This window comes from Paramisgurnus dabryanus, chromosome 4 (assembly GCF_030506205.2).
Source record: "Paramisgurnus dabryanus chromosome 4, PD_genome_1.1, whole genome shotgun sequence".
Classification (NCBI taxonomy): domain Eukaryota; kingdom Metazoa; phylum Chordata; class Actinopteri; order Cypriniformes; family Cobitidae; genus Paramisgurnus; species Paramisgurnus dabryanus.
This window is the reverse complement of record NC_133340.1, coordinates 21715254-21995941: the sequence shown is the minus strand read 5'-3', so window position 1 is coordinate 21995941 and position 280688 is coordinate 21715254. Positions and strand designations below refer to the sequence as shown.

At 37.5% G+C, this 280688-nt stretch overlaps 28 protein-coding genes across 51 annotated transcripts; 13 read left to right on the top strand and 15 right to left on the bottom strand.

Moving 5' to 3' along the window:
• Positions 1 to 10970: 10970 nt before the first annotated feature.
• Positions 10971 to 19329, top strand: zfyve27 (zinc finger, FYVE domain containing 27). 7 transcript variants are annotated; one of them, XM_065295086.2, is made up of 13 exons: positions 10973 to 11205; positions 11582 to 11818; positions 12013 to 12354; positions 12431 to 12526; positions 12700 to 12812; positions 12988 to 13109; positions 13917 to 13988; positions 14387 to 14407; positions 14612 to 14632; positions 16580 to 16718; positions 17090 to 17136; positions 17756 to 17837; positions 17919 to 19329. In XM_065295086.2, the coding sequence occupies exons 2-13, from the start codon at positions 11583 to 11585 to the stop codon at positions 17984 to 17986; spliced, it is 1359 nt and encodes a 452-aa protein (XP_065151158.2). In that variant the 5' UTR covers positions 10973 to 11205; position 11582; the 3' UTR covers positions 17987 to 19329. The 7 variants fall into 7 exon arrangements, with proteins under 7 accessions (XP_065151157.2, XP_065151158.2, XP_065151159.2 ...); XM_065295089.2 differs by lacking the exons at positions 14387 to 14407; positions 14612 to 14632 and adding an exon at positions 15469 to 15525 and having other exon boundaries at positions 11019 to 11205; positions 12013 to 12083; positions 12168 to 12354; XM_065295091.2 differs by lacking the exon at positions 14612 to 14632 and having other exon boundaries at positions 11019 to 11205; positions 12013 to 12083; positions 12168 to 12354.
• Positions 19330 to 19733: 404 nt separating this feature from the next.
• On the top strand, positions 19734 to 31328 carry golga7ba (golgin A7 family, member Ba). 2 transcript variants are annotated; one of them, XM_065295084.2, is made up of 5 exons: positions 19734 to 19854; positions 29307 to 29432; positions 29912 to 30064; positions 30217 to 30318; positions 30457 to 31328. In XM_065295084.2, exons 1-5 carry the CDS (start codon positions 19843 to 19845, stop codon positions 30535 to 30537), a joined length of 474 nt encoding a protein of 157 aa, XP_065151156.2. In that variant the 5' UTR covers positions 19734 to 19842; the 3' UTR covers positions 30538 to 31328. The 2 variants fall into 2 exon arrangements, with proteins under 2 accessions (XP_065151156.2, XP_065151155.2); XM_065295083.2 differs by lacking the exon at positions 19734 to 19854 and adding an exon at positions 20506 to 20703.
• Positions 31329 to 31423: 95 nt separating this feature from the next.
• Positions 31424 to 35921, bottom strand: crtac1a (cartilage acidic protein 1a). The gene is made up of 13 exons (XM_065274391.2): positions 35771 to 35921; positions 34967 to 35160; positions 34672 to 34868; positions 34452 to 34588; positions 34227 to 34383; positions 33966 to 34100; positions 33696 to 33832; positions 33479 to 33615; positions 33308 to 33390; positions 33061 to 33161; positions 32813 to 32981; positions 32553 to 32698; positions 31424 to 32411 (listed from the first exon to the last, which is right to left on the bottom strand). Exons 2-13 carry the CDS (start codon positions 35158 to 35160, stop codon positions 32331 to 32333), a joined length of 1674 nt encoding a protein of 557 aa, XP_065130463.1. The 5' UTR covers positions 35771 to 35921; the 3' UTR covers positions 31424 to 32330.
• Positions 35922 to 36446: 525 nt separating this feature from the next.
• Positions 36447 to 39895, top strand: r3hcc1l (R3H domain and coiled-coil containing 1-like). Of its 2 annotated transcripts, none has more exons than XM_065274579.1 (8): positions 36447 to 36552; positions 37214 to 37699; positions 37820 to 38007; positions 38085 to 38155; positions 38241 to 38336; positions 38418 to 38558; positions 38686 to 38749; positions 38844 to 39895. In XM_065274579.1, the coding sequence occupies exons 1-7, from the start codon at positions 36487 to 36489 to the stop codon at positions 38736 to 38738; spliced, it is 1101 nt and encodes a 366-aa protein (XP_065130651.1). In that variant the 5' UTR covers positions 36447 to 36486; the 3' UTR covers positions 38739 to 38749; positions 38844 to 39895. The 2 variants fall into 2 exon arrangements, with proteins under 2 accessions (XP_065130651.1, XP_065130653.1); XM_065274581.1 differs by having other exon boundaries at positions 36494 to 36552; positions 37211 to 37699.
• A 2596-nt stretch (positions 39896 to 42491) lies between these two features.
• Positions 42492 to 53290, bottom strand: khsrp (KH-type splicing regulatory protein). 2 transcript variants are annotated; one of them, XM_065295075.2, is made up of 18 exons: positions 53082 to 53290; positions 49369 to 49474; positions 49241 to 49294; positions 49124 to 49160; positions 48668 to 48726; positions 46049 to 46120; positions 45887 to 45944; positions 45623 to 45803; positions 45437 to 45535; positions 45087 to 45209; positions 44898 to 45000; positions 44697 to 44818; positions 44307 to 44597; positions 44117 to 44226; positions 43959 to 44032; positions 43639 to 43845; positions 43356 to 43534; positions 42492 to 43255 (listed from the first exon to the last, which is right to left on the bottom strand). In XM_065295075.2, exons 1-18 carry the CDS (start codon positions 53172 to 53174, stop codon positions 43247 to 43249), a joined length of 1977 nt encoding a protein of 658 aa, XP_065151147.2. In that variant the 5' UTR covers positions 53175 to 53290; the 3' UTR covers positions 42492 to 43246. The 2 variants fall into 2 exon arrangements, with proteins under 2 accessions (XP_065151147.2, XP_065151148.2); XM_065295076.2 differs by having other exon boundaries at positions 43645 to 43845.
• A 387-nt stretch (positions 53291 to 53677) lies between these two features.
• Positions 53678 to 64472, bottom strand: slc25a23a (solute carrier family 25 member 23a). 4 transcript variants are annotated; one of them, XM_073814307.1, is made up of 11 exons: positions 64293 to 64472; positions 60219 to 60345; positions 59345 to 59432; positions 59137 to 59248; positions 58892 to 59050; positions 57232 to 57384; positions 56925 to 57038; positions 56636 to 56803; positions 56411 to 56561; positions 55422 to 55576; positions 53678 to 55115 (listed from the first exon to the last, which is right to left on the bottom strand). In XM_073814307.1, the coding sequence occupies exons 1-11, from the start codon at positions 64470 to 64472 to the stop codon at positions 55062 to 55064; spliced, it is 1461 nt and encodes a 486-aa protein (XP_073670408.1). In that variant the 3' UTR covers positions 53678 to 55061. The 4 variants fall into 4 exon arrangements, with proteins under 4 accessions (XP_073670408.1, XP_073670409.1, XP_065130654.1 ...); XM_073814308.1 differs by having other exon boundaries at positions 60219 to 60342; XM_065274582.2 differs by having other exon boundaries at positions 53678 to 55576.
• Positions 64473 to 64667: 195 nt separating this feature from the next.
• Positions 64668 to 70032, top strand: LOC135785649 (regulator of G-protein signaling 5). Of its 2 annotated transcripts, none has more exons than XM_065295079.2 (6): positions 64668 to 64796; positions 68011 to 68074; positions 68187 to 68252; positions 68321 to 68370; positions 68457 to 68620; positions 69364 to 70032. In XM_065295079.2, exons 2-6 carry the CDS (start codon positions 68031 to 68033, stop codon positions 69511 to 69513), a joined length of 474 nt encoding a protein of 157 aa, XP_065151151.1. In that variant the 5' UTR covers positions 64668 to 64796; positions 68011 to 68030; the 3' UTR covers positions 69514 to 70032. The 2 variants fall into 2 exon arrangements, with proteins under 2 accessions (XP_065151151.1, XP_073670410.1); XM_073814309.1 differs by lacking the exon at positions 64668 to 64796 and adding an exon at positions 65735 to 65877.
• A 131-nt stretch (positions 70033 to 70163) lies between these two features.
• c4h19orf53 (chromosome 4 C19orf53 homolog) lies at positions 70164 to 71018 on the bottom strand. Its single transcript, XM_065274585.1, has 3 exons — positions 70886 to 71018; positions 70707 to 70762; positions 70164 to 70556 (listed from the first exon to the last, which is right to left on the bottom strand). Exons 1-3 carry the CDS (start codon positions 70971 to 70973, stop codon positions 70401 to 70403), a joined length of 300 nt encoding a protein of 99 aa, XP_065130657.1. The 5' UTR covers positions 70974 to 71018; the 3' UTR covers positions 70164 to 70400.
• Positions 71019 to 71244: 226 nt separating this feature from the next.
• vps54 (VPS54 subunit of GARP complex) lies at positions 71245 to 85365 on the bottom strand. 4 transcript variants are annotated; one of them, XM_065295071.2, is made up of 24 exons: positions 85247 to 85365; positions 83003 to 83188; positions 82594 to 82835; positions 82403 to 82484; positions 81726 to 81760; positions 80570 to 80701; positions 79989 to 80374; positions 79747 to 79873; positions 79369 to 79398; positions 78950 to 79057; positions 78721 to 78773; positions 78541 to 78637; positions 77829 to 78205; positions 76620 to 76746; positions 76238 to 76419; positions 76038 to 76150; positions 75856 to 75919; positions 75675 to 75780; positions 74517 to 74604; positions 74320 to 74441; positions 73797 to 73877; positions 73160 to 73267; positions 72989 to 73083; positions 71245 to 72868 (listed from the first exon to the last, which is right to left on the bottom strand). In XM_065295071.2, exons 2-24 carry the CDS (start codon positions 83157 to 83159, stop codon positions 72763 to 72765), a joined length of 3018 nt encoding a protein of 1005 aa, XP_065151143.2. In that variant the 5' UTR covers positions 83160 to 83188; positions 85247 to 85365; the 3' UTR covers positions 71245 to 72762. The 4 variants fall into 4 exon arrangements, with proteins under 4 accessions (XP_065151143.2, XP_065151144.2, XP_065151145.2 ...); XM_065295072.2 differs by having other exon boundaries at positions 76620 to 76743; XM_065295073.2 differs by lacking the exon at positions 79369 to 79398.
• A 605-nt stretch (positions 85366 to 85970) lies between these two features.
• On the bottom strand, positions 85971 to 99902 carry peli1a (pellino E3 ubiquitin protein ligase 1a). The gene is made up of 7 exons (XM_065295070.2): positions 99702 to 99902; positions 94480 to 94683; positions 94227 to 94356; positions 93373 to 93474; positions 93042 to 93239; positions 90863 to 91051; positions 85971 to 88052 (listed from the first exon to the last, which is right to left on the bottom strand). Exons 2-7 carry the CDS (start codon positions 94548 to 94550, stop codon positions 87408 to 87410), a joined length of 1335 nt encoding a protein of 444 aa, XP_065151142.1. The 5' UTR covers positions 94551 to 94683; positions 99702 to 99902; the 3' UTR covers positions 85971 to 87407.
• Positions 99903 to 103322: 3420 nt separating this feature from the next.
• Positions 103323 to 108109, top strand: lgalsla (lectin, galactoside-binding-like a). The gene is made up of 5 exons (XM_065274452.2): positions 103323 to 103505; positions 104410 to 104475; positions 104570 to 104658; positions 106828 to 106990; positions 107082 to 108109. The coding sequence occupies exons 1-5, from the start codon at positions 103473 to 103475 to the stop codon at positions 107223 to 107225; spliced, it is 495 nt and encodes a 164-aa protein (XP_065130524.1). The 5' UTR covers positions 103323 to 103472; the 3' UTR covers positions 107226 to 108109.
• A 2545-nt stretch (positions 108110 to 110654) lies between these two features.
• On the top strand, positions 110655 to 120448 carry aftpha (aftiphilin a). Of its 3 annotated transcripts, none has more exons than XM_065274323.1 (10): positions 110655 to 110830; positions 114769 to 116367; positions 116521 to 116681; positions 116987 to 117113; positions 117577 to 117633; positions 117772 to 117894; positions 118610 to 118670; positions 119065 to 119148; positions 119301 to 119424; positions 119941 to 120448. In XM_065274323.1, exons 2-10 carry the CDS (start codon positions 114805 to 114807, stop codon positions 120095 to 120097), a joined length of 2457 nt encoding a protein of 818 aa, XP_065130395.1. In that variant the 5' UTR covers positions 110655 to 110830; positions 114769 to 114804; the 3' UTR covers positions 120098 to 120448. The 3 variants fall into 3 exon arrangements, with proteins under 3 accessions (XP_065130395.1, XP_065130398.1, XP_065130397.1); XM_065274325.2 differs by lacking the exon at positions 110655 to 110830 and adding an exon at positions 110841 to 111325; XM_065274326.1 differs by lacking the exon at positions 119065 to 119148.
• A 1842-nt stretch (positions 120449 to 122290) lies between these two features.
• On the bottom strand, positions 122291 to 126960 carry sertad2a (SERTA domain containing 2a). Its single transcript, XM_065274327.2, has 2 exons — positions 126781 to 126960; positions 122291 to 124095 (listed from the first exon to the last, which is right to left on the bottom strand). Exon 2 carries the CDS (start codon positions 124082 to 124084, stop codon positions 123056 to 123058), a length of 1029 nt encoding a protein of 342 aa, XP_065130399.1. The 5' UTR covers positions 124085 to 124095; positions 126781 to 126960; the 3' UTR covers positions 122291 to 123055.
• Positions 126961 to 132560: 5600 nt separating this feature from the next.
• On the bottom strand, positions 132561 to 137584 carry rab1aa (RAB1A, member RAS oncogene family a). Its single transcript, XM_065295059.2, has 6 exons — positions 137371 to 137584; positions 136489 to 136561; positions 135827 to 135922; positions 135495 to 135590; positions 134903 to 135034; positions 132561 to 133913 (listed from the first exon to the last, which is right to left on the bottom strand). The coding sequence occupies exons 1-6, from the start codon at positions 137382 to 137384 to the stop codon at positions 133716 to 133718; spliced, it is 609 nt and encodes a 202-aa protein (XP_065151131.1). The 5' UTR covers positions 137385 to 137584; the 3' UTR covers positions 132561 to 133715.
• A 1542-nt stretch (positions 137585 to 139126) lies between these two features.
• On the top strand, positions 139127 to 140821 carry mb (myoglobin). 2 transcript variants are annotated; one of them, XM_065295060.2, is made up of 4 exons: positions 139127 to 139273; positions 139631 to 139716; positions 139795 to 140014; positions 140160 to 140821. In XM_065295060.2, the coding sequence occupies exons 2-4, from the start codon at positions 139634 to 139636 to the stop codon at positions 140298 to 140300; spliced, it is 444 nt and encodes a 147-aa protein (XP_065151132.1). In that variant the 5' UTR covers positions 139127 to 139273; positions 139631 to 139633; the 3' UTR covers positions 140301 to 140821. The 2 variants fall into 2 exon arrangements, with proteins under 2 accessions (XP_065151132.1, XP_065151133.1); XM_065295061.2 differs by having other exon boundaries at positions 139262 to 139286.
• A 5815-nt stretch (positions 140822 to 146636) lies between these two features.
• On the bottom strand, positions 146637 to 149721 carry pane1 (proliferation associated nuclear element). Its single transcript, XM_065274361.2, has 6 exons — positions 149390 to 149721; positions 149220 to 149299; positions 148031 to 148129; positions 147866 to 147945; positions 147530 to 147621; positions 146637 to 147198 (listed from the first exon to the last, which is right to left on the bottom strand). Exons 1-6 carry the CDS (start codon positions 149444 to 149446, stop codon positions 147055 to 147057), a joined length of 552 nt encoding a protein of 183 aa, XP_065130433.1. The 5' UTR covers positions 149447 to 149721; the 3' UTR covers positions 146637 to 147054.
• Positions 149722 to 150189: 468 nt separating this feature from the next.
• On the bottom strand, positions 150190 to 157615 carry LOC135785637 (putative RNA-binding protein Luc7-like 1). Its single transcript, XM_065295058.2, has 9 exons — positions 157036 to 157615; positions 156638 to 156732; positions 154736 to 154834; positions 154468 to 154578; positions 154248 to 154391; positions 153969 to 154145; positions 153708 to 153892; positions 151218 to 151361; positions 150190 to 151118 (listed from the first exon to the last, which is right to left on the bottom strand). The coding sequence occupies exons 1-9, from the start codon at positions 157094 to 157096 to the stop codon at positions 150899 to 150901; spliced, it is 1236 nt and encodes a 411-aa protein (XP_065151130.1). The 5' UTR covers positions 157097 to 157615; the 3' UTR covers positions 150190 to 150898.
• Positions 157616 to 159119: 1504 nt separating this feature from the next.
• Positions 159120 to 174781, bottom strand: mri1 (methylthioribose-1-phosphate isomerase 1). Its single transcript, XM_065295057.2, has 7 exons — positions 174485 to 174781; positions 170359 to 170582; positions 169124 to 169293; positions 168754 to 168930; positions 168453 to 168677; positions 163210 to 163339; positions 159120 to 161033 (listed from the first exon to the last, which is right to left on the bottom strand). Exons 1-7 carry the CDS (start codon positions 174614 to 174616, stop codon positions 161009 to 161011), a joined length of 1083 nt encoding a protein of 360 aa, XP_065151129.1. The 5' UTR covers positions 174617 to 174781; the 3' UTR covers positions 159120 to 161008.
• Positions 174782 to 177407: 2626 nt separating this feature from the next.
• On the bottom strand, positions 177408 to 187429 carry cc2d1a (coiled-coil and C2 domain containing 1A). The gene is made up of 29 exons (XM_065274388.1): positions 187261 to 187429; positions 186709 to 186787; positions 186451 to 186595; positions 185606 to 185712; positions 185257 to 185484; positions 184857 to 185169; positions 184656 to 184765; positions 184498 to 184570; positions 184300 to 184407; positions 183999 to 184126; positions 183841 to 183913; positions 183632 to 183759; positions 183436 to 183547; positions 183167 to 183339; positions 182920 to 183042; positions 182782 to 182840; positions 181986 to 182102; positions 181805 to 181878; positions 181663 to 181721; positions 181532 to 181583; positions 181281 to 181380; positions 180302 to 180392; positions 180045 to 180218; positions 179879 to 179934; positions 179726 to 179798; positions 179398 to 179518; positions 179036 to 179112; positions 178350 to 178397; positions 177408 to 178078 (listed from the first exon to the last, which is right to left on the bottom strand). Exons 2-29 carry the CDS (start codon positions 186763 to 186765, stop codon positions 178040 to 178042), a joined length of 3018 nt encoding a protein of 1005 aa, XP_065130460.1. The 5' UTR covers positions 186766 to 186787; positions 187261 to 187429; the 3' UTR covers positions 177408 to 178039.
• Positions 187430 to 191067: 3638 nt separating this feature from the next.
• nanos3 (nanos homolog 3) lies at positions 191068 to 192199 on the bottom strand. Its single transcript, XM_065274404.2, has one exon. It carries the CDS (start codon positions 192154 to 192156, stop codon positions 191662 to 191664), a length of 495 nt encoding a protein of 164 aa, XP_065130476.1. The 5' UTR covers positions 192157 to 192199; the 3' UTR covers positions 191068 to 191661.
• Positions 192200 to 193379: 1180 nt separating this feature from the next.
• On the bottom strand, positions 193380 to 198919 carry LOC135786125 (afadin- and alpha-actinin-binding protein B). 3 transcript variants are annotated; one of them, XM_073814551.1, is made up of 13 exons: positions 198847 to 198919; positions 198638 to 198716; positions 198446 to 198549; positions 197138 to 197206; positions 196913 to 197036; positions 195603 to 195681; positions 195254 to 195371; positions 194972 to 195128; positions 194693 to 194826; positions 194440 to 194601; positions 194236 to 194353; positions 193997 to 194147; positions 193380 to 193673 (listed from the first exon to the last, which is right to left on the bottom strand). In XM_073814551.1, the coding sequence occupies exons 2-13, from the start codon at positions 198696 to 198698 to the stop codon at positions 193583 to 193585; spliced, it is 1368 nt and encodes a 455-aa protein (XP_073670652.1). In that variant the 5' UTR covers positions 198699 to 198716; positions 198847 to 198919; the 3' UTR covers positions 193380 to 193582. The 3 variants fall into 3 exon arrangements, with proteins under 3 accessions (XP_073670652.1, XP_065151895.2, XP_073670651.1); XM_065295823.2 differs by having other exon boundaries at positions 193997 to 194150; positions 198847 to 198918; XM_073814550.1 differs by lacking the exon at positions 198847 to 198919 and having other exon boundaries at positions 193997 to 194150; positions 198638 to 198734.
• A 252-nt stretch (positions 198920 to 199171) lies between these two features.
• LOC135785634 (guanine nucleotide-binding protein G(I)/G(S)/G(O) subunit gamma-5) lies at positions 199172 to 201906 on the bottom strand. The gene is made up of 3 exons (XM_065295055.2): positions 201726 to 201906; positions 199910 to 200036; positions 199172 to 199828 (listed from the first exon to the last, which is right to left on the bottom strand). The coding sequence occupies exons 1-2, from the start codon at positions 201819 to 201821 to the stop codon at positions 199911 to 199913; spliced, it is 222 nt and encodes a 73-aa protein (XP_065151127.1). The 5' UTR covers positions 201822 to 201906; the 3' UTR covers positions 199172 to 199828; position 199910.
• An 18055-nt stretch (positions 201907 to 219961) lies between these two features.
• Positions 219962 to 224202, top strand: LOC135785633 (uncharacterized). Its single transcript, XM_065295054.2, has 8 exons — positions 219962 to 220210; positions 220496 to 220539; positions 222030 to 222365; positions 222463 to 222702; positions 222836 to 222926; positions 223187 to 223241; positions 223316 to 223387; positions 223483 to 224202. Exons 2-8 carry the CDS (start codon positions 220497 to 220499, stop codon positions 223510 to 223512), a joined length of 867 nt encoding a protein of 288 aa, XP_065151126.2. The 5' UTR covers positions 219962 to 220210; position 220496; the 3' UTR covers positions 223513 to 224202.
• A 1183-nt stretch (positions 224203 to 225385) lies between these two features.
• LOC135760418 (uncharacterized) lies at positions 225386 to 229402 on the top strand. Its single transcript, XM_065274401.2, has 8 exons — positions 225386 to 225817; positions 226099 to 226142; positions 226944 to 227279; positions 227368 to 227604; positions 227746 to 227857; positions 228644 to 228698; positions 228766 to 228837; positions 228924 to 229402. The coding sequence occupies exons 2-8, from the start codon at positions 226100 to 226102 to the stop codon at positions 228957 to 228959; spliced, it is 891 nt and encodes a 296-aa protein (XP_065130473.1). The 5' UTR covers positions 225386 to 225817; position 226099; the 3' UTR covers positions 228960 to 229402.
• Positions 229403 to 233927: 4525 nt separating this feature from the next.
• LOC135760415 (cell adhesion molecule CEACAM6-like) lies at positions 233928 to 240718 on the top strand. 2 transcript variants are annotated; one of them, XM_065274398.2, is made up of 10 exons: positions 233928 to 233985; positions 234492 to 234546; positions 234925 to 235272; positions 238099 to 238362; positions 238468 to 238734; positions 238830 to 238938; positions 239236 to 239262; positions 239720 to 239774; positions 239849 to 239920; positions 240016 to 240718. In XM_065274398.2, the coding sequence occupies exons 1-10, from the start codon at positions 233983 to 233985 to the stop codon at positions 240043 to 240045; spliced, it is 1230 nt and encodes a 409-aa protein (XP_065130470.1). In that variant the 5' UTR covers positions 233928 to 233982; the 3' UTR covers positions 240046 to 240718. The 2 variants fall into 2 exon arrangements, with proteins under 2 accessions (XP_065130470.1, XP_065130471.1); XM_065274399.2 differs by lacking the exon at positions 239236 to 239262.
• A 135-nt stretch (positions 240719 to 240853) lies between these two features.
• LOC135760417 (uncharacterized) lies at positions 240854 to 248239 on the top strand. The gene is made up of 8 exons (XM_065274400.2): positions 240854 to 241652; positions 241976 to 242019; positions 242753 to 243097; positions 243194 to 243445; positions 246377 to 246488; positions 246668 to 246722; positions 246797 to 246868; positions 246944 to 248239. Exons 2-8 carry the CDS (start codon positions 241977 to 241979, stop codon positions 246977 to 246979), a joined length of 915 nt encoding a protein of 304 aa, XP_065130472.1. The 5' UTR covers positions 240854 to 241652; position 241976; the 3' UTR covers positions 246980 to 248239.
• Positions 248240 to 252697: 4458 nt separating this feature from the next.
• On the top strand, positions 252698 to 262907 carry LOC135760424 (uncharacterized). 2 transcript variants are annotated; one of them, XM_065274409.2, is made up of 8 exons: positions 252698 to 252806; positions 258733 to 258776; positions 259600 to 259944; positions 260043 to 260291; positions 260481 to 260583; positions 260983 to 261025; positions 261212 to 261456; positions 261652 to 262907. In XM_065274409.2, exons 2-8 carry the CDS (start codon positions 258734 to 258736, stop codon positions 261710 to 261712), a joined length of 1089 nt encoding a protein of 362 aa, XP_065130481.1. In that variant the 5' UTR covers positions 252698 to 252806; position 258733; the 3' UTR covers positions 261713 to 262907. The 2 variants fall into 2 exon arrangements, with proteins under 2 accessions (XP_065130481.1, XP_065130480.1); XM_065274408.2 differs by having other exon boundaries at positions 260980 to 261025.
• A 3130-nt stretch (positions 262908 to 266037) lies between these two features.
• LOC135760433 (uncharacterized) lies at positions 266038 to 274570 on the top strand. Its single transcript, XM_065274416.2, has 9 exons — positions 266038 to 266131; positions 266682 to 266906; positions 267090 to 267163; positions 268469 to 268641; positions 268797 to 268840; positions 271716 to 272045; positions 272135 to 272383; positions 272577 to 272667; positions 274503 to 274570. Exons 5-9 carry the CDS (start codon positions 268798 to 268800, stop codon positions 274555 to 274557), a joined length of 768 nt encoding a protein of 255 aa, XP_065130488.1. The 5' UTR covers positions 266038 to 266131; positions 266682 to 266906; positions 267090 to 267163; positions 268469 to 268641; position 268797; the 3' UTR covers positions 274558 to 274570.
• Positions 274571 to 280688: the final 6118 nt, after the last annotated feature.

Genomic DNA, 280688 nt, shown 5'->3' with positions numbered 1-280688 from the left:
CTAAGAAGCTTGAAATGTCTTCGATTATAATGAACACCAAATGGACGCACGAAACGTTGCGGAAAACATTGCAATTTTAATGAGACCGAATGTTTTTTTTGTGACTAATGATAACTTAGTTGCTAATGTAAATCAAACTTGATATATGCTGCTAAATTTGCAGCTGCTAAATTAAAATAGACCAACTCACTTTTCTGGAGGTATACTGCCCCCGTCTGTTTGGAGTGTGGAGTATGAATTGATTTTTTTTGGGGCGGACATGTTAAATGGTCCCTTTAAAGTTACTAATGAAGAAAGAAAATAAATCGCTTAAATAATGTTAGACTCTGAAGTAAAAACCAAATGCCAAATAAATAAACATTTCATTCACTTTAGGTAAAAAGATCTTACCACAGTTAGGCGGCTATTCGTTTATTCGACAATAAAAAGTTTCTAACATCATATTATCCTCATATTCTCCTCAAATCGATCGGAAATCACTCATATATAAATTTTTTCTCACATATTTAAGTTACTTAAGAAAGAAAGAAAGAGAAAAAAGAAACGCTAATATAATGTATGTCTCTGAGGAAAGAAAACCGTTAACGACCGTTATTTTATAAATTATGCGAATTCGCGTACAAGAGAAAGCGGGTGCTCGTGAAGAGCGCGAGGTAAGCGCGTGCAGAGGAGCACGCGCATAACAGACGTGCTCACTTCAGAAATAATGGATTTAATATGCTTTTACTTAATTTCCTAAAAAAAAAAACATAACCAAAAAATAACCATAGAGAACGTTAGGTATAAGTTATTTTTAGGTTATTTTAAAAATAACCACCCAGCAACGTTATGGGAACGTTATTCTATGGTTCCCAAAAACTAACCAAAAAATAACGTTCTGTATAAGTTATTTTTAGGTTATTTTAAAAATAACCACCCGGCAACGTTATGGGAACGTTATTTTATGGTTCCCAAAAAATAACCAAAAAATAACGTTCTGTATAAGTTATTTTTAGGTTATTTTTAAAATAACCACCCTGCAACGTTATGGCAACGTTATTTTATGGTTCCAAAATAATAACCAAAAAATAACGTTCTGTTTAAGTTATTTTTAGGTTATTTTAAAAATAACCACCCTGCAACGTTATGGGAACGTTATTTTATGGTTCCCAAAAAATAACGTTCTGTATAAGTTATTTTTAGGTTATTTTAAAAATAACCACCCTGCAACGTTATGGGAACGTTATTTTATGGTACCAAAAAAATAACCAAAAAATAACATTCTGTGTAAGTTATTTTTAGGTTATTTAAAAATAACCACCCTGCAACGTTATGGGAACGTTATTTTATGGTTGCAAAAAATAAAACCTAAAAAGAACGTTCCCAGAACGTTATTATTTGGTTCCCAAAAAAATAACCAAAATATAACCAAAAACTAACGTTAGGGGAACGTTCTGTGTTTGCTGGGAAAAACACACAAATGTTTTCTGCGGCAGCAGGACCTTCAACTCGCGTCGCTGGTGATGATGATGGTGGCGGTGGTGGCACTGGCAGCACCAGCACGCAAAGTGTCAGTGAGGAGAGGGAGAGAGACGAGGGAGAAGTGAGTGTAGTTACTGCGGTAAGCAGAACTGCTTTCAAAACACAAGTTTAGATGGATACCTCTTGATAAAACTGAGTCAAAAACACAAAATATGGTAATAAAGCTGCAATTAAATAATTGCACTCTTTGCTCTGTGACTACGAGAGTGTATCTGATTCGTAGATTTTTCGTTGATTGTCTGTTTCAAAACGTATCATTTCTCTTCAAGCAAAATCAAACAATCCAGGATATCTGTTTACAGAAAAATATATGTTTATTGTATAACAACACACTTGACAAATAATGTTAAAAATCTCTATTACTGTAATCACACTAGTTTAGTTCAGTTAATGTATGAATACTTTCCTGTAAGTACTGGAAGTAATAATCAGTTTTTAATATTACTGTAAGCAGCACTTGTATTTTGTAAAAAGTCAGCAATTCAATGACAAATTTTGCCAATTGCATGAAGCTTGTTTTAGGATTCATAAGTGTGGATTATACAGTTTTATTGCATTAATAAATAACACGTTCTAGAAGTGTTTGTTGTGTCAACCCTCACTCTTTTCTACCTGCTATTAATGGGGTTTAGTGCTTTTATGGAATTGGAGATGCTATTGCTATACATATTTAAAGGCGTGCAAAGATGGGTGGTATTTGTAATTATACACTGCAAAAAAAGATTTTCAAGAAAAAAAATTCTTAGTATTTTTGTCTTGTTTTCAGTAAAAATATCTAAACATTCTTAAAATAAGATGTTTTTTCTTGATTAGCAAAATGACCCAAGAAAATAAGTCTAGTTTTTAGACCACAAATTTTAAATTTAAGTGATTTTGTGCATAAAACAAGCAAAAAAATAAATAAAAATCTGCCAATGGGGTAAGCAAATTTTTCTTGCATTTAGTGTTTAAGAAAAATGTTCAAGAAATTTTTGCTTACCCCATTGGCAGATTTTTTGGCTTGTTTTATGCACAAAATCACTTAAATTTGATATTTTTGGTCTAAAAACTTTGGTCTAAAAAATCATTTTTTGCAGTGTATGTAGTGTGGGCCAGTTTGGGCCAAAATGCCAGGGCCGAATTTTTGTCCCAGTCCAGCCCTGCTGTTCTTCATATCTTTTCAAACTATGTTTGACGAGTGTTGTTTTTTCAAATGCATGTTATAAACGACTCAAACTAACATAAGGACTTACTGGTGACGATAATGACGATAAGGACTTACTGATCAAAAGCCTTAGTACATGAAATAGCTGTAATAAGATCGGCTGTCCGATTCAGAAATGTGATCGGCCACGTATTATTAGTGGAGATCGGGACATCCCTAATTTAAATATTAAGTAGAATGTGGTCCCTTTCTGTCTAGCAATGTGTGTTTATATTAACTCATTCCTTGGCCAGCCTTTTTTAAGTTGCCTGCTAGCATTTTTTGTCATTTTCACAAAGGTTTCACAAATTGCCTTTCAGGCAAATCGTAATATCAGAGCTCCATTAATGATGGCTTTCCATAGTGGTTGTGCACGTGCTTAACTCAGAGTTAACCTACTCAGAGTCGATTGAATTAACTCAGATCAGCTGTTCTGTAAAAACTCAGAGTTTCCTATCTCAGAGTAAGTCAACTCAGAATTCAAGTTTTAACTCAGAGTAGGTTGAACCTCCTTATTGAAACGGGCCCCCGGGAAACACAGGAGTCAGGACAGATACGTGACAATTAAACAACAAAACTGATGTCACATTAGTGGAAATGCAAGGTAAAATTATGTTATTTTTCAAGAATCTTTATTCATTCCATATACGTTACCACTTTTTCCCACAGCTTTTGCATCAGCAATTGTTACCTTAGATTTTTCCTAGATTAACCTAGATTTTTAAAGACTTTTACTGAACTAATGTGATGTGTTGTGAATTGAGAGTGTCTGTTATTGTTCACTAGGTTGAGGTGTTGTGGTGTCACAGATGAAGGTTGTGCTGCTCTGGCTTCAGCTTTGAGATCAAACCCATCACACCTGAGAGATTTGGATTTGTCAAAAAATAAAATAAGAAATTTAGGAGTGAGACTGCTCTCTGATGGAATGGAGAATATAAAACTGAGGTGAGATAAGATCTGAATCTCTACCATAAAATGTAGATTTTTACACCTTCTTTTGTCTCAATCTCTCATGTCACTACAGGTTGAGTTATTGTGGTGTAACAGATGAAGGTTGTGCAGCTTTGGCTTCAGCTCTGAAATCAAACCCATCACTTCTGAGAGATCTGAATCTGTCTTATAATAATCTAAGAGATTCAGGAGTGAAGCTGCTCTCTGATGGACTGAAGAATCCAAACTGTAAACTGGAGAAACTTGTGTAAGATCATATCTTAGTGTCTTGCTTGAACAAAGCTTAAATGGTTTTTGAAAAGGGTTTTAGTGGTGCTGGTTCATTTCATTTCATTACATTTATTTTGTCTTTAGTGACTCTGCTGATATTAGGGACTTTAAGCAACAGCTGGGAATGGAACGGCTACGGGGACCGGAAGTATGCTGTCACACCGCCGTAGCCAAGAACGTAAAAATCACTAAGCAACCGTAAACAGGACAGCGCAACGCGGTATTAATTCATTTATTAAGAAACAAAAAATGTAATTTAAAAAAGCAAGAGAAGGGTTGGTTTTGTCATTAAATTACAATCTTTTGTCAGAAGATGAGTTTTTACTATTTTATGATGTAAATAAGTCTAAAAACCTAGATTTAAGAATACTTGAAAACATTGAATACTTCAAAATCTTTAAAATTAGCTTAAATTTAAAACATTTTAACAGATATTATATAAAAGACATGTGGTACAATCATAAACTGATGCAATTACAATGTCATATGTCATAAAACATAACATTTATTTACACAAACTCTCACGTTGTAGCGACTACGGCAAATCAGCTGTTCTCCCGTAGTAGACCGTTACAGTAGAACGTCGCAAAGTAGCAGTTAAATTCGCGCATGCGCAATACAACGCCAGAATGCCGTTGCCGTTCCACCAGAGGCTGTTGCTTAAAGTCCCTAATATTTAACAACACTGTTTAGATTAATTTTTGCATCTCGCTCTCAGTTTCTCCGTAATTATAAAATAATTAAAACCAGTGGATTAGTGATGCATGACTTGCTGTACTGATCTTTGTGAAGTGAGAGAGTTCAGTGTGTTTTTGTTCACTACAGGTTGTGGGATTGTGGTATCACAGATGAAGGTTGTGCAGCTTTGGCTTCAGCTCTGAGATCAAACCCATCACACATAAAAGAACTCGATCTTTCTGAGAATAATCTTGGAGATTCAGGAGTGAAGCTGCTTTCTGACGTACTAAAGAATACAAACTGCAAACTGCAGACACTTTGGTAAGAAGATTATACATTACCCAGATAGCATGCAAACCATTGAAAAAATGTTAAAAACAGTTGATTTGTCAATGTTAACTTCATTGAATCAATATCAGGTTTGCACCCTCCATTAATATTGAAAAAATATTGAGATTTCAACAAATCACCATTGTTGTGATCAGTGTTTGCTTTAGTTGGGTCCTTGACTCTTTTTATTCACTAAGTTAAATCTTTCTTTTCTTTTTTTAGTGTTTGTTTTTGTTTATGTAGATGTAACACATCTGCATTGGAAAAGAAAGATGTGTTTCAAAGTTAATTTGAACTTGAAACTGATTGCTTTTTGTGAAGAATTCAAGATTATATAAAATTAAGCTGCTTTATATGATTATGTTGATCCATTTTTGACATTTATACTTGTTTTGGTTTGTAAATACACTGTGACAAGACAAACAGAAAAATTGCTGACACATTCAGACATCATTACTCATCCTACAAATCTCGATAATGGTGACAATCATCAAACAAATTCATATAAAACAATCAACTGCAATGCATGCTGGGAGTTATAAATTAGTTTAGTACTTCGATGATACCCAGCATGCTTTGCAGCATGAAGCTTTCTTTTGTTGATCGTCACCATTGATGAGATTCATGGACCGATTCATGATATCAGAGATAGATTCAGTAGTTTAACTTTTTAAATGTGTTTTTGTAATCCTCAAAATAACAGACCTGACACAGTTTCCAACTAGTACTGTAAAATCATAAGATGTTTTTGAATAACTTTAACAGTATTTCATTAATATAATTTAGGTATATCTACAAGAATTAAACTACTTGATAACATAAAGATCTTTGTTAAAACACTGCTTCAGCAGCCAAAGAAAACGTACCATTAAAACACAAGAGTAAAGGGCCCAACTAAAGCAAACACTGATCACGATAATGGTGATTTGTTGAAATTTCAATATTTTTTCAATATTAATGGAGGGTGCAAACGTGATATTGATTCAATGGTATTAACATTGACAAATCAACGATTTTTAACATTGTTTCAATGGTTGCATGCTATCTGGGTTAGTCATACTTAAAATAAACATTTTAGTTATAGTAGAGATGACATCTGTTAGAATCTAAGCATTACTATCATAAGTAAAACCTGAATGTTAAATGAAATAAAAAATGTAACTCATAATAGTTTAATTGCTCTGAAAAAAGCAGCACTCTGCTGCAAAACTATTAGAAAAGCATCAAACACTGAATAACTTATCTATGAGGAGATAAATAACGATGGTAAGATGCAAGAGTGTGTACATTGTTGTGTAAATGTATTATTTCAGAATGTGTAGGTATATGTAAATATCTGTTATGTCACTGTTTAGATATATCATAAAATTGCATTTAATGCATTATAAAGATTTTTTTAATAAACTTTATAATTAAAATAACACAATTGAGAACACTGTGTGATTAACGTGATTAAAATATATGGAGAGTTTGGTTCCAAAACGCAATAAATCCATTTTGACAAATTTCGGTAAAAACGTGTTTTCTATACCAAGAAAGTGACAAGAGGAAAACCACTATTTTCTGTTACAAACTTTCACATAGAAACTTTAGGTTATAAAAACATAAAAAATTCAAATCCATAACTTGATTTTCAAAGATTTATTATAAAAACAAATGATTTTTTTCCACAAAATGCAATAAATCCATGACGTTTTTGTTTTTCAAAATTCAATAAATCTATTCAATCAATGTATAGATGTGCATTTATTTTTGCCATTTTATATTAATTTAGTTGAACAGTTGTACACCCTGATTAAAAAAATTAATCAAAACACTTACTTTGTCATATTAGGAACACTGTCATTGCTGCGCGGTTATACTAAACGCCATCGCTTAACATTTTTCACAGCGATCAGCTGTGATTCTCATTGACTTTGAGTAAAGTTATGGAAAGTTTTTCATAAGATCCCCTGGGGTCAATGTGTTAGCCAAGAGAAGCTAGATGCTGTCGGAAGAACAAGCGATCGTCTCCAGAGTGCCTCTCGCGTAAATTATTAGATGTTGATGGCTTACGTTTCTTTCCCTTCACAGAAAACCACAGGTTTATCAATGCTATTAAAGTATTATTTTGTTTTTGTTTGTTTGTTGATCACGAAGTACAAAGTAGATGAGGAAAACTAAGATTCCGTGTACTCAACGCGCCGCCATTGTTTGTTTACATTACGTGGAATGGTGCGCTGTAATTTGTGGAGTGGATTTATTGCATTCTGTAGAAAAGGGGGAGTGGTGTTTATTGCGTTTTGGGAAAAAAGAGAGAAAAGATGACAGAATAACAAGGCGGATATTGGATTTTGCGTAAAATTAAGAATGTACTTTTAAATACTGACCTGATATAATACTGATTTTGGCAGTAACTCAATTTTTTCAAAAATGGCATTTATTGCGTTTTGGAACCAAACTCTTCATATATAAATGTATTTAGGATTTGATGTTGTTGTCTGTCTTTGAATGTATAGTTTCTGCTGATCTTATGTGCGTGAAGTAAGAGACCTAAGAGTGTGTTTTTGTTTTCTACAGGTTGAGTTATTGTGGTGTCACAAATGAAGGTTGTACAGCTTTGGCTTTAGCTCTGAGATCAAACCCATCACATTTGAGAGTTCTGAATCTTTTTAAGAACAGACTTGGAGATTCAGGAAGGAAGATGCTGTCTGATTTAAAGGAGGACCCACATTATAAACTGGAGACACTGAGGTATAATTTTATATAAATGTTTGTCATATTGTCATTTGAAATTATATCTAAATTTACTAGATATTACAGTTTTTTTCGATTGCTAAACGACAGTGGGCACAACTGGAGTCACATGTGCAAAACTCTAACTACAGTCTGCACAGCAGCAGTTCATGTGGACCAAACTCTAGTTCGTTTTTCATTGGTTAAACACAGTTTTCAAAACTTTACACACTTATCCCATGACTTTAACCACAACCTGCACAACACTGTGGATTTACAGCACTTTGTTCAAATGCTAACACACTGCTGTCAAAACTGTGAACCACACATTCAAAACAGAATTGATTTCAGCCTTGTGCCTTTCAAACACTGCTGATTGCAATTTCATTTAAATATAAATTACAATTTCATTTATATATTTCATTTATATATAATATTACTTTTTATATAAATATGATAGGTAGAGCTTAGAAAGACTAATTTTGGAAATGGAACAAGGAAGACGGGTTCGTGGAGGGAGAAGGGTGGCAGGTAGTGGCCTGATGCTAGAGAGAGGCAGGATTAGCCCCTCAATTATTTGTTTGAATTACAGTATGTACTTTTAGTTTCTACCTTTTTTCCTCATTACTATAATTCCATAAATTACTACAGACTATTGAAGCAAATGGCTAATTTTCATTTACCTTAAAGAATTGTTCTGGTCTAAAAATTTCAATAATCATGTGATAAATCAATCAATAAATCAATCATTCTTTGAAGAAAATATTACTTTGTATGAAGTCACTGTATTTGTTCAAACTGTAAAGATAAAAAGTTAGTATTTTGTGTATTGGTGTTTGATGTTAGTGTTTTTCCTCTCATTGTGTTGTGAATGACAGTGTGTGTTATCTCAGTGAGGGTTGTGTTTAGTGTTTGGCTGCACTGAGCTGTTTTGAGTCATGTGTTAAGAGTTGTGCTCAAGTGACTTTTGGTATTGCAGGTTGTAGTTAGAGTTTTGCACATGTAGCTCCAGTTGTGCCCACTGACGTTTAGCAATCGAAAAAAACTGTAATGAAATGTAAATGTAATAGCAGATGACCCATATCACATCTGTGACTGTGATTTCTTTTAGTACTGGCTGGGATTATGGCTATGAAGATCTTTCTGTGATCAAATAGTGACTGTAGAGTGTAGACCCATCATTGAGACATCGAAGACAACATGATTACCAGAGATTCTTATTATAATATTCATTTTGTAAAAGATGTTCAGTCTACGTGTGTGTGTGTGTGTGTGTGTGTGTGTGTGTGTGTGTGTGTGTGTGTGTGTGTGTGTGTGTGTGTGTGTGTGTGTGTGTGTTTCCTGGTTTTATTTGTGAACCATTAGATGTTACATTAGATGAGAAAGTAATTTAACGAGTACCGGTCTAGAAATATCTTGGTTTCCTTTTAGAAGAAAGCTTGTCCTTCAAGCTACACATTGACTTTTTGACAAAAAAAAACTAAAGCTGGGATTTTATTATAGAAACAAAGGCTGTTTCTCTTTTAGTATGAGAAAAACACTCATACAAGCAACTTTTCTTTCAATGCTGGATTATGGGGATATTTTATATTTGCCTGCAAATCATTCTTCGTTGAAAATGCTGGATTCAATATATCATGCAGCATTAAGATTTGTAACTAATTCTAGTTTCCGTACTTATCATTGTAGTTTGTACAAGGATGTTAGATGGCTATCCTTGCAAAATCGCAGGCTGGAGCATTGGCATATTTTTCTCTTTAAGGCCATACTTCACAAACTGCCTACTTATTTATGTTCTCTTTTGACTCTTAAAGTAACTTCCAGAGAAGGTAATCTTCGGTCACATGGACAAATCATGTATGACGTTCCACAAACGAGAACTGTTTTTGGTGAAAGTGCTTTTAAATGTTTTTCCACCGTTATCTTGGTATAATTTGAAAAACCAAATAAAATTGGACTACTTACCAACAATGACACTGTTTAAAATTAGGATAAAGGACCTTCTGAGTACTAAATGCACATGTGCTGTTACTGACCGCTGTTGCTACTGTAATTTTGTTAAGGTGATGTCAAAATGTAAATAGCTTTTTCTTTTTTGGTGTTAATGTTGTTTGTGTTATTTTGTTTTCATTGAATATTTTAACTCTGGAACTATTATTCTGCTGTCTTGGCCAGGACTCCCTTTGAGAAAGAGATTTTGTATCCCAATGGGATTATTTTTCTGGTAAAATGAAGGTTAAAAAAATTATAAAAACAATGAAGATAAAATATCAGTAGTACTAGACTTGCCTTATCCACATTAACTCTCAGTTCTGCAGTGGGGATATTTTATTTTACCAGGAGATTGTGCATTTGTTATTTGTAACTGAAGGAAATGATCTAAACTGCTGTGAATACTGTGTGAATAGAGTCCGAAGAATCATAACAGCTTATCAAACATCATTTTGATAAGACCAGACATAAAGATTCCTGGAGATTTGAAAGAGTATGATGCGAAAAACACTGAATCTTATTAGGTGTAGCTTTTTATCTGGTATTCTTAATTTTTCTCTTTCACATTATTTTTTATATATGCATATCAATTTCTTCTGATGATTAATAAACATGAAAATTTTATGAGTTTGTAGACAAGCTTATTAAAGTTTTTTTTTTGTAAAAGAAATGAAGTGTTTATTTAAATAAAATATTATTTCCAACAATATTTTCAACAATTACTGGGTAGCGTTGTTGCACAAATTTGACGCTGTGAGAATGAAAGGGACATGTTTTAAATTGACCAAATTACATTTCTTGATGTATCTTTCGCGCGCTATGGCAGACAGTGTGGACAGATAATCTCGACATGTTTAATCTGAGTGATTTCTTAAGTTATTTACGCCTGCCGGCTGTGTACGAACGTTTCTTAGTTTATTCCGCTATTTTGTATGGAAGTCTGAGAAGTCTAGTTTGTTTTTCCCTAAAAGTGGGCGTGAACCTGTTCAGAAACATTCTATGACGCAACTTTTTCTTTTCTTTTTTTCTCTCTCCTTTTTGTTAATTTATTTATTTTATATAGGCTTGTTGATTGTAAAATAATTGTATACTTTTGTTTAATTGCATATTTCTCATTGTACTATTGTTGACTGCAAAAAAATTAAAAATAAAGATACGGGAAAAAAATATTGACGTGACAAGTATCTGCAACAGTATTTGGGCTTGTTGTGATATAATGAAATTATTTTAAATTATCCAACAGAACGTTAGAATAATATTACCCGCAGAACTGAAAGTATTACTTGAACTTTAAATGAAAATAATGAAGCTATTATTAGGGCACGAACATCAAATGTATCGATGTGATCGTCGCTCGTTTTCTGACTGTGATCGTGTCTCTCTCTCTTACATCCACTCATCAGCCTGTAAAGTGCGGAAGCAGCCATCGATATCACCGACGATCAGTTTAATTTAAATAACTTAAAGGTTTTTTTTCGTATGTTAACACATTTCTTCACGTTAAAAACTTACAGTTATGTAATGAACTTGTGAGGAAAGAAAACGCTGTGTTAAAAAATATAAAGGTGAGTTATAGTCTGTTGTGCTTGATGTCGTTTTCTGTTATTGTGTAAGTAATGGTAGTATGCATTGTGTTTATTTAATAACGTTCACGTTTTATTACTGTCATGATTAAGAAACGGTTATATTCTTGTCTTAAGAATTGACACTTAAAGTGTTTTTTAATCTTTGTCAGTTCTAGTAAATCTAGTAAAATGATCTGTGTATTTGCCAATGTTATGACACTTTTTAGATTCAAATTCAAATAGATTTATTGGCATTGTAAAATATGTCTTGCATCGCAAAAACTTAAAAAGATTAAATATACATGTTAACACACAAATGAAGATGTTAAAAAATTAAAAAGTATGTAAGATGTTATCATCATGTTTGTTGTCCCAGCATGCAAAGCGGCACCTCCTCTTCCTCTCCTCCTGAGACCCTACAGGCGGTTGGAGACCGAACCGAACTAACCCAGCTGACCACTAAAGATGCTTCATCTGGGGACAGCTCATCAGAGCTGGCCAGCCCCAAAGCATTGACCTTTGACCTGCTCAACATGGTGATCTCCTTCAAGCGGATGGCTATCTTCATGGAGCCCATCACTGACACGGTGGAGGTGCTGCGGTACCTGCTCGGGTGAGAAGTCACTTCCATATTTTGTGCAGGTTCCAGAATGTTCATTCAATCCCATCATGCATTTCTCCTTTCTATACTGTAGGTGACTGAATGCTTTTTTGTAACAACTAGATACTACATGCATTTCTGAATTATTCATGCTGATATATGTAGCCGATGTAAACAGCTGTCACCCTGTGAATGTGTGTTTTTAGATGGAGAATGCCCGTGTTCTCCATGTTTAGTTGCATCCTGCTCAACGTCCTTTTCTTGACTCTGAGTGAAGGTAAGACGGGCATAAATCTGACAAGTGCTTTGTCCAATCAGAATCAAGTATTCTCAAAAGAGGCTTCTTTCTGTACGCCCTCAGGGTTGTGGGTCTCTCTGCTCTTGTTGGGGATCTCAACTCCAGCTGTGTTGGGTTATATGGGCGACCGCTGTAAGGGCGTCACCAGTGAGATGGCTGTCCAGAGGAAGAAACACTATGCGGTCCAGCGCAGAGATCTTCAGACGGTGCACATGAGCAAACAAGAGGCCATGCAGGAGGTCAAGGGCATGTAGGTGTTCAGGACGGTCATGTTCGTAAAAGGGTTTAAATAGTTAGACTGAGCTAAAATTGTGTTTGTGTTACAGGCTAAAACGCATAGATGATCTCTTGACCCAGGCGTGTGTGTATGCAGAATCTGTGTATAAGGTTTTATATTGGGAGAGCCATGCAGTGTCTTCCATGTGAGTATTAAACCTCGCACACAAACGCCTCTCCTACCCACTTTATTTTATTCGCTGTTGGCTTTTGTGTAGTCTGCTGTAAAAACAAAAACTTATTGTATTCCCATTTGTACTAGCACAAATGATCATGTGATGAATAAAAGGTATTGTTTATGGTGTTTGGATATGTGCAGGTTTTACGGTTCTGTACTGGCTGTGGTGTGTGTACTGTACACGGCTCCTGCCGGTTTTAGTCTGTCTGTACTCAACAGCGCCCTCTTCTTTTGGAACAAAGACTTCTGCAGAGGTCAGTAACTTTAACTAAGTCTCATCCTGTGGGAAGTCCTTGGCCATAATAACCTATGGGCCTTAGGAAGTCTGGCTTAGCAAGACTCATTGCAAACAAATATTCATCTCTTGAGTTTGTGTACAAAATCAACCACGCATAGCACCTTTCTCACCTGATGTTTTTATTCCTGCAGTTCTTTTGGAGCTGAAGGAGTTTGTTCACCCGAGTCAGGTCCAGCTAGTGGAGGAAGCTGAACCATGCGAGTCTGATCAGGGACAACTGCAGGACCGCACACCCACCCCTACCAGTGTGGAGGTGAGAGATAATGACTGAGAGTTTATCTCACTGTGAGATTAAACATCTGAGAATTTCACTTAAACAAATATAAAATCTTGTGATGTCATAACAGCACATTTGTTGCCTTCTGTTCATGGTGCTCTGTTTATATCAGGGGTGCCCAAACTTTTTCCTACCAAGGGGCAAAAATCAAACCTGACTGAGGGCTGTGGGCCCGAAAGTAAATGTTGCTGTGATATATTAAAATTGTAATTTATAATTTTCTAATATTTAAAAAATAAATAAGATAACGTTATCCTGTTTATGCATAACTAATTAAAAAACATTTTTAAAGGTAACTTTTTTAAATTTCCTTTTGTCTGTGTGCCACTGCCTCGACCTCACCATTATTAGCCTATAGTACCCGAGTTCGTTGAGTTACATGACGCATGCTATACACCTTCAAGTATGCATGTACATTCAAAAAATATTCACTTTAATTCCTTGCATTTATTTCAATTTACATTTTTGTAATGTACAAATAAATGTTTAATTAGAAATATGAACATCTGCGTCAGTGACGTTTATCCTTTTTCCTTATCTCACGTGGCATGACAGGCCAAATTAAAGATCTTTGCGGACCAACTTTGGCCCACGTGCCCTAGTTTGGGCACCTCTGGTTTATATAGACATGGCGGTTAATTCAGCACCCATATTGTTATTATTACTGAGCATGTCTATTATACAGTAAATCAATGGTTTTTGGCACAATTAGCCTAAAAGTGATCTTTCAATATATCTATAATGTCTCTCCATGTACTCTATATGATTATATTTCCTATAAAGGATCTGTCGCCTGGCAACATTGAAGAGGCAGAGGAGGCGGAGCCTGATGACGAGTTTAAAGATGCAATAGAGGTCAGGAAAACCTCTCTCTTTCTCTGTATTTGTTCTTTCGAGGGCTGTCAAATGATTATTCGCGATTAATCACATACAAAATAAAAGTTTGTGTTTGCATAATATATGTGTTTATTTATTAATTATATGTAAATATACAAACATTCATGTGTATGTATAAGAAACATTAACCTGTGTGTGTGTGTTTATATATATATTTATATTTTATATATTTATGTAATATATAAATAAAACCTATTAAATATAGATATTACACACAGTACACACACATAAATTATGCAAACACACTTTAAATTTGTATGCGATTAATTGCGATTAATCGTTTGACAGCCTTAGTTTTTTCTCTTTGTATTTTTAATCTCACACGTTCTCCTATTTCTGCTATTGGCTTACTCAAGGAAACTCAGCTGGTGCTGCCGGTGAGTAGCTCCCTCTAGTGGAATGGAGACTTGTAGCGTTAACGTTAGACTGAGTGTACAGATAATGTATGTGTGTGTGTGCACGAGTGTAGATATTAATCTTTTACTAACTACCATTGGTCAGTAGTGGTTTTAGTTGGATGGAGAATTATATGGTGTGTACTTAAAAGTTTTTCACCTTTGACCTTTACTTTGCTTTCCAAGGAAACTCCTCTGGCTTTAGTGGTAAGTTATAGAGTTAACAGGAGCTGTTAGTATTTAAGTACATTTTCACAAACTCTGTACATGAGTGTAGAAACCACCTGCTCTCCAACATTTGTCTTTGTGTGTGTAAGTTTAGGGACACACCAAACCGACGCCAACAAAGTAGCATAGACTGTGAGGTTGGCTCAAGTGGCATTTATAGTCGGCTGTGCGTAGCCTGTTGTGAATCTCGCCAACAATTTAACAACGCGTCCGTTCTACGTGGAATGGAAGCGCTTTGATTCGTCCACTAGAATCTCTCTGTCTGAAAATAGCCATTTCTGCTTGCCATTTCTCTTATGCACTGGTTGGCTATGCCAAGCAGCCAATCAGAATTATCTGACTCCCACGAGCACCAACGCCGATTAAACGTGCTAAATTGGCCAAAGAAATAGTGACAATTACTTACTTTAACCAATGGTATGGTTAAAAAAACTGTTCAAAACCAGCCTGTCGGCTTGGTGTGTGTCTATCTTAGTGTGTGCATGTTTATATATGAATGTTACTGAACGCACGATTTTCAAGACGTGAAAATGATGTCATAAATATGTTTTGTCTGCCTGCGTGTAAATTTCACATAACCTGTTGAGAACATGACATGGTTGTATATCACCCCAAATTAAAACAAGATGTCGATGTCGATGTGCCAAACGAAGACGAGATTCCCATGTATCGTGTTTTTTTTTGTACCCATAATGTTGAGTCTGACCACAAGTAACCTCTGACCACACCCTCAGGTTTTTATTGTAATCCATCATGTGTTTTGATATGTGGGGCATGACTAAAACTGTCTGGCCCTTGTTTTGAATGTAATGTAGGTGGGGCCTGTAACCTATTTACTACCAAAGGTTCTTTGGAGGCGGAGAGTCCATAAGGTGCCAAAAAAACCATTGTCAATCATAATCTCCGGGTGTACTAAACACACCCTTCATACTTTCCTCATTTGGTGGTTTTTGTTAATAATGATGACACACAAATTGGTGACACTTCCTTCAGGTCAGGGTCGATTCTCACAATATTTCTTTTCGAAAGGTAATTTTAATCTCACTGTGAGAAGGCTTGGGTCTTACTTGAGATTTGGTGAAGAGATGGGCTGCATTTAACCCCATCTTGTCCATTTAAAGGGGATTGATTATTAATGAATAAAAATTCTGTCATCATTTACTCACCATCATGTCGTGTCAAACCTTTATGAGTTTTACTAAGCTAAGAAGATATTTTAGCCTTAAATTTGGTTTGTAATGACATTTGGGTAGATAAATGATGACACTGAGATTATTAGAATGCCTGAAAGACTTTAAAATAATGTTTTACATGTCATGTAAAATGAAATCAGCCTAACCTTCACTAGACCCTGTATTTAGAGGGCTTTTCAGTATTATTATAGTGTCGTGCTTGGCACAAAGAAATCTGAGAACTTTCACAGTTATCAAATGACCGCAGGAAATCATTAAAGCTCAGCAGCCCAACAACATGGGCTCAGATTTACTAAAGTCAGTCACATACATCCATACTCTATGCTGATGGAAACCTCAGGTTCTGATGACTTCAGTAAATCAGTCATTTAAACTCAAAGCCCTCTAGATACAGAGATAAAAACATTGACTAATGCAGAGAAATAACCTTCACACACCTTTAAATCTGACCTTCAACAGTATGCTGCTTTTGCATCTGTGTCACTAACAAATTTTGTGATTTCCAAGATTTCTAACACTGACTTTCTGGTTTGATTTCTAACAATTACGATAATTCAAGCCATATCCTGAAAAGTATTACATTGTGATAAAACCGAGGTGTGCAGGTTTTTTCATGTGCTGGTTTGTTGACTGATCTTTTGGAGCTCGTGGGTTTACCTCTATCATCACTGTCCTCTCTTCCTGTTAGTCTCACGATGAATCTGATATATTTCTGTGTGTTTATGTCTGATAGGATGATGATGACGTGTCTTCTGTCACTCCTGAGTTTGACACCGTATCTGACAACGGGTTGTTGAGTAGAAACGAGCCCATCCGAAGTAAAGTCTCCAAACTCACGGAGAAACTACGCAAGCGGGTTCCCTCTAACACCGGTCTCTTACACTTCTCTTTCTTTATTTACTTCTTTATAATTTTTGTATTTTTTTAACAGGGACCATGCATACCAAAAGTGTTATGCCAGAGTTAGCAATAAAGCTAGTTTGCATCTGCAGATGTTGTTACATAAATTTACAATACTTGAAGACACTATAATATACAAGAGAAAATGGGAAAAATATCAAAGAAATCACAATTTCATCCAATTTATTCACCATACCACATTATAAAATGTACCTCAATGATCAGATACTTGATTTTTATTTAGCCATGACTTAGTTGCTTTATACATAGTACATTTGAAAGTACGCATTATATACAAACATATCCCTCTGTTTATAACCATAATTCATTTATCTCTTCACAGGAAACTGTTTCCAGTGTAATTCAGCGTTTTCTGTTTTAAAGAAAAGGGTACAACCTCCAGTCCTTATTAAAGGGGTCATAGCATGAAAATCCATTTTTAAGGGCTATAATTGGGGTCCCAGTGCTTCTATCAACTTAAAAAATCTGAAATTAACCCAGTAACTTGGTTTTGGTAAACCATTCTCTGCAAGCATGTGAAAAAATTTGGTTGTGTGGATTTCACCTGTTTTGTGACGTAGGTCACGAGTTTTATTACAATAAAACCGCACCTTAATCTGCACTATCCAACCACGGCACTGCAATTTTTTCCGAGAGAAAGAGAGGAAAAATAATGATTTACAGCACTCTTCAGTTTCACCATTATGGTGATCAGTGTTTGCATTTTATCAGCTTTTTTGCATTTTAAAAGACACACCCAAAAACGGCACGTTTTTGCTGATACCTACAAAGTGTCAAATTTAACATGAAATAAAAAAATTCTGTGGGGTATTTTGAGCTAAAACTTCACACATGCGCACTGGGGATATCAAAGACTTATTTTACATCTTTGGAAAAAATCTCATAATATGACCCCTTTAAACATGATTTTCTATTTTAATCTTACCATTATGTTTTTTATTGTTATTTTAATGGATTTATTTAGTATAACATTGTTTCATTTTTGCAGAGGAGCTGCAGTAACTGTGGTGTCAGTTTCTGTGCTCGCTGTTGCTCTTACAAAGTGTTCAAGTCCAGTATGGGAGCCACAGGTAAGAACAACACCTGTATGTTCTGGAGCATATCCAACTTAAAACCTTGTTTAATGCACCTTTCTTTTTCTGCTTCTTCAGCTCCTGAGGCCCAAAGAGAGACTGTGTTTGTGTGTAATATGTGTAATATCTTCCTGAACACCAAGTAGGTCACCCCCATGCTCAAAGACCATTGCAAACCTGTGCAAGCCCCTCAACAGCATAAACTACAAGTGGGCTAGTTAGGGAATATTTGACATGGAGGACCAAAATCCTGCGTTTGATGCTGCCTCTGCTTTATCGTGTCGGCCCCAAAAAGTTGTGGACCCTAAATACAGTCCTTTACTTCTGGTTGATGACATTTCCATGGGCATGTCTAAAAGAGCTTTCCCAGGCAACGCCAACACCAAAACCCTTTTTTGGCCTCTTTATCGAGCATCCCTTTCTGAATTGCAGCCCTTTATAGGAGTTATATCAAGATTATTGTACTGGATACAAACTCCAATGTTGATTTCAGATTTGAGCATTATAAATGAATTCTATTTATTTATTAGTTTCGTTTAAAAGATTTTGAAATATGCTGCTCAAATGAGTTGATCGATTTTTCACCTTTCAACTAAACTAGTCACTTTTCTGTCTGCTTTGATTTCTGTCCCTTGATTGTTTAAAAGTTGATTGTATATTATTTCTATTATTTATATTATTATGTCTAAACAAACTTTTATGGGACTTCTTACAACCAGTTCTTAATTTTACACAAATCAAAATAATGTTATTGTATTATAAGTGATCTGTTGGTAAATGGGTATAGTATGAGATCACACTGTAAAACATTCTTGGCTGCCTTAAAATGTTTAGTTGAATCAACTCAGATTTACAAGTTATTTTAGCTTAATATTATTTATCTTGACTAGAGACGAGTTGTTAAAACTTATAAAATATATTCGAAAGAAGTCAACTTTATTTTATAAGTTATAGCAACTCATCTCTTATCAAGATAAATAATAGCAAGTTAAATGACTTGTAAATCTTGAGTTGATTCAACTGATTAAGGCAGAAAATAATTTTTTGCAGTGCATGATGACAAATAATCACAGTAAATCATCTAATCCGATATTGTATTGCATTATAAAATCCTGTCTTTGCTGATGTAACATTTCTTTTGGATAACTAGGCACATTGTTGTATTAACTGCTGCCGATACAATAACTTCATGTGTTAAATATATTGTGTTTATTTTTTTTCAACATGCTTTGAGGTTGTGAATGTGATTTGTCTTCTGTGTTATTTTATTTGTCGATCTGATTATTGTCTGTAAGCCGAAGCTAAATGTAAAATCAGTGTTTAAGCAGTAAAAGAGGAGTGTGTACAGTATATCACACACTTGTGCTATACTCTATTTATTTAAACACGTCAACTCAGTGTCAGATCTGTTGGATTTCATATAACAATCGTGCGCTGTGTTTCACTGGTCAAATCTATGCTGTTACAGTAATAAACTTTATTAAATATTCTTTTAAATGTGGACTTTCTTGAGGAATGGTGTATAAAATGTATGATGATAGAAAACTGTTCCATATAAATACCTAATTTGCAAAAAAGCAATGCTACATAAAACAATTTTTAGTCAAAGTCTGTAGATAATTTTATTTACTAGATATTTAGATATTTAAGGTTCTTTATGCAAACATACAGCTCGACAAACAGTTATTTTCAGTAGGCTACTTAATATTTTTGTTTATTGAACAGTGTTTTTTGTATAGTTCACGTGATTTAAGTATTTGCCACAATAATTGATAAAATCATACATAAGAACACATGTATATGGTAAAAATACTGTAACCACTTGTTACTTTAACAAACACTGAGATTCGCATCTTGACCTGTGCACACACTGCAGTCTGCTTACTCCTTCCAGCGCGTCATTATTTCCGGCTCCGCCCACCGCCCCGTTTATCTCCAGCGCAAACGATTATTCCCCTGAACGCTGAACCCGTTTCCAACACGGTGGCAGACGCATGGCAACATGGCCACGGAGGTGAGAGACAGGCCTTTATTTTGTCATTTTTCGATCAAACGTGTTCAAAATGATTCGGGTTTTTTGGGAGGAGATGTCCGAATCTGCGTCGGTCATTTCACTGAGGATTAAAATCTAAACTGGAGATCACGGGTCGGTACGTGACGTTACAGGCAGAAGTGAGGGATCTAGATTTACATTTATGCGTTTGAAAGATGCTTTAATCTAAAGCGACAAACAGTGCAATCATACGTATAAAATAAATAGGTGTTTGTGTTTCTTTGGGATTTGAACCCAGAAACTATGTGCCTAACCCAGTGAACGATAATGACATATACAAAATGGGCAGGGTAAAATGTGCAATATGCGATGATAGATAGATAGAGAGAGAGAGAGTTTTGGACACAGCTTATTTTACGTCCATTTTATAGGCTGTCTGGAAATAAATTATGTGTATATTTTAAACATAAATGAAAACTCAGGCGTTGTGTTGACAAACTTACTTTTTCCTTTTTTAAGCTGATTTACCATTTATTTGACAAACTCATACTGGCAGCAAAGTCACGTGAAGAATGAGAAGGGTCTCGTGCCATATTTAAATCAGCTTCCGTCGGCCAGTGGAAGTCTAGCGCGAGCCTGTGTGTGTGTGTGTTCGCGCGTGTGTGTGTGTGTGTGTGTCGTGACGCAGCCGCACGCGCAGCTGGACATCAGAGAGGATCAAAGCGTCTGTGCTTGTGTCCCGTTAAGCTCAGTGAACACACATACAGTATTTTTGTGTTTTTCCTCTTCTTTCGTTTCTGATCTGTGACCGGTGAAGGAATGATTTCAGCACCGCGGACAGCAACAAAACTCCCGTACTGCCACGAGTCTGTAAGAGATTGTTTAAATTTTCCTTTATTTAAAAATCCACTAAGTGGATACATATGAAGCGATACACGTAATGTCCTGTGGTTAAAACTTAAGTTATTTTGACGTTTATTTTACCAAACGTGCGTCCGCCGTCCCGGTGACTGAGTAACCTTGAACGCGCGCGTTGTTGCGTTCCGAGCCGAGATCTTTGTTTAATGTCAAGCGTGGTGAAAACAAACACGCTCATCCCGGTAACATCAATAATTGGTGTGTATAGTTTATACTCGGAGATTAGAGTGTGTTTTGATGATTTGGTATCAGTGTTCAAGGATATCGTCTCCTCGCGATCGATCCGTTGTGCTCGCGGGAATCTTTAGCAGTTACCGCGCGCGGTTTGCATGCATAATTAATGACGCGTTTAGTAACAACAGACCGCGTATAGACCCTTTTACAGTTGGTAAACATTGTGACGTATTTGTGTGGGCGGGGCTTAGCTGGAGGCAGAAAGAGCCGCAGAGGCTATGTTGACAAGCTTAAACGAGCATGTTTTAGGAGGGATTTATTAAACATGGATGCAGAATTAGTTTCGGATCTGTCCGAATATGTACAGTCACTGATTCTGCGGGACCGTGACAGGTATTTTTGTAAATTAACTCTTGCGATTTTAACCAGGTTTTAGATATTTCATAGACAACATATGAATTACTTTCAGGTGGATTTGGGTAATTTTGTCTAGGCTTACTGTCTTATGTAACTTATCACTGGGCTAACTATGATTAGCAATGTGGATTATTTTAAGAGACTATTCAAACGATGGCATACACATCTATCGCTGTATGTTTGTTTAACATTTAAGCTAAACAATAGCGCGGTTGGCGACTTTTCACCAATAAAACAGAAACTTGCTGATTTGTACTAGATAAAACCAACACAACAGTACATATGCATAGATTATTTTACCTGATATGAAGTGTGCACTGCAAACACGAGTATTATTTATGATCGTCTCCGTCTAGTCTGTGCGCCGTATTGCATTCAACCACAATTGTCTTCTTGATATCTGTGAAGAAATGTCTGCCGGGATCCGGTAAAACTTTATTTTTGAACCAAAAGTGCTGTTCCTTCTAATATGGCAGCCAAAAACACAACGAGATGACATTTTAAAGTCAAAAACTCAAACTTTTAGCGCGCCGGCTATGAGTTCCTACTTATTTTTTGCCTCCAGCTAGAGCGGTGACGTCACAGTGACGTGGGCTGTAAAAGGGTCTATAGTCGGGATTAGACACAAAGGCTCGGTTTACCCTTCCAAAAATACTTTAGTGATACCATGCTACAGCTATGATATCATATGATAACACTATGTCCCATGGTTTCCACGTAGTTTATCCATAGTCAAGATCTTTTCAAAGATTTAAAAACCTGCCTTTCCATTTTATTATAGTAGGCTATTTATGGTATTATAGTAACCATCGTTTAACTATGGAAGCCCATTTCCGCCACGTTTGGATAACATTTTTAGATTTTCTAAGTCATAATAATGACATAATAAGTCATTATTATGACTCAGTGTCTCGTAATAATTAGTAACTTTCTCATAATAATGACTTATAATAACGAGAACCTCATCTCAAAATAATGAGAAACTGTCAAAGTATTGACTTACTTTCTCATAATAATGAGAAAACCTATATTAAGTCATTATTTTGACTCATAATAATGAGAAACTCCTCAAAAAAGCTTACATCTGGCTATCAACAAGTGTTAAAAGGGTTTCAACAAGTTTTTCAGTTTGATGTTGTGCATTTGACACCAAATACATCTAAGCAGATTTGAGCTGTGTCAGCATTTTTGAGATCTGCAAGAGTTCCGTGCCAGAGATTGATCCAATACAGCACTCTCTCTCTCTCTCTCTCTCTCTCTCTCTCTCTTTCACGAGTGCATGCTGGGAGTGAGTGGAAGGAGCAGGTTGGCGTGAGCGAGGGCTCTGTCTGAGTGAGATTTTCTTTCTTCTTCTTACTTAACAATTATTTATTTATTTTTTCTTTAGTTATAGGTTGTAAGTTAGGTGAGGTAGTTATCACTGACTTCGGTCAGTGATCTAGGATAATGGATGCGAGAGATTTCTCGCAGTTGACACTCAGGCATGGATGCAAATGTATGCCTGATGCTGATGTGTCGGTAGAAGACTGTTTGATAGCCGTAAGTGCGGTGGTTGGGGGCAATAATATTCAGTCTGCCTCACGCATGAACAAGGCTATCGTTTTCTTTCTCAGTGAAAGTCTAATGGTAGATGAATTGATTGAAAGTGGATTAACTATCAAAGATTCCTTTGTGCCCGTTTTGCCATTGTCGAGCCCATCTAAAAAGGTTGTTTTCTCTAATGTACCTCCTTTTATCAAAAATGAAGCATTAGAACAATTACTCCAGAGGTATGGTAAAATAATAAGTCCCATAAAGATGATCCCGCTCGGTTGCAAAAACGCCGAAATAAAGCACGTAATGTCTTTTCGGCGACAAGCTTTTATGATCTTAAATAACCAAAGTGATCCTCTAAACCTGTCGGCGAAATTAAGTTTTGATGGAAAGGACTATACTATTTTTATTAGTTCTGAATCCATGAAATGTTTCGTGTGTGGTAGTTTTGGGCATGTAAGACAAACTTGTCCGAATCGGAACAAGCCGGCAGGTGCTGTTGCGGCTCCAGCTGCGGATGCAGAGAACAGCGGGAGGGCTTCAGGTGTGGATGTTGCTGCGGCCGCTGTGGAAGTACAACCCCAGCCGGCCGGAGCGATCTCTGTGCCGGATGAATCGCCCGAAGGGAGACCGGGGGTGGCTACCTCTAAAGTCGGCCCGGTGGAGCCTTCTGAAGAGGCGGCTGGCCCAAGTCACACGCCCGCTGTTCCGCAGGCAGAAACGGGGCTTATACAGGCGCGGTTGCCCCTTACGAAAATTAACCATGGTTTTACTACAGTTAAAACCAAAAAACCATGGTTACTGTAGTAAAACCATAGTAACTACAAAATAACCATGGTTTTGACAATCATGGTTTTCAAAAACCATAGTTAAACCATAGTTAGTGTAGTAAAACCATGGTTTTGCTGATAGTAATCAATACACCAAAAAACCATGGTTACTACACTTTTACCACAATATAACCATGGTTAATTTTCGTAAGGGGCAGGCTGTATCTAATGCTGATTCGATCTGTGTTGAAAATCAAATTCAAATGGACAAAACGGCTGCGGATGACCAGTTAAGCCAAAGCCAAGAATTTATTTCCTCACAAGAACTCACGGAATCTAAGTTACAGACGGAAGATTCTGATAAAGATTACGACGATATTGAAATGGGTGATTATGATGTGACTGATTCTGAGCCTGCCTCTGGTGGTAAGTCAAAACTTTATTCTGTCAAAGAAATTAATCATTTTTTGGACACCACAAAGGGACTCCGCAAACCGAAAATTGAAAATTATTTTCCTGATTTAAAACTGTTTGTGGTATCGGGTACAATGGCAATGAAAGGGGCGTCGTTCGATGAGCTCGACAAACCTAAACGGTATCGTCTGAAAAAGCTCCTTAGCAGTGTTAGAAGTGTTTTGAACACCCATGTTAAAAAGTAGATATGGATTTGTCTTTTTGGAGAGGTTTTTACAGCTTATATTTACTGAGTTTTCTTATTTTTACCTTTATGGCACCTTTGAGATTTAGTTCTTTAAACATTAATGGGTGTCGTAATGCTATTAAAAGGGCTAGTCTTTTTGACTATGTGACTTTAAAAGGTGAAAGTATAGTGTTTTTGCAAGAAACTCATACAGATGCTGATAATCAGGTACTGTGGTTAAGTGAATGGAAAGGACAAACTTTTTTAAGTCATGGCACCTCTCTGAGTGCAGGGGTCGCTATTCTGCTGGCACCTGAATTTAAAGAACAGCCTGTGAACATTATTGAATTAGTCCCAGGTAGAATGTTGAGAGTTGATGTGATAGTTCATGGATTAGATTTTTCTTTTTTTAACGTGTATGCTCCTAATATTGGGTCTGAGCGTGTTTCCTTCTTTGAAAAGCTTAAAACCGCTCTCAGTGATGTCTCTAGCAACAGGATTGTTGTTTTGGCTGGGGATTTTAATTGCACACTAAACCACACTCTGGATAGGAATCATATGGAACCACATAAACAGTCTGCTGATATGCTTAGGTCTTTGGTCACATATCATGACCTTGTAGATGTCTGGAGAGAATCTTTTCCACTGGCTAGACAATATACTTGGATGAAAGTGAATACTAATATGATATCTGGGGCTAGATTAGACAGAATTTACGTACAAAGATGCACAAGAGACAAATTTTATAACTGTTCTATTTTTCCTACTGGTCTATCTGATCACCATCTAGTATCTGTTGACGTTACCACTGCTGAAAACACTTACAAGCACACTTATTGGAAATTCAATAATCAGTTGCTTTTAGATCAAAACTTTGTTAACGCTTTCACTTATTTCTGGGAGATGTGGAGAGAGAGGAAAAAACAGTATAAGTCACTAAGTCAGTGGTGGGACATCGGTAAAGTCCACATTAAGGTGCTTTGCCAGAACTTCTCGGCTTACACTAGGAATACCCTGCATAAGGAGATGGCACAGCTAGAGCAAGAGATCCTACGCTTTAATACTGAAGGGGACAGTGCAGAGATCAATGAGACTCTGGAACGAAATAAATTTCTTTTGCGGAGCCTTCTGGAGGAACGAGCCCAGGAAGCTCTAATTCGTGCAAGATTTTTAACTGCCAACAACATGGACGCTCCTACATCCTTTTTCTTTAAACTAGAAAAAAAGACTGTGGACAAGAAAATTTTAAGCTGCCTAAAGCTCCCTGAGGGGGGGAAAACTACCGACAGTCAAAGAATACTTTCTCATGCACGATCTTTTTATGAGAATCTTTACACTGCTGATCCCTGTGAGGAGGAAATGGCTGATCTACTCCTCCAAGATCTACCTCAGCTCTTAGGAGGAGAAAAACTAAAGCTTGATAAACCACTGACTTTGGAAGAACTATCCTCAGCTGTCCAAGACTTGTCTCCTGGTAAAGCCCCAGGCTTGGATGGATTAAATGCAGAATTCTACAAACGATTCTGGTCAGTCATCGGAAATGATCTGCTTCTTGTTTTCAAGGAAAGTATAGAAAATGGCATCTTACCAGTGAGTCTAAGGAGGGCTGTGATCACTCTACTTCCTAAAAAGGGCGACCTAGAGGATATCAAATGCTGGCGTCCAGTTTCATTACTGGGTACAGACTACAAGATCTTCTCGAAGACTCTAACCAATCGGATTAAACTCTGCATATCATCTGTGATTCATGCGGACCAGTCATATTGCATTCCTGGCCGCACTATTTTTGATAATCTTTTCCTGATTCGAGACCTGATTTCTTATGCCAAAGTACACAATCTGGATATTGGCCTTGTTTCTCTAGACCAGGAGAAAGCCTTCGACCGGGTTGATCATGGTTTTCTCTTTAAATGCCTTGAGGCGTTTGGTTTTGGCACCCCTTTTATTACTTATGTTAAACTGCTGTACACAGATGTCTATAGCATGTTAAAAATTAATGGTTCTCTTACAAAGCCTTTTAAAGTGAACAGAGGTATAAGACAGGGGTGTGGTCTCTCAGGTATTTTATATGCAATTGCCATTGAACCTCTACTGGTAACATTAAGGAACAGGTTGGGTGGCTTAACAACAGTGTGTCCATTCAATGAAGAGCCAGTAACTGTTAGACTCACTGCCTATGCTGACGATGTTACCATCTTTATTAGGTCTCTTGAGGATGTTAGAGAACTAGAGAAATCCCTTGAGGTTTTTCAGAAAGCTTCCTCCTCCCGCATTAATTGGCAAAAGAGCGCTGCCTTTTTGCTAGGCGATTGGGTAGATGGAGGGCCTCCAGCACTTCCTCAAAACTGCTCATGGAGTTTGGAAGGCATTAAAATTTTAGGAGTTTTTCTTGGATCAGAACTGTATATGCAGAAAAACTGGGATGGTATCTATGATAAAGTGGTTGGACGTTTACACAAATGGGAGTGGATTCGCCCACAGTTGTCTTACAGAGGAAGGGTACTAGTGATTAACAATTTGGCAGCCTCAATGATGTGGCATAAGTTAAACGTGCTCAATCCACCTAAAGATCTGTTACAACGCTTACAAAAAGTATTTGTTAATTTCTTCTGGAATGGTTTTCATTGGACGCCCCCTGTAATTCTTTACCTGCCAGTAAATGAGGGAGGTCAAGGCCTGATTGATCTTGCAGCAAAAGTCGAAGCAATGAGGCTAAAAGCTGCGCAAAATCTACTCTACCCAGTAGAATTTAGACCTTGGGTGTCATTTGGCATGGCCCTCCTTAGATCTTTTGGTGGGTTTGGGTTGGACAAACATTTGTTTTTAATGTCTTATCATGGTAAGGTGTTTACATCTGATGTCAAATTTTATGCCTCTGTTCTAGACTCTTGGTCAGTTTTCAAACTGCACAGAAATGAAAACCACCACTATGGACTTAATGAACCTCTGTTCTTTAACCTTCTTTTAAGTGACTATACTTGTACATCTAACACTGTTGTCAACACCTTCATGGAAAAAGGGTTGTCCAAGGTGTCTGATCTGGTTAACCTTTCCTCCAAAACATGGAGGTCGGCAGAGACAATCTGTAGACAGACAGGCTTTAAATCTGCGAGGATGATAAAGCAGATAACTGATGAACTGAAAACAGCCCTTCCTGCCACTCTTCTCCTTTTTATTAACGGTGCACTGTCGGGAGCCCCTTTTAAATGCACCTTTCCTAAGCTAACTGTGTCCCCTAATGTTCCGTCGGGTGATGAAAGAGAGGGAAAACTGCTCACGTTTAAGCATTTACATGAAATTGATTTTCAAGAGGCCGGTAAAAAAGAACTTTATCAGACTTGTGTTAAGGTCAAGTATTTTAAGGGGATAATGGACAGAGACGATTCAAAATGGAGATCCTTTTTAATGATTCCAGCTGGTCTTTCTCCATCATGGAGGCTTTTTTACAAGGGTACCCTACCCAAGCGATCAGGAGACCTACAGTGGAGGGTATTGCATTGTATACTGCCCACCAATACCCATGTGTCTAAATTCAACATGAATGTTTTACCAAATTGCAGCTTCTGTTCGGCACCTGAAACTGTCTTTCATGCGTTTCTGAGTGCCCCAGATTGATTCCACTGTTTTCAGCGGTAGGAAAAATACTTAATGTTTTGGGGTTTGTCTTTGATATAAGTCTGTTTATTTTTGGCCCCAGATACTCAAGGGCGCTTAAACAGCAATGTACTTTAGCCAATTTCCTAACTGGACAAGCAAAGCTGGCCATTTGGAAATCTGGCAGACTAGCGGCTGAGGGGAATAATGTGAACCTTCTTGAGTTATTCACCGCATTGGTTGAATCCAGAGTAAAAGTAGAGCACAGGTTTTTTCCAACTGACTGATAACCTACTTGAATTTGAACTTAAATGGTGTATAAATGGGGCGTTATTGTCGCTTGCTGAAAATGGAGATATACTGTTTAATTGGTAATATTTGTTAGTCTTTGAAATTGCCTACACATTTTATATGTGTGTATATACGGAGATATGTATATGTGTGATTATGTATGGGTGGATGCATTATGAATCGAGTTTTATATGATGAGGTGATTGAGTGCAAGTAAATTATGTTCCTAACTTAACGATTTAATAAATTGTGTTAAAAGTCAAAAAGTCTCTCTCTCTCTTCTCTCTCTCTCTCTCTCTCTCTCTCTCATCTCTCTCTCTCTCTCTCTCTCTCTCTCTCTCTCTCTCTCTCTCTCTCTCTCTCTCTCTCTCTCTCTCTCTCTCTCTCTCTCTCTCTCTCTCTCTCTCTCTCTCTCTCTCTCTCTCTTCTCTCTCTCTCTCTCTCTCTCTCTCTCTCTCTCTCTCTCTCTCTCTCTCTCTCTCTCTCTCTCTCTCTCTCTCTCTCTCTCTCTCTGTGTTGTGTATTTTTTCTCGTCCTGATACTATATCAGACAAAATGAGCTCCAGCCTGCCCTGCTACTAAAACAGACTCACTTTTAAAATAAACAGGTTGTCAAGGTTGCTTGGATAATTTTATCTTGGCTTGCAATCTGAATAACCTTTATCTCACTTTAATGTAGATTCAAATTATTTTAAGTTTATTTCTATAGCACTTTTTACAATTTGCACTGTTACCAAAGCATCTTTGAGGCAAATGCAGGATAGTACAGACAGCAGAGACTAAGAAAACAGAAACTTATGAAATATAGGAAATTTATGTTATTATAGCAAAAAATAGATCACATATAAATAAATAAATAACATAAGATGCTGTCCTTAAAAGGTTATATTAAATGGAAAAAGGGCACAAGAAAGAATCTGATGATCAGGGACATCATGACAGTGTTATTTTCTAAGCAAATAATGATGATGTCACTGCATTACCCTATATGGCTTATGATGATGACATCACAACATTACTCTGCAGAAAGGATGTTGCATTGATTCAAACCAATTTGTGAATTTTTATTGAATATATAACAGTACAAGCCATTTTATTCTGATGTATTAAATTATCCTTCTGTTTCTTTGCTGTAGTTTCATAATCTCCAGGAGCTGAGACATAGTGCGTCTTTGGCCAACAAGGTCTTCATTCAGCGAGACTACACAGACGGCACCATCTGCAAGTTTCAGACCAAGTTTCCTTCAGAGTTAGACAGCAGGGTAAGTGTGTGCGTTGATATGCAGAATAGCAAAAGAAAGACGACAGCACAAAAACCAAGGGAGAGATAAACACAACAGGACTCTTGACTCAGATAAAAACCCTGCTCACACACTGCTGACCTCGCAAACTCCACACAACAGACACATAATGAGCTGCTAATAGAGATGTTTAAAGGTGTAAGATTATATTACTGAGAGCCAGTAAAGACTTGCTGAGTTAATATGAGGAAAACATTTAGTCCTTGGCACTGTATCCACTTACAAAAATTTAAGATTTGATATTTTTACGTTAGGAAATTTACAAAATATCTTTATGGAACATAATCTTAGCTTAATATCCTAATGATGTTTTGCATAAAAGTAAAATCAATTATTTTGACCCATGCAATGTATTTTTTGGCTATTGCTGCAAATATACCCATGTGACTTAAGTGGTCCTGGGTCACATATGAACCCTCTGCTGCACTTTGATTGGTCAGATTGAAAGGACACTGTTTGAGGACACAGTGAAGACGCTGAATAATTACTATGCAGAGGCGGAGAAGATCGGAGGACAGTCCTATCTCGAGGGCTGCCTCGCTTGCCTCACGGTTTACCTAATCTTCCTGTGCATCGAGACACAATATGAAAAGGTACGTGTGTTCAGGTTAGGAACGCCCACAATCTGTGTTCTGAATTAAACTGCGCTTTTTCCCCATACCTGTGTTTTATTGGGGTATAATTGTATTAAAATGCAAAGCAAATTGTTGTTGAGCTCATCTTGTGTTTATTTGTATGCGAGCAGGTGCTGAAGAAGATCTCACGGTATATTCAGGAGCAGAATGAGAAGATCTATGCTCCTCGAGGTTTACTCATCACCGACCCTATAGAAAGAGGCATGCGAGTCGTATCCTTACTGAAGCAAAATTAAGTGTGTGTGTGTGTGACATGATAACACCCAGTATAGGTATATAATCACTTTGTAGTGTTTGATGTATGTTAGTGATGCATGTTATGTTATTCCCTTAACCCGAGTGTGTTTTAGATTGAAATAAGTGTGTATGAGGATCGTGGATCGAGCGGTTCGAGCTCAGGCAGCAGCACAACTAGCAGCAGCGGACGATAATTTACACACAAATGAGCACTGTAATCCTCACCCTTCCTCATGTGTACTCGTGGCCCATGTCTGCCTTCATACTGATGCTCGTTGAAACATCAGCATCGCCAAACTGAAACTGCACTGAGACACGTCACATCAGCTGTATCCAACACATCATTACCTCAGACCTTCACTTCATCAGGACAGACGTTACCACGGTAACAGCATCTCCACGTGATCTTCCAGCACCTTCATACCTCAACAGTTGTTGCACACATCTAAGTCATACTGTAGCATTCTGGGTAAAGTTGACATTAACTTCCGCTCCCTGTGATATGCAACTTCAACCCTGCCGTGTGATGTAGCATGCAAGAGTCTTCCATTGTACTTTAATATTGTTTTTTTATTTTTGACCTTAAGTTTTTATGTATTTGGAGATGAGCATTACTATAATTTTTTGAAAAAAAAAACTATTTGTTAATTAAAGAAAGAACAAGATGAGTGTGGCCATGCCTACAGTAGATATTTTATAAAGGCTTCACACACTGCCATCTGATAACATTTGGGTTATGTATGACTTTACATCAGTTTTATATTGTGGTGTAGAAACCATTAGCTTTTTACTCATAACAATAGAGCGAAAAAGTGAACACTTCACTGCCAAGGCATTTACCTTCATTGTGAGCTTCCATTTTTATATTGAGAACATTTGGCCTTTATTTATGCAAAGAGAAGTTAACTCAAAATAATTATGAGTGCTTTTTCTGTCGCGTAGTAAAGTGAATAAATGAACAATGAATAAATAATTTAACTCAAAATTGAGAGTTTGTATTTCATTAAAAGTCACTGTAAAGTCATTTCAGAGAATTGTTTTTAAACATTATAAATGTCAGATCTGTATTGTTAAAACACATTACAAAGTCTGTGAACTATGTAGTACTAAATTGTGGAATTACATTGTTAAACAGTTTTTCCACATTTTTGTGTGCCTTCCACATTTGGGCGGGGCTAAAACGGTGGCTCGATGACGCACTGGAGCCACCGAGCATGGCCCCGCCCCTAACACAATCGCAAGCATCTGAAAGTTGAGGAATGACACCTTTTCGGTTCTGACTAGATAGGATACAGCTACGGCGTAAATCCTGTGAAATGTTGGGTTTAACCTAAACCCAACATTTCACAGGATTTAGGGTTAGCATTAGGATAAAAACAGCGCTTATCCGGCGACATGGCCGTAGCTGTATCCCTTTTAGCCACAACCCAGCATTTCTGCGAGTGGGTGTGGCTTCAGCGCAAAAAGCAGACACACCCCTTCGCATTTTGAAGCATAGAATCCTGCCTGTTTTTCAAAGATTTTAATAACTGGTATTATTTACTTGCCGTTTTTTTTAATCATTCAAAGTTGGCCTGGTGGTTAATAAATATTTTTTAAACAAATTTTTCTGTGTTGCGACAAACAGAAAAAAAAACTTTAATATATAAAACTAATAATATACAACTTTACACAGACTTTCCTCTGATATTTGGGAGTGTTTTTGCAGAGAGAAAGCGAAAAAAAAAATTGACAGCACAATTGAGTTGCCATTTCAACAAACCACCATCATGACGATCAGTGGTTGCATTTCATCAGCTCATTTGCATTTTAATATTTTACATCTTCAAAAAATCTCATAATATGTCCCCTTTAACTAATTTGCTACCAAATAATTTCAGTGTCATATCGCCAATATTTTCTAAACAAATTACTCTAGACATTCTTGTTATCTTACATTTTAAATACATATATGTCACACATTTATATTCATACACATGCCTGTATTTCACACAAAATAAGAAGAAGGTTGCGTGGAGAGCTTGTCAACACAACGGCCATTTGTGTCCACAGTAGATCCCGCTTCACACTGCAAAAATGTCACATTTTATTTAATTGAGAAATGTGTTCTGAACTTTAAAAAAAGCTTCAAATGATAAAAAATTACTCTTCATATCTATCTATTTAAGATGTGCATTGACACCTCCTCCTCATTTGCATACATCCATACCTGTTCATCAAGAGTGAGCGCTGACTCCTCCCCTTCTTGAGGGTATAAAATCTCAATGGCCGTGTTTATATCCGCAGACTTTAGTGGGCGAACCAACGAACGACCATCTGGCCAATAGACTTCAATGCTAGTTGCCTCATCACTTCCTAAAGGAAATCAGAACAGAATTTTGCTATTAAAAGCATTTATATATCTCAGCATTGAGACCACAAGCAGGTTGGAGCCAGGTTATCTGTCGGGCATATGTTAAGCATGTGTACCTAATCCGAAGTGAGCCACGGGCTCCATCTCGCACAGGTAACCTGACCCTCCATCAATAATGCGTGTATGTGTGCCGCTTTGTTTGGTGTACATCACCACCTTTGCTCCGCGGGCGTACGCCCCAAAACGTGTACGGGGCACCACACGCAGCCATTTGTTAGTAGAGCCCTGCAGAAAAGTCAAGATAGATGAAGAGCAGAAGACAATAAAAATAGTTTTTCCCAAAAGTGGGATATATTTAGGGTACCTGGTTGACTTTAAAAACAGAGATTGGCTGTGATGCGCTCTCACCATGAGCCACCAATAAATCCAACAGACCGTCGCCATCAAAGTCTGTTACTGTGGCACCTGTTACACCACACAAGACACATCAGTCAAATTTACAGTGATCTTATGTTTGTTATGTATTAACTTGAAATACAACACTTTCTATTCGATGCAGTGTTCTGATTGGCTGAGGAGAGGGTCATGTGCTATGCATCAGGTGGTCTCACCTGTGCCCCGCCCCTGAGGTTCAGACGCATCTCCCACATCCAGCTCTGTAATGTCAGGGTCAGAATCCTGCTTCCTCGACACCCTGAACAGACACAGCGACAAATTGCATGGCTTTAATCCAAAGGGACATAAAAATGAGAAAGTATTTACAAATTTTGTCCCGTTTGTACCTGAAGATTCTGTTGGGGGCGTGTCCTCTGTAAGCGATGTTATTGAAGAACACCTCAAGCTGCAGGTCATTGTCGAAATCGGCAGCGATAACGGTACGAACGGGGGAGGGAGAGGAGAAGGCCGGTGTGGCGATATTCTACAGGACACAATGGTTTAGCTGAAGAGCCCCCAAAAAGTAAAAGCCTGCATTATTTGAGGATCCTTCAGATCTCTCACCCTGAATTTCTGCTGGCTGTCCTGCAGGTAAAGGCGATGTGGACCGTTCCAGTTGCCATAAACAATGTCTGTTTTTCCATCGCCATTAAAGTCAGCCAGAGCCACACCTCTACCGTGCTGATATCTATCTTCAACTCCTGTTAACAATCAAACATAAGCATCTTGTATATGCGCTGACTCAAAAATAAGTGATGCATTGATGTTATAATAACAATTCCTTCATGTTGAGGTGTAAACGAACAAACAGATGTTTAAAAAATGGACGCTTACCTGCATCGGCAGCTACGTCTTTGAACGTTCCATCGCCGTTGTTGTGAAACAGGAAGTTTGGTCCATTTTCATTGTCGCAAAAAATGTCTGACTTTGTTTCGCTGAGGATTGGACCAACAGTTACACCACGCCCACCTGGAGGTGGATGAAGACCTCATGATATAAACCATGACAGCTAATACAATGCTAATTGCTAAAATCGGTTTTCAGAAAAAGTAAGGTAGGTATACACGTATATGACCTTTGTGACGTCTGTCTGACCTGTGTACTTGTTGACGTTGGCTTGTGGCGCAACATCAGAGAGTACAATGACGCCCTTTTCAACATGACTGGCGGCTTCATCCATTTCTATCAGTGCGTGTGGGCCGACGTTCCCACTGGCGTAGTTTGCTACGTAAATCGAGTAACGGCCTGTCCCCTAGATATAAAAAAACAGTTATGAAATGGAGTAATATATAATAGTTAATATATAATAAATAATCTAACCTTTCGGTCGATACAAGCAACAGAGCGTCCGGCCATGCGATTGGCTACGCCCCTGCGCACGTTAACATCATCACTGAGCAAATCCTCAAAGCGGCCATTACGGTATTTGAAGAGTTTGTCTGCGTACGTTGCCTGACCTTTAAAGAAATTTTTAAAAAATTTGTTAATGTTGAAGGATGTGAGGAGTGACGCAAAGAGTCTTCAAGTCATCACATGTCACCTGAGAATGCGTTGTTGGTGTTGAGAAAGTAGATCTCTTCTCTTCCGTCTCCATCTACATCACAGGCGGTCACTCCGATGGCGTTTCCCTGTGGGTCTCTCAGGCCGTAATAAGGAGAACTGGTATCGTCTATGGCAATGTTCACCAGTTTTTTCTGGGAACTGTCATACTTCAGAACCAAGTTTGGGCCATTATACCTGACAATTGCAATGCAGTTATTTTGTGTACACCTCAATCAAAACACATTTTCTTTTTCATTTACAACACTAATGTAAAGCCCTGCTGCAGTCTTTACCCGGCCACCACCACTTCCAGACTTCCGTCTCCATCCACATCTGTCACTGCCATCCCATAATTCCTCTGGGTGGGGTTGTGAAGAGCATGAGGAGGCAGAACTGTGTCAGTATTGACAGAGAACATGGGTTGAGCTCGGGTCTGACCAAACAGCCCTAAACAAAGAAGACACGCCCACCACATGCTCATCTCCATCTGTCAATCAAATACAGACATCAAAATGACCATAATGAGAGATAAAGAAAGCCTTTTAACCTTTAAAAACAAGAGTCAAGAGCCCTACTAAAGGAAACGCTGATCACCATAATGGTTGTTTTTGATAAAATTGTGGGTGCAAAAGTGACGTAGTACTGCTATCTGGGTTAAATATGAAAAGTGAGTAAAATTTACTTGAAATTCCAAAGTAAACTTTACCTAAGAATTTCTTATTAAAGTTTTAGCATTTACCATTTACATGACAGGTCAAATATACCAGCATTTTCACTTAACATTTCATATTGCCATTTATTAGTATTTATTAATTACTAATTTAATATAAATAATGCTTTTAAACTTTTAGGATTATTATGCATAAAACTTAAAAGAATAATTTGATGGCCGTACTTGCAGATTTTATGGTACGAATACAGATATTGCACGTGCATACAAAGGGAAAAGGATGCATCATAAAAGCAGAAATTTGTTGATTTGTTGTAAAGAAAAGACTTAAAATAGGATAGTCTGCATGGCTGAAATGCATTAATTTTACTTTTATTGCCTTTATAAAGAAATAACGATGTTCGTATGATTTAAATGGGCTACTTACGTGACCCCGTGTTTGAAGTACGACACTTCACCTGAGTACTTTGCAAACTGTGTGATTTCTGTTATATATCCTTCACCTTACACAACTTCAATGCTAATGCATTACACAAGAGCTTGTGTAAGCAACCGTCCAATCACATTTGAGAGATTTAAATGCGCTGGAGGTTTAACCAATAATCGACCTGCCAGAGAAAACGAGCGTAAATACGGATATGACCCGCCCATATGGATCTTGCCAAACAAACACAAATAAATAATTTTTTACTCATATAATAACTTCCAAGGCTTAGAATAATTTAGTAAATAAATCTGTATGTCTTTTTTAAAAAATTCTGTATTATTTTTTATTTATATAAGAAATGTTGTGATTGCGAATAAATATAACGTGTCAGTTGTTACATTTTATCCTAAATGATACGTGACTAAAACTGATAACGATGGTTGAAGTTAATAATCGTGTCACAATTTATGAATGATTTCAAATTATATCCCTTTGGAAAAAACCTCTGTAATATGTAATATTTTAAAAGTACTTTTTAAAGTAGTTTTTCCTCTCCTTTTAATATTTTTTCTCTACATGTGTGACTACTACATCTTGTTCATGTGGCATTTACCAAAATGTGATTTTTGTATTTAATGTCGTTATTAAATCAATAAAAAGTTTAATAATCGTGAAACCACATTTCCCACAAACCCCTGCCGGATAGTGACGCCAAGATGCTTCTGCGTCTCCAAACATCCGGTCATGATTTCAACGCATCGGCGAACAGGAAAACATTAAATGTAAGTCGAAATACACTGCGAACCTTTTCGTTTTAAATCCATTTCACATTGAATTTACCATGCAGTATGTTGTTTTCAACTGTGTTACGCGTTTATAATGCCTGGTGTTTATTTTAAGAGAATAAATAGTTATTTTTGAAGACAGGAGTCATGTTCGGTATTTGTGTTGCTCACTGTGAACGTTCATGTTGGATTCAACTCCTGATGAATCACGATCAGTTCTGATGATATCTCAAATAAAACTGCATTCGTGTTTACATTTATAAAAGACACAGAATAATCGGTAACGTTACATAAATATTTGTTAAATCATTAAATGATAGATTTATGAATTTGAATGTGTGCTGTGGATGTGTTTATATACTTACATTTCCAGTCTTCTTCATACTGGTTACTGTTTACAAAAATTAGTATAATTATCTTTTGAATTTAGTAGGCAAAACAGCCTACTACTCATATTATTTCTGAAGTATATTTTTTATGCATTGCTTATTATCCAGATTCACTCTGAAGTATTGTCTATTGTTCTTATGTTGTATACTGCGCACTTCATAGTCACCTATGGCGACTGTCATAGTCTGTTATTAGGGTAAATCTGCGTATCCTGCCTTTTCCCAACATAGCATTTTTTCTTACATACTGACACACTTCTCTAAAGCAGATCTCTATGGAGACCGATGAAGTAGCACAGCCTGAGGAGGCGTCCAAAACCACCGCCTCAACCCGAACTAAAAAGCCCACCATGAATCTCTACGTGCCCAAGAAACGCCAAACCGAGAAAGCAGACCCCCAGGAGAAACCTCACACGGCCGATGACAAAAAATCCCGACCCAGGCCCCGTTACACTGACAAAGCCCGCAAGAGCAAGAAAGACAAAGCTAAAGCTGGAGATAACCAGAACGGAGAGGTAAAACAGGTCAACGCAGGGACAAAAGAGGGGGATGAAGAGAATTCAAAAGAAAATAATGAGGGTCACACAGACATCCCATCAGAAACTGTGAATTCAAATATCAATGATGACCCCAAAACAGCAGATGATGAAGAGATACCCAAAGAAGAAGAAGATGAGGAGGAGGATACAGCAGACAACTGGGATTCAATGTTTAATGATGATGGTGACTGTCTCGAACCCAATTTACTAGAGGAGGTAAAGAGTACTAATAATAAGCCACGTTAAAGCCAATACATTGACCTATGTGCATGTTTGTATACTTTAAAAAGCATAATTTATTCCACCTCATCTGTATGATGTAATTTCTCTTCACAGATGTCCCTGACGGAGGGCCACCAGAAGAACTCCAAACAGGACCCCCGTTTCGATTACTATAACTGGTCACCTCAGGATGATGAAGAGGTGGAGCTTCGTGATGACGAGCTGTCACACATCCTAGAGATTTACGATTTTCCATCCGAGTTCAAGACGGAGGACTTAATCAGATCCTTCAGCTCTTTCCAGTCAGTGAATCATCTAAACTAATGTATATTTTTCACTAACTAGTATTGGTTTTAACTGTGTTTGTGTGTGTTTTCAGGCAGAAGGGGTTTGACATTAAATGGATTGATGATACACACGTTCTGGGTTTGTTCTCCAGTCCGATAGCAGGTTGGTGTGGATGTTGTGTGTGTTTTGTGATGCTCATAATGTCTCTATAGTTATTAATGCTCATTTATGGGGATTCTGTGTGTAGCTCGTGATGCTTTGAGGACGAAGAACCCCATGATGAAGATCAGGCCTCTTTCCAAATCATCAAATGCCACTAAAGCCAAAGCTCGCAGCTGCTCTGGTATGGCTCGTTTAATTTTTTGTTTTGTTTCTTTTTTACCAAACTTGAAATTTATATCTAATTTCATCATCTCTTCTGTAGATTATCTTCTCCCAGCTAAAGAGCGTCCTCAGACCAGTGCAGCTTTGGCTCGCCGGCTGGTGATCGGTGCATTGGGTGTGAAGAGCAACCAGACCAAAGAAGACCGAGAGGCTGAGAAGAAAAAACTACAACAAGCAAAAGGTGACAAATCAAACATTAATGTTATGTTTTTTTTCTGCTAAATAAAATAAGACTTGAGAGAAATATGAAAGATGCCGAAATAGTATAAGGTTACGGTTGATTCAGTGTCAATGTGTTTTCTCATCAGAGCAAAAGCGTTTGGCCGCTAAACAGCGTGAGGACGCATGGGAAGGCCAGTGAAGGCACTACAGGTGCGTGTTTATTTTGCCAACAACTCTTTATTTAGGTTGACGCATTTGAAGGTTCAGTTCAGGTCTGACGTCCTCTACTGTGTGTCTGTTGTAGATTCTGTGTTGAGGTCTGTAGGATTCAGACTCTTCCTGTACTGATGTCAGAAATGTCTCCTCCCTCAGCAGGAGCTGAGTGAATCAGGACTACTGCCAAACCCAACACAACAGACCGAACCAAAGCCAGAGGAAGGGGGGGTCATGAGACCGCCACACAGGCTCGAACAGGGAGATTTTGTAATTTACATTTTTTTTCTCAGTAAATGCTTGCGGTTAAAAATTAATTTTTAATGTTTTTTTTACATTACTGTTCATCATCGTCAAAGCTACCAGTCAGCTTGAACAGTAATCTTACACAGACCGCAGACGACTCCAGGCCAGATCTGCACCGGAACTGCTGACTTCGGCGTGGATCCGGCCCGGAGTCATCTGCTGTGTGGGTTGGTTTGTGATTTTTTTGGGATTTAACTCAATCTCATCTCTTAATAGCATGGGCATATTTCACCCTTATATTGTACACATCACATTTTTAGGACCCTAAAGTCACAATGTTCCGTAGGTGGAACATTGCTTTCTTTAACGGTAAACTTCATGACATACAAAAATTTTAAAACTAAAAGCTAAACATGTCACATATCTTTGAAAAGCTGAGATTCTTGTGAATCAAATGGTGTAAACCATTTTAAGATACAATCAACACAGCAGGAACAATTAATGTCCTTTTTAGGCACGTTTTTTTTTTAGCATTTTACAAGAATGCTCTAAGAGGTTTTGCATTGTGACGTTTTTGACATTTTACTAACTGTACTGCAAAGCAAAAAAAATGTAATTGCAAAACATTTATACATCATGGTAGTATTTATTGTATTGGTTTTCATTTACATTAATTTAGATTTTTTTAAATCTAAGAATCACTGTCCAGACTAATTACAAAAATACATTAACACAAATCTGGTGAGATGCATTTATTGCTAGTGTCACTATTACAAAGTTTTTAAATTTCCTAAAATGAGATCATATGATTTTGACTAAAATTTTGAACATTTTGTTTAATACCAGTTTACACTTGTGAACCAGCCTAGAATAAAGCTTTGTGTGATTTTCCCTCAATGGCTCAAGTTTGTAATGTTCATGTACCAGGTTGAACACAAACATCATGGTTTGACTTTGATCTAACACATTCATTTAGACACATTTCTCATGCACTGGATTGTCCAGCTGTGATCGAAATAATGTTCATTTGCAAATGTAAATTTTTTGCCATTTTATTCACAAATGTTTTATGCAGGTAGCGTTTGCCCATAGATCTGTTTACACAGATGAGAATGCAGAATGCAGTCTTTGCTTGTATTACTGGTGTTCAATGCGGTTCATGACAGATTAAAGGGGACATTTCATGAAAATCTGACTTTTCATGTTTAAAGGGGTCATATTATTAGATTTTTTTTAAGGTGTAAAATAAATCTTTGGTATCCCAAGAGTGCATAGGTGAAGTTTTAGCTCAAAATACCCCACAAATAATTTATTATAGCATGTTTAATTTGCCACTCTAAGCATAAGTGTGCCGTTTGTGGGTGTGTCCTTTAATATGCAAATGAGCAGATGAAGCGCAAACACTGATCACAATGATGGTGGTTTGTTGTAATTGAAACTCAATTGTGCTGTCAAGTATTTTTTTCTTTCTCTCTGCAATAAATGGCAGTGCTGTGGTTGGATAGTGCAGATAAAGGGGGCGGTATTATTGTAATTCGCCTTGCTACCTACCTCACAAAACAGACGAAATCTAAACGACCTAATTTTTCACATGCTTGCAGAAAATGGCTTACCCATACAGTGTTACTGGATTGAGATTTATCACATTTTCTATGTTGATAGAAGCACTGGGGACCCAATTATAGCACTAAAACATGGAAAAAGTCAGATTTTCACGCTATGACCCCTTTAAGTGCTACAATTGTGTCCCCAGTGCTTTTATCATCCTAGAAAATTTGAAAATTATCAACCAAATAACTTAGTTTTGGTAAAACATTAGGCTTGTTCGACTTCATGTTGCGCATGGATGACGTCAAAGTAACGCCAGAGCGATTTGTGAAATCATACGGAGGAGTTTTATTGTAAATCGCTCTCGCGGAACTTTAACGTCATCCGGCTGTCGGTTGTTGCGCCACCGCATGAAGTCGAACAAGCCTATTTTCTGCAAGCATGTGAAAAATAGGTCATTGAAATTTGGCTCCCCAGGGGCCTCATTTATAAAATGCTGCGTAAAAACCATCCTACATTTGATCTTACGATCATTTAACAAAAATGCGTACGTGTGATTCATAAACCGAACGTACGCGCAGAAAACGCGCGTACCTCTTTCAAATCCATAAATCGCAAATGAACTTGAACTTCTGCGCGCAGCCGACCAGTTTCAGATCTCCGCCTTTAAACGATGCGTAATTAATGTCAGACATATAAAAGAGTGCTTGTCAATGTTTAAACCCAATTTCAAACAGCAAGAATGGCTTATATTTCCAAAAACCTGCAGCAATCAGACAAGCAAAAGTGCGTACGTCTGCTCAGACCCTGACGTGGCGCGAAGCACTTTTCCACGTCAAAGACAGTTTTTATAAATATGGACTTTGCCATGGATTTTTGCCTACGCACACTTTACGATCAAATTTGTGCGTACGCACGCTTTATAAATGAGGCCCCTTGTGATGTCAGAAGAGGATAATACCGCCCCTTAATCTGCACTATCCAACCACGGCACTGCCATTTAGAGCAGAGAGCAGCTCATTTGCATTGAAAATAACACACCCAAAAATGTTATAATAAAACTCTGCATGTTGATTTTTAGCTAGAACTTCACTGATGCACTATGGGGACCTTAAAAAAAAGTCTTGTGAAATGTCCCCTTTAAATCAAACGTACTGAAGTCCGTGTAAAGTCGGATATTAAATGTGTTCTCAGTTGGTCACACCACAGAAAAATTGTTAGAAACCACCCAGACAAATTTAAATGATTAAACTCGCTCTCGATTTTCAGATACCACTACAACCTGAATAGATGCTAGTTTCGCGCCAGTGTGTCATTGAGTCACCGTTTTAACCACGCCCAAATTATGCTGAACACAGAAATATGGAAAAACTGTAAATTAAGTACAGTCTTTGTACATGTTTCAGCAATATATCTATAACATGTGTGTTTAGAAACAATTATTTAAAAAATACTTCAAAGGAAACACTTTAAAGTGTGTAATGATAAAAGGAACTCTCAACGTGCAAGGATTTTCTATGCAAGCCTGAAGTAACACGACTCAAGTTAATAAATTACCTTAAAATACACTTAGTAAATGTACTTTTTCATGCACTATTTTTTATTTAACAAAATTGTACTCAACTGTGCCACTATGATTTTTAGTCTATTGAACCAAATCTCTGTGTATTACTTGTATTTAGTTTACTTTTCAAGTGCATTGACATATTAAAGTAAAACTATACTTTTAATATAGTAGTGCACAACCTTTACACTTATTTAGCACAAAAGAGTACTTGTTGGTATTAAAGTATATTTTTAGTACATTCGGGTATATTTTTTATACAGGTCCATTTACACAAATGCGCCACTAAAAATGCAATCAATGCACAAGGATTTCCTATGCAATGTTAATATAAAGAGAAATTGAGAGAAAACGCTTTCAGACTGAACAGCAGCCGTGTGATCTGATGAGGATTCTGTAACGTTTTTATTTTGTAGTTTTTAAAAACAAGCAGTAAAAAAAAGCATACAATTTATATACTTTTATATAACATCATGACTTCCAAATGACGTGGGGGTGGAAACAAAAAGAAATCCTTGTTTTAATAGTGAGGCGAAACGGGCCAGTACCGAACACTCTTACATACACACACGGGAAAAGCACCAACATACACGCAAATGCATCCTCACACATCGAAGTGTCACTTGATAATCACAGAAAATCAAATAAAAAACCTCACTTAATGACTTAAAAAATAAACAACGGGAATGTTCGAGCGCAATCAAATATTTTTAAAACGAAAAAGGACTAAAAGCAAAAAACAGTTACTCGTCGAGTTATAAACAGTAGTTAGTTATAACACCTGAAGATTTCCTCGTATGGACCTTTTCTCTCAAAAACGAATCCTTAAAGAAACGCAAAACAGGAAGTGCACGCTCGTGTGAGGAAGTTAGCGACATTTCCTTGTGCCTCCCTGGCGATGAGTCACATTAACGTGAGGAAGAAGAGGGATGAAGCTGCTGAGGAGGGGGAAGGCAGAGTTTGATTCGAGTTCATCAGTGTTTGTACATCCGGCGGAAATAAAGTCACGCAACTTCCTGCTGGACACAGCAAGAACAAATAAACAACAGAAAGAAGAAATTTTGTCCTTTTCTCAGGAGAGCAAGATCATGGGGAGTGAGGCCAGGGTGGACGGATGTGATTTCAACAAGAGTCTTTTACTGAGCCTGAAAGAGAGAGTTATTAAAATGACTTCTTGCAGTTTCGTGTAAATTGTTCGATCAGTAAATACATTTGAGTCTGGTGATTGCATGAACATGTACATACCTGCTGGCCCTGCGGCGTCGCACCTGGCTGTCCGGGTGTCTGTCCCGTCTGTCCGTAATAAGCAGCCTGCTGTCTGTAATATTCGGCCCACGCGGCGCTATAATCCGTCTGTCCTGCTGCTGCGGCGCCAGCGGCTGGAGCGCCCCCTGCCTGCGGTGCTGCACCACCTCCTGCTTGAGCTGAAAGAGCAAAGTGCACATCAATATTCATAAGCAAACTTTCGCCATTATTTCAGCATCGTCATTGGAAAAATTGTTTGTAGTGTGGTTGTGCGCAAACATACTCTCACCCATCTTCTTGTAATACTCCTCCCAGGCCTTGGTGTAGTCAGGTTGAGCGGTCCCAGGCGCAGCTTGATTCTGGTCAGCAGTAGCTGGTGCAGCCGGCTGGGCCGCAGGCGCCTGGCCGGGCATAGCGCCTCCCGCAGGCTGCTGGTAGTACTGTGCGTAATAAGCCGCCCAGGCTGCGTTAGGATCGGTTGCTGCTTTACCTGAAAGAGAGAGACACACTTTTACATCGACTCGAGAATGAAAATATGGTGCTTTGGTGTCTGAATCACCCCAGCATTATAGTATAGTAGCACATAAATGCATAAAATCTTACTGGGATCATGTGGCTGCCACTGCTGGTATGTATTTCCCCATCCCTGAGGATACTGGCCACCAGGAGGACCACCGCTGGAGAAGGTAAATGCATACAATTAGAAACACTTTCATGAAGTTAATCTAGCATTAGTTAAAGAATTTTAATGCAGTACTAACTGTGGAGGTCCGCCAGGAGGTCCTGGCTGGTATGGATTTGGGTTGTAGGGTCCCATCGGTCCACCAGGACCTGGTCCACCTGGTCCAGGACCAAGAGGGCACAGGGGTCCCTAAGAAGAGAGCAAAAACGGTTTAAACAAATTCAAACGAGCTAAATAGGATAAAACATATATCTATACAGTTTTCATACCTCAATCTTGTCTTCAATGAGCTGCTTGGCATGATCGATCTGTTGAGGTGACCCCCTAATGGTAAACAGTTTGAAATTCGGGTCGCCGTTGGGCGGCGGTTGGCGCGAGATCTCTACGAACGCGCCCGTCTGCTGGTTGATGGCCTTAACGTTTTCCCCTCCTCGGCCAATCACGAGGCCACATTTGTGGGCGGGGATTGAAAACGTCATCTCACCACCAGGTGGGCCCCAGTTGCCTGGACCACGCCCTCTACCGCGTCCACCCGGGGGCATCCCAGCTCCAGGAGGACCCTAAAGATGAGCAAATAAACATGCATAATATTATTAAAAAAAAAATAGACTCAACTAGTACAGAAATCAAAGTAATATGCAGCTAAACGCCTCTCTTACCCCTCCTCCTTCCTCTCGTACTCTGATGCTCTGCAGAAGTTCGTTGATTATACTGGCGGCGTGCTCGCAGCGGTCAGGAGGACCCATAATAGTGGCGATCTTCTCTGGACCGGTACCATCATCTTCACAGAGACATTACTAAAGTTACCACCACAGTAAAACACATTCACCTTATACAAAGACTTCAAGAGCCAAACTAACCTGGTTTAAACTGTATCCTCACACCAGCATCGTTCTGAATCTTCTTTATCATCTCTCCGCTTCGGCCAATCACAACACCCACAGAGTGACGTGGAACAGGCACCTGTCCAATTAGATCGTGATGACAAGAGTCAGGGAACATATCTGCATTTGTGCAGCAAACGGCAGATTAATACATCACACACACACCTCGAGTCCTCCTCCTCCTCCTCCACCACCACCACCTCCTCCCATATGGGAACCATACTCGTTTCTTTCAAATCCAGGTTGATCCCGATCTCTCAAGATCTCCTCCACCATCTCACGAGCTTGCTAGAAAGAGAAAATCATGTGACCTTTGAGCATTAACAAACACAATTTTACACTTCCAGTTATGGGCAACAGGATGTGATGTCACACTTAAAGGCTTTAAACGTCTTTTACTAAGTCAGTTCACATACACATTTCATCAAAAGTGTTTTATATACAAATTTGCAAGTCAAAGTTTACCAAGCTTGGTAGCAGGACACATAAAAAAGCATGCGTGGAGGGAACCTGACCTGCACTTTGTAAGGATCACCTATGATGCGAAGCGGCTTGTCGATATTTGGCCCCTGAGAAGCATCTTGAATTAAAATCATCTTTACACCAGCTCGCTCCTAAAAAACAAAAACAAACCCATGACTTACTGAAGAAGAGACAACTTTTCTGAAATAAACAAAAAAAAAATTGTATATCCCAACTACCTGCAGTTGTTTGATGGTCTCTCCACCTTTACCAATGATGAGACCTGCTTTTCCAGCAGGAATGATCATTTCCTGCATGTGACCACCACCACCACCGCCGCCCCCATTGGACGACTCATGGAAGGAGGGAGGAGTGCCCCGTCCTCGAGACACAATATCATCCAACAGCATTTTGGCCCTCCTGCATTGACAGGTCAAAGGTCAAAACTCAGATTTGAATTAAATTCAAGTTGTTTCTTTAATGTGTGGTAAGAAGCAACGTACCCAATGGCATCAGGAGAACCGGTGAGAGAGACGCTCCTGTCTGGAAGACCACCACTGTCTGAAATACACAAAACCAGGATGTTACAAGATATCTAAACATGCAGCCCCTCAAGAAGAGACCCAAACCAAAGTGTCTGCGAATTAAGAAAAGGTCCAACTCACCTGGAGCGATCTGTACTTTACAGCCCGAGTCCTGCTGGATCTTATTGATCTGTTCTCCACCTCGACCAATAACTATAATCAGATACAGAATACACGTGAGACCCTGGACCACAAAACCTTAAGTCACATGGCTATATTTATAGCAATAGCCAACAATTAGTGCTGTGATGGATCGCAGTCGACCACTATGCTGAATAAGTTTGCACACACGGTGCACACACGGAGAGACAAGTTTCAAAAAACAAAATGATCTCCACAGTATTATTTTTCTAATAAAAACGTGTGTGTGCATATGTATTTTTTATCCAAAGCGACTAACAGTGCATCACAAGCTATGCATTTTTATCAGAACTTAAGTTCCCTGGATTCAAACCCATGACATTTTGCGCTGCAAACGCAATGCTCGACCACTGAGCTATACAGGAACATGTCTATGTTTATGTATAGTCAGCAACCAGTCCGTGCTTTTCTTAAAGAGACAGTAACATTAATGACAAAGACTTAAGTAGGTTAATTGAGATTAATCAAACAACCCAAGACAAATAGAAAATCACTTCTGTAGCTCTAAAAAAAATCATCATTATATTTATTTCATACAACAAAGAGAGCGTTATGATTCATTTGATTAGATTTCTGTACCTAATGCCAATTTTAGCCCTTACTTAATGTGCAACTTTGTTCTTTTTATAAGTGTTTGTAATTTCTTTGTTTTTATTTGATTATTTGCATCTTTTTTTGCTGATCCAATCCGTGCCTCAAAAACCATAATGTGATCCGTCCTGTACGTTTGTGATCCGTCACATCCCTACCAACAATAGACTGTATGATCGAAATTATCAATTTTTATGCAAAAAAAATCATTAGGATATTAAGTAAATGAAGAGTTTGGTTCCAAAACGCAATAAATGCCATTTTTGAAAAAATTGAGTTACTGCCAAAATCAGTATTATATCAGGTCAGTATTTAAAAGTAAATTCTTAATTTTACGCAAAATCCAATATCCGCTTTGTTATTCTGTCATCTTTTCTCTCTTTTTTCCCAAAACGCAATAAACACCACTCCCCCTTTTCTACAGAATGCAATAAATCCGCTCCACAAATTACAGCGCACCATTCCACGCAATGTAAACAAACAATGGTGGCGCGTTGAGTACACAGAGTCCTAGTTTTCCTCATCTACTTTGTACTTCGTGATCAAGAAACAAACAAAAACAAAATAATACTTTTAATAGCATTGATAAACCTGTGGTTTTCTGTGAAGGGAAAGAAACGTAAGCCATCAACATCTAATAATTTACGCGAGAGGCACTCGGGAGACGATCGCTTGTTCTCCCGACAGCATCTAGCTTCTCTCGTGCTAACACATTGACCCCAGGGGATCTTATGAAAAACGTTCCATAATTTTACTCAAAGTCAACGAGAATAACAGCTGATCGATGTGAAAAATGTTAAGCGATGGCGTTTAGTATAACCGCGCAGCAATGACAGTGTTCCTAATATGACAAAGTAAGTGTTTTGATTAATTTTTTTAATCAGGGTGTACAACTGTTTAACTAAATTAATATAAAATGGCAAAAATGAATGCACATCTATACATTGATTGAATAGATTTATAGAATTTTGAAAAAAAAACGTCATGGATTTATTGCATTTTGTGGAAAAAAATCATTCGTTTTTATAATAAATCTTTGAAAATCAAGTTATGGATTTGAATTTTTTATGTTTTTATAACCTAAAGTTTCTATGTGAAAGTTTGTAACAGAAAATAGTGGTTTTCCTCTTGTCACTTTCTTGGTATAGAAAACACGTTTTTACCGAAATTTGTCAAAATGGATTTATTGCGTTTTTGAACCAAACTCTTCAAATATTATATATTTGAACAACTTTTAAAAGGCAATTTTCTCAATTTACATTTTTGCACCCTCATATTCCAGATTTTAAAAGTTGTATCTCAGCCAAATATCGTCCCATCCTAACAAACCATACATAAATGGACAAAATTGACCCATACGACCGGATTTGTAGTCCAGAGTCACATATAAACATTCGTGAGGCTAAAGGTTAAGCAAAAGTTAAAATCATAGACAATAATGGCCCTATAGGAGATTTTGGCGTTATGATAACCTTAAGCAAAAATACCACGATTTTATGTTGTTGCGGTATTTCGGAACTAAAATGTGATTTTTAAATTTCTGCGTATACAAAAAAAAAAAAACATTTCAACTGGACACAATACATTTTATCTTTAAGCAACATACAGGCATGCCAGGTAAAAATAAAGATTTAAAACAAAAATTATAATGTATGTTATAATTTAAGATATTAAAATGTAAACATCTAATCAATTACATGACTTAATGATTTAATTTTTTAACCTTGACTCTTTAAAACTACGGTATACAGTGATACCGGCCCATGCCTAGCCATACATGGGCAGCCTTTACATTTACATTTAGAGGAAATGTTCATGAAAAAAAGCACAACACAAAAAAGACAGAAGATTCAAATCTAAAGGGTCTGACAAACATTTTAAGCCAAATTTAACTTCTTTAGGTGTAAAATATGACCAGGACACATTTCTGACTTATATAGCAGTGCATTATGGGCAGTATGGACTTACTGAGGCCAACCATTCCATCAGGTACTCTGTAATCTTCTGTCATGGTGGAAGGACGAACACTGAGGGAAAAACATCTGAATGTCAATAAACATACAAATTTGAAATTCATATACGCTATCTGGTTGCTACGTTGGTTTAAGCAGCCTTTAGCATGATAAGAACGATAATACTCCAAATACAGTTGGGATCCCACTTTCAATTCAAGTTAAAAGGATTTTTGCCTGCTTTATCATCCACTATATAAAAATCCCAAATCTGATCACTTTCCAAAAAGCAAAAGCACACCTCTGTTCGGCAAACAGCACGATCTGAGGATTGTTTAGATCCATGTCACAGACAAACCTCTGACCATGAACTACAGTAACGTAACGCTTGTCTTAAGCAAAACCCCAGGTATTTTCTTACGAGTCAGATTATTGGTAAGGCTTGTAAACACTTTGTAAACGACAGACTTACCTCTGCTGAGAAAGGGCAGCCAGCTGGGCTCCGATAGCTGTGAATGAGACGAGGATAAAATCATTGCTCTAAATATAAACACACATGCAAGTCACTGAAAGAAAGTATAACTCGTACACAAGGCCGCTGCGCTGTCTCTGTCAGATGCCATCTTTTTGCTCTCAGGTTGATCTGAAGATAAACACAACAACAATTCAGAACGAGCAAGAGAGAGAGAGATACACATACAGGATCTCGTGCTGTACCTCCGTCCTCCAGCGATCGTTTCTGTGCGTTGAAGGGATAATTCTCCGCTCCTCCGTTATTGCTCATTGGGGGACCGGTAACGTCACCGCCAATTTTCGCTGCAATCTATTAGAAGGAACAAAGATTGTGATTACTATGAGATTAAACATGAACACAGCAAGACATGAGAGTCATAAACAACACTGTACAAAACATTGTCTCAAAAAGTCAAGTTGACGGGAAGCGAGTTGGTCTTGAAGTTGTTCAGACTTTGTAGCACATAGGCCTGGGGCGGTAACCGGATTACCGCCATACCGCGGTCACGTGACCCATGCCGCGGGTCTAAGCTCCTCACCGTCATAACCGCAAAAAAAAAAATCTTGAAAGATTGGCCTGCACGTGGGGATGTTATACATGCAGCTTGTTAACAACCGCAACTTGATAACTGAACATTAACTGATATGATTTTAATATTAAATTGTCATTGAGTAGAAATACAGGTGACGTTGTCTGTCACTCGTTTCAAGTAATACAAACATTTTAACGTTATCTAATTTGAATGTGCAAACCGCCGCAACAGATCAACAACAGAATCAGGTTTCATACATTATCAAATTTTCACGCAACATAAAGAGCACGCGATCAGTCCGAGGATTAATATCCAAAGAGGTTAGATTTTAAAGAAGTAGGCTTTTGCGTCGTCTTTCTCTGTTTGTGGAAAAAGACAGATGTTTATGGTAAGGGTCGAGGACAGAAGCGGTCTGTCCGAGCACGCGAGACAGACGCGGAACTGCCCGTGCGCGTGCGAGACAGACGCGGACTGCCCGTGCTCGCGCGAGACAGACGCGGACTGCCCGTGCGCGCGCGAGACAGACGGACCGCGTCATCTTGCACACACACGCATCTCCGTGCAGCTTCCCAGCTATACACAAGCACGGACACATATGCAGTACAAGTGATTTCTCATACAAATGGTTATTTTACCAGACCGTCAGGGCAGCAATAATTTGCGTCATTTACAGGCCATTCATAAATGAAGGATAGAAAAGTGGCGAAATGTCTGTGCGTGTCCACACGTGCCTACAATGCGTTAACATTTTTTTAACTGATAATATTAATTGTTCAAGTTGTTTAATGTTAAAATTGAATAAATGTGGAAGGAATCAAGGAAATAATATTCACTTTACATGTTCCTTAAGTAATTTGCACGTGTTTTGTATTGAAGATAAATAAATCATGCATGTCATTTAACTCGTTGTCTTGCCAATAAACCGCAAAACCGCGGGAATTTGTTGATTACCGACCGCGGTAAAAAAAAATCCAAACCGGCCCAGCCCTAGTAGCACATTTTATAGGGATCATACTCACAAAATTACCACAAGGCTCCAGACTAACTTTTTTCACTAGGAGCACAGTGGCCCCCAACTGAAAATTTTAGGGGCGCAACTAGAAAATTTAGGGGCACACATCGTAAATCAACATGCTAACCAAATATTCACATTTCTACTAATTTTCACTCTATTACTAATAAATATTTTAATGATAGATGCAGAAAGTACAATGTGCTGTTTGAAATTAATTGTCACATCACAAATTTACAAACAAAAACAAATTTACTGGTCGCACATGTGTAGTCTGGAGCCCTGTACCAGCAAACTGATATTTTAACGTCAATATATTGACATGACCAAAACTATTTGTTGGTCATAACGTTACATTTTTGGGGAGCACAAATAGCAGTGGGCCATTTCTATGTCATTTAAGTTTTGATCTGTTATTTAGGTTGAGCACTTGCGGAAAGTTCTTTTGATATGGGCACGTTACTTCAAATTAAAATGCAGGGATGTGCAAAAACAATATTCACTATAGAAATTCTAATGGCACTTCTCCATTTTGTTCATTTTTAAAACATTTTCACACAGGACCGTAAATTTTCACTGTAAAGTTCTCAGATATTTCCAGGTTTTCCATTATTATATAGCCGGACAACCAAAAATACCTTTACTTTGACACTTTCCTCATGTTTAAGTTAGGGCTGGTTGATTATGGGCCAAATCATAATCATGATTATTTTGATATATATTATAATCACATTTATGCAAAAATTAATAATCGTGATTATTTTGATTAAAATCATAAATCATGATTATTTACCGCGATTACTCTGTGCATTTATGTACCTTTTTATGAATTAAGTGTTGCAATAGGCTACATGTGCGGTGCCTTCAAAGTGCCTTACAAACACATAGGTCCAGCAGCATGCAATTAATATTTTAAATGCAGAATTACGGTTTTAAATCAACTATCTTGTTTTTGAAATTGTCTGAATCAAAAGTTGAAATTGAAAAATCAAAAACGATTATATGTAATGTCTGTTTATGTATTTCTCAATACCACAGATTTTCGGTTACTACAAATACCGTCTGTGCATCAGATTGCGATGCAACATCAAAGCGGTGGTAGCAGCAAAGACAGACCCAAAAAAACGGCTAGCGGAAGCGGCTAGTGATTGTGTGTTGTTGCGAGAACTGACGAGACTTCATCTTTCCTCCCTGAAAATATAATTACCTGCATCATAGAAATGCTGGATTAAGATCGTTTTGAAGGGGGGGTTGAGATTGTGATCTTTTAACGATTAATTGTGCAGCAAAGTGTACATTGTGTATAGGTCTGTGACGGTATGGATTTTTTTCTTAAAGCCGCACAACATATATAAATGTGCGGTGATGACGATGATAAACTCAGCACCGTGGTAGGCATCTCATTACTGGGATGATGCGGTAATAGTCACAGCCCTAGTTTTCGATATAAAACTAAATGTTACTACATGATATCACTGCAGGTGTCCAACATCACTCTCATAACCATTGTTGATGGAAATTTCACAAAGTTGTATTCTTTAAAACAACTGTAGTCCCACGTAAACTGCATGGTATTTAAAAATGATCAACACTCGGTACTATGGTAAAGCACCATGTTATTACTACTTCATACAATTACTGTACAGTGAAAACACAATACTGAGTACTATTTACCCTACTAATGAGAAAAACAATAGTACTACAAATGCAATGTGTAGTATGAAATGAAACCATTGTTTACCTACAGTAACCAGATTTTAACTATGGTATTTGTAGTAAAACCTTGATAATAGAAATGCTAATCAATCCATAAAAACACCATGCATACAATACGTCTATTATAATAAAACCATGATTTATTTTCATACACACTGTAACAATCATACAAAACATGTTTGTCTATGTTAGTATGATGCATCCCCTATGAAAGTTAAATATGGTTTCATTGTTGTAAAACTAATGTAACGATGGCTTTTTTGGTGGATTGATTACTATTTGCATTTCCACAGTATTATTAAGAATAGTTATGGTTACTGTGGTGAGACGATGATTATATGCGGTAACTACGGTTATTGTAATAAACGCTTTGCTTGGGTTTGTAGCGGGTAAGCATCGTTGTACTCGTTAAAATACCCCAGAGTAGCGCGTGAATACCACGGTATGAGTGCGGTGCCTCGTGTCACATCTCACGCTATTGTTACACTTCTACGATAACTTCTGTGAATGTAAACCGTTTTAAATGTAAAAATACAACACATTTATGAGAGATTTTTAGTAATGCTATCAGATTACCGTCAGGCACGCCGGTTTATGCGCGCGGCCTTGCGGGACACGCGCTGCTGACCCACAAACAAGCACTGCGGATCACTCACCTGCCGGGCGCGCTGCACCGCGTCGGCGAATGCGTCTTTCTTCAGTCCACCGGCTCCTAGAGCGGCTCCGGGCGGCGCGCTGTACTCAGACATGCTGTCCGTGCAGAATCGTGAGGTGTGCGGGATGCGGCGGGTACTCTAGGCCGGGCGGAGGTGCGCAGACGCGGGAAGACGAGCGAGACAAACGCATGGGAGGGACAAAAGACCTGCGGGGGTCGAAGGACGTCTCCTATAGGCGTTCGTAATGAGAAGCCGTTGAAGTAACCAATCAGCGAGCAGGTGGGAAGGGACGATGCGTGGTCATTGGATGTGCGTTGGCCGGTTAGCCAATTATCAATAAAGTTTTTATGAAGGGATGGCCAAATCGACTCTCGCCGATGGAGAGCCAATAAAAGCGCGAAAGCTCATTAAATAGACCAATGGGGTACAAGGGGAACGCTGATTGACAATGATTGACGTGTGAATCAGCAAATAGGCAACGTGGGGTATTTTAACCTTGATTATAGTTGATTTTGCTGCCCTGTGCATTTCTTGCCATTTTTATGGGGTTGTGATACACAATTTGCGCACAAATGCATCATCAAACTACAGGAGAATAATTTTTCAGCCAACGTAGGCAAAATACAGTTTAATAATTTAATCTTACATACATTCTTTTGGCATGCATTCAATACAAGATTGTAGTTTGCAAGTACACTGACAGCAGAAATCATTTCAATACAGTTTTGTTTTTGTTTACATAAAACCATTCATGTCTGTATACAGAACCACCTGGGCGGGCCCAGATGTTTACTAACATTTCAACAATGTTGTGCAATTCTGCAGCATGAAATACAAGTTCATGAAAACAGAACAGAAATATGAATGACATCATCCTGCACTCGGGGGCATGTCAAATACTGTAGTATCACCTGAAACAACTCTAAAGTAAACTCAAGGCTTTTGAAAAATAAAAATAATAATTACATGTGCCATTCAACACTTTCTCTATCAATAGAAAAAACTCATCAAGAGATTTCATGGAAGTTAAATAATTCAGTTTTACCTGAAATGAACGACCTTATTGTAACGTATCAGATCTAAACAGTTTATCTGAACATTTTGTTGAGGTGATAAAGCTGACAGTACATTTTCCCATCTCCCAATTGCTCAAAATAGTCTTGAGGGAAACAGCTATGTAAAAACAACTTTAGGGCTGCGTCCCCATTTCAAACACTATAAAATTCTTTGCACTTAAAGTATGTACTTTGCTAGTGATGGGAAGTACATACTTTTAAGTATTTAAAGAGACAGTACACTATTATTAGGTCATACATTTTTATCTTAGTAACACAAACCCACTCATTGCTTCGTATGTCACTGTTAGTATCAAGTTAAATTCAAAATGTTTGTTTTCTCTCAACAAATTTCTTCACCTAAAAAAGTCCAGAGAGAACGCTTATAAACTCTTTCATAGTGCAAGTGATCGTGGGAAAAATATTATCCAAAAAGCATGCATGGATGCACACTTTAATAATACACATGCTCCTATCTGACATACTATTGCTATATGTATAAGACACAGACAGAAATAACTTCTGTATAAATTTGTGTAAACAAACAAATCAAAAAAGTGTTTTTGCAAATGATTTACATAAACAATTGTTCTTCTCATGCTTGGTTGATTTTATCTCACACTGACTAAAATATGCAAATTCATACATATCAGATTTACAATGTGGGCTTGTTTCATTGTGCTGATGGATTTGGAGGGTTATCGTCATATCATTAACTAGTATGGGGGGGGGGTATTGTTCAGGTTATTTAATGCACTCGATGGAAAGAGGCACTAGCACAGTCAGATCAAAGGGGTTGAAAACAAATATGTTTTTTGTCTATTCTCTAATATAAATGTTTAAAAAAAAAAAGATAATTGGTTTGTTCAGTAGTTTGTTAAACACACACAATACACATGCTCACACAATCTTCCACACACAATGCTTATTTTACCACATCCATGGATGTATACCCTGTATACCTGAATATCACGGCCCTGTTGACCAACAAAACAAACACAAAATAAAGAATGCATCATTCAGGAATGATTCAGATAAGCACCTGTCAGATTCAGCATATTTGGCTTTTAAATATAAAGCTCCGACATTTGGTTTCTAGTCCTCGAGCAGTAGATCCTCAGTAGATATCTCTCAGTAAAGTCAGTCCTCTGATTGGCTATGTCTCAGATTTAAATAAATGACCCCTACAATCCTTTCTTGTCCATCTTAATTCAGAATAAAATAGGTTTGGTGTTATTTTTTGTCTGTATACTCTCTCTCAGGTTCCAACTCCCAGTACTTTCCTCATGTGCTCGTAGACGACGTAGGAGATGCTGACTGCAGGTATGACTTTGAGAAAGTTTGGAGCGATGCCTCTGTAAAGTCCCACCACGCCCTCCTGAGCTATTATACTCCTGAACAGGGTCAACATGGACAACTGAGGTCCACCCTTCACCGACGCTGAGACAGAAAGAAAGGCAACGGTATTAAATAATACAACTCATACAGCAAAAATATATATAAAATATAATACATTTAATAATACATATTTTCAAATATAATTTTAAATATTTTTCAAAATAGACAAAAAATTATAAAAAATATATATTATGTTTTGCAAAAAATATTTTTCACCAATATATTTTTTGGCCATTTTTTGTTTATTTTGAAATAGAATTTAAAGCATTTATATTCATGTTGCATTAAAAGAAACAATTTACAAACATGGTTTACAAATATATACTTATAATTTTTATTTAAAATATATTAAAAAATATATTTTTTGCCATAAAGGATGTAAAATTAGAAATGTATGCCCCTGAAATATATTTTCAGATATATGTTAAGTTAAAAGTAAATTTATTTTCAAATTCAAAAATATATTTACTTTCTACAAAATGTATTTAGAATATATTTAAAACATATTTGTGGCCAATGTATTTTCTTGCCATAAGGGAAATTACATACAGGAAAAAAATTATTTAAAATAAATGCTGCAATATTCCATTAAAAATTAAGAATTGGGTTTTGATTTCATGGGGACTTTAACTAATTAAACAACCAGAATATGACATCATCCCTGAGGAAGTGACATCACTTCGCTGGATAATTTAAAAAAAAAAATTTGGCAAAAAAGTTATTTTATGTTTGGTGGTATTATTTTGTTTCTCAACATTATCACAAATTTATATGATACAACTACAACATCGAAAAATGGCTACTCATGTCTAAAATGAGTTTGTTTATAAAACCCAAGTATGACCAAAGCGTCTGGTTAGCATTAGAGATACTGACCCTGAGCCTGCATGCGTGTTCGGATGAGGGCGAGCGGATAGGACGCCAGCTGTCCGCAGGTACTTGAAACAGTTCCACAACCCACCAGCACCAGAACACCGGGGTCAGCTGACGTAGCCGTATGCCTCTGTAACCAGGCGTTCTTCAGTGTCTGAAAAAGGGAAATACAGCGTCAGTCTTTATGGAGGATTTAATCGATACGCATTCATAAAAACCCATACATACTTCGTAGACTGCGAGGTCTATACCCGCATAGGGGATGATGCCCAGGATGTTGGGCAGATAGCCTTTATAAAAGGCCCGAACACCCTCTTTCTGCAGAATCTGCTTTGCACAGTCCGCAACGCTTGAATATTGTCCTGTTTTACGCAAGGTGAGACGTGTTTTCAGCACCTAGAATACAGGAGATGGTAGGGAGAGAGAGAGATTATTACTTTATGAATGAAAGTCTGTGCTATGACACTGAGAAGTCAGCATACGAAAGGATCTAGTGAGTGTTTCTATGTGTATATACCTCCATAGGATATATTATAGTTTGAGCTGTGGCTCCAGCCAGTGATCCGGCGAGGAATCTCTCGTGAACCTTTAAAGTTCCTCCTTCTTTACTGCCTCGTATTAAACACTTAATCTACACACATACAGAGAGAAGTTTACTAAATCAGACTTTTAAATCAGGATCATTTTAACCCCCAGTGTTACAACAAACGACTCCGGGCCTCATCCGCACCATAGTCAGCAGTTCCGGTGCAGATACGGCCTGGAGTCGTCTGATGTCTGGGTTGTTATGGGAGATATGGGAGACAGAGAGAAAAAAGCTGTACCTGTTCATAAGCGAGAAATTTAATTGCTGTTTCCGGTGCGATTTTTAGCACATTAATGCCGTTTCCCCTCCACAGCGCTGTGAGACCTCCCTCCTTCACCATCGCTCGAAGACCACTCCATACATTCCCTTTATCAGAGGTCTGCCCATGCACCTGCACACCAAACACCACTTTAGTTTAGTATTTAATATCAAATTATTCAGATTGTATGTTGAAAAATCATCAGTATTATAATAAAATGACAACTCCATGACAGAACAGCTGTGTGTTTGCTTGCTGTGTCTTATTTGACCACCAGGGGTCAGTGTGCTATGAGAAATCCTCACCTGTAGGACAGTCACATCCTACATTTTTAGTAACACACAATCATATAAAATAAATAAATATAATTAATTTTGACACAATTCTCATGACAGCAACATACAGTCCAACAATCATCCAGACTGTCTATCTTGTACAATCTTGAGTAATGTAATTTCTTAGTAAATTCAGCCTTGTCAATGTTTGTAACAAAACAGATCTGGGGCACCATTGACTTCCATAGAATGATTATTGTTGTTGTTATTATTATTATTATTACAAATGAAGATATTTTGAAAAATGTTTGTAAACAAGCAGATCTGTGGCACTTCCATAATAAAACTACTTATGGAAGTCAATGGTGCCCCAGATCTTTTTGGTAACAAACATTTTTTAAAATATCCTTATTTGTGTTCAGCAGAACAAATAAATGTATACAGGCTTGCAAACACCTGAGGGCAAGTAAATGATGACACATTTTGGCTGAACTATCCCTGAGACCTCTGTGTAAGCAGCAATAATCCTAAACCAACAAAGATACTCTGAATGGGGACAATGCAACCCTCAATATGGGCGCTTTGGCGACTGAAGTCCCTTCTTTAAGTTAAAAGAACCAATCATCAATCGATAAAGACTAGTAGATAAGACTTTATTCTCGCATGGCTAAAATAACTGTCTGGACGAGTTGCAAACATGGCCAAATTAAATTAGATTTGATTTTCTAGCAACTTTTATTCTTTGTGTTTGATTCCATAGAGAAGAATTCATTCTTTACAACACAGACACATACTATTTTGCATTATGTTATATTTACGCATTTGCTGGGCCGGCAGCTTCTCAGACAGCAGACGATTCCAGTCCAGATCTGCACCGGATCCGCACCGGAGCTGCTGACTTTGGCACAGATCTGGCCCGGAGTCCTCTACTGTCTGGGATCCAAATCAACTTACAGTGCATTTAATCTATACATTTTCATCGATATGCATGCTCACTATCATCACTTAAGATCAGTGTGTTTTAAATAAACCCTGGGGAAAAATAAACTGGATATTCAAAAGCTTTTTGTAGCCAAAAAGGTTTGCACCTGTACAGAAATAAACCATCCCTGTGAAATACTCACTGGAGCTAAAAGTGTGAGAGTTCACACCAGACTGTGTGAACCTGCCTAATGAGAAACAACCAACGAAGCACCAGCGAAGCACCAGCGAAGCACGATCATGCCCCGGAAGTGAAAAAGCAAACGTGACAGGCCTCGGCAGGCACTGGCATGCCCGCTTGAAGCCCGGTAGTGCAAACACGGCTACTTACTGCTTGTACATGGCACACATAAAAAGCTGAACTCAGACCAGCACTGTCTCACCTGAAGAAAGACCTTAAGCCTGTCCAGAGGTGCTGTGCCCGTTCTGGAAACAGATCCCGCCACGGCTCCGGCCATCAGCTGCCTCCAAACAAACCCTGACTGTTTCTCCTTCTCAGTAAACTCATCTGGAACAGTTAAATGCTCTCCGATGTCCAACATCTACACAAAAAGACACAACTGCATTTAGATAAGGGCGTCATGATTCATTTGTAAACTTTAAATGGCGAGCATTTTTTGATTTGTACCACAGAGTGTTTCCAGTATTGTGCAATCTCCTCCATGTTGTGCAGAGGATTAAACAGAAAATGATCTCGCCACTCGGCCCAGTCGACAGTCATGGAGTGATCTTTGTCCATACTGTATGAACACAGCACACACACGCTCACTTGTATGATATAACGCAGCGACATAACATAAACACACAAAGACAAGGTAAAGCAATAACACACAAACCTTTGCAATATTTTTGCAGCCTGTTCCAATGTAATGTCTACTCCAAGATTATGTAAGGACTGCTGGATCTCCCCGACATCTATTTCACCTACGATTCACACAGATATACACAATGTGATATTGTACTTCTATATAGATTAGCATAATACTGAAACCAAATGCTACTATATAAGAATAAAATGAGAATTGTGGTGAATTAAAGGAATAGTTCACCCAAAAATTTAACTTCTGTCATCTTTTCCTCACCCTCAAGTTGTTACAAACCTGTAATGTCTTTGTTCTGCTGAACACAAAAGAAGATATTTTGAAAAACAGTTTGTAAGCAAACAGATCTGGGGCACCATTGACTTCCATAGTATAATTTTTTCCTTCTATGGAAGTCAATGGTGCCACAGATCTGTTTGGGTACAAACATTTTTCAAAATATCTTCATTTTTTACAAGTTTGTAACAACTTAAGGGTGAGTAAATGATGACCGAATATTCATTCTTGGCCAAACTATCACGTTAAAAACTAATACTTTGTTATTATTTACTCACCCTCACCTAATATATATTGTTTGAACCTCAATATCTTTCTTGTATTTCAAAACCCAAATGCATAAAATGTTGTTTTGGGATTACTGGTTACTATGGGAGTGGATGGTGACCGAGGTGGCCATTATCCACTCCTATAGTACCCAGAAAACCCAAAACACTTTTTGAAAAATCTGCATTTGGGTCCTGAAGAACAAAGACACTTTGAGAATCAAATAACAAAAAAGAGTAAATAATGACAAAGTTTTCCTTTTTGGGTAAACTATCCCTTTAAGGTCAACCATTGTGACTGTTAGTTATAAATGCAAACACTTCATGAGGTTTATAATATAACTAACCGTCATTGTTGCGGTCCAAACTACGAAACATAAGTTTGAGACGTTTCTCCTGCGAGCGCAGAAACTCGATGAACTCCTCAAAATCCAGCTGACCATCTTGATTAGTGTCTCCAGCTCGTACAACCTGCTGAATATACGGCATATAGAGGGAGGGAGAGAGAGAGATGGGAGAAATAGGGATGCCAGGAATCATTAGGAAAGGTAGGATGGAGGGAGGAAGGATGCAAATGAAGGAGAAAAGCACATTAAACCCATGCAAAGCCCACAGCCCATAAAATCAGCTGACAAAAACCAGACACCAAGACCTGAAACAGTCAAGTAGGTATGACCATATTTTAGAGGTGACTTTAAGGATTTTAATGTGTTTAACTCTTTCTCCGCCATTGATGAGTTGTCTCGTCAATTAAGAGAAAACGCATCCCTGCCCATGACAAGAATTTCCGGCTTTCTGCAATACTGCTATTATATTATCCATCAGGTGGCGCAACTTTTACAACCTGGAAGTAACGCCTCATGTGAAAAGTAAGAACTCTGTGTATGTTTGGAAGATCGCTCTGCATCTGATCTCTATCAAAAGTCCTTCACAAAAATTAGGGATGCACCAATACCAATTTTTTTGAATACGAGTACGAGTACTTGCATTTCAGTACTTGCCGATACCGATACTGAGTACTTAAAAAAAACATGATTTAAATTTACAGGTAACAGCTTTAGTCATATAATTTAACAAAAAAACCAAGGGACTAGTTTTCCAGTTTGTTGTAAACTCTGCCTCTTTGGACAACACAAGAGGCATTAACCCCTTACACGCCGCTCAAACATAGACATTTCTCAGACCGTGGTATCGATCCCCGGTATCGGGGGATCGAGGCCGATACCTGATACCAGTATCGGTGCATCCCTAACAAAAATGGAATTATCTCAGCTTTTTACTCAAAATTTTGTTTTTGAAGAAACCTACCCATATTTGAGAGGTGATAAAAAGAGAACTAATGAGATTAAACTTTTTTTTTGAAAGCAGAAGGTCTGTTTTTTCATTTGATATATATACTGTATGTTTATATACCGTATATAAAGAAGAACATTTTCTGGAAAGCATTAAACATTTGTCAAAATCATGAAAAATGCTGGCTGGTAACACTGGCGGGGAAAGAGTTAAAGGGATAGTTCACCCCAAAAATGAAAATTCTGTCATCATTTACTTACTCTCAAGTTATTACAAACCTGTATAAATGTATTTGTTTTGATGAACAAAAGGAAGATATTTAAAAAACAAAAAACATTTGTAACCAAACAGATCTGGGGCACCATTGACTTCCATGGGTTTCTGATTGGTTTGGTTACAAACATTCCTCAAAATATCTTCCTTCGTGTTCATCAGAATAAATAAATGTATACAGGTTTGTAACTACATGAGAGTGAGTAAATGAAGACAGAATTTTCATTTTTTGGTGAACTATCCCTTTAAGTACATGACACACACCTGACCTGACATTGGCGGCATTCACAACTCAGTGTACATTTATAGTGTAGTGTTTGTTTGCATACAACGTAAGGTAAAGGGGGCTCTAAAAAAGAGGAATTGTAACATCACCCAAAAGTAAAGTGGCTGTAATGTACTGTAATTTGAGTTTGTGAATGACATATCATGTCCAAATTTACCGGCCTTACACGAATGTCTCTGTCACCACGTTTTATTTTTTACAGGGTGGGGTCTCACGGCTCTTCAAAATGCCAGAAGCTCAATGGTGCATCGTGTCTGAACTTGTTTATCCTGAGCTTTAAGATAATGGAGGTTCTGTAGACTTCTGAGTTTGTGACATCTGCTAAATTTTACAATTTGGGGTTTTATAATACGGAAAAGTTTAATCCGTGTGTTTCGAGAGAAAGTTATGCAAGTTATTTGGTGTGTTTTGCCTTCACTGTGGGCAGACGTTCACAAACTACTCATGCATATCTTTGTGTGTGTGTGTGTGTGTGTGTGTGTGTGTGTGTGTGTGTGTGTGTGTGTGTGTGTGTGTGTGTGTGTGTGTGTGTGTGTGTGTGTGTGTGTGTGTGTGTGTGTGTGTGTGTGTGTGTGTGTTTGTGTCACATGGACTGACTCCAAGAAGCTGACCTTTTACTCACTCTGTAAACTCTCTGTGTGTGTGTTTGTGTGAAGGTTGTATGCTTTCTTCCCAATCTACAGTTGTCTACTCGTGCAAAAACATGCACACACATTCACATGCACGTGTTGCTCAATCAACAGATCAGTAAACACACAACAGTAAACACAAAAATGTACAAAAGACGCCATAGTAAAGCTGGGCTGATGTGGGTGGTTCATTGCTATGTGGTTGCTAATAATGGGTTACTGCATCCAAAATCGCATACTTTGTGTCCTTAATATTATTCAAAATAAGAATGTTAGTATGATCCAAATCGTAGTATGTTGAAATAAGTAATCTGAAAAGTATGCGAATGATCCACTATGTCCAGTGAAAGTTCGAAGTGCAGTTCTCTTAAAACAATTACTGATACATTCCACAGTTCATTGTGAGACAGGAATTTAATGACGCTACACTGTAATAATAAATCAAATAAGTGATGCTTGACTAAATTAATTTATTACATTATAGTAAACAATACATAACAAATAAATGAAGAAAAGCAAAATGCAAGTAATGTGCACTTACACTTAAAATGTACTAGTACTTGCATACTTTTTTGTTATGTACTAAAATGTATGTACTTTCCTTAACGAAAACAGTATATACTTTTAGCGCACAATATAGCTGCGGTCACACTAGACGTTAAGCACGCGAGTATTTGTCAGACGTTGCTGTGGGAAGTGGGCGGGAAGCAGCTCATCAATATGATCTTTGGCTTCGTCCATTTGTGCTTTAAGTCGAGAGAAAGGTCACACAGTGACATACCGGTTTTGTACTGTTCACAAAGCTCCATGAGATGTGAATTCGCAGGTCAGAGTTCACCATACTTGAACTTTGATACGGAGCGACCTGCGAAATATCTTCGCACGAGCTTGCATTTTCGGTCTGACGCATTCGCTTGCTTGTGTGAACGGGGCTTAAAAGTATGCAAATTGGGACACAATAAAATTCCTGAAATGTTTTCGGAGGAATTTGATGCCTAAGGTTTGTTCAAACCGCCAATGCTAACTATAAGTAAGTGTATAGAGTGGAGCAGGGATGACGTAGTTTTGTAGGCTAAATTAGTGGGACACTATTTCCCTTGCAAAAATCCCACAGACTTTTTTTACCATAGACTTTTGGATTTTCGTCAAAAATAAGCTCTATGTTTAACAACAGTTAATGACACTTACATGTTTTGTCAAACAAGTTAATCTTCACAAATAAACACAACATATTCTAAAATTCTAGTAAACGCATTTACACTTCAAAATTCATAAAATTTGTATTAATCAGTGAAGATTGCAGTGAACATGTAAATGTCTTTCTTTTTTGTTAAACACAAAGCTTATTTTTTGCAATAATCCAGAAGTCTATAGGAAAAATTAATGGCCTTTTTTGTGAAGGAACCAGTGCCCCGCTTTCAGGTTTGCATAAATATCTATAATATAATAGCAATGCTTATCTTAGCAAACTCCTCTAATTGGTTTGTATAAAGATTATATCACACTGGTAAAGTGGGTGAAGGCTTCTTAAATTCAGGAAATGATGTAGCCCGGCCCACAGTGAAATCTCATTGGTAGAAATCCTTTTCATAACTGTATAAAACCATAAAACAAGTTTGGATTGGATGTGATTTAGCATAGAATTACAACGAAATAATCGCGTCGCGCCGGTTGGGACCGACGGTGCAAGATCACGGTGATCATCCTGCGCTGCGCAGAGCAATCTTCGTACGATATCCAAGTATCGCGAGAGAGGTTCGAAAGCGCAACTCTCGCGATACATTTATGTCATGGTCTGCGCAGTACCGCATCAACTCGAACCCACTTTACATCTGCATCTGACAGCCAGGTCATGACGTTTTTTAAAAACACCTTGTTTACTCCCGGTCACAGCGCTATAAATACCCCTCCGTTATGAATATACGTTCTATGTTTCCTACCTCCTCCACCGAGCTCGACGACAGCCCCCGACCGGCAAATCCGATGCGCAGCTCGTTCACGTCGATCCGTCCGTCCTTGTTCAGGTCCAGCTGGTCGAAGAGATCGGCCCAGAGACGTTCGCGCTCGGGATCGACCCCGCTGTCTTGGCAGCGCGCCCGGATCCAGCCGCGTTGACCCATGATGTCCGTGCACCGCAGGCTCACGCACTGAGACGCATGCACCGTGAAGACCCCACGCACCGGGCTTTTCGCGCGAGTCTAAAAAAGGAGTGTTTGCCGAAATAACGCCCCTCGCGTCGTTCGCGTTTCCCAGATGGTTTAAAACAGCTGCGTATTCTGCAAGAACCAGGAAGCGCTTTGCAGATAATGCATGCGCTACTTTTTCTCGTCCGTCAGCAAAACGGCAGTTCAAATTTAGCTGAAACGCGTGTGATGTATGCGTCAAAACACGCGTGAACCGCGTTTTGGGATCTTCAGCTGCAGAGCCTACAACAGCGGCTTCAGGTTACACCAAACACTGCCTTCAGGACTCTGTATTGATCGCTTCCTTCTTCCTAAACTGCATGCATGTTATATACACTATGCTGGTTCCGTTAAGAATACCATTATATGAACCATCAGATTCTACCATTTAAACCATTACATGTTGTGTTTCGGATCTTATTCCAGTAGGATTTCATGGGGATCTACTGGGATAGATTACATCCTACAACATAACCCAACATATTATCAGTAGAGACCCAAACAAAGACCATTAGCTATAGTTCCCATTCATATGATGGTTTCTGCTGTATTTTCAGCATGCAGGGTGGAGACAAAATATGCTAAGCAGTTTCAGAGAAACACTGTTAAATGTGTGTGATCATGTCTAATGAACTTATCTGTTGAGCAGATGAACTTTAGTCTCTATTTGCTGTGCAAATAAATACATTACAAATGTACACAAATAAGACCACATTGCAAAAAAATACTTGTCTTGTTTTATGTATAAATATCTAATCATTCTTAAATCAAGATGCATTTTCTTGATATCATTTTCTTGACCTAAGAAAATAAGTGTAGTTTTAATATCAAATTCAAGTGAATAAAACAAGCCAAAAATCTGCCAATATGGCAAGCGTGTTTCTTGAACACTTAATTCAAGAAAAAATCACCTACTCCATTGGCAGATCCTTTGCTTGTTTTGAGCACACATTCACTTACATTTTATATTTTTTGTCTAAAAACTAGACTTATTTTGTAAGGTAATTTTGCTCATTAAGAAAATGCATCTTGATTTGTACCAACAAAAAATAAGTAAGAAAGTCATTTTTTGCAGTGCAGACCTCACAATTCAAGTCACTGTTGGTGTTTATAAAGTAATTTCCTGATAGTTCATAAAGAATTCAGTATGCCATCTGTTTTACTGAGGACTAGTATTTTTAGATAGCATTTTCAGTATTGAGTGAAACTGTATCTCAACTCTTATCTGAAGCACACAGAAAGATCAGAGTTCAGAAACAAGCAAAACTGATCAAGAATCAAATATCACATGAATGACCTCAGTAAAACAGTGTGGAGAGAGATAAAATACTGCAGAAATGAGGTAAATACAGAGGTTATAACTGGATTAACATGGTTTGTGGTCCAGCTTGATCTACAGTAGATAGGTCACCAGATGTCTGCTAATTGACCATCTTGGTAAAAAGCATAGACTGTAAAAAAAATGGGTTAAATGGTTTGTACAGGAAGACCAGCTAAAATGTGCTAAAGTAGCTCACATATTTACAATGTTATCATTATGTATTGTACTCATGTTTCCCAGATCACATTCAGGTTGAAGGGATAGTTCACCCAAAAATGAAAAATCTGTCATCATTTACTCACTCTCATGTTGTTACAAATCTGTATAAATTTGTATTGTTTTGATGAACACGAAGGAAGGTTTGTAATTAAGCAGGAAACAGAAGCACCATTGACTACCATTGTAAGAAAAACTCCTACTATGGAAGTCAGTGCTGCTCAAAAGCAAACAAACATGGTTACAAACATTGCTCAAAACATCTTTCTTTGTGTTCAGCAAAACAAAGAAAATGTAAGTGAATGTAAGAAGCAAAAAAATCTTGGAATAAGTTAACTTTTTTCTTAAACACTTAGTTCAAGAAAAATGCAATCTTTTTTACCCCATTGGCAGATTTTTTGCTTGTTTTAAGCATTAAATGTACTTTTTGTGTCTAAAACCTAAACTTATTTTCTTTATTTTGCTCATCAAGAAAATACATTTTGATTTAAAGGGGACATGTCATGAAAATCTAATTTTTCCATGTTTAAGTGCCATAATTGGGTCCCCAGTGCTTCTATCAACCTAGATCATGTGAAAAAGATAAAATATAACCACTATCCAACCACGGCACTGTCATTTAGTGAAGAGAGAGAGAGAGAGAGAGAGAGAGAGAGAGAGAGAGAGAGAGAGAGAAAATAATTGACAGCACAATTGAGATTAAATAAAAAAAACATCATTATGGTGATCAGTGTTTGCATTTCATCAGTTTATTTGCATTTTAAAGGACACACCCCTAAAACAGCAAATGTTTGCTAAAAATAACCCACAGATAATTTATAATCGCATGTTCAAATTAAAACTTAGGTGTGAGCAAAAATGTGCCGTTTTTGGGTGTGCTAATTTAAACACTGATCACCATAATGGTGATTTGTTGAAATGAAACTCAATTGTGAGGTCAATTTTTTTCTCTCTCTCTCTGCACTAAATGGCAGTGCAGTTGAAAAAGATCAACCCAGTAACTTTGTTTTGGTAAGCCATTCTCTGCAAGCATGTGAAAAATTAGATTGTTGAAATGTATCTCCCCTTCTGATGTCAGTTTATCTGCCCCTTAATCTGCACTATCCAACCACGGCACTGCCATTTAGTGCAGAGAGAAAGAGAAAACTGACAGCACAATTGAGGTTCAATAAAAAAAACATCATTATGGTGATCAGTGTTTGCATTTCATCAGCTCATTTGCATTTTAAAGGACTCCCCCCCAAAACAGCAAATTTTTGCTCACACCTACAAAGTGGCAATTTTAACATGCAGTTATAAATTATCTGTGGGGTATTTTGAGCTAAAGCTTCACACAATCACTCTGGGGATACCAAAGATTTACTTTACATCTTAAAAAAATCTTGTAAAATGTCTTCTTTAAGAATTTTAAGATATTTGTCCTGAAAACAAGACAGAAATACCAAGTAAGAAAGTTTTTTTTTGTGTGTGTGTTTTTTAACTGTAGGAATATAAGATGCCAAACATATGCAACATACTATTATTATCTGTATTCACACTCAACAAAAGGGTTTTGTGTGTAAGCGACTGGAAACAATGTATTCCATAAATAAATGAAAAGATCAGAACACAGGTTTAGATAAAGACACAGATAACCTGCTACACACCTGTTGCTTCAGTCATCATACCAGATGCAAACAGAGGTGACAGGCACATACAATAGATCTGCTGTCCACACTACCAGCACAGACGTCATTGACGGTAAACACTGTCCACAATCCCCACCAATAAAGTTTAATTTGGTGATATTGTTGAAGGGCACTTGAGTGTGTGACCTGTATGGTGTGCGTTGTGTGCCATGATGTCAGGATCAGATTAATTTCGGTATATAAGAACAAGACAGGTGAAGTAACACATACCGTACTGGACACATCTGGTGTTAAATTTTCTTTTCATTAGGGTCGATTTCACTGTATGTGATGTGTAAGGGCCTCTCCGCCATCCAGTCCTCATGCCTGGAAAAGTGTGTATAGGGATTTGCAGTGAGAAGGACTGTTGTTGAACTAACCATTGGATAACAATATTGTATTACTGTAAACTGTTTGGGGTGTAATTTAATTGATTTTGTATTACAGGGCAAAGGGTATGAAAGTTAAACTCACTCACCTGGCCGAAAAACAAGAGTGGGTTCATAAACACAGGTAAGAGAGTAATTCTTCTCTAATTTATTATATAAATCTGATATAAAAATTATCTTTATCCTTCACAGAACTGAAGAAAAGCCACCACATGACCTGGAGACTTTGCTTAACAGCAAAAGTAAGATGTCTTTGCTTATATATATATATATATTTAACATTCAACCCAGCATCATTTAAGGAACACATTTGTTGATTTTTTTTCAGTGGGCATTCAAGCTTTCCGATGGTTCCTGTGTTCGGAATTCAGTGAGGAGAACTTGGAGTTCTGGCTGGCATGTGAAGACTACAAGAACTCATCCGGGTCTAAACTGGCATCCAAAGCCCAGAACATCTACAACCGGTTCATCAACCCAGATGCTCCCCGTGAGGTGAGAGACAGCGTAGTGCATATTCATCTTATTCAACCCTTAAAGTATAAACTCTTTAACGTACATAAAGCCTTTTTTAAGATATTTATTTTACATTACTATTTACAACTAATAACATGTTATCCTAAATTCTTGGTTACTTTAAAAGAGTTTTCTTTAAAGACATTTTATGAGACTTGTAAAATAAGTCTTCAGTGTCCCCAGAGTGCATATGTGAAGTTTTAGCTCAAAATAGCCCACAAATAATTTATAATCGCATGTTAAAATTGCCGCTTTATTGGTTTGAGCAAAAATTTGCAGTTTTTGGGGAATGCCCCCTTAAATACAAATGAGCTAATGCAAACACGGATCACCATAATAGTAGTTTGTTGTAATAGAAACTCAATTGTGCTGTCAATTTTTTTTTCTCTTTCTCTCTGCACTAAATGGTAGTGCCGTGGTTGGATAGTGCAGATTAAGGGGTGATATTATCATAATAAGAGCCCCCTTCTATGTCACATAGGGAGCAAAATCTGAATGACCTAATTTTTCCACATGCTTGCAGAGAATGGTTTACCAAAACTGTTACTGAGTTTACATTTTCTAGGTTGATAGAAGCACTGGGGACCCAATTATAGCACTTAAACATTGAAACATTTCCATGACATGTCCCTCTTTAAAGATCAGCATACTTTAAAGCCCGTACACATAATGTATACATTTTTTGTTAAATAAAGTATGACAGTCATGTGGGTGTTATTCAGGTGAATCTGGACAGTGAGACCCGTGAGATGTTAACGGACCTGATGGAGACACCCACAGCCGAGACCTTTGATGAAGCTCAGCACCGGATCTTCACTCTGATGGCTAAAGATTCATTCCCGCGTTTTCTGCGGTCCACTTACACTCATTAGCCTCTCAAAGCCCTGTGAGACAGAACCTGTCACGAACCTTTCGGGTTATAGATGTGCTTCATTACTTGTATAAATTTGCATCATTACTTAGCCTTTTAACTGCAGCCAGGTAGGATGTAGTTTGGTTTATGTAAATGTTTGATGGATACTAATCATTGTCTTTGCCACATGAGCACTATTTTGTCAGTAGTCTCTCACGGGTCCTTTATATCTTTAAACCAGATGATTTAATAAAAGTATTCATTTAAAAATAGATGAATGTTGTGCAATAAAAACGAGATGTTGGTTATACAAAGAGCCATTCAGGTCTCACAATAAAATCAAGCCTAAACAAAGAAAAGTAAATAAAGTAGGAGGGGAGCCATGAGTTTCAGCTAATATATACAGCAAGCGCTGCATCCTTGACGATAATGGAAAGACCTTCATGGTATTTATGCAAAACCTTGAATCGTTAAAAAAAGTTTGCTCCTCATTACTCCCATGTTAGTACACTGTGGGCTCTTTAAGCCATTGCTGTGTTGATGTCAAGAGTGTCTATGATGTTTATATCCATTTCATTTGTTTACAAAAGTATTGACACACATGTGATTCAGGTCTGTACCACAAGAATGTGAACAACTTACATGCTGAAGTTTAAAAAGGGTGAAAACTTATATGATAAAAGATCATCAGTTGTGGTTTTATTCTATAAATATAAGATATAGAGTTTATGAGATCATGATGAATGTGTGAGTCTGCTATGACAGACTAAGCTATAAGGAATAAATCCATACAATATTTCTGTTGAATCAACAAAGTTGAACCCATCAGTCTTTATGTGATGCGGCCCCCTGGTGGCCATACAGTACATTACACACTGCGTTTAAGATGGTCAGTCTTGTATATGATCAGGTTTTGGAGGATCCCGAAGCAGATTTTGAAGGTCCGCCTGGTCCACCCTTTCCTCCTGGAGTTTTCAGAACACTCAGTTTCTTATGTAGAGATGTGCTGGCCCTCTGTGTGACTTCATGTTCAATCTTATTTCTAATGGCCACCTCCAAACCCTGCGGAGAAAATCAACACATACACCATTATTCTCAATATAATTAATGTAACATGCACACAGCATAAAACGTATAAAGTCTGGGAGGAAACTGTATTATTATATGTATATGTGTGTGTACCATGGTTAAATAACAGTGTGTGTATCTTACCTTCTTGAGCTTCTGTTGTTGGACCACCTGAGCTTTTTTGGGAGCGATTATCCTCCCTGAAATAACCAGAGTAAACGAATAGTGTTTAAAGCGGAAGTGTCGTGCACGTGCATGCCTGTGTCAATGTAGCTTTTTTAAATCTGATAATAATCGTGTACACGAAAACACAAACGTTTTACCTCCTTTCTTGGGTCCTTTCGGTTTGTTTTGTTGCTTTTTTGCTCCTCCGGGACGCTGCGCTTTAAATTTCTGTTTACCTTGAGCCATTTCTGCGATCTGATCGCGACCGGAAGTAAGAGAAGAAACAGAATAAAAGCCTTTACGATTCTCTAGTGCGAAATATAAAAAAAAAGTCCTTACATTGTACCGGAGAAAATGTAGAGGATAATCTTAATATCATATTTACAATATCTAATATTTAAAAGTACGGTAATATTTATAGACAGTATATTTTCAAAATAGTACATAAAAGAGCACACAGTCTGCAGTAATAAAATACAAATAGAAAGAAAGAAAATAGTAGAAAGTGATAAGAAATGAACTGAACAACTATTTATTTTTCCTGTGGCTTTATTAATATTAAAAAGTGCCACCGTTTAAAAGGGTCAAGCATGCCACAATATTTCCCATCAGTTTACTTCTTAATTTGTTCAGATGAGGGCTAACGAGAGCCCCCAAAATACGCACACACACACGGCATTCTAGCCATCAAATGTACCATTTAAATCAGAAGTAGTCTTTGATATCAAATAAAAGGTAGGCACTTTTCAACGGGACAGCACGAGTGTTTGACATACATGGATACAGAAATTCAAAGCTCACAGCAAAACAAAAAGGGGTTTGATACAGTACACCTACAGTCTCCTTTCACACCAATCACAAATCTTGATTTGTTAAAATAACCAACCTAGTAAATGGATCCCATTGTAGAAGAGACAGGGTTACGGTAATACTGTGGTTTGAGAAAGTCATCAGAAATGAGAACTCTAAAACTTGGCTACATCTTTGCATGTCTCAATAGATCTCTTACTCTAGAGTAAACAGGGTAACGTGTCCAAAAACGAATCGTAGAGCAGGTGTAGTGGTTATAAAGAATCATTCAGATTCGATTTACATTGACGATAAATTACTGTGTTTTAAACATAGCCAATAACTATTGAGACCTTTATCTTGAATTATATTTTTCCCTTACTTACCTAAAGCTTATGAAGGTTTAAACTGGGTTTGTTGGGAGAATCTTCACATTTACAGGTTTAGATGCCTTACAGAAGATCTTCATTTATGCAGTCCATATAGTTAAATATCCATATTCACTTAAAGACGAAAACCTTGGATTAGCATCCTTGACCTTTAACCCCCAGAGATTTTATACTTCATCAATTCAGCATTCGAGAACATGAAACAATGAACATGAATGCCAAAAGCAGGCAGTAAAATCATTATTACACTAGTGCAAAACAAAAAACATTTTAAAACCCACTTTTTGTACTAGAGTTGGCGCTGAACACCTGAAAGCTTTACCTGGAAAGAACCCAAATCAAATCAATCGACCAATTTAAATAAATAACAATTAAGTGTTTCATTTGACAGCGATTAAATAACAGACAGAATTGCACATGAATGGAAAGTTGCACTGTAGTGATGGTACTTAAAGAGGCACTGCGTACACATCTCCACTTTAAGATAAACAACAAACAGATTTTCCATAATTCCCAGCTGCGACGAGATTGGTCAACCCCACAAGCGTGTCCTGATTTGGTCTCCACAGTTAAAATTTTTGTACCTCCCGGACACGTCCTGTTAGGAGAAACAGAGGCATCTTGGTGACCCCCAGGTTCAGAAAAAGTGCTCGTTCTCACTGTGGAAAGAGGTGCGAGATGCCACTCCAGTGTCACGGAGGTATAAATCAACAAGACTTTGAGTCCTGAGTCCGACCACTTCCTCTTTCCTGTAACCCGCTGACCCCACTTCCTGCTCAAACACGAGGGCGGAGCAGGTCACTGTGATGGTGGACGTGGCAGAGAGGCCCGACTGGCCTAGGCAAAGCGCTCCATCATCACCTCTTCTGCTCCCAGATCTCAGGCATGTTTAAGTCCAGGTGTTCCAGGGAGCGCAAAGCTTGCACGTTCTCAGAGTAAAACGCCACGTCTACCATGACCAACCTGCAGAGAGCAAAGTGTTGTTAATGCATGAGAGAGACTTAAAGATTCCCAGAATCCATGGCATTTTACACAATATATGCATGTTTTGTGTTCAGTCTTAAAGAGAGACCAAAAACTTACCCGTATTGGGGTCCTCCGTCATTTATGACCCCCAAACGACCTAACTGTCTCTTCAGATGCAGCTTAAAGCTGGCGTTTATTCTGAGGAACAACATCTACACACACAAACAAAGCATGAGTTTGTAGTCTGTGATTCACTCAAAATGGGGATTCAGACATTCAGCATCTCACCTGTGACTGTTCCTCAGGTAAGAGCTCAAAAATGGCCTCGTGCATTTTTGCAATCTGTTTACACACATTACGCAAACACGTGGATGGCATCGGAGCCTTCACTTCATACTGCAGAGAAAAATGTTTGGTTATAAAACTCAAGAGAGTCATCAAGAGAGTCACAACATCAAGCGCACATCAAAACAAATACTAATGCTATACCTAAAAATACAACTAATTTTGTTACCATGTTAGTTGCAACAGTTTTTAAAGGGTCTTCTTCTGATCTGCAGTAACTTTATCCCTGTGTACAAGTCATTGATTGGTTTGGGTTACAAGTGTTTATCTGAAAGCCTGCATGTAATACTAAAGGTGTTCAGCAGGGTTCAGTTCTGGGCCCTTTCTTTTTTTTGTATAGAGGCATTTACATGTTGGACTTGCTTAAACGGTTGCTACAAAATTAGAAGCACACAATTCTCTAGAATATCATTATATGCTGTAGCATTTAAGATTTGCAATAGTCAAACCTGTTTGAAGGGGGCGTCCCAATACATTTGTCCATAAAGTGTATTTTAACTAGTAAACATGAAAGTTACTTTTTAGAGATTTGCGATTATTCATGACACTCGACTCACAAAGCGTAGACCTCCAAACTTACCTTAGAAAGAGCTTTTTCGAACATGCTCTCCATGATGGCTACAAGTTTAGCAGAGATCTCTGAGATGTGATCATTGTAGTCCTGCACAGAGTGGAAATCATGTGTTATTGTTCCTGTTTCAGTACAGTTATAATGGTGTGTGTATCCACCAGAGAAACTTTACATTTTATCTTTTTATTCCTATTATCTGTCAGTCTACAATAAAATTGTTTTATGAACAAATTTTTTGAATCTTCTGACCACTGCATCAAAGCTTATGGTGATCTGCGGACACCTAATTCAAAGTATTATGTTTATTTTTGTTTATGTAGAAATGCAGTCAGAGGTGTGGAGCAGTGGGTAACAATAGTCTGGGCTGTGTCCCAATTTATAACACTTTCTCCTTCAACATCCTGTCTCTCTCTCTCACCCTGTTATAATTACCAAATAAACTGGCACCAGTTTAATGTTTTGGTGTTTAAAGGCTATGTTAGTAGCACAGACATGTGGCATCAGTGTGTGGTATTAAAAAGGGTGCGGTTACCTTAGTGATGTGGTCAAAGTGACGTAGTATGCTGTACTGTTTGGGCTGCAGTCTGGTCTCAAAGTGTGCTCTGATCACAGGGATGTAGTAAACCACCAGCTGCAAACAGCGAGAGGCCAAAGCTGTGGAGATACAACACTGTCATAAATGTGTTCAGGAAGACTCACAACTCTCTTTGTGCATGTGTGGTTTCTTACCTAGGTTTCTGGTGGTGATGGTTTTTAGCCCCACAACCTGTAGAGCGCCCGCACCCAACACCAGCTGGCAGCTCCGAGAGTTGAAGTGCTGTGACCATGAAACAAACCACATGATGGCGTTCAAATGATGTCACAGTTTATTTGACCAATTATTTACAATTTAGGTTATTTAATTTTGCATACAAGTACACCAGGGCTATTCAAATCTTACCCTGGAGGGCCGAGCACTACAGAGTTTAGGTCCAACCAATCAAACTTAACCACCTGGGATTTTCTAGTGATCATGAAGACCTTGATTAGCTTTCTATGGTGTGTTTGATCAGGGTTAGAGCTAAACTCTGCAGTGCTCGGTCGGCCCTACAGGGTAAGATTTTAATAGCCCTGAGATACACCAAACAGTTAACAGTTTAATATAACCCAAAAACGAAGATGAACTAGTAGACAATATATTGGCGAGGGAATTTTTTTAAATTATCAGCATCAGTAGATTATTCTTCTTCATCAGCCGATAAATCATTTGGTTCCTTAAATTTGTTTTTCATAATGAAACGACTCTTAATGTAAAGTCAATGTCTGACTGGGAGTAAAATGAAGAATCACAATTCTTATGTTTTTCTTTGTGATGTTATGCTGTGAAAAGCTTCGTTTTTTTATTTGCACGCAAACAAAGGTGCACGGTCAAAGGCACAGCCTAGCAAAGCATAGTTTGACTCATTCGTGTACACAGACGTTTGGCACATGTGCATTGCGAGCCTCTCCTGGGCTATATATACTATTTTCTCTTGTACGCACATGCATTACAAAATCTGGCGATGAAAAGTTATTTCTGAATATCAGCCCTGCTGAAAAAACCAGCATCAAACCAGCATGGACCAGCATGGGAATTATGCTGGTCTATGCTGGTTTAGCTGGTGGTCACAGCTTACCAGCACCAAAACACAACATATGCTGGTATGACCAGCATGGTATGCTGGTGCTAATGCTGGTTTAGCTGGTGCTAATGCTGGTTTGTTGCTGGTTTAGCTGGTGCTAATGCTGGTGCTGGTTTGATGCTGGTTTAGCTGGTGTTCACTAGCAAACCAGCACCAAAACACAACATATGCTGGTATGCTGTTTTTTTCAGCAGGGAGTCACCTAACCCCCTAAACATACACACACCTTAAGCAGGTCAGCGAGTCGTGTTAAGATGTCAGTAGTGATGGAGGGAATGTCGTTTACACATTGACAGTATTCCAAAAACATCCGGATCAACAGCAGCACCGTCCTATCAAAGAGCAAAGGGAAACGGTCATACAGGAACAAGATTTGGTGGAAGGTGCTGGTGAAATGAAGTGCCTACCCGACCACAGCGTATTTCTGCCCATCAACACACAGAAACTCACTGGGTTTCCGGTCCTCAGAGCCTAAGAGAAACAGAAACACCTTCATTTAACAGCATGAACCTCAATAATTTATAGTAATAAGAGAATTTGATGTATTACAAATAAAACATCTTGTCACCGAGTTTTAGATTCACAATACCTGTGAGTTTGCGTTCAGGCAGACTGATGCGTCCATCGGCAATAGAGTCGACCAAATCCTGAAACTCAGCGGGAACATCCGCCTGTTTCCACCTCTCATTATCCAGCAGCAGACTAAACACACACACACACCAATGAGTCAGAATCGCTTTATATGTCAATAAATAACAACTGTATGTGTCATAGTGCATCAGCGTATACCTGAGTTTATTCTTGCGTTCCTCGTGAAAGCGCTGTACAAATTTGTGTGCCTGACTCTGCAGCGCCCCCCTCAGGCTGACACTGCGTCTACCGCACAGCTCCTCTGTGTCTTTGACGAACGACTCCACGGCCTGACTTAAACACACAAACTCAGAGGAACTCAAGCGCTCCAGAGAGCCATCCTGCAGAGGAAAGATTGATTGACATGCTGTATATTGTTGTTTTAATTCACTGTGAAAACATTGTATGTTCACAGCTTTGACTGCATTTGATAAACTGATGGAACTGGTTCCCCTTAACTGAGAAATGACAGGTGTGTCCAAAACTAAAGGTGTGTCTATAACTAAAGCACAAAAGTATGTACCAGTTTGTGTTTGTGTACCTTAGCTCGGGTCATGAGTACTTTGGCGCAGCGGTCATGACTGACGTCTGATGCCTTGTAAAGCAGCTCCTGGATGTTATTGGCCACTTGACCCAACTCAAGATCAGATGGCATAACGTCCTCGCTACTACCAGAAACAGATAAAGTGTTAATGTACTGCCGCTAAATGATATATGAAGGTATGTATTTATCAGCCTTAGCTAACAAAAATTTGTATATTTTACGAGTTGGCTAATTTGTACAAATTCATGCGAAGTAATTCATGCAAAAACGTACGACTCTCATAACAAAACCCAACCCCTAACCCCGCACCAAACCCCAACGCCACAGGGGTCAAGGCAAATTGTACAAAAACGTACGAATGTGGTCATATGAATTAGCTAACTCGTAAAAAATATGTACGAATTCTCGTAAGATAGCGTTGGTATTTATACTAAAGATGCACTGATATTAAATTTTTCTGGGCGACTGGCTATCGATTAATATGTTCCAGATCGATGCGATTCACAAGCTATCAAATCGATTCGATTTAGATTCTCGATTCCGATCTCGTTTGCGATTCTCAGGTCGGTTTTTATACTCGATTCAACTCAATGAATATAGAATATATAGAATATTATATTATAATATAGACTGAATGAATGAATGAATGAATGACAGGCTTGCCTCTCACTACTTGGTAACATCGCGCAAGGCAAAAAAGAGGGTGATATCTAGTGGAGAAGACTAGTAATTAGATTAACGTTAATCTTACGTTCAATGTTTGCGGAAATAATTATGGGGGAAAAAAATCGATTGGTGGCCTTTGAGAATCGATTTTGAATCGACCATGAAAACAAGAGATTTATCGAAAAATCCAATAGCCGATTTTTTCTACACTGCTATCTGCCCATACAGTTTGGTGGTTATATTAACTTGCATTAACTAAATTCTGAATGTTATTCATTCATATAATGACCAATAATAGTGAACATTAATCTAGTGAAGTTACATTTTCTATACAATTCATTGCATGTTCCTGTTTTCTTTTGATTGTCAGGATATATCGGCCACGAGTATCGGCGGTTTAAAACTGTCGACCAATAGCCAATAGTGCTTTTATCGTCTCATTCCAATTATTGGCCGATATATCTGTGCATCTCTAATTTATACACATACAGGATTGCGCAAAATCCATCAAGCGTCATTTTTATGTACTGTACAACTCACATTGCACTGGCGCCCCCTATGGGCAGGGAGGAGGTAGTGTTGGAGTTGTGTTCCCTGCTGGAGGAAGATTCGGTGGTTGCGGAGGCCGAGTCGCTCCCACAGGCCTCTAAGCGCACCTGTGCTCTGGACTGAGTTTGCGTGGATGCGCCGGCCCGTTGTTCAGCTTCATTTAGTGCATCGCTTATGAAAAGCCCCTCGTGGGTGAGATAGGCAAGCTCCGCCTCTCCTGAACGAACACTCCCTGCCTCCTCCTCTTCTTCCTCTTCATTGGCCCTGCTGTCAGAATGATTTATCGCCAGGGTAGCCTCAGCTAGTCGACTCCTCTGGCTGCTGTCGAGAACTTCCAACACGACATTTCGGATAACGCTGAGCGTGACCTATAACAAACACACAAGCTACTTTACTGTCTAAAGTCTGCATGGACAGCCACTGCAAAAGTTTAGCTAGTAACCTGATATGTGGAGTATCATTCAATAAAATTTTTACAGAATAAAATTTGCATACAATTGACCTCATTTGCATACATCAAGGCATGATGCTACTATAAAATTTGGCCAAATGAAATGCATTTTATCATTTGGAACGGCTTTCATATCATGTTGTCAAGTTAGTAAGCTCATTAGATTTTGGATCTATAAAAGCTATTGTCAACCACAACTATTACACAAGAAGAGGGAAGTTGAGTTGTGTGTATTTTTGTTGAGTTTGTTACCTTGATCCTTTTAAGAAACAAGACAAAATTTTCGAATATATCCAGCAGCAGATCAAACCATCGTTGGAACGTCATCAGACGCATCTGCTCATGCAACCTGACACAAACACACACATAGTCAGTTGTGATATCGTTGTGATACACAGTTCACTAACAAACTCAGAGTATTACTATACTCACTTGATTGTGTTTGCATCGGTCTCATTGATCTGGGACACAGACTTCAAAACACCCTGGCAACAGAGACAAAACAAAATCAAATCATAACACAACAACAAGAACTGAAAATATCTGTCTCGACTCAGTTCCTGTTCATGCATCTGTCTCCGGCTCATTTCCTGCCCCTCCATTTCACACCCCTGCTACTGTCCTGTGAGCTATTTCTTGCCCCTCCTTTCGTGTACTGTACCTGCCGTACAACATTCTTCGCTGCATGGTTCATCTCTTCACTGTAAATGTCCAGGAAATCCAGCTTCCTTTGTCTCAGCAACCCAAAGACGAGAGACTGTAGACGATCCTGTTACACACAAACACATCTTCGCTATAACCACTGACCCCCAACTGCAGAAACGACCCAATTGAGGGGTCACCATACATCAGCCAATCACAGCAGCAGAGACGACGGCACACAAATTATAAGTACAATCATCTGTTGATTCATGCTGAATACATTGATTCGTCCAATGATAGATTTAGCGGATGAGCTAATGTCATCATTTCTTGTTGAGGAAATATATTCTGCGGTTTGGAGCGGGTAAACATTTGGTTGATTCATCAGCGTGGGAATTAGGGCAATGAAAAAACGTCTCACTCTCGGGGTAAACCAACCTTTCCTGACGCTGCAGATGGCTTTGTGACCTACATGAGAAAATTTCACACTGTAAAACTCATTCTAGGTAAACGTGATCTGGTTTACTAGATTACAACCTGGAAACACCTGCTGTGGTTTGCTTGTGGTCCTGTATTGCTCAGTGATAGAGCATTGCATTAATGTTGCAAAAGGTCACAGGTTGCAACCCAGGAAATACACACATGGATAAAAAAAGGGGGAAATATTTGTAAACCACAGTAAAGCCTAATTCATAAATGTAAATGTACTACTGTATTACTTTAACTTGAATAAAAATGAAAAATCCACAGATGTCCAAGATATAACATTCCTGAACGATCATTTAAATATTTTAATTAAAAAGCAAACTGCCTGACCTTTTCCAGAACCTGAACGTCCTCTTCACAGGGTCGGTTGAGATCGCTTTGAGCATACGTGGAGAAATCAGCAACCATCATCTTATCGATCAACCGCTCCATCTCACAGAGCTGAGAACCCAAATGTCTGCAAAGAGACGAATAAGAGGAAATACATAGTAGTAAAGTCTATAAAAAAGTGAACTAAAAATCATGTCTTATTTATCTGTGTCCTGTCTGTGTTACATATGTGTCAGCGTCACCTGAAGCTGTGAATCCCCTGCAGTTCCTGCTGCAGTACTTCTTTGGTGGTGGCGATGAGCTCCAGCGCCCCCACAAACTCTGAGGTGGAGAGGAGTAACTGCACCGTGGGCTGCGTCTGGTGCACAGCGGCCATCAGCTTAAGTTTATTGTGTAGTTTTATACAGTTGTCACGAGTCAGGGTGTCCCGCAGGACGCGTAACGGGCCTCGACACATCACCCGGTCGATTGCGGTGGTGCGCGCCCGTAGCTTTGCGACCGCATTGGCCGTCTCTCTGAGGCGGTCCTGGAGCTCATGCTGAGACGACATGGCGTGAAAAAATGCTTCGGAGCGAAGAGAGATCTGTCGGGCGATGCTCACCTCCACCACGTCCAGGTAGTGACTCAACTATGAAGAGACAAATATAAAGAGCATATCAAGTATAGTTCATTTGTTTTTGTTAAGCAATGTGTACTTTGGGAAATACTCAATTTTTTATTTAACTTATAAATAAAGAAGTATATTCAATGGGATATTAGTTTCAAAATTGGTCTAGTAAAACTTTGATATAATAACCCCACACCAGATGACTACAAACAGCACCTTTTCCTGTAGTAACCGTGATGACGCAACATCTCGGTTGTTCTTGCTTCCGGCGATGCTGAAGTGAGACCACGGCAGCACGGCATTAAATGTGGCAGGATCATTCAGGACAAACTCAGGCCTCATAAATATCTGAGAAAAAGAGAGAGGTGTAAAATGAAGAGGTGGGATTGCCTCTCTTTATTCTTAAAACAAGCAAAATTATCTGCCAATGGGGTGAGAAAAAAATCTTGAAATAAGTTTTCTTTTTTCTTAAACTGCGTTCACACCAACAGCGGTAGAGGCGTCAAATACAAGTGATTTCAATGTTAAGTCAACATGAAGATGCATTGACACGCCTCTAGAGGTTGTGAATGAGGTGCTGTAGACATGATTCTGCCTCGTTCGCGCGAATGGCGCAAATTGAGGGTTGCCGCGGCAACCCCAGCAATTAGAAAAATTTTTACTTCGGTGGAAAAACGCATCTAGTGACGTGATTACAGGAAGCGAGCAGAGTCATAGAAGCCCCTCCCATGACGCAAATTTCCGCGTGAATGTTTCGATGACGCGAATTTCACACGCAAATGAAGCGAGTAAACTTAAATTGTTCAAGCGGCAAACTAGGCACGGTAGATTTTGACGCCTCAAACGCGGCTGATGTGAATCCACAATTAAACACTTCTTCACTTATTTTTTGTCTAAGAAATAGACTTATTTTCTTAGGTCATTTTGCTCATCAAGAAAATACATCTTGATATAAGAATTTTTTGATATTTCTACTTAAAACAAGACCAAAATACTAAGTAAGAAAGTCATTTATTGCAGTGTAGCGTGTACTATTCTTTTTTAAAGTTATATATTTTGCCCATTTTTGCTTTTATTTGACAGTGATTAAGGAGAGGACAGGAAAGTACAGGGAGGGGTATGGGATCGGCAAATGACCACGAGCCGGGAATCAAACTTGGGTCGCCGAAAGTGCGAATGCACCACATGTCGAAGCGGTGCCCACTACACCATCGGCTACGACTAGTGTGTACTATTAACACATGTAAACATGTACGTAAACCTTGCGTACACTTAAAAAGTGAAGTATACTCAAGCCTTGAGTAGTAAAATGATTTACATTAGTTTAATATTTGATCAAATAAAATATGTGTTCAGTAGCTTCAGTTCTCACCTTAGGCACCTGCTCAAGTTCAGCTCTGGCTTTATCTAGACAAATAAGCAACAAACACACATAAATATTATTTCATTTATGTCCAAGATGTTCAAGATGTTTTTAACTAAAATATTATCACATTAATTGCGATAAAATAATCACAAAACAGCATCTGTACTGGGTCCTCATTTATAAAGCGTGCATAAGCATAGATTTGATCGTAAAGTGTGCGTACACAAAAATCCACGGCAAATTTCATATTTATAAAAACTGTCTTTGACTTTGAAAAGTTCGTACTTTTGCTTGCCTGATTGCTTGTTTTTTTTAAATATAAGTCTTTTTTAACTCTTTAAACATTGACAGGCGTTCTTTTATATGTCAGTGACATTAATTAGGCTTCGTTTAAATGTGGAAATTTCACGTCTGAAAGTGAGGCGTACACGCATTTTCTATGCGTACATACCTTTTCTGAATCACACGTGCACGCTTTTGAGAAATGATCATAAGATCAAATTTTGGACATTTTCTATGCAACATTTTATAAATGAGGCCCCAGCACTGGTTATTAACCTCTCTGTTTGTGTCATCATCTTTATATATATATGTTTGTCAGCTGTTTCCTCTTTTCTGTTTTGTCATGAGTTATTTTTATACAATCTCTCATTACTTCTCATTGAACGTTCTGTAAACCATACCGTGATTGTTTGTGATGGTGGGCACCGACAGATCGTCTTTGTTCGGGCAAATATTCTTACAGCGCTCGTGAATCTTCTCCCTCTGAGACAAACACAAACAGTCACTGTGAGAGACGTGCGAGTTTCTGGCCTATGTAAAGAGTTCGCTCTCTTGTCTCTTTGTGTCTGAATAATTCAGATGGCAGTGTCACCTGAGCCGTCTCCTGAAGGTAGGAGCTGAAGTGTTCTCGGGTGATGTTGGGCAGGTAAAATGAAGGCATGACTTCAGTCTCTGCGAAGTCCAGGCCCCAGGTCTTAGTGAAGAAGTCCGACTCTCTCTTGGCCAGTCTGGGGTCGTTCAGGGCTGCAGGAAGGTTCACTTTAGAGTTATACACAGTCCAGCGATGCTGGTCGGCCACCACAGACGGGCCATCACAGAGGCCACGTCCGTCACCTGTATAGAGATAGCAGAATTTAAAAGTTTACATTTCGAGTCAAGAAACCTCGCTCACAGTCCACCAAGATGATTTAATAAAACTTGTATTCATGTTAGTGGCACATGAAGACATATGAAAAAAATAAAAAACTATTAGATATAAAAATTAATTTGTGAAATCCAACCAGTGGGCTCCTTAGGACAGACATCCGGAAGGGATCGTGGTGGTCGGTAGTGTCTGGAGGCCGTGGAGGGGTCCCTGGGTTTGCGGAAAAGCCCATCGCTTGTGCCTCTTCCTCCGCTGGACTTAGGCAGCGGAGATGAGCCCTGACTGGAGGACATCACTGCAGATTCCTCACATATGAGGCTGGCTGAGAGAAAAACCATGCATAAGAATACAAAATCCTGATATCACAGAAAGTAGCTGTCTTATATTAAGTTTACAAGACAATGTAGTTAACGACAAAAAATTTGCCTATAGACACCACTCTGTCAAAGGAATTTGCGTGTACATGCAATTTGCATGCAAGACCTACGCGTACCAAGTGATTATGATTTTGCCCATAATCAAGCAGCCCTAAATGTAGTATGTAGCTTAGGAGATGCATTGCATTTTGTCACAATGCGCATGCGCTGAACGTCTGTGTTCATGTATGGGGTATATAAACTATGCTTTGCAAGGCTGTGCATTTGACCGTGCACATTCGTTCGCGTACACGTAAAAAAGTTTTTACTCTGGGCTTAAATGAATTAACTAGGACTGTAACGATTAATCCTGCAAATGCGTGTTTTTTTCAATGAATGAATTTGAATGAATTAAGGAAAAATCCCGGCACATCCCAAAGCCAGGGGGTGCACTCGTGCAGAAACTTCCTTTGTGTCACAGAAGAAGTAGCATTACAAACGCTATTCCAGGAAATGTCTACAGATATATCTATATCGCTGTTCTTCAGATTGTTTCAGGTATTTTTATGATAATAAAGAATATTTTGAATGATTTTGTTTAACGAGTGTTGCTTTTTTAAATGCACGTTATAAACGACAATTTCAGACAGACATTTTTAATGGGAAACACAATTAATCATTACAACCCTAGAAATAAAACATACACATGATGTCACTGTTATCACAGATTTACTTTTATGTAGTTAATTTTCAAAACACTTTGAAACAAAAGTTTGCATTTTCAGGACCCCAAAATGCGCAACAACCAAACCGCATTAACTATTTTTTGGAAAAAGGTTGAAAACTTGGTGTGTAAACGGCTCCTTATTTGGTATGACAGAAAGCAAGACTAAAACTAAGAATTACGCCAATATGATATTAATATAATATGTAAGGCAGTGCAATAAATTTATAATCTTGCTGATGAAATAAAATCAATACACACTGAATATTGCAATGATTTTAATGTGCTTTTGGTCATTATGCTTCCTTTATTATTGATTAGTTTCACGTTAAAATGTTAAAATAACATCTCTGATTTATACCATGACAGCAAAACAATGAGAAAGATACGTTTCCGTGAATCACCCAGCGGAAATAACAAAAAATCCCCTTCATATCTGATCACTCCACACTATTGAAATCATTTGTGGTTATGCACTTGAAAAACAGGGGAACAAAACCTCATTAAGTCATAATAAAATCGAAAGAGGAACGCAGATAAAATACACGGTGTCCTGAATAAACCAGCAGCTGTGTGTGAACTGATCCAAATTATTTTACAGTCAACAGTCTGTCTGTTGCAGGTGTTTTGTCTGCGCAGAGCTGCACAACAGAAAATTGCAGTCGCATTTGCTCTGAGCTGTGTTTTCGGTTAAATGTCATTTAGATGTAACTCTAGATATCTGTGGCTGTGTTTATGAATGTCAAATGCTGACACAGGCTTTAAAAATGAGAAACGAAAGTGCAGAGGTTTCACCTCCACAAGCCTGTGGTTTGAAAATAACAGTCAGAGAAGAGACCTGTCAAACTCACAAACTATTAAGATTCAAGATCTTCATTGAAATCTGTACTTTGGTACAATGAATTCTTATGAATGAACAACTTGTTTGACAAATGCCTAAACCTGTATATTACTGAATATTAATGATTTACTGTAAAACGGTAAGAAAACAAATAAATGTTGATCTAAAGATGCTAGACATGCTGTATACGCATTTATAATTATTAGTTAAAATAAATATACAAATCAAAACAAACCAGCTTAGCGTTAATGTATCACCCCATCAGCTTTAACTAATACACCCACGTACAATAAGCACGTAGACTTGTGATTTACGGTGTTTTAATGGAGTTTGTTGAGTTTGTTATTGTGTTTACACGTAATGAGCGTTAGCATGTTAGCTAATGATATCAAACATAATCTGAACCGCGATTAAAACGCTCGTGAACGCCACAGGGTGTGTGTTTGAGATGTTTAGTACCTGTTATGTGAAATAAAGAGGCTCCTGGTGATCATAATCTCATCACGTCTCTCTCACATCTCGATAGCGCTCTGATACTCTGCGCTCCGCCGGCCAATCACCCACAATGCACCGCTCGCAACACACTTCCGGCTTACGCTGCACGCGCCACGTCAATCAACACTATTCTTTTTGTTTTTGTTGTTTATTATTTATTCATTAGTTTTTCTGTGTTTATTAAATGTCGTCATTCTGAATTATATTTTCATTCGTTTAAAAATTAATTAATTAATTCGTTTCTGTCTGTCTGTCAAATATTCTGTCAGATCTCTCTCTCTGTCTGTCTCGTATAGTTTTTTCTTTCAGTCTCACTCTTAATCTGTTGTTTATTATTTAAGTCATTAATATTTTCTTTATGTATTTAATAGTGTCATTCGGTATTTATTTATTTATTTTTATTCTTTTATAAATTAATTAATTCATTCGTGTTTGCTTTATGTTTTTTTCACTTACGTTAGTCTGTCAGATATTCTGTGTGATCTCTCTCCTCTTTCTGTTTTTATCTCTCTCTGTCTATCTCTCATATAATTCTCTCTCTCTCTCTCTCTCTCTCTCTCTCTCTCTCTCTCTCTCTCTCTCTCTCTCTCTCTCTCTCTCTCTCTCTCTCTCTCTCTCTCTCTCATGATGCAGTGTTCTGTTTGAATGACCACATTACATTATACAACAAAAAGTGGATGGGCACTCATTAAAATAAAAACTTTATTCTTTAAGAATGATACAAAAACATTTTTGAGAAAATGCAACAATACAATTTAACCCACATAATATTATAATATATATATAATAATAATATAACGTAACAATAATATAATATTTTGTAGAGTGAAAATCTCAAATTAAACTCAATAATGATAAACATGTTTGGTATTTTGAGATAATCTGTTGCAGTTTGAAATATCAAGCACAGAAAATAAGACCAAAACCATAAATCAGACAACAAGTGCATTAATGTAAGTGATAGACCGATATATTACAGTTGCCGATATTTTTTTATTCACGGCATTGGGGGTATATCATTCCACCAATCACTATTAACTTTTTTCCGTGATGTTACGTTGTGTTACACAGATCAACACAGTAATGTGATGTATCATTTGTCTTTTAAATATTTTTCAAGTATTGGGGAAGTTTAGACGGTTTCAGTGGCAACAACATAAACAAACGACTTTCGTGGCCCAAACTTAACTTCTGGTAGATTCCCGGAAATAATAACAACTTGAGTCCTTCTAGAGTGGATTATTTCTGATAATAAGCTAAATAAATAACAAGTAAATTACAAATCATTGCTAAAGAGTATCAGGTGCTAAGATGAGCTAACATTACTGTGTAAAATTGATGTACAGATCCTTAAATCTCCCGCCTGCCAAACCTCTCTTAACACAGCAGTGATTCATGCTCAATGTCTCCCCTCGTCTACAAAACAAAAACATTTTTATTTTTGACAACGTATTTGTTCCAGAGTTTAGTCGCTAGCCAGAACAATAAACAAACACAGACCAGAAGTTATATTCGAGCCAGGCGCGTAACTGTGACAATCCCAAACAGTAGACGACTCTATGTCGGATCCGCTCCAGATCTGTGCCGAAGTCAACAGCTCTGGTGCTGATCCGGTGCAAATCCGGTGCGGATCCGGCCCAGAGTTGTCTGCTGTCTGGGATGCGCGAAGTTCTGATAAAATATCATGCATATATTTTAACCAATTTTCTATTTGGATTTCATTTCTTGTGTTTACATTTGTGTTATATTGGCCACACTGCTTTCTAAATATCAGTATCGGCAAAATAATCCATATCGGTCGACCACTACTTGACGTGCATAAGCTCAAATTCCTGATCAAGTAAAGAAGTAAAAATGATTGTGTCATCTTGTAACCATGTATTTGTATTTATTTCAGCTCAACCTCAGACACATTTAACAGTAAACTACCAAAAGTACAGCGAACGTTTCGCGTCATCCAATCAGGCAGCACGAGGCAGTCGGCAGTGCAGAGAACATGCTTGTGGGAAAAACAGTGATGTGGGCTAAATATGTAACTTAGGCTGGTAGTTTTGCGCTTTTGAGGAGCAGCATGTAGAAGCACTGCTAGTCCAGTGAAGTCACTTACACACACACACACATACAGTTAATCTGTAAGTCCCTGAAATATAAGTCTGACGTACTTCCTGTCCCGAGCGAGGGGTTTCATACAAAACGGGCATGATGGGTAAAAACCTTGAGCTCCGTGCGGTATTGGCAGTTTACTCCAAAACGCTGCCGTTCGTTCTGAACACACGTGACCGCACGGATTAAAAGCGTGTGTTGGAGGAGCAGCGTCCAGGTAGAAGCCCGACTCGCGGCCTAACTTTAAGGGAACGTACAAACCCCGCGTACGGCACAGCGGACACTCTCTCTCCCCTTCCATCAATAGTTCTGTCTCCATCGCTTCTTTTGTCTCGGACTCATCCTCCTCCTCTTCGGTCGAGCCCACTTTCATGAACCGGTGGCGCCCTTTCCAGGCATGGTAACCGTGCACGTGTCCGCAATGAAGATATGCCCAGGGCTGGTCCTCGTGGGGTGAACCCCTGATGGAGCGATCTAAACTGGGGAAGGCCAGAGTGTGCAACCCTACAGGACATTGGGGTCGCGCAGCATTCAGTTCCCTACGAAGCGCTTCAAGGTGTTTGACGGTGGGTGTCCGAGAGAGGCCTTCTGCTGACCGCCACAAAAGAGTCGCACCACACAGATCGATTAAAGAGCCGTCGACCAGCTCCTGACATTCATTTTCAACCTATAGAGAAGGAGAGAAAGAATAAAGCTGTAATTTAATTATAATAGGCATGGTTGTTTTACCATGAATTATACTTAGTTGAGAACATCATCTGTGACCTCTTAGTTTTAACTTGGCAAAACATCTCATGACTCTAAACAGCCACTAGAGGGCTCTCTCTGATACACAAACATGATCACTCGCATCCCCAGCGATTCCACACAGAGTCACCATGGACTGAGTCCAAACCACATCCACTATTTAGAGAACAAAACATATCAACTAAACATTCCAGCATCACCTCAGGTCTGCATACAGACCGCTGTCTCAGCCAGACCTCACAAATCAAGACGACATCTCCGATTCTCAGCCAGATGAACACACACGAAACAAGCTGTCCTACCATTAAACCGTTTCCCAGCTGGAACTGCATCAATACTGCACTTTGACAAGTGCGAAACTATCTTTACTTAATGTGACATTTGCTTTCAAGGAGGAATCTGTCAAAAACATGTACAGGTTATATTTAACCCCTAAATAAAAAATAATAAGAAAACTAAGCATATCCTCTTCACATATGTGAACATCACATTTTTTTGTTGTTTGCACCATAATATTTAATTCTGTGAAACTTGAACCTGTTATACACAAACATGGACAATTACACTGCTTCATGTTCAAAGAAAAAACTTGGTTATTATATTTATTGGTTCTTCCTAAACCCAAAATAGCTGGAAGAAATCTGAAAAAAGACAAACCAAAGCTCGGGTCTTAGGAGGATATTTTGATTAAATGTGGGATTATTGATAACCTACTGTATTGTTAAAAAAAGCTTTTTTTTATGAAAAATTTTATTTAAAGGGGACATTTCACCAGACTTTTTAAAAATGTGAAATAAATCTTTGGTGTCCCTAGAATACGTATGTTAAGTTTTTTGCTCAAAATAGCATATAGATAATTTATTATAGTATGTAAAAATTGACACTTTGTAGAACTGAGCAAAATGTGCCGTTTTTGTGTCCTTTAAAATGCAAATGAGCTTATCTCTGCACTAAATGGCAGTGCCGTGGTTGGATAGTGCAGATAAAGGGGCGGTATTATCCCCTTCTGACATCACAAGGGGAGGCCAATTTCAATTAGGTAAATGCTTGCAGAGAATGGTTTACCAAAACTAATTACTTTTTCACATTTTCTAGGTTGATAGAAGCACTGGGGACAAAATTATAGCACTTAAACATGGATAAAGATTTTCATGATATGAAGAGTTCCATTGTATAACGATTTTCAGAAATCTCGTTTTTTGGTTGTGCATTCCAATTAATATCAATTCAACTGCAGTTGGTTTGTTTTGATTTAAACCTTCATAACTTAAAAATACAGCTAAGTAGCACCATAAAACAAAATAATAACATGATAACATAATAATAAACATGTTTTGACAAAAATGTTAAAAACTGAGTTTTACTGTAATTAGAAACAATGGAAAAAATGTCTACCCTCTAAATTTTTTTATTAAATTTAAACAGGAGATTAAAAAATCATTACAAACTTTTCTGCTGTCTACTGTCAGTGTAACAATTTGGTTATTTGAAACAATAAACAGATGATCATAATCAAACAATAATTTATTGTGAATGACTGTAATTTAACAAACAATGTATCGTTTAAATTATAAAAAGTAATTCATACTTTAGTGTGTGTGTTCGATGATTTTTACTTTAAAAAGCGTGTGCAGAAAGGATTATTTTCATTATAGTATTACAGTAATGAGAATCAGATGTTTTCCCATTACAGTCACGAGAAGTTGTGAGGAAAATGTGACTAATTGTAAAAAAATGACATTAACATTGTCCTAAAATAGAATTAATAGAGTATTGTTTGCATATTTATGTATTTGCGTAATGTATTTTTATTTAGTTAAATTTAGAAATAAGATTTACCCTAAAACATTACAATTTACATCTGAGCTTTAAACCTCAGTTATAAATATTGACAAATGTTTTCGCTGGTTTTCCAAGAGGAACTGGGGAGATTTTTCGAATTGCAGTTGTTTACCACCGACCGTCATTTCATAACGTCTCACACTGTTCATCCAGAAAAAAGCTGCATGGCGAGGTTACAGACCCGGACTTATGACTCCATGGAGACAAGATTTTAAAAACACAACAAACTTTGCAGTTGGGTGGAAGCCATATCACGCTCAACACCACACACACACAACCACACATATACACACGCAAACACACACGGGACACATGTTCTGTTTTTGATTTTGTCTCTGTTGGCGATCGCTGATTTACAACTTTGTCACAATGCAGAAGTAAAAGTGTTCCTTTCTTTTACAGGTGATAAGGAATTTTCGGAATTATCGCTGGAATGTTCTAGAACATAAATTGGCAGCAAATTCCCCTTCAGATGTCCTGGTGATGAGACTTCTCAAGTAACAAGTCTTGCTAATTATGTTTACCAAAACATCACACTGGTAACCTCTTGACCGTGTGAGGCGAGGACTTGATGACTCTTGGACCTTGTTTTGGAAATTTCTGCTAGACCTGGTTTATCATCAGATATCTTTGCTCACCGTGATTTTTCACGTGATATGGTTGTATTTTTAAAATGACAACATTTTTGCTGTTACGTTTGATAAATGACTTAATATATGGCTCTGTTTTCATGCATGTGCATCTGTTCCAGTGCTATGGTCGATAACTGATTCCTGCTCTGAAAAATGCACCACTACAGTAAGAACAATGGAGAATGCAGCCAAAAGGACACAGGCCAGTGTCTATGTGTAAGACAGACAGAATGACAGCTTTTGTGTTGGCACTCACCACTTGGCCTGGTTTCTGTGCAGACCGTGTCTCTCTGAGCGCGAAAACGTTTCCACAGACGGAGATCTCTCTCCAGCTGCCCGGTTTGGACTCGCAGGTGAAGCCGTGTTGTGGACGCATCACTAATACACCGTTTGTGGTCAGTCCGTCCATCTGGCTGTCTGCGCACCACCATTTCGCTGCTTTCTCCTGAAAAACACATGAAATTGAGCATAGTGTGTATACAGGGAATAGCTGGACTGAGACGGCCTGTGCTACCACACTGTATTCATTCATTGGCACACTCATTTATTCACCTGTTAATACATTCCCTCTCTTTTTATCCATTCACTCATTTACTTATTCAGCCATTTACTGATTCAATCATCAACCCTCATTTATTCACTCACTTTTATTCACTCACATTACTTCATTTACTCACTCACTCACTCACTCATTCACCCTTGCACTAAATTAATCATGAACTCTCACATATACACTCACATTCGCTCGCTCGCTCGCTCCGTTCAATCATTCAAAATCTCACTCACTGACTCATCCATTTATTCATGCACTTGATGACTCACTCATTTACTTATTCACAAATTCGATGATTAAATCATTCAAACTCTCACTCATTCATTCATTCATTCATTCATGCACTTGATGACTCACTCATTTACTTATTCACCCATTCGGCCAGTCAATCATTCAAACTCTCATTCAGTCACCTACTTAATTACTCACTCACCTCCGTCATCCCTCACTCACCCACTCCCTCCCTCAAATCACTTACTCACATCACTTTACCTCCCTCCCTCACCTCCCTCACTCATCTACTCTCCCACCCCCTTCCTCTCTACCTCCCTCACTAACCTCACTGACTCAATCATTCAACTCACCTTATTCACCTCACTTATTTACCTCCCTCACCCCCTCCCTCCCTCACCCACCCCTCTCCCTCACTTACTCAACACCTACCTCACTCACTCACTCACTCACTCACTCACTCACTCACTCACTCACCATACTCACTCACCCACTTACCTCACTGACTCACTCACTTACCTCATTCACTCACTCACTCACTTACTACACTCACTCATTCACTTGCTGACTCACTCACTAACCTCACTCACTCACCTCATTCACCCACTCACTTACCTCACTCACTCCCTCACTTACCTCACTCACTCACTTACCTTACTCACTCACTTACCTCACTCACTCACTCACTTACCTCACTCACTCACTCACTCAACCTCACTCACTCATTCACTTACCTCACTCACTCACTTACCTCATTTACTCACTTACCTCACTCACTCACTCACCACACTCACTCACTCACTCACTCATTCACTCCCTCACTCACTAACTCACTCACTCACTCACTCACTTAACTCATTCACTCACTCATTCACTTACCTCACTCACTTACCTCGTTCACTCACTCATTCACTTACCTCACTCACTCACTTACCATACTCACTCACTCACTTACCTCATTCACTCACTCACTCACTAACCTCACTCACTCACTCACTCACCACGTTCAGCCACTCACTTACCTCACTCACTCACTCACTCACTCACTCACTCACTTATCTCAATCACTTACTCACTCACTCATTCACTTACCTCACTCACTCATTTACCTCACTCACTCACTCACTCGCCACACACACTCACTCACTCACTCACTTACCTCACTCACTTACCTCCTTCACTCACTCATTCACTTACCTCACTCACTCATTCACTTACCTCACTTACTTAAATCACTCACTCACTTACTTAACTCACTCACTTACTTACCTCACTCATTCACTTACCTCACTCACTCACTTACTTACCTCACTCTCTCACTTACTTACCTCACTCTCTCACTTACTTACTTACTTACCTCACTCACTCACATAACTCACTCATTCACACACGCACACACACACACACACACACACACACACACACACACACACACACACACACACACACACACACACACACACACTCAGTCTAACTTTCAATCACTCTTCAATCACTCACTTGTTCATTTCAGCCTCTCCAGGAGCATTGATAGGAGACAGGTGAACACATGAATGGATCGTGGAGCAGATGGATGGATGAATATGAAAGACTGTTAGAGAGAAGAGAGTTTGTGTTGGAAGAGTGTGTCAAGACAGGCACTTTGACCCACCCCAAGAAAGATGCTTTTGGACGAGTCGAAGCCGGCGGCGTAGATGCGTGCTGCGTACGGCGGCGCTCTCTGACACACGATCCGACATGCGAACCGTGAAATCGTGCTCTGGGACGACAGCGTGTCGCTTTTACCGTGACAACCAGGTACCGTGTCTATCACCACAAAATCTATGGGGCTTTCAGTGGACCGACCAATCTGCAAATAAAAAGAAAGGGAAAGGAAAGTTTGAATGATATCAATGATCATGTGTGGGTGTTTATACAGAGAGATAATAAATCCTTCCTCTTAAACTCATCAGATATGAATAAGCGAGAACACGTAGCCGTACCTGAAACATGTCAGTAGTGTTGTCATGTGTGTACTCCACGACTACGGTCTGTGCCCTAGATAAGGTGTATGATACACTGTGCTGGTCTTTGTTACTGATGGCCTGCATATAAAACACCAAACGCTTGTCAAAAAAAATACATTTTACTTAGTGACATAAATCATATCAGGTTAAAACAGGTTTAAATAAACACCAGTACAACATGAACATTAATTCTCTACAGAACAGACTAAATGGCTTACATCTGTGTAAGGAGCTCTGGATAAAATCCCAAAGCATTTTGTTTTGGACTATCAAACATAAAAGATGACAACCCAAAGCTTTAAAAATGACATTAAAGAGACACGGGCCAATCATAAGCATTCTCACCCTGCCAATCATTGTTTGTGCTTGGGTTTGTTGACATTGAGTGTGCTGCCATATCTTTAAAAAGCAGGGTTTTGGCTCGATGGTATGTGACTGAAGTTAGCAAAAGAGCGGGAATTGCTAACGGAACTGTGTGTGTGCAAATCATGACATCTTGTATTGACGATAACTGTTGTGAGCGATAACATCAGAGAATATTTGTTTTGTGCAGATGTCCTTAAAGGGTCATATTATGATTTTGGGGTCCCCGGAGTACATATGTGACGTTTTAGCTCAAAATACCAAACCGATAATTGATTATAGCATGTTAAAATTAGCACTTTGCAGGTGCAAGCAAAAATTAGCAATTTCTGGATGTGTCCCCTTAAATACAAATGGGCTAATGCAAACACTGATCGCCATAATGGTGGTAATAATTGATGGTAACCAATAAAAGCTGTATAGATACAGATGATTAAATAGAAAATTGATTATTGAAAATGACATACCTTGGCAGTCTGCGGACTGCACCCGGTGTGAACGGTGCTGGGTTTGACTCCATTGGCTTTGGGTCTCTTAAATAGAGCAAACCGACTCCTCCTTCTGCCCCTATCTCCATTCAGTAGTGAGCCATTGTAACTGTGTGGCAAAGAAAGGTTTGTAAATCATGAATTAGAAAGCTTTACTTAGCTTGGCTGTGAGTTTTAGTCAATAATAAATATGATCTAAATTGATATATGTAAGGAATACGGATGCTCTTACCCAAGAATGATGAGCTCTCCGTATTTGGTGGGTTTAGAGGAGCTCAGGAGCTCCTCTTCCGGAGCCAACATTTGTTTGGCCTTCAGCAAGAGTTATCAGAGGCTTCCTATAAATATATTTTAAGCTTTTCCACCTTCTTCTTTATCTCTTGGTCTTGATCTCCTCACTGCTCCACCATCACCACCACGTCTAAACATAAGGCGTCTGCAAATGAGTAAAAGCACAAAAATGAACAGGTTACGTTCATCTGTGGCACTAAATCCGTTGCTTAGACACACTAAGATGACTCCGATAACATCTCTGACTGATTCACTGTTTTGTCTCTTCCCACGATACACGCCTCCAAATTAAAACGTTTAAGTGTTAATGATGCTATTCTCAGTGCCACAAAGAAGCAGTTTTAAGCAAAACAAAGTTTAGGAATAAATCCCAAAATAACAAATGATAATGTTACATGCGAATCCACCCATCCAATATCATTTAAATACGAAAAGTGGCAATGTTTCAGCAGATCTTCCAGAAATAAGTGGTGGCAGTGGCACTGTTTCACTTCCTCTCGATGTGAGCTGGCATCAGTTATGTTATGATTTGGCAGGGTCAAGTGGTCACGAAAGTCGGCCGACTTTGACACGCGATAAAACCACAAGCGTATAAATAGCAGGCAGTAGACGTCTCCAAAAACAAAAACACCATGATGTCAGTCAATAAAGTGCGTGTGCCAAATATATAGCAATGCAATAACACAAAAACACATGCAATAAATTTGCACTTTTGCAGGTCTATCTGAATAACAGTGAGAGAACAGTATAGATATAATCTTCATTTTAATCACTTAATCATAGAGATGACAGAGATATATCTCTTCTTTCCTGTGACACACTAAGCTCACAAAGGCAAATATGTTTCCTAAGAATGGAGACTGTCAGCCCTTGGGGCAGTATGTACTGTCTATGTGTGTGTGTGTGTGTCACACCCCAACCTCGTCCCTGTATCTATGCCAGACATTTGCTTGCGCTCCTGCCAGCCGGCTTAAACACAGCACAACGTTTCCTCAGCAACAGAGTATACACTGGATGATGTAGGGCACACACCTCTCTGAGTTTATACTCTTTGAAGTATGGAGGCCGGTGAGACGTTTGCAAATGATGAGCCGTGATTTATAAGAGAGGTTTCTGCGGTTCCAGTATATTAAAACCACACACACAAGCATGTGCATGTTTAACCTTTTGAGAAAGATCTGTGCTTGATTATAAATGAAAAAATATTGTTACAAACCTACAAGGTTTAATCCATGAACTACTACCATTGTGTTCTTACGACGAATTATGAACTTAAGTTACTGCAACTTCTATAATAAGAGCGAGTTGCTTTGGTTACAAGCACCTGTTAAATGACTATCCTGCACTCTCAGCAAAAAGATACAGAAGCGGTCACTGGGACAGTAGTACGGTACCCTTTAGGAACAGATATGTATGAATTTTTTGTGAAATGGTACCACCCCAGTGATAGCTTTAGTACCTGTTTTTCTGAGTCTATGCTCCAGTGATCATTAATCATAAATTGTGCAAAAACACAGTTTTCAAAAAGTCTCTGAAACAAAGGTTTGGATAATGGTTTCTAGGATGTTGTTATGCAGATATGATTTTTATCACATTTCTATCTGCTGTAGTGTTCCTGGTGGTTGCTAGGGTGTTGCTATCCTGATGTTAAGGTTTTTAAAGGGTCATAGCATGAAAACTAGAGTTTTCCATGTTCCCAGTGCTTCTATCAACCTAGAAAACGTGAAAAAGATCAACCCAGTTACTTTGTTTTGGTAAACCATTCTATGCAAGCATGTTTAAAAATAGGTCATTGAAATTTCGCCTGTGTTGTGACGTAGATACTGAGTCTTATTACAATAATACCAACCTTTAATCTGCACTATCCAACCACAGCACTGCCATTTAGTGCAGAGAGAAAGAGGGAGAAAAAAACTGACAGCACAAATTAGTTTTAATTTCAACAAGTCACCATCATGGTGATCAGTGTTTGCCTTTCATCCGGTCATTTGCATTTTAAAGGACACACCCAAACAGCAAATTTTTCTTCGCACCTACAAAGTGGCAATTTTAACAAGTTATAATGAATTATCTGCGGGCTAAAACTTCTCTCTTTATAGCCTAAAAAAGCTTTTGTGTAACAGAAAGGTTCTTCCTTTCTTCAAGAAGCAAAAATATGGTTCTTCTATGGCAATGCATAGTAACTTTATTTTTAAGAGTGCTGGCAATACACAGGCGTTGCTAATAACATCACCCAGAAAATGGATTAATATATTTTTTGGAATTTATTTGTAATTAAAAAAAATTAATTAATTAACCGAAAGTTGAATAAATAAGTTTTCCATTGATGTATGGTTTGTTAGGATATAGGACAATATTTGGCTGAGATACAACTCTTTGAAAATGCAGTACCTCGGCCAAAAATAACATTTTGAGTTTTGGGTCAGTGAAAAAATCTAAATATTGAGAAAATTACATTTCAAGTTGTCCAAATGAAGTCCTTAGCAACACATATTACTAATAATAAATACCTTTTTGATATGTTTATGGTAGGAAATTAACAAAATATCTTTATGGTACATAATCTGCACTTAATATCCAAATGATTTTTGGCTTTAAAAAAATGTGATAATTTCGACCCATACAATGTATTTTTGGCTATTGCTGCAAATATACACTGTAAAAAATACATAGCATTTTTGTCAAATCAACATATATTTTTATGTTACTTTAACTAAAATAATTAAGTTTCAACTTGATTTAATAAGTTATGTCAAAATTTCACAAGACAAATCTTAAAATAGTATGCTGAATTGACTTGCAAAACCAAGTTGTTTTAATTTATGCTGAATTTTTTAAACAGTGTACGCGTGCGACTTAGGACTGTTTTGTGATCCAGGGTCACATTTGTTGTGAGAAAGTTAAAAGACGCATTCACATTTACATTTGTCATGTACTTTACTCCTGTATACTGTGTGGAATTGGGTTAAAAAGCTTTCTCCACATCAACATCATTTTACAGAAGCCCAGCAGCCAATATTAAGTTCAGATTATGTTTCATGAAGATTTATTATACATTTTATTACCGTAAATATATAAAAAATGTATTCATTATTAGCAATTTGTGTTTCTAAGGAATTCATCTGGACAGCTTTAAGAGGATTTTTTTTTTGCAGCCTTAGATTCCAGATTTTCAAATAGTTGTATCTCGGCCAAATATTGACCTATCCTAACAAACCATACATCAACAGAAAGCTTATTTATTTATTCAGTCTCATTAACAAAATTACCCTTATGACTGGTTTTGTGGTCCAGTGTAACATGTACATGGTAATACTTATTTCTCATCATACTGGTCATACTAATAAACTATAACCACAGAGCTGTATTTCCAAACAGACACTTTGCGAATGTTCAATTTAACTATGGCTTTTAAAAACACTGAATGGCTGAAGTATGTTGAAAACAACGGAACTTGTATCCACAGTGATTTTGGGCAACACACTTATTCACTTTTAGTCCATGGGTTTTTTCAGTCACATTAGCTCCTCGATCACCTTTCTTTAATAACAAAACTAAAGCTCCAGTACGAGTGTGAGTCGTTTCCTCCAGAGAGAAGGTGGGTCAACATAGAGCTTCATTCACACAGTCTAAAAGCCCCTTGCTGGGTGCCGAGCTCAGGACAGACCCAAACCAACGGGACACGCAAGTGAAAGAGTGACTTCACTGTCAAACAACAAAGAATCTTTTCACACACAACCTCCTCGCTGATGCAGAGATGAAGTCCACGCTAAACACCGTTGGCCATAACTGCTCAATTACAAAGTCTGTATTCAATTGATCCACTGTATTTCTAGAGATCCTTACACATGTTTAAAAACTCTCAGGTTTAGGTGCTGCAAAACTAACATTCATTTAAAGGTTAGTGTTGTTTGTTAAGGCAAGTGTCACATTGCTAAACTAGTCTGTAAGATGTAAATGTGTCCAACCCACTTGCCAAAGCATTTCAGAACGCCTGTATTTTCACAGTCAGCCCCACACAAAGACCCCATGAGAGCCTTTGTCAGCTTTGTTGGATGTGGTGGATGAATGTCTGTCAGTTTAACGTAAAATCATCTGGAAGGGGTCTTCACCCCAAAATAGGGAATCATATCATATCTTCATATGTGATTGGTCTTTGGGTTTTCTTCATCAAACCAACTTATTCGCATAACAACCTTTCATTTCAAACAAAAAAGTATTTAAAAATTGTAAGACGGTGTGTACTTTGGAATATATTGTAATCAAATGAGCAACAGCCACATAAAACATGAATGCAATTATAGTCACTGCAAACTATTAAAATTTAAAAGCTTTTGTTGGAAATGTCATGCGCAATGTTTATATTATGATAGGCTACGTGCAGTTTGGGGCTATGAAAGGAGCATGGCTCCTGATATTTTAATTGTTGGTAAGAGTTGTAAAATGAAAGTTTGCAAACTTTTGTTATCTAAATACTTGTTTCAACCTCAGAAGTTAAACACACGCGCGCACGGTGTTCTTCTATGGCACGGTGGCACTGCCCCGCGCGCACACAATCCAGCCCTGCGCGCGTCTGTTAATGGGGCTTTGAGCATTTCACTGCGATGAAATAAACGCTGATCCGGAGCCTTTTCAGGCATGGAAACACGGACAGAGACCCATAGTAACATGATGCGCTTATTTATAAACTCCTGCAGCATTCAAACGGGCGGCAACCAAAACCCGAGAACAACCTGGGCGAACGTTGAAGGTGGCAGGCAGAGACAATTATGACAACTATGCAGACAGCTGTCAATCAATTAATGAATCAGTCAGGATGACTATAAAACCACTCACTACAATAACAACAACAACAAAATATGCAAATTATATTTTTAAGTTAATACGTTGAACAAAACATGAACCATATTCTGATTAAATTATATAACCTACGTTTTAAAAAAACGGATGTAAAGTGTAGCCATTTTCGCTAAACTAACAATTATAAACACTACTAATGACATTCAGTGTAGCCTATCAAGAATGTATAATAGCTATTCTCTAAACTTTGATAAGCTTTCTAAATTCTGCCTACTTTAATGCAACATATCTTTAACTGCAGAAAAACATACCAAGGCTGCATTATAATATACTTTGCATTCTTCACTCAAGGTAAAAGCTTACCTCTAATATAACTTTTAATCTTGCCTTCGCAGTTATGCGTCAATTTAAAACAAACTCCAGGTGGACTGACTCAAGACTTCTCGCAAATAAATGTTTACAGTTGCTCTATTTTTCCGATAAAATACAAAAAGCATGCCAGGAATGAAGCTGGATGCGCGGTTGTCGGGCTCGCCAGCGGTCTGTCTGCACTGACAGTTGCCCAGATAATCAGCAGCGCTCCCGTCTGCGAAACGTGAGAGCTGACGTCACTAATGAGTGCGCGGCGGATTGTGGGTAATGTAGTCCCAGGCGCTAATCCTTTGTCCTTAACCCTTTACTTTATTTACCTATGCCCCAATGACTCATGAACAACTTGTAATATGAGACACACCGAGGATCACCACAATTAACTCAACTACCTCTATAAAGATGCAGGCTATAGTAGTCTACTCTGTACTAAGTCTAAATTAATATCATTTTACTGAAGCAAACATCACATTTTATAATGTTATTCCCAAACAGAATACAGTAAAAATGGAACCTAATGGTGGGAATGAAATCACATAATTGTTTCTCAACAGCTCATAAAGCCTTTGAGTGCATGTTTGACTAATATAGTGTTTTACATGCATCGGCAGGGTGTCATTGTGGTGTGTTGAATTGACACACAGGTGTAGCCATGGGTGTAGTCCACACACACATAAACAGGTTTACTCACACCGCCTTACAACCTTTAGTCTCTCCTCAGTCATGCAATTACCGAATGAACTGAGTCAGATCACATGGCAACAGAAATCAAACACGTCTGTACACCGTATAGGCACAACTACACTACGAGCCTGTTTCATATCACTTTGTCTGTCTGTCTGTCTGTCTCTCACCCCTCCCTCCTCTCTCTGTCTCACTCTCTCAGAGCACACTACGCCCCCGGGACATTTTTTTCACCAGATGTTCTCTGAAGGAAGTACTTCAACATGGGTTTGTTGCCACAGTTGCAACTCAACACACAGCAACATAGCAACCGTTGACTGCTCTGAACTTCAATGGGTGCGCGCCGCCCCGCTGCCTCGGCCTTACATAATGAAAATGTTATGCTAACGCAAGGCAAATATTAAGTTACCCCAGCTGCCAAAGGCTTGTTGTCACGCCGTCATGGCGACAGTTGCCATGAGCACCAGAGTGTTTACAGTGTGTTTTAAATACCCTGAACTTGGACTTGGGAGGGAAACAAAAGGACTGGTTGGCCGGAGTCCTGATGTCTGCCTGTGTGTGTGTGATAGTTGGGCGTTGGAGATAGATAGAAAAGAGAGATATTGTCTTAGAGGTTTTTGTCTGTGGAACACAACTTGTTACCATGCAAGCACATTGAGTCCGGTCATGCATCGCATGCACAAAACAGTCAACCATGACACAGCAAAACAATTATGATTTATTAAAAGGCCCTGGATAAAGAATTGATCAAACAAAAAGCCGCCACGCTCATAATTTTGAATAAACCGATAGGTCGACAATGGGATGTTTAAAAATTTGTTTGTTTAGAAAATCTTTTTTGTTTCTAAATGTCAGATAAAGTTGTGTCAAAGCATATATTATTATTATTATTATATTATATATATATATACACTCACACTTCATTTGGCTTTTAGTTAGCTTTAGCAGGTGTAAACTAGCATGCACAAATAAATAAACTACACTTTGGGCTTTAGGAGAGAATATGGGTGTAATGAGACAAGCTTCTGCAGGCCATATGAAGACAGAAATCAGCAGGATTAAACTATAGTGAAACTACAGAATTGCTATATACTGCCACCTGCTGTATATACTATACAGCCACAACACAAAACAGACATCTGTGTTGCCTTTAAGATTAATGGTCAAATTGCAAAGTAGCCAATTTATGACGTTTACAGCACACTATGTGAAATCTTTGTGGGTTACGTGCAGTATGTTTTGTCCAAAGTCCTCCATCAGCACAACTTGGGCTACAGAACGAAATGTTTTTCAACTGGAGAGTGTAAATCTTAAAGGGTCCAATCACATCTTTCATTCCACTGCTTTGGGCCTTTTCCTCTTTTTGAAGATTTGTTTATAAATTCACTATTACGCAACTGTAGGAATGCTGGAATGACCAGTCTAAAAAAAAAAGGTTTTAATTCACATCACTTACTTCTCTACAGTTTCTTTTGGTGGATTGGATTTAAAATAATTATTACTTACATTTATGCATTTAACAGACACATATCCCAAGTGATTCATAGTGCATTTAAGCTATACATTCATAATCTGGGAATTAAGCATGTTTCCTTGGCGTTGACAGCCATGCTGTACTATTTGAGGTACAGGACAAGTTTGATTTCCTTTTCATAATTTTTTAATAAAAACATATTTTTTTTTAAATAATTTTATATTGTCTCCTCTTCAGTCATCAGTCAATTATCATGTTCTGTACAAAGCGTGCAATGAAAAATAATATATAATTACACTGTAAAAAAATGTTTTGTCAAATCAATATATATTTTTAAGAGCTGTCAAAAGATTAATCACGATTAATCACATACAAAAAAAATCTATTTCTATGCATTGTGTGTAAGTATTTTGTATATATAAATACACACACACATGAATATATGTATTTAAGAAACATTTACATGTATATAAATATTTATTTAAATTTTAATATATTTTATATTATATATAAATAAAAAAATACATACATACATTTTTTTTCTTAAATGTATACATGTATGTGTGTATATATAGATGATAATTACACACAATACACACACATAAGTATATTATGCGCAAACAAACCTTTGTATGTGATTAATTGCGATTAATCTTTTGACAGCTCTAATATATTTTCATGTTACTTTAACTTAACAAATAAAGTACTATATATTATAAATATAAAATCAGGGCTGTCAAAAGATTAATAGCGATTACCAAAATAATCGCATACAAAATAAAAGTTTGTTTTTGCATAATATGTGTGCACTGTGTGTAATTATTTTGTATATATAAATGAAAAATGTTATGTATGTATATATATATCGTTTTAATCTTTTGACAGCTATATAAAGTTAAAAAAACCATGGTTACTGTAGTAAAACCATAGTAACTACAAAATAACCATGGTTTTGACAATCATGGTTTTCAAAAACCATAGTTAAACCATAGTTAGTGTAGTAAAACCATGGTTTTGCTGATAGTAATCAATACACCAAACAACCATGGTTACTACACTTTTACCACAATAAAACCATGGTTAATTTTCGTAAGGGTAGATTTTTTCTTTTTTTACGTGTTATATTTTTTCCATGTTACAAGTCATGCGCTTCTGATTCTACTTACACCGTGACGTAAAAATAATTCCCAAAAAATTTCGCTGGGTCCAAACAGGATTAACAAAGAATAAAGTCATTAAGCTCATTAAAGTTTTAAACCATGACGGCGTGATCGACTTTACACAGCGTTGCGCAGACCGGACGCCATATGACATAAATACCGCGAGAGCTATTCGAACGCTGTGCTCTCGCGGTACTCTGATATCATACGCCGTTCGATCTGCGCAGCACCACGTAAAGGCGAACACGCCCAATCTGTGTGCGTCACAATCCAAACTTACACTTGGGCGCGTTCTGATTGGTCGCGTTTCACGTGTCATGTCATTCCTTCGCTGCTGCGCACCTTTCATCTTCTGACTGCTAAAAACACAGCCAACTCTATTCGAACCGAAGCCGAACCCCGTCCCAAACCCAGCGACTGGACATCAGATTGTGATTACTGTGTAAAATGGCGGAGTTAAGCGCAGTCCGACAAGAACTTGTGAGTATTTCCATAAAGAAGAGTGACGTGTGTGTTTTCAATGGTTGTAGTAGTTGTTCCTATTAGAAAATTTGCTGTCCTGATTCATTCGCACACGGAAATACCAGCAGTGTCATTGTACTAGGAAATAAAGCATTGCACGGACTGGAGATTTAAAGGACCAGTGGACCCCCCAAAAATACAATTCTGTCAGGATTTACTCACACTAATCCTAGTGTCTAATGAAGCCCATTGTCCCTTTCACCTAACTTAATAATTTAAACACGGGGGACTTTTTAAAGAGTCAACATACACAACAGAGGTGAATGGGGACTGGGATGTTGAGCTCCCACAAGGACAATAGAATGAAAGTAGTCCCATTCATCAGCAAAGGTCATGGGTTCAATCCCCAGGGTACTTGCATACTAATAAAATGCATAGCTTGTAATTCTCGGTTAGTTGCTTTGGATTAAAGTGTCTGCCAAGTGCAAAAATATAATGCGTTCCCAAAAGGGAAATCACTAGAATTCATGGGGCCAGGGCGAAATTATGAGGATACCCAATAGTGTCAAGAAAAATATGCTTTGAGGGCGGCACCCTTTGTTTACCAGTTGACCTTCAGTGATGGCCCTGATGTTTTTGATAGCATAGTGTGAGGAACAGATTAAATATATTTGCCATAATATGTCATTGTCATATGAATATGGAATAACGCAAGTGTGAGAAAATGTTAATTTTGGTTGAACTAACCTTTTAAATATTTTTATCATGTATATCATCCCAAAAAGCTTCATATAGTTTTAAACTTCCTTCACCACGGCACAGCACTCCTCTTCAACTTCTGTGTCTCCATACGATTTGCATGTTTTTTGCGTAAATGGCTGCTTTTTTACAGTATGTCCTGTTTATACTTTATCCTCCACAGAGAGACAGAAATCTGAGCAGTTCAGTTGAGTACATGTCCCACCAAAAAGATGAGCAACAAAAACTGGTAATGTCCCATTTACTCTTTATATTGTTTTGATTTAAATATATTTGAGTCTGTACACCATGTCGCAGTGGATACTCAATGTCCCGTGTGATAGGGTGTGCCGTTCTGTGGAGGCATACGGGGTGGACTGCGGTCTGGAAAGAAAATCACCATCATGGGCTCCGTGAACCCGGAACCGGACAGGTAGTTATTGTCAACGCACACACGCTTGTACGGGCTCGTACAGGTGCATGGACACGCCCTGAAAACACAACCCTCATTGTAAAAGCCTGATCATGTCCTGTAAATCTCTTTTCAAATCTGTAGCGTAAGTGATTGTGTAGTACGTTTAGCATGAGGTTAAACTGATGATCTGCTGATTAAATCGAAATCTGAGCGTTATGAGAGTGTTAGAGAAGATCATTTACATTTTAATTACACACAGAGCTCTTGTACGCAGTTGTTCTGAACATTTTGTTTAAATTAAAGGCACAATATGTAAGATTTTTGCATTAAAATATTCAAAAATGACTAGCTCACATTTCTATGTATGTAATCTCAAATGTTTTTAACAATGCATGAATCCAAAGAATTTTGCAGTTTTATAAAACATTCTAGGGCTGCACGATAAATTGCATGCAATATCATGCGCATCTCGTCAGTAATGCCGGGTCCTTGATTAGTATTAAATCGCCATCAGCTGCTTTCAAGTGGAGCAGCATTTACAGAGCCGTAGTTAACTGACAATCGGGGCAATTTTGCATTAATTATCGCGGACGTTTCGCCTGTGATATGTATGCGATATGGCCCAGCTTGCCAGGGAATTACGGCTCTGTGCAGTTAATGCCGCGCCATCTGAAAGCAGCTGTTGGCGGTTTTAATACTAATCAAGGAGCCGGCATTACTGACGAGATGCCTGTGATATTGCATGTGATTTATCGTGCAGCCCTAAAACATTCCACTTCTCTTCATAGGGTCACTTGTCAGTGCCGTCATGTCCGCGTTATACTCGGTTTCTGCTTTTGCTGAAATAGAAACCATAGATTTGTTTGAGTTCATGTGGCACTGCACAGATTAATCAGCGTATGGCATCAAACTATCGCAAGAGTATTGCTTTCGCAACGATCTCGCAATTGTTTGATATTATGGACCAATCGGTCTGCGCAGTAGTAGAAATTTGCATGCGGAAGTATACGGAAGTAGTAATGTCTAGCGCACTGTTGTTACATTATAGTTTAACAGTAATAAAACTTTTTCCAATTTGTGAGTCCTGTTGGATCGCTTCCTATTGATTGCGTTTAAATGCAAAGAATAACCCGATAACTATCAAAAATCTGCTTATTATAGAAACCTGTTTTCATGCAAATCAATAAACCGGCTATGCAGAAAACTGGTTTCTTGTAGGCAGTGACGCCACAAGCTGGGTCCCAATTTGAAGGCTGCGACCTTCAGAGGACGTATCTTACGACCGATTGCGACACAACTGTGCGAATTAAGGCTAGTAAGGTCGTCCCAGTTTGAAAGACGTCTAAAATAAAGCCTCAAAATGCGTCCTTATTTTTCTGCGCTGCTAAGGATAGAACGAATGAATCCTTTACAGCCGAGGCTATCTAGAGATTCATTGTGCGCCTGTAATGGCTAAATATAATGGCTGGATATTTTTTAAATAAACAATTAATACCTTTATTAAATAAAATTGTGTATTTAGCAGAAAAATAAATTGTGTCACTGTTTTAGTATTATAAGATATGTTTTGTATTAATATTATTCTGTGTATGTATATATTTAAGGTTGATTCATTTTATATACTGTTGGTTAGTTTAATCTACATCAAATAAAAAATTTAATTTGTCATATATTCTAAAGTAAAATTCATATTTTTCTGATTCTCCGCTGTGTCCTGCTAAAGATGTGCGCACATGAACAAAACTGCAAAAAAGTCGGTTAGGTGTTTACGTGCAACACAAAATTGGGTTATGAGCAAAAAACTACCTGTGCGGATTGTTATTTGCTTACGCTGTTTATTACCGTTTTCCCAAAAAGAATAAAATTTTTACATGACCACACACATTATGAGTTTATTACGAGCATAATCGGTGTTAAGTCATTGAAGGTAAATACATTTTTCATTTCCCATTGTTCCACGCTCTTAATTAACGTCATCAAATTGTGCCCGTTGTTTTTTTTAGTGACCTATAGCGGTGAAAATTACTTATTGTGCCTTTAACTATTTTAGTATTGCTATAAAATTGCTGTTTCTTATCAACAAATTTTGTTCTAAAGTTAACGATGGCGTACATGTGTGCTCATTACAAACATTTTGACATGACAAGCTGAAAACATGTTTGTAAATCTTCTCTCTGTCTCTGTCAGTTTTGACATCAGTCTGACCTGCGGTTGTGGGGACGTGGCTCTAGATATGTGCGTACGGTTTGACGAACGGGATATTTTGCGCAACGCCTGCGTTTCTGATGCCTGGGGCGATGAGGAGAGGTCGATACCGTATTTCCCCTTCATTGCAGGGCAGCCTTTTAGGGTCTGTATCTTCATCATCCTATTTGAGCACAATAAAGCTGCTTTTTACGACCTAATATCATGTTTTCTTTCTGTTTGCTTTGTCTGTGCAGATGGAGATCCATTGCGAGCACACCCGCTTTCGTGTGTTCGTAGACGGTCACCAGCTCTTTGACTTCTATCATCGCGTGACACCGATTACAGCCATTGACACCATACAGATCAATGGCGGTGTGACCATCACCAAGCTGAACTGAAATCTGATACCTCTATGTAAAACCACCTTTCCCACCAGCCTGTTGGGCTTGAACATTAAAGACCATGCACAAATCCACTCTATGAACATTCCAGATTCGCACAATATCTAAATTGTAAAGACCAAATGAATTATACTGTAGTTTTGTTTGGCATGGATTTCTTCTTTTAGACCTTTCACAATGTCTTCTCATATTCATTTTATGGGAGTCAAAACGGTCTTTAGCAGTTTAGTCGATGAAATTAAAGTGTACTAAAATATTTCTACTTCTTTACAGTACAAATCAACATTGCTTTCAATGATGATTAAAAAGTCTGGATATAGAAATAGGTTGGGTGGGCTGACCAAAATCGACATACATCGACTGACTACCGAATGTTTACAATCAAAGTAGTTTATTAAAAAATGTACAGTCTTGTTTTGAGTACCATCAGGCAATGAAAAGCTATGTTCTCAGGAGAAAATTGTTTTAAAGTTTATTTAAATAAGTTTATATATAAGCATATGTATAGTGATATTACACTAATAGTGATCTATTATAAATCTATGATACTATTGTTAAACACTTGTCCTTGAAAACAATGCATTACTGTTTGGTTTTGTTAAACACAGAGAAGCGTGATGATGTAAGAAGATATTTGGGGCTGTTGTTATTCAGCATAAATTCAGGAAGAAAAACCTTTGAATCTTTTGAGTATATTTATTATCATTGACCACACAGTGTTTAATGCCAACCTCTTTAATAAGTGTACACATATTCCAATTTAATAACTCTTGAATCGTTAAAGGATTTAATAAATATATTTGGTTGTAATCGCATGTTCTTAAAACGCACATCAGTACATCATTGTATTTCAACATGGTGATCCATTTAAAATTACAGAAGAGCTATTCCTTCCTAGTGTTATGGAAACTTTCCCTTCACTGATTTAAGATGATGTCCAGAAGATACACATGTCCACCTATTGTGCATTTTAACTCTCTATCTCTCACCCTCAGCTTTCCTTTTGGTTTCCTTATCTTAACTCTGCTTCCTGATGTTATAGAGCGCTTTTTCCGCATGCAGTCTATTTGAATTTAATTTACAAAAATAAGCAAATATAAATGTAAATAATTGATATTTACACATCATCTACATAACAGCAAAATATAAATAATTTATAATATATTTACATACTACCACTGTTGAACTGTTTTGAAATGTTTTAGTTTATAAATATTTAATAATCAAAATAAAATGGCTTTATTTTTAAGTTGAATTTTGAATTATATGTCAACTTTGGTCTATCAACATCTCAGTGATGTATAGAGCTTAAAAATGTAAAGTACATAAGGTCTATACAACATTTAAACGTAAAAGCGCATTGAAATGCAGCATTATTTGATGTGGTGACGTCAATTTAAAGGCAGGGTGCATGATCTCTGAAAGCCAATGTTGACATTTGAAATCACCTAAACAAACACGCCCCTATCCCAATAGAATTGGGGTAGACCCGCCCCCACACATACGCAACCAAGGCAGGTGTCGGTTAGTAGACAGGCCCCTTACTGCTGTTTGGCTACAAGTGTGTTTTGGTAGTTGGCCCGACTCCCTTTTCCAAAGTTTTTTTTTTTTAAAAATCATGCACCCCACCTTTAACTGAAACAATGGAGGTATCGAGAAGACCCTCCCCCTTTAAAAAAAAATAACCAATAGCGTTTCAGTTATGGCACAGTCCAGCGAAGACATAGGCTGCGTCCGAAACCGCATACTGTATAGTAGGTACTGAATTAGATGAAGTACCTACTTACTTGGCGTTAAAACAGTAGGTACTGTATAGTATGAATCCGGGTAGTATGAATGAGATTCGGACGTACTACATTCCGCCATGTTGCTACATCACGTGACATACGTCGTCATCACGTCATGTCATTTCAGCGCGAAAACAGCCGCGTGCCTCTTCTTCTTCGTTGGATAACTCCTCGTCCGGGGCATCATGGGATAGTGAAGCGTCCATCGTATGCACACTGCAAAATCTAACCGGAAGTAGTAGGTCATCCGGGTACTTTTCGCATACTGTTTTTCGAATACTATGTATTCGGACATACTACTCGCCTCGCCTACTGCTTTTCGCGTACTATAGTATGTAGTAGGCGGTTTCGGACGCAGCAATACTGTAACAAAATGTTAAGGGTGGGACGCTTTAGCATCTAAAAAGCATTTGATTGGACAAGAAATTTGATGAGTAGTTGAAGTGTAGGGTGATGTTATAAAAATTCTAAACTTTTTTAACACATGTGCCAAACTTTTTTCAATTCAATTCAATTCAATTTTATTTATATAGCGCTTTTCACAAAAGTCAATTGTTTCAAAGCAGCTTTACATAAATAGAAGCAGTGAAAAGCACAGAAAACGACAGATAGCACAACAGAATACATGATAGCATGAGCAGTTAAATTTGCTGCGGCTATGACTCAATATTATAATTGCACGTATTACTAAAGCAACGTATAGAAGAGGAAGCTAGGTAAAGCCCAAAAAGGCTGCCTCCCCGGGGTGAAAAACCCCCTAGGAGAAAAAAAAACCCCGGGCTTTTATCCGAGGAAAAATAAGTCCTAGGAGGGAAAAACCCTTGGGAGAACGGAAATGGAGATTTAGCGGAGATTAAGCGGTTCTGCCGGTGATCGTTGGTCAGGTATCAGCTGGGCATAACGTTGAAGGACAGCCAGTAGATCAGAGGTGTGCCGACTTTCACATCTACCGGGACTGGGTCTGTTTGTCTCGTCCTCGGGTCGAGGACGAGACAGGGAGAGAAAAACAAAATCGTATTAGCGTAGCAGCCGTTCATATGTATTGAAGTGTCACACAGTGATGTGGTTTAACTCAGCTTAGTTCCAGACAGACTAAATATTGCGGCATAATAATATTATCCACAGTTGAGGATTTAGCAAATTGGGGGCCCAATGCGAGGGTATATATGGTAAATAAGGGTCACCTTCCGATCTTTAAGAGAAAATGAAACCTGAGGCGGTAGGTTTTGAATGCTTATATCTTCTGTATGAGACTTTTGTCAGTGTTTTGGACCAAACCAATTTATATTTATTCTTATTATGCCTAATTTATGTACAAATTTACTAAAAGGAAAAAGTTTAATTTTAATTTCACGGGGGCTTTAAAAGACTTAAACCTTTTCAAATGTTCATGCAAGGCTTTGTCAAGTATCAACATTTTTGTTTTTCCTCTATCCCATCTATTTCAAGTTTTATTGTATAGACTACGGTGAGATCGTAATAATGTATTTATAATTTAGTTCTACTTATGTTGCATAATAACAGTATGTAAAACTGGATTTGCTTTATCTCTGTATAGATTTCAAGCTAATTCAACTTCATCCAATTAACATGAGAATACAGTAGTGCCACACCACAGACCATGATGCATGCTGGGTAACTAGGAACAAGAACAGGATACACACATACATACACACAGATCCATAGACAGAAAGAGGGATCTAACAGACTGTGTGTATTTATATACGCGTGTGTGCGTTTATATGTGACTGATGCTGGTCGCCATTGGGATGTATGTTTTTAAGGAGATGGGACACATCATTCCGGACTCGTGAGGTAGGATGATGACTGACAGCTGCGCGAGAACCAGCCGTTAGCCGTTAGTCGGCTAACGTTAGCTCGCTAGCATCGCCCATGTAAACCAATGGACTCCGATGCTATTTAGAGCATGCTAGCTGGCTGAGTTTGCTATTTTAAATCATTTGTATACGCAATAACAATGAATTTGTGGCAGCTTTTGTCATTATTAAGAAAGAAGTGCCTTAATTTGACGCGGTTAAACTCTGTTGTTGTAATTTAACTGTTCGTGTTAACCTGTGGGATTTTGGGTATCAGCTAGACAGGCTGGCTAACTGCTAGCCGTCATGTAAACATTAAAAAACAATTCGAGTCTTCCGTTTAGACTAAATGTCAGCCACTCAGATTGAATCTAGATTTAGTCAGTGTTGGAAATAGTTTAGGATACATTAATTTCTACTACAAGAATATATAGTTAAAGTAGATCAACATCAGTGTATATGGGCCTTTCGTTTCCTGACAGCTGTTATTAAAGTGAGTAAATAAATATATGACTCTATGACAAACTGTATGTTTTATTCATAAATATTGTCGAGTACACAAAAAGTGTGTATTGACTTGTTGCTTTGCACCTCAGAGGGTGAAAAAGTAATATTATGGTATGTTATTAAAAGGAAAAGTAATATCTTTATTTTGCCCTAATACTGTGCTGTAGCAACTGTATGATAATGTTTCACTTGCATTAATTATTATGGTTGGTTAATCTGACAGAATTTTTATATACCATCATAATAAAATAATTAGTAAATAATTTGGTAACACTCTACAATAAGGTTGTATTAGTTACCATTTAGTAAGTATGCTTCAATTAACTTGAAATAACAATTAACAATAGTTTTTCAGCATGTATTCATGTCAATGCAGTTATTAATGATGCCTTTATTAATGTTAACAGTTACGATGGTTGATTTAAAAATGTATTAGTAAATGCCGATATAAACATGAACAAAGATTAATAAATGCTGTAGAACTATTATTTATTTTTAATTCATTCTATCTAATGCAATAACCAATGTTAACAAATACAACCTTATTAGTTGTGTTACCAATAATTTTATGGAAATCATTCATTTTAATGCCCCAACAGTTTTCTTTACTCGATGAAAGTTCTGTTCTGAGGTCATTTTTAAATTTGTGTTTAACATTGGTTGGATTGTGTAGCAGCATTCTCATTGGTCTTTTAGTTTGTTTATCAAATGAAAAAAAGCCCTAAAAAAAGGAATGCATTGCTTTAATTTTCTTCTTTATTCTTGCGTATCGTCAATAGGCTAAAACTCTTAAATTCACTGTAGTTTACAATTAGGGTTATTGTCACAACAAAGTAGGGCTGGGCGGTATATCAAGTTTTGCGAATATATCAGTATTTTTTCCCCAGCGGCATACCATCTATATTGTTATGGTCTGATATGACCCTTATTTTCAAGAGATGCTCTACTAAAAATGTACACAGGACAGACGTAAGCTTTCCAACTAGCTTGCATGTTGTACAGCTGTGTATATTTTCAAATAGGGAGGAAAACCCTGTCTTTAAATTTTAGTTTTATTAGACAATGACTGTTTCAGTAAACGTAATTGTGACATATCGCATAAGGGCTTTAACTTGCATGTAAACATTTAGTATTGAGATAGTTGTTGTATAACTCAATTCATCACACAATTTACGAGATACAAATTTAGGTCAAAAACCCCCAGCCCTACTACAAAGGTGTGCATGTTTATAAATTAATCGTTTGATCATTGTTGGAACACCTTGCTTTGGACAAACAACATGGGCAGTTTACAGGACACAATATTCCCTTTATGTTTGGGTTGTGGTTTACTAAAGACTGAAATCCAGACCGAGTTCCTCACTGATTTGGTTTATTCACTTCGCCTACTCTTAGTTCTGGAATGATCCGGTTTCCTTTGTTCCACTTAAGCGAGTCACTACTTCACCTATTAGCACTTCATTAGTGTTCAATTCGAAGACAATCTGTCTAGTTTTACTCTGGCTAATTTAATTTAAGCTTAATTTCTGTAAATATGCCCTGCAGCACTACAGTAATAGGCTGTGACAACAGTGAACTGTTCCTTCCATTTTCGAAAGATTAAAATCATTTCATTACACCCGCAGCAGAATTTATCTGCAGTCTGTTATCAGTGCTTTGAATAAACAAATCGTACGGCAAAGTTTGTTCAAGGAAGGCTCTTTAAGGGAGGCCGCACAGCTGGTTGTTTAACTAGGATTTTTACATTTTCTTAAGTCCTTTGTGTGTGTTTGCACTTGCAAAATTCACCTTCGCAAGTTGCTAAGATATTCTGAATAGTTTACTGTGCTGTTAAAAGGGCGTTTCGAGTGGCTGCTTACTGGCCAACAAATTGCTTACATGTAAAAATTCCCAACTCCCTAAATATCTTTAGTATTATGGCTTGGGTCACTCCTACGATGTAAGTTTATTATATTTTTTCAATACATTTTTAAAAGTTTGATACAATAGTTAATCTATGTTCAGCAAGCTGCATGATTTCATTTAAGCACAGATGTATCGGCGTATAATCTGTATCAAAAATCTGTATAGTAAAAGCTATTTTTACCAGTATCAGACATCGGCCAAGTTATATCTTGACAATTAAAAGGGTCGGAAAAATATATTAGAACCCATGCTGGGTGATCAATTGGAATTGGGTGAAAATTACCAATTTCAAAAATTTTATGACATCATAATTTGAAACAAGGAGTAAAAAGCATAAAAACAGAGTAAAAGCATAATTGCTTTGTGTAATTGAAATTTTCTATTGGTGTGTTCCTAGTTGTCATTCATGTTGTTAGAGGTATGCTTGTTGGTGGTAACCATTCCAAACCATGAGGATTTTATACCTAGGGAAAGGGATTAAACAATATTAATATTTAATTCACATTTATTTGTATAGCGCTTTTCACAGTTTACACTATTTCAAATATTAACTCTTTCCCCGCCATTGACGAGATATCTCGTCAATTAAGAGAAAATGCTTCCCCGCCAATGACGAGATTTTCCGTCTTTCCGCAATACCGCTATTATCCACCAGGTGGCGCCCTTCCGCAACTTTTTAAAACCGGAAGTATTGCCCTATGGCAAGGTGCTGCATGTCCGTGTCTGTTTTAAAGATCGCTCTGAATGGGATCTCTATGAAAAGTCCGTCACAAATATGGAATTATTTTTGCTTTTTGCTCAAAATATGGTGTTTTTGCAAAAACCTACCCATATTCAAAAGCTGATTGCAAAAGAACCACTAAAGGTAGGATGAAACGGTTTTTTTGTTTGAAAGCAGAGGGTCTGTTCTTTCATTTGGTATATTGTATGTTTATTTATTTAAAGAAGAACATTTTCTGGAAGGCATTAAACTTTGGTGAAAATCATGAAAAACGCTGGCGCTGGCTGGCAACTTTTTTTAAAAACGCTGGCGGTGAAAGAGTTAAAATTATCCTATGATGTACTCACCCTCAAGAAATCTGACATACATATGTCCATCATCTTTCAGGTCAACACATTTTACCTCTATGAAGGATGAATTTACGTTTTTGAGTGACTTTTTTTAAAGTCAGAAGTTATTGCTGATCCCTGTTTTCTACCATTATAAAGACAGAAGTTCTGTCCCAGAATATTTACTAAAATACTCCAAATGTGTAAGATGATGGACACATGTATCTCGGATTGCTTGGGTAAGTAAATCATGGGGTAATTTTGATATTTGGCTGGAGTATACCTTTAATTGTGGGATAATAGCTCAAGACAACATGTGTGTAAAGTTTGATGAGTGTCAGAAATTATTTTCAAACAAATTTTTGCCGTTTTAAGGGAATCTAATTGCCAGGAAAACTCTGAGTTACACGTAATGATGCTGATATGAAGTTAATTTCTCGGTATTGGTTAACTAATCATTGTTTTCTGTTGCAGGTGTGAGTTCGTGGCTGTGGTTCTGCTCAGGGCTTCATGGAGCCTGACGTGGTTCGCATGTACTCCTCATCTCCGCCGCCAATGGAAGATGGCGCTGAGGAAGAAGATGATGAATTCAGTGATTTCACCGGCGTCCCGAACAGCGTCAGTTTCACAGAATTCGAGACACCCACAACATTTGACCAGTCTCGAGCTTTGAACGCCACCTCACCACCGGACATACTTAGTAATGGCAGAATTGTGGGATTAACTCAACCTGTAGGGTCTATGAAGTCTAACGGTGTGGCTCCTGGCAGTGGCCACAGTGGCACGCCCAATGGTCGAACAGTTAGCGTAGATGAACTTAAAAAGTTCACAGGGCATCACCAAGCTCATATCAACTCCCTGGAGTTTCCAGAGAGCTCTCGGACTGATAACGATGCCATTGACTGCAATGGTTCTGTTGAAGTGCTTACAAATGGATTTGTTACATTAGACAAAGGAGAAAGCCCTCTTACACCCCACAAAAAGAAAGAAATCGAGCCCACCGTAGAGCACAGTCCGGATGTTGGCGATTTTGCAGACTTTTCTGCTTTCAACCACAATGATGGAAATACAGATTGGGAACATTTGAACGTGAGAACGGCTAAAGATGATCTTGGTGTTGAAGAAGAAGGAGCTTCTTCAGAGGATGTTAACAGAGACTCAAGAATCACAGAGTGTGCCTTACCTGGTTTCTCTTCGGAGAACTCGGAGGGCTTCAGGAATGGGGACTGGGGTTCCCATGTAGTGACGGATTTGGATCAGAAGTGTCCAGAAACGGATAATTCACATCAGGATGCTAATACTACTGAGGCGGTTGACACAGCTCAACCACCAATGCTTAATGGTGTTGCTCAAAGCGTTATTGATGATGAAGGCACAGTGGACAACAAGGTGTCACCAGACCCCAATGGTGAGACATGTAGTGGTGAACAATCAGATGAGAAAGGCTCAGAGAATGAGACTGAAACTGAGACAGAAACTGAGACCTCTTTTGGTCGGCCACTATCAACGGATGCACTTGAAGAATTTGGGGACTATAGCACGACAGGATCCGTACCCTCTCCTCCGCTACAGGAAGAGACATCAACTCCGGCCGATGACAGTCAGCTGGCTGAGGATGACGATGAGGATTTTGGAGATTTTGGTGACTTTGGAGATGCTAACTCCTTTGGCGGAACTGGATTTGCTGAATTTGACCAGCAAGAGACAACAACACAAATAACTCAGCCTGAATCAGCCTGTAATGTCCCTGTGGAACCTGAAGATGGTGAATTTGGCGATTTTGACAAATCGAAAGAACCCAGTGGAGCAAAGTTAGCAGGTGAGGAAGGAACAACGTGTGTAAATTTTCCCGAAAGCGACAGTTTCGCAGATTTCAGCTCTGCGCAAGTGGGTGACGCTGATGACAGCAGAGGATGGCAGGCTTTCTCTGAACCAGATCAAAGCCAAAATGATGGGGATTCCTGGGCAACGTTTGGGCAGGACACATCATGCACTGAGAAGTCTGGACATGACTGGCATGAAAGCCGACCTGTTGTGGCGCCTCCTAATGAGGAGCGTAAAAGTTGCACATCAGTGAGTCTGTTTTTTTAGGTGCTTTCTCACCTTGAAAAGATCAGTTCAAACGCTTATGTACACGGTTTACACCTCACCTCTGTACCTCCTTTTGTTTGTCATGGTTTACTGTTTATGTTATCCAATGTTCTCCTGTGTTTTTGATCACCTTAGGCTACTTTGGCTAGCCGTTTGGAGAAGATTTTCCAGGCCAGCTTTCAACTGGCTCTTGCTCCTCAGGTAGAGGTGAAGGAAGAGGTGCGTGCACTCAGCACCATCCTCAAACCTCCTGACACATCACAACAGTTAGAGGGTGACAGAGAGTCTGCCAATGGGTGAGGAACTAGACAAATATTTCCTGTATCATTCAAGTTTATCTGTTTAGTGTCGTTGTTGATTGAGTACCCAGCTTTAGGTATTCGCACCGTGGGCCTGTTTGTTTGCCTGCAGCTGTGTGGTCTGTCAAATTATGTGTATGTGCTACTGCATCAAAAAGGATGACGCATCTCTTATTCATGTGGATGTTTGCGTCTTTATTGAACGCTTAAATCTTTCACGCAGTTAAAAGACAAACTATGGAGAGTATTAACCAAATTGTCAAAACATGTTCATGTTGAATATTCTCCTTTGGGATTTGTAGGGCACTTCAGGACGTTTGGCAGCAGTTACAGGATGTTAATAATGCCTATGGTCTCCGGTACCAATGGGGCGGTTCTTATACCAATAAATTGCTGCTCTGCTCCCTGGGGATTGACACAAGAAATATAGTGAGTTGATTTGATCTAATGTATTCATTTTATTTCACTTATGTGTTTTTCAAATTATTTGGCCTACTGGGCGTTCACACCGCCACAGGCAAGAGCGTCAATAAAAGCTCTGGCTGCCCTGCCAAAGACGCTATAGAAAAGGTGTAGTGGACTCTCTGACGCTCGAATGCATTCTCTGGAATCCTCTCAAGCGGAGGTTTCCGCCTTCTGATTGGTTTTTGCTCAACGTTTCAATATACTGAATGCCGCCGAACTTCTTCATAGCTCATTACCAAAAAGTTGAGCTCCACGCTCACACCGTACATGAGGCACCGCGCCACTGCTCGCCGCCAGCTCTCATTGAAAATGAATGATTTCCACCACTTTGACGCTCTCATCTGTAGCAGTGTGAACGCATAGTTACAAGAAATTTAGGATATGCACCTTTTCTTCAGTTTTTCTTTCATTTTTCATATCTTTTCAGCTGTTCACGGGTCAAAAAAAGCAGCCTGTAATTGTGCCAATGTATGCTGCCAGTCTGGTGAGTGGAGCTCAGGTGCAGGGGAAGTGCATGTTAATGAGGGAGGGTAGCGGAGTGTGTGTTAATGACACCTCAGTATTCAAGAAATTCAAGTTAATGTTAAATTCAGCACCTTTTTTAATGGATGTCCTTCTGCAGGGGATGCTGGAACCCACAAAAGAACCAGTAAAGCCTGTCTCTGCGGCTGAGATGATCGCCTCAATAGCACAATCTCCTTCGGTTGCTTCAGAGTTAAACACCTGCCCACCTGACACCAACCAGGTGAGCATCCTAAAATCTTAATACGATAATGGGGGCATGCCAACAAGATTGAATCTCCGTGGCCTTGTACCAAATGGCACCCTAAACACTCATGGTCTTTCTACAAGTCTGCACTTTCATGACGCAACATGGCTTTGACTGTCAGGAAAAAGTCTGCTGCAAGCTTGCACAAATGTGGTGTCAAAAAGTGAGCATCAAGGCTGCATATCAACCGAAAAGGGGGTGCTCATAAGCACCATTTTGAAACATTAAATTATAAATGTGACACCTCATTGTAAGTCCATGATATCGCAAGTCAATAAGTTCGCCAAGTTCACCATTTGTGATGCAGCCATTGGTTCTTGAATGTCTCGTGCAAAATATGCATAACTAGTAAGCTGGTGTGTGGTGGGCGTACTGGCGCAATATGGCGCCGTCGCATCATCCAGGTGGATGCTGCACATTGGTGGTGGTTGAGAAGATTCCCCTTTCTTATGTGAAGTGCTTTTTAGTGCTGCAGAAAAGCGCTATATAAATGTAATAAATTAATTATTATAATGAGACTCGCATGGACCATTGAGATTCAATGTTATTTATGTGCCGCCATATTCAAATTACCCACTATTGTCTCCAAATCCAGACGCCAAATCCACCTCAAAAGTGTTTAATTTGGAAGATAGTAGTGCGTAACAAGTTTGGTCTGGTAAATGTTATTTTGTCTGTTTTTGGCTGGCAGGAGTCCCTTCCTCCTGTTCAGTTTGACTGGAGCAGCAGTGGCCTTACAAACCCTCTAGATGGTAAGACATGGAAGTATAATCATTGCAGAGTAAAACTAAATTCATTCTCATTCTGAAACATCTAGAAATGTGCCTTGCCGCTTCTAATGTTACTAAAACTAACTGTTCAATTAACACTCATACAATAACCTTCTCTATATGTGTGATAAAGCGTGTGAGCATTTACTCTATCACCTTTAAGAGTTAATAACTCAGTCTTTGAATGCTTTTATGTGCAAAAGCTATGGTTTAAGCTGTATCTATCAAACTATAGATACACTGAACGCAATATTCGCATACTCTCAATTACTTACAAACGTCTGCATGTTTGTCATTACTTTCATTTTCTGTCTATCTGTCTGTAACCCTTCTCCCCTCTTCTACCAAACCTGTCTCTCCTGCCTCTGTTCTGAAGCGAGTGGAGGCTCGTCTCTGCTCAACCTTGATTTTTTCGGTCCTGTGGACGAGTCGCCCTCTGGCACCGCCACCTCCATACCAGGTTTGCAAGAACCATTTCCTGTTTAACACTTCGTTTTCTCTCTTTTCCTGTTTTGCATCGACATGCTTAACCATTTCTTAAAGCAACCCTTTTTGAATGCATACAGATGGTAATGTATCAAAAGAGTGTGTTAACACATTGTATGTATGAAGGTGTTGACCCAGAGCTGTATGAGTTAACGCAAACCAAGCTGGACACCAACGGAGGAGGTAGTCGAGTCGTGGATGCATTCGCCCGCCTAATGTCAACCGTAGAAAAGACCAGCACCTCCACCAGGTTAGTACGATTCAATCGAGTACAATGTTACTGCTGTGCCACCAGGGGGAGACACAAGACAGTTTTAAGGCTGGATTTACACTGCAAATCTTGATGCCAAATTCCGATTTGTTGCCTGTATTTTATTTTAGTTGACAAACTGCTTACATCATCTTTTAAAAGTGACTCATATCTGATATCAGCATTTCAAGTCAAGTTAGACATACTGACCCGGAACAGTTTAAACCAGAGGGAAAGTAAAATGTCATGATATGCACTAGACACCATTACACGTTCGTGGATCATATCCGGTCTGTGCCACATTGGAATTGGAGTCATCTTCAAACATGCAATGAAAATGCGGCCTAAGAGTCAACTCGAATCACAATTAAATACTACCATCAATCATCAGTCTGCTTGACTGGCTTAACGAATATTTTACAATTGTATTGCCATAGCATTTATATACAAGTATACTAACTAATGTGAAGAACAACATGGGAACAACCCCTCTAAAAATCTGATCTCTCTTAACAGAAAGCCTGTGCAGAAAGAGGAGAATCTAAGTGAAGAGGCTCGGAGAGTAATCGCAAGGCTACCGGATCTCTCCTTCATGCAGGCGAAAGTCCTGATGTTCCCTTCCACGCTGACTCCTCTTCTTCCCTCCTCAACGCCCTCACCCACGCCCGACTGATGCGTTTTTCTCCTTCACCCTATTTCAACAGTTTTTCTTTACACATCATTTGCAAGTTATTGTTAAACTGACAGTTGTTTTTAAAATTGCCGTCATGGTTCCACTATTCGTTCTTTGCCAAGTTTTGGTCGTTTTTAAGCTTAAACACATTGCCATGCATAAGAGAGTGAGAGTGAAAGATGATGCGATTGATTTCTTTAGAAGAGAAAAGATGTTGGAAAGATATTTTTATTTGTAGATCAACAGTAGGAAAGCGTTTTGTGTTTATATTAGAGCCAATCTGTATATAATCAGGGATGAGATTTTCTTTTGAGTATTCTACTGTTTAGTTAAATGTGTGTATGCGAGAGAGAGAGAAAAGAAGGGCACTTTTTATGAAACACTGGTTTAAAAGTCCTTTGACGGCACAAATTTCATGAATTATTTGATCTGTATTTAGATACGCAATTGTAACTTGAAACCAAATCTGCAAAATTTTACTTAGTTTTGATTTTGTGTAACAAAGGCTTTAGTTTAAAAGTTTTGGTTACAGTTTAATCACAACCAATGTTGTTGTAGGTTTTGATTTTTCACTTATTAGTGATCATATAGTTGAGTTGTATTAAGTTAAATTGTTAACTTTGCTTTCCACGCTGAGACAACTACAAAAACGACGGCTTTGTTTCAGTCTGCACATATATCTGTTAACTTTGTGTTTGTTGTTGTGTGTTTTTTTTTTAACATTGTAGTTGCAACACTGGCATTGAACTGTAATGTAGCGAAGGAATCAATGATAATTGAATGATTAAGTTATGAATATATATATATACACACATATATATTGAGAATAAGGGACCAATATCTACTGTAACGCTCATTTCCCTGTTATCCGTGTGTTTCTGGTCTTCATTCTCATGCTGTATCTGTGTTTTATGCTATGCTAAATCTTAACAGACTCTTGGAGGACGTTTACCTTCAAAGTAATCCTGTAAGCCAGGAGTGCATGAAAGGAAATGTTGACCTGAAACGTCAGTTAAGAGGCATTTATAGTTATTTTTAAGTTGTTATTAGTTGTATCACTGTTTATTCGGTATCATGGAGGATTTTGCACATTGTAAAGAAATACAGAAGAACTGCTTACATAGTTAACTGTGGCTTTGGACTGTGTACAGTCAAACTATGGAACATGTAAAAATTGTTATGGGAAAATTCCTATGGAAAAATCATGACTAATGATATCCTTAAAGAGCCTTTCCGAGGTCAATCGCGCATGCCCGGGTTCTTTAGGAAAAAACTTAAGTGTGTAAATTTTCTGTAAGTGTACACAAGAAATTAAAATAATTTAAGAGAAGCTGTGGATTTAAGCCTTCGTTCATGTATGTGGTTCGTGTGCACCGAGTTCAGTAAGTAAGGTATGATTTTAAGTAATGATTTAGCAAAGATTTATTTGAGTGACTTCTGAAAAAACGAATGACGGAAACATGAGCCATCATACCAAAGTGTGTGCAGCTCTGGAAAATACTCACCAATCGTTGTTTTCGAGCCCAAATAATAAGATATTTGTTAATATTTTAGTTAAATGTAGATCCTGTGAGGAAAAAAGTATTTTTTCGCTCGAACACGTGACGGACTCTGACAAGAATGGCGCTCATTTCAGAGGCGAGACATTTACCGTCAAATTAAGTTAAAGAAATTAATCATAACATGTAATGAACACTTTCTCAGTACAAATATAACGAAGTAAAGAGTTAATATTAGCTTAAACAGGTTAACCGTAACAATAGGACTTAATAATTCTTCAAGTTCTAACGTACGTCATGCAGATTGCGTGACGTAGCAATTCTGTATTTAAACGGCGAACTGCCTGCAAATGTAAGTTAACGGGGATAAAATGAAATTGCTTAATAAGCAATTTTCTCATATATTATGCATTTTTTTTTACACAAAGAACGAAAGTCTTTAAAACACTTAACTTTAATGAATTTGGGTGGAGCTTCATCGTTTCACCTGTGACCCTGCTGAAAAAACCAGCATACCAGCATATGTTGTGTTTTGGTGCTGGTTTGCTAGTGAACACCAGCACCAGCTAAACTAGCACCAAACGAGCATTAGCATCAGCATCCATGCTGGTCATACCAGCAAGACCAGCATATGTTGTGTTTTGGTGCTGGTATGCTGGTGACCACCAGCATAATACCCGTGCTGGTTTTGTCAGCAGGGGAACCTCTCACGTCGTCACGTCTTGTTAGTTTGCATCCTGATTTAAGCCTGTTTTATTGGTTTATATCACATTACATTTATGCGTTTGCCAGACGTTATTATTCAAAACAGTGCATTCAATCTATACATTACTTTTATCAATGTGTCCATGGGATCGACCCCTTGACCTTTGAAATATGGTACACTAGATTCAATTTATACCTATTAAATGTCCCATATGACCTTGCTAAAGAGCACATAATTTTGTGTATTTGGTGTAATGCAAACTTTTCACGCTGTGTTAAATTACAAAACACAGTATTTCCACATACCATATATGGTATTGTTGCTCATCTATGCCCCGCCTTTCTGAAACAGATGATTTCTACAAATCTCATCTTTTCTGAGAAAGAGCGGTGCTACGATTGGCCAGCAATCCAGGGCGTTCCGATTGGCCCAATAAAAGAGCTACAGGTTTCATTCATAATGACAAAGTCAGAAGCATTTAAATAATTTTTTTTATTATTATTAAAACATCTGTATACTAAAATAAATTGAATGTATGAAAATATTGACAATGTAATACAACAGCTGGAAAACGTTTCATCCATTTTTTACTTTTTGCTAGAGTAAATAAATATCTTCATCACCATAAAACCTCTTTTTGTTTACATTCCATGATACAAAACTCTGGTAAAAAAACATTTATTACTACTAATTCATAGCAAAGGACCAAATGTACAAGTTTGATTTTTTTTACAGGTTTGTGTGACATTCAAATTAAGACCCAACCAATACTTCCATGATATGATCAAGTTCATTAAGATCTGATTTGAATGTCTGATTTGATGGAAGAGCCGCTTGGCTCATCCCACCACTACCGTAACCAGTAAGCGTCTTAATAAAATCATCCTTTACCATGGAGACGACTTTTGAGGTGCCCGAAGATGCGTTTAAGGACGAACTACACATTGTATTGTCAAGCAGGAGGTTGTCTATTTCTGTGAAGAGAAAATCATCCAATGAGAAATCAGTGAGAAGTGAAGGGCTGTGGTTAAAAAGAAACTGGGCGGAGTCTGACAGTGAAGGGGTGAAGTAAGATAATGACATCAAGTCCATGGATTCATTTGCAGGTCTGATTTTATTTGAACTACTCAAGCATGGTTCAGTTGAGTCAGCATTACTAGTAATATCTGCCACATCCCTGTTTAATGAGGGTGAGCTGGGCGTGTCCGGCTCCGACGAAGAGGTAGAGAGCGAGGGACCCGTATGTGAAGTAGTTATGCCCACAGTTGGACACAGATCCTCAATTTCAGCAAGTGCTGAGGTGAAGCTATCCTTTATAACATTGGATAAAGGGGAGCAGTTTCTGGTACCAGAAGGGGATGTATGGATGGCAACAGAAGACTGCAGCGAGAGAAACAGATGTCTGTCCTCTTCCAACATTGACACTGGTGTCAAACTGCTCTCAGTTTGAGATGAGGACTCAACATCACAACCTGCTGGACGCTCCAAACCCCCGTCAACAACACCTAATGGGGACTCGGCACTGGGCAATGACCAGGGTAGTGTGCCCTCCACTCTCAGCTCGTCCTGGATGTGACGAAGTGTGTTTGTGATGAGAACCCTGCGTGCCAGGCCTGGATCTGAGTGCGCTGGCTGGCTGTGCAACTTCAGTAAGGAAAGGTTGAGCACCGTCTGTCTCTGAAGCCAATAACAGGTGGGTGACAGTTCCTGAGGAAAGCCCATTTTGTTCTGGTCATTCTCTTCCTCCTGCTCCAATTTGCGTTTCAGGCCTTTACCCAACATGTGTCAAATATCTGAGAGAGAAAGAGATTCAAATGGTTTAATAAATATATTAATTGTATTTTTGATCTAATTCAAAATGAATCTAAATTATTTTAAAATATCAAATATTAAAATAATTTTTCATTTATTTAATCATTTATAACAAAACATACAATGCAAAAAAGTACTTTTTAAATCAAGATTAATTTTCTTGATGAGTAAAATGAAAACTAGAAATAAATCTACTTTTTCTACTTTATTTTAAGTGAATTTGTGCCTAAAACTAGCAACACATGGTCAGTGGGGTAAGAAAAAAATCTTGAAATAAGTTTAATTTCTTTTTTTAAAGGGGCCATGGCATGAAAATCAGACTTTTCCCCTGTTTAAGTTAATTGGGTTTCCAGTGCTTCTATCAACCTAGAAAATGTGAAAAAGATCAACCCAGTAACTTAGTTTTGGTTAACCATTCGCTGCAAGCACGTGAAAAATTAGGCCATTGAAATTTAGCTCTCCTTATGATGTCATAAGGAGCTCTTATTATAATAATACCGCCCCTTATACTGCACTATCCAACCACAGCATAGCCATTTAGTGCAGAGAGAAAGAGAGATAATAATTCACAGCGCAATTGAGTTTTAATTGCAACAAACCACCATCATTGCGATCAGTGTTGGAATTTCATCAGCTCATTTGCATTTTAAAGGACACACCCAAAACGCCAAATTTTTCTCACACCTACAAACTGGCAATGCTAACATGTTATAATAAATGATCTATATGGTATTTTGAACTTAAACTTCACATGTGTACTCTGGGGACACCAAAGATTTATTTTACATCTTAAAAAAGTTTGGGGAATAGCCCCTTTAAACACTTAGGGGTGGTTTCCCGGACAGAGATTAGGTTAAGCCAGGACTGGGCCTAAATTTAAATAGAAAGTATAACTAGTTTTAACAAACATGCCTTACTAAAAACATTACTTGTGTGCATTTTGACGCAAACCCAAAGGGCACTGATGTATTTTAAGATATGTCAGTGCAAGTTGTTTTCAGTTTGGACAGCTCTTAAATATATTTTAGTCTAGGACTAGTCTAATCCCTGACCGGGAAACCTCCCCTTATTTCAAAAAAAAGTCTTACCCCATTGGCAGATAGATTGTTTTGCTTGTTTTAAGCACCAATTCCCCCCTAAATTTGACATTTCTTCATGTCTAAAAACTACTTATTTTCTTAGGTAATTTTGCTCATCAAGACAATTTTATTTTGTTTTTAGATTATTTTTTATATTTGTACAAAAAAGTAAGTCAGTCTTTTTTTGCAGTGTATAATTTACTTTTTAAAATTGTAACTATTTAAAAACTTTTTAACATATATAAACATAAACAATTGTTCAAACTATATCAATGCATTTAAAAAAAACATTATTTGAGTAAATTTTATTTATATTTGAATTCTTTTCATTATAAAACTGTTTAAATTAGCTAAAATGATTTGCATTTATATTTTATTTATGTATTTATGCACTGTAAAAATTATGCTTTATATTTTTTAAATATAATTTTCTTAACTTTTACAAAACTTAAAAAAAAACTTAAAATAGAAGGTTGAATTGACTTGCAAAACCGAGTTGTTTTAACTTCATACAATTTTTTTTACAGTGTATAGTTAGTTAATCCAGATGAAACTAAAAGAAAAAATAGCTTTTTCTTTGAAGATTGGGCAAACACCCAGACATCATTCGCCTATCACAAGTCACGACTACACAGATGACTCTGGGATTACTGTAAATCAAAGGGTTCCTGTAAGTGCATCAAATTGCATCACTTCCTCCCCTAAAATGCAGCTATGGTTAGTAAATTCACTCGCACAGTTACATAATAAACAGTCCTTATAAATTCATGTACTCAGGTTATTTAAAAAAATGAACTTTGTCTTTTTTATTTGATCTGTGTGATTTCATGATGTCATGTGCCTTTGTGATGTCATGGGTTGACTATAAAGTGAGGTCATAATGTAATGTATGTGAATATGTGGTTTGCTTTTGTAGTAAATGCAATGGAAAACAGTACTCTGCGTCATAACCATACACATGTTAAATAGATTTGTCAATTTAAGTAAATGTATATTTAGAAGTTAATTGTAAAATACCACCATGTGAAGATTTGTATGTAAAATATTATCTGTGAATATACGGAGCCAACATGATGCTATGTTTCATAAGGTCGGATTAAAGTGACTGAACAAGTGACATTTTGTTCTGCACACCCACACAACCATTAGTTCAAAGTGAAACTCGCATAGGCTTACAGTAAAACGAAAGCTTCACCGCTGTTTTAAACTTAAGTAGCCAAACAAACAAAAAGAAAATGCCTGCATGGATTGTGCTGGAAGCTATGAGCCCACCCCTGACCACCTGCACTAAAATCACCACTGACACACAGCACAGTGGATCATGTTTCAATATCGACCCCGAGGAAACACTACGTTTCTAACCCTAATAAAGACATACCTACAAAAACACCCCCATATATTCAAAGTGTAAGAAATCATAAAATATTATCACATCTATAAAGACATTGAACACAAAATGTTGTAATTTTTATCGTTTACGCGATTTTCCCTCTTCGTTCAGTATGCGTTTATATAATTAACGTTAGATAATAAAAGTATTTGATATACATAGTGAACCACAGTGTGGTGAACTGGTCATGAACTCACCATATCAGGTCATCTGAAGAAGCGAAACAGCTCATCGGACTTGTTTATCCGTCATGTTTTTTGTATCGTGTTTACACGCTCGCATCACGGTCTGATAGTTTTAACTCGATCCAGTCATCGGACTGACCGATCTGTTCCGCCTTTAACCAACCCTCAAGCGGAGTCTTCATGAGTGACGTAAGCTTCACAGATGCCTTGCGATATACGATTCACCAACGAATCGTTCATTTGAGCCGCATTGAAGCGATTCACCAAAGGTTTGTAGGGGAGAGTGGGGTAAAGTGAGACATCGGGTAAAGTGAGACACCCCCTGTATCTAGGCAACGGAACACATTTGTGGTCCTATGACCATTATGTTTTTAAGCCCCTCAAATTTCCCCTTGGCCATGAAGGACAGGACCTCATGCTGCTGTGGTTAACATGTTTTTTTCACAAAAATATATTTTTTGCTTGTAAAAGTAAATTTTCTTGCTGTCAACTTAATCAACTGTTGTGCCAAAGCAAATTGATTCAGGTAGAAAAACTTATATCACACATGTTTATGAACTACCAACATATAAAACCTTGTGTTGATGCTAGCTGAAGATTAGCCTGAATTTCCAAGAGAGAGAGTTTTTTTCCAAAATGTGGTGGTGGGGTAAAGTGAGACAAATGATGTGGGGTAAAGTGAGACACGAGGCACAAGTTCAGTTTAGTCTAAAACATATTTTAATGTAATATTACATTACATATGTTTTATTTTTAATTTTATAAACATTGCAGAAAAACCATTACGCCTAGTCAATACACCAGGAAGACAGCCTGGGGAAAAACACCCCTTGAGGAGATGGAGAGTGCAGCTGCTTAGGTCAAGGAAGGAAAGAATTCTCTAATGCTATGTACACACCAAACGCGAGGCATCATGGTACTGTGGGTTCACACCAGACACAAGTTCAACAATTTGCGGAAGTAGATTACATACAAAGTCAATGCAAAGATGCAATCAGACACGTCCTCGCATGTGGCGATGCGAATGACGTGATATGGGTGGCGCGTTTTCCACGAAAACACGCGCTATTCGCCGCAAACATGTCTTCGCCCAATTTGAAAATATTCAACTTGAGCGAAAAATTCCATTACACAATGTTAAATCCTGCGAGTAATCTAGATCAAGTAACGCACTGCCCCGCATTTGGTGTGTACGTAGCATTATTCGCAAATTTTTCGTTCGAGATAAATATTTTCAACTTGGGCGAAGACATGTTTGAGGTGAATAGTGCGTGTTTTCGCGGCAAATGCTCCGCTCATATGGCGTCATTCGCATCGCCCCAGGCGAGGATGCGTCTGATCGTGTCTTTGCATTAACTTTGAATGTAATCTACTTGCACAAATCGTTGAACTCACGTCTGGTGTGAACCCAAAGTAAGAGCAGCTGCAAGGGATAGAAATATTGATAGATGGTTCTGATTGTCTTTTGCGCTGACCCGCAGACACTAGCTGGCTCTAAGGGTCCTTTGTTCTGACCCCCAGACTGCGTTCTAATCTAACTGGTTCTATATGTCATTTGAATGTTAATTAAAAAAATTTGAATTGTCGGAGCCAATGGTCTACAGTGGGCAGCGCTCCGACATGTGGTGCTTTCACACTTTCTGGGAGTTCGATTCCCGGCTCGTGGTCATTTGCCGATCCAATACCCTTCTCTCCTCCCTGTACTTTCCTGTCCTCTCCAAAACTCACTGTTAAATAAAGGAAAAAACTGGCCAAAAAATATAACTTTTGAATTATGTTATGTTGTATTTGATTTTGGTTCAGAGTTACTGTACTTTCAAGTGTTTAGAAAAATAATGTTCTTAATTGACCAATCCCCTTGATTCTGTTACTAGTCCAACATTAGTTCTGGAATGTGTGGTTGTCAAGCTAGCCGTCAGGATTTTATCTGTTACAATATGTGCTGTTATGGTAGTTTCAGAGTGTAAAAAGTAAGTGGATCAGTTTACCCCGAGCTGGTTCACTTTACCCCCTTGATTTTTCTGGTCTGTCTCAGTTTACCCCTAAGCTGGGGTAAAGTGAGACACAAGACCACTTTTTTTAAAACAATCATATTTTCACTGCTCTTCGTCCTGAATACATTCTGGTAATTTCCATAGCTAGGAAACATCCTGAATTAATGGGAAATGTGTAAATTTGACTGATATATCATTTTAGCTCGCTTAGAGGGGAGCAAATGTAAAAAATGTCTCACTTTACCCCACTCTCCCCTACCGCTCGACTGATGAAACGCTTTCATCAATACTTAAACTAATTGATAATTTACAGTGCTAACAGGAAATAAGACAAACACCAGTGTTTAATCAACATTTAATGTCAAAATAATCTCTCATAATTTTTTTTATTTTATATCTGCCGCTAACAAGCCACCTACAAAATGTAGATAACTTACATATCATTGTAGTAGTCACGGTCACAGTATTGCCATTTTATACAATCAAAAGAACAAAATCGTTACATTGTTAAATGTGCATAATAATAAAAAAAAAATAATATGCAAATTATCAAAATAATGAAATTAATATGGTTCTTTACAGTCGTGAACAACATTTTCAGCGAAAAATCCAACATTTGACATTAATAAAAACGATTTATCTACAAATGATTAAGGTGAATGTTACGTTGGGACTGCCTGTTGAGTGAATCATTCTAACCGTTCGAAGTATTTGATTCAGTTAAATGAATCGGACTGCACAGTGCTGTCATCTCTCGCTCTCATTCCAGTCTGCATATGTCAGTGAACGTGAATACTAGCTCAACACACTCCAAAAAAAAAAGCCACAAGTATGTGAACTATTCACGACACGAGCCGAGCTCTATACAACTTTCAAGTTTCAGAAGTGCAGGGCCACTGTTTGTGTAAAACACTGAGCAAACAAATAATGCTAAATTTATTCTTAAACTTCTTTATTTCTTTGCCACTGTTTTTGAGTTTGAGTGTTAATGTGGTTACTTTGGGAACAACAAAATGCTAAGCAATGTTTACTGAAGTCTGTCATTTTGGGGATTGTGAAAATGATTAATATATAAAGTAGGCTAAATAATGTTTCATACTATCCCAAAATGTGCAACAACTTTTTTTGAAGTTGAAAAGCAATGAGATTGGATCAAAATCAAATAGAGACCTTTGCTTAAAGCGACAGTTTAAGCCCTAGTTTGCCCAAAAATTAACATTTACTCACTCTTATGTTGTTACAAATTTTTTTACAATTTTCATTGTTCTGATGACCACAAAGGAAGAGAAGATATTTTAAAAAACAAAAAGATCTAGGGCATCATTGACTACTATAAAAATGGTTTGGTTACAAACATTCCACAATATTTTAATTATTGTGTTTAAAAGGGGTAAACTCCCTGTATAGATTTAGCATTATTTCCAAACCCCCATTTTGACAGAAAGCTAGGTATGTGTCACGTGTTTGAAAATAAAATTTTTGAAAGATTAAACATATGCGTGTTGAAGTTCAGGCATATTTACAAATTGTGAGGCACACTTTTAGACATCTGTCCACTTGATCGTGTTTTCCATTTCTCCACCTTTCATACCATCCAGATGGTCTTAACAAGAGAAATGACAGACAGAAGCAACTCATCACAGCTGCTGACTCATTTTAAACCATCCCTCACCTTTATAACGTCTGCTCGAAAACCACATCAAGCACACGACATAACCAATTCAAGTGGGAGTTCTGAAACTTTCAATTTAATAAGCAAATTCATTACTTATGTGCATGATGCCGCACACCGGAGTGATAAATATACGGATCTGCATTTATACAAAAAGTGCAAAATGATCTTAGGATGTCATCCTAAAAACATCATACCAATGATACAAAGTACTCAAAACATCATTGTGGTCATTGTGGTGGAGAGCAACACAAGTTTTATCATCTATATACAAACTTTAATGAGATTATTTGCTTGTAAACAGAATGCAATTTTTGCTTTATCTTCTGCTTAAATCCATCCACCCCCCATCTTTATCTCGTCTCTCCAGCTCCTAAACAGCTGCCACACATAACTCCACCCCTCGATCCCCCAGCCTTTTGTCTCTCAGCCATCGCAGATGAAATAAAGGCGAAAAATCACTATGCACACCCCCATAAGCACATGCGTTGCCATTGTCCTTGACCCTGACCTCTGAACCCTGCAGGCCACGGTGAAGACAGCTGTCTCTTTTTGCAGAAGTGTGTGTGCACATGTCTAATGTTCAGCCATGGCATTCTGCCTCCTTGCTTTCATTGTGTGACTTTTCACATCATACAATACAGCGTACGCCTTAAAATCCATTGGGATTACTTTTCTTGACATATATCTGTAAAGGAATTGTTACAGAGGACGTCAATTCGCAAGGGATTAGAGATGTTTGTAAAAATCAGAGAGAGATGGGTGAGATGTCTTAGTTAAGACTAACCACAGATGGAGTTTATTAGGTTTACTATTCACATATGCCACTAACATTGGACAAGCGTGCAATACGTTTTCTTAATTTTAAGTCCTTTAAATAAAATTCACAAGCCTTTGAAAAGGTGTTTGTGATATTTTGTATTGGGTTCAAACCCATAACCTTTTGCACTGCTCTACCACTTAGCTAAACAGGAGCAAGTTTTTACATCTTCTTTAAAAAAAAAAGTTGTAGGCCAATGAGATATTCTGTCTGTCATCAACTTCATCTTTTGGCGCCACCTAGTAAAACAATTTGTCAAAAAGTCAAGCTGCTGTTTATGTAGTGTTTGCCTAAACGTATCAATATGAAACACATCAGAAGCTGCATTGCCATTAAAATTTGTGCAAAACTTTAGTGATATTTTTTAAATGTCAACAAATTCCAACATTAGAATTGCCTGAAAAACCACCTCAACCGAGCATAAAAACTTTTTGCGATATATTTTATATTTCCATTGTGCACATTTTCGATTCGCCATTTCAAAAGGTTTTATTTGTTTAAGTTGTTTAAATGTTATGATGCTGTGGTTTTGTCATGCGACAAAAATGGACTGACATGCGAATTACATTAAAATTACTGTGAAAGCGTGAAGGTATAATCGGGCATACACACCAAACGGGAGTTCAACGATTTGCGCGAGTAGATTACATACAAAGTCAATGCAAAGACGCTTCCTTGCGGGCCGATGCGAATGACGTGATATGGGCGGAGCGTTTGCCGCAAAAACACGTGCTATTCGCCTAAGTTGTAAATATTCAACTCGAGCGAAAATTTTTACACGACGTTAAATCGCGTGAGTAATCTAGAGCAAGTAACGTGATGCCCTGCATTTGGTGTGTACGTAGCATAAAACCAGTCGACTTTCAAATCGCTCCTGCGGTATTTTAACGTCATGCACTTGTCGGTTCTTGTCACAACACACCTCTTCGGTCTGGTCTTACAACCAAACATACCGTGCCATATTTAAAGAATGACCATGTGACTTGTAAATCTGCAAAAAACACTGCAGTTTTGCGATACATTCTTTTTCGAATTGCCTGAAAAACCACCTCAACCGAGCATATATATTTTATGCAAAATTGATGTTTCAATTGTGCACATTTTGGATTCGCCATTTCAAAAGGTTTTATTTAAGTTGTTTATATGTTATGATGCTGTGGTTTCTTTTTATTAACTATTTTAGAATTGTACATCACTTTGACGCAATGCTCTGTTGTTTTAATAGTGCTTTATATACTAAACTAATTTGCGCAATTTGGCGAGTAAGGGAAACACAGCTAGAGTCATCTTTAAATAATACAAAATGTTCCAGTTAAAACCATTTTTATTAAACATTTCCTTCATAGTTTAAACATTGTGTGACATAAAAGAAAACAAAAAATACAAGAGAAAAGCAATATTTTAGCTTTGAAAAGATTATTTTTTTTACATATTTAACTATTCTCCGTGACTTTTTGTTTTTCTGTCATTTGTCACTCAATGTAAATCAGCACGTGAGTGATTACATTTATATACCGTAGATACATTTATACATTAATCTGATATAGTGCCTGCATTGGTGTTACAGTGACGATCTTGTGCTGTTGGTAAACAAATGCTGACAGTTTTATTAAGTCCAATATACATCATATATATATTTATATTACATAGTTTCTGCAAAAGCAACTGCTAGATTTGACTTCTAAATAACTTTAAATGGGCAGCTGGTGTGTCAAGTTTTGATTCGTATATTTTTTTTAATTATTACACAAAATCCGCTGCGTTCAGAGGACCAATATCTTGAAATCCTAAAAAGCCCAACTAAAATATAATGCAAATGATAAACAACGATTGCCCAAATGGGCAAATGATCCACCAAACTGAAGGCAGAAGCTGAGGAAGCGGTCACCGTAGCAACCGCACTGGGATCCACAGTAAAGGAACCCACAATTCAGAGGTCAATCATGACCTCACAGTCCAATCCTCTGTTGATAGGTCAGATGAGGAAGTTCAAAGCCAAATCTAGCTGTGGTCCTTTAAAAATATTGATAACGGGACATCATCGTCCGAAGTGCTGGAATTTTGTCTAAATGGACCTAAAGAATTTAAGACGTTTAACCCCAACAATTGAGGTTCTGTGACAGATTTAAGTATGAAACAGTTGGGAAAGTGTTTGTTTGGTCATGCAGCTATTTGCATGCATGATACAATATCAGGCAATGTTTAATTTGATCCTCTCATTATCATTACTTTTCTTAGTCCTTAATTCTCTCTCACACACACACTCACATACACACAGTCTCACGCACACACGCACACACTCACATTCAAACAAGCACACACACACACACACACACACACAATCTCACATACACACATACTCTCTCCACCTGCTCAATCAGCTCTGGTATACGGTAGGTAATGTTACTGTTGTTTCGATGATGTTATTGGGACATCTGTTTGCTTGTAAAGCATCAGGGCCTCAGCAGCACCCTCCAGCGGACGATTTCACTGGCGTGCTCTGAAAGTTGACGTTGGATTTGTCCGCCCCTCCTGCTGTGGCCCCGGGTCCCATTCTCTTCTTGATCTCAGCCGCCATGGTCATGAAGGCCTGCTCTACATTAGTGGAGCTCTTTGCACTCGTCTCCAGGAACGGGATGCTCAGAGTGTCTGCAAACTCCTGAGAGAAAAATACAGCAACAAACTCATCTCAAAAAGCGACCACAACCTTATACATCACACTTATCAGTTATTCAATAGAAAATGTTTTGTCATTAAATTACTATGTGATAATAGCCATTTTAAGATAACCTAGTTAATTAACTACATAGTAAAGATAAAAATACATATCATTACAGTTACATCATCACAGTTGATTATTTTCACTTTCTATTTGAGACTTTATGGACACAAAGCAAACAACTACTCTTAATTTATTAATAAAATAAAAGTTTAGAGATGCATCGATATATCAGCCGATAATCGGTATAAAAATTTTCCCCACTATTGGACACCAGCAAATTGTTTAAAAACAAGTGATGATCGGGGCAAATTATGTCCTGGCAATCAAAAGGGGTGAAAAAACACATCTAATGTCATGCTGTTGGATTTTGAATTGGGCGACAATGACAACAAAATTGCTGTTTGTGTGCATGACATAATAATTTGATTTAATAAGAATCATAAAGCAAAACTATTTGTATCGGTAGATGTCATTGTAATGAGGCATACACACAAAATGCAAATTCAACAATTTGCGCAAGTAGATTACATACAAAGTCAATTCAAATACACAAACAGTATTAGTTAATAATACAAAAGCAAATGTAATACAATAACAAACAAGATTAATTTTTACCACTTTTTTTGTTCTAATACCTATATTTATTTACTTATCCTGCATACACACTCAACGCGAAGCATCGCGGGATTAAATGCAAAGACACGTTTTTTTTCCTTGGCAATCGCAGTTTTGAATTAGCGTCATTGCTTTTACCACAAAAAAAGTGGTAAAAAATAATCTTGTTTGTTATTGTATTACATTTGCTTTTGTATTATTAACTAAGACTCTGTATAAAGACTTATAAAAATGATGATATACACACGTGACCACACATCAGTAGAGAAATGTATTAAATGTTTTAGCTAAGTGTCGGACAGATTGCATACCTTCGCTGTTGTGTAGTCCACAACTTTCTTCGTGGTCAGATCACATTTGTTTCCCACCAAGAGTTTGTTGACATTTTCACTAGCATAGCGATCGATCTCCTGAAGCCACTGTTTGACGTTATTAAAAGACTCCTGAACCCAAAACACATTCAGATAAAAACATAAGCAACAAAGCACTAACAGTCCAGTTCCGCTTGTACATACCATGTACTACTTATTGTGTTACTCTGTAATTACTAGGTACCAACCCTGAACCTAACCCAATCCTAAAATGTCCAAGCTTTATAATCGCCATCACCTGCTTTCAGATGGAGCGGCATTAGCAGTATTTAAACGAGAAGTTAGGCAAAATCGCATACATTATCGGAGGCAATTTGTCCACGATTATGAACACGACTTTGCCTAGCTTTTCGGTGAAATACAGCTCTGTGTACTAAATGCCGCTCCATTTGAAGGCAGGTGATGGCGATTTACTACTTATCACAAAACCGGCTTTACTGATGAGATACGCATGAGAATCGCAGGCTAATTATTGCCCACCCCTAAAACCGATTAATCATATTGGTGTTGCTATGACAGAATATTTGGTCACCTGATCCGTCACATCGTAAACAACAATGATCCCATGGGCTCCCCTGTAGTAGCTGGACGTGATGGTACGAAATCGCTCCTGGCCTGCAGTGTCCCACTGGTGGTAAAACAAAAACATCAATATTTACACTAAAATATATTGCATACATAAATCGCATGCATTGCATCTGTGTCACATAAAACTCAAAATAGCAAGGAAAGAAAAACAAACAGCTCTGTTTGTGGACGTTTGCTTTACTTGAGTAGTGTCAAGAAACCATTTTTGCACGACATTGAGCTTGTAAACCAATTATGTTCACATAAAGAGTACGTTTTGGGACTCCAAGCACTTACGATCTGTAGTTTGATGGTCTTTCCATCCAGTTCTATCGTCCTGATTTTGAAGTCCACTCCGATTGTGCTGATATAGCTCTCTGTATATGTGTCGTCCTGAGAAAGGTTCAAAAGACTTTTTAAGATGTACAGTAAATCTTTGGTGAAGTTTAGCTCAAAATACTATTTGTATTTAATTTAATTATAGCATGTTAAAATTGCCACTTTGTAGATGTGAGCAAAAATGTGCCATTTTTGGGTGTGTCCTTTTACATGCAAACACTGATCAACATAATGGTGGTTTATTAAAATTCAAACTCAATTAAGCTGTCAATTATTTTTTTCTCTTTCTCTCTGCACTAAATGGCAGTGTCGTGATTGGATAGTGCAGATTAAGGGGCGGTATTATCCCCTTCTGACATCACAAGGGGAGACAAATTTCAATGACCTAATTTTTTACGTGCTTGCAGAGAATGGTTTACCAAAACTAAGTTACTGGGTTGTTCTTTATCACATGTTTTAGGTTAATAAAAGCACTGGGGACCCAATTATAGCACTTAAACATAAAAAAGTCAGATTTTCATGATATGTCCCATTTACATTGACCTTCTTGGCGGCTTGATCGCAGTACACTTGTGCAATAACAACCACTATCTGCCCTAACGTGTGTGCGAATAACTTACAGCAAAACGAAGCAGAAGGCAAGACTTCCCAACACCCGAGTCTCCAATCAGAAGAAGTTTAAACAGGTAGTCACTACGGGAAAACAGAGAAGAAGTTATCCCACCTATCAGTGCTTAATAACACATTAATAACATATATGTTAACTTATCACACATAGCCTGCGTTTATCACCACAGCAGTGACTGAACAGCCAAATGAAGGGTGTGATGGGATGTCACGTGACCCCATATGAGATTTCTGTCAGGTGAGAATCCCCTACAACATGCTTTTATAAAACCTTGCATTATCGTAGTATCTTTGCTAAGTAACCTGGAGTGACTCGTGCACGGTACATGAATCATTCATTACTATGGTGTTGATCAAAGGTGGCTTTAAATATCTCAACAGGTCCTCAAGAAAAACTCTGAGGCCTTCCTCACTTTTCATAACCATACAAGACGATCATCTATAAGATTTATCATTTCATTTCTTGATAAAGATGATTCTTTAGTATTTAAAGTTCATAAAACCATTACATCCGTTTAATCTTAACTCAATAACGACGTGGCACTTTTTCTGTGTGTCGGAAAAGAGAGTGAGCTCATGAAAAACAACGTGACATTAAATATATATGATTATTATTACTAATAACTACACATAGCTTACATAAAACTAATACATAAAGACCTAAAAATATATCATTTGATATGTAACGTTACCGCGTCGCCGGCTGATCAGGACCAACAACAACTTGTTTTTCTAATAACAAAACATTCATAAACATGGCTATCAAATAAATATTCCCGTTAATGTAAGTTGATTATTGTTAATAATAAAAATATAACACGACAGCACGTGATATGTTTGATGTGTCATCAGCGATTTTCTTCACACAAACTTACTATTCAGGATTCATGACGGACAGCTTACAAAAACTCCTTGTTTATAAGTGTTATATGTCTTTTTCTTCTCTACAACAACGACGATTACGTTTCGAGACGTATCTTCTGTGGTTATCCGTTGTTTTTTTGGGAATAAAACCTGTTTGTCAGAGCGAAACGAACGGAACCGGGGTCCAAATACAAATCAAAAATGGCCGACCGACAGGGAAACGTGAATAATAAGAGACGATAATGAGTCGCGTTCTTCACGCAACCCGTCACAATAAAAGTCCTGACAGCCAAGCGAATGGACTCTGATTTATTATCATTTTTTGAATATATTACACAATTATTTAATTTTAAATATTGCACGTTGGTGGACAATTTTCAGGAATTATATATTTTTATTATATTTAGTAAATTATAGATGAGTTTATTCAGATTGACATTTTTACTGCGTTTCCCGACATACGAAGACTTTTTTTCTGACTGAAAGTGAAAAGGTTTGTAAACGTTTCTGTTTTGCTTTCGCATCGCATTATATACCTGTCAAATGATAATGTTCTTTCCAACTCATAATTTTTTTGTGTGTATTAAATCCAATAAAATATATCACCGAAACAACGCAATGTCTGTTAGTTGTACTTAAACGTACGAACTGAAGTTCCGCCGGACATCCTGTAGCACCTTCACAGTTTAATCACCAGATGGCGCTCTAATACAAAACACATCAATACAAGTCCATAAATACATGCCATCTCTTGCCAGACCACTCGTGGCTCACATCAGATACCAAAAATTGCATTTGGTGACAACTAGTCAGCCACAGTGTACTCTTATTTCACAGTCCTTTCTGTCTCTCATTCACCCATCTCTCTTTTTCTCAGTGATAATTGTCCTGCAAAAGCATTTCTTTGTATTCTTCTTCGATACATAGTCTCTTTTTTATGTAGTTATTCACATGTTTTCATCCAAACCAGTTTGAGATTGCATACAAATAATCTGCATCTTAAGAAAGTTCTCTTAAGCTAAAACATAGGGGCATAGATAACAATCTTAATTTTTTTTGTTATCTCTAATGTTTCTGATAAGGGTTTGGCGCGTTTAGCAGGGTTCCATCTGATCTTGAACTGTCTTTGAACCAGTGGGCTCTTCCCTTATCCAAACACACACAGAGACACACACGTACGTTTTCAGAAGCAGGACTACGCATGCTATTAATACACCTGTCTGGTGACTGACGAAGGAAAAAGGGGGTCATAGGATAGTCGTGTCAAAGGACAATAGACCAATGGATCTGGATTGCTTTTATTTTATTTCAGGATGTTAGTTTTTGTTATCCTGCGTTTGTTTCACACACGTGTCGGTCATTGTTTTCCCATTACTTTCTTGTATGTCAGCCAAAAATGCATAGGCTGTATCCATTCACACTCACATCAGACTGATGTCCAGTTTGCAAACTGTTGGCAGTTTTGACACCAATTGTGACGGTGCAAACATACTGATGAAAATCAAAACAAAGAAAATCAAAACATACAAATGAAAATCAAAACAGAACTGACTTTAATAAAATAATTAAAGTTTGACTTGATTTCAAATCACACGTATACATTGTACGACATGCTTTGTACAAAGTTCTCTGCATGCTGGAGCTTGTGGAATAATAAAACGATGAAATCTGAACATCCCAGAGTGCTCCACTTTCACTGGCTATGTGTGTGCGCTTACTGTTGGGGAGACTGAGGGGCGGAGTTAACATTTCATGACTGGGGAGGAATGATGTGATTGACAGGTTAGAGGTGGGGATCTCAGATAGAGGGTGTATAAAAGGACCATGTGGGGAATCAGAGATGTTATGAGGCTTTTTGGAGACTTTTCCAAACCCACGAACACTTAAGACTCTTCAGAGCACTCGCTGATAACGGTACGTAGCTTGGGTGAGCTTTTATATTTGTTTGTGTCGTTTTCTGAAAAGATAGGCATTAATTTCATTATTTTAATATTTAATGCTGTAAATATTGTCAAATCAAAACATTTTTATGGTAGAATTGATTAGGGAAAAAAATGTAAACTTTCTTTTTTTTTAAGTCACAGCTCAGTTTTTCAAATTGTAGGGTCAATTGTCTGATTTATTGCTGTATAATTATATTAATGAGATTTATGAGCGTGGAAATCTTCAAGGTCATTTAGTAGCTCCAGACCACTGGAGCCTGAAACTAGGAAAACAATTCAGTAGCAGAATATTGACACATGTTTAAAGGTCATCTCTGCTTATGTTTAGACAATGTCTGACTTTGACCTGGTTCTGAAATGCTGGGGCCCAGTAGAGGCCGACTACACGGGCACTGGAGGAGAAGTTCTGACCCGGTCAGTATCGAATCAAACATCTGATGAATTTTTAAAGTTCTGGCTCGACTGATGTTCTCGCTCTTTCTCCATATCCAGGTTGTTCAAAGAGCACCCTGAGACTCAGAAGCTATTCCCAAAGTTTGTTGGGATCAGTCAGGGGGATTTGGCAGGAAACGCGGCCGTTGCAGCCCACGGCGCCACCGTGCTGAAGAAGCTTGCCGAACTTCTGAGAGCCAAGGGGGATCATGCTGCGGTCCTCAAACCTCTGGCCACCACCCACGCCAACACGCATAAGATCCCCCTCGTCAACTTCAAGGTAACGACACACAATGGCTTTCATTGATGTTGTGTTCTCAGGCTATGTTTCAAATTCAAAAAGGGAGGCAGCATCCAGTAACCTTATATCGGTTTTGAAAAAATGTGCAAAACAAAACATTATTTTCCTTTCTTTTTCTTGACAGCTCATCACCGAAGTCCTGGTTAAGGTGATGGCCGAGAGGGCCGGACTTGATGGCGCTGGCCAGGCCGCTCTGAAAAGAGTGATGGAAGTTGTCATTGGTGACATCGACAAATACTACAAAGAAATCGGATATGCTGGTTAAATGAGACCAAACCTCAGCAGGGTTTAGTACGCAGGAAAATGGGAGCATATTAGCGCTTGACATGTTATTTGCAAATAGAACGAAGCAAGCCAATAACATTAAATTGCCTTAAATTTGTCTACAAAAGAACAAGAAATCACTTATATAGCTATTCCTGTTTATGTTTTTGGTTCTGAATGAGATCAAGTTTGAATGTCACATGATCTTAATGATGATGTCATTACGGCGACTGTGGCTTTAAGGTGCGTTAGGGTCTCAGGAGGATACGCCTAAACGTCTGTGAAAATGACAAGCGTGCATGTTAATTTGTTTCGGATTAACCGTGTATAATGAAATACCACAGTGATTGCAATGATGACTACATTAAAAAAGAAAGTGTACAAATCAAAGCTTGTTTCTCTTTTTTGAAGGACCATTGCTTCTCTGCACGCAGATTGCTTTATTCTTTTTCACGATTATCAGCAACCTTTTGTAAATCAAAACGTATCAATAAACTTTGCAGTTACCTGCTGAAAAAAAAACTTGCAGTTGTCTTTGATTGTCATGCATGTTAAAAACCTCAAGGACATTTTCACTTTGTCATTCATTAAACCACAAAACCTGTCACATGAGAAGAGAGCCTATGTTTCCTCGAAACACCAGCACTAAACAGCTGTCATTTAAATAAAATACCACATAATATTTGCATTAATAACGTTCACAGCCAATTATGTGTGTGTGTGTGTGGGTGTTAGTTTGATTTATAGTAATCTGGTGGTTAATCATGCGCGCAAGTTTCATGGCCTGATGCACACAAGTTCTGTCTTGAACGAGATTTACTTACGACTATGCCCTTCGGCGACCCTTAAACTTTATTGTGGAAGTTTGCAAAACCAGATCTCCCATTATTTTTCTTTTTCCCTTTCTAAGGAGTTTTTATCCCGGGGAACTGAACTATAAGGTCATTAGTGAAGTTAATCTGCAGACACTAGCTGAGCTTTTTCAGTCGTCCCTACCCACCAAACTTCATTCCAGCAGTCTTATCAGAGGTCTGCGGACGTGACTAACGCCACAGAGGTGGTGAATTGAACCAACGCTTATATGCTGAAATCTGTTTACCCACTAGAGATTAAGGTTTGCTTTGATCACATGACCGGCCTATGGATGATGTGCACTAAGCATGAGGGCTTTATTCACAAGTGGGTTTGTAAAATCAGACGTGCCAACAGTCATCCAGCGCCCTCTTTACCGTTGTGCTCTCTCTCTTTTCATTTTCCCACTCTGACTCTGTCTCACTCGACCTTCCGTTAACTGCTTTCTCTCCAGCACGTAGCCGGGGTCAAAGCGTACAGGGATCTGACCTTGCATCGCACTCTTTTAGCTGTTTTTAGATTTTATACACGCACATGTGTCAAAGCTGGCCGACGTGCACGGTGCAGCTGTCTGCATACTCTAACGTACGCAAGTATTTGATCACATATGCTTTTTGATGTGTCACAGGGTGAGCACATAACAAATGACTCCATTAAGCTTCCTAAGCTGCGAATAAGGCCCGTCTGAGAAGGTTGCTACAAACTGCATCTCTCGCTTACAATAAGACCTTTGTTTTCCAGGTCTGTCGAAGGGGGAGCATTTGGTTTCTGAGGACTTTTAACCATTCCCCGAGTAAATGTGTGTGTGAGTGCATGTCTCCATTGTGTATTTGTGTGTTTGATTTTCAGGGAAGCTCAGTGTCTTCCTGCATTATCTACAGTGAAAGGAAAAGGCAGGGCAGGAAACTGAGATATCTTGGGCTCCCTGGAGGGTGCCTGTTCACACACGAACCAAAACACGCAATGTAGCTTGTTCATGCATATACTGTACTTTACAATTTACATTACATTACAGCGGCTTGACGTCACGTTTTGCGCAAACACAAACACTTCCTGCCCCCCTCAAAAAAAAAAAAAATTGCATCGAAAAACCAGATGATGTTTACTTATAAAATAACTGTATCACTTTAAAAAGTAATAACTCTCCTTAACACACTGCATCATGCAAAGCATCACTCGATGCATACGTCTCGTGCCAGGTTTCATGTTGATTTGTAAAATGCAATAAAGTTATTCTCATGTAGTAACATGAGCTATAGTATGATTGATGTATGACTTCCACTAATAATTACCCCAAAGTCATTTTCACACCTTCAGCACCCGTTTCTAAATAAAGTAGTACAGTAAGGGGAAAAGTGGTACGTGCGGTAAAGAACGCATCACCCTGTTGACATGTTCCGACAGTCTCTCAGCATGCACACACACACCGTCTGCATTATTCAGTAAATGAATGTGGAGTGTGAGCGATGCAGAACAAAGGCAGGTCTCTTGGGATATGGCCACATTGGAGATGTGTTTGTAAAGGACTTCAATGAATGCCGGGCAGTTCAAGGAACACAACCCAACAACCGTGAATGAACAAAAACAGCTGTTCTGTCCATATTTTTTTATAACTATAAAAAGATCAGATTGAAGAAAGTAACGAAAATAGAAGTTTTACTAAAGCAAACCGTCTAGGCTAAAAAACACAAATGCATGTTTACATCCTAGACAGCGCGAATCGTGAAATATTGCAATTGCATCCTTAATGGGATAGTTCACACAAAAAAAAGATATGGGGCACCATTCACTTACATAGTAATATTTTTTCCGACTTTGTAAGTCAATGGTGCCCCAGGTCTTTTTGCTTACAAACATTCTTTAAAATATCTTCGATTGTAATCAGCAGAACGAAGAAATGTATACAGTTTAGGATTTTAAACTATCCCTTTTAAGTGTCTCTTAAAATTTAATTAAAATGTCACTTGAGTGTGGTTACACTTTAGGGCATCACTGTTACAGTGTAATAATACATAAGTACTAAGTACTTATAATTAACAACACTTATTATTGTATTGGTGTTGTTTTTGGAAAGGTACTGCCCCAGTGACGTCATCATCTTGTACCTTTTTATGAGTGCGGTAGTGATCGACTGATATGGGTTTCGATGCCGATATTGAGAACGATTTTTTTAAAGATTTTGCAGCATGCCTGTGTGTTGATCTGTGTAACACAACATAATGTCATGCTAAAACATGAATAACGATTTGCATTTTACTGTCGGTCCGACTTGACTTTACATCTGAACGTCTTTGTATTAGAAATGATAGATTTAACCCTGGAGAACCCACGGGGTCAAATTTGTTCAATAGAATTAATAGGTTTTTTGGATTTTCCTGGGTTCTCCAGGGTTAAAGAACAGAAATGTTTTTTGGCCGATTGAAAAGATTTATTGGCACTGGTGTCAACAATTTTCACATTCATTACTCGGGTCTAAGTATAGATACTAGGGTTCAAAAAGACTTCTGTAGAAGTTAAAGTATCAAGCTTTTTACTCAAGTAAAAGTACTGGTTTCAAAACTACTTAAAGTATAAGAGTAAAAGTAATATAATGAAAAAAAAGCCATTACTGACAAAAGCACATGTGCCTATTGTGCACTACCACACCTAAAAAAAAAATATGTTTCTAAAGGCCATAATGACTTTAATGATATATTAAAATGTTGCACTAGGCTACCTGTTTCAGATGCATATATGCTCATTAAAAATGAACACATTTTAGTACAATGCAAATATATTTAGAATATAAAAACATATATGTGTATACTGAGCATTAACACGCGTTTCGTGGAGCAAAATATATGACGACTAGTTGCCTACAAGCATTATAATGGTGCAAAAAAGTCAAACTTCGAATGCATGTCATCAGTAATCTCTATTGGAACTTTGCATATTGTAATAAAATAAGCCCGGATAACATTTGGTTAAAGTCTAATTTCAAATCTCACGCAAAGCCCACCAAACGAGTTTGCAACATTGAATCATAGCCTTGTGCTAGCAAGCAAACCATAGCAGGTCTTGGCATGTACCTAGTTATAGCAAACACAGCATTTACCATTATTAGTACGTTACCAGGTTACTACAATATTGCCAATAATTGACTGAAATTAGGGGCCTGGTTGGGACATTTCCCTCGAGTTCTCATAGGGACACACTACTTTTTTGAAAATAGGCTCATTTTCCAGCTCCCCTAGAGTTAAACATTTGATTTTTACCATTTTGAAATTTATTCAGCTGATCTCCGGGTCTGGCGGTAACACTTTTAGCATAGCTTAGCATAATCCATTGAATCTGATTAGACCATTAGCATCGTGCTAAAAAATGACCAAAGAGTTTCGATATTTTTCCTATTTAAAACTTGACTCTTCTGTATTTACATCGTGTACTAAGACCGACATAAAATTAAAAGTTGCGATTTTCGGGGCCGATATGACCAGGAACTATACTCTCAAACTGGCGTAATAACCGAGGACTTTGCTGCCGTAACATGGCTGCAGCAGGTGCAATGATATTACACAGCGCCTGAAAATAAGTAAATAACGTTATGAAATATTTCTACTTGGTTACTTGGCACCTCTGTTTATTGGCCGTTGCCGATAATAAAAGGTCAAATATTGACCGATATACGCACCACTGCAATAAATCGGTCTCTTACTATGTAAATTACGACTTGTGAACTACACTAGTAAATATTAAACCCTTCATAATTTCATGCAATTTTCAGTGATTAAAAATAAAGATTTCAGTCAAGATTCGAAACTATAGGGCAAGTTGCATGTTTTTTTAGTGATAGCAAGCCAACATGTCACTGAAAGCTTTCCACATGAGAAAATATTAAAATGACAGATTTTTCTTTTGTTCCCATAAACTGTTTAACCATAAGCCATGGCTGAGCATGTGTGGATTGGGTTAAGAGGATATCAGGAGTTTGAACCCGTGCATGAAGTGGTCAATGAAGAGATTGTCAAATGAGGTCAGTCACAAGCGAGCAAATCTGAAAGACAGTAGCAGTAGGTAGGATGCCAGGAGGCCTTTTTGTCATTTCACTGCAAAGAACGTTCATCATTGAATACTCGAGTTACAGATAGGATTGGTTTGCAACAGGTGAGGTTGTCATGGAAACGCAAGAGCGAAGAAGTTAGGGAAAAAGGGGGGCGGTGTGTAATTGAAGGCGAGGTTACTGCAGTGCACCCTAATACAGCACCAAGTGATGAGAAGCTAACAATGGGTAGAAAAAGACCCTTAGATATCTCAAATAGAGTATAATACTCATGAAAACCCTAAAACTAAGTTTGATACCTGGAAATAAAGTTGCTTAGGGGGTCTGAGTTTAGTGCCCACCCATGGGTCTCTGATAATCTCTGAAGAAATGGCTCAAGTCCCTCCTTCGATTTAAGCTCATAGGATTTTCTTGCCCATTCGTAAATCTGATAATATAGTCAAGTAACAATGCACAAATTGTAATCACCTTATAATGGTACATGCGTACAAGTCACGTATATTGGATAAATACTTGGGGTTTAGGAGTTTCACTAAATAGACTAGAATAGCTTTATTGTACAGCTGTACAACGAAAATTGAACACTGGAAGAGCAAAGCCCCTGCATGCGTACCTGCTGCCATCTTGAGTATATTTTAAAATAAAGTCAAATTTCTTGACGTTACCCTGACTAAAAAACTGAATTTCCATGATGATGTGATAAAGTAGTGTACACCATTTTATAAAAATGTAGCTAAAATGCATCAAACAGTGCCAATAAACAGCTTGGACTCGAAAATGGTATTCCTTACGTCACAAGTTAACCAGCGGATTACATTTTGATAAATGAAAACTAAAATTTAAAGCAACAAACTAAAATCATTGGATAAAAAAATTTGAGCTGGGAAAAGATTAATCGCATACAAAAAATTTTTATATTTTTTTTTGCATAATATATCAGTGTGTGCTGTGTGTAATTATTATGTACATATAAATACACACACATTCATGTATGTATTTAAGAAACACTTACATGTGCATATATATTTATATATTCTATATTCTATATATTATAAATTAAAACAAATTGATATATAAATAAACAAATCTGAGATGAATATATGTATGTGTGTGTGGTTAAATATACACAATAATTACACACAGTACACACACATATATTATGAAAAAAAAAACCACTTTTATTTTGTATGCAATTAATCGCGATTAATCTTTTCCCAGCCCTAAAAAAATATAAAGTTCCCTAACTTTCAATGTCTGGAAAAGACCTTTAAAACAGCCATGATATTCCAGAAAAAGCATGACCCGTGGGAGCCCTGTGTCTATAATTTACAGGCCATATCAAGTCTCACTCATACAATAAACTTAGTATGATCTCATAGATCAAACTAAACTTATTTAACCAATCACAAGAACAATGAAAAATAAAACTGAATGCATAACAGAAAAACACCATTTTATTTACAAACATTTTTATAAAGTATATCTGAAGCCTAACATCAGTTCTCCAATGGCTCCCCCTTGAGGACCCAAGTGATGTGAATATAAACACAATTTGACAAATGACACATGGCCGAGTTATTTTTAACCCATAATGGCTAAATATTGGCCAGAACACAACGCTGGGTTAAAAATGACTCAATGCTGGGTTGTTGTTATGCACCCCTGGGTTATAATAACCCAGCATTTAGGTTTAAACAACCCAGCATTGGGTCAATTTTAACCCAATGGTGTGTGCTGTTCGATATTTACCCAACATTGCTTAAAAATAACCCAGCCATAATAGAGCGCAGACACAAACACTGTCCATATCTGCAAAGTCAGGAGGATATCAGTAACAGAGTTTCTATAATAAACTGATCTGGGATCAGTCCTCTTCCTGCTCAGATGTGGCAGAGCAGCGGGTCAGTGTTGAGAGATAGAGGGCAGTAGTTGGTATGGGTGACATTCCCGCAGACACCTTTAAAATGCTGAGAAGCCGCATGGACGCTGCGTGTACGCCATCTGCTGTCTGTGTGTGAGAGAGACAGGTTACTTCCTGTGGCACATATATCTGATGCAGTAGTTAAAGTGAAATGTGTCCATTTAAAGTGAAAAGTCACGCCACTAGACTGTCAAGTTTGGCAGATTTATGATACAGGGCTTGTTTCTTAAGCTCAAACTGCACTAAAAAACATGTTTACAGCAGCGTGAAGCACCTCAGGTGACACTTTACAGAGCCCCTCCCGCTGAGAATCAGCAGTCTTTATCCATTGATAATTGGTCTTTAAACTGTAAGGCGTAGCCGTGCTCAAGCTTGTAATATCCTATATCATTGTTTGCAGTGTTGTGTGTGTATTTACCCTGTGTTCAGCAAAGAGAACAGGACAGTGATGTGAAGCAGCCAGTTTTCTGACACTGACCAGCCGGTCCTGCGTGTGAGAGCCACAGCGAGCTGAAGACGCACAAAAAGCATCTTGAAAAAAAACCCTACTAGTGCCTTTCCAAGGGCAAAATTGTTGGGGAAACCTTTCATAATTATCATGAAAAACATGAAGGAATGAATACTGCAACGGCTTACTTTTCATACCATGGTAATTTTAAGTAAGATAATAAGGTGTGCTCAAATGAATATTTGCAATATGTTGCTTTGAGGACACTATTATGTAAGTTTTTTTTGTGTAAAAAAAAGGACCCACCATCAGTTACCAGGAAACACAACTTGCCCAGGAAACAGTCGGAATGGAGATGACTGAGGGAGCTCTCCACAGACTGAAGACTGAAGAGAGAGAAAGAGAAAAAGAGATTAAAATTCATTCATACTTAAAGTGAAAGTGTGATGTGTGTGTAAATGAGTGTTGTACCTGCGCTCTGACAGCAGATTGACTATAAACACTATTAAATCAATACGTGGTCGAGATTCCTTGTTCTCAACGGGCAGAGGAAGTTTCCTGGCCAACCGTCTGAAAGAAAACACATTTACCGTGAATTTTGACAAGTAAAGACAGACAGACGGACAAAAATAGAAAGACAGACAAAGATACATAGACAGACAGACAGACAGACATGATAGATAGACAGATAGATAGACAGACATGACAGATACATAAATAGACAGACAGACAGACAGACAGACAGACAGACAGACAGACAGACAGACAGACAGACAGGCACAAAAGATAGATAGATGGATGGATGGATGGATGGATGGATGGATAGATAGATACAAATACATAGACAGTCAGTCAGTCAGACAGACAGACAGACAGACAGACAGACAGACAGACAGACAGACAGACAGACAGACAGGAAAGATAGAAAGATAGATGGATGGATGGATGGATGGATGGATATAGATACATAGACAGGCACAAAAGACAGATGGATGGGATGGATGGATGGATGGATGGATAGAAAGACAGGCACAAAAGATAGATGGATGGATGGATGGATAGATCCAAACACATAGACAGGCAGACAGATACATAAATAGACAGCCAGCCAGATGGACAGACAGGCACAAAAGATAGATAGATGGATGGATGGATGGATCCAAACACATAAATAGACAGATAGATAGATAGACAGACAGACAGACAGACACAAAAGATAGATGGATGGATGCAAACACATAAATAGACAGACAGACAGATGGACAGACAGGCACAAAAGACAGACAGACAGACAGACACAAAAGATAAATGGATGGATGGATGGATGCAAACACATAGACAGGCAGACAGATACATAAATAGACAGACAGACAGACAGAAAAGATAGATAGATGGATGGATGCAAACACATGGACAGGCAGACAGATACATAAATAGACAGACAGACAGACAGACAGAAAAGATAGATAGATGGATGGAAATACATAGACAGGCAGACAGATACATAAATAGACAGACAGACAAAGATAGAGAGACAAATAGAAAGAGAGCGAAAGACAAACAGACAGACAGAAAGACAGAGACAGTAAGATAAAACGGAAATATAGAGAGACAGACAGACAGACAGACAGACAGATAGATACACAAACATAACACTCACACATTAACGTTGAACTCTTTCTCATACTGCACAATGACATTAGCGAGTTTGGACTGCAGCTGTTCTTCATTTTCAATTAGCTGTTAAAGTAAAAATATAATCGACCCATTAATATAATCATGATAAACACAACCTCATGTTATTTTTACTGATATAACAACAATACTCACGAGAATAGTAGCGGTGTTTAACTCAGGGACTTTACTGTACGGTGTCAGGAGCGCCATATTGCTTCACTTTAAATTATTCTTCATTTATTTCATTGACTGTTTATTTTTATTATCATTTGTTCCTGAACTTCCTGTTTCACGAGCGGCTTCTTCCTCGCGCCTCTTTTCAAACCTCCCACAGGTGACGTCAACAGCCGGCGACATCGCTCGCAGCTGCCCTCTCGCGGTACTTTGATCTGAAAGCAGTGATAGTCATGTAGCAACTTTTGTTGCTGAATATAGATACCATATGATTGGCTCTACTTACCTTTAAAAGAATTAAATTTTTACATTTATTTGGCAATTTTTAGTAACTTTTGACTAAAACTAGTCAAGTCACAGATGTATAGAGACGTCTTTAGAATTTCCCACTAACTTTCTCTGACTTTCATCGTCCAATTTATTTCTGAACCATGAAGTAACTAAAGTAAGGTTTAAATACAGCCAAGTGTTTATTGATATAAAATATGTTAATGTTTTCTGATAGGGACAGACCACTGAGCTATAACAAATTGCTTGCAAGTCAAAACAATTTTTTTTAATGTATGCATATCGTCACAACAAATGGCTTTTGGAGACCTGATGACGTCATAATGAACCACGTATCACTAATTTCTCTGGCTTTTACCTTTCTGTATCATTTTACTTAAAGCTTTAGCAGCGTTCTTTCACAGCCTTGTAGAAACAGGCAATTAATTCTATTATTTTACATGAATATGTACACAAATAAACTTTTAAAGAAAGGCTTGAAACACTTCACATAAACAATCAAAGCAACAAATTTATTGTTTCATAGCACAATTGCATGGCAAGCTGAAGTTTCAAGACAGCCTCTCAACACCGCAAAATGAAAGAGTGATAAAAAGAAGAAAAATGTTGCATACTAAATTGTACCATGAAAGACAAGTTTGCTCGTAAGCCAAGCTACCAATGTGTGTGGTTCTGAGAGAAATAAGTGGTTTGGTTTATATGGGAAAAACATCACTTTTAAACTCAGGCTGAGTTTAAATCCATATCAAAATAAACAAGGGAAAAATACCTATGAAAAATAATATCCACATCAAAATCATTTTAAAAAGCAAAAAAAAAAATAAAGATGAGCCAGGTTAAAATGACGAAAGACATCTTCAGTGTTGGTTTTGTTATTCAAGCATTTCCTTCATCCTGTTCACACACACACACAAAAAACTTTCATCAGCTATTCGTTTGGTTTGCTGACTAAATTAGATCAACTAGATCGCACAACGTGTAACTGTGGTGTTTATATCGGAGGCGGTCTCGCTCGCAAACGTTCGGTACATTGTGACTGGCTTTGTCTCCGTCGCCGCTCGGCTTTACTGATGTATAAATAACCAGACTGCACTCAAATCCGGTTATTGACAAATCAGTGTTTGTGTTTATAGACAGAAGAGGGAACAGAAGCTACGGTATGTAAAAGTATCTCTCTTTCATTTCTCTCAGTTTTCGCTTCTAGATCTCTCCTGACTCCCTCTCCTCTGAGCTGGAGCGCTGATCTCTCTCCAGTGAGACCGATCTTTCTCGCTCTCTCATTCGGCTCAGGTCTGGTGCGAAGGGGGATCTCTCTTTCTCCATGTCCCTCTGTCCGTTATCTCTCCATCTCTCTTCTGGGTCGCTCTCCCTCAATCTCTCCTGAGACTGAGAGTGCTCGCCATCCCTCGTGTGTGAAGACCTGGAGTGAGAGATTCACAATAATTGTACCTAGCTAGAGTAAAAGGTGACTTATGTCAGAAGTTCCTATAGAGCAAATGTAAGCGAGATGTTTTGGTACCTCTTCCTTTTGCTCCTGTGCGAGTGAGAGCGAGAACGATGGCGATCTTTGTGGCCGTGTTTCCTCTCCCTCTCTCGGTCCTCTCTCCTCTCGCCATCTTCACGGTGTCGCCGAGAGCGATGAGAGGATGAGCTTCCTCCATCCCTGGAAAAGAGATAGACAACATATATCAGGGTTCCCACACCTTAGTTAACTTCAAATTCAAGGACCTTTCAAGGACTTTTTAGGTCCAATACCCTCAAATTCAAAAACTAAATGTGGGGACACATTTCAAGTGAGAGCAAGGTTACATTGTGTTCCTTTTAAGATACATTGTTACAGTTCCTTTTTGAGGGAACTCGCGCTGCGTCACTGCGATGACACTTTGGGGACGCCTCCAGGGGTAAGTGCGTCTGAATGTGTACATCAAATTCAACCAATGGTGAGGCTTAACGACAAAGACAGGGTGACGCTGGATCCAGGAAGTTTATCGCTATCTGAAATATTGCCAAAGACGACGTTACAGGGACACAGGAAGTATGGCAAGGGAGACGCAGCGTCTCGTTCCCTTCTCAGGGAACAACAGTTACATACGTAACCCGAGACGTTTTCATTTGTCAAACACAACTATTCAAAAAAGCATTTTGGTATAAATCAACATTCGCATACAGAAGATATAAGCAGTTAACAGTTTAGCATGTGTGCTTAAAAAGTCTACAATTTTTATGATATTATCCTACACTACACAGGGAATAATATGGATTTTTTTCCAGAAAACTTCTTGCATAAAATAGATTCAAGCACTTTCAATGACCTGTATCTATGTATGTATATTTTCAAAAACTTCAAAAACTTCTCCCAGATTAAAAAATGTTCAAGGATTTCAATGACCCGTGGGAACCCTGAATAAGGATCATCCTAAATATCAGGATGATTTTATTGCCCTTTTCGTTTTCTAAAACCAAAGCTGTGGTCTAGCTTAACATCCCTTTTTACTCTTTCCTTGACATTTAATAGAAAATGGATTCCTGCTAGAGCCTGACCGATATATCGGCAGGCCGATATTAGGCATTTTCCAAACTATCGTTATCGGCATTCATAATAGCCGATAAATTAATATAAAAAAAAAAACGAACGAAACAGCCTTCATTAGATTTCCTCACTGTTGGTGTTTTTGACAGAGCGCTCTGAACCAGTAGCTGCTGGTGGGGTCCAGATTTAGGCGTCTAGCTACTGCCTGTGTCAAGTGATCAGCAATTTAAATTTTGCTGTTGTTGTTATTTATCAGAACTTAACAGAATTTGTCTCCAGTCCTATTCAAAGTTATATTTATGAACCAAGTCTTTTAAAACTGGTAACTTTATTTGGTTGTTTTTGTGTTTTTGTTCAAAGGCCTTTACGTTTCATGTCTTAAGTTTGTATTTTTATACATTTTATTTATCAGAACTTTAATATATTTTGATGTTCCTCTGTTCTGCTGTGACAATAAAAGAAACAAGTTTCTTTTTAAAATGCATTATCATATTATTTTAGTTAAAACTCATAAATGACTACAAATAACTAATGTTAGGGAAATCTTTTGTTGCGCGTTTCTGAAAAAAAAAAAGAATAAAAAAATATGATTTTCAAACCAACAAACATTTGTATTGGTATCGGCTTTCAAAATCCTTTATCGGTCGGGCTCTAATTCCTGCCAATGACGAGTTTTTACGGCAATCCATATTTCAGCTATTATCCACTAGGTGGTGCTCTTACCCAACTTATAAAACACTTAAGCATCCACTGATCCAAAAACAGTAAAAACTCTGTGTATGTTTTGATCATCGCTCTGAATCTGATCTCTAACAAAACTCCTTTTATCAATTTGATCAAAAATGCAAATATCTCAGCATTTTGCTCAAAAGTAAACCCTACCCATATTTGAGAGGTGATAAAAGAGAACAAATAAAAAGCAGAGAGTTTGTTCTTTCATTTGATATATGGTATATTAAATATTTAAATGAGACATTTTTCTGGAAGGCATTAAACTTTTGTGAAAATCATAAAAAATGCTGGCACCGGCTGGCAACTCTTTTTTTTTAAAAACACTGGCGGGGAAAGAGTTAAGCATGAGGGTGTAGCACAAAAGCTGATACATATATAACAACTATAGTGAAAAAGTCCCACGAAAAAGTTAATGAAGTACTGTGTGTGTCATTTGAACCATATGGGGGCCATATAGCACCACATATGGTTCTACATAGCACTATATGGTTCTACACAGGTGCTTCACCATTGCTATATGGCACTAAAAACAGTTAATCTATGATTACGAGCAAAGAACCACTTTTGGTGCTATTTAGCACCATTTGTTTTTAGAGTGCACTGACCATATTGTCTGAGCAAATGTTGTGTCTGAGTAATAAACCTATTAATAACACAGATGATGCATATTAAGCAAGAATAGGATTAAGAATCTTAGCAGTGGACTTGAGTAATAACATTATGGAGTAATAATGAGTTGTTACCAACCTCCTGCGGTCCCTCTCTCGGTCTCTGTCTCTCTCCCTCTCCCTCTCACGCTCTCTTTCTCTCTCGCGTTCACGCTCTCGTTCCCTCTCTCTCTCCAGCTCCCATTCTCTGGTTCGTTCGTCTTCCTTGTCTCTCTCCTCCCGTCTCCTCGTCCGCATGCGCTCCTGTTTCTCTGCTACAGCTTTCTGGAAAGCACAACAGTTCGTCCATGAGAACCTAAGTGAGATTGCGCCGACTCAATCCTGCATGCTATCATCTTACCCTCAGCTTCTCCAGTTTTTCACGAATTTCGATGAAACCTAAATGTAACTTTCCCCCAAAGTGGTCGGCTAAGCGGCGGTCGTTGTCGTGGAGGCCGAGGTAGGCGGAGCAGACCTCGCAGACTCGCAGCTTCTGCTGCTGGAAGCTGGAGGCAGGCATGGAGTTGCGGTAGATGTCCTACACACAAACATTCGGTCAATCTCTACAAGGATCTGGAGTGTACTTGAAGCTTCCACAGCTTCAAAAGAAACCATGACCCTCTTTGACCTTTGAACCCACCTCTGCCTCTTTCTTCAGAGTGCGAGTCTTCTCCACCTTCTCCAGCACCTGTTGGGCCTCATCAACGTTCCCCTCGCTGCCCAGCTGCTCCGCACGCGCCAGCAGCTTGCCGATCTCCTCGTTCAGCTCGTGTACACGCTCCGCCTGTGAGATGCACGCAGGAGTCAATTAGCCAATCCTAACGAAGCTCATTAACATATACGAAGAAAAGCAAATTTACCTTAGCGGCGACCTCTGCGCTGATCTCCTCTTGCGTCTCTGCCAGTCGCTTCTTGGCCAGTTCTGTTCTCCGGTCACAGTCTGCGATGAAGGACTGCAAGTGCTCTGTAGCCTGAGGAGAGATGCCCCAATTATTGCATTTCGGACCACGCTTTAAAACACATATGTTGTGCTCAAGGTCTTGATCTTTCAGAAACGGCCTTTCCACTTGGAAATGAATACATGGATTATGAATGCATGGCAAGTTTGTTTGAAGGGTTCATACTCACATCCAGTTCAAAGAAATACTCCTGCTGTTTAGAGGCAATCTCATAGTCCGCCCTCAGAGCGAGATCATGAATTTTTACACACTCCCCCAAATCCATGCGCTGCATTCACAAACACACAAAAAGAGCTTTGAAAACTTTACAGGTGACACATGACTGAAATAACAAAATGATAAACATTATATTAAATAAAGAGCATTTATTAACCGATGCAGTCATAACCAAAGATATCAGTATACAGGGGAGGCACTGATATTTCAGCTTATAATCGGTATCGGCAGATCATTTTGAGTTGGTTGACAATGACAACAAAGTTGTTGTTTGTATGCTTTGCTTTTTTAAGGATTTCACATCATAATTCTTTAAACGAGGACGAAAAAAGCTAAATTATGGGTATCTGTAGACGTCATAAGTAATAAAATATCAGTATCAGTACAGAAATTTTGTATCGGTGCATCTCTAGAGCAGTGGTTCCCAACCTTTATTCCTTGGAGCCACCCAACTACATGCACGACAATATGATCCCCCCCAAACACTTTACATCCATCTTTCCTTTTGATTTTACCGTTATGTTGACAAGGACATTGAGAGGGAGTGAGCAAAATATTAAATAAAATTATTAATGGAACATTTTATGTATATTTATTTGAGCTCAAAGCATATCGGATCTCTTAAGGGGGCCCGACCCCAGCTCTAAAGTATATATATTAACAGGGCTGGGCAATAATTCAATATAAATATATTTCGAATAATTTTTTTAAATAACGGTGATATGGTTTCTTAACACATTTGTGATATTTCAATATACATTAGTGTCCCCTGGGCATTCGCATGTTGCATCTAAAAATGCACGTTAATTGCAGGTCAAGGTGTTACTTCCTTCAAAGCGCGCTTCTGTGGCGTCTTTCTTAGCCAAGCATCCATGAACTGTGCGGAAAACGGAATGATGAGAAATGTGCAAAAGATAAAGGCATGTACGCAGCTATGACACTCATCTTGTTATGAGTATAATACGTATATAATGTAGTATGCTAGTATTTAATATATCATTATGTAGCTTGCTATGTAATTACAAATAGAGCTTAATATTAATTTTTCTGTCCAACTATCTTATGTAACATTAAATAGCCTACTACTATTCAAAAGTTTTAGGGTCACTTTCACTTATTTATTAATTTTTTCACACATATTACTATAATAGCAAATTGATCAAAACTATGGAACTTTGAAAGTCAATACTGTGATTGAAGAAATCCATTAGTTTAAAACCCCTACATTACAACATTTATCACTGATGGGTGACGACACTATGTCCATATTTTTTCAGTCTATGGTTTAAACGCGGCTGAAAACAGCAGGCGTTGTGATATTTGTCCAGCCCCTCCTTCACTGTGATTGGATGGCTGAGTGAAAAGTGACATTGACAAGCTAAGCGGTTCACACAAAGTTGAAAAATTTTCAACTCTCGAGCTGAGCACAGAAAAACTGCAAAGTGTCGCTCAGCGCAGAAAAAAACCACCAGCTCCTGCCGTTATGACGGCTGCCAGCGTAAATGCCTCGTTGTGCTCCCCCCTTTATGTTTATTTGACAGCGAGTTTACATTTAATTTTGTATGAAGGCAAATTTTTTTATTAAGATTGACATCAATTTGTTTAAACCATTTTTAAATTATTATATCGTTTTATGGAGGAGGTTACATAGACTTGGCAAATTAATTTGTTCAGAAGTTTGTAGGTACAAACATTTGTTGTGGTCAATTCTTTACCATTCTTCCTAAGTTTTATCAACATTATCGGATTTATACCACATTGACCAAAATGTAGAAGTATTTCGGCTATAGGAACTTTAGCCATATTGTCCAACCCTACACATTAAAAGTAAAAAAGTGTTTACAAAAACACTTACAGTTCCAGACAGTATATCATGTGGACAAGACTCCAACAGATGACTCTTACAAACACGTTCATCTGTAAATTTGATTCTCTGACGCATTGAGTCTCCTGAGAACACAACCAAAGAAAGTATATAGGTCAGATTATGAACATCAAGACGTCACATTAACTGATTCATTGAATATGAAACATAGCAGTCAAATAAAGTGAATTAGGATTAAAATGAGCCACGGGATTCAGATTTAACAATGATTCCCATCAAATCATAAGATTCAGGAGTTACAAGAGTTATTTAATTTCACCATGTCATGTCACATAATAGAAATGATCGACACTTATAACAAATCACAACTGACTGAATCCAACAGAAGTTTACTTTCGCTTTGAGTTGAATGAAATAAAAAAACTCACCATCTCTGCTAGTGCCCATCAGCTGGTCCAGCATGGCTCTCATCTGTGCCTGGGCCGACATCTTCCACTTCTCTATCGGTGTGGTCTTATTCGTTAACCTGTGCAAGTCGAGCTAGTTTATTTAACCTGTTAAACTGTCTGCTCATGCAGCAGGCCTCAACAACACGAGCGTCCAAAAACAAGACCAAATCCTCTCTGTAACAGACTAAAATAACCCTTTATCAACACCCCGCACACTGCTTTGCTTTAAAATCACTCGGACTGTGGAGTTTATAGTTCAGATATATGTTTCTGTTAAGGCTGAAAGTCAAAGTGAGTTGGTCTCGTGAGTTAGCAACATTAGCTAACTGCCTCAGCGCCACTCTGAATCCGTCTTATGTGCGCTCATATATCAGTCCTAACGCTGCTTTATCAATCCGCACGTTATTATTTTGTGTAATGATCCATTTTCGAAAACTTTTGACAGTGTTTATTTAATAATGTTTTATTTTGATTTCTTTTTGCTCTATCGGAATCGGACTTCCGACCCGCGCGATCAGCTCCCGCTTGGTTGCGCGCGGCCCCGAGGAAGTGTCGCACGGCTTGAACGCTGATTGGTCGAACGGCCAAAGACGTCACATAGGTGGCGCTGTTACGCCGGATGGTTATGAGGTCATCAGAAAGTAGGTGAAATAACACGACGTTGATCATTAGATGCGTTTTTGTATTTTTAGAATGATATTTTATGTGTTATGGATGTGGACTTTACAATCATAACTTGAAATATAAATTCACAGAGAATGCATTTATTACATTTTATATTTTCCTAAAACCCTGATGATTAAAATCCCATAGATGATAGTGTCCAGATATAAAATAAATCAGTCTGTATTCATGTTTTAGACACAAAAAAGGAAACTGGAAGATAACATAATTTGTAGGAATTCTGTGAATTAAAATCCACAAAACAGAAGCAATAATATCCAAACAATGGAGAAAGGATGGTTCTAAAAAGAAAATGTAATTTTAATTGTTGTATACTCATTCATAAGGAAGAAACAACGTTTTGCATGTGACATTTGTCTGTTATTAACCAAATAATTCTGAAATTTCTACTTAACTATGATTTTTTAAAAACTTTAATAGAGACTTTGCATGGGCATTTAAACCACCAAATATTGATATCGGAGACTCAGTATTTTCACATTTTTGGGTAAAAATGTACTTTTTATGATAAGGTTGAAATCTGCATAGAATTGCCCATACATAGAAAGAAGAGGACTTTTTATTGTATAATTTTATATGCATTAAAATTACACATAAACCCTTTGGAACAAACTAAAACATTTAGGGGTGGTTTCCAGAACAGGGTTTAGGTTAATCCAGGACTAGGCCTTATTTATATAATGGGGTGGTTTCCCGGAAAGGGATTATCTTAAACCAGGACTAGGCCTTAGTTTAATTAGGAAATATAACTAGTTTTAACAAATATGCCTTCCTACTTTTGCATTTTTAAGCGAAACAAAGGGCACTGATGTATTTTAAGTTGTCAGTGCAAGTTGTTTATAGTTTGGACAGCTCTTTCATTTATTTTAGTCTAGGACTAGTCTTATCCCTGTCTGGGAAACCACCCCTAGGACAATCAAGAAGTTTTTACAAAGATACCTTACAAAAAACACTAGAGGTGTGCATCTTGAGACAAAACAATGTCACCGATATATATTAAAATTAGTCAGTGCAAGATGTTTTAAAATTAAGGCATCTCAAACATGCATTCTAGTCTGGGACTAGAATAAGCCTTGTCCAGGAAATGCCCCATAATGCTTTAGAAGCACTGAAATTTATGTACATTTATTTTATTTTTTTCTTCTTAAAATCCCAAACTTGATATGGATGTTCAAGTATTGTATATTTGTTTTTATTAAATATATATATAATGCAATGCTCTATCAGTTGAACTAGAAACTCAGTGGCAACTTGTTTGATACGTCCATCAAATCTGAATAAATATTTAGTATTATTACATTAATACATATAAATATTTGTTTTGATATTTGATATGAGCAACAACTCAACAGATGATATTAACTATAATAAAGACAGACAATTTTTGGTTCTCTCTGTTTATTGTTCTGATGTGGAAGAGACATCTCAATTTATGCATGTTGTATACAGCATTATATTTATATGTATAAAAAACATCCAGCCTAATAGTTTTTCTTCAACTATTTCCACAGAATACAAAATCAAACCAAGTTGTGATTATTATCAATCAGAGTAGTAAGAACAGAAACACAAAGAGGTCCTCACAGACTGACATCGGTCCACTCATCACATTTCCCATCGGTCACAAACTCACAGTCACATTGTCGTTTTGGCACCAGATGTTGTGAGAAGTTTATCACACAACACTAAAGCACATGAAAAAAATATGAGCAAACTAAAACTATGAAGCAGATCTGAAGCCTTTAGCTTTGTCTATGCATGCATCTTCCCGTATTTAGATTGTCTGGCGTCAAATAAAAACACTCAATCTATTGCTATCATTTTCTGACTATGACCGATAATCTATGCAAGTTCACAGCTTCGGCTTAACAGCCTAGTTGCAAACTGGCCACTTGTTAGATAGCGTCTATAGTACACGAGCAATGCCATGCGTGTTAAGTGTTTCAAAGCCAGACTGAACAAATCTAGCTTTTTATTATTTAATACTTTTGTAAGTTGAATCTGTGCAATCTTTGAATTTTCTAGATCCAAAACTAGAATTAATTCATTCTCTACCTTTCAGAGTGGCCTGTCCTGTCTATAGAGGTCCTCTCAATAAAAGCTTTTAAACAACAGTTTCATCACCAAGAATCACAATTTATGGATATACCGTGTATAAATATACATAAAAGAAATCAACAGCTCACAGAGTCAAAAAACAAAAACATGATGTGAAGTCGAACAAAACCTCGTACCTCCAGAACATTACAAAACTACACGCATGGTCTATAACAATGCTACATTTAATGCATACATCATATGCATACTTCTTTAGAATGACTCTTCCATACTTCCACATTCATAGTTTCAGTCCGATATTCAAATTAATCTGTCAAAAAGATGTTTTTCTCCGAGCTGTATTATGACAAAATAAGAGGATTTTATAATGGTGAAAAATAATTGACACATTTACAGCTGCTCCGAGTGTTTTGATGCTACATCTCTTCACTTAGACAGATTAAACCATAAAAATAAATATTTCCATTCAAAACCATGTGTGATCTGAAGCTATCACCCACATTTTAAGAATAGTTCATTTCAAAATAAAAAATTTACTCATATTTTACCCCCCTCCAGCCATCCTAGGTGTACATGACTTTTAACTTTCAGCAAAAGACAGTCTGAGTTATATTATATAACAGATCTTGTTAGCTTTCTAATGGCATTGGATAGTGCCCCACTTTTAAAGCTACAAAAACAGCACTCAACCATCATAAACTAATCCATACGGTTATTACATGTTTTCCGAGGCAAAGCGATGAATTTTGTAAGGAAATATTTATAATTCAAACTTTATAAACTATGCCGTGAGGTCAGGTTAAGAATGGGGCACTATCCAATCCCATTATAAAGCTGAAAAGAGTCAAGATATTATTTAACATAACTCAGACTGTGTTTGGCTTTAAGAAAAAAGTCATGTACACATAGGATGGCTTGAAGAGGAGTAAAATATACGCAAATTTTCATTTTGGGGTGAACTATTCCTTTAATCAGAAAAAAATTATGCGTGAAACATTAAGAATTTGATAAATCCTGTTTATTTTCATAGATGTATATGATCTTGTTGCTATGTTGCTTTCAAAGAGCCATAGGTGGCAGCATAGCTCTGAGATGGGGCGTTGCTCCGTCTCAGGCAGCCAATCAGACATCAGTGGGCGGTGTGTTTGTGCTGGTCTCGTAAGGCAGTGAGGGTTACATTCAGTAACACGGAGCAGAAGCCCTGACCATATCACAGCACTGATCCCAGATCAGATCTGCACCCAAACACACAGCGTTAGAGGTCGGGAAGAGGTCTGATCCAAGATCAGTCACATGTACCCTCTATGAGCTGCTATGTAAAAGCACACCCAGGCTTGATTGTGTGTATGTGTTATCATGCATGTTGTTGTGGTGGTGTGTAACTAAATACAACACAGAATTACATCACACACTACAAAACAAAGTGGAAGTACTATTAGAGGAGATCTTCTGAGGTATTGACTAACGTCTAGCTTCATAGCACCATTTCTATACGCGTTGATCAAATACGACTACCCAAATACTTTTATTTTACTTTGATCTGTGTACTTTAAGCTGCGCTTTATCTATGAAAGGTGCTATACAAATAAAATGTAATATTTAAAGAAATGGTCTGGTTGAGTGGATTATTAGTGGTGTAATGCCCAGTACCATGAAAAATAATTTTGTCTTTCCGTTTACTACAACGACAACTAACGAACGTGCACGCAATAAACAATGAATAGCATAGCCAGCCCAAAATAATTGCCCCATCTGTGCAAACTCTGGTCATGGCCATTATAAAAGTAACAACGTTTGCGTGAGATGTGCAAGTTTACACAATCAAAAATGGAAAATCAAAAAAAAGTCCCATTTCCATATGATAATGGATGTGCAATACTGTTAAACTGATTTATGTTTGTTCTTGCGAACCGAGGTTACGATCGAAAGTCGAACCTGGAACATTCCTTCGAAATCAAAGTAATTTTCCTTTAAAGGTAGATCAACCATTTCAAAATGATTTATAACACTTTAATAACCCGTGAGACATGCAATAATATAACGTTGCATTGAAAGTGGCATACTCCTTACATCTCTGGACGTAATTGAAACACTTCCAAATGTTAATATAACATATTTGGATTCAATAATGTGTTCGGCGCTTCCCCTATAAATTTGGCGTTTACGTGCTAAATTGTACATATGTACACTCAAGGACAGCCCTTATTTAAAATGAGCTAAGCTTGATCGATTTACACATCTAATCTAACTAACCAAGAGTCTGACCTTTAAAGGAAATTTGTTCACTTGGGAACGGTTTTAAACCCAAGACAGGTTTGGAATTTTATGAATGTTCCTAATAACTCCATTTACCATCTTTGATGAGTGAATCTCACAGAAACACATAGGTCACATTTTACCTTAAATCAAGAGTAAAAAACAAGGAATTATATTTTATTTTGCATGAATATTTTAATTAGAGATGCACCAATGGCAATTTGGAAAAAAGCAATTTTTTGGTTGCGATTCCGATATATCCTGTCAATCAAGAGAACAGGAAAATGTAATGAATTTGAACAAATGTACTAGTTTAATGTTCAATGCTAATGGTCATTTTATGAATGAATAACATTCAGAAAATTTTATATTCAGAATTTAGTTAATGCAAGTTAATATAATCACCAATTAAAACAGCAAATTATCCTAAAATTTCACTTTAAAGTTTTATATTCTCAATCATTATCCTTAATAAGTTTTACCATTTTGCAATAAAAAATACTGCATTACAACGATAGATTACAAACATTACATTCATTACTGCTATATATCCATAAATACTTATGTATATATTTTTTTCACATTATAGGAATGAGAATTTAAGAAGGAGTATAGTTACTGTTACCATAGCTTTGCTTATTATCTTCATTACAAAACTTTTTTGCAAAATTATTATTAAAAATTATTGTCCGCTCTCAATTTTTGGAGTAAAATACGATCCAGAAATGTTTTGTGAGATTCACCCTGATATTATTAAAAACGAGCTAAAAGGGAAAAGGGAGCGCTAAAACCCCAACCCCCAAAAAATGAGGTTTCACAACATTTCAGACGAAGACATGAGATGATGTCACATGAGCTGTACAGACAGAGAGAAGAGTTTGTGTATGTTTGTGAGTGAGTGTGTGTGTGTGTTTACAAGCATCCCTGGGTTGTACATTTGTGTAACATGGTGTTATTCCACTTCAGGTCGTAGGTGTTACATTGAACTGAACGTGCGTATATCTTGTTAACACCTCGGTGCTGACGCTTGTGTGTGATTAAAGGTGCCGCTTCCACCAGAATGAGGTGAAAACATCATAAGAGAGATGAGAGAGAGCTGAGAGGTGGTTAAGGTGCAGTGATACACCCGTGCCTGCGGGGGCGCTGTGGCCTTACAGAGCGGTGAGTCTGCCCGTCAGAGCGGCCTGGAGTTCGGACGGCAGGAACACGCCGAGCTCGGTGATGATGCCGCCTGTGATCAGCTGGTGAGGGGTTACGTCAAACGATGGATTCCAAACGTCGATACCTGCAGCCACGGATAGGAAGGCAGAGGAAAGATGGAGAAATAATTAGCATATTAGGTTACTTTCAATTTTAAGATCCAGTAGGTGTCATGCACTGTAAAAACTTTTTAAACTTAAAAATGTTATGCGTTACAAACAGAATTTTTTAGTTAATCTAACTTTTGCTTTTTACAGTGTGTGGGCTGATGCTTGATAATCTGTAGACTTTTTTTGTTTCCGTTGTTTTTATCTATCTATCTATCTATTACAAGCACCGCGCGATCATTAAACACAATTAAAACAACACAAGTTGACCAATGTGCTTTATCGTAAAATAAGTAAATGCAAAAAAATTATACATATATACATAAATACATATATACATATATATTTTGTATTTACTTATTTTACGGTAAAGCACATCGGTCAACTTGTGTTATATAAAATATATATAAAAATATATATACGAGACATCCAAGTTTTAATAAATATTGTTGATGTAAATTTTAATCTATCACTACAAACTATATATCGTTGGAAAGGTCTAAGCCTCTAGAATAGACATTTTAACAGCGTTTTATAAAATAAATTATGTAGGGAGAGTAATTGATTCATTTATGAAGAGAGTGCGCCTCAAAACATTTATATCCTGCTAAATGTCACTGTCCCGCCAGCAGGACGCCTACGTTTACTTCAGTGTTTTGCATGTGAATTCTTATCTAATCATGACAAAATGTATACTGTTTGAAAGCTCCAAGAGTGTAGATTTAACTCAATAGGGTGGGGTGATGCCTAAAGGGTTAAAACATATCATACTAAGATAAACCGCAAGTCATTAATTTCCTATGGAGAGTTGGACAGGGGCTGCGAAAACAAAATTTTCACACACTTTGGATGTTAAAAAATGTGTAAATTATACAAAACATTTTTTTGTTTATCATTATCGGTAACACGTCAATTCTTTAAAATGATTGACTATTTATAAGTAATAAATTATTTAATATAGTTTTTTTATTTATAATCTGGTTTCCATGTGCTCTCTCGAAAAATATTGGTGTTCGCCAATATTTTTAAATATACACATAGCTGTTTAATGTTGAATTAAAGGTCATGTTTTTAAGTGTAGTCTGTTTTTTATGTGTACTCGAACATATGGTCGAATGCACAGCCTTGCAAAGTATAGTGTATTTTACACGTACGTGTACGCTGATGTTCAACGCATGCCCATTGGGACAAAACGTAATGCATCTCCTACATACATTCTCCAGTAGGCTGGTACATGAAGTTTAAAAAATACAGTATGCGGGCACTCTTCTGATGATCAAACTGCATCACGCGCACTGTACCCTCACGTACATGTAAAAAATTGGATAATAATTAATTCTTTACTGAAATTAGCTTCTTTGAAATGTTGGTGGAAAGAAGTGCCACTAAGGGGCAAATTTGGACAGTCATGAATGTCGTGTGCAGTTAAAATGAAACAACGGCAGTAGAACTGTAAACTATTACTATAAGAAATTTATCTGATACATTTTAGTTTTTTTCATAAACCAAAGATAAATAGTTCTGTAACATTCCCATGTAAGACTGTTCTTCTGTAATAATCTGGGACCAACGGTTTCAAATCCTCCCTTATGAGTCAGAAGGGAGAGTTCGTGAGAGTTGGTTTGTGATCAGTCGGTTAACGCCGTCTCTCCCTTGAGACACAGCAGCTATTAAATTCCAGCGTTAATTAATCTGATGCTTCAGGCTTTAGTCTCTCTCTCTCTCATGTTCACACGCATGTTGTATCACTCCTTGCTCGCCCCCAGTCTTATATCAGAAGAGTTTAATTAGAAACAGCTCCTCTTTTTAAAATCACACTTAAACCCTGCAGTCACGCACACTTATTGTCCTTCTCACTTTCACACCCTTTTTTAAAAAAAAAGCTTTGAACATTTAAACAAGTGAAAAGACACTGATGTTTACAGTTTTACAAACAAGATCCAAAATTAACAAGAGGATGAATTTAGAAAATGCAACAAATTTAGAGCAGGGGTCGCCAACCTTTTCATGAGCAAGGTCATGACAAACAATCTGGAGGGATACTTTCTGATATAGTTTACTCAAAACTTTTTTTGTTTTACTTGTTGATTTTATTTTATTTAACTTGTTTATATGTTTCAGTATTGTTTAAAATTAGGGCTGTCAAAAGATTAATCGTGATTAATCACATCTAAAATAAAAGTTTGTGTTTACATAACATATGTGTGTGTAATGTGTATAATTATTATGTATATATAAATACACACACATTCATGTGTATATTTAAGAAATATTTGCATTTATATACTGTATAAACATTTATATAATTTATATTATATAGAAATATAAATATTTTATATATAAATATAACCAATTTTTCTTAAATATATACATGACTGTGTGTGTTTTTATATATAAATATTAATTATATACACTACACACACATATGTTATGTAAACACAAACTTTTATTTTAGATGTGATTAATCACGATTAATCTTTTGACAGCCCTATTTAAAATGTAAACATAAGTAAACCAAGCCAAGCTAATATAATAAATAAATATTACAATTGAGACTATTAATAGAATGTGCATTGGCGGGCACCTCACAGACTCTGTGGGCACCCTGTTGGGGACCCCTGATTTAGAGAGTCAAACTGCAAATTGATTTTCTATAAATGAACATGGTAGATTATTAATATTTTTTGTAATAATAATATTAATTCCCACGTATAATTTGGAACAAACTATATATATATATATATATAACCTTGTGCAAAGATATTTCGCTGCATAACAAATTTTAATTCTGGTGAACTCTGACCTGCAAATTTGTATAACGTCAAGATGTGTGACCAGTAGAAAACCTGTGCGTCACAGTGTGACCTTTCTATCAAAAGCAAAAAATGGACAAAGCCAAAATACTTGTTTTGACAAACCACTTCTGGCCCAAATTCGCAGTAATGATGGAAAAATATTCGCAAGTCTATTGTGACTGCTCCTTAAAGGATTACTCCACTTAATATTTACTCGCCTTCATGTTATCCAACAAGTTTATCTCTTTCTTTGTTCAGTCGAAAATAAATAAAGATTTTTCTCCATATAGTGAACCTCAATTGTTTACAGTTTCAACACAGCTTCAAAGGGCTCTAAACAATTCCAACTTAGGCATAAGATTCTTATCTAGCACCCTTCAAAATTTTACTTTTAAACCACAACTTCTCATCTTTCATCAGCTTTGTGACGTGCCAGCGTGACTTTTCGTATTAAGTATCACCGTCCTAAAACGGGCTGATGTCTTCCTTGTTCTATGAAGTCCCTCCTTCAGAAATAGGTAACGAGTTCTGATTGTGTAGTTTGTTTAGTGTGTTGTGATTCGACAGCAGCTTAGCTTAGCCAGAGCCGTTTGAGCTTAGCTGGTGACTGACGTATTCCTGTGGGCGGAGTTTAGTCAAAAAATGTTTTATTGACGTCATTTAAACGGGAAGTAGAGGGCTGTAGTCCAATCCGGACATTCGCTGTAGGCTTTGAAAGGGGAAATCTGTTAAAGAAAATATATCGCTTGGCGGTGAACTTTAAGCTTTATCATTTTACAGGTATTATTGATGCACTTACAGCAACATTACACACTAACTTAAGTTTGAAAAATGGGATCAGACATTAATTATTGTCATTCCACATACAACATCTGAACGGTCCTTGTAAACACTGGAGCGGTAGTTTCGAATACCTCATGTGTGACCTTTCGATGCGATTAATATGTAAGGTCACGTTGGCGCTAGTGATGGTCGCTTTCGAAGCACTGCTTCATGAGGCTTTGAAACATTTACGAATCTTTTGTTTCGAATCATTGTTTTAGAGCGTGTTTCAAACTGAGTCATGTGATTTTAGCAAACAAGGCTTCATTTCGTCATAACTGTTTCTAAACATTTCGAAACTAGGGGGAGTTGATCACATGTCTAATATGATTAGGTGAACTCGGGACAGTTTTATAATGCAAGTTCATAAAAAATCCATCCTTCTGACTAATAACGCTACCATTTTGCTTACTTTTTGTTTTTAGAGAGATTTAATGACAAACATGTGCATAATTAAAAGGGGAAAGTAAGTTTGTATAAATAAATCTAAAAAACACTTTTAAATATGGCTTTATTAAGCTAAATAATTTATTTGTCATAAAAACACATTTTTTAGAAAAGTCTTGCTATTATTTTGTAAAAGTGTAAAATGTTTGGACAGATCTTGTTGCGTTTACACTATTTTGACCAGCAGGTGTCGCCAGCGTATGGTGTTTTGAACGCTTTGAAAAACTGAATCAATTTGCAAAGCAATTGGTTCAATTGATTCAAAGCTTTGAAAAGCTTCGTTTCTCCCATCTCTAGTTGGCACATTACAAGGCTAGTGCAAGACGAGAAGTTGTGGTTAAACAGTACTTATTTTTTTTGGCAGAAATGACAACAGTTTTGCTAGTTCGTTTTTAGAGCATGGGTCTCCAACGTTGTTCCTGGAGGGCCTCTGTCCTGCATATTTTAGTTTCAACCCTACTCCAACACACCTCCCTCTAATTTTTAGGTAGCCCTGAACAACTTGATTAGCAGGTTCAGGTGTCTTGGATTAGGGTTGGAACTGAAATGTGCAGGTCTGGTGCCCTCCAGGGACAGGGTTGTAAACACAGGGTTTAAAGCAGTTTGAAGCTGCAATTTTAAACTGCATTATAAAATCCACTATATGCAAAAAAAACCTGTAGAATGCATTCCTCAGAGAGGCATAAACATTTTGGAAGACATGGGGGTGATAAAATTATCTGATTTTTTTATGAAAGTGGAGTAATCCTTTAACCGGCTAATATTGTGTTATTAACTCGCCACACAGCAAAGCTGATGTTGGACTGTACACACATGGGGCGAAGTCCAAATTATGTTTTAGTGCCCTTGGAAGGAATCGCGGCAAGGGGGCGCCATTGTTTAAATATGAAATTGATGTTGTTGTCCTTCATTTGCCAAATAGCTTTCCAAATGCCACATTATGAGACACAATTACCCTACCACCCCCGAAACATCCTGCTTCATGGCGTTGCTAACATCCGATTGAAATTCGCCCATCGTTTCTTACCGGGTGCTGCTACAGGAACTCCATTGATGCTGGTGAGTTCCTCGGGTGGACGTTCTTCGATCACGATGTCACGACCGCTCTCCAAACTCAAATCACAGGACGTGCTGGGCGCCGCCACATAAAACGGTACCCCGTGATGCTTAGCGGCGATAGCCAGCTGATACGTGCCCACTTTGTTCGCCGTGTCGCCGTTGGCAACGACCCTGTCTGCTCCGACAACGACAGCTGAACACAAACCAAAGTTAACATGACGAACACACGCTCTAATAAATAAGAAATGAAACCAAACACACTGGGTTACCCGTGATTCCCTTTTCCCTCATGGCGAGCGCAGCCATGCTGTCTGTGATGAGGGTGGCGGGGAATCCCTCCGCGACGGCTTCGTATGCCGTGAGTCTGGCCCCTTGATTGTAAGGCCTTGTTTCTGTGCAGTACAAACGCTTCAAGCGACCGAGTGCGTGCAGCGACCGTACCACTCCTGCAACACACACACAAACGAAGATGGATGATATTGGTGACCTACAGACTCTTTTCCTGTGCCAAGATTTTTTACTTTATTAGACAGTCATAGAAATGGTTCATTGTTTCATCTTCCAGGTTAAAACTGAATGCAACAATTACAACACTAATTTATGCTATCTGTCAAAACTTATAATAGCATATACACGAACCGAGAGCTGTGCCGTATCCTGCCGTAGCCAGACTTCCGGTGTTACAGTGTGTGAGGACTGTAACGGAATCTCGTGGAACTCCCGACAGGATGTGCTGGGCGCCGTAATTCCCGATTTTTTTGTTGTCGTTCACGTCTCGCTCCAGCATCTCCTCAATCCAGCCAATCACACTGTAGCAAGGGCGTGGCCAAAAGATAAAATTAACAAACTTTGTAACAAATACTGCACATATTTTTGGAATATTTGAAGATAAATATTGTTGAAAAAGTATTAACATATTTACACTTCATTACAAACCTTTTTAACGCCACTGCATTAGCTAAATATATCAAAGCAATGCAATGTTTTCAAAAGACGATGTGTTTATTTTGTCTTTCACATCAAAGCCACTTCCTTGAATATTTTTGTATCTAATGCAAAGACAACCATTCATTTTCCAAGTGTTTATTAAGTGTCCGAATTTGGGTTGCAAAACGATTAATCGCGACTAATTGTTTGAAGAATAAGTATAACGTTTTTGTTATTCATTATTAATTATTAACATATTTATTAACATTATGTGTGCGTACTGTGCATAATAATTATGTATATATATATAAATACACACAGATACAATTATATGTTTAAGAAATATTTACATGTGTATATACATTTTTATATTTATGTTAGTGCTGGGAAAAGATTAATCGCGATTAATCGCATACAAAATAAAAGTGATTTTTTGCATAATATATGAGTGTGCGCTGTGCGTAATTATTATGTATATATAAATACACACACATTCATGTATGTATTTAAAAAACATTTACATGTCTATATATATTATTTATATTTTTATACATTCTATATATTTATAACAATAAAAATGGATATTAATAAAAATGTTCTGAAATGTATATATGTATGTGTGTGTGTTTAAATATACATAATAAATACTCACAGTACAGACACATATATTAGGGCAAAAATGCACTTTTATTTTGTATGCGATTAATCGCGACTAATCTTTTCCTAGCACTAATTGAGGTATAATTTATATTATATATAATTATTAAAATATATATATTTTTTTTCTTTAAATTATACATGCGTGTATTTATGTATACATAATTATTATACACAGCACACATATATGATATAAACAAAACTTTTATTCTGCAAACGATTAGTTGCGATTAATCGTTTTGCAGGCCTAGTCCGAACACATTTCGTTCATTTTCTCTCCTTTATCTCACCTCTCTCTCAGTTGTTCTGTGTTTTTCTCCATGCTCTCGTTCTCTGTGAACTCCATCAGCTCGCGGGCGGCTCGACCCATGTTGACCGCCGTAGGTCGAGCGGACGTCAGGTGACACAGAGAGTCCCTGATAAAGGAAACGAGGTCGTCACCCCCGGCGCCAGCCCGCAGCTCCACTGCAAGGCTCAGGCACCCCACGATGGCGATAGCAGGAGCGCCGCGCACCTGCGGGGTGAAAGGTCACGTGACAGAGTCTGAACGGCAGGGCATGAAAGATTTTTCATTTATTTACCACTCCTAAAGGTCATCTGCTTAAATAGATGCGTACACATGTGTTAATGTCATAAACCAGCTCAACCGGATGGAGATGTTGAAACTTAATACTTCAGTGTATCGTAATGTTTTGTATGAATTTACAGTTCAAAACTCAACTTTACAGCTCCAATAATGAACACACAGTTAGGAGGAAATTTATCTAAGGACGTTTCAGCTTTTAAACCCTCTGGTAATCTTGCCTCGCTTCAACAGTAATTTCTGAGACAAGCTGAAATTACTTTCAGTGCTAATGGACGGCAAGACACAGATGATAGAGCTTAATATGTGACGAACCCAGAAAATTATTTTAAATCTGCATGGAGGTTTACTCGAGCGCTTTGAAACTCATCCATTCCACAGCTTATAACCATGTGCTCATGTATAGCTCAGTGGTAGAGCATTGAACTAGCAGCGCAAAAGCTAAAAGGTTCGAACCCAGGGAACATGCATACTGATAAAAATGTATGGCTTGTATTGGATGGATGTAGTCTCTATTGAATTCACATGTTTATTTTCAGTGAAATTATGTTTGTATTACAATATCTGTATAAATGATAAACAGGGAGATGAGGTGATTCATACTCATACGCATTATGACATCATTTCGTTCACAAACCAACTAAAGTAATTATGATGTCACAGTGGCATCTAAAAATAGGATGACATCACCTTAACTCACCAATCTGACATCTACATTCCTTCATATATCTCTCATTACCTAAATGACTCTTGGTTAACCATGTTTTCTTCAGATGAATGAGATCGCTGTGTCTCTTGGGTCGACGTGAAGTGGTTGAGGTTCAGCGTGATTGTCATTTCCTGTCCATTAGTAAAGCGCTCACGACAGTGACAGCATCTGGCACAGGACCAAGACTCCTGAATCCCAGATTGATCAATAATGCATGCAAGATATTTGCAGTAACGACTATTAATGAGGCGCAGACGTCGCAGCCGGAAGACCACCACCCCGAAATATTAAATATGCACCGGATTAATCAGGACTAGGATGGTCGGAGAAAGAAAATTAGAGCTTACAAAATTGTATCAACACCTTTATGATGTCAGGGTCAGTCTTGTAGATCTGAATGACAAAACAAGCTCCTAAAATGGAATTTTTGTATTTTTGAGTCGGAAACAATGTGCTTAAAAAGTTTTGTTTGTTGAACAAAATGTATTTTATTTTAATTTCAAAAATATTATTAAAAAGTATTAACATCCCCATTCAAAAAAAAAAAAATGCTAGGTGGTACAACCAATATTTTATTTTCATAATGTATATTAAATGTAAACATCAAATCAATCAAATGACTTAAGGATTTAATGAATTTTGTATAAACACAGCTCATACCTTGGAGATGGTATCATCACAGAACATTTTAGTGGTTTTGAAACCTTGAATGTTTAAAACCTCGGTATACCTAAAAACTGGTAACCGACCCATGCCTAGTCTATTTGCTAGATACGTTTTAATGCGCTGCCTGTGTCATGCTGATATGTTGTTTATTAGATGGTGGCATTTAAAATTATAATCCTAATAGTATTTTGAAACTAAGTATAAAACAACTTTACCATAAAACTAACATCTGGGAATTATATATTTTTAAAAAAGGCATACAATTATAAAAAACCTCAGCTTGCATTTATTAAACCAATATTATAGCTAAATTATTATCTTATTACAATTATTTTGCCTAATATTTTTTTATTTCTTATGGGCATTCATAGCAGTTGCACCCTTTGACTTTCTGGTAACACCACCTGACCTCTGCAATGAATTTACATTTAACAAACTGCTACTTGGATGCTGGTATAAGTTTTTGCCTGTGATACCAAATTCATGAATATACTTTTTAAATACAATTAAAATGTGTACGATAAAATAGTACTTTTTCTAGTTTTACACTGGTTGTACCACCTGACACAGAAAATGTACCTGCCTACGCATTACATTAAAGTGGCGATTTTTTTTCAGTTTTTAAGTATTTTACGTTCACTGGATGATGTAATATTATGTTTACTGTTTATACTTGTTAACTTCTTAATAAAAGTCCCATGATTGTACTTTAATATCAGGGTAGAACATCCCAACCACTACTAATATATGTGAAATTTGTATATCGGAAAGGTTGAGAGCGTGAAATAAAGCCAAAGTATCTTATTTTGAATTTTTACAATACTGGGTATTGGCAAGGGCCTCACTATAAAATACACATCGCGATACATGGCCCATGATTCAATGTATCGTGATACGGTACAATACGCACGTTGCGATACATTGCAATACTTCTTTTTTCATATCAAAAATGCAAAAAAATAGAGCTAACTTTTTTTTCCTTTTTTCAAGCCAAAGTGCTTCCACACGTCGAAAGCTGCAGGGATTTTTTTTTTTAAATTGCCATTTTCTCACTCCTGCTTACTTCTGAGACATTGGCCAAATGGTCGTATATGACAGAACTGGACAGCGACAACTACAGCAGCGGCGGAGGTCGATTGATGCACACAAAGGGATTTGAGCAGTTGTCCTAAACTTATCATTTCTAAAGACAGTTGACCCACCTGCTATTTTACAAGTTACCAAAAAAATAGCATTTATTTAAAAAAAAAAAATACTAAAAATGTATTCAAACTTAATAGGTTTTACTGAATAAAGTGTAATAAATATGCGTTATTTTTATAGTACATAATGCCACTGGATACAATAATGTGCATGCATGTCACTGACCATCATACAGTTATTAAGTGTTTCTGTTCTGGAAGTACAATTTCCTAACATTCCAGGATTGTTCTTTTTCATTATTCTTATTCAATACCTTAAAACAACGTTTTGGGAAATAAATGTTGTTCACTGATAAGGTTCGGTTTAATCATGTAAACATGAATGTTTTGTAAGTGTCTCAAGTCAAAAGCACTGCATTTCCAAAACATCATATATAATAACATCAACACTTTACAGTAAGGTTCCTTTATAATAAAGCATTGGTCTATAACAGGGGTCTCCAACACTGTTCCTGGAGGGCACCTGTCCTGAATATTTTCGTTCCAACACACCTGCCTCTAATTTTTAGGTAGCCCTGAACAACTTGATTAGCAGGTTGAGGTGTGTTAAGTCTACAGGATAGGTGCCTTCCAGGAACAGGGTTGAAGACCCATGCCCTATAGGCGATACAGCTATAACAGCTTTTACTAATAGGATTTATTGTTTGTTCATTTTAGTCTATTATGGCAGAATAACAGGCCTCGCAATTGACCAATCAGAATCAACTAAAGTATTAATGACTAATGTTAACACATACAACTTTTGTTTTGTAAATATTTTCGTTAATGTGGAAATGACCATTAACAAAGATTAATTAAAGCTGTGTATTGTTTATTTAGTGACCAATGGAACATTTGTATGTTAACAAATGGAACTTTATTGCAAATTGTTAGCAGTGAAAGCGTTCAGTCCCATTCGGTCGCGTTGCGTCCGAACGCGTTCAAGACGCGACGCAACGACCAGAACCGACAGCAGGACGCGCGTGAAAAACATAAAACAGCAGACACTTCACAGAGTTAAATGCCGTGCAGCATCACTCCAATAGATCCGCAGGCGTTCAATTAACGGTACTGATTATTGCATTACAGTATAACGTTACCGGAATTAACATCAAACGCACATCAGGCAGATAACGCGAACAAAAGCGCGACCCCCTGCACGGGTTTGACACAAAGGAGCCTCCGCTCGGCATCGACGCGTTGCGTTTTTGCAGCGCAGCGCAGCGACGAACGCGCGCGCACCGAACCGGACAGAGGTTTCGTCGGGCCCGTCTTACCTTCATACTCTTGATGGCCTCGTATCCGTCCCGCACCGAGCGGATCTCATCGAACACGGTCTCGTGCGGCAGCAGCAGCTGGTTGAGGATCTGCAGAGACCCGGACCGGTACCGGATCGCTTCCAGCGTCATGACCCGTATGAGATGCGATTGAAGATATTGCGTGACAGAGGTCCGTTCGGTTCCCGTGGGTTGGGGTGTGTGGCTGTGTGCTAAAAGCGGGGCGAAATGATGTGGGCGTAGTTTAAAGGCCTCCGCGGACAGAATGAAACGCACACGGAACCGCGTGTTTGCTCCAACAGGAAGCCCCGCCTATACGCCACGCCCACTTCTGTCAGTCACTCCTCCGGCATAAGAGGCGCGCGCGCTTATTGTGTGAGGCGCATTTGACATTCAGATCGAGTTTTTATTATCATAACTGCGACACAGCGACAATAAAGCGATTTTAAAGAGTGAATGGAAGAAAATAACATGCAGATCCTCATTTGTTTTTAAATAATTAAAATAAAAAACGGGCAGTGCTTTTTATGCTTCAAACAACATAAACAGAATAAACAGAAAAAAACCTCTGCAAGAATAAAAGTACATAGTTAATCCATGTAAAGTTTCACAAATAAAATAAGAAAACAGAAAGGATAAATAAACACGATAAGATAAAGAAAAATAATATATATTATTTTTTATTATATATATATATATTTATATATATATATATATATATATATATATATATATATATATATATATATATATTATTTCCCTATTATTTATATATATATATATATATATATATATATATATAAATTTACATAAACGTTATGCATCAGTGGTATTACAGAAAAAGTCATCATTATATTTCACAAATCTTTTATTTGACTAGTTGTTCCATTTTTTTTTTTTTTTTAAAAGCTCATTGAGTTTGAAGTGTTTTGACGTCATTCACCTATGAGGGACGAATTGGAAGGCCTCCTTTAAAAAAATTAACAAAAATACTAAACATTGTTACATGCTTTTTATAAATGTTTATGTCACAGTTTATACAAATGTTATATTTATATAATGTTTATACTGTGACTTTTGTACTTTGTACTCTTTATTGTTTATCAATAAAAAAACAGCTATTGATAAACAGTGAAAAATCAAATAAAAAAGTAAAAAAATTAATAAAAAGGCTTCCTTTAAAAATGTTTATAGGTAGGAAAGTTTTAAAAATATGTATTTTTATTTTTATTGTTGACTATTGTTGTAAAGCTTTTTATTGATTATGGGAAAATACCATATACATAAACAAAAATGTGCTGAAGAAAAACCCAACTTTTTGTTATTTTAGATAGATATGAAACATTATAAAGAGTTACTACTGGGTTGAAAATAATAAAGCAAAATGCACTAAGTCCCTATGTGAAGCTTTTACATTTGTATAATGACCTTTATTTCCTGCTCTTTTTTATGTTTTGAGTATGTTTTATCTATTTTATTTAATTTTATGTTTTGTCGAAATTTATTTCTAATGTGTATGTTGTAATTATTATGTATATGTTAGCTGTAATGTGACCAGTTTATAAAAAAGATTAAAATTACAAAAAAGTTTTATTCATACATTTATACATATATTTTTTTATTTTAACGTGTCTTAAAAAAAGCAATAAAATAGCTCTGCCTGAAAAACATCTCAGAAATGAAATCAATACTCACTAAAAATCTTTTGTCTTACAACATTCCTTTTTGCAAGTTTGATGCACAAGAACAACAAGTGTCATTTTTGGAATAACTTTTTTTAATTATTACATTAAACATTATTATCCATTACCATAGACACATTAACAAATTAATGCTGCTTTTGAAAAATAGACCCAACATCAGTTCATACATTAATGCATCTGTACAGTGATTGCCTTTAGTATATGCTGAATAATGCTAAAAACTTCTGTACATGCTGGAGTGACAGAGAGGGAGGCAAGGGGTTCAGACAGCATCCCAAAAGACCACAGAGGGCTGAATAAACAAGTTGTCATGGAAACCAGTCAGCTTTATATCTGGCTTTTAAATGAAAGCAAACAAACAAACAAACACCCCCATAAAAGAGTTTATATAATGACTGACTGCATCACGCAGCAAGAATGAAAATACATAAATGTGGATCTGAGCTGCACAACGTTCCCAAAAACCTTTCCAAGTGTGAAAACGACAGAGTGTGCAGGTCTGAGGTTAAAGTTGATGACCTTTCAACTCTGAAAAGAAAGAAAATGAGGCCGCTTTCCTTTAAAACAGCAGATCTCAGATTCTCACCCCCCCCCATGCGCCAAGACAAAAGATCTTCATCTCAAATTCACTCATGCCATTACTTCACTAGACTGATCAACACTCCCTCCTTCTGTCTTATCAAGCACACCTTCCCCCACCCCAAAAATAACCCTGCTAACAATGAGCTCCTGCATAATGTTCTGATCCGAGTTCACACGGCTGAAGTATTCGAATAATCCCTGATCTTCACCATCTAATACAGTCCCACGCAACTTCCCTGGAGTGCCAGATTATTCCCATATCACAGCCGTGCAGCGGTATTATCCTAATCTGGGAATACCATAGCACACAGATTACTGTAAAGAGCAGATTAACAGCACTTATTTGGGGAAAAAAGGAGGGTAAAGAAGGGAGTGTGAATGAGAAAACATAAAAAAGGGGTTTAAATGAAAAACATCAAACACCATTTTTGTAATATTAGTTACATGCATTGATCTGTGATAAAGTATTTGTTTGTCCTGTAACTCTGCTTTTTGAGACTGCAGTCGGTCATTTTATCAGATATGATTTACAGTATTCTTATTTACAAACAACCCAAATGTGAATCACAAAATGTTAAGGTCATATTTGCAGAAATGAATACATTAATTATATTTTGTATACAGAAAATGAAGCCAACTTTTTGGACTACTGGTTTTACTTTTATTATAACAATTAAGCACATTTCCCTCAAATCCCTATTAATCATTTAGTTTCAATACAACACTTGATCTTTAAATAATTGAATAAATATTGTATTTCACATTATAGTAATATGAATGCAATTTTCTTTGCTTTACAGTAATATGAATATGGTGTTTAATTGTTCTTAAAACAGGCTTACTTTGCTTAATGCACAATATTATCAATGTAAATTATGACCTGGACATTTCTGTGTTTCATATTCAGCTGACATCAGATGCCTGTAGTGCATGATTGTTCTTTATGTGTTCAAAACAAAAGAATAAAATCAAATAAAGATGAGATCAGAGCAGTGCTGATCAGTCTGATCTCACTTTTAAACATTCAGATGTCTCTCCTTTCAAAAGAGAAATCAATGGAGCACATATTAGTGTTTTGATGGTTTAGAGACAATGCAGAAATACTAAAGGTTTCTTCAGTATGTGTGTGTGTTTGTGTAGTAATGTTGTGTTTAGTTGCCGTCTGCAGTTAAATTACATCTGTCATAATTCATTAATATTTTTATGAAACTTAAAACATATGAGGACTGCTTATGAGTACAATTTTCCCACAGACAGACTCAGCGTTTCTTCACTCTCTGACGGCCCGTTTTTTTCTGACTGACTCCAGCTGTGAGAGAGGGAGATGAGGATAAAAAAGTTAATATCTTCAACGTGTCCGTGTTAAAGAGACAGAAACACAAAGAAAAATAAATAGCATTTGCAGCTTGTCTGTCTAATGTGATCTTTTCTGAGAAAAATAGAATAGGTGTTAAAAAAGGATTTCATTTATCTTATATTGGCTAGATGGTGAAAAGTCCAGTAGCACAATGCAGTCAGAACATAGTTTTTTTCACAATGATCAGGAATGTGCAGTAAGAAAATATTTTTTTGATATTCACCTCATTCTCTACCATCCTCAATCGGCCAAGAGCATCTTTTGCTGCGTCCTGAGCAGAAAAAAATAGTTTCCTCTTCAATAAAAATGTTTTAGCTGAACAACTACAGTATACAGTCATATCTCAGAATAAGAATGCAAAGTAGGGCTGGGTATCGATTCAGATGTTCCAGATCGATTCAATTTCGATTCACAAGCTATTGAATCGATTCGATTTCGATTCTTGGTTCGATTTCAATTCTTGGACTGTTTTTTATACTCGATTCTCAATTCAACTCAATGAAAATAGATTTAAATACTATATTTATAAAAAAGAACAGTGAACATAAGTTTACAAGTGCGTAATTAAAATAAAAAAAATGAAGAGCCACAAACCTGTATATTAAACTATTTTATTTTAGGTACACTTAAACAGAACCCATCTCTAATTTTCAAATGCATACAATTATGTTAAATACAATACAATTTTGATGCAAGATGAAAAATGTATGCTGAAAAAGTCGCATTCCTTGATCAAACAGGTTTAGGTTATTTCATAAAAAATGTATTTGTGGCCTTTGAGAATTGATTTTGAATAAAAAATTTTTTTTTTGCCCAGCCCTAATGCAAAGGGTGTATGAGTGTGTATATGATTGTGTATATATGAGTGTATATGTGATTGTGTATATGAGCGTGTGTTTGTGTGCTCACCCTGTTTCCTTGGGTGGAAAACTTCTTCACCGAATCTGAGAGACCGTGCTGAAACTTTCGCAGCACATTTTCATATTCTGAGACACAGGGAGAGAAAAATAAAGATGATGGATTATGTGTATCTTTAGAGTATTTCTCATCTCTGCTGTGAATAAATATAAAAGGAAGACACAAAATTGGATTAAAGAAGCACAACTGTGTCATCTGTCTGAACTTCTTATTGGCCAGCAGAATTATGAGTCACTGCAGCAAAAATGACGTCACTCTGGCAAATGCTTTCATTTTCCTCTACCTGAGTGTGTGTTTGTGTGAGATTGTGTGTGTTTGTGTGTGAGAACGTGCATGAATGTGTGTTTGTGTACCCGTCAGCGCTGCAGGATTTTTCTCCAGGTATGATTTCTGCCACTGCAGTCTCTGACAGATCTCCATGTGCTGCTGGATGAGTTCTGATGGGTCTCGTCTGTTCTTTTTATATTCACTAATCTAAAAAGAGTAAAAATTAATGACACATTCTTCAGTGTCTGTATAAAAACGTCTTGTATCAAACCTGTCCCAATTCAAATCAAACTCTGAACTGAGAGTCACTGTGCAAATTCAATGATTAGAAAGGAAACTCTAGGATTGTTTTGAGCTTGTTTTACAAATTTCAAGGACAGATTGCGTGCCACAGATGAACTGAAACACACGTACCTTCCACTCCAGTCTTTCTTTGTCATAGTTGAGCAGACTGAAGCTGTGCATTTTAAACTGTGGAGGAGATAAGCTGAAAAACAATCCAAGAAACATCAGACACACACAGACAGGCACACACATGTATGTAAGTAAGGCGAATTTAGGTACTACCTCGGTTTGATGTTCCTGTCATGATCATTTCTGGGTTTGGATCTTGGAGAAGGAGCCTGCGGGAATACAAATAATTATGCAATCTTTGAGCTTTACTGACATCACAAATATTCTCAACATTAAAATCAGATATTTGTGTTTTATTCTCTACAAGAAGCTTTCATACCCGTTCTTTCTCTCTATCTTTTTGTCTCTCTCTCTCTTTCTCTGGCGAAGGGGTCAGCGGGTCGATCACAAGCCATTTCTCCGTCACTGGCTGCAGCTGAGCTCCACCCAGCGGCTCTCGGATCTTCACGCGCACCTCCAGTTTCCCTCCGGTTGCCTTCCGCCCATCCAACACCTGCATCAGTGATGCACAAATACACTCACGCAACACTAGCGACTGTATGTGTGTACACGTGTGTGCAAATGTGTATCACTCACGTCTATAATCTCTCTGATCTCACACTGGTTCTCCAGCGCTTCCAACTTCAGCTGAGCATTTCCCACTACTTTATCTGTTTTAAAGAGACCACTGCACACAAAAACACAGATAAAATTACTATAATTATCATTACTATTGCTAGTGGATAAATGGTTGTGTGAATATCAAATCCATGACCATTTCATCCCAAAACCAAAGCAGAGAAATAATGAATTACAAGAAAATAAAGCTTTATTTGGATAATGTTTTAATTTCTCTTGAATGTTATGCATTCTGGCTTCATACATTAAAATGTTATTTTTTATATTACTATTATTCTCAATGTAATGTAGAGATGTGCTTAAAAGGGACTTTACTTTAATGATGTAAAAAGTATTCAGTGTCCCCAGAGTGCATGTGTAAAGTTTTAGATAAAATACTATATAGATAATTTATTATAGCATGTTAATATAGCCACTTTGTATGTGCGAGCAAAAATGTGCTGTTTTGGGTGTTTCCTTGAAAATGCGAATTAGCTAATACAAACACTGATCACCATAATGGTGGTTTGTTGAAATTGAAACTCAATTGTGCTGTCAATTATTATTTCCCTTTCTCTCTGCACTTAATGGTAGTGATGTGGTTGGATAGTCCAGATTAAGGGGTAGTATGACATCACAAGGGAAGCCAAATTTTAATGAGCTATTTTTTTCACATGCTTGCGGAGAATGGTTTACCAAAACTAAGTTACTGGGTTGATCTTTTTCACATTTGCTAAGTTGAAAGAAGCACCGGGGACCCAATTACGGCATTTAAACATGGAAAAATCAGATTTTCACACTAAGACGGTCTTAAAAATAATGCTGCGTTGTCAAACGTGCATGCAACATGAATGCTTTTAAAACAGGCTTCATGCAAAATAAAAAAATTTGCTCTCGGAGTGTAATGTGACCTGCACATGTTTTCATGAGATTCATCAGATGTTTAACAGATTCTCACCCTTTGTGTATGACCTCGAACTTGATGCCTTTGGCTTGTACGACTCTTTTAAAGCCTCTGTGGTCTCTCTTAATGTTCAGTTTGAACTGCTCCTTAAACTCTGCAGACACATTCATATATTTGTATGCTAATGTTAGCATTTATAAGGCTCCACTTTTAATATAACACATGCTTCATAGACAATATACAGCTAGACTGATTGCTAAATGTCAGAACAGAGCTGAAGTATGTGTGTGTGTATATATGCGCACCTGGACTGTTGGTGTTTCTCACAGTGCTGGTTTTGTCTCTCTGAGCTTCCTCCTAAGAAAAACACAAACGTAGTTAGATCACAACAGCGCGAACATGTGTGTATGTGTGTGTTATTAAAGGTGCGTCATACCGCGCTAGGGAAAGGAAACTCGAATCGCACACTCGCATCCAGATCATTAGCAGAACCTCCTGGATGAAACAAGATTAGAGACTGATAAACACACCCGCATACACAAACCCACATAAACACACAAACTCACACATACACACACCTGCAGGGGCTGACAGGTTGATTCCTCTGACAATGATCAGCAGCAGGTCATTAGCAGTCAGATTAGGAAAGATCCTACAGAGAGAGAGAGAGAGAGTGAAAAAGAGAGAGAGACATTAAACAAGTGTAATGAAACACATTTACGGTCAGATGTGAGTGTGTGTGTGTGTGTGTGCTCTTACTTGATAGTGTTAAAGGTTCGCTCCTCAGTGTGATATTTAGGAACTGATCTCCCTTTTGCGTGAGCTTTCTTTAATATGTCTATGTTGGTCATGCACTCTTCAGCCAACTTCTCGAACCTACACACAGATACACACGGCTTAAATATCAACAAATTCAACCTTAAATGGCACATATTTAAAGGTGCAGCGTGTAAATTTTAGTGGCATCTAGTGGTGAGGTTACGAATTGCAACCAATGGCTCACTTAACTGCTCACCCATCGAGATAGAGAAGCTACGGTAGTCACCACCAGACAAACATATAATCTACGGAGACAGCTTCGTAAAAAAAGTTTGTTCGTTAAGGGCTTCTGTAGAAACATGGCGGCACAAAATGGCGGCTTCCATGTAAGGGGACCCTCGGTATGTAAATAAAAATGTGTCATTCTAAGGTAATAAAAACCTAAGGGTTCATTATGAAAGGTCTTTTTACACCCCTGATAATATAGTTTTGTATATTATTTTGCATTTCTTTTTTTTTTTTTTATAATTATTTTTTGGCCATTTTTGCCTTTATTGATAGACAGTAGATTTTTTAGAGATGACAGGAAAGTAGAGGGTGGAGAGAGGGGTATGGGATCGGCAAAGGACCTCGAGCCGGGATTCGAACTCGGGTCGCCGGAAGTGCGTTTGCACCATATGTCGGAGCGCTGCCCACTACACCATCGGCTCCTGACATTATTTTGCATTTCTGTCAAGAGATCCTTATAAAAATTACACAGAGCACCTTTAACATCAACATTCATCTTAACACACACCTAGCAGTTTCGCCCACATTCCCCATATGAGTGAACTGCTGAGAGTAGGTCAGACATTTCTGCAAAAAAAAAAAAAAAAAAACGTTATAGAAACGAACAGAAAATTTTAACCATGTGACACTAGTAGCGAGTATAAACCTCATGCTGAAGTCTGAGCTGTTCCATCAGTTGAGCGTATTGATCGGCAGTTCGAGGAGACAGAGCGGACGATCGAGACTGAGACAGCCTGTAGTCTTCCTCGCTCACTGGAGCCGCTGGCACCTGGAAATATTACAGATTGATATCACTGCGGACGCAACAGACCAATCACAATCGAGTACTCCAGAGAGCCGTGCAGTAAGGGAGTTAAATCAGACACAGGAACTGATTACACGTGTACACGAACCTTTGTGATGTCAACAGGAAGTCCTCCCTTGGCAGCAGTGATCATGTGGTCCAGGCCTTTAGCGTTTCTCAGGTGCTGCGCAGCCCCCTGCATGTCCTTCATCTCTTTGGAGCGCAAAGCGGCCTTCACGAACTGCTGCCTGCGCACCGTCAGGAAATCCAACTGCTGCTGGGCTGCAAAAAAAAAAATGAATTGGACACATTAAATACACAAAGCTACATAAACTTCTTGATAAAAACTTTGCTTACAAATGGTTAAGTAGGTACTACCTTTCCCACCCAGTTTAGGGGGATTTGTAGTGGAAGTCGGCGTGCTGGCGGTGGACGAGGCTTTATGAGGGACGGGAGCTCTTGATTTCTGAAGAGCAGGTTGAGGTGTTGGCTACACATCATAAGAAAATACAATAATAGTGATGAGCCTCTAACAATGAAATGTGATTGGTCAGTTTCTTGATCATCCCCTGACCTTCTTTTGTGGCTCGTCATCATCATCATCATCCGCTTCTGCATCCTGATTGGCCAGTTTCATGGCGTTGTCTAGGACGCCCATAAAATTCTGCTCACCCCCTTCGGCACCCGGCAGCGGGGGACAACCTGGGATACAGACAAGTGACATTTAAAACAAGGACAGCACACATACGTCCATGGTGTCACATAGCAATAAAAATCACCCACCAGGTGGAACAGGAAGTTCTGCCAAATTCACAGGCCGTCCCGCTTTTTGAGCTTTGATGGCATCTTGGTATTGCTGAAGTTGAGGACGCAAACAAACACATGAGTCTGAAAGTATATGATGTGCTACACATGTGTTATTATGAGCATCTGTATTTTACCTTAACAATGCGCTGGTGCATGCGCGCTTTGCGATCATCTCCTTTGCTCTTGGCTGTTTCTGCTGCTTCTTTATATTTGTCCATGCGCTGCTGCAGGGCCTCGCCGATGCTCCGAGGAGCAGAGAGAGCTGCAAACATGTTGCCGTTATTAGTATGAGGACTTTTTAACTTTCATCCTCTAAACTTGACCCTTACACCAACGTTTGGGCATGCTGACTCATTTTGCATGTTAATTGTGTTTGTAATGTCACGTTTGTCTGCTTTTTGTCTGCATATTATGGCTGATACAAAACACTCTTACCCACGACTGGGGCGGCAGTGGGTGTAGCAGGAGGGGCGGCAGTGGGTGGAGGGGCGGGAGGTTTAACAGATGACTGAGGGGGGTTTGAACGTGGGACTTCGACATCTCCTGTATGAGCGAGAGAGAGAGATTTCCTTAAGACTGTATAAACTTTCAGGCTAAAAAAGGAATTAGATGATCTGTAATGTCAATACGTACCAGGAGGGGGCGGCAGTTTGTTAATATCTACAATCTCCCCTCTGTCAACAGCCTCAATCATGGGGTCCAATTTCTGTGCAAAACAGCAAAACATTGTTGTGTTTATTTACATTTTTTGTGACCTAGCTGATATATTGGAGCTAAACTATTACACCTACTTTGGCGATGAGGTAGAATTGTTTGGCTTGGTCTGTGTTACCGCTTTGTTTGGCCTGTATGGCTGCCAGCTTATACTCTCTCTGTCTGTTTAATATACTCGCTTTGATCTCTGTAACACACAGATATGCATACCACTTATACTAAGATTATGCACAGATATGATGATGTGTAAAGAAAGTGTGAACAGTTTTTGTGGGTACCCGAGTGCTGAGCGTTAGGCTGGCTGGGCGTGAGGGGTGATATGGCTGGTGTATCGGGCGTAACGGCTGTCGATCGCTGTGATGGTGGTTGCAACAGCTGAGGTTTAGGCGGGGCGACCGGCTTGTCTTGAAGCATGGGCTTCTGATTGGTCATCTGCGGTGGCGTATATGGCGGGGCAGGTTTCTCCTGCTCTTCGACTGGCTGCGCCTGCGAGGTGGGGGCGGGTTTTCCACCAGTGGCCACAGCAGGAGGAATCTCATCTTCGTTGATGGGTTTCCCTTTTTTAACGGACGTCAACATAGACTGCAGTGTCTGAAAAACACATGAACGTTTCCCTCTGAATTCAGCACACATGAAAATGATGAGAACTAAATAGGACAGAAAGTTTGTAAATCCCACCTTCAGCCCTCGGTCGTATCTTCGTGCTTTGGTTGTCTCCCCTGCAGCCTTGGCATTAGCGATGGCTGTCTGATACATGTCGAGGCGTTCCTGCAGGCGAGACTCCAGGCTACCTGAAGAAGTTTGGGATGTGGGCGCGTTTGAGCGCTGAGGGGGCGATGGTGATGGAGGGGGCTTCCTGATCACCTCCTCCTCTTCATTGTCATCCAATACCTCATTCAACTCGGCCTGAAACACAAAACAACTAAAGTTCAAAGCTCTGCTTGCCTGTAGTGCTGATCTCAGCTACACTGCATTTAGAGAATAAGAATGAATGATCGAGTTCGGTCCTCCAAGGACAAATCCTTACTAAGAGATCAGCATCGTTCTCTAAATCACCATCATCTTCTCCATCCTCATCCAAGTCCTTCATACACAGCGCTGCCATCCGCTCTATGTGCTCCATGGGGACTGGAGCTACATGTGCACAGAAAAAAGATGACTACTGCGATTATCAGACTATATTATTGACTCAAGGTCCAATAAAAAACAACAACAAAATACAAAAATAGTGTTTCAATATCCCTAAGATTTACAAATTGTACTGTATGGCTTAAACAATGGAAAAATACTTTTGATGAGTGAGTAATCAATGAATAACTTAAATTACTAGATGTTAAGCATAACCATCAGATACTAAACATAACCATCATACTAAATTCCAAGCTTCTTTTTGCCATAACAAGTGTTATTTTACAGCAGCCAGGGAAAATCTAGTAAGATATAAGTCAAACTAAAACAAACACTGATCACCATAATGGTGAATGAACCAAAACATCAACATCTAAACCTAATAATGAATTGTGTTTTCTACAGCAATCTTTTTACTAAATATTCAGAAATAATATTTTATAACACTATAAAATGCAACGTTTATTTATCATTTACATAACAAGAAATAAAGTAAATATAGAAACAGTTGTTTTAAACATTGTGTGGACATTAAAAAGTAACTTTTGAAAATAATAGAATGTAAAATTTCTCTAACGTTCAAACAACCGTTCTTAAAATATCAAAAACTGGACACTTTTCATGTTGGCAGACCATTTTTGGGAACATTGGAAACGTTTTTAGATCTTTTCTATGTTACCCGGGACTGTGTTACCCAACATCCCAAGCAGTACATGTAGAAGTGTAGAACATGATCGTCCTTACCTTTACCTTCACCTTTCTTGCCTGCTTGTCCACCCTTTCCTCCTCCACCTCCCATCAGGGCCAGAAGCTCCGCCTCTAGCTCGTGCTCATTTCCTCCAGAGTCATCCAGCCCATCATCAGGAGCCAAATCTAACAGCAGTCCCATCTGACAATTTGCAAGAATAAGATTGAGTGACTGATTGTATCAATTATTTAAATGATGGGTTAGGGTTACTGATGTTATGTGCTTGCATAATATGACTTTGGCCCATCTATTACCTGTTTGGCCCTTGCGGCCCCCTGGCCCTTCTGCGGAGGGTTCCGGCTTCGACTCATTTTCTCTGCGGGTCCCTTAAACCTGCATAGGGCAATGAAATTTAAAATGTTGTTAAACTACTACTGCATAGGATTCAATTCGTGAGCAACAGCACAACCAACCAGACAGGAACGTGGGTGACATCATGACGCATTCCTAAAACACCTGCGTAAAAATGACGTGTATATCTAAATAAACCAAACACAGACCTTTAAAATGTGTTTAACTTAATTGGTACCTTATCTCCTTGTCAACGCCTCACAGATCTCCTAACATTACATTTGCTGAGTACGAACTGTTATATAAAGCTTTAACCTACTAGTATAAACAGATAGCAAACTAATGAACCTTTTTTAACAAAAATGGCAGTACATGACACTCTGGATATTTTTCACGGGCTGTGATTTGGTGCACGACAAAAAACAGCCCTTTATATAAAGCAGAACATAAACAAACCCACACAAGTGATTCAGTTAAGTGCTAACTTAGTTAGCAAGACAGCTAGTCATTTATACCTCGATCATATGTGTTCCTCCAAGCGTGGCTTACGGGATCAGAATTTGTTTCGTTGAGAAATATAAACTGTCCGTCATGAAGTTTTTAAACTAGAGAGTCATAAATACTGTGGTAAACACAGATCTGCAACTGTCAATGGAGACTCAGCACTTCCTGCTTTTTGCCCAGTTTCCCATAGCAACAGCAGATAACGACAATACATCGCGCTTTACGGCAGGCGGACACGCCTTTGTCCTAATTTGCATACCACAGCTCATAAATATATTGAAATATGCAGCGTTAAAAAGTTATTGTAATTGCCGTTATTTATTTTGTGGTGACCTCCAACTCGAAGCTGTTTACGTCCTTGAACTGGGGATTATGCAGTTGGTAGCTGTAAAATACATAATTACAACATTAAATGACATTTTAATGTTTCTGCTAAATATTACAGAACACAGAAAGTGCGTCAGGTAACAGTAATAACATACAGAAATGTCTTCAGTGTAAGATTGCAGCGGTCACGTGGTAAAAGTCAAGCGAAAGAAAACTCCTTGTGTACAAGTTGTAATTACGATCTCCACGAGGACGTGAACGCTTTTAAAACGCTGTAAATACGATAATTACGATATAAAGTATCCGAATGGTCAACTATTTTAAATTCAAAATGCAGATCCATGCATACAATTAACAATATATTTTTTGTAGGAATCGTGTTCTTTGGCATAGGCCTAAACTTGGCAAAACCATGGTTTGACTGAAATAACCATGTTTTTGCTCGTTTTCATGTCGTAAACCTTATTAGCAATTCATTCATTGCGAGACAGAGTTTAGTGAATTAATGAATTATAAATCAAATATGTATTTTATTATGTTTACATGCATACTTTTGAAGCATAGTTGAATATAGTAGTTTAATCTCTAATGGGTAAGTGTGTCATTTTTATGTGTATATGTTACACAGTAGCCTACAGTAGTTTCCTATAACCATTACAACATTTCTTTATGTACTGTGTTTTGGGTCTTATACCAGTAGGTTTAATGGTGTTCTATTGTTTCCCGGTCGGCAGATAAAATCCCACCAACACATTACCAGTAGAAACCATTATAGCTACCATTTAAACCAAATCCCATTAAACCCATTAGAATTTCTGTGATGTTTCTATTTTTTATCAGCAGTGATGTACATGACAGTTTAATATCTTTCAGATGCATTAATTCAATTCAATTCAATTAATGCATTATGTGCACTTCATCTTATTACATAACACTCACAACAAAAACCTAAAAAACTGATTGTGACGCTAAGTTCTCATGAGAGTGAAATCACAATGAAACCAAAGAGAGCACAGCTACTTAATCAAATGTTAAAGTGACAGATGTTAAAACTGTAAATTATTCACAACATCTGCAAAGTAAATGGATAAAAGAGGATGAGAATGCTAGGCTGGACACAAGTATAGGATGCTCAAGAGACACAGGGTGCCCAAACTCAGTCCTGGAGGGTGGGTGTCCTGCAGAGTTTACCTGCAACACCAATCAAACACACCTGAAGCTAAGATCTTACTTAGCATACAAGACATTTCCAGGCAGGTGTGCTCAGGCAAATTGGAGAATGATTAAGCAAAGGAGGAACAGGACAGCTACATCTACTGGTTAAGATTGGACTTTACAAAAACATTGACGTGATGCAATAAGATTTTTTTTGCAGTGTTTCAATGTGTTGTAGGATTTGTATCTATATGTTTACAATACCCAACAGATCATTTATTTTAGCATGTTAAAATTGCCCCTTTGTAGATGTGTCCTTCAAAATGCAAATGAGCTGATGAAATGCAAACACTGATCGCCATAATGGTTAAAATTGAAACTCAATTGTGCTGTCAATTATTTTCTCTCTCTCTACACTAAATGTCAGTGCAGTGGTTGTATAGTGCATATTTAAGGGCACCTATTTCATTGCTAAAAAAAACCTTATTTTGTGTATTTGGTATTATACAATGTGTTTGCGTGGTTTATGGATAAAAAAACACATAATTTTTACATATCGTACATTTTTGTAGCGCCAGATTTGGTCTGAATTCCTCTGACGTCAGCCGGAAATGTGACGCTCCTTACCATGTTTGAAAGATTTGCTCACAATGCAATGCTAATAGAAGTTAACTTACAGGCTGCGAGTCTGAAGCGGGAGGAATTATGATAATGTCGGTCTTTATAACATCACCAATCACAGGAAGTAAACTGTTGCCTACAATCTGTGTGTTTGTTGTAGTCCAAGAAAAGAGATTTACGTTCGTTGGAGACGATAACTTGCGTGCGTCATTGTTTACTTTGGGGTTTGTACCTTTTGCATTACATTAACATGTACTAATACACACTCAAGGATCCTCAAAAGCCAGAATTTCGAGGATGCTACGTCATCGACATCCGTCGAAGGACTGTTCCAATGTCGAGGATCCTCGGAATTTCAACCAAGGACTGAGTCCTTCGTTCGAGAAATATACACAGGAAAGGATGCATATGTGTAGCCTTCGCGCTCTGAAATCACCCACAATCCTATGCGGCAGCGCTGAAAGCACACCTTTTCACTGATGTAATTACACAATGACGTGGACTTGCTAGCCTGTCCCATTTACGTATTCTCCAAATACTAAAGAGGAGCCTTGTCTAGCCTCTGAAGGAATTGACTTGTAAGGACCAGTTCTGCTAAGGAAGTATCCTTGACATTAAAAAACACCTTCACACACCAAAGGAAATGTAAAATCGTGAACCGGACCTAGGTGCCCTTTAAAGGGCAGTATAATTATAATAAGATCCCCTTATGAAATCACAAGGGGAACCAAATTTCACTGACTTGACTTCACGTGCTTGCAGAGAATGGTTTACCCAACCTAAGTTACTGGGTTGATCTTTTTCACATTTTCTAGGTTGATAAAAGCACCGGGGACCCAATTATAGCACTAAAACATGGCAAAAGTCAGATTTTCATGATATGTCCCTTTCAAGGTAATCTCTGAAATAAATTATTATTCTTAGGGGTGGTTTCCCGGACAGAGATTAGCTTACTCCAGGACTAGGTCTTAGTTTAATTAGGAAATATAGCTAGTTTTAACAAACATGCCTTACTAAAAACATTACCTGTGTGCATTTTGAGGCAAAACAAAGAGCACTGGTGTATTTTAAGATATGTCAGTGCAAGTTGTTTTCAGTTCGGACAGCTCTTAAAAATGTTTTAGTCTTGGACTAGTCTAATCCCTGTCCGGGAAACCGCCCCTTAAAGATCTTTCCCACAAATACAAAACAAGTGATTTAATACAAATAATGCAATTAAACACAATGCAATAAAATTTTATAAAATTACATTTTGCAATTTTTATCACCACCATTTTTTTATTTTAATCTGTCTAATGCACATGCAGTAATAGATAGCAAATCATAACTGTAATAAGTTACAATAGCTAGCAGGTAGCCTACTTGAATATTCACAACTGTTTTAGTTTAAACCAAATCTATACCTGCGGTTTTCAATCGACCATTTGCTCATATCTTAGCATAATTATAAAAGAGAAGCACAACATACTAGGTTGTACCAGGTGTAAACAACCCTACAAAGTCATTCTGTTTCTGTTAAGCTAATCTAACTTTTATGCAACCATTACTAGTCTTGTCAGTCATAGGGCGTGACCTTTGTGTTAAAGAAGTGTAACCTTAGCAACCAGATGTCAAAGTTCTAGCCATAAACCTGTCCAACCTCCAACTCTTTCCTGTTGTTCATAAAAAACAGATGCAAGCAAATCACTTTAACATGAACTCTTTATATGCTGGGGTCCAAAAGCCTGAGACTAATATTATGGAAAATTTTGTATTAAAAGCATGTAAACATGAATAAATGTTTAATACAATGACTAACTTCAATGCAACCAAGTTGTTTCTGTCAGACTTTAGTCCAGTACTTCTCATGAACATGCGTTTCTTATGGTTTGTGTATAATTAGAAATTCTCAAAAGCCAATTTTGTTAGCATCTTTTTACTGATGAAGAAAACCAGACAGCATCAAGAGTATAAAACAACCAAATTTCACATAAAAAACTTTTTTTAAATCGCACTACAGAGAAGCATAATTCTTACATACAAATAATTTGGTCACAAATAAAGAGCTTGTCTTTGTTGTAGTAAAGCTTGTGCACCTGTAGCAAGCCTACAAGGCTTGTGTACAAGTTTGTTATAAAGGTTTATAAATACATCACAAAACACACAAACCCACAACACAATAGTGCACAAAAACAATTGAAAACACAGCAAACAGATTCTTAAAAAGTGACAAAAACATGCAAAATCAAACCACATATTCAAACTCGGACACAAGCCGTTGCTACTGATAAAAAGAGCAAACGTTAAAATCACTTCTAAAATCAGTCAAATCAGTAACGTGAAGATCTGACGTACACTGAGGAGTAGGCCTCGTCCACAAATGGACAAAATCTCTTGGTGTGTGCTCTTGACCCAGTGGCCCCGCACTGTGGGCACACATACTGCCTCAGGTAAGGACACACGACGTCTCCATCACGGTCTTTAAGGTAATGCGAAGTGAAGACAGTCTCCGACTCGCCGTTGTGTTTGCAAAAACTGCAAAACTTTCTGTCGGTCCCCGCGCTACTCTTATCACTAGCCGGCATCGTGCGCGCTCGCGTTGGGCCACTTGGAGACTCCAAAGGTTCGATGGCGCGCTCGTCGTTACATACACCCTCGACCGGACTCTTCCGACGCCCTGACGCCTCCAAAAGCGCCGGCGTCCTCTGCATGGCTTTCACCATGTCCGCCAAGCCCATGTAGTCTCTCCAGGGCTGAAAGTCCTGATCTTTCGACTCCATGGATCCATGAACCGACACGATGTACTCTAGCAGAGAGAAGGCCATATCACGAGTGCACGCACCCCGAAAACAAACTGGGCGCAGGCGGAACACGCGTGGGTTATGAAGGGCGGGCGCGCGGGCGTCACAGACCAATGAGAAGTTGCGTTGGATGCGCTCAGGTGTCATTTCATTCTGTCCATCATGTCCGACAACTATTGTATTAATTTAGCTCATTCCACAAATACATTTAACAACACACAAATAAAAAAAACTTTAAATCACTTCAGTTACGTGTTTTAATACTCATTTGGCAGAAGACGGTTAGGCTTCCCACCAAGGACCATCAACCACTGAGAAGTATGGTATATAATGGAGAACAATAAACTTGCAAGGCTATTTACTTGATACAATTATTTAGCTATAATAGCAAACGACTGTGCATCAGGAAATATGGTTTTATTCTTATATACCAAAATGCTTAAAAAACAAAAAGCTCAGGAGATAAAGCATACACAAGACTTTTTTAAGATGTCAAATAAATCTTTGGTGTCTCCAGAGTAGGTATGTATGTGAAGTTTTAGCTTAAAATACTCCACAGATAATTTATTATAACATGTTAAAATTGCCACTTTGTGGGTGTGAGCAAAAATGTGCAGTTTTTGGGTGTGTCCTTTTAAATGCAAATAAGTTGATCTCTGCACTCAATGACAGTGCCGTGGTTGGACAGTGCAGATTAATGGCGGTTTTATCCCCTTCTGACATCACAAAGGGAGCCAAATTTCAATTACTTATTTTTCCACATACTGGCAGAGAATGGTTTACCAAAACCAAGTTACTGGGTTAAAGTTTTTCACATTTTCTAGGCTAAGCACTGGGGACCCAATTATAGCATTTAAACATGGAAAAAGTCTGATTTTTATTATATGTCCCCATTAATACATTTTGTGCACATGTTGTGTGTGTGTGTGTGTGTGTGTTTGTGCCAAGCCTCCCAAAATTCTTCCCAAAGCTGAGCATCAGTTTACAAAAGCACAACTACACAAAACAGATGAAAGATTTTGAGAAAATCTTCTGTAATGTTTTAATAAAGGACAAAGATACATTTTTGTTTAACTTTTGTCAATTTTCCAAAATCGAACATCACTTTTGGCAACTTCTGTTTATCATTATTAAAAGTAAACTGTACAAATAAAAACTCTAAACTGTGATGTTAAACTACCTCAAAAATGCACAGATCACATCTACATTTAATGAACACCCATTTATAAAATTTACAAAAGTGTATTTGCTTTCACAAAGATTTGCCAGTTTTGGCACAGAAAATATGGATACCATGGTGAACATTTTAATGTGTTGTAAAACTTTATTAAAACATGCTTAAAAGTTAACCAAACATACCCATTTTTATAAACAAGGAATACAAAGTAGTTTCCATATTTTATCATTCGATAATTTGTTCAGGAAATGACTAAAATAATAAAACAGTCGATTAAAAAGGCCAGTTCATTTTGGGTATATACGGAGTGCCGTCTCTCTCATTCTCCTCCCCCCAGCTGTCAGACTGAGGGCTCCGCTCTGAACTGAAACAGAAGATGAGTAAATTCAGTCACGTTCTGCGATGAATTCATTAAATTAAAATGTTTCATTTGCAAAGGCCTCAGTAACAAACAATTAAGCGTAAGGAACACAGCCAGACTTTCTCATGTGAGGGGGATGTGTCATGGCATAAACATTCATTTTGTCACACCAGTACGTGTGATCATTTGCATTTTAGCTGACCTCTAAATGTGATCCAAGAGATAGAATAACAAATGTTTTGAACCTAGTTTACATTTTTATGTAGTGCTGACCACTGTAGATCCATCAATGCATCGTTTCATAGAGGAACCAAGAGATGTCTGACCTGTAGTAGGGCAGTTTAAGAGCAGAGTAAAGCTCGGGGGTGTTAGGGGTCATGACTCTCTTCTGACGGCACCATGCTGCGACCTCTAACCCCTCAGATGATGGTGTGCATGGAGCACATGGAGACAGAGAGAGTTGATCCTGGACCACAACTCCTAACACAAACACACACTCACTATCATGTTTCTGTATTATAGTGCAATATTAATGCTATCATTGTGTATGTATGTATATATGTACGCAGGTCGCTGAGTGCTGTGCTCTCTCTCCTGTTCCAATGGGAATTTCTGTTTACGGGAGAAACACTGAGGACGTTCGACTTGAGGAGCGAAGCCTTCTGCTGCTCAAACTCACATCTCTAAAACACACACAGGTTATTACACATATACATCAGTATAAACATTTTTAAATCACAGCCACATAAAACCGCTGAGCTTTCCCCACCTCATGACCCAGTCGGATAGCAGCTTCAGTAAAGGTCTGCCTTTCTTGCTGAAAGCTCCGCCTCTGTCTCTTAAGCTCCTCCCATCTGTCCTGCAGCCGCTCCCACTCCTCCAGGTAATAGGAGTCCATTAGTGCATCCGGCAGGGGTGTAGTTACACTGTCCTGAGAGAGGAAATACTTACCCGTATTGATATATATGACCAATACTAACTGTTGCTGTACTATGTGTGTATAAGTGCGTGGGTGGATTTACCTGTAGTAATTGTTGCTGTACTCGGATCAGTTGTCTGCTCTGCTCCAACTCTTCCTCAAGATGAGCAAGAAGTTTCTCCTGGTCCGTTCCTTTAGCAAAAAGTTTCTCCTGGTCTGTCCCTTCAGCAACAGGACCTATGCACACAAACACACATAGGTAGTACACATAATATGCAAATGAACAAGAATACACATTGGATTAATGCAACTCTCTAATGAGGAAAATTATCAAATAAATCCATTTTTGGGCATTCACAAATTTATCTAAACCTGTTCTTACTTTGTGACAAAATCATCCTTAGTCGTTTCTGCACATGTGTCCACTCCTGGACCACACCGCCTGTTACATGATCACCGAGACACTGCTCCGTTTGGACGAGCACATTGTCGCCTGACGCATCCTTCTCCGCTTCTGTGATGTTGTTCCCCTCAAGAGTCTACTCAAAAATAAATTCAGTAATTGACATACCATCTGTCACAAATAAATGTGCAATAAGAATAAGCATCCATAATCATAAGTGTCTGGATAATTCACATTTATCTCATGCATAAATAAGCAAACCTGTGCCATTTCATTTCTGAGCATGTGCAGTAGCGTGGTTAAGCCGTGCCGTAGTCTCATGGCTTCTCGGAGCTCGGCTTCCCGACGGTCCAAAAGCAATCGGAGTGCTTCTTCTGTCCTGTATGGTTATGGTTAGGTTATCACGACACCGTTAAACTTCCTGAAGTAATTTTCTCTAATAAATTTTTACTCTTTAGTTCTTTCCATTCAGTGTAAAAGATGGTCGTTGTGTATAAATCCTGCATAATTCATTTCAGCACCTTTCAATGTTGAGACAGCAGGTTTGTATGTGAAAATATTAATTTGAGTCAAAAGTTGTTAGCAAAGGCAATCAGGACACAAATCTCACCTCCCATCAGCCTTTGCGGTCTTGAAGGAAGGCGCTCCCCGTCCTGGTCGCTTCGGCAACACATTTAATATTTCCATGGCTATGAACAGGAAAAGGATTGTTATTGAACTGTAAGGAAAGTTTCCAGGAGTTTAAAGGAACAGTTCACTCCAAAATAAGAATTTGCCATATTAAAGAGCACCTATTATGCTGCTAAAACAATGTTATTTTGTGTATTAGCTGTAATACAATGTGTTTGTGTGGTCTATGCATTATTGTTGCTTCTCTATGCCCTGCCTCCTTGAAACGCATTGATTTGTTACAAAGCTGAAAAGCTCAGTGTCCTCCAAGTGGCCATATATTATATTTTAAATTTTATAAACTATGGCCTTAGGCGTGTTCACGAGCGAGTTAAAGGCTCTCTAAGCGAATATGTTCGACGTCACTTGTTGTTGATATTTGAACTGTTTTCAAACAAACGGAGCGTAGCTAACTCCTCCCCCTCCCTTCCGTGCTTTCGTGAACGTGACCAACCCCCACCCCCAAATCCTTCTTGGCGTTTATTGCCTGTAAAACTTTGTTTTGTTTCGTGGTGCAGGTTTGGCCACTGTGTGTATATTGAAGTTTGTAGAGCCTGGGCTGTCTACAGAGATCACGTTTTTTTACAGTTTGATCAGCGGTCAGGTAGCAAGCAGATAGTGAGGAGATGTGTGCTGTATGTAAAAAAAAATGTTTAATGGTCTAAAACGCGTGAATTCACTTAGAGAACCTTTAAGGTCAGACAGAAGTCAGACTTTTGACCCAATTTTAGAAAAACCCATCGGTTCCCTTCAGAAGACTTTTAATAACTGTTTGGATCAGTCTTTGATGGACTGGTGTGCTTTCTAAATCTTTAAATAATGGGGCACTATCCAATGCCATTATAAAGCGGAAAAGAAGAAATGAATCATATATAAACCTAGGATGGCATATAGGTGAATAAAATATGGGCTAATTTTGCATTTTGGGATTGAACCATTTCTTTAAAGCGAGTTTTGTCCCAATTCATCAAAGTTGTACTTTTCAGATAATATTTGTTTGTTTAAATGTCAAACTAAAAGCTTGCATTTGTAAAAGCTGACAAAATACATTTTAAATATATTTTGGATAAAAAAAGAGCATTTATTATATTTATTTTAATAAGAATGTCTGACTTCATAATTATAAAGACCACCTGCCTCTGACTGGCAATAAAACTAGATGCTATAAAGCAGCTAATGAATGAAACTGTTAAATGAATTAAATGTGAACATTAGTAGAAAATAAATGTGTGAGTTGTCTTTAAATCTCACAGGCACCACGGGGTTTCTGTCTGTCTGTGATCTGTGAGAGTTTCTCTCTCATACGATTCAAGTGCTGTTCCCTTCGCTTCAGCTCCGTCCCCTGCAGGTTACAGCGACGCTGGAGTCTCGCACACTGACATAGAGAAATTATTAATAAACATATACACACATAACAGGACTGTACTAAATCAACCATACTCAATCATAATGAATTTACTCATGAGATACTTTTACCTTTTCTCTTTCAGAGTTCAGTGAGTCTTGCAGTCTGGAAATGTGGAGATCCTTTTCTGTGAGTTGCTCCTGTAAAAATCAGTGATCCACAGGAGAAAGCATGTCAGAATGTTGCTCTGGGCCCTTACACAGTGTTTTTTACTAGGATTTATCTCTTTATCATTTTCCCCACCTTCATAAGTCTCTTCAGATATAAGCTACTACATGCCTAAATGTAAATATACCCTTTTGAGACACAGGCCCTATAGTTTTGTCCCTAGACGTCACGCCTTCTTTTGGTGGGCCAAGAAAGGAGTAAGTAACTATCACATAATTTTCCTTTTTTGGATTTGTCCCTTTTAAAGAGCACCTATTGTCAGATTCATGTTTTTTAATTTCCGTTGGTGTGTGTGTATTGGTACATGTTAACAATATGCAAAAGGTACAAATAGGGTGGCCATACATGCCATTTTCGCTGGAAGTGTCCTAGCCATGATTTCGGGTGCGTCCTCTGGAAGTCGCGTTGGTCGACAGCATACGTCATCGAGGTTCTCACATTTCAGTTAAAAGCATTCTAAAATTAAGATTTATTTCTCTTAAGACATACAATCATTATAGTTTTATTCTTAGCTTGAAATGTAACAGTTGCTTTCTTGAAATAGAATCGGAAATATTAAATGGATGCGGTCGACCAATGCGACTTCCGAAGGACGCACCCGAAATCTTGGCCAGGACACGTCAGGCGAAAATGGCACGTATGGCCACGCTAGGTACAAACCCCAAAGTAAACGATGACGCAAGTTATCGTCTCCAACGAAAATGTCTTTTCTTGGACTACAACAAACACACGGATTGTAGGCAACGGTTTACTTCCAGGGATTGATGATGTGGACAAGACCGACATTATCATAATTCCTCTCGCTTTGACTCACTGCCTGTAAGTTAACTCCTGCTAGCAACCAAATCTTTCAAACATGGTAAAGACCCTCACGTTTCTGACTGATGTCAGCGCTATTCAGGCCAATCACAGCGTACAGATTTGCTTGCCAATCAGGGACACCGAGCTTTTCAAATCCATGCTTTTCAGAACAAGAGTGAAATCAGGAGCTACAAAAATGTACGGTATGTGGAAAATAATGCACCATTTTTTACACCATAAACCACGCAAACACATTGTATTATACCAAATACACAAAATAACGTTGTTTTTAGCAATGAAATAGGTGCTCTTTAACATGCATAAGCAAGATTTACATCACAAACTTATCAAAACAATCATACTGTATGATTTCTTGTGACTGTGTCAGTAAAATTGTGTCAGTTGTGAACCTGTAATGTGACGGTCTGCTCATTCTGCTCTCTGAAGATCCTGTGTGAGACACTTTGAGTGGTTTCATCCGGATTTATTGGAATGATGAGAGAGTTCAGCCATGCTGAAAGAGATCAAGATATGCTTTATGATTTAGCAAAATCACTTCAATGCTCAGACTTTGGGTTAAAAAAGTTTATGGCCAGTTTTACCCGAGCTGTCCTGAGGTCTCTTTTGTGAAGTTGCCGGGTTTGTGACTTGCCCGTGTGCCATAACCCAACTCCTGCAATGCTATAATCACAAGATAACATTAAATTTACCTCTGCGATAGCATCAATGTCATACAATAAATAATACAAAGAGATGATTTGTGGATTAAATATGATTGATAATGATGTGAGAGTGTCATAAAATAACTTACCAGAGCAAAGAGATTGATTTCTCAGATTGAATGAACTGAGATCTCATGTGACCACTGGTTGATTTAGTCAATCATCTTATCTGTCATCTGCAGGTTAACCTTAATCATCTCATCAGTGATCGACTACTTTAGTCTACTTAAGATCACCTGTAAGCACTGATCCCATACCAGATGCTATCAAGAGTATACAACCATGCTTTGTAACATTTTAAGGTAAATAAATTTATTTATTTTATGGCATGATATTTAAAGTCAACATGCTTTTTCAATATATTGCAATTTAATAGCAGTGTGTGTTGTGAAGAAATGTCACACAGATAAATCATCAGTCATAAAAGTTTTTATTTTAAAAGTCAGTTTAGCAAAAAGACAACAGGAAGTAAAAAGTTTACATGTAACTTAATTCAGTTGAGTTATCTAGAATCTCAGGACATTTTTTTTGGAAAATACAACCAAAACCAAATTCTGCTGCGTATACATTTATAAATTAGTTTAAAATAAAAAATACCTCTCTTCATGTAAGCTAATTTTTATATAAAACATTTTAAAGTTTCTTTCTTACTTTATTGTGACTGGATCTACCATTACAGACATCCAATGCATGTAGTGTTATTTGTGTTTGGTGCATTGCACAATACAGGACAACAGCACGACAGAAAACTGTATGCTTAAAATCTGCGTTCAGGGCACGTAACTTATGAAGTTTACAGAAATTTGAAACTGTAAATGGATCAGACAGCATCACACAGTAAATATTCAGCCAAGCCCACACGTGGTGTAACAGTTTACACAAAATAAAGAGTAACACAAACAGCTCTGTTTTTAGGTGAGTAAGCCTTTAAGAAACAATACAAACAGTGTTTTAATGCCAAACAATGCATTTTGCAATGTTTTTATTGTAGTGCTCCAGGACGTTTCAGTAGGGGTAGTGTGAAGTTAAGAGAACGAGACGGCTACATCACCTGCAACATCTTCATCACCTCTGAAATAACACAGAGAGAGAAATTATAAACAAGCACCACTTCCAAAAGACAGATGTTCAGGAGAGAGAAGCTTGTGGTACCCTAAAGCAAACTGCAGGAGGTCGGGGGTCTGAAGGGGTTGTCACTGGATGGGACCCCCATCAGCAGTGGGTCCTTATGGGCATTCTGCAGGCAGAAATTCTTCAGGTCCGTAGCAGCCTGAGACACCTGGAGACATCAAAAGCATGCGCTTGTCATGTTAAATAACATCCAGTAAGTGCTGAGCCACGTAAATTAACCTGTTTTTAAACTGCTTTATAGACGGTTTTCGCAGTAACAACATAAACGAACGGCTTTCGTGGAACAAACGTAACTTCTGCAAAGAATCAACAACAGGAGTCCTTTCTAGAGTAGATTATTTCTGATAACTAGCAAAATATTCAAATCATAGTTAAGTTTTCAAAAACTACATTGAGCTAATGTTACGATGTTAAATGTGTAATACCCCTGCTAAAAAAACAATAGACACCATCACAGAAATTCTATTTGATTCATTGGTTTTAATGAGAATTTTATTGGTTGTATTGGAAACTATAATGGTCTCTTTTACCTCGTCTAACCGCGTCTAGTTTGCCGCTTGAACATTTTGAGTTTACTCGCTTCATTCACGTGTGAAATTCTAGTCATCGAGGCATTCACGTGAGCAAGCTCCTGATTGGTTAATGTGGTGCGTTTTTCCACCAAAGATAAAAAATTTGTTTAAAATTGTTTTTTAACTCGCTCGTTTGCCGCGGCAATGCCATTCACGCCTCATTTGCGCCACAAGACCTCCAGACGCGCGTCAACGCGTCTTCACATTGACTTAACATTGAAATCACTCGCGCTTGACGCCTCTACCGTGGCTGGTCTAAACACAGCATTAGTCTCTACTGGTATGTGTTGGGTTCTATTGGTGGGGCCATTAAATCCTAATGGAATATGTCCCAAAACACTACAAAAGGGGGATTTTGTAGTGGTTTTAATGGTAAAAGCTAATGGTTCCTATTGGTATTTTGATGGAAACCATTAGGAATTTCTGTAATGGTTTTATTGTTTTTTTTCAGCAGGGACTATATAATGTATACAATGTTAAATGCAGATCGGAAACCAAAACATTTGTTATTTACAGTGAGTTAATATAAGTTACTAACCAGACCACTAAAAACCGAGACCGGAAGTTAAGTTCTGTCCAGACGCGTAATCGCGACCACGCGCGTGAGTTGGATGAAAACGCCTATATAATTTATCCTTGGTTTTAATTCATAACCATAGTTTGTACTAATACCATCATCTCGCTTATGGGAACCATAGACTTACAATGATAACTGTGGTAAAACTATAGTAATACAAATGCTTTCAATCCAACAAAATCAAGGTTACTGTACTTTACTTAAAATCATTACACATTTTAAAAGGTGGAGTTTAATGTAATTGTTTTATATTTATTTTATAATCCGTTTCCTTCGGTGCGTAAAACCATTACACAAATGTGACACTAAGTAGTTAGACACACACACGTGGTAAGAATTGGGTACCATAGTAATAAACAACAGAGCTGACTTGTTACTGTCCGGATCCGTTTGCATATATTTGCATTATTAATAAACATGAAAACGACACCCAACTGTTGAGTGAAGTTTACACTTCAACGATTTTATGACCCTATAAAAATATTATAAAACACATTACTAAACTTTGGAGGAGACAAGATATACCGTCAAACTTTTTATTGATCTATTAAAGTATACTGAAGCATAAAAACGTAACCATATAGTGAACTATAGCTGTGGGCTAGCGTTAGCATTAGCATAGTCACATCAATAATCTTCCCTAAAACTTTGCTATGTTTGTTGTTCCGGCAGAAGTTGACAAACTTACGTGAATTCGTCGTATTTTGGCCTCGAGTCTGAGCTGTTTGACGATTTTCTGCGCCGCGACCACATTACTACTGCTCGAGTTATTATTAGAGATCATGATGATGACCACTGACCAGAGAGTGCGGAAGAGAGACCTGCCACGATCCGCCCATAGACACACAAAACACAAATTCAGTCAGTCTCTCTCTCTCTCTCTCTCTCTCTCTCTCTCTCTCACCGGTGGGTGAGCAAGTTGCAACTGAAGTCCCCTTAAAGGTACAGTTCACCCAAAAATGTAAATTCTGTCATAATTTACTCACGCTTATTATGTTCTACACCTGTATGAGTTTTTGAGGCACACAGTTGATGGTACCCACTAGTGAATTACATCATATTTGTTTTTCCTATAATGGAAGTCAGTGGTTACAATAACCCAGCTAACAGAAAAAAGTTCTAAGAACGTTCCCTGAAAGTTACCAAGGTTCCCAACGTTCTGCCAACGGAAAAAGTGTCCAGTTTTCTTGACGTTCTAAGAACGTTTTTGTGTTGTCTCAACGTTATAGGAATGTTACATTTTACCATTTTTAACGTTATGACAATGTCATGTTTTAATCTTCACACAATGTTTAAAACAACGACTGTTTATTATATTGACTTGTTTGACTATTATGTAAATAATAGAGAAACATTGCATTTTATTATTTTATAAAACATTATTTTCAGTGTTCAGTAAATATATTGCTGTAGAAAACACAATTCACTTATTAGGTTTAGATGTTGATGTTTTGTTTAATTTTAAGTCACCATTATTGTGATAAGTGTTCGTTTTAGTTGGACTCTTGACTCTTGATTTATTGCCTGCAAGTTTTTTCCCTGGTTGTGTTAACTTTGAGTTAATACACCACATTTGTTATGAACATGTAAAGTTAATAGTGTAATTCTGTGGTGTTGCTACATAATGGTGAAGATCATAACCTAATTAATTTACTGATTAAAAGTGTATTTTCTGTCAATGATGTAAATGAGATCCAGCACTTTCACAGCAGTTTGTCATTATGGAGTTTTAGAATTTTTGGACAAAAAATATCTGCTGTATAATTGGGACACACAAACATCAAGAATCAGAGTATGAATCTCAACCATGGTGACAATTAAAGTTGTAAAAAAACATTATTTATCCATGCTGCAGTGCATGCTGGGAGTCCTGAATGAGATTTGTAATTTGTTGATACCCAGCATGCATTGCAGCATGAAGTTTTTCATTTATTTGTCACCATGGTTGAGATTCATACTCTGATTCTTGATGTTTATGCGTCCCAAATATACAACTGATATTTTTTGTCCAAAGTTTCTAAAACTCCATAATGACAAACTGCTGTGAAAGTGCTGGATCTCATTTACATTATTGCCAGAAAATACACTTTTGATTAGTAAATAAATAAGGTGATGATCTTTACCATTATGTACCAACTACCTCAGAATTACACTATTAACTTTACATGTTCATAACAAATGTGGTGTATTAACACAAAGTTAACACATCCAGGGAAAAAACTAGGAAGCAAAAAGTCAAGAGTCCAACTAAAACAAACACTAATCACAATAATGGTGACTTAAAATTAAACAAAACATCAACATCTAAACCTAATAAGTGATTTGTGTTTTTTACAGCAATATATTTACTGAACATTCAGAAATAATGTTTTATAAAATAATAAAATACAATGTTTCTCTATCATTTACATAACAATTAAACAAGTCAATATAATAAACGGTTGTTGTTTTAAACATTGTGTAAACATTAAAACATGACATTGTCATAACGTTTAAAAATGGTAAAATGTAACATTCCTCTAACGTTGAGACAACACAAAAACGTTCTTAGAACGGCAAGAAAACTGGACACTTTTTCCGTTGGCAGAACGTTTTTGGGAACCTTGGGAACTTCCAGGGAACGTTCTTAGAACTTTTTTCTGTTAGCTGGGAAGCTGTCTCCTTACCATCATTTATTAAAATATCTTTTGTGTTCATCTGTAAAAATAAATTAGGGTGTAGGACAATGGAGATGTGTCACTTTAACAAATGTGATGCCTTTGAGTTTAGATGAATATTTGCTTGTTTTCATACAGATAACTGCCATCATAGACTTTTCATACTTTAAAAACATGATATAGCTATATGATATGACGCTTAGCTTGATCAGATCAGCAGTGTTAACTGTGGTTTTATTATAAATAATCAAAATTCATGTGCAGTCAGACATTTTTTTTTCTTACCACGGTTAAAAGGGGAAGAGGAGATACATTACAGCATTCTTAGGTCATTTGATCTAACATTTAGGTACAGATATGTATATGTTTAAAGGTCCTGTTTTTTCCTGATCTCATTTTTAAACTTTAGTTAGTGTGTAATGTTGCTGTTAGAACATAAATTATACTTAAAATTTAATGCCAAGCGATATATATTTTCTTTAACAGAATTCCCCTTTCAAAGCCTACAGCGAACGGCCGGTTTGGACTACAGCGCTCTACTTCCTGGTTGAATGACGTCAATATAAGAGTTTTTGACTAACTCCGCCCACAGGAATACATCAGTCGCCAGCTAAGCTCAAACGGCTCTGGCTAAGCTAATCTGCTGTCGAATCACAACACACTAAACAAACTACACAATCAGAACTAGTTACGTATTTCTGAAGGAGGCACTTCACAGAACAAGAAAGACATCAGCCCGTTTTGAGGACAGTGAAAACAGCGCTATAGAGAAAAGTCAATTGTGTGAAAAATACTGCATTTAAAAAAAAAGACAAAACATGAACGCATGTTATATTGTGCACTATAAACACAATCATAGCTTCAAAAACACAGGAAAAACAGGACCTTGGATACCAGTCTTTAAATATGGAAAAAGTGGAAGTGTTTGGTGGCTACTAAATTCATCCCTGTTTGGATCCTAAGGAATGAATTGGGTAAGGCTAAATGCTAACACATTCACGAAGCGCTGTGCAAAGATGAAAGGCATGCGTTGAAAAAAATATAGGTATGTATTAATTAGTCTAAGTTTAGGTAAGAACATAGTAAAATATAAAAAAATGGTGGATTTCCCTTTAAATGGTGAATAAGAGTCAAATTCCAGTAAAATGACTAAAGTATCCTTTTATGGAAAGGCATTTCATTTACTGACTAATCTTTTCATTTCAATTTACGAGAAAACATGTCAGACACAATTCCTCACTTAAAACAGGAAATTAGGGTGTGACGTTGAGTAGCTGCTCCTCATTTTAAAATGGCCAGTAGTGTTTAGTTTACCCCACAGCTTGGAATCTGATGAAAAATGCAAAATTATGTCAGAAAAGTTGTTAATCTGTATTGGCAGAAGTGAGAGACTGTATGTTTTGAATGCTTATATCGTCCCAATGAGAATTTTTCACGTCCTAAAGAAGTTTATGAATCCAAAATAAATATTTTTTTCTTGTTTTACAGGAAAAGAATAACATCAGACGTTGAAAATGACACAAATCTATACAACGGTGAGAGATTCTCCTGATGTATTTTCTCATTTGTGAGCTTTGGTTTTCTTATTAATCTTTGTTATAGATGGAGTCTTCTGAAGGGATTTACATGACCCTTGACCCCAAGACCATGAGTGCTGATTATGACACACTGAATGTGAGTTACTCAGTGGTTCTTGTTATATTTTGGTCCTCATGTAGAGTTTATCGTTTGATGCTAATATTTTTAAATTGAATTAATGCAATATTTTACTTTTTAAGTTGAACCAGCTTTTTTACAGCGTAGAAATACTCAGAAATAGGAAGTCAAGAGGATGATCTTATTTCTTATTTGGAACCTGATTTGAGAGATCCTCTTAATTCTGTACATTCAGATCTTATTCAGCAATATGTTGCTCTAACTTCCTCTTCCCCTATACATCTTAATTATCGTTAAATAAAAGCAAAATAAGAGTGAACTTTAAAAGACTTTGGGCTAGCGTTAGCTTATGACATTAAACTTTGATATATTTGAAGTTCTGGCAAAAGTTAACAAACTTCTTGTTATCAGATTTTTTTTACATGATGGGAGAGGTTCTAGCAGACCAATCAGTGCTTGCAGTCTGTGTAAAACCGATGTGTTGTGATGTTTTTGGAAATGTAAGCGTGAAGTCACATACAGCCTATGGAGGTCCTATGCAGAAGTATAAATCACAGTTTATGCTGATGTCTCAAATGTGATGCCTGAGATTTGATAAGAATTCTGCTTGTTTTAAAACATCTGTTGACATATAAAGGCCATGACAGAGTTTCAATACTTTACAAACATAATATTGTGATAATGATTCTTCTTCAGATCAGCAATGTGGTATTGTTATGGATAATATTGCAGAAAAGTGCAGTCAGCAGTTTTTTTCTTGCCACAGTCAAAAGGGGAGGAGGATGTAAAGCAGGGGTGGGCATCGAGGGCCACAGTCCTGCAGAGTTTAGCTTCAACCTTAATCAAACACACCTGAATGTCATTTGCAAACAGTCCTGAAGACTTGATTTTTTTCCCCAAACCAGTTCAGATAGGAGTTTTACTTAAACATGAGCTCAGGGGCAGAAAGAAATTTGATTGGTTCACAAAAATGACCAATGAAAGTCCTCAACCGGAGCCTTCAAGGCAGCTTCTGCAGTGAAGCAGTTCGAGCTCACCGTTGGTCAGGTGAGTAGCGCAGATGGTTAGATAGCAATGTGACTGTTTTGAATTCAGCTCTAAATGTTTCGAGCGTTTAAGTTATGTGTTACCACGTTTTCACGTGTCCGTGGCACGACTCTCTTTTTCGTGCCAGTTTCACGTAATGTTTACTCAATTGTTTTTCCTATTTTCTTACCATTGTCGTTTGGGATTGGGGTTAGAACAACTTTCTGTTATGTAAAATGACATCCTAACCCAAACCCAACTCTAACCCCAACATCAAGTGAAAGCAGTTTAAATATCTGACAAATAAATGTATAAACCACTGCCATTCTAACCCAAACCCAACTTATCCTCGCGCGAAAACCGTTTAAAAATAAAAAAACCCCACAAATCTAACCCCAATCCCAAACGACAATGGTTTGAAAAAAGGGAAAAAAATTGAGTAACCATTACGTGAAACTGGCACGAAAAAGAAAGTCGTGCCACGGACACATGACAACGTGGTAACACGTAACTTAAACGCTCGAAACATTTCGAGCTGAACTCAAAACTAGTCACATTCCTATCTAACCATCTGCGCTACTCACCTGACCAACGGTGAGCTCGAACTGCTTCACTGCAGAAGCTGCCTTGAAGGCTCCGGTTGAGGACTTTCATTGGTCATTTTTGTGAACCAATCAAATTTCTTTCTGCCCCTGAGCTCATGTTTAAGTAAAACTCCTATCTGAACTGGTTTGGGAAAAAAATCAAGTCTTCAGGACTGTTTGCAAATGACATTCAGGTGTGTTTGATTAAGGTTGAAGCTAAACTCTGCAGGACTGTGGCCCTCTATGCCCACCCCTGCTCTTGCGTCTTGTTCACATCTGGGTTGGGAGAGCAAAAGGCTAAAAACCTGCTCTTCTAGATAAATCTAGATGCATTTTTGACAGTCTCCAAAAAATTCCATAACCTCATCTTAACCCTATAGTCTTATGATTAACCATAAGAGGAAGGATGTTGCATTCGGTGGAAAATTAACGTACACAATTCTCTTCTATGGTTTTGCATGTGTTCCAGGTTTGCAACAGTGTGCGGTTACTCATATTATCAGTACTATGTGTGTTGTCCGACAGTCGACGGTTCTCATACCCTGCACGTACCGTGACTCCAGATATGGAAAGCTGAACATAGGGCAATGGGTTTTTCAGAGGGGGAAAAGGATTAGGGTCGTCTCTCAGGATCCTGCATTTGAAGGCCGTGTGGAGTTTGTGAACTCAACTGGAGGTGACGTTGGCAACTGCTCGCTGCTGTTGAAGAACGTGAGACACATTGATGCCGGCATCTTCTGTATCAGGTTCAGGAGAGGTATTTCTGGTGAAACCTGGTCAACTTCTAGTGGTGTCAATCTGAGCGTAACAGGTGCGTTTGTTGGCAGGCTTTAGTGGCCAACCTTTTAAATTAGCACACAATGTAAATCTAAGGCATGGGTTAATTTAAATGTTAAACATAAAAGATGGGTAAAATAAGTTCTGCAAGCTAAAAAAAATGGTTTGTTTTAACCTATGTTTGGGTTAAATGTGTGCAAACTTAGTCATTGGGTTATAAATAAACCTATAGGCTAGGTTATTGTTACCCAGCCATGAATTCAAATATAAATATAATCTGGGTTAATGTGATAAATGATTTTATATGAAACATAGATGGACTTGCTCTTGGTCCTCTCTTGTATTAGGACCTAATGGTGTCTCTGGGCAAAAGCCCCACAGGTGCCCCGCAGAACTGATCATGCAAGAATCCACTTTCTTATTAACCCCCTAATTTAAGATATTACAAGAATAAAATTGTTAAAAGTAACATGATGCTGTTTTTCAGTAACAATGTCAACCTCATTTAAGTCAAGTCTAGGTTTTCCACAACAATAAATTTTATCCAACGGCCGGGTTTGGACCATTTTTAATCAACCTTGAGTAAAAACAACCCAACATTTTGTGTGTAAAATTTGAAACATAATAAACGTTTTGGGTTGAATGGTCCAAATTTCTAAGGCAGTTCTTCCCAACCTTCCAGTGCCAAGATAAGGTAGTTAAAATATTTTCTTGTGTAAAATAATTATTTCAATTTTGCTCACTCCATCTCAATGTGCTTGTCAATGTAACTGCAAAATTAATCGAATGTAAAGGTTCGGGGTTGCTCAGATTGTCACATATATACTTAGGGGGCCCTCAACTAATAAAGTTTGTGAATCACTGGTCTAAAGAAATAACTTTATCATAGAACGAAACCAATCAAAACCATCTCTGCATTGTTCTATTTAACTTTTCCAAAAGTTTTAGGAACTTTTATGAAAGCACAAAGTGTTTGTCTCTTCATTATCTCACAATAGAGATTAAGGTGTATATCATGCATCAACATCTTTTTGGTGTAGATACAAAGGTGAAGGTGATCTCCCCGTATGATGTGGTGACAGAAGGAGATTGGTTGGTGTTTTTTTGCGGCTCTTGCATCCCCTCCATGATCGTGCCAACCTACATCTGGAGGAAAGATGGTCGTTTGTACAGTCAAAACTATGGGACTAACCAGCTTGATCTCAACTCTGTCAGACTGGAGGATGCAGGTCGATATTCCTGCATGTTAAGCGGTCCTGAGGGATTCTACTCCTCGTCTGTTACCGTCAGCGTTAAACCTGGAGGTAAGTCATCTGTAAGACTAAACAGATTACACATAGATCACGTTATGTCACATTTTATATTTTGCTCTACATGTTAGTAGGAAACCGCCCGGCTGTGAGTAAGGTCACAGTGGGAGTGATATCTGCTGTTGTCATCACATCTGTATCTGTGATACTGTTGGTTGTTGTGTGGATATTTCTCAGAAGGTGAGAATTTAAATGTTCACTGAAGTGTTACGAAATGCCTTGATGTAATTTCACTTTGAAATGGGATGTTAGGGCGAGACATTACTGGAAGTGGTTGCCAGTTGTGTTTAGTTTAACTTGGAAACCGATGAAAAGCTATTCTGTATTGGGAGAAGTGAGTGTATGTTTTGAATGCGTATGGGAAGGAGAATTTTGTCAGTTATGTACTTGGACCTTTTATGTACGTCGATTCATTTGACACATTCTTTTTGACTGACTTAAATCGCGGTTTTCCACTATCCCAGATAGCATGCAAACCATTGAAACAATGTTAAAAACTGTTGATTTGTCAATGTTAACTGCATTAGATCAATATCAGGGGCCGTATTCACAAAGCATTTTATCTTACCACTAAGAGTACTCCTAAATTGCACTAAAAGATTTTAGCTAGGAGTTTTCTCTTAAAAGTTATTCAAAACGCCTTTCAGACCTACTTTTAGTAAGGAAAAATGATAACTCCTAAACTAAGAGTGAGTCTTCGTTGCTACGGATGACGTCAATTCTCATGCACGAGCTGCCTCGCAATGACCACGGTGATTGGTTGTTAGATGACAGGGCTGTCATGCGAAACATAACACAGACGCACCAAATCATGGAATTACAACATCGAAATATGTCGGTGTCCTACACAAAATAATAATAGTAATGCCATCAAAATGCATGTATTAAAGAAAAGTCGTGAATGAAATTAAATTAAATCAAGGTAGCCTAATACCCAAATGAAAACCGCCATTGCCTAATAATAAAAAACGACATTGCATTAACACTTGCTTGATTAATTGACATCCTATTAGCCTAAATAGACTACTTAAAGCAAGGAAATGTTGCCCATATTGAAGAATCCTAATGTAATAAATAAATGACGGTGGATTATGAACTCGCCAAAACGGAAAAGAAAGCCCAACTGGATGCAGGATGTTACTGCTGGAAAAAAGAAACGTAATAAAAGGGAAATTCGGCACTGAGATATCAAGCAAAACTAAGCGTGAGACATGCGAGACAATGATGCGCGGGTCAATGTACAAAACAACCGGCACCCTACCAACGTTTTCAACTAACCCGCCCGCAAGTCGGACCGCAAAAAATCCGCGGGTGACCTCAGGCATCCGCTCATTTCGGATCAACCCGCGCATTACTGATGGGAGAGGATTTGTTGCAGATCAATGCAGCATTCCCGCTTGTGTCGCGGACCCCGAACGACTGCGAGAGGCAGTGGTATGCATTACAATTGCAGTAGAGGGTTGAGATTGCAGCCTTTAAACAGATATGCCTATAATATTAAATATTCAATTTCATTATTGTTTCATGTAATTCTAAAAAACTTCCTGCTTGCCATGAATGTAATGAATTATGAAACAAATGTTATAAACAGTATGCTTACATTAAAGTGTGCTTTTAAGTATGTGCAATGCTTTTGAGTTGGTGAAACTGTCCATGTTAAGGAGGATCAGCACCTAAGACATTTTAAGATCCTTTGTGAATAGGTCTTAGTGAGTTAGGAGTCCTCTCGACTTCTTTTAAGCTGTCCCAGACTTAGGTGCTACTTTTAGGGCTAAAATGCTTTGTGAATTACTCTTAGTGAAAAAAATTAGGAGTCCTAAATTTAGGAGTGACACGCCCAGTATTTTTAGGAGTTGCTCCTAAATTCGCCAGTTAGGAGCTACTTTTAGCCTTAAAATTCTTTGTGAATACGGCCCCAGGTTTGCACCCTCAATTAATATTGAAAAAATATTGATATTTCAACAAACCACCACTATTGTGATCAGTGTTTGCTTTAGTTGGGTCCTTGACTCTTGTTATTCACTAAGTAAAATCTTTCTTTTCATTTTGTTAGTGTTTGTATGTATTTGTGTAGAAACTCATGTGCATTGGAAAAGAAATATGTGTTTCAAAGTTAAGTTGAAACTAATTGCTTTTTGTGAAAAAAATCAAGATTAAATAAAATTAAGCTGCTTTGCATGATTATGTTGATCCATTTTTGACAATTGTAATTGTTTTGGTTTGTGAATACACTGTGACAAGACAAACAGAAAAAATGCTGACACATTCAGACATCATTACTCATCCTACAAATCTCAACAATGGTGACAATCATCAAACAAATTCAGATAAAACGATCAACTGCAATGCATGCTGGGAGTTATAAATTAGTTTAGTACTATGATGTTACCCAGCATGCATTGCAGCATGAAGGTTTCTTTTGTTGATCGTCACCAATGATGAGATTCATAGACCGATTCATGATGTCAGAGATAGGTTCATTAGTTTAACTTTTTAAATGTGTTTTTGTAATCCTCAAGATAACAGACCTGACACTGCTTCCAACTAGTACTGTAACATTCATTTCTTGCACAACTTCAACAGTATTTCATTATTATTATTATTCAGATATATCTACAGGAATTAAACTACTTGATGACATTAGATCTTTGTTTTTTTTGCAATAGCAGATGTATTTTACTACACTGCTTCAGCAGCCAAAGAAAACTTACCATTAAAACACAAGAGTAAAGGGCCCAACTAAAGCAAACACTGATCACGATAATGGTGATTTGTTGACATTTCAATATTTTTTCAATATTAATGAAGGGTGCAAACGTGATATTGATTCAATGATATTAACATTGACAAATCAACGATTTTTAACATTGTTTCAATGGTTGCATGCTATCTGGGATCCCAGATGAAAGATGGCCAGTGTGAAACATTCGTGATGATTTCTAGGTCCTCGGTTAGTGAGAGAGATACAAAGACGACAATTGTGGTCTTGCGATCAAAGATTATTTACTGGTAGTGTCAGAAATTTTGCATGATCCTACGACCTAGAAGGCAATTAAAACGCAACGTGCGTGAAAAATGATTTACTGCGTACACTCTTACAATGTGTAAGACACTGCCGAGCTTAACAAAAACTTTAAAGATATCTTAAAATATTAAAAGAGGGCCACCTCTACAGAAGTTGATGTTTTCATAATAAATGAATATTTCTTGCTTCACAGGAAAAGAGCAACATCAGACGTTCAAAACAACACAAATCTACAGGACCATATAACGGTGAGAGATTCTCCTGCTGTATTTTCTCATTTGTGAGCTGTCAGTTTGATTTTCTCATTAATCTGTGTCATCAGATGAAGTCTTCTGAAGAGACTTACATGACCCTTGACCCCAAGACCACAAGTTCTGATTATGATACACTGGATGTGAGTTACTCGGTGGTTCTTGTTAGGTTTTGGTCCTAGTTTATAATCTGATGCTTTGGTTGTGATGTTTATTTTTACTTTGTTTTCTAGAATGTGAGGAAACCCACTGATAACAGAAAACCCTGAAAGCACACAGCTCTGCCATCAAAAACAGCTGGAGAGGACAGAAGAAGATATAATGACATTAAACACTGGATGTTTGTTTGATGAATAGTGAAGTGGTTTATAGTTAAGGGCTAGCAACAGTAAGTGCAACTTGGTGCAATTCAGATTCATTTATATCAGCATCATCTATACTAGAAATAAAATACTGTCTCTTATTACCATTGTGTAGTTACCACTATCTACCCCTAGATGTCAGGTTGGTAAGAGTTGAATCTGTAAAGGTGTAAAGTGAACTGTCTGATGTGCTGATTATTATTTACTTAACAGTACTTTAAGTTTCTGTATTTTAAAATAATAAAGCATTAAGATATTTATTGACAAATCTGTCCTTTAACTCATGTCTTTATGAAGTATTTTTATTTTTTGAAGAATTCTTTTAAAATGGAAATACTCTGGAATGAGATATCGAAAAAATATATTTTATTTTCTTATTTGGCATATCCCTGAATAAGATGCTCGGGTTTCCTTTTGCCTTTTCTTTTTTCCATCAATAATTACCATAGGATAGTAAGTGCTGGACGTGCAAGATCTTGTACACAGAAATAGATTTACAAAACTTTATATAAGTTGTAACCCACAGAAAGTGCACTATGCCCCTTGTTTTTATCAGACTTTACTGTTGAGTGAGTGTCTTGTGTGTATTTTGTGAACGTGAGCGTCTCTTTTATCATAAACGGTTTTGATGCCTGTGCAGCAGGCACTTATTTTGACAAAACACGTGATGCACATGCTTTACATGAGGTAACAAGCACATATTTTGAAAACGCAAGCAACACACGACACTCCGAACACTTATTTTGAATTTGTGCCCCAAATAGCTGCCAGTAAGTTAGTGTAGATTTTACATTTATGTTATTTACTGGCACAAGTTTGTTCAAAGTTAAATGAACATGAAACATTTTCAGTCTTTATCTTCTACAGTAAGTTACTGGCAACCAGCTGCATAATTACAGCTAACTTTTTACAGTGTAGATATGTACACTAGATGTCGTCTTGGCTATGGCAGTTCATTGGAACAAATGCGTCAAATAGAGCCGCCGTCTTGACACAGGGGAGCCCCTCCTCTTTAATGCATCAGCGTCAATGTAGGCAAAAGTGGAACCAAAATCACCATAAATCGCATTAATGCGACTTTCTAGGGTTTTTTGTTTGTTCCAAAGGTCAGACATGTATCATTGAGACATTGAGTCTAAAGAAAAAGTTTAGATAATAAGAAAATCTACTTTTTCTAAATATAATGCATAGTGCCAGCACGCCTAACATTCATAAGCAGCACAAAAGTCCAGCATGGTCCATGAATTCGAAGTACAGGAGGAGATAGCAGCGTTACCTAGCTAGTTTCTATGACAAGACCCCTGTTCCAAGATGGCGGCGGTTTTGACGTATGCTTAGAACCCCAAGGCGACATCTAGTGTACATGAAGAGTTTGGTTCCAATGTGTTAACATGACAGAAGCTTGATGCTGTCGGGAGAACAAGCAACAGACGGCATTTTTCCTTCTCCTGAGTGCCTCTGGCGTAAATTATTTTGATGGCTTTCGTTTCTTTCCCGCCACAAAAAAACACCACAGTTTTATCAATGCCATTAATAGTATTCTTTTATTTGTTTGTTGATCACAAAATACAAAGTAGATGAGAAAAACTAGGATTCCGTGTGTATTCAAAGCGCTGTCATTATTGTTAACAGCACATGGAAGGGTGCGCTGTGGATTTATTGCATTCTGCAGGAAAGGATGGCTTTTATCATGTTTTGGGAAAAAGGGAGAAAAGATGACAGAATAACATGCGGATATCGGATTTTGTCTAAAATTAAGAATTTACTTTTTAATACTGACAAGATACAAACATTACTGATTTTGACGGTAACTATAAAAAAAGGCGTTTATCGCGTTTTGGAACCAAACTCTTTGTGTGTGTGTATGTATGTATATTTGTGCATGCGAAATAAGAAATATAAACTTCGCCCTAAAGTTCTCCTTTAATGTTTGTGGCTGGAGAAGAAGCAATCAAGAGGAAGTGTCAAGATATTGGGCGTGTCAGATAAATTTCTCTGCTGCAGACAGTAAAACAACTGAACACAGAAGCAAGGTCAGTCTAAACCCCTTAATATTTTACACTTTTATGAGTTTTATATTACATACAACTTCATGAATATAATTATCATGGATTTCAAATATGTAGACAATCCTTATAAATTTCTAGCAATACTGCATGACTACTAAAACTATTTACCTTATGATTTGAATACATTATTCATTATGCAATTACAGTAATAAATATTCTTGTACTAAGTTAACTAAAAATCATGCAAGTACACCTGTTTTACATTTTTTTGTAATTTAAAATCTTTATGTCTTACAGAATGTTTGCTCTTTTCTCTCTAATCTGTCTGCTTGTGATCCCAGGTAAGATTGAAAACTTACTTCGCTTCACGTGTTATTTTCTTCAACTTAGCATTTGAAATTTTACCCAGTGCACTGCACACTTAAATAGTAATTTTTTTATTTTTTCCATAGAAATAACTACAAATTCTTAAATTAAGATGCTTTTTCTTGATGAGCAAAATTACCTAAGAAAATAAAAAATATACAATTTAAGTGAATTTGTGCTTAAAACAAGCTAAAATATCTGCCAATGGGATGAGAAAAAAAGTTTTCTCACCCCATTGGCTGATATTTTTGCTTGCGTTTTTAGCACAGATTTACTTAAATTGTATATTTTTTGTTTAAAAACTAGACTTATTTTCTTAGGTCATTTTGCTCATCAAGTAAAAACATCTTAACTTAAGAATTTTTAGATATTTCAACTGAAAACAAGACAAAAATACTAAGTAACAAAGTCATTTTTTGCAGTGTGGTGAATGTGGTTCCTCTAACTTATAACAATAAATTGATATGGCTTATTTTGATGGGTTAAAATAATGAACATACATTTAAACATTAAAAATAATAAGTTAAAGACTAAATACAATAAAAAAGTAAATGCAATTTTGTTTTACAGTCAGTGTTGGGAACGTTACTTTAAAAAAGTAATTAGTTAAAGTTACTTATTACTTCTCACAAATAGTAACTGAGTTAGTAACTGCGTTACATTATTATAAAAGTAATTAATTACCAGGAAAAGTAATTACTGCGTTACTTTAAAAAAAAATTATATTTCAAATAACTTGAATGCCCCTTACAAAATGAAATATGTTAAATGACTAAAATGGATACTAAAGAAAAATCACTAATTTTGTGGCAGCATGTGACGATGTGAGGTGCTTTATTAGATCAGAATTACTTGCCACAGACGTGGAGAGACTTTTTCTTCATGGGCATAAGTTGCACATTACACAAACATTCTTGCCTTTCACCTCAACAATGGAAAAGTAGTGCTTTATACTTCGTGTTCGCGATCGCTACCTTTGAGCTTGTTGTACTTGCCATCGCCCTGTCGCCGGTGTTTTCGGAGTGATTGATGCGCGATGACCGGGCTGCATGTCAGTGCTTTGAGATGGGGCACAGTCAGCAGCAGCACCGCTGCTCGTTGAGAAGAGAGAACGACGCGTATTTTCATGTCAGTCTACAAAAGTCTCCAACCACGCCAGAAAAGATAGCTAGATTTGTCCTATAAAGTCGCTAAAGTGATAGAAAGTTGCTAAATCTAGCGACAAAGTGACCAAGTTGCTCAGACTTTTTAACACTGCTGCTCGCTCCTCGGACTTGGACTGCGCGTGTGGGCGGGCCTTTTTGTGAACTCTGCCTCTGGTTGGCTACCGATGGAAATTAAGCCAATCATCATCCGTTATGTTTCTCACAACACACACAAGAGAAAAACAGTGTTTGGCTGAGAGAGTGAGCATACGCGGCTGAAAATCACTACAGTAAGATCAATTTTAGTAACGCGCAGCATTTTAATGTCAGTAACGATAACGGCGTTATAACGGGGGAAACAGTAATTTATTTGATTACTCGTTACTGAAAAAAATAACGCAGTTACTAACGCCAATTACTTATAACGCCGTATTCCCATCACTGTTTACAGTATTTAAAAATCTAATGCAAGAAAAACAAAAAAAATTACTAAATGTGGTATACTTGCTTGTAATCATAAGGGAAACATTTAGCACCAACTTTTTTAGAGTGTACAGAGCGTGTTTCATCATTGTCTCAGACGACGACGACGATGACATGTTTGTCCTGTGGCAGCTACACTGTAAAATGGATTTGTGGTGCAGCTGTGTCTCACCACTAAATCCTACATAGTGGATCTTTAAAATAATTAAAATAATTTTAATAAAACATGCACTGGGTAAATTTCAACAAAGCATTGGTTAATAAAGGATGACCCAAACCCTGTTGGGTTTAAATTGAACCTATTATGGATTCTGGGTTGTTTGGTTGGGTCAAATATAAACATTTTCAGTTAATTTATCCTAACACATCAGCTCGACCCTTTTTGACCTAACACTGGGTTGAAAATACCCCAGCATTTTTTTTACAGTGTTCATACAAACATACATTTGAAAAAACTTACCTTCATAATCCATACTCTAAAATTTGTTTGGCTCCATTTCATTTTTTTTCAGGAACATGTAGCCAAAGCTGGACAGTGAAATACTCAAGCAGAGTAAAATGTGTCTTAAAGGGCTCAACCACACTTCTGTCCAGCAGTTACACCTATCCTTATGGTCTCAATATAACAAAGATATTTTGGACCATAGATCCAGTAAAAGATGAGGATCTGTCTGAAGTACCAGAATATAAAGACAGGGTTAAGTACTTTTGGCATAAAAACAAAAAAACAAAACGTCTCAATCTGAGTAATGTAACAGATGAGGATGAACATAGGTACTACATAAAAATCGTGACAAATGTAGAAAAAGAAAATTATTTGGGTCGTACTGGAGTTCAGCTGAAGGTGACAGGTACAGTAAATCTACAGTCTTGTGGTGTTAGAGACTTCACCTATACACACATTTAAACTCAATATGTCAACTGCTTTTTTTGTATTTGTAGAGCTCAGGGTTGAGATTCCTGAAGAGGTTGTTGAGGGAAATTCTACAGTTTTATTTTGTAAAACCACATGCAACCTTGCAAGCAGCACAAACTTTACCTGGTATAAAAACAAAAGTCCTTTATCAGAATCATTCAGTAATAAACTGATACTGCAGTCTGTGAGCAGTGATGATGAAGGAGACTACAGCTGTGCTGTGAGAGGACATGAAGATCTGAAATCTCCAGCTGTCACACTGAGGATTATTACAGGTAAAATAATCTCAAAGCAGCTATAATTAAATTAAATTATTAGAGTTAGTGACTGATCTGGAAACATCTCTTAACTGTTTTAGAGTTTATATCATCACATTATATTTATTATGTCTTCTCCTCTACACGATAGAAAGAAACAGCCCGGTGGTTGTGAATATGGTTACGATGGGAGTGATACTGGCTGTCGTCATCACATCTGTATCTGTGATAATGTTGCTTGTTATAGTGATCTGTATCAGAAGGTAAAAATTAAAATTCACTGAAGTGCTATGAAATGCTTAGCTTGATGCATTGACATTTTATCTTTTAAACGCCAATTTTGTCTAAGTTTTGAATCACACATATCCTTAGGGATAAAAGATTCATACTAAAAGCCATTAAGATTCATGGGGACCTTAAACGTGTCTTAAAAAAAGAAAGGAAACCCAGATGATGAAATATGTGCTGTTATAAACATTCTAGAGAAGTTGATGTCTCCATAATAAACGAGTATTTGAAGAGTTTGGTTCCAAAACGCAATAAATCCATTTTGACAAATTTTGGTAAAAACGTGTTTTCTATACCAAGAAAGTGACAAGATGAAAACCACTATTTTCTGTTACAAACTTTCACATAGCATCTTTAGGTTATAAAAACATAAAAAATTCAAATCCATAACTTGATTTTCAAAGATTTATTATAAAAACTGATAATTTTTTCCACAAAATGCAATAAATCCATAACAAGTTTTTATTCAAAATGCTATAAATCTATTGAATCAATAGCCTATATAAATGTGCATTCATCTTTGCCATGTTATATTCATTTAGTTGACTAGTTGTACACACTAATTAAAAATATAAACATTAATGTCATTAATCAAAACACTTACTTTGTCATATTAAGAACACTGTCATTGCTGCGGTTATACTTGACGTCGTGGCTTAACGTTTTTCACAGCGATCAGCTGTAAAATGTTTTGGTCCTGCGCGATTTTCATTGACTTTGAGTAAAATTATGGAAAGTTTTTCATAAGATGCCCTGGGGTCAATGTGTTATCATGACAGAAACTTGATGCTGTCGGCCCGGACAAACAAGCACCCGTCTCTTGCGAAAATTATTAGATGTTGATGGCTTACGTTTCTTTCCCGTCACAGAAAACCATCACAGGTTTATCAATGCCATTAAAGTATTATTTTGTTTTTGTTTGTTTGCTGATCAGGAAGTACATAGTAGATGAGGAAAACTAGGATTCCGTGTACTCAGCGCGCCGCCATTGTTTGTTTACATTGCGTGAATGGTGCGCTGCAATCTGTGGAGTGGATTTATGGCATTCTGTAGAAAAGGAGGAGTGGCGTTTATTGCATTTTGGAAAAAAAGGGAGAAAAGATGACAGAATAACATGGCGGATAATGGATTTTGCGTCAAATTAAGAATTTACTTTTTAATACTGACCTGATATAATACTGATTCTGGCAGTAACTCATTTTTTTCAAAAATGGCATTTATTGCGTTTTGGAACCAAACTCTTCATATATACTCTGTTTGTTCACTCCCCTGTTGCTAGACGTTGTTTAATGTTGTCACCTGTTAGCTCTGTGTTTTGCCTTTGTTTGCTCTGCCTTGTTTTGCCTGCCCGTTTTTGTGTGTACTGTGTTACTTTATTAAATAATCGCAAACTGCACTTGGATCCTCATCTCTGCCTCATCACAACATTATCGATATTGAGTGTATTTCAAGAGTCATTTTTTCTCAGACATTTATTACTGGAGTAAGGTTTAGTTATAGACTGAAATACTGAAGACATAAACATAGTAGGAGGTAAAGGCAGACTTGCTAAATGCTCATTTATAGATCATGCAATTATAATAAATCTGAAGCATCCAACATATCATTTAAATGTCACACCGCTGTTATTTCTCATCAGAGCTTTAAACTTTCTGTGGAGTTTGTTTGCTTTCCCGCCTTATACCTTTATTGAACTGTGGTTGTTTTTGTCATATACTGTGTATTTAAGATTTATATGTACAGAATCTTGATGTAAAAGAGAACCTGTGTTAGTGACAGAGTCAAATTTAGATCTGCTGAATGTCGCTCAAGTCTTGCAGCAACAGATTCTAAAAATGAAAATGAGGAAGACATGAAAGACACTTGTAGTTTTTATATTTCTGCAAGATTTGAGTCACACAGTGTTATTGTGTGTGTGTGTATGTGTATGTGTGTGTGTGTGTGTGTATTTGTGCATGTGAAATAAGAAGGAAAAGTCCCGCTCTGAAGATCTCCTTTAGTGTTTGTTGCTGGGGAGAAGCAGACAGGACAACTGAACACAGAAGACTACGCTGAAGCAAGGTCAGACTAAAGCTCTTAATGTTTTACACTTTTATGAGTTTTATATTATATACAACTTCATGAATATTATAAATATCAATAATTGTTATGGATTTTAAATATGTAGACAATCCTTATAAATTTGTATAAATACTGCATGAGTTAAAACTATTTACCTTATGATTTGAATACATTATTCAGTATGCAATTAAAATAATAAATATGTCTCTTCCACTAAGTTAACTACAAATCATGTAAATACACCTCTATTACATTTCTGTAATTTAAAAACTTAATGTCTTACAGAATGTTTGCTCTTTTCTCTCTAATCGGTCTGCTTGTGATCCCAGGTAAGACTGAAAACTGACTTCACATGTTATTTTCTTCAACTTAGCATTTTAAATTTTGGCTAGTGGTGAGTTTCTATAACTTATAACAATACATTCATATGACATATTTTGATGAGTTAAAAAAACGAAAATACATTTATTTAAACATTAAAAATAATAAGTTAAGATGACTTGTAAAAGCAATTTAATTCTGTTGAAAAATCTAAAGCAGTAAAATTAATCTCATTTCCACATTTTATTGTCACGAGCTTTTAAGATGTATTGTGTAACTCAGGAGCGATTCTAGGATTTTCATTTTAGGGGGGCTCAGCTCCCAGTAAGGGTATGATTAAAAAAATATTATTTAACTATTAGGTTGTATACTCCTAACCTTATTGCAATCCACTATTCCATTGTATTCCCTTTGTGTCATATATGGGACTAGAAAATTTGGAAATGGAGATTTTTTTACAATGAAGACTTCCTGATTCATTATTCACTGTGCAAATACACGTACACATTTCCAGTACGAACACATCATTTTATTGTTTGAATTTCTATGCTCACATATAGCCCCCCTAAAAAGAGCCTAGTGACGCCCCTGGTGTAACTGTTAGAAGGATCTCCTGACATAAATGCAATATTAAATACAAACTATATTATCAGTGGTGTATAAAGACCTTGAACTGTATTAATTGTTTTTACCTTAAAATGAGCCGTTTTATCTACATACATCGTGGGTCTTCTTACATGGAAGTCAACGTCATATTTCTACAGCAGCCCTAATCGGACAAACAGAGTGTGTTTCTCATCACTAAATCAGACGACATGTTTGTCCTGTGGCAGCTACAGTGTAAAAAGGATTTCATGGTGCTGCTGTATCTCTCCACTAGATGTCACTAAATCCTACACAGTGGATCTTTAAAATAATTAAAGGGCCCATGGCATGAACATGTAAGCATTGCCACTTTGTAGGTGTGAGCAAAAATGTGTCGTTTTGGGTGTGTCCTTTAAAATGCAAATGAGCTGATGAAATTCAAACACTGATCACAATGATGGTGGTTTGTTGCAATTCAAACTCAATTGTGCATTAAGGGGCGGTATTATTATAATAAGAGCTCCTTTTGACATCATAAGAGCCAAATTTCAATGACCTAATTTTTGCTCACACCTACAAAGTGGCAATGCTAACATGTTCATGCCATGGCCCCTTTAAAAGAATTTTGATAAAACCTACACTTGGATATTTATAACACAGCATTGGTTAAAAAAGAGATGAACCAAATCCAGTTGAGTTTTAATTTAACCTATACTGGATTATTTATTTAAATATATATTGGGTCAAATATAAAAAAATTCTGAGTTAATTAACCCCAATGAATAGGCTCAACTTTTTGATCCAACACTGCGTAAAAAATAACCCAGCATTTTTTTTTGAGACATACATTTGAAAAAATACCTTCATAATCCACACTCTAAAATTTAGTTTGGATCTATTTCATGTTTTTCAGGAATGTGTAGCCAAAACTGGACAGTGAAGTATTCACACAGCGTAAAATGTGTCGTGAAGGGCTCAACCACACGTCTGTCCAGCAGTTACACCTATCCTTATGGTCTCAATATAATCAAGATATTTTGGACCATAGATCCAGTAAAAGATGAGGATCTGTCTGAAGTACCAGAATATAAAGGCAGATTTAAGTACATTCTGGATAAGAAACAAAACGTAATTCTCAGACTGAGTAATATAACAGATGAGGATGAACATGTGTACTACATGAAAATCGTGACAAATGTAGAAAAAGAAAAATATTTGGGTTATCCTGGAATTCAGCTCAATGTGACAGGTACAGTAAATCTACAGTAACACCATTGTGGTATCAGAGACTTCACTTATAAACACATTGAAACTCAATATATCAACTGTGTTTGTTGTCTTTGTAGGGCTCAGGGTTGAGATTCACAATGAGGGAAATTCTGCAGTTTTATTTTGTAAAACCACATGCAACCTTACAAGCAGCACAAACTTTATCTGGTATAAAAACAAAAGTCCTTTATCAGAATCATTCAGTAATAAACTGAAACTGCAGTCTGTGAGCAGTGATGATGAAGGAGACTACAGCTGTGCTGTGAGAGGACATGAACATCTGAAATCTCCAGCTGTCACACTGAGGATTCTTACAGGTAAAATAATCTGCAGGATTAACTCAAGATTCAGTTAAATTATGGTGAGAGTTTGTGACTGATCTGGAAACAGCTCTTAACTGTTTTAGAGTTTATCATCAGACTATTTTTATTATTCTCTACATGATATTAGAAAACAGCCCAACTATGGGAGTGATACTGGCTGTTGTCATCACATCTGTATCTGTGATACTATTGGTTGTTATTGGGATCTGTATCAGAAGGTGAGGATTTAAACATTCACTGTGTTAAGTGTTAAGAAATGTGTAACTTGGTTTGATGCATTGACTTTTTATCTTTTAAACACCAATTTTGTTAATGTTTTGAAACACACTAGTTTATAGATATCCTTAGAGCTAACAGATTCATACTAAAAGCCAACAAAATTCATGGTTACATTAAATGTGTCTGATGACATATGTGCTGTTTAAACATTCTAGAGAAGTTGATGTCTCCATAATAAATATTTTTTCTTGTTTAATAGGAAAAAAACGACATCAGCCGTTCAAAACAACACAAATCTACAGCACCATATAACGGTGAGAGATTCTCCTGCTGTATTTTCTCATTTGTGAGCTGTCAGTTTGATTTTCTCATTAATCTGTGTCATCAGATGAAGTCTTCTGAAGAGACTTACATGACCCTTGACCCCAACACCACAAGTGCTGATTATGACACACTGGATGTGAGTTACTCAGTGGTTCTTGTTAGGTTTTGGTCCTCATGTAGAGTTTATAATATGATGCTTTGTTTCCTATGTATTTTTTATCTGTTTTACAGAATGTAAGAAAATCCACTGATAAGAGATAACCTTGAAAGCACACAGCTGCCATCAAAAACAGCTGGAGAGGACAGAAGAAGATATAATGACATTAAACACTGGATGCTTGTTTTAGTGAATAGTGAAAAGTTAAGGTCTAGTAGCAAGTAGTGCAATTTAAGTTCATTCATATCAGCATCATCTATGCTAGAAATACAATATTTTTGTATTTTTCAATTTTAAAGGGGGCATATTATTTGACACTTTTGGTGTCCCAAGAGTGTGTCCATGTAGGAACAACACACCATAACACGACTTGCCGTGAGACTAACGAAAATTTTGATTAATTTATTTGTGTTTGATGACACGAATTTCCGCTGTTTTTGTGTCTCTGGAGACGAATGTCTTTTTCATCCTTCCCAGCACAAATTTCTATCAATGGCTGTTCGTGTTTGTGACATGACTTTCTTTATCGTGTCATTTTATATGTAGTTTTCTCATCGTTTTTTCCTATTTTTAAATCATTGTTGCTTGGGGTTAGGGTTAGATTCTGGGTTTGCATTAGGATGTAATTGTATGCATTGGTTTCTACATGTTTTTCGTCCGCTTTTAAAACTATTCTCGTCTGGAGTTGGGGTTAGAGTTGGGGTTTGGGTTAGGAAGTTGCTGAAAGTGATTCTAACCCAAACCTCAAGTGACAATGGTCAGAAAATAGAAAACAATGATGAAAAAACAAAAAATAAAATGACACAATAAAGTAAGTTGTGTCACAGACACGAACAGCCATTGATAGAAATTCATGCTGGGAAGGACGAAAAAGACATTCGTCTCCAGAGACACGAAAAACACCGGAAATTCGTGTCATCAAACACGAATAAAATAATAAAAAATTTCGTTACTACAACATGACTTACCGTGAGACTTTGTGAGTAAAATGTGCCACTTTTGGGTGTGTCCTTTATAATGCAAAATGTTGAATAATGCAGATTAAGGGACAGTATTGTTTTAATAAAATCCCCTTTTGACATCACAATAGGGAGCTAAAATTCAATTACCTATTAACATGCTTGTACAGAATGGTTTACCAAAACAAAGTTACTGGGTTGATCTTTTTCACATTTTCTATGTTGATAGAAGCACTGGGGACACAATTATAGCACTTAAACATGGAAAAAGTCAGATTTTCATGATATATCCGCTTTAATGAGGATTGTTGTCAAGATATGTCACTAACATTGTGTAGCTACTGATATCTGCCTCTAGATGTCAGGTGGGTAATAGTTGATTTTGGTGTAAGTGAAGGTGTAAAGTGAACTGTTCGATTATTATTTACTCAACAGTACTTTGAGTTTCTGTATTTGAAAATAATAAAGCATTAAGATATTTATTGACAAATCTGTCCTTTAACTTGTGTCTTTATCATGTGTTTTAAGTTTTTTAAGTATCATGTTGAAAGGCCCCCTTTCCCCCCCACCTTCTTCTTCAATTCACTATGACTGTGGGCAGAGTTATTTTTGGCTTTGCAATTGTTTGTTCAGCTCCAACCCCAAACAAACACTAATGAGCTGATCCAGGGTTTTAGGATAACTTGATAAATAACAGGTAGGTTTTACAAACACATCACCAATACACTTACATTAAATATTTGTGTACTTTAAAATATATCTTATTTTTAATTGACTACTGGCATGTTGATGTGTTCAGTCCAGGACTTTTATCAATCATGTGAAGTTTGGGACAGATCGGGCCAGAACCGACACAAATCATTTGTAATTTAGCATGACAAAAGCCTTAAGATGACACTCACCAAATATGATAATAATCCTCCAAAAACTGTAGGAGGAGGAGTATTTTAAAGTATAACACCTGTAAATGACAAGAAATAACTAAAAATAGCTGATTTGCGTTTTGTAGTATGGCTTTACTCCAAAATACTTTTTTGTAGGTCTGTCCATGTTACAGAGGCGTACCGAATTTCGTACATGTCCAAAGGCTGCTTAGTTAAAAATTTGTAGGTGGCGCTATAGAGCCATTTTTTCATGCCTAATTCCAAAGCCTAGACCACATGTAAATTTACACTACTCTTGACATCTGTGCAAAGTTTCATGAGTTTTCAAGCATGTTTAGGTCCTCTTAAGTCCCTCTGAATGTGTGTGTGTGTGTGTATGTATGTATGTATGTATGTATGTATATATTGCATGTGAAATTAGAAAGTCTCGCTCTGAAGATCTCCTTTAGCGTTTGTTTCCGGGAAGAAGCAGACAGGAGGAAGTATGGAGATACCGGACGTGTCAGATAAACTTCTCTGCTGCAAACAATAAAACAACTGAACACAGAAGACGACGATAAAGCAAGGTCAGACTAAAGCTCACTTAATATAGTTTATATTATATACAACTTAATAAATGTTATGATTATATATAACAACAAATATAATATTTGTTGATATTTATATGTAGACCATTCTTATGAATTTGTATAAATACTGCATGGGTTACTAAAACTTCATTATGATTTAAATACATTACTCCTTATGCAATTACAATAATAATAAATATGTCTCTTTTACTAAGTTAACTAAAAATCATGCAAATACACATCAAATTTTTATAATTTAAAATCTTTATGTCTTACAGAATGTTTGCTCTTTTCTCTCTAATCTGTCTGCTTGTGATCCCAGGTAAGACTGAAAACTGGCTTCACATGTTATTTTCTTCAACTTAGCATTTAAAATTTTGGCTAGTGGTGAGTTTTTGTAACTTATAACAATACATTGATATGACATATTTCGAAAAGAATGAACATACATTAAAAATAGTATGTAAAAAAAGACTTAAAAGCATTTTGATTGTATTTAAAAATCTAAGACAGTAAAGCTTTTTACACTGAACCTTAATCTAGTTTCAGAGGTGGACATTAACAAAGTAAATTCACTTAAGTACAAAGTACACTTTTTAAGTATCTGTACTTTACTTGAGTATTTTTTGTGAGTATGTGTGACTTTAACGTCACTACATTTGAAAGACAAATATCATACTTTTTACTACACTACTTTTATTAAAAGGTCCCAAAGTAGAAAGTGGTTTCTATGTAGTGGGTTTTCCTGTTTGTGCTTTTTCTACAAACACCTTGAGCTTCATGACAGAGAAAATGGAAAATGTATACTTATCATTCGGTGTGAGATGGCTTAGTCAGAGTTAAGTGTGTGTGTGTGTGTGTAAACAATCGATCTCTGCCCAAAACAACAGAACATTTAATGGATGTAATGGTTATAATAGGAACTTTATTATTATAGTTCCATACAAACATTATTTTATGGATAATGGTGCCAGACCTGATGTTTCCCATATAAACTCCAGCAGTGTAGATTTAACACTGGTGATTTTGCTGTGTGTGTACATACAAAAATACATTTGAAAAACCTAAATACATTCATAATCCATACTCTGAAATTTGTTTAAATACATTTTATGTTTTTCAGGAATGTGTAGCCAAAACTGGACAGTGAAGTATTCAGACAGAGTAAAATGTGTCTTAAAGGGCTCAACCATATTTCTGTTAAGCAATTTCACATATCCTGATGGTCTCAATTCAACAAAGATATTTTGGACCATAGATCCAGTAAAAGATGAGGATCTGTCTGAAGTACCAGAATATAAAGGCAGAGTTAAATACATTCTGGGTAAGAAACAAAAATTCATTCTCAAACTGAGTAAGGTAAGATATGAGGATGAACATATGTACTGCATCAAAATCGTGACAAATGTAAAAAAACAACAATATTTGGGTCATCCTGGAGTTCAGCTGAAAGTGACAGGTACAGTAAAACTACAATAACCCTATTGTGGTATCAGAGACTTCCACATTGAAACTCAATATATCAACTGTGTTTGTTGTCTTTGTAGGGCTCAGGGTTAAGATTCACAATGAGGGAAATTCTGCAGTTTTATTTTGTAAAACCACATGCAACCTTACAAGCAGCACAAACTTTATCTGGTACAAAAACAAAAGTCCTTTATCAGAATCATTCAGTAATAAACTGATACTGCAGTCTGTGAGCAGAGATGATGCAGGAAACTACAGCTGTGCTGTGAGAGGAAAACGTCTGAAATCTCCAGCTGTCACACTGATGATTCTTAAAGGTAAAATAATCTGCAGAACTCAAATAAATGCAGATACGATTCAATTAAATTATAAAGAGTTAGGGACTGATCTGGAAACAGCTCTTAACTGTTTTAAAGTTTATATCATCACATTATATTGATTATGTCTTCTCATGATAGAGAGCCTGGCTGTGAGTAAGGTTACATTGGGAGTGACACTGGCTGTTGTCATCACATCTGTATCTGTGAACATTTTGGTTATCTTGGTACTTGTAGGGATCTGTATCAGAAGGTGAGAATTTAAATATCCACGGTTACGGAAGTGTTATGTAATGCGCAACATGTGTTTGATAACTTTGACTTAATTTCAGTTGAAACAGGAAGTTTCAAAATAGCTTTCGAAATGGCCAATAGTGTTTACACTGTTAAAAGTAACTTCTGATGAGAAGCTAAAGTGCAGAACGAGGTCATATCTTTGATCTGTTTAGCACCAAACCGCAGCATTTTTGTCAAATCAACATTATGTTACTTTAACTTATAGAAACAAGTTGAAATTGTTTAACTTCATTTTTAAGTTATCTGAACTTATCACAAGCCAAAAAATATTTTTGGGATAGTTCAACCCAATTGATGGTAAGCACACAGTTGATGGTGCATGTAATTCCATTGTCTTTGTTTTCCTATGGAAGTCAGTGGTTACAATCAGCCGTGTGCCTATCAAAATATCTTCTTTTGTGTTCATCAAAATAAAAAAACTCACATAATGGTGGGTAAATAATGGCAGAATTTTCATTTTTGGGTGAACTATCCATTTAAAATAGTAGGTTGAATTGAATTGTAAAACCAAGTTGCTTTAACTTTATGCTGCATTCTTTTACAGTGTATGTTTTAAATGTGTTTTTCTTTCTTTCAAATGCTAATTTTCAAGTGCTTTTGAAGCACACTAGTTTATAGATCCTTCGAGCTAATCTTTAAAAAGAAGGTCAACACAGATTATGACATACCTGCTGTTATAAACATGCAGACACTTCCTAGCAAAGTTATGTCTTCAAAATAAATCTTTTTTCTTGTTTTACAGGAAAAGAGTGACATCAGATGTTCAAAATAACACAAATCTACAGCACCATAAAACGGTGAGAGATTCTCCTGCTGTATTATCTCATTTGTGAGCTGTCAGTTTGATTTTCTCTGTGTCATCAGATGGAGTCTTCTGAAAAGCCTTACATGACCCTTGACCCCAAGACCACGAGTGCTGTTTATGATACACTGGATGTGAGTGGTTCTTGTTAGGTTTTGGTCCTCATGTAGAGTTTATAATGTGATCCTTTGGTTGTGTATTTATTTTTACTGTTTTCTAGAATGCAAGTGAACCCACTGATAACAGACAATCTTGAAAGCACACAGTTCTGCCATCAAAACAGCTGGAGAGGACCGAAAATATAATGACATTAAACACTAGGGATGCACCGAAATGAAAATTCTTGGCCGAAACCGAAAACCGAAAATGAGGAAACCAAGGCCGAAAAACCGAAACCGAAACACCGAAATAAATTATTATGCCAATTATTAGTACAAATGCATTTATGGCTATCACTGTGTACTACCTTTACTAGGGGTGTGTGACAGATCACAAAACTCACGGTTCAGATCACATTACAGTTTTTGAGGCACGGATCAGATTATTTTTCAGATCAGCAAAAAGGGGGTGGGGAAAATCTAATAACAAATAAAGAAATTACCAACATTTATAAAAAAGAACAAAGCTGCACATTAATAAGGGCTAACATTAAGTACAGAAATCGAATTAAATGAGTCATCATAGCATCTTTATTGTATAAATGACATATATTATTATTTCTAGAGCTATTTGTCTCTTTGTTAGACTTAAGTAGGTTAATTGAGGTGTCTCTTTAAATAAGCAGAGACTTATGACTGTAATCTATACATACACTTAAGACATAAACAAATGTTTTTATTAGAAAAAGAATACTTTGGAGATCATTTTGTTTATATGTGCCCTGTCAATAACAGAAAGATTTTACGTTCGCTTGTTTGCATCTCACTCGTGAGTGCACTATTGAGGGCACTTAAACGCGCGCGCACACAGAGAACGAAGGCGAATCCCAAACACCGCAGCATAAAAACGTTACGTTGTTTTTCATTGCTTTATTCGGCACATGTATGTTAATGGACTATTCAGTATGAGACACATTTGCGCGACTCTCTGTAAAGTTTACACATCAAGAGTTCTGATCTTTGAAGAGCGTACTCACTGTGATGATCACGTCTGGACCGGACACAACCGCATGTGCCTCTGTGCGTACTTTAGCGCCTTTTTGCGGTTAAATACATCCACGCCGCATACATGTTGCTTCAGACAAGCACGTGCAGGTCGCGGTTTCTGTTTGCGTCATCACAACATTTCGGCCGTATTGTTTCGGTGATAAAAGTCTTTCGGCCGAAAGCCGAAAATGCTATTTTGGGGCATTTTCGGCCGAAAATTTTCGGTGGCCGAATATTCGGTGCATCCCTATTAAACACTGGATGTTTGTTTTTAGTGGATAGTAAAGTGGTTTATAGTTAAGGTCTAGTAACAGTAAGTGCTGGCAGCAACTTACTGCAATTCAAATGAATTCATACACTGTAAAAAGATTCCGTAGAAATTACAGTATTTCTGGCAGCTGGATGCCAGTAACTTACTGTAAATTTTAATTTATGTTATTTACTGACAACAGTTTGTTCAAAGTTAAATGAACCTTAAACATTAACAAGTCTTTGTCTTACAGAATAAAAATATAAAATAACAGCCTCATGCAAAGCATTCTGGGAACCAAAAATCCTCATTAACCTTTTTCTGGGTTTTTCCTACATATTTTGTTTCCCAGAATGCTTTGCATGAGGCTGTTATTTTAGTTTTATTCTGTAAAGATACAGACTTGCTAATGTTTAAATTTCATTTAACTTTGAACAAACTGTTGCAGGTAATTAACATAAATTTAAATCTACAGTAAGTTACTGGCATCCAGCTGCCAGAAATACTGTAATTTCTACGGAATCTTTTTACAGTGTATCAGCATCATCTATTTTAAAATACTGTTGTATTTCAATGATTATTTCTGTCAAGATAATCTTTAACTAACATTGTGAAGTTACTGCTATCTGCCTCTAGATGTCAGGTTGGTAAGAGTTGAATCTTTAAAGATGTAAAGTGAACTTTCTGTTTTATATATTATTTACTCAACACTTTTGACAGAGATTCTGTATTGGCAAATTATTTATTTGACATAAAACAAACATATTGATGTAATGATCTGGAAAGTTTTGTCAGGATGTGAGGAGGATGATCTTATTTCTTTTTTAGACCGTAATTTGACATATTACTGAATAAAATCTGAATGGTCAGAATTGAGAGGATATGTTGCTTTAGCTTCCTTTTGCCTTATACATCTTAATTATCGGTTAATAAAAAAGCTAACTAAAAGAGCGTTTATTCTTTGTTGTTTCTTATTGGTTATTCATGGCACGCGGGCACCGATCACTTGTTTTCTTTATTATTTCCTTTGTCGGGTTAATTGTGCATTGTTGGAGAGGATGAGTAGTGGGAACCACTTTTTGGTTGACCGCATTTGTTGTCTAATCATGTTTTATGTGCTTTAAGGGGTCATATTATCAGATTTTTTAAGATGTAAAATAAGTATTTGGTGTCCCCAGAGTGTGTATGTGAAGTTTTATCTCAAAATACTCCACAGATAATTAATAATTAATTAATAATTAATTTAATTAATTAATAATATCATGTTAAAATTGCCACTTTGTAGGTGTGAGCAAAAGTTTGCATTTTTTGGTGTGTCCTTTAAAATGCAAATGAGCTGCAGAAATGCAAACACTGATCACAATGATGGTGGTTTGTTGCAATTGAAACTCAGTTTTGCTGTTAATAATCTTTTCTCTCTCTTTCTCTCTCTCTATCTTCACTAAATAGCAGTGCTGTGGTTGGATAGTGCAGATAAAGGGGGCGGTATTATTGTAATTCGCCTTGCTACCTACCTCACAACACAGGCAAAATCTGAATGGCCTAATGTGTCATGTGCTTGCAGAGAATGGTCTACGAAAACTAAGTTACTGGGTTGATCTTTTTCATATTTTCTAGTTTGATAGAAGCACTGGGGAACCAATCATAGCACTTAAACATGAAAAAAGTCAGATTTTGATATGACCCCTTTAAATAAAACTAAGAGCAAAATAAATCGTCAGTGCTTTATTTAAGTCAGGATGACCGACTGCGAACAAATAACGAGCACACTACTTAACCTCTACATGGCTATAGACCTTTTGCGAGTAGACGTCACAGTTACGTCACTGCAAGCTGCGAGCGCAATGTGGTGGCAGAAAAACAGTGGAAATGAATTTTACACGAGTGAAACGAGCAAGAGAACTCACTAGAAAATGTCTTCTTGTGCTGTTGGGTGTCAGAATAGGAATTCAGAACAACACAAATCTAGAGCACCATAACGATGAGAGATTCTCCTGCTGTATTTTCTTATTTGTCTCAGATGGAGTCTTCTGAAGGGATTTACATGACCCTTGACCCCAAGACCATGAGTGCTGATTATGACACACTGAATGTGAGTTACTCAGTGGTTCTTGTTAGGTTTTGGTCATTATGTAGAGTTTATAATATGATGCTTTGGTTCTGTTTTCTAGAATGTGAGGAAACCCACTGATAACAGATCTCTGAATCCAGACAAATGATTCACACAACACACAGTTCTGCCTCCAAAAACTCTTATGGGGGGATGATGGCGCAGTGTATAAGACACACACCTTTGGTGTGAGAGACCCGGGTTCGAATCCACTGTGATGCACTGTGATATCCTGAGCAAGACACTTAACCCAGAGGCATGTGACCTATCACATATATAGCAATTGTAAGTCGTTTTGGATAAAAGCGTCAGCTAAATGAATAAGTAAGTAATGGCGCTTTTCCATAGCACAGTATCCAACGGTTTAGTTTAGTTTAGTTTTGAGCCTCATTGAAGTTGCATTTAGGCATATATAATGCTGACGTGCTCGTCGCGAATGTTCCGCCACAAAGTGGAAGTCTGGAAAAAACTGTTTTGGTGTCCCAGATAGCATGCAACCACTGAAACAATGTTAAAAATCGTTGATTTGTCAATGTTAATACCATTGAATCAAAATCACGTTTGCACCCTCCATTAATATTGAAAAAATATTGAAATTTCAACAAATCACCATTATCGTGATCAGTGTTTGCTTTAGCTGGGCCCTTTACTCTTGTGTTTTAATGGAAAGTTTTCTTTGGCTGCTGAAGCAGTGTTTTAAAATACATCTGCTATTGCAAAGAAAACAAAGATCTAATGTTATCAAGTAGTTTAATTCTTGTAGATATACCTAAATAATATGAATGCAATACTGTTAAAGTTATGCAAAAAAAAAAGGATTTTACAGTACTAGTTGGAAACTGTGTCAGGTCTGTTATTTTGAGGTTTACAAAAACACATTTAAAAAGTTAAACTACAGAATCTATCTCTGACGTCATGAATCGGTCTATGAATCTCATCAATGGTGATGATCAACAAAAGAAAGCTTCATGCTGCAATGCATGCTGGTTTTCATCGTAGTGCTAAACTAATTTATGACTCCCAGCACACATTGCAGTTGATCGTTTTATATGAATTTGTTTGATGATTGTCACCAATGTTGAGATTTGTAGGATGAGTAGTAATGTCTGAATGTGTCAGCAATTTTTCCGTTTGTCTTGTCACAGTGTATTTACAAAACAAAACAATTATAAATGTCAAAAATGGATCAACATAATCATGTAAAGCAGCTTAGTTTTATATAATCTTGACTTCTTCACAAAAAGCAACCAGTTTCAACTTAACTTTGAAACGCATCTTTCTTTTCCAATGCACATGTGTTTCTACATAAACACATACAAACACACAAAAAAAGATAATAAAGATTTAACTTAGTGAATAACAAGAGTCAAGGACCCAACTAAAGCAAACACTGATCACAATAATGGTGGTTTGTTGAAATTTCAATATTTTTTCAATATTAATGGAGGGTGCAAACCTGATATTGATTCAATGAAGTTAACATTGACAAATCAACTGTTTTTAACATTGTTTCAAGGGTTTGCATGCTCTCTGGGGTCCCTGATTCTCAACCTGTGGATGTCTTTTATTGCTAAATGGGACTTTGGGAACTTATTTTAGAAGGATGTCTGCTTGTTTTCACACATCTGTTGCTAAAAAAATTCATGTGCAGTCAGCTGTTTTTTTCTCACAGAAGTTAAAAGAGGAAGAGGAGGTACAGTAATGTGTCTTGGGTCGTTTGCTTGTTTGGCTTCACTTCTTGACGTTTCATTGGCATCGTTAGGCTTCAGATATTATGGTAATGTCTTTGATTTCATAACTCTTTGGCAGTTTGTGTATTTCAGGAGGGTTTTTCTTGATTTTTCCTCAGACGTTTATTACTGGAGTAAGTGTTAGTCATGAATACATAAACATGTTAAGAGATTAAGGCAGTTTGCTTAATGCTCAGCTATAGATCATTATGGGGTGGTTTCCCAGACAGGGATTAGCTTAAGCCAAGACTAAGCCTTGGAAACATAACTAGTTTTAACAAACATGCCTTCCTAAAATCACTACTTGTGTGCATTTTGAGGCAAAACAAAGGGCACTGATGTATTTTAAGATATGTCAGCGCAAGTTGTTTTCAGTTTGGACAGCTCTTACATTTATTTTAGTTTAGGACTAGTCTAATCCCTGTCCAGGAAACCGTCCCAATAAGTCTGAAATCAGCATTCAGTAAAAGCTTTTGCGGCATTTTAAAGTTAACTTAAGAATTCCATTTTGTTGAGGTCCTGCTTGATAAATCTCACAGTCGATATCTTGCAGGTGTGTCCAGGTGTATTTTTCCAATTTTTGTTCTGGATCTCTCTGATGAAAACAGGTATAGTCTTATCTGTGATGTGTGATTTCAGTGCATGCCATTTCTGCAAAGTCTGTGTCCTGATAAGCAGTAAGCAAAAGTGCTTTCACATATTTGTTTAAAATAACGTAAAGTGTCTTGTTCACATCTGGGTTGAAAGAGGAAAAGGCTGCTGAAAATCTAGATGCATTTGTTTTAACCCTCTCCAAAAACTTCCATAACGTCATCTTAACGCCTATAGTCATGTGTTGAAACATAAAGAGGAAGGATGTTGCATTCGGTGGAGAATTAACAAACAGAACTCTCTTTTATAACATAAAAGTTTTTTATGTTTTCTTTAGCATTTTGCTTTATTTCATCAGCATCTCAAACATGACAAAGGTTTTGCATGTGTTCCAGGTTTACAACAGCGTGTGGTTACTCATATTATCAGCACTATGTGTGTTGTCCGACAGTCGACGGTTCTCATACCCTGCTCATACGGTCACTCCAGACACGAGAGCTTGTACATAGAGGAATGGGTTTATCAGAGATCACCGGAGGACAGTGATAGGGTCGTCTCTCAGGACCCTGCGTTTGAAGGCCGTGTGGAGTTTGTGAACTCAACTGGAGGTGGCGGTGGCAACTGCTCGCTGTTGCTGAAGAACGTGAGAGACAGTGATGCCGGCATCTTCAGGATTAGGTTCAGAAGCGGTGTTTCTTTACAAACCTGGTCAAAGTCTAGTGGTGTCAGTCTGAAAGTAACAGGTACATTGGATGGCGTGCTTAAATAGAAGCCAAACTTTTAAATTTGAGACATGGGTTAGTTTAAATAAAGTTATTAAGTTATAAGAAAGTTGAAATGAATTCAATTTTAAGTGCAACAAGGACTTTTGTTTTTGTAGTGTAGGTGGATGTTTTCTTAAATTAGTGCTTTAATTTATCTTTCTTTTAATCTGTTTTCTCTGCAAGATTTACCAATGGTGATAAGAGTTTCATTTCCTATAACTTAGGGTTAAGAATTGGTATAAAAAGCTTTTCACACCTTGTGCAGAAGTTGTCCGTGCCTACAAATGATGTGTACTCTGATTGTTCTTGGTCTATTAGGCACGGAGTACAGTCAGTTTTTTTTTACGAATACGCATGAACGTACGGTCATATGCATGGCTGTGCAAAGTATAGTTTATTTGACTCGTACGTGTAGGCAGACGTTCGACGCATGCGCACTGTGACAAAATTAAACGCATCTCCTGGGCTACATACTACATTCTTCTGTTGGCGCATATGTGACGCGTACAATGTATGCTGGGGTTCATAAATCCTGCGGTGTGTGTACAGTACATGCACACTCTTCCACGAATGAAAATTGCGTCACACGTACTGTACGAGGACCCGCGAATACACGGAAAAATGGAACATACTTTGGCAATTTATTTTTTAATTTTTTAAAGTGGAATACTCCTATAAGGCTGCTTAGGCTGGGGGGGCTATACTTCTGCAAAGGACCTACGCCATAGGCTGTACATAGCCTAATGCTCACCTCTCCAAAACATAACAACACACAGTTTTCGTCATCAAATTTTTTCATCCCCACGTGTACTGCATGCGTAGGTCCCACACGTGCCTACAGTAGAATGTGATATGTAGACCAGGAGATACATTGCCTTTTCTTCACAATGCGCATGCGTTGAACGTCTGTGTATGACTCAAATAAACTGTACTTTGCAAGGCTGTGTGTTCGACCGTCTAGATTTAATACAGTTTTAGTTAAGCAACAAGCATATGATATGTCAAAACTTGGTTTTCAACAACAGCTAATTTAACTTAATGGCTCGGTTCCATTTAGTTTTCTTGTCGTATAAATTGCTTAAAGAGCAACTATGGTGCGATTTACGATTTTAAATGTATTTTTGTGTGTAAGTGTGTATGCAAATGGTACAAATCACAAAGTTAAAGATGACGAGAGTTATCGTCTCCCATGTAATCTCTTTTCTTGGACTACAACAAACACACGGACTGTAGGCAACAGTTTACTCTCAGGATTGATGATGTAGACATGACCGACATTATCATAATTCCTCCCGCTTGGACTCACATGCTGTAAATTAAATCCTGTAAGCATTCCCAGATAGCATGCAACTATTGAAACAATGTTAAAAATCGTTGATTTGTCAATGTTAATACCATTGAATCAATATCACGTTTGCACCCTACATTAATATTGAAAAAATATTGAAATTCCAACAAATCACCATTATCGTGATCAGTGTTTGCTTTAGTTGGGCCCTTTACTCTTGTGTTGTAATGGTAAGTTTTCTTTGGCCGCTGAAGCGGTGTTTTAAAATACATCTGCTATTGCAAAGAAAACAAAGATCTAATGTTATCAAGTAGTTTAATTCTTGTAGATATACCTAAATAATATGAATGAAATACTGTTAAAGTTATGCAAAAAAGTGATTTTACAGGACTAGTTAGAAACCATGTCAGGTCTGTTATTTTGAGGATTACAAAAGCACATTTAAAAAGTTAAATTTTTGAATCGATCTCTGACATCATGAATCGGTCTATGAATCTCATCAATGGTGACGATCAACAAAAGAAAGCTTCATGCTGCAATGCATGCTGGGTATCATCGTAGTACTAAACTAATTTATAACTCCCAGCATGCATTGCAGTTGATCGTTTTATTTGAATTTGTTTGATGATTGTCACTATTGTTGAGATTTGTAGGATGAGTAATGATGTCTGAATGTGTCAGCAATTTTTCTGTTTGTCTTGTCACAGTGTGTTTACAAACCAAAACAATTATAAATGTCAAAAATGGATCAACATAATCATATAAAGCAGCTTAATTTGATATAATCTTGACTTCTTCACAAAAAGCAATCCGTCCCAACTTAACTTTGAAACACATCTTTCTTTTCCAATGCACATGTGTTTCTACATAAACACATACAAACACACACAAAAAAAGAATATAAAGATTTAACTTAGTGAATAACAAGAGTCAAGGACCCAACTAAAGCAAACACTGATCACAATAATGGTGATTTGTTGAAATCTCAATATTTTTTCAATATTATTGGAGGGTGCAAACCTGATATTGATTCAATGCATTTAACATTGACAAATCAACTGTTTTTAACATTGTTTCAATGGTTTGCATGCTATCTGGGATTACTTCTTAATTAATTTTTTCAAACATTGTAAGGAGCGTCACATTTCCGGCTGACGTCAGAGGCCTATCTCAACGTACAGATTAACTGGCCAATCAGGGACACAGAGCTTTTCAAATCAATATGTTTTGTACAAAAGTAGAGCGTTTGAGGAAGGCAGGGAAATCTAGAGCTACAAAAATGTGGAAAAAATTTGTTTTTTGAATATTATACTAAATACACAAAAAAACTTTGTTGTTTTTTAGCAATGAAATAGGTGCACTTTAAAACAGCTGGCATTGCAGCACTATTAAAAGCCTTCTAATGCATCATCTCATGAAAGCAGTGTTTACCAATGTGTCTCATCATTATCTCACAATAAATGCATTAGAGATAAAGGTGTAAAGGAGATAAATGCATCGAGATCTTTTTGGTGTAGATGCAGAGTTAGAGGTGATCTCCCAGTATGATGTGGTGACAGAAGGAGATTGGTTGGTGTTTTTCTGCGGCTCTTGCGTCCCCTCCATCATTGTGCCCACCTACATCTGGAGGAAAGATGGTCGTTTGTACAGTCAGAACTATGGGACCAACCAGCTTGATCTGAACTCTGTTAGACTGGAGGATGCAGGTCGATATTTCTGCATGTTAAGCGGTCATGAGGGACTCAACTCTTCGTCTGTGGCCGTTAAGGTTAGACCTGGAGGTAAGGCATCATGCCACGTGTACAGTAAACCTTAAAAATGGGAAAATGGAAGTGTTATTAATATTATATATGTCCCCATGAATATACACTTATTTTTCTTGTTAGATCCTCCAAAGAACACAACAATACGCATCAGTCCATCTGCTGTAATAATGGAGGGTGATTCAGTGACTCTGACCTGCAGCAGTAAATCAAATCCACTTGTTCACAACTACAGCTGGTTTAAGGTGAATGAAACATCATCTGTTGGATCTGGACAGACGTACAGCATCACTAACATTAACTCCAGTCACAGTGGATGGTTTTACTGTGAAGCTCAGAATAAATATGGATCTCAGAGATCAAATGCTGTTCTGCTGATGATTGTAACAGGTTTGTGTTTTTGACTGATCTGGAAACAGCTCTGTACAGAATACACATCATGAATGATGTTATATTTATCATTTGTCTTTTTCTCTACATGGCAGGAGGAGACAGACTGGCTGTGAGTAAGGTTACAGTGGGAGTAATACCGGCTGTTGTCATCACATCTGTATCTGTGATACTTTTGGTTGTTTTTGGGATCTGTATCAGTAGGTGAGAATTTAAAGGGGACATTTCACAAGACTTCTTTAAGATGTAAAATACATTTTTGGTGTCCCCTGAGAGCCTATGTAAAGTGCTCAAAATACCCTACAGATAATTTAATACAGCATGCTAAAATTGCCGCTTTGTAGGTGCAAACAAAAATGTATCATTTTTGGGTATGTCCCCCTAACTGCAAATGAGCTGAAGCAAACACTGATCACCATAATCATGGTTTGTTGAAATTGAAACTCAATTGTGCTGTCAATTATTTTTTTTCTCTCTCTTTCTTTCTGCACTGAATGGCAGTGCTGTGGTTGGAGAGTGCAGATTAAGGTGCTTTTTATTATATTAAGATCCCTTTTGACATCATAAGGGGAGCCACATTTGATAGAATTTATGTGGACCTTTCATTTACATTAATGCATTTATCAGGATGGCCAGCATGAAACAATTGTGAAAATTTCTATGAATCTCTCTCACTAAACGAGTACCTACAATCAAAGACTGCAAATGTCACAATCTTGCAATCAAAGATTATTTTCTTGTTGTGTCAGACATTTAGCATGATCCAACAACCTACACCTGCCGAGTAGCCAATTAAAATGCAACATATATTGACATGAAAATGTTTTATTGCATACACTCTTACAGTGTGAAGGCACTGCTGAGTTTAACAACGACTTTAAAAGATATATTTAAAGAGGGTCACCATATGTGCTGTTATAAACATACAGACACTACCTAGAGAAGTTGATGTCTCCAAAATAAATAAGCATTTCTTGCTTCACAGGAAAAGAGCGACATCAGACGTTCAAAACAACAAAAATCTACAGCACCATAGAGCGGTGAGAGATTCTCCTTCTGTATTTTCTCATTTGTGAGCTGTCAGTTTGATTTTCTCATTAATCTGTGTCATCAGATTGAGTCTTCGGAAGAGACTTACATGACCCTTGACCCCAAGACCATGAGTGCTGATTATGACACACTGGATGTGAGTTACTCAGTGGTTCTTGTTACATTTTGGTCCTCATGTAGAGTTTATAATATGATGCTTTGGTTCCTATGTATTTTTAATCTGTTTTACAGAATGTAAGAAAATCCACTGATAAGAGATAACCCTGAAAGCACACAGCTGCCATCAAAAACAGCTGGAGAGGACAGAAGAAGATATAATGACATTAAACACTGGATGCTTGTTTTAGTGAATAGTGAAAAGTTAAGGTCTAGTAACACATTAAGTGTTAGCAGCAAGTGATGCAATTTAAGTTCATTCATATCAGCATCATCTATGCTAGAAATACAATATTTTTGTATTTTTCAATTTTAAAGGGGACATATTATTTGACACTTTTGGTGTCCCAAGAGTGTGTCCATGTAGGTACAACACAGTCTCACGGCAAGTCGTGTTATGGTAACGAAAATTTTTATTAATTTATTTGTGTTTGATGACACGAATTTCCGCTGTTTTTTGTGTCTCTGGAGACGAATGTCTACTTCATCCTTCCCAGCACAAATTTCTATCAATGGCTGTTCGTGTCTGTGGCACGACTTTCTTTATCGTGTCATTTTATATTTAGTTTTCTCATCGTTTTTTCATATTTTTAAATCATTGTCGCTTGGGGTTAGGGTTAGATTCTGGGTTTGCATTAGGATGTAATTTATGCATTAGTTTCTACATGTTTTTCGTCCGCTTTTAAAACTATTCTCGTCTGGAGTTGGGGTTAGAGTTGGGGTTTGGGTGAGGAAGTCGCAGAAAGTGATTCTAACCCAAACATCAAGCGACAATGGTCAAAAAATAGAAAACAATGATGAAAAACAAAATATAAAATGACACGATAAAGTAAGTAGTGTCACAGACACGAACAGCCATTGATAGAAATTCGTGCTGGGAAAGACAAAAAAGACATTCGTCTCCAGAGACACGAAAACAGCGGAAATTTGTGTCATCACACATGAATAAATTAATCAAAATTTTCATTACTACAACATGACTTACCGTGAGACTGGGTTGGAGCAAAATGTGCCACTTTTGGTTGTGTCCTTTATAATGCAAAATGTTGAATAATGCAGATTAAGGGACAGTATTGTTTTAATAAAATCCCCTTTTGACATCACAATAGGGAGCTAAAATTCAATTACCTATTAACATGCTTGTAGAGAATGGTTTACCAAAACAAAGGGGTTGATCTTTATCACATTTTCTATGTTGATAGAAGCACTAGGGATCCAATTATAGCACTTAAACATGGAAAAAGTCAGATTTTCATGATATATCCCCTTTAATGAGGATTGTTGTCAAGATATGTCACTAACATTGTGTAGTTACTGATGTCTGCCTCTAGATGTCAGGTTAGTTATAGTAGAATTTGTAAAGGTGTAAAGTGAACTGTTCGATTATTAATGAGTTTCTGTATTTGAAAATAATAAAGCATTAAGATATTTATTGACAAATCTGTCCTTTAACTTGTGTCTTTATCATGTGTTTTATCAATTTCGTACATGTCCAAGGGGTGTTTAGTTAAAAATTTGTAGGTGGCGCTATAGAGCCATTTTCCATATATATTGCATGTGAAATTAGAAAGTCTCGCTCTGAAGATCTCCTTTAGCGTTTGTTTCCGGGAAGAAGCAGACAGGAGGAAGTATGGAGATACCGGACGTGTCAGATAAACTTCTCTGCTGCAAACAATAAAACAACTGAACACAGAAGACGACGATAAAGCAAGGTCAGACTAAAGCTCACTTAATATAGTTTATATTATATACAACTTAATAAATATTATAAATATCAATAAATATTATATTTGTTGTTATATATAGTCATGTGTAGACCATCCTTATGAATTGTATAAATACTGCATTACTAAAGCTTCCTTATGATTTAAATACATTATTCATTATGCAATTACAATAATAATAAATATGTCTCTTTTACTAAGTTAACTAAAAATCATGCAAATACACTATAATAATAGTGGATAATATATACTATATAAATAAATATACCTGTTTTAAATTTTTTGTAATTTAAAATCTTTATGTCTTACAGAATGTTTGGTCTTTTCTCTCTAATCCGTCTGCTTGTGATCCCAGGTAAGACTGAAAACTGACTTCACATGTTATTTTCTTCAACTTAGCATTTAAAATTTTGGCTAGTGGTGAGTTTCTGTAACTTATAACAATACATTGATATGACATATTTTGAAAAGAATGAACATACATTAAAAATAGTAAGTTAAAAAGACTTAAAAGCATTTTGATTGTATTTAAAAATCTAAGACAGTAAATCTTTTTACACTGAACCTTAAAGGGATAGTTCAACCAAAAATGATATTAAACATGATTTACTCACCCCCAAGCCATCCGGGATGCATATCATTTTTCATATGAAGACATTTTCAGTTATTTTAGAAAATGTCTTAGATCTGCCAGTCGAAGTTACGTGGTCCATATCCTTCAAGTCTAAAAAATTTGCATTTATCCTTCCCCAAAGAAATCCAAACCGCTCCAGGATAATAAACAAAGGTCTTCTTAGGGTAATCCGAGCAGTGTTGTCTTGAGCTTAATGACAGAAAAAGGAAACATACTTTACTGTACATTTGAAAAAACCTAAATACCTTTATAATACATACTGTGAAATTTGTTTAAATCCATTTTATGTTTTTCCCTTGGCTATGTATACTGTGTTAGACTTGATGACACTAGTTCTATTGCATATACGTATTGCTGTTCTTGTGTTGCTATAAATGCTTCTATTGTTTACCTCATTTGTAAGTCGCTTTGGACAAAAGCATCTGCTAAATGACTAAATGTAAATGTTTTTCAGCAATATGTGGCCAAAAATGGACAGTGAACTACTTCAACAGAGTAAACTGCGCCCTGAAGGGCTCAACCACATTTCTGTCGGGCAATTTCACATATCCTGATGGTCTAACTATAACCAAGATATTTTGGACCACAGATCCAATAAAATGCGATGAGAAGGCGCCCGATCTGTCTAAAGTACCAGAATATAAAGACAGAGTTAAGTACATTATGGGTGAAAAACAAAACTTTCTCAAACTGAGTAATGTAACAGATCAGGATGGACATAGGTACTGCATGAAAATCTTGACAAATTTAAAAAAAGAAAAATATTTGGGTCGTCCTGGAATTAAGCTAAAAGTGACAGGTACAGTAAAACTACAGTAACACCATTGTGGTGTCAGAGACTTCACCTATACACACATTTAAACTCAATATGTAAACTGCTTTTTTGTCTTTGTAGAGCTCAGGGTTGAGGTTCCTGAAGAGGTTGTTGAGGGAAATTCTGCAGTTTTATTTTGTAAAAGCACATGCCTCCTTGCAAGCAACACAAACTTTACCTGGTATAAAAACAAAAGTCCTTTATCAGAATCATTCAGTAGTAATAAACTGAAACTGCAGTCTGTGAGCAGAGATGATGAAGGAAACTACAGCTGTGCTGTGAGAGGAGATGAAGATCTGAAATCTCCAGATGTCACACTGATGATTCTTACAGGTAAAATAATCTGCAGGATTTACTCAAGATTCAGTTAAATATTGGTGAGAGCAACTCTTAACCGTTTTAGAGTTTATATCATCACATTAAAGGGACTGGTCATATAATTTTATATATAATTTAGAGTCAAGGACCCAACTAAAGCAAACACTGATCACAATAATGGTGATTTGTTGAAATCTCAATATTTTTTCAATATTAATGGAGGGTGCAAACCTGATATTGATTCAATGAAGTTAACATTGACAAATCAACTGTTTTTAACATTTTTTCAATGGTTTGCATGGGGTGTGATAGCTCTATATCATCACGGCTGTGATTAGGCCAGTGGCACGAGGCCTTGACGGAGTCTTTAAAGTTGTTCTGTTGCATTGTTCCTTCGCATTGTTCCGCTGACCGGATTGATCTGCGGACCTGATCTAAATTTGCCAAAGTGACGAGTGCCCGAAACTGTCCCAAGAGAGGGAGAGTCCCACAGCGAGCTTGCAGGTTGGGTGTCGCACTGTGAACTTAGATGAAGAAGAGCTGTGAGAGCGCTCCTTTTGACCTTTGATGAGTCCAACCCATTATAGTTGAGGTAGCCAATGGGGGGGAAGTTGTCGATTGAGCCTGCTCCGTCTCTGGCCATTGCCATTCAGATGCCAGATCTCCGGTCTCTTTTCCATTGTTGGGTCTGACATATCGCATCTTCCCCTTCACAATACCCATACATTTTCTATGGGGTTAAGGTCAGGCCAGTTTGCTGGCAATTAAGAACAGGGATACCATGGTCCTTAAACCAGGTATTGGTAGCTTTGGCACTGTGTGCAGGTGCCAAGTCCTGTTGGAAAATGAAATCTGCATCTCCATAAAGGTGGTCAGCAGCAGGAAGCATGAAGTGCTCCAAAACTTTCTGGTGTAAGGCTGCGTTGAACTTGGACCTCAGAAAACACAGTGGACCAACACCAGCAGATGACATGGCACCCCAAACCATCACTGACTGTAGAAACTGGACCTCATGCAACATGGATTGTGTGCCTCTCCTCCCTTCCTCCAGACTCTGGGACCCGGATTTCCAAAGGAAATGCAAAAATAACTTTCAGTAGCGTAACGAGCCAACACCGGGCCCCTAAGCAGGATTATCAAGGCGGGCCCTCTACTACAGCACGTGATGACGCAAGTCCACAAGCAGGCTACAATGAATAGGACAGGATAGGATCATAGAGACACAGCATAAGAGATGAGATGACTAACAAAATCAAAAATAGGCTACGCGCACCACAACAAAAACAAAACACTGGTGACGGCGCACCATAATATATGAAAAAAAACTGCATGTGACAGCACTACCCACACACATACGTCTAGGTCTAAATACATAAAAAAGATGCTCACTCACATTATAGGCTATAGCGTTACATCATAACCACATTATAATTTATAACTGCATTTTCCGGGCTTCAGTTCTGGATGGCATGATGTAGGTATGTGACAAAAATTTTAAACATGGTTAAATGCTAAAACTAGTTGTTCAGAAAGCTTTAAAACGACACCAAGTCTATGGGTTCAAGAATAACAAAATACTGGCCATTTGAAACTCGAAAATCATCACCTTATTTTGTCCCATTGTTTTCCATTTTGTGGGTGGTAAAACTCCCGTGCATGTCATGATCCTAACAGCCGCGATAGCATAGATAGTCGCGTATTTACATGATGCACACAGCAGCTCTAAACTTCAGACAAAAACACAGCTCAATCATTACACAGAAAGATCGATCCATACTGTTTAAAATCATTTGTTTACTTACTGCTGCACTTTTGTGCTTTGCTTCAGGTGTCTGGTGTAGTGTTTGAGTTTTTAAAGCGTTATTATTTCTTGTTTGTGTTGAGAAACCAAAAGATAAAAACCAGCCGTTTTCAAACGTGCACAGAAACTCTGGGCTCTGATTGGTTGGGCTCTATCGCTAGCGGCAATTTCATTGGGCGATGTAACCTCACAGTTTGCACGTTGCCAAGCATTGAAAACCCATGAGAAAACCCGGGAACAGCAGATGCGATAGGGCCCCCCCGACTGTCAATCAAAATCTTCCAGTTGGGCGGGCCCCTGATTGGTCGGGGCCCGTAAGCACCCCTTACCCTGCTTACAGATAGTTACGCCCCTGATTACTTTAATCAGAGAACATAACTTTGGACCACTCAGCAGCAGTCCAGTCCTTTTGAAGGCGAGACGCTTCTGACGCTGTCTGTTGTTCAAGAGTAGCTTGACACAAGGAATGCGACAGCTGCAACCCATATCTTGCATATGTCTGTGCGTAATGGTTTTTGAAGCACTGACTCCAGCTGTAGTCCACTCTTACTGAATCTCCCCCACATTTTTGAATGGGTTTTGTTTCACGATCCTCTCCAGGTTGCGGTTATCCCTATTGCTTGTACACTTTTTGCTACCACATCTTTTCCTTCCCTTCACCTCTCTATTAATGTGCTTGGACACGGAGCTCTGTGAACAACCTGCCTCTTTTGTACTGACCTTTTGTGTCTTGCCCTCCTTGTGCAAGGTGTCAATGGTCGTCTTTTGGACAGCTGTCAAGTCAGCAATCTTCTCCATGATTGTGTAGCCTACAGAACTAGACTATGGGATGATTTAAAGGCCTTTGCAAGTGTTTTGAGTTAATTAGTTGAGTAGAGTGTGGTACTAGGGGTCTTCAATATTGAACCTTTTCATAATAGTCAAATTTTCTGAAGATACTGAATTTGGAATTTTTCTTAGTTTTCAATAATAAAAAATTAAAATAAATAAACATGCGAAATATATCAGTCTGTGTGTAATGAATGAATTTATATAATAGTTTCACTTTTTGAATGGAATTAGTAAAATAAATCAGCTTTTTTATGATATTCTTATTATATGACCAACACCTGTATATTTATTATGTCTTCTGCTCTACATAATAGAGAGCCCGTGTGTGGGTAAGGTTACATTGGGAGTGACATTGGCTGTCATCATCACATCTGTATCTATGATGCTGTTGGTTGTACTGGTACATGTATGGATTTTTATGAGAAGGTGAGCATTTAAATATCCACTGTTACAAAAGTGTTATATAGTGTGCAATTTGGTTTGATGCCTTGACCTAATTTCAGTTGAAACAGGACGTTTCAAAATAGCTTTCGAAATGGCCAATAGTATTTACACTGTAAAAAGTTAGTTTTCTTTAGAGACTGTTTTCTTTCCTTGTTTCACAGGAAAAGAGCGACATCAGAAGTTCAAAACAACACAAATCTACAGCACCATAAAACGGTGAGAGATTCTCCTGCTGTATTTTCTCATTTGTGAGCGGTCAATTTGATTTTCTCATTAATCTGTGTCATCAGATGGAGTCTTCTGAAATGCCTTACATGACCCTTGACCCCAAGACCACGAATGCTGATTATGACACACTGGATGTGAGTTACTCAGTGGTTCTTGTTAGGTTTTGATGCTCATGTAGAGTTTATAATATGATGTGTTTTTTACTCTAGAATGTGAGGAAATCCACTGATAACAGACAACCTTGAAAGCACACAGTTCTGCCATCAAAACAGCTGGAGTGAACAGAAGATACAATGACATTAAACACTGGGGGCTCTATCTTACACCCGGCGCAATGCAGCGCAATGCGCGACGCAAGTGTCTTTCGCTAGTTTCCACCCTAATTTTCACGTTTAGCGCCGCGTTGTTTAAATAGCAATTGCATTTGCGCCCCCTTTTGCGCCCATGGGCGTTCTGGTCTGAAAACGAGGTGTGTTCAGGCGCATTGTTGGCGCGTTGCTATTTTGAGGCAACTAAAATAGACTACGCCATTGACCAACAAAAACCTGCTCTAAAGTATAAAGTCAATGGCGCAATGTGTTTTATGTTATTTAAAGAGCGCATTAGTAAAATGCGCCTAAACACGGGAGGACAACGCGGGTTTGCTTATCACAAGGTACATAATGCGCAGCAGCACAAAAATGCTTTTAAATATGAAAGATTAAAGGATTGAATGTAAAAGATTATTATTGAATCTCTTGGACATAAATGAGGACAGATTATGAGACGTTAGAAGGCGCAAAGAGCTGCTTCACCTGCAGCCTGCTAAGTAAATAAATGCTTTGCTTTAAACAAATGCGTCTGTTTTTAAATGTTTTTTTTTAATGCTACCTCACGGATTTATTGTCTATGATGACTCTGTACCTGTGGATATGGTGAGATGAGAAACATTTTTAAGTAATGCTTAAAAAAACTCTTTGCTAAAAAAAAACGCTGTCCAAAGTGCTGAAACGTGAGGAGAGCCGTTTGTAAATTCTTTATCTCCTGTTTATTACAAATAAAGTATTTTTAGAGTACAAACCTTATCTTACATGCTTGTAAATAATTTTTTGATGATATTGGATAGCCATACATTAAAAGCAATTACAAGCCTGCTTTTTACTTCCATGACTAAAAGAAAACGGGTTTTAAAGGTTTTGATAAAAAAATAACAATTTCAATACAAGTGAAAAACAACACAATTATTTAACATTAATCTTAAACTGGGGATCTTCTTCCTCCGCTTATTTTTTCAGTTTACAAAGTCCGTCATCTACATAGGGATTAGACATAACGCCAGCGCAACTAGCTTTTAAAGGGGATGAGAGCAGAGACTCTCATTGGTTTATTGCACGTTACGCCCAAAATACTCCCATTACAATAGGACCTACCCTTTTCGACCATGCGCTCGGCGCAAAATCCATTTTTCCCGTCGTTAAATTAGCAAAAGTGGATTCGGACACGCCCATTTAGATGTTGCGCTGTGCGCTTTATAGACAATGCGCTTAGATCGTTAAAATAGGGCCCTGGATGTTTGTTTTTAGTCAATAGTAAAGTGGTTTATAGAAAAGTTTTGTCAGGATGTGAGGAGGATGATCTTATTTCTTTTTTAGACCGTAATTTGACATATTACTGAATAAGATCTGAATGTACAGAATTGAGAGGACATGTTGCTTTAGCTTCCGTTTTCCCTATGCAACTTAATTCTTGAGATGATCTTAAGATCTTATAACAACCTTAATTGGTAAATAAAAAAAGCTAACTAAAAGAGCGTTAATTCTTTGTTGTTTCTTATTGGTTATTCATGGTCACGCGGGCATGATCACTTTTTTGTTTATTATCTCCTTTGTCGGGTTAATTGTGCATTGTTGGAGAGTATGAGTAGTGGGAACCACTTTTTTGTTGACCATATTTGTTCTGGTCTTATCATGTTTTATGTGCTTAAAGGGGTCATATTATCAGATTTGTTTAAGATGTAAAATAAGTATTCAGTGTCCCCAGAGTGTGTATGTGAAGTTTTATCTCAAAATACTCCATAGATAATTAAAGGGGTCATATGATGAAAATGTTAGCATTGCCACTTTGTAGGTTTGAGCAAAAATGTGTCGTTTTGGGTGTGTTTTTTAAAATGCAAATGAGCGGATGAAGTGCAAACACTGATCACAATGATGGTGGTTTGTTGTAATTGAAACTCTATTGTGCTGTCAAGTCCAAAAATGTGTCGTTTTGGGTGTGTTTTTTAAAATGCAAATGAGCGGATAAAGTGCAAACACTGATCACAATGATGGTGGTTTGTTGTAATTCAAACTCAATTGTGCTGTCAAGTCCTTCCTTTCTCTTTATTTCTCTCTGCACTAAACGGCAGTGCAGTGGTTGGAGAGTTCAGATTAAGGAGGCGGTATTATTCTAATAAGATATCCTTATGACATCATAATGAAAGCCAAATTTCAATGACCTATTTTTGCTCACACCTACAAAGTGGCAATGCTAACATTCTCATCATATGACCCCTTTAATAATAGCATGTTAAAATTGCCACTTTGTAGGCTTGAGCCATAGTGTGCCGTTGTTGGGTGTGTCCTTTAAAATGCAAATGAAATCACAAAACTGATCACAATGATGGTGGTTTGTCCCATATGTCGGTCTGCGCGGTATTACTAGACTAGACTGTGATAGATGTGTTTAATTTTTGCGGCCTGTCTACCTACCTGAACTTGTTTAAGATTTTGCCAAAAGATTAATGATGGGTTTAAGCCAATGCCGAAAAACAGGTTTACAAACAGATATGTAACCACGATTTTTCTAAAACTGTACAGTTATGGCTATGTATTTGTGTGTGTGTGTGTGTGTGTCAAATGTGATGCTTTTGTTTGTTTGGTTTGTTTTCAGACATCTCTTGACAGATAACTGCCATCACAGAGTTTTATACTGCTGATCTGAACAAGTGTCACTATCACAATATCATGTTTGTATGTTCAGATCAGCAGTTTCTATTGCAATAGTTATCAGGGGCGTCGCTAGACCCCTTTTACTGGGGCATGTGCCCCAGTGTAAATCTTTTGTGCCCCGGTGTAAATCTCAAGTTAAAATTTTAGAAGTTAAGTGTATTCCTTTACAAAGACAATCGCGGCAAAAACGTATCTTTATGCAAAGTAGTTACACAATTTAGGCTTGTAAAAGCGACGAAGCATTCGCATTGACGCGTGCACGCACGTATCCATAGACGCGCGCGTTTGCGTTCACCGCGCACAACCGCATTCAAAAGGTGACGCCACGCGAGTGCTTATGAAAGCATAACGAAACTAAAGTAAGTTTCTAAATAATAATGCTAATCTTATTTTGACTCGATCAGTATTGGCTTCTGTAGATGGACATCAGAAATGTTTTGTGCAAAGAAGGGAAAGGGAAGAAGAAAGGAGAGATGATGAGTTTAAGGGAGGTAAGACAAACTACATCCTCACCCTGTCAGATCTCAAACAGAGGAAAAATCTCAGGAAAACCTCTGTCAAGTCTATAGAATTGCATTGTTGCTGAGAAAATCAACAGATGTATGTGTTATACTCTTCTGTATTTTGAGATATGAAATTAATATTTAGTTTACTAATATTTAACTCTAGTACACTAACTTACATAACAGCAGTAACTATGACTGAGATTATTTAGTATAGCAGTCATAAAATGACTGGTTTCTTAAAATATTCTTGTAAAAATAAGTTATTAATCATTGCTATCATTGTATAATGTAGAAAATATTTCTCTGCTGTCATTATTTATGCCTCCAAACATGTTAATAATGTTAGGTATGATGAAGATTACACTTTTATATATGTATCTTTCGCAGTAACTGTTGCACTAGAATAGTGGGTTAAGCAAATGACATTGTATAAAAGTGTTACACACTTCTCGCACACAGCAGGCTTTAAAAAAAAAATCAGCAAAAAATTGGGGGCCTGTGCCCCAGTAGAGCTTTATGTCTAGCAACGCCCCTGGTAGTTATAATAAAACATTCAAGTGCAGCACTTTTATTTTCGCACCACATTTAAAAGGGGAAGAGGATGTAAAGTATTGTGTCTTGGGTCATTTGGTCTCTTTGCTTGTCTGGCTTCACTTCTTGACGTTTCATTGGCATCATCAGACTTTAGATATCATGGTAATGTCTTTGATCTCATAACTCATTGACTTTTAGTGCATTTCAAGAGTGATTCTCCTCAGACATTTATTACTGGAGTAAGGTTTAGTTATAGACTCAAACACTGAAGACATAAACATTTTAGGAGATATAGGAAGACTTGCTTAATGCTCATTTATAGATCATGCAATTATGATAAATCTGAAATCAGCTTTCAGTAAAAGCTTTTGCTGAAGGATTACTCAAATATTCAAGTGATTTAGTGGAGATCCTGCTTGATAAATCTCACAGTTGATATCTTAGGGTTGTATCCAGTTGTAGGCCATGTTTGGGGTGGCAGTGGCTAAGTGGTTCATGTAGGTTGTCTACAAACCGGAAGGTTGGTGGTTCAATCCCCAGCTCCACCGGACCAAGTGTCGAGGTGTCCTTGAGCAAGACACCTAACCTCAGCTGCTCCTGACGAGCTGGATGGCGCCTTGCATGGCTGACACCGCCATTGGTGTATGAATGTGAATCGGTGAATGTGAGGCTAATTGTAAAGCGCTTTGGATGGCCATAGGTCTGTTAAAAGCGCTATATAAATGCAGTCCATTTACTTTTTACCATTTTTCCAATCTTTGATCTGGATCAGATGAAAACAGCTAAAGTCTTATTTGTGATGTTCAAGAGTCAAAGCAGTCTTTTTTTGTGTTCATGTAGTTACATTCACCTGTATGTACACTCTTAAAACGAATGTGTAAAATAAATTAACATATATTGTGTCTAGTTAAGGACAACACATCTAGTGTCTCTCTGTTATTTTTGGAACCACACTTTGTGTTGTTTTAACACATCTTGTGTTGTCCCTTTTATTTATATGACCTCAAAATCAACACGAAATGACACATAATGTGTTAAAAACAACACATAATGTGTTAAATAGTTTAACACAAACAATGTGTTCGAATTAACACATCCTGGGTGTTGTCCTTAACTAGACACAAGATGTGTTCATTTAACACATTCATTTTAAGAGTGTAGGTGGCGGGTCAGGTTAGTGAGTGTTTAACACAACAGAGATGAGGAGCTGTCCGATGTACTGAAGTGTTTTTATTTTTAGTCAGTGTCACGTGAGTAAGCTGTGAGTTTGTGATTAAAATGTCTAAGATTCATGAATGTCACAGTCCTGATGTAATACAGATGACTTTAGCTGAGGATCCAACATATCATTTAAATGTCCCACCGCTGTTAATTCCCATCAGAGCTTTAAACTTTCTGCTGGAGTTTACCTTTATTAAACTGTGTTTTTTGTCATTTTCCATCACTGTGTATTTATGATTAATATGTAAATCATGATGTAAAAGAGAAGCTGTGTTAGTTACAGAGTCAGGAGCTGTCTAGGTCTGCTGAATGTCACTCAGTCTTGCAGCAACAGATTCTAAAAATAAAAATGAGGAAGACACTTTTCTGCAAGTCACAATGTATATGTATATGTATATATTAGGGTGGTCCTTATAATGGGTCAAATTTTAGAGGTTGCTCAAAGCCTTTGAATATTTCTAAAATCAAATTTTGCAAAAACTGTACTAGACATATCACAACTAAAACAGGAGGGTTAATTGCATAGAGCATGGTCAAAAAAGTCCATTGCTGAATAAATAAATATATATAAAAGTATATATTATTAAACAATTATATATGCTAGCATTTGTGTATCACATAATACACATTTGTGTTAAACATTGTGACCCAAATCTATATATATGTATGTATGTATATTTGTGCATGTAAAACAAGATAGAAAAGTCCCGCTCTGAAGATCTCTTTGTGTTTGTGGCCGGAGGAGAAGCAGACAGGAGGAAGTATTGAGACTGCAGACTTGTCAGATAAACTTCTCTGCTGCAGACAATAAAACAACTGGACACAGAAGACGACGATAAAGCAAGGTCAGACTAAAGCTCTCTTAATATAGTTTATATTATATTATTATAAATATCAATAATTATCATGGATTTTAATTATGTAGACAATCCATAGAAATTTGTACATGTAGCAGTACATGAGTTAAAACTATTTACCTTATGATTTTGTAAGGAGCCACCCATCGACACAACGACTGTATCCAATGCCGTGGGTGAAAGGAATTTTGTATTCTTTCCTACCTTAGCGCTTCTATAAAAATAATTCAATTTATTAGGTTTCAATTTATTTCTTTGACCTCTGTGTTTAAATTGTAATCTGACTCCCAATTTATTATAATATGAATTTAGTGCATTATACCAATTATCTGTAGATCATAATTTAGGTTTTTTGATTATTTATAAATTCTCATAATCTTAGTTATTCATTCATCAGGGACCTGAAATCGCAGAGAGTAGGCTACCCAGCTAGCAGAAAAAGTTCTAAGAACTTTCCCTGAAAGTTTCCAAGGTTCCCAAAAACATTCTGCCAACGTTAAAAGTGTCCAGTTTTCTTTAAGTTCTAGGAACGTTTCTGGGTTGTCTGAACATTAGAGGAATGTTTGATTTTGCCATTTTTAAACGTTATGACAATGTCATGTTTTAATGTTCACACAATGTTTAAAAAACAACTGTTTATTATATTGACTTGTTTGATTGTTATGTAAATGATAGAGAAACATTGCATTTTATTGTTTTATAAAACATTATTTCTGAATGTTCAGTAAATATATTGCTGTAGAACATTGGTTCCCAAATCCAGTCCTCGGGACCCCTCTCCCAGCATGTTTTAGATGTCTCCTTATATGAAACACCTGATTCCACTCATCAGGCTAGGCTGGAAGGCGTGATTTTTTTCCCCAAACCAGTTCAGATAGGAGTTTTACTTAAACATGAGCTCAGGGGCAGAAAGAAATTTGATTGGTTCACAAAAATGACCAATGAAAGTCCTCAACCGGAGCCTTCAAGGCAGCTTCTGCAGTGAAGCAGTTCGAGCTCACCGTTGGTCAGGTGAGTAGCGCAGATGGTTAGATAGGAATGTGACTGGTTTTGAATTCAGCTCAAAATGTTTCGAGCGTTTAAGTTACGTGTGTCCATGTTTTCACGTGTCCGTGGCACGACTTTCATTTTCGTGCCAGTTTCACCTGTTGGTTACTCAATTGTTTTTCCTATTTTTTTACCATTGTCGCTTGGGATTGAGGTTAGAACAACTTTCTGTTACATAAAATGACATCCTAATCCAAACCCAACTCTAACCCCAACATCAAGTGAAAACAGTTTAAATTGCTGACAAATAAACGTATAAACCACTGCCATTCTAACCCAGACCCAACTTCATCCTCACGCGAAAACAGTTTAAAAATAAAAAAAAACACAAATCTAACCCCAATCCCAATCAACAATGGTTTGAAAAAAGGAAAAAAAATTGAGTAACCAACACGTGAATCTGGCACGAAACTGAAAGTCATGCCACGGAAACGTGAAAACGTGGAAACACGCAACTTAAATGCTCAAAACATTTCAAGCTGAATTCAAAACCAGTCACATTCCTATCTAACCATCTGCGCTACTCACCTGACCAACGGTGAGCTCGAACTGCTTCACTGCAGAAGCTGCCTTGAAGGCTCCGGTTGAGGACTTTCATTGGTCATTTTTGTGAACCAACCAAATTTCTTTCTGCCCCTGAGCTCATGTTTAAGTAAAACTCCTATCTGACTGGTTTGGGGAAAAAAATCAAGCAGCTGGCGGGAGCCTGATGAGTGGAATCAGGTGTTTCATATAAGGAGACATCTAAAACATGCTGGGAGGGGGTCCCGAGGACTGGATTTGGGAACCACTGCTGTAGAAAACACAATTCACTTATTAGGTTTAGGGGCCAGTTGTTCAAAGAGTTTAATCTGGATCAAAATGATCCGGATTTGGAAATCACATTTTTTCCTATTCAGGATCAGGTAATCCGTCTTACTTTTATGCCGGTTTTTCAAAGCAACATTGGACTGGATCAGCCTGATCCAGATACACAGTTTTCAAGATTACCAAATCCAGATTACCTGTGCTCTAAATGGGACAACATATCACAACATGGGCTACCAGCTATGTAAAGAACAGGTAGAAGAGCCAAAATGGGGTCACTGTAAGAGTTTTTTATTTTGAGACAAAACACAAAAATAACAAACATCCACTTCCATTCATAATTTCTTTTATGACCCCTCATCTGAGTTACAAAAAATAAAAAAACAAATATACATTAACAAAGTCATTGTGGATATTTTGAAAACGTCTTAAATAAAATGGCTAAATGTCCAATAGTTAACAAAATAAAGAATGTTCAGGGAGTTTTTTTATCTGAGGAGAGACCAGCATTTCCAAGCTCTGCTTTTAGGAGGCGGATCTGAAGTTTTGCTTTGGTTAGCTGCAGTTTGGTCAGCTTGATTTGTTCCTCTGCCAGGAGTATCTGTGCTTCTGCTCTTTCAGTCTCTCGTTTTAGAAGTAATTCATAGGCATCATCATTATTTTTCTGCAAAGGAAGCTTCAAGCGTCTTTTCTGAGCTCCTGTGACTGCTGGCTCTACCAGTGAGGGTCCAGGTTGAATTTCAATAATAGGGCTGAGATCCAGAATGAATGTTTCCTCTGCATTAGGAGGAACAGGCTCACTTTCCTCTACAATCGTAGGCTCACCCTCCCCTACAACACCTTGAATCCCGTGCAGAGCTTTAGAGTTCTCACCTCCAATAATGTCCAGAACCACATCTGTGTATTCACCTTTCTTAAAGGGTTTGTTGCCTGTTTGGGGGTTTTTGGCTTCAGCAAGGTCCTTTGTTGTTCTGGCCCTCAGATTCTTCCATCTAAATTTAACTTGCTCCAAGGTCCTCTTCTGGCCAGACCCCATTGCATTCACATTCTGGGTGATTTCAACCCAAATGTCTTTCTTCCTTTTGTTAGTCACCATTCCACCAGCAACAGAGCTTCCTACTATTGAGGCATAATGGCACTTAACACCCTCCAGCAGTGCATGGGTTTCTGCAACAGTGAAATTAGGTCCCTTTGAGTCCATGGTTCCACCTCATCTGTTGCAGTGAACATAGTATTTATAGGCCTGGGGCATGATTGATTTAATTGAACACAAGCCACAGCACGTTAGCCAATTGTTGTGTGGGAAATTGCCAGCCATCTTTTATTCAGCTTTTCTCAGAGGACTTGGAGAGAGGCACTGACATGGCAGGTATTGTCCATCGCTACCACCATTTTGGTGGAAGAGGATACCGTCAAAGGGTGTATGTTGAGTGTGCACAACCACTGGAGCAGTACACCACTGAAGAACTGTATGCTCGCTTTCGCTTTGGGAATGCTGATATTAAGTACATTGCAGACCTTGTCAGGCCAAAACTTCAACGGAGAACCCGAAGAAGTCACAGTCTGTCTGTGGAACAACAGGTCCTCATTGGTCTGCGCTTTTATGCATCTGGGACTTTCTACCAAGTAGTTGGTGACAATATAGGAGTGGACAAATCAACTGTGAGTGATGTAGTGAAAGCTGTGTCAATTGCTTAGGCCAGCCTGGTGAATATCCAAGCACCTCATGAGAGGGATTGGGAGTACATCAACCGAAAGGGCAGGGGCAGCATCAATATCCAACTTGTGGGCGATGCTGACCTCATCATCACAAACTGTGTCGTGAAGTGGCCTGGGTCTGTTCATGATGCACGTATCCTGAGAGAGAGTGCTTTATACAGAGAGCTCCAAACCAACCGACCGGATGGCATAATATTAGGAGACAGTGCCTATCCACTCCTTCCATGGCTGATAACTCCTTTTCTTGCAGCATCCACACCAGCGCAGGCACGCTTCAACACTGCTCATTGCAAAACAAGATGTGCAATTGAATGTTTAAACGGAGTTCTGAAGAGGCGCTTTGAATGCCTTAACTACTTGCGAGTGGAACCACAGGGTGCATGCAACATAATACTAGCATGTATCGTCCTGCACAACATCGCTACCAGGCGCAATGTCCCTCTCTGTGATGATGTTTATGATGCACCTGAGCTGTTTGAAGAACCAGACCAACCTCTGGCATTCTGTCAGAATGAGGGACTGAGTGGACGTATAGTAAGGGATGCAATTGTTAGACATTATTTTTGACAGGCTCATCTCTGATGATTGTTTCTTTGAAATTAATATACGGTGATGAATTGAATATAATATTTTTGTTTGTTATTGAAATCTGTTTCGGGGATTATTTCATATTTCATTGTTTTTACTTTACTGAATAGCTTAATTGGTAGCCTATGTCTACTATATCTACTTTATCACTGTTACGGTTACACAAGTCAAGTGCAAAATAAAAGTATATACACTAAAGGAAACAAATGTGTTATTTGACCAATTCTAAAAATTTTCTAAATTTCCCTCCTGGAATCCACCTTTAAATCCTACCCCCTGTTGGGATCAGGATAATCCAGTTTTTTTGGATCAAAGTTATCCAAATCCTACTGACAAGTTTTGAACAACACAAACTGAAGGTTTGATCCAGATTAGAACTAGGATTGGATTCTGTGATCTAATCTGATTTCAGATTCCTTCTTTCCCTTTTGAACAACCCATTTTCAAGATTTGATCCAATCCGATAACTAAAATCCGATCAGCTTACCTTTGAACAACTGGCCCTAGATGTTGATGTTTTGTTTCATTTTAAGTCACCATTATTGTGATTAGTGTTTGTTTTAGTTGGACTCTTGACACTTGACTTTTTGCTTGCTATTTTTTTCCCTGGTTGTGTTAACTTTGTGTTAATGCACCACATTTGTTATGAACATGTAAAGTTACAAATGTGACAAATAAAATTGTTAAAAAATCCTTATTTATCCATGTTGCAGTGCATGTTGGGAATCCTGAATGAGATTTGTAATTTGTTAATACACAGCATGAATTGCAGCATGAAGTTTTTCATTTAATTGTCACCATTGTTGAGATTCATACTCTGATTCTTGAATTCTTGAGGCAGGTTCCAGCTTCAAACATCTATTAAAGAATATCATACAGAATATGATTCAATTCCAATTAATTAAAATAATAAATAGTTGCAAAAGTTACAAAGTCTTACCTGGCAATAGACACTCTGGCTATAGAGTACTCCCAAAATGGATATAATACACATATAGGATGTTTCTTGTTAAAGATTTCTTCCATTATGTTTGAATACACACAAAGATTGTGCAGGAGCTTCTTGCTAAAGGATGCAAGACACCTCCCATACGAATATTAACCATGGTTTTATTGTGGTAAAAGTGTAGTAACCATGTTTTTTTGGTGTATTGATTACTATAAGCAAAACTATGGTTTTACTACACTAACCATGGTTTATCTATGGTTTTTGAAAACCATAGTTGTCAAAACCATGGTTATTTTGTGGTTACCTTGGTTTTACTAGTAACCATGTTTTTTTGGTTTTAACGGTTTTGTAAGGGCTCTTACAGGAGTGCAGTTTATGCCTTAAGTTCTGAACTTTAGTACACTTTCTCTTAGAATTATAAAAATTAGACAAAATCGCACCATTACCTTTAAAATGATACCACACATAAAAATACAATTGCAATCTTAGAACCACATATACATTCGATCATATATTCTCAGCAGACACCTAGTTTTGTGAACGTAAAGGCTAAGAAGACTATTCAGGGTAAAAACCTTTGTGATGAAGAGATTAGGAGAACAAAAGATCAAATTTAGGTTTTATTGCTTTACAGTGTCTTTCCATCAACAAACTCGAAGTTGATTGTTTAACATTCTGTCCTACAATTTGAATACATTATTCATTATGCAATTACAATAATAAATATGTCTCTACTAAGTTAACTAAAAACTATACACATCTATTGTTACCATTTTTGTGATGTAAAATCTTTATGTCTTACAGAATGTTTGCTCTTTTCTCTCTAATCTGTCTGCTTGTGATCCCAGGTAAGACTGAAAACTGACTTCATATGTTATTTTCTTTTACTAAGCATTACAAATTTTGGCTAGTGGTGAGGTCCTGTAACTTATTTTTGTAACGTATTTATGTAACTTATAAATTGAAATGGCTTATTTTAAAAAGAATGAACGTACATTAAACATTTTAAAATAGTAAGTTAAAAAAACTTTTTAAATCTAATTTCCACATTTTATTGCCACAAGTTTTAAAGATGTAGGCTACTGTGTAATTGTTAGAAGGATCTCTTGACAGAAATGCAATATTAAATACAAACTATATCAGTGGTGTATAAAGACCTTGAACCGTGTTTTTTACTTTAAAATGAGCAGTTTTTATCTTCATACATCGTGGGTGGTCTTACATGGAAGTCACCGTCATGTTTCTAAAGCAGCCCTTAACCAGACAAACTGCTCTACAGAGTGTGTTTCAACACTACATTAAATCAGACGACATGTTTGTCCTGTGGCGCAGCTATACTGCAAAAAGGATTTCATGGTGCTGCTGTATCTCACCACTAGATGTCACTAATTCCTACACAGTTGATCTTTAAAATAATTTAAATAATTTTAAATAAAACATGCACTGGTATTATTTTCAACACAGCATTGTGTTAAAAATGAACCAAACCCTGTTGAGTTTTAATTAAAATATACTGGATTTTTAAAAACCACATTCTGGGTTGTTAATTTGGGACCCCAACACTGAGATGAAAATAACCCAGCATTTCTTAGAGTGTACATACAAACATATATTTAAAAAACCTAAATACATCCATAATCCATACTCTAAAATTCATTTGATGTTTTTCAGGAATGTGTAGCCATAACTGGACAGTGAAGTATTCACACAGAGTAAAATGTGTTGTGAAGGGCTCAACCACACGTCTGTCCAGCAGTTTCACCTATCCTTATGGTCTCAATATAACCAAGATATTTTGGACCATAGATCCAGTAAAAGATGAGGAGCCGTCCGATCTGTCTGAAGTACCAGAATATAAAGGCAGAGTTAAAAACAATCTGAATAAGAAACAAAACTTCAATCTCAAGCTGAGTAATATAACAGATGAGGATGAACATATGTACTGCATCAGAATCATTACAAATGTAAAAAAACAAAAATATTTGGGTTATCCTGGAATTCAGCTCAATGTGACAGGTACAGTAAATCTACAGTAACACCATTGTGGTGTCAGAGACTTTATATATTTAACAAATTTGAACTCAATATGTAAACTGTGTTTGTTGTCTTTGTAGAGCTCAGGGTTGAGGTTCCTGAACAGGTTGTAGAGGGAAATTCTGCAGCTTTATTTTGTAAAACCACATGCAACCTTACAAGCAAAACAAACTTTACCTGGTACAAAAACAAAAGTCCTTTATCAGAATCATTCAGAAGTAATAAACTGATACTGCAGTCTGTGAGCAGAGATGATGCAGGAGACTACAGCTGTGCTGTGAAAGGAGATGAAGATCTGAAATCTCCTCCTGTCACACTTACTGTCAGATGTGAGTATATTATTATTAATATTTCATTTTATATTCTGACACTTAAATCTCATCAGGGTCTGTATTACCTCACTGAACTCATAGCAGATGGGAAGATCACAATGAAGATAAAGACCGACTTTGCCATATGCTTTGCTTTTTTACATTAATATTCGACTATTTAAACAAAACACATCCATGTCTCTGAAGCTTCCTCTTCAGCTGGCAGCAATACAGTTCTGCACATAACTGCAGCAATCGCGGCTGCGCTCATCTGCATCTGCATTGTTGTTGCAATAATAAGAATCATAAGGTAGGTAAAAAGCCTAACATAAACCCTCTATTGTACACTTAAAATATGTTGTTATACATTAAAGTACTGTAGTGGTTCTCCAACTTTACGGCATTCGCCCCCCTTATGTATCACTTTGTGTCCAACCAAAAAAAATGTATTACATGAAACGATTTTAACCTGAGAAGTTAATTGAACAACACATATTAAATTATACAATGTAGTGCTGATGGTTAGTAGACTTTTTCTAAGATTAAATTTATGATAAATTCATGTATTTCACATAAAATATCGTAAAACTGCCCAGACCATCTTGCTTTCCCCATGCCACCAATTTAAAAGCCACTGCTTTAAAGGTGCACCAAAATAAAAAGAGTTTCTCTGATGTCATTTTTCTTCCTGTTTTCTTCTTTCCAGCAGAAAGATTGCAGATACTGGAATCAGAAGCGACAGATCAAAACAGGCAAGTCTAGCAGCTATTTTACCAGATTTTAACTTTTTAACTACACATTTTCCAAGCTGTGTTTACCTGGGAATCAAACCTGTGATTGTTGTGTCCCAATAGTGCCGTGCTCCATAAGTTGCGCCACAAAAACATTACATTATGATGTTATTGACAGCATCATTGATCATCAGTGTGTTTATTTAGGAGAACATCAGTGTGACAACGACAGATCAGATAAGCTCACATCTCACATCATATGATTCAAAAACAACCAATGATTTAATGTACACCAGCATTACTTTTCAAAGACCCAGTGCATCCAGCGGGGATCAGAATGATGAAGATGCTGATGAGGTTCAGTACGTCAGTGTCAGTCACCACAAAACCACACAGAAGAACAACGTAGATGCTGAAGCTCATGATATCAACCGTCCTGCTATTTCATCCAGGTAAAACACACATTGGTAAGGCAAGCATCACTGGGAATCATTTTAATATTCATCAAACAACCTCTTAAATGAGTGCATTTCTCAGATCTTGCGGTTTGTGAGTAGAAGCTAGTTTTTGCTGTCTGGGTAACTCAGACTGTTTAAGTTTGTTAAACCTGGTTTTGTGAATGATTAATTATAATTTTTGTTGAACAGATCTAACGGTGGACTCATGGAAGATTTCTCTGTCATCTACAGCAGCATCAATGTCCCGTAAAGAATTTCAGCACGAGTTTAACCCAAAATCCTTGGCAGAACTTTTAAAGCTTATGGGGGCAGTTTCTCAGACTAAAACACATGTTTGAGCTGCTTTAATTAAAAAATTTCTTGCACTGACGTATATATCAATGCCATTGTTTTGTGTTAAGATGCACAACAGTGTTGTTTTTTGTTAGGTATGTTTGTATAAACTACTTTAATGTCCTAATATAACTAAGGCCTCGTCCTGGATTAATCTAAACCGTGTCCAGGAGACTAACCCCTAATGCATTATATATACTGTTTATATCCTACAATAAAATAAACGATACAACTTTAAGTTCATTGATTATTTATTTAGCTAGGCCTCCTAATACTAAGCAAACAATGTTTTGCCATTATTAAAAGCGAACTATAATGTGCAGTTTCACCTCACAACCAGTAGAGGACAGCAGCGCTTGTGGATAATCATGTTTGTGGAGAGAGCGGTTCCACCCTTTAAAGGCAGGGTATCTGATTTGATCCAGAAACATTTTTAGTTATGCTGGTTAAAAGTGTCCTCACATCCTGACAGCAGTCACTGTGTTAAGTTGTTTAAATGTTTTTTTATAAATGTGTCATCTGTGAAAGGCGTAGGACCTAAAAATGCTCAACAAATCATTGAACTCGGACCGAAGGCAATAATTGGACACATGCAATTTTTGTCTCTCATCTGTCAATGTGTTTTGCATGCCACTGCACAACCTGTTCACACAGACACCATAATCATCAGAGTGTTCACATGCGCTCACCTCCTGTCTGCAAAAAGAGGGGGAATGGCAAACTTTCCTGCTGAATTGACAACCTGCACAGGAGCCACAAGACTCAAGAAATACAACAACGACGAATTAGTGTAATGATATACTACTAAGTTACATCTAAAGTACTGAAAAAGTGCTTTAACTAATTCTGATTTAAAACAGTTGTTTATGTTGGTCATTTTGGTAATGTTATTCACTTTGTACTGCAAAGTTTTCTCACTGGTGAATGATATGTGGACCGCGGGATGTCTGGTCTTTGCGTGTTCATGTGTTTTAGAGGAGGCGTGGATTTGGATGGTGGTTTAAATGGAGGGTGGGATCATGATTTCAGTGCTAGTAGGCTACTGTTTTCAAAATCAGATACCCTGCCTTTAAAAGCAAACTATAATATGCAGTTTCACAACCAGCAGAGGGCAGCAGTGCTGATGGATAATCATGACACGCCATTGGCAATGTTGTATTGAACAATGTTTATGTAATTATTTCATGGTTTACAAAGCTTGATAAAGTTTATACAATTAAAAAAAACATTTGGAATTACAATTGGTCTGTTTTGTAGATTTGTATTATCAACTGCATAACAGGAGGTTTTGTGTACTTTTTTAAGTGTACTTAATGTTTAAATTAGATGAAGATGATATGCAATGTTATATATAGAGCTTTGAAAAGTAAAGTTAGTAAAAGAAAAAAAAACCTGCAAGTATACAAATATGCATTTTCATTTTATACAAATATTTTGCATTAGTTTCTCTGGACATCTTACTGATTTTTGCAGTAAATGTGTTTCTGCACAGTAAAATCCCCAGTGTTAAATTAACACTGCTCGGTGTTTATATAATCCACACCAAGATTGGTGTTAAAAAAACACTAAATCAGTGTTAAAGTGAATAAGATAATGAAGTGATTGAGTCATTAATAGTGAACACCTGCTGGTCATTTTGTGTCAAATCAACTGAATTTTGGAATTGTTCCTGTCTTAAAAAATTTATTTTGTTGACTCTTTTTCTGGAGAAAGTAATACTAAAATGAGGAAGAAAGCCAAATTATTAAATGCAATAGATGAAATCACCATAGTTAAATGAACACTAACATCATCTCTGTTTGAAAACTAAAATTACAACTTGCTTGCAGAGTTACATGGATGATAGGTTTAACTTCTAAAGAACTGCTGTTAATCTGGTTAATAAAGTAAGTCACCATTGCTCCGATTAGTGTTTCCTTTAGTTGGGTACTTGGGTCTTGAAATTTAGTGTTAGATTTCTTCTGCTAATTGTGGCAGTGTGTTTATAAAACACATCTGTTAAAGCAGAGGAAGATGAGAGAAGTGAAGTCTATAACTAACACTATGTTAATTAGTATAAAACTTGGGAGTCAATGATATCGTAAAAAAATTTATCACTGAATGTAAGTGTCTAATTTATGTTCTGCCAAACCTGTGAAGCTCCCATGAAATCCAACAGTGCTGTAAAAGTCCACATACCCTGAAGAGTTAAATATTGTTTACCCAAATCTAATCTGTGGTGCAAGACAGACACACTGAGACATCAACAATCAGCCTATAAAACACAATCATGGTGACAATTAACAACAAAGCTTCATGCCGCAATGCATGCTGGGAACCAGGATTGTAGAAAACTCATTCATAAATCCCATCATGCATTGCAACATGACAAAAATTTAGCAACTTTCTTACCATTAACTGTCACCATCGTTGAGATTTGTATCAGAAATCATGAAGTCTCTCTTAAGCAAAAAACAACAACAACAAAAAACACACTAAAGCCGAAAGTATACTAGGGACGTCCGCGTATGCGCGCCGTCCGCATGACGTCATTTTCGTCATCGAGAGGGTCCGCGGCCGGCCGCGCGGACCGTCCGCGTGCAGCCCAAAATTTGAGACCGCGCGGACAGTGCGCGTACAGTCCGCGTACAACAGCGCATGCGCGTGAAAATATTTAGACAGTGCATTCCACTATAAACAATTATACAAAGGAAACAGACAGCATTTGCACACACACTATGGTTTTTCTTCTTTAACTTTTACTTCTTCAAAGAACAGAAAGCTCTGGAGCATGTTTGTTTGATTCCTGTTCTTTGTTGTCTTGTTGTTTGTTCTAAACTGTGTTTGCAATGGTGGATGAGTTACTTTTCTTCACCTACCATAATGTTTTAATGTACTGTAAATGTCGCCAAATCAGTGCTGCCCTGACAGCCTGTTAGACTAATAATTTGAATAAGAAATCATTTGTATTGCGTATAGTGTCGAACGCGGCCATCCGCGTGTAGCCGCGGGGAGTATACTCGAAAAGCTGCGCGGACGCGTGCGCGCGCGAGCCGGACGCGGACGCGGAAAAAAAGTATACCGCGGCCTTTAAGCGTTACAGCAGTCTCATTCAATACACTGTCATTTGCATAGAGCTTTTTATATGTCTGTTTCTTCATAATAAATTTGTGACCAAATGTTTCAATAATTTGTAGAGTAGAAAATAATAAAAATAAACAATCTGAGAAGGTCTGGAAGGGCTTCCCTCTACATGAAGCAATGAACAAGTGGTTTTACTAAAACATTGTTGCTATTGCTAAAAGAGGAGAGTTAGATTAATGAAGGTCAAGGGACAAATGCCTAACTAAAGGAAACACTAATCACAGTAATGGTGACTTCAAATGAACTCATAACAAACACAAACTTAAGATTTAATGTGATATATTTTGTGGCAAATGTCTATTTGACTTGTGAGACATCACGTCAGAAAGAAGATTTGTCTACTAAATCACGCGTGTGGATGCTGGAATAGTTGAGCACTTTTTTTTGTATTTTGTTCTGACAGCTGTTTAGAAGTTAAACTTATCCATTTAGAAAATAACTCTGCAAGTTATCTTTTTATTTTTCAAACAGAGATGCTGATAGAGAGGCAAACGTGAAAGATTGCAGCTTTTGGAGGCATACACCCAACCATATTCATCTATTGCATTTAATAATTTGTCTATCTTTATTATTTTAGTATTTTCTCCAGAAAACGAGTCATCAAAATAAAAATTTAGAGACAGGAAAATGTCCAAAATGTAATTGATTTGAATGACCAGCAGGTGTTCACCATTAATGTCTTAATCATCACTTCATTATCTCATTAACTTTAACACTGATTCAGAGTTATATTTTTAACACCAGTCTTTTTTAACACCGATCTTGGTGTGGATTATATAAACACCAAATAGTGTTGATTTAACACTGGTAGAGTTAATTTAACACTGGGGATTTTCCTGTGTGTGTTTGGATTTGCTATTGTGTTTATTTAGTGTTGTTTTACTCTAGCCTATGAGATAATTTAATCCATTCACCATTTAAACACAAAAGCCAGCAGTTTGTTCTGTTTCAGTGAGCTTTGTTGGATTAAACCATTTCCACTTGTTAAGGTCTCAGACTGGAGGTACTGTAGCTTTAAGAGCTGATTTGGAAACCTGTGACTCACAGTCATTTTTAAAACTTTAACATAACGCTTCAAAGTTTCACCTCTGGCCTTAGAGGAAATGAGGGCGATAAAAAGTGCACACATGAAAAGTGTGAAGATTGGTCCCAACCAGTTGATCAAAAATAGTCAGTCAAATAGCTCCTCTGATTCTTTTTCTCATGTTTCCAGGTAAGTCAATCTGTTTTTACTCACTTTAAATGAAGTTGTTTTATAGCATATACTCTTTATTAATGTCATATTTCATAAGGTTGCCATTAAACCGAAATAGCGATTGTCTTATTTTGCCCGTGGAGATGTATATCCGGCTTATGAAATGAAGAAAGTTAGGGCTTGACTTGAATTCATCCATCGAGAACTGATTGGATCGTTTAAAGTTGGGTAGATGTGTTTAACTTTTGCCCCCTGTCTTTAGCAAGTGTACTGCAGTGTGAAATGTGTTTTAGTGAGTGAGAAGCTTGTGTTGAGAGTTTTGCAAATAGTGCATAACTACCTAAACTTGTTTAAGGTTTGGCCAAATGATTGAATGATTTGACAAATGGGTTTAAGCCACTGCTAAGAGCAGGGTTTAGAGTTTTAGCAATTCAGAAAAAAATGTAACAACACAGAAACAACTAACAACAGAAAGGCATGTCTCAACCTCCGATTTCCTAAAACTATTCAGTTATGGCTATTTGTGTGTGTCAAATGTAATGCTTTTGTTTGGTTGGTTTGATTTCAGACATCTCTTGACAGATAACTGGCAGAGTTTACTGTACAAACATGATATTGTGACATTGACACTTGTTCGATCAGCAGTATCTGTTGCAGTAGTTATTATTAAACATTTCTCGCCACAGTTAAAAGGGAAAGAGGAAGTATAGTATTGTCTTGATTCATTTGGTTTCTTTGCTTCTTTGGCTGCACTTCTTGATCTTTCATTGGCATCATTAGACTTAATATCAAGGTAATGTCTTAGATTTCATAACTTATTGATGTTTGGTGTATTTCGAGGGTGATTCTTCTCAGACATTTCTAACTGCAGTAAGGTTTAGTTATAGACTGAAACACTCTAGACATATCCAGTTGTATTTTTCCAATCTTTTCTGTGATGTTCAAGTGTCAAATGAGTCTTTTTGTGTTCATGTAGTTATATTCATTTGGTGAGTGTTAAACACAGCAGAGATGAGGAGCTGAAGTGTTTTTTCTCTTATCCAGTGTCATGTGAGTAAGCTGTGAGTTTATGATAAAATGTCTAAGATTCATGAATGTCACAGTCCTGTTGTGATACAGATGACTTTAGCTGAGGATGCAACATATCATTTAAATGTCCAACCTCTGTTATTTCCCATCAGAGCTTTAAACTTTCGGCTGGAGTTTGTTTGCTTTCCCGCCTTATACCTTTATTGAACTGTGCTTGTTTTTGTCATATACTGTACATTTATGATTATCATGATGTAAAAGATAAGCTGTGTTAGTTACAGAGTCATAGATCTGCTGAATGTTGCTCAATTCTTGCAGCAACAGATTCTAAAAATGAAAATGAGGAAGACACTTAAAAGTGTAGTTTTTATATTTCTGCAAGATTTGAGTCACAAAGTTTAATGTATATGAAGAGTTTGGTTCCAAAACGCAACAAACCCATTTGGACTAATTTGGGCAAAAATGTATTTTCTATACCTAAAAAGTGACGAGATGAAAACCATTATTTTCTGTTACAAACTTTTTTCCGCAAAATGCAATAAATAAATAAATACATTTTTTTTTCCAAAATCTATTGAATCAATATAAAAGTTATTTTTTAAGTAACAAAGTAAATTGATCGACATATGACAGCCTCTGAATGGTCAATACTAATACTAATACCATACAGGCACTGGACCAAAAATACATTGTCAGTCATCGCTCCCAAAATAAATTCAACAGATCATCTTGTTAATGCTATAAATTAATTACAACAACAACAAAATGTCATCATGAAAAAAGTTTTTCATAAGATCCTCTGGGGTCAATGTGTTAGCATGATAGAAGCTTGATGCTGTTGGGAGAACAAGCAACAGATGGCATTTTTCCTTTGCCCGAGTGCCTCTCACATAAATTATTCGATTTACCACCACAGGTTTATCAATACCATCAAAGTATTATTCTGTTTGTTTGTTGATCACGGAGTAGGTGAGGAAAACTAGGATCCGTGTGTATTCAAAGTGCCGCCATTATTGTTTACAATGCGTGGAATGGTGTGCTGTGATTGCTTAAGTGGATTTATTGCATTTTGCAGAGAAGGAGGACTGGCGTTTTCACAGTTTGAAGAAAGGGAGAAAAGATCACAGAATAACACAGCGAATATCGGATTATGCATAAAATTAAGAATTTACTTTGGAATACTTTGTTTTGAAATCAAACTATTCATACATACATATATATATATATATATATATAAGTTTCACTTTTTGAATGGAATTAGTGAAATAAATCAACTTCTATGATTCTTATTATATGACCAGTACCTGTATATGTGTGTATGTGTAGGTATTTGTGCATGTGAAATAAGAAAGAAAAGTCTCGCTCTGAAGATCTCCTTTAGCATTTGTCGCCGGTGGAGACACAATCAGGAGGAAGTATCGAGATATCGGACGTGTCAGATAAACTTCTCTGCTGCAGACAGTAAAACAACTGAACACAGAAGACTACACTAAAGCAAGGTCAGACTAAAACTGTATGAGTTAAAACTATATGATTTGAATACATTATTCATTTTGTAATTACAATAATAAATATTCTTTTACTGAGTTAACTAAAAATCATGCAAATAAACCTCTATTACATTTCTGTTATGTAAAATCTTTATGTCTTACAGGATGTTTGGTCTTTTCTTTGTAATCTGTCTTCTTGTGATTCCAGGTAAGACTGAAAACTGGCATCACATGTTATTTTCTTCAACTTAGCATTTCAAATTTTGGCTACTAGTGAGTTCTTGTAACTTATAACAGTACATTGATATGACTTATTTTGATGAGTTAAAAGAATGAACAAACATTTAAACAATAAAAATAAGTTAAATGACTTGTAAAAGCAATTTGCAATTTTCGTCAGTAAAGCTTAAAAAAATCTAATCTAATTTCCACATTTTATTGTCACGAGTTTTAAAGGTGCACTGTGTAAATGTTAGAAGGATCCCTTGACAGAAATGCAATATAAAATACATAACTTTATTATCAGTGGTGTTTTAAGACCTTGAACTGTGTTTTTTACTTTAAAATTAGCAGTTTTTTATCTTCATACATTGTGGGTCTCCTTACATGGAAGTCACCGTCATGTTTCTACAGCAGCCCTAACCAGACAAACTGCTCTACAGAGTGTGTTTCAACACTACATTAAATCAGACGCCCTGGGCGAACCATCCCTTGGCTGCCCCAGAAAAAAAAGAATTACCCCAAACCCCGCCACCAACATGTATTATTTTATTTTATATAATCTTAAATACAAAAAGGTAACAAGAACAGAGAAAAACATGTAATACAGTATAAACACCCACTCATGCACACACATGCGCGCACACACACACACACACACACACACACACACACACACACACACACACACACACACACACACACACACACACACACACACACACACACACACACACACATGCACACACACATGCGCGCAAACAGACACACACCTGTGAAATCCTGCAAGGATCATGTGGCTGAGGAGGTAGATGGATCCTCATCAGACTCCACAACCATGTCTGTTGCTGCTGTGGAAGTATCTGACTCCTCATTTTGGCCAGTGGGTGCTCTAGCTCAAAAATATTTCAGAAGTGCACCTGAATTTACAATTAAGATACAATATGTAAGTTATATACACTTATTTCACACATGCATCAGTTATTAATATGACCATTACACACATTTTATTAGCATTTGTTAACATCCTATAAACTAAGCATAACACACTACAAATTATTTAAAAAGCTATATCACTGTAGCTTACATAATGCCATGTCAATGTATATTAGAAGTTATTTAAGTTAAAGCAACACCAAAGACTTTTTTTTAACCTTAAAATAACGTTTCCAAAAAAGTTTCAGTGGTTCATCCACTCAAACAGGGTGAACGGCACTTTCACATTCTCTTTGCAGCCCTCTATCGGCCAAAACCGCACTAAAGAAGTTTCCAACCGTCGGGTAGTGGTCCTGTAGTTCGAGTGAAAACTACAAAAACATGTTTTACGGCAGACCTACAATCCAATCAGAGCCAGCTATGCTGCAGTATTTACGACAGTGGTAATGAACAATTACGCTTCTAACCTGTAGGGGGAACAAAGAGCAATAAGTCTTTAGTGTTGCTTTAACATATAGCGTAAAGCAATAAAAAATTACAAAGTCAGGAGGTCTGTGTGAATTAGCACTTTTTGTGTTGCACACACAAACTGTTGCCTATGGGTGAAGTTGCATGACATGATGCCTCAATTCTAATAGTTGCTAGTTCAGCATCACTAAAACCAAATACAGTCGTATTCTGTGGCTAATATCAACAAATTAGCAAGAGACCGAGGCTATTATATATAGCCTATGTTACTACTGTCACTCACGTCGTCACTCATAGAAATCGGCATACCTTTATCTTTTGCCCGTTTCTCCTCATCTTCTTGTCTTCTTTTTCTGAACTGGGCAACTGATGGCTTATTTGGTATTTTAATTTGATCCATGATGATGAAGACTCGACATCATTTACTTTGCATTACATTTTGCCAACAACAACGTCCGTTCGCCCGTCAATCAACCGGAGTCACGTGACGTGAGTCACGTAGATCAGTGGTTCTTAACGTTATTCCTCGAGGCCCACTGCCCTGCACATTTTGTATGTCTCCCTCATTTAACACACCTGATTCAAATCATCAGCTCATTAGAAGAGATTTCAATGAACTGAACTGAGTCTGTCAGATAAAAGAGACATACAAAATGTGCAGAGCAGTGGGCCTCCAGGAATAACGTTAAGAACCACTGACGTAGATGACTATACTTTTTTTCACATAACCCAATTAATTACATGTTCGTAGGTATATGGGTCTATGCTAATTTTAGGAACGAAAAATGCAATTTATTTGGAAGCAGACGCAGCAGTTTGTGTCGTGTGGCCTCTGGCCTGGGATCAGTCAATCCCTCGCTCGCCCCCCTTAAGGCGAGTGAGGGACTTGTAGTCGCAAGTTGTTTCCCCGCCCCCCTCCCCCGTGCCTCTTCTGACACGCACACAACCTGTGTGTATCTCAGCACTAACTTGACATGGAAAGGAGCGGTAGTCTAGAAAACTGTTTTGATATAAAAAACATTTAGGGCGCTCGTGCGCCCTCACAGAGATTGCGCCCTGGGCGTTCGCCCACATTGCCCATAGCAAAAACCGGCCCTGCATGTTTGTCCTGTGCTAGCTACACTGTAAAAAGGATTTCATGGTGCTGCTGTATCTCACCACTAGATGTCACTAAATCCTACACAGTGGATCTTTAAAATAATTTAGATAAAACCTACACTGGGTTATTTTCAACACAGCATTGTTGAGTTTTAATTGAACCTATATTTGATCGTAAAAGACCACATTCTGGGTCGAATATAAACATTTTCTGAGTTAATTGGGACCCTTTTTGACCCAACATTGGGTTGAAAATAACCCAGCATTTTGAAGAGTGTACATACAAACATTTGTAAAAACTTAAATACCTTTATAATCCTTACTCTGAAATTTGTTTGGATTCCTTTCATGTTTTTTTTCAGGAATGTTTAGCCAAACCGGGACAGTGAAATACTCAAGCAGAGTAAAATGTGTCGTGAAGGGCTCAAACACACTTCTGTCCGGCAGTTTCACCCATCCTGATGGTCTCAATATAATCAAGATATTTTGGACCATAGATCCAGTAAAAGATGAGGATCTGTCTGAAGTACCAGAATATAAAGGCAGAGTTGAGTACATTCTGTATGAGAAACAAAACTTCATTCTCAAACTGAGTAATATAACATATGAGGATGAAAATGTGTACTGCACCAGAATCATAACAAATGTAGAAAAAATTTTAGGTTATCCTGGAGTTCAGCTGAAGGTGACAGGTACAGTAAATCTACAGTCTTGTGGTATCAGAGACTTCAACTAAACACATTTAAACTCAATATGTTAACTGTGTTTGTTGTCTTTGTAGAGCTCAGGGTTGAGGTTCCTGAAGAGGTTGTTGAGGGAAATTCTGCAGCTTTATTTTGTAAAACCACATGCAACCTTGCAAGCAGCACAAAATATATCTGGTATAAAAACAAAAGTCCTTTATCAGAATCATTCAGTGGTAATAAACTGATACTGCAGTCTGTAAACAGTGATGATGCAGGAAACTACAGCTGTGCTGTGAGAGGAGATGAACATTTGCAATCTCCAGCTGTCACACTTACTGTCAGATGTGAGTAAATTATTTCATTTTATATTCTGAAACTTAAATCTCATCAGGGTCTATGTGACCTCCCTGAACTCACAGCAGATGGGAAGATCACGAGGAAGAAGTGATAAAGACTGACATTGCCCTTTGCATTTTTAGTATTTATGTTAATATTCAACTATTTAAACAAAACTCATCCATGTCTCGTTCTCTTCAGCTGGCAGCAATACAGTTCTGCACGTAACTGCAGGAATTGCGGCTGCGCTCATCTGCATCTGCATTGTTATTGTAACAATGAGAATCGTAAGGTATACAAAAGCCTAACACAATCCCTCTATTATACACTTAAAATATGTTATCATACATTAAAACACTGGTTCTCAAACTATTTGGCATGCGCCCCCTTTGTGTAGAGTGCATCACTTTGTGTCCCACCAAAAAATTTATGACATAAAAAAAATCTCAAACTAAGAAGTTAAATTAAACAATACAATGTAGTGCTGTTGGGTAGTAGACTTATTTTTCTGAAGGTTTATTTATGATAAATTCATGTATTTTATAAAAATGCCATAAAACTTAACCCCCCATGTGTCATGAATCTCCACATAGGAGAGAGAGAGAACCCAGGCCCAGGTTTAAATGAACATGTAAACAGACTTTATTTACACAGGACACAGAAACAAAAGACCCACGAGGGGGGCAAAACCAGGTAACACAAAAAACTAAGTTGATTTGACAAACTAAACAAAGAACTAGAAAAAAAACTTCTCTTTACTATTACTCTTGACAAGACTAGTAAGTAAATACAAAACGAATCAGCACAGGACAGCAAACACAAGGGCATTAAATAGGGGAGAACTAATGAGTGCAACAGGTGACATAAATCAAACAATAATAGGATAATTAATGAGGAGATGAGGGGGCTGGCTCAGGAGACAAGACCAAAAGCACATTGTTTTATTGTTTTATTAGAATCCCCATTAGCAGCCCATTTAATGGCAGCTAATCTTCCTGCGGTCCTCTTTAAACTTATTCACAACATAAAATTACACAAAGCAATAACAACACAAATTACAATCAAGATAATTCAAACATTGCACTTACATTCAGAAAAAAAATACCATTTGAAAGAACATGACAATTTCCAGCTGGCACTAGATCATTTGCAGCAATTCCTGGGTTACTGTCCTATTAAATTTGTATTTGTTCTGAATTCTGCGTGATGAGACGATTCCAAATAGATATTGCTCTGTAAAGTGATGTGCGTTTCAGAAAATTTGTGCTGGGAAGCGGAAGTTTTATATCACCACCTAGTGCCTGCCTGGAGGTATATAGGTGTCCACTTCCTACAAAAAGATGCTCAGAGAGAAACTGTTGCTGTTTCATAAATACTGCTTTCCACAATATTACAATTAATCGTAATTCAATTTTGTTGTCAACTGTGAGCCAAGAAAGGCGTTTATGCATCAGGGCCACGTTAGTCTTAAAAGAGCACTCGAGGACAGTCCTCTGTGCCCTATTTTGTGCCACTTGAAGCTTACGAAGATGTTTTAGTGATGTAGACGACCATATAATTGGACAGTTTTCTAAATGGCCCAAAACAAGAGACTGGACCACCTGTCTAGCAATGGACATAGGAATATATGACATACATTTTCTGGACATTGCAATACCCTTCCCCATTTTAGCTATCATTCCATCAATATGAGCTGACCAAGACAAGTAAGAATCCAAGGTGATACCCAGTAACTTGGGTTGCATCAAGTTTAGAGAGGGCTGGGTAGTTAGTTTTAATCTTTTCCAGAAACGCATAGATGTTGATTTGTCTACATTTAAAACTAATTTGTTTTCTTTTACCCACTTGCTTATATTCTGCAAATCATGATTTAAAAGATTTGAAACATTTTGAGGATTTTTTGCAGAATGGCCTGAATAAACAAAGCCAGTGCTTTCACACAAAACATGGGCCTGTCATGATATTGCCTCAAGACTAATAATAAAACAAGGACAATAGGGCAGAATCATGACACTCCTGTATATTGCGTCCCCTATGCCCCCATTTTAAAAGCCACTGCTTTAAAAGGATCACCAAATAAAAAGAGTTTATCTGATGTCATTTTTCTTCCCGTTTTCTTCTTCCCAGCAGAAAGATTGCAGAAACTGGAATCAGAAGTGACAGATCAAAACAGGCAAGTTAAGTAACAGCTATTTTACCAAATTTTAACTTAGTTAAACAGTAAAGTGAATTGCAGAGCTTTTCAACTACACATTTTGTCAGCTGTGTTTTTACTTTAACTGGGAATCAAACCTGTGACCTTTGTCTTTCTTTAGTGCCATGCTCTACCATTATGATGTTAATGACAGCATCTTTTCTAATGTCTGATCATCTGTGTGTTTATTCAGGAGAATATCAGCGTGGCAGCAACAGATCAGATAAGCTCGCGCGATTCAAAAACAACCAATGATTTAATGTACACCAGCATTACTCCTCAAAGACCCAGCGGGGATCAGAATGATGGAGATGTTGATGAGGTTCAGTACACCAGTGTCAGTCACAACAAAATCACACAAAAGAACAACAAAGATGGTAAAGCTCAATGTGGGAATGATATCAACCATCCTGAAATTTCATCCAGGTAAAACACACTTTCATTGTTTAGTAAGAGTAATAGTTTTCTAAGTCATCCACCACCCAATCTCTACAGCATTAAACATTTCTCAAATCTTGTGGTTTCTGAGTAAAAGCTTTTAGTTTTTGCTCTCTGGGTACCTCAGTACCAACTGTTTTAGTTTGTTAAACCTGGTTTTGTGAATGATTAATTATAATTTTTGTTGAACAGATCTAACGGTGGACTCATGGAAGATTCCTCTGTCATCTACAGCGGCATCAATGTCCCTTAAAGGATTTCAGCATGAGCTTAAAATGAATTAAAGCAAACTCCTAGCAGAACATTTAGCTTATAAAGGGGTGGTTTCCCTAGTCCCAGATTTAAATGCATGTTTGTCTGCCTTCATTTAAAAACATCTTGCACTGACATATTTTAATTAGTGCCATTGTTTTGTCTATAAAGATGCACACCAGTAATGTTTTTTCTAAGGTTTGTTTGTATAATCTACTTAAATGTCCTAATATAACTAAGGCCTCGTCCTGGATTAATCTAAACCCTGTCCCGGAAACTAACCCCTAATGCATTACTGTTTATATCCTACAATAAAATAAATGATCCAACTTTAAGTTTCATGATTATTTATTTTGCTAGGTCTCCTTATAAGCAAGCAGGATAGTGAAAATATATTATGACAAACCCTTACAAATGCTTGCAGAGAATGGTTTACCAAATCTAAGTTACTGGGTTGATCTTTTTCACATTTTCTAGATTGATAGAAGCACTAGGGACCCAATTATAGCAGCTAAACATGGAAAAAGTCAGATTTTCATGATATGACCCCTTTAATGTTTTGCCATTATTAAAAGCAAACTATAATATGCAGTTTCACTTCACCAGCAGCAGAGGGCAACAGTGCTGATGGATAATCATGACACCCTTTAAGACACGCCACTGGCAATGTTATTTTGATTAGTTAAACAACTTTTCTTTAATTATTTCATGGTTTACAAAGCTTGATTAATTTAATAAAATTTATAAAAACATTTAGCATTTAAATTTGTATTATCAACTGCATTACAGGAGGTTTTGTGTTCATTTTTAAGTGTAATTATGTTTATTATAAATCAGATGAAGATGATATTAAATATTTAAGAGCACCTGTGGTCCGATTCATTATTTTACATTTCCTTTGGTGTGTAAGTGTGTATTAGTTCATGTTAACGATATGCAAAAGGTTCAAACCCCAAAGTAAACAATGACGCGAGTTATCGTTTCCAACGTAAATCTCTTTTCTTGGACTACAACAAACACACAGATTGTAGGCAACAGTTTACTTCCTGGGACTGGTGATGTAGTAAAGACCGACATTATTATAACTCCTCTCGCTTTGGGCTCACAGCCTCTAAGTTAACTTCTGTTAGCAACCGAATCTTTCAAACATGGTAAAGAGCGTCACATTTCTGGCTGATGTGCCAATCACAACATACAGATTAGCTGGCCAATCAGGGACACAGCGCTTTTCAAATCCGTGCGTATCAGGAAGAGAGTGAAATCTGAAGCTTCAAAAATGTACGGTAAGTGGAAAATAATGTGTTTCTTAACCATAAACCACGCGAACACATTATATTATACCAAATACACAAAATAAAGCTTTTTTTAGCATTGAAAGTTGTGCACTTTGATATTAATATCTGCTTGTGATTGGTTTGGTGATTGTGTTTTTTCAGTGCTGTTTTGCTCTGAGAATTTAATCCAATCACCATCAAAACACCAAAGCCAGCAGTTTGTTCGGTTTCAGCTGTGTTAGATTAAACCATTTCCACTTGTTAAGGCCTCCGAATGGAGATACTGTAGCTTTAAGAGCTGATGTGGAAATCTGTGACTCACAGGTTTTACCTCTGGCCTGCAGAGGATATGAGGACGATAAAAAAGTGCATATATGAAAAGTGTGAAGATGGGTGACAACCAGTTAACAAAGAAACTGTAAAATTAGAAACCAATTAGTATTCCTTAAAAAAATTCTGTTATGTTCCTTTAAACTTTTTATAAGTTTATTTCATTTGTAATTCTTCAGATCAGTAACATTATCAGATAATTATCAGAGTTTCTCAGGTCTGTATTAAGTATCTGAATAATTGTTAAATGTAAATATTTCCTATCTGTTGTCACAATTATACAGTCAACACTAAAATAATAGTACTAAAAGCTTGCGATCATAGGGGAACCATTTTTAGTGCTACAGAGCACCTCAGGAATCATAAGTGGTGCTAAAGCATAAATATAGCATCATTTATGTTTCAACATAGCACACTATTTTACGAGCAAGTAAACCACCAAGTAAGTCCTTTGATCGTCTTCAGAACACATTTTTAGATATTTTTGATGAAAACTGGGAGAAAATAATGAAAGACATTGGATAACAGGTCAATTTTCCATCAGTCGTTCAAAAATAATATTATGATGCGACTAGAACAATTAACTTAGCACTCTCTTATTTACGTTACTTTATTACTACATTCGCTAGGACGGTCAATCTTTTCTGTAACCATATTCATAAACTTAACTGTGATATTACGCACTGCCCGAAAATAGTCCCCTGCTATCGAAAGTTACCAAGGGGACTATTTTTGGTCACTGTGTAATATCATTATGCCTCCTGCAGCAATTTTACAGCAGCAAAGTCCTTGATTATCACGCCAAAATGAGAGTATAGTTCCTAGCCATATCAGCCTAGAAAATCGCAACTTTTAATTTTAATGTAACTTTTATTTTTCAGTCAGTCTTAGTACACAAAGTAACTACAGAAGAGTCAAGTTTTAAATAGGAAAAATATCGAAACTCTGGTTATTTTGAGCGTGATACTAATGGTTTAATCAGATTCAATGGATTATGCTAAGCTATGCTAAAAGTGGTAACACCAGTCCCGGAGATCAGCTGAATGGATTCCAAAACGATAAAAATCAAATGTTTAACTCTAAGGGAGCTGGAAAATGAGCATATTTTCAAAAAAGTGGAATGTCCCTTTAAACCATACAATAAGAAGGCCACGCTGTGTCATCTGGGGGGCACTGCCCCCTAATGCCCCCCCTTGGCGACGGGCCTGATCAACATGTTGAGTGATGTGGGAATATAAAACAAGCAATTCTCCCACTATCATTCTCTACATTAAATGTTTTGGACAATTTCTTCTCTCAAGTGTTAGAGAAATATGCACACTATGAAAATTATTTGGTGGGTTGATTGTTGTCACATTTAGTCATTTACTATTTATATTTATGCTTCAGAATGATGTAAAAGAGAAGTTGTGATGGTTACAAAGCAACCTATTTTAGACCTATTGAATGTTGCACGGCCTCAAGTCTTGTCATGTCAAGCAACAGATTTTTTTTTAAAGAGGAAGATAAAAATAGATGGAATGATGCTGTAATGTTCTGTATCCTATAGCATCATAAACAGTCACTAATATTTCTGTAAGATTTGAGTCACCCAGTTGAATATATATATATTATATATATATTTATATATTGATGCATTTTTATGTGTGAAATTAGAAAGAAAAGTCCCGCTCTGAAGATCCCCTTTAGCATTTTAGTCCGGGGGAGAAGCAGACAGTAGGAAGTATCGAGATATCGGATGTGTCAGATAAACTTCTCTGTTGCAGACAATAAAACAACTGAAGACTACAGAAAAGTAAGGTCAGACAAAAGCTCTTAATATTTTACACTTTTATGACTTTTATATTAGCCTATATACAACTTCACAAATATGCTAAATACAATATCAATAACTATTACATTTGTTGTTATATATATTCATGGATTTCATAGAAATATGAAGACAATCCTTATAAATGTATAAATACTGCATAAGTTACTAAAACTATTTACCTTATGATTTGAATACATTATTCATTATGCAATTACAATAATAAATATTCTTGTACTCCATTAACTAAAAATCACGCAAATAAACCTCTCTTACATTTCTGTAATTTAAAATCTTTATGTCTTACAGAATGTTTGCTCTTTTCTCTCTAATCTGTCTGCTTGTGATCCCAGGTAAGACTACAAACTTATACATTTTGGCTAGTGGTGAGTACCTATAACTAAAATAATCAAATTTAATTTATTGTTAAAATAATGAACCTCACATTTAAACATTATAAATAGTAAGTTAAAATGAAGGCAATTGTCACAAGCTTTAAAGATGCTTTGTGTAAGTTTTAGAAGGATCTCTTGACAGAAATGCAATATAAAATACATAACTTTCTTTCCACTGGCGTATCTAAATGGACAAACTGTTCTATAGATAGCGTTTTGTCACTTTGGCCCTGTCCCAAATGGCGCACTTCATGTGGACTTTAGGTCTAATGGCCTTAAATTATGCACGCATAGGGTGTCCCATCTGTCATTTTTATGCCCTGAAGTGTGCTCATCAGCACCCCCTTTAAACCCTTGATGCGGTCTTTGGCAAAGCCAGACCAATCAATCTCTTGACGCTTGAGCCTCTCCTAAAATACAAATTTCAGTGCACCCTCTTGGACTCGCGTAAAGGGCGATTTATAGTCGTGCGTAGGTCCTACGGCGTAGCAGCAACGGCGTAGGTTCCGCGTCGGTTTTCATTTATACATTTATACGTGCAAACACACGCGAAACCGCTGGTTGGCAGTAATCACGCGTGTAACCACAGTAGCAGCAGAAGTCCTCACATAAGAAGAAGCTAAGCAAGTTAACCCACAAACGAAGAAGAAATAGCAACTTGTTGTGTATAATTTGAGAAGACCAGCAATGATGGAAGTAAATAAACAGCGACTTATGTTTCAGTTTGAGTTAAATCACTCCTCAACTTGGCTCATCTTTGTTTTCACCGTCTCAAACGGAATTTTACCTGACGGGAGGGGTTCTGGTGTACCAATCACAGCGCTTACGGTCCGCGTAGAGCCGACGCGCTGTTAGAAATTTTGTGAGGTGCGCGTCAGGCTACGCAGAGCTACGCACAGGCTACGGATAGCCTACGCCGTAGGACCTACGCACGACTATAAATCGCCCTTCAAGGGTCCCAAGGATCGGCACTCCATGATGTCATCATAGTGTGGACTCTGAGGAGGACCACAAGTCCAGAGTGTGCCATTTGGGACGGGGCCTATGTTGTCTCAAACGACGATATGTTTGTCCTGTGGCAGCTACCATACATGGTGTATGCGTTTTGAAAGGAAGGGGTGAGCTGTAGTCTGAGCAGTTGATTGCAATTCACAATCTCACCACTAGATACCACTAAAAGCTACACAGTGGACTTTTAAAATAATTTTTATACGGGTTATTTTCAACCCAGCACTGGTTAAAAAAAGGAATGAACCTTACCCTGTTGGGTTTAAATTTAACTATACAGGATAGTTTAAATTCAAATTCTGGGACACTTTTTCACCCAACACTGGGTTGAAAATAACCCAGCATTTTTTAGTGTGTACATACAAACATACATTTGTAAAAACTTAAATACCTTTATAATCCATACTCTGAATTTTGTTTGGATCCATTTCATGTTTTTCAGGAATGTGTAGCCAAAACTGGACAGTGAAATATTTAAACAGAGTAAAATGTGTCTTAAAGGGCTCAACCACACTTCTTTCCAGCAGTTTCACATATCCTGATGGTCTCAATATAACCAAGATATTTTGGACCATAGATCCAGTAAAAGATGAGGATCTGTCTGAAGTACCA

What these genes read in the sequence shown, in the direction of transcription:
- zfyve27 (XM_065295085.2), top strand. Translation starts at nt 11,583, where the DNA reads ATGCAAAGCGGCACCTCCTCTTCCTCTCCTCCTGAGACCCTACAGGCG. An exon ending in ATGCAGGAGGTCAAGGGCAT is followed by an intron (nt 12,355 to 12,430) that starts GTAGGTGTTCAG and finishes TTTGTGTTACAG; the next exon opens with GCTAAAACGCATAGATGATC. An exon ending in GCGGGTTCCCTCTAACACCG is followed by an intron (nt 16,719 to 17,089) that starts GTCTCTTACACT and finishes ATCTCTTCACAG; the next exon opens with GAAACTGTTTCCAGTGTAAT.
- golga7ba (XM_065295083.2), top strand. Translation starts at nt 20,653, where the DNA reads ATGATTTCAGCACCGCGGACAGCAACAAAACTCCCGTACTGCCACGAG. An exon ending in TCCCGTACTGCCACGAGTCT is followed by an intron (nt 20,704 to 29,306) that starts GTAAGAGATTGT and finishes TCTTTGCTGTAG; the next exon opens with TTTCATAATCTCCAGGAGCT. An exon ending in CTTCAGAGTTAGACAGCAGG is followed by an intron (nt 29,433 to 29,911) that starts GTAAGTGTGTGC and finishes TTGATTGGTCAG; the next exon opens with ATTGAAAGGACACTGTTTGA.
- crtac1a (XM_065274391.2), bottom strand. Translation starts at nt 35,160, where the DNA reads ATGGAGATGAGCATGTGGTGGGCGTGTCTTCTTTGTTTAGGGCTGTTT. An exon ending in AGACGTAGCTGCCGATGCAG is followed by an intron (nt 33,833 to 33,965) that starts GTAAGCGTCCAT and finishes GATTGTTAACAG; the next exon opens with GAGTTGAAGATAGATATCAG. An exon ending in ACCTCAGGGGCGGGGCACAG is followed by an intron (nt 33,162 to 33,307) that starts GTGAGACCACCT and finishes GTGGTGTAACAG; the next exon opens with GTGCCACAGTAACAGACTTT.
- r3hcc1l (XM_065274579.1), top strand. Translation starts at nt 36,487, where the DNA reads ATGCTTCTGCGTCTCCAAACATCCGGTCATGATTTCAACGCATCGGCG. An exon ending in AACCCAATTTACTAGAGGAG is followed by an intron (nt 37,700 to 37,819) that starts GTAAAGAGTACT and finishes TTCTCTTCACAG; the next exon opens with ATGTCCCTGACGGAGGGCCA. An exon ending in GTTCTCCAGTCCGATAGCAG is followed by an intron (nt 38,156 to 38,240) that starts GTTGGTGTGGAT and finishes TTCTGTGTGTAG; the next exon opens with CTCGTGATGCTTTGAGGACG.
- khsrp (XM_065295075.2), bottom strand. Translation starts at nt 53,174, where the DNA reads ATGTCTGAGTACAGCGCGCCGCCCGGAGCCGCTCTAGGAGCCGGTGGA. An exon ending in GCTGCCCTTTCTCAGCAGAG is followed by an intron (nt 48,727 to 49,123) that starts GTAAGTCTGTCG and finishes TTTTTCCCTCAG; the next exon opens with TGTTCGTCCTTCCACCATGA. An exon ending in GAGGATACAGTTTAAACCAG is followed by an intron (nt 44,819 to 44,897) that starts GTTAGTTTGGCT and finishes GTCTCTGTGAAG; the next exon opens with ATGATGGTACCGGTCCAGAG.
- slc25a23a (XM_073814307.1), bottom strand. Translation starts at nt 64,472, where the DNA reads ATGGGTCAACGCGGCTGGATCCGGGCGCGCTGCCAAGACAGCGGGGTC. An exon ending in CGTCGAGCTCGGTGGAGGAG is followed by an intron (nt 60,346 to 64,292) that starts GTAGGAAACATA and finishes CCGTATATTCAG; the next exon opens with CAGGTTGTACGAGCTGGAGA. An exon ending in GGCTTAAGGTCTTTCTTCAG is followed by an intron (nt 57,385 to 58,891) that starts GTGAGACAGTGC and finishes TTTGGTGTGCAG; the next exon opens with GTGCATGGGCAGACCTCTGA.
- LOC135785649 (XM_065295079.2), top strand. Translation starts at nt 68,031, where the DNA reads ATGTGTAAGGGCCTCTCCGCCATCCAGTCCTCATGCCTGGAAAA. An exon ending in GAGTGGGTTCATAAACACAG is followed by an intron (nt 68,253 to 68,320) that starts GTAAGAGAGTAA and finishes TATCCTTCACAG; the next exon opens with AACTGAAGAAAAGCCACCAC. An exon ending in ACCCAGATGCTCCCCGTGAG is followed by an intron (nt 68,621 to 69,363) that starts GTGAGAGACAGC and finishes GGTGTTATTCAG; the next exon opens with GTGAATCTGGACAGTGAGAC.
- c4h19orf53 (XM_065274585.1), bottom strand. Translation starts at nt 70,973, where the DNA reads ATGGCTCAAGGTAAACAGAAATTTAAAGCGCAGCGTCCCGGAGGAGCA. An exon ending in GAAAGGACCCAAGAAAGGAG is followed by an intron (nt 70,763 to 70,885) that starts GTAAAACGTTTG and finishes TGGTTATTTCAG; the next exon opens with GGAGGATAATCGCTCCCAAA. An exon ending in AACAACAGAAGCTCAAGAAG is followed by an intron (nt 70,557 to 70,706) that starts GTAAGATACACA and finishes TTTTCTCCGCAG; the next exon opens with GGTTTGGAGGTGGCCATTAG.
- vps54 (XM_065295071.2), bottom strand. Translation starts at nt 83,159, where the DNA reads ATGTCCTCCAGTCAGGGCTCATCTCCGCTGCCTAAGTCCAGCGGAGGA. An exon ending in CGAAGAATGTTGTACGGCAG is followed by an intron (nt 78,774 to 78,949) that starts GTACAGTACACG and finishes CTCTGTTGCCAG; the next exon opens with GGTGTTTTGAAGTCTGTGTC. An exon ending in GACGGAGGACCCCAATACGG is followed by an intron (nt 72,869 to 72,988) that starts GTAAGTTTTTGG and finishes TGCTCTCTGCAG; the next exon opens with GTTGGTCATGGTAGACGTGG.
- peli1a (XM_065295070.2), bottom strand. Translation starts at nt 94,550, where the DNA reads ATGTTGGCTCCGGAAGAGGAGCTCCTGAGCTCCTCTAAACCCACCAAA. An exon ending in GCAGTCCGCAGACTGCCAAG is followed by an intron (nt 93,475 to 94,226) that starts GTATGTCATTTT and finishes TTTTATATGCAG; the next exon opens with GCCATCAGTAACAAAGACCA. An exon ending in CCAAAAGCATCTTTCTTGGG is followed by an intron (nt 91,052 to 93,041) that starts GTGGGTCAAAGT and finishes TGTGTTTTTCAG; the next exon opens with GAGAAAGCAGCGAAATGGTG.
- lgalsla (XM_065274452.2), top strand. Translation starts at nt 103,473, where the DNA reads ATGGCGGAGTTAAGCGCAGTCCGACAAGAACTT. An exon ending in AAGATGAGCAACAAAAACTG is followed by an intron (nt 104,476 to 104,569) that starts GTAATGTCCCAT and finishes CCCGTGTGATAG; the next exon opens with GGTGTGCCGTTCTGTGGAGG. An exon ending in GTGAACCCGGAACCGGACAG is followed by an intron (nt 104,659 to 106,827) that starts GTAGTTATTGTC and finishes TGTCTCTGTCAG; the next exon opens with TTTTGACATCAGTCTGACCT.
- aftpha (XM_065274323.1), top strand. Translation starts at nt 114,805, where the DNA reads ATGGAGCCTGACGTGGTTCGCATGTACTCCTCATCTCCGCCGCCAATG. An exon ending in GGATTGACACAAGAAATATA is followed by an intron (nt 117,114 to 117,576) that starts GTGAGTTGATTT and finishes ATATCTTTTCAG; the next exon opens with CTGTTCACGGGTCAAAAAAA. An exon ending in CACCGCCACCTCCATACCAG is followed by an intron (nt 119,149 to 119,300) that starts GTTTGCAAGAAC and finishes GTATGTATGAAG; the next exon opens with GTGTTGACCCAGAGCTGTAT.
- sertad2a (XM_065274327.2), bottom strand. Translation starts at nt 124,084, where the DNA reads ATGTTGGGTAAAGGCCTGAAACGCAAATTGGAGCAGGAGGAAGAGAAT.
- rab1aa (XM_065295059.2), bottom strand. An exon ending in TTTACGATGTGACGGATCAG is followed by an intron (nt 135,035 to 135,494) that starts GTGACCAAATAT and finishes TTTTGGGTTCAG; the next exon opens with GAGTCTTTTAATAACGTCAA. An exon ending in TGGACTACACAACAGCGAAG is followed by an intron (nt 133,914 to 134,902) that starts GTATGCAATCTG and finishes TTTTTCTCTCAG; the next exon opens with GAGTTTGCAGACACTCTGAG.
- mb (XM_065295060.2), top strand. Translation starts at nt 139,634, where the DNA reads ATGTCTGACTTTGACCTGGTTCTGAAATGCTGGGGCCCAGTAGAGGCC. An exon ending in GGAGGAGAAGTTCTGACCCG is followed by an intron (nt 139,717 to 139,794) that starts GTCAGTATCGAA and finishes CTCCATATCCAG; the next exon opens with GTTGTTCAAAGAGCACCCTG. An exon ending in TCCCCCTCGTCAACTTCAAG is followed by an intron (nt 140,015 to 140,159) that starts GTAACGACACAC and finishes TTTTCTTGACAG; the next exon opens with CTCATCACCGAAGTCCTGGT.
- pane1 (XM_065274361.2), bottom strand. Translation starts at nt 149,446, where the DNA reads ATGGCGCTCCTGACACCGTACAGTAAAGTCCCTGAGTTAAACACCGCT. An exon ending in TAAACACCGCTACTATTCTC is followed by an intron (nt 149,300 to 149,389) that starts GTGAGTATTGTT and finishes TTACTTTAACAG; the next exon opens with CTAATTGAAAATGAAGAACA. An exon ending in GTGTTTCCTGGTAACTGATG is followed by an intron (nt 147,622 to 147,865) that starts GTGGGTCCTTTT and finishes GTGCGTCTTCAG; the next exon opens with CTCGCTGTGGCTCTCACACG.
- LOC135785637 (XM_065295058.2), bottom strand. Translation starts at nt 157,096, where the DNA reads ATGTCGGCCCAGGCACAGATGAGAGCCATGCTGGACCAGCTGATGGGC. An exon ending in ATGATATACTGTCTGGAACT is followed by an intron (nt 154,835 to 156,637) that starts GTAAGTGTTTTT and finishes TTGTGAATGCAG; the next exon opens with CGCATGGATTTGGGGGAGTG. An exon ending in CTCTGAAGAAAGAGGCAGAG is followed by an intron (nt 154,146 to 154,247) that starts GTGGGTTCAAAG and finishes GTTTGTGTGTAG; the next exon opens with GACATCTACCGCAACTCCAT.
- mri1 (XM_065295057.2), bottom strand. Translation starts at nt 174,616, where the DNA reads ATGACGCTGGAAGCGATCCGGTACCGGTCCGGGTCTCTGCAGATCCTC. An exon ending in ACAGAACAACTGAGAGAGAG is followed by an intron (nt 169,294 to 170,358) that starts GTGAGATAAAGG and finishes CCCTTGCTACAG; the next exon opens with TGTGATTGGCTGGATTGAGG. An exon ending in ACGGGCAGACTCACCGCTCT is followed by an intron (nt 161,034 to 163,209) that starts GTAAGGCCACAG and finishes GTTTGGGTGCAG; the next exon opens with ATCTGATCTGGGATCAGTGC.
- cc2d1a (XM_065274388.1), bottom strand. Translation starts at nt 186,765, where the DNA reads ATGAGTCGAAGCCGGAACCCTCCGCAGAAGGGCCAGGGGGCCGCAAGG. An exon ending in ATGACGAGCCACAAAAGAAG is followed by an intron (nt 183,548 to 183,631) that starts GTCAGGGGATGA and finishes TATGATGTGTAG; the next exon opens with CCAACACCTCAACCTGCTCT. An exon ending in AAGATAGAGAGAAAGAACGG is followed by an intron (nt 179,935 to 180,044) that starts GTATGAAAGCTT and finishes GTATTCCCGCAG; the next exon opens with GCTCCTTCTCCAAGATCCAA.
- nanos3 (XM_065274404.2), bottom strand. Translation starts at nt 192,156, where the DNA reads ATGGCCTTCTCTCTGCTAGAGTACATCGTGTCGGTTCATGGATCCATG.
- LOC135786125 (XM_065295823.2), bottom strand. Translation starts at nt 198,698, where the DNA reads ATGGCACACGGGCAAGTCACAAACCCGGCAACTTCACAAAAGAGACCT. An exon ending in TGAACTCTGAAAGAGAAAAG is followed by an intron (nt 197,037 to 197,137) that starts GTAAAAGTATCT and finishes TCTCTATGTCAG; the next exon opens with TGTGCGAGACTCCAGCGTCG. An exon ending in CACAGCACTCAGCGACCTGC is followed by an intron (nt 194,151 to 194,235) that starts GTACATATATAC and finishes TGTTTGTGTTAG; the next exon opens with GAGTTGTGGTCCAGGATCAA.
- LOC135785634 (XM_065295055.2), bottom strand. Translation starts at nt 201,821, where the DNA reads ATGATCTCTAATAATAACTCGAGCAGTAGTAATGTGGTCGCGGCGCAG. An exon ending in CCAAAATACGACGAATTCAC is followed by an intron (nt 200,037 to 201,725) that starts GTAAGTTTGTCA and finishes TGATGTCTCCAG; the next exon opens with GTGTCTCAGGCTGCTACGGA.
- LOC135785633 (XM_065295054.2), top strand. Translation starts at nt 220,497, where the DNA reads ATGTTTGCTCTTTTCTCTCTAATCGGTCTGCTTGTGATCCCAG. An exon ending in CGGTCTGCTTGTGATCCCAG is followed by an intron (nt 220,540 to 222,029) that starts GTAAGACTGAAA and finishes CATGTTTTTCAG; the next exon opens with GAATGTGTAGCCAAAACTGG. An exon ending in ATCTACAGCACCATATAACG is followed by an intron (nt 223,242 to 223,315) that starts GTGAGAGATTCT and finishes CTGTGTCATCAG; the next exon opens with ATGAAGTCTTCTGAAGAGAC.
- LOC135760418 (XM_065274401.2), top strand. Translation starts at nt 226,100, where the DNA reads ATGTTTGCTCTTTTCTCTCTAATCTGTCTGCTTGTGATCCCAG. An exon ending in ATCTACAGCACCATAAAACG is followed by an intron (nt 228,699 to 228,765) that starts GTGAGAGATTCT and finishes CTGTGTCATCAG; the next exon opens with ATGGAGTCTTCTGAAAAGCC. An exon ending in CTGTTTATGATACACTGGAT is followed by an intron (nt 228,838 to 228,923) that starts GTGAGTGGTTCT and finishes ACTGTTTTCTAG; the next exon opens with AATGCAAGTGAACCCACTGA.
- LOC135760415 (XM_065274398.2), top strand. An exon ending in GATCTCTCTGATGAAAACAG is followed by an intron (nt 234,547 to 234,924) that starts GTATAGTCTTAT and finishes CATGTGTTCCAG; the next exon opens with GTTTACAACAGCGTGTGGTT. An exon ending in TTTGGGATCTGTATCAGTAG is followed by an intron (nt 238,939 to 239,235) that starts GTGAGAATTTAA and finishes ACTGAATGGCAG; the next exon opens with TGCTGTGGTTGGAGAGTGCA.
- LOC135760417 (XM_065274400.2), top strand. Translation starts at nt 241,977, where the DNA reads ATGTTTGGTCTTTTCTCTCTAATCCGTCTGCTTGTGATCCCAG. An exon ending in ATCTACAGCACCATAAAACG is followed by an intron (nt 246,723 to 246,796) that starts GTGAGAGATTCT and finishes CTGTGTCATCAG; the next exon opens with ATGGAGTCTTCTGAAATGCC. An exon ending in CTGATTATGACACACTGGAT is followed by an intron (nt 246,869 to 246,943) that starts GTGAGTTACTCA and finishes TTTTTACTCTAG; the next exon opens with AATGTGAGGAAATCCACTGA.
- LOC135760424 (XM_065274408.2), top strand. Translation starts at nt 258,734, where the DNA reads ATGTTTGCTCTTTTCTCTCTAATCTGTCTGCTTGTGATCCCAG. An exon ending in GAAGCGACAGATCAAAACAG is followed by an intron (nt 261,026 to 261,211) that starts GCAAGTCTAGCA and finishes GTGTTTATTTAG; the next exon opens with GAGAACATCAGTGTGACAAC. An exon ending in CGTCCTGCTATTTCATCCAG is followed by an intron (nt 261,457 to 261,651) that starts GTAAAACACACA and finishes TTTGTTGAACAG; the next exon opens with ATCTAACGGTGGACTCATGG.
- LOC135760433 (XM_065274416.2), top strand. Translation starts at nt 268,798, where the DNA reads ATGTTTGGTCTTTTCTTTGTAATCTGTCTTCTTGTGATTCCAG. An exon ending in TGTCACACTTACTGTCAGAT is followed by an intron (nt 272,384 to 272,576) that starts GTGAGTAAATTA and finishes CGTTCTCTTCAG; the next exon opens with CTGGCAGCAATACAGTTCTG. An exon ending in GTAACAATGAGAATCGTAAG is followed by an intron (nt 272,668 to 274,502) that starts GTATACAAAAGC and finishes TCTTCTTCCCAG; the next exon opens with CAGAAAGATTGCAGAAACTG.